The sequence below is a fragment of the Hyla sarda genome, chromosome 5, assembly GCF_029499605.1.
Source record: "Hyla sarda isolate aHylSar1 chromosome 5, aHylSar1.hap1, whole genome shotgun sequence".
Taxonomy (NCBI): Eukaryota; Metazoa; Chordata; class Amphibia; order Anura; family Hylidae; genus Hyla; species Hyla sarda.
Window position 1 is genome coordinate 301,816,188 of NC_079193.1, and position 217,266 is coordinate 302,033,453.

At 43.6% G+C, this 217,266-nt stretch overlaps 2 protein-coding genes across 16 annotated transcripts; both read left to right on the plus strand.

Moving 5' to 3' along the window:
* The first annotated feature begins 29,909 nt into the window (after positions 1 to 29,909).
* Positions 29,910 to 148,605, plus strand: SGK3 (serum/glucocorticoid regulated kinase family member 3). Of its 7 annotated transcripts, XR_008844257.1 has the most exons (18): positions 55,725 to 55,877; positions 96,549 to 96,739; positions 100,271 to 100,354; positions 102,508 to 102,580; positions 108,970 to 109,045; positions 120,216 to 120,303; positions 123,160 to 123,209; positions 126,419 to 126,476; positions 127,849 to 127,932; positions 130,860 to 130,991; positions 134,859 to 134,971; positions 135,063 to 135,099; positions 135,934 to 136,020; positions 136,691 to 136,786; positions 139,124 to 139,279; positions 143,544 to 143,633; positions 143,717 to 144,061; positions 147,175 to 148,605. XR_008844257.1 is itself a non-coding variant. In XM_056522066.1 (17 exons), the coding sequence occupies exons 2-17, from the start codon at positions 96,653 to 96,655 to the stop codon at positions 143,885 to 143,887; spliced, it is 1,482 nt and encodes a 493-aa protein (XP_056378041.1). In that variant the 5' UTR covers positions 29,910 to 29,958; positions 96,549 to 96,652; the 3' UTR covers positions 143,888 to 148,605. The 7 variants fall into 7 exon arrangements, 6 of the variants coding, with proteins under 6 accessions (XP_056378041.1, XP_056378040.1, XP_056378043.1 ...); XM_056522066.1 differs by lacking the exon at positions 55,725 to 55,877 and adding an exon at positions 29,910 to 29,958 and having other exon boundaries at positions 143,717 to 148,605; XM_056522065.1 differs by having other exon boundaries at positions 143,717 to 148,605.
* Positions 148,606 to 150,811: 2,206 nt separating this feature from the next.
* On the plus strand, positions 150,812 to 215,484 carry MCMDC2 (minichromosome maintenance domain containing 2). 9 transcript variants are annotated; one of them, XM_056522076.1, is made up of 15 exons: positions 150,812 to 150,921; positions 151,986 to 152,108; positions 166,372 to 166,502; positions 166,592 to 166,651; positions 175,520 to 175,715; positions 176,011 to 176,133; positions 176,201 to 176,308; positions 186,551 to 186,679; positions 192,921 to 193,158; positions 201,120 to 201,325; positions 206,439 to 206,605; positions 206,713 to 206,892; positions 208,122 to 208,261; positions 209,165 to 209,274; positions 215,305 to 215,484. In XM_056522076.1, the coding sequence occupies exons 2-15, from the start codon at positions 152,003 to 152,005 to the stop codon at positions 215,466 to 215,468; spliced, it is 2,058 nt and encodes a 685-aa protein (XP_056378051.1). In that variant the 5' UTR covers positions 150,812 to 150,921; positions 151,986 to 152,002; the 3' UTR covers positions 215,469 to 215,484. The 9 variants fall into 9 exon arrangements, with proteins under 9 accessions (XP_056378051.1, XP_056378055.1, XP_056378054.1 ...); XM_056522071.1 differs by having other exon boundaries at positions 150,906 to 150,921; positions 151,966 to 152,108; XM_056522074.1 differs by lacking the exon at positions 150,812 to 150,921 and adding an exon at positions 151,566 to 151,776 and having other exon boundaries at positions 151,936 to 152,108.
* Positions 215,485 to 217,266: the final 1,782 nt, after the last annotated feature.

Sequence of the window (217,266 nt, forward strand, 5' to 3'; positions counted from 1 at the left end):
TTTTGTTTCCTCCCGCCAGGATGATTGGGCTGATCTTCTACCATGGGCCGAATTCTCGTATAACTTCAGAGTCTCTGAATCTTCCTCCAAATCCCCATTTTTCGTGGTGTACGGCCGTCACCCTCTTCCCCCCCTCCCTACCCCCTTGCCCTCTGGTTTGCCCGCTGTGGATGAAATTTCTCGTGATCTTTCCACCATATGGAGAGAGACCCAAAATTCTCTCTTACAGGCTTCATCACGCATGAAGAAGTTTGCTGATAAGAAAAGAAGAGCTCCTCCCATTTTTTCTCCTGGAGACAAGGTATGGCTCTCCGCTAAATATGTCCGCTTCCGTGTCCCTAGCTACAAGTTGGGACCACGCTATCTTGGTCCTTTCAAAATTTTGTGCCAGATTAATCCTGTCTCTTACAAACTTCTTCTTCCTCCTTCTCTTCGTATTCCTAATGCCTTTCACGTTTCTCTTCTTAAACCACTTATCATCAACCGTTTCTCTCCCAAACTTGTTTCCCCCACTCCTGTTTCCGGCTCCTCGGACATCTTCTCCGTCAAAGAGATTCTGGCATCCAAGAAGGTCAGAGGGAAAACCTTTTTTTTAGTTGATTGGGAGGGTTGTGGTCCAGAAGAGAGATCCTGGGAACCTGAGGACAATATTCTAGACAAAAGTCTGCTCCTCAGGTTCTCAGGCTCTAAGAAGAGGGGGAGACCCAAGGGGGGGTACTGTTACGCCGAGCGCTCCGGGTCCCCGCTCCTCCCCGGAGCGCTCGCTACACTCTCGTTACTGCAGCGCTCCGGTCAGATCCACTGACCCGGGGCGCTGCGATACCGCCTCCAGCCGGGATGCGATTCGCGATGCGGGTGGCGCCCGCTCGCGATGCGCTCCCGTACCTGACTCGCTCTCCGTCGGTCCTGTCCCGGCGCGCGCGGCCCCGCTCCCTAGGGCGCGCGCGCGCGCCGGGTCTTTGCGATTTAAAGGGCCACTGCGCCGCTGATTGGTGCAGTGGTTCTAATTAGTGTGTTCACCTGTGCACTCCTTATTTATACCTCACTTCCCCTGCACTCCCTCGCCGGATCTTGTTGCCATTGTGCCAGTGAAAGCGTTTCCTTGTGTGTTCCTAGCCTGTGTTCCAGACCTCCTGCTGTTGCCCCTGACTACGATCCTTGCTGCCTGCCCCGACCTTCTGCTACGTCCGACCTTGCTTCTGTCTACTCCCTTGTACCGCGCCTATCTTCAGCAGTCAGAGAGGTTGAGCCGTTGCTAGTGGATACGACCTGGTCACTACCGCCGCAGCAAGACCATCCCGCTTTGCGGCGGGCTCTGGTGAAAACCAGTAGTGACTTAGAACCGATCCACTAGCACGGTCCACGCCAATCCCTCTCTGGCACAGAGGATCCACTACCTGCCAGCCGGCATCGTGACAGCCACGTTCACACAGACCAGTCTATATCGAGTTCCCCACTGGGGGTTTCAGCTGCGGCAGTCTTTCTGTATCTGATTTTTCATGGCGGAAAATCCGCAGCAGACCCTATTGAAGTCAGTGTAACCTGCTGCATATTTTCCACTGTGGAAAATCTGCTGTGGCTAAAACCTTGCAGCGGGAAACTCGCTGTAGACCCGCCTATGTAAACGTACCTTTACTCAAGACTTGGATGTATGCTGCCCTCAACCAGGTACAGTTAAAGCATTACTGTCATTAAGATAAATGCTGTCCAGACATGGCAAAAGGTTAGATTGCACCAGGTCTCAGTCCTGTGACCCAGTGCAAGTTATAGCTAGGTGAAGTATGCGGCAATCTGCTTTATTGCCTGGCCAGCTGCTGAATTCTGCTCATTCACACTATTGTAGTCTATGGAGTGAATTAGTCAGACCTGGCTGCTGGCCAGGCAGCAAAGGATCAAGACCTGGTGTGATGTAAATTTTTGATGTCTGGATGGCATGTCAAAAGTTTATCTTAATGATAGTAATGTTTTATAGGGGAACCCCGCTATATAACATCTTATCCCCTTTCCCAGGATAGGGGGTTGAACCCCCAGATCTCCTTATGCATGGAGCGATCTCTGCTCCATGCAACAAATCTGTGGTTAACACCTTCTATCCTTCATGAATCTTTATGGGAGAGCCAGAGATACACGAGCACTGTGCTTTCTCCCATAGAGATGCATGTAGGGTGTGTGTCTAAACACAATTGTTCAGAACACCAAAGTACCAGGCAAGGGTCACAGCTGTCGGATTTCCTTGGGATCAGACACTTATACCCTATTCTGTGGACAAGGTGTTATCTACCAGACTACCCCTTTAATTGCTCCTGGTTGAGATCAGCATCCTATACATCCAAATCTAGCATAAATGTGCGTTTACAAGGGCTGGTCTTCAGCAAGTTTCCCGCTGCGGAAAATATTCAGCAGATTACATTGACTTCAATGGGGTCTGCTGTGTTTTTTCTGCTATGAAAACCAGATACAGGATGTCTGCCACAGCTGAAATCCACAGCGGGAAACTGTCTGTAGACCTGTCTGTGTAAACACACCCTTAGGCCTCTTACATACAGCAAAACTTAAGTACTGTACATGGAGACCATAGGGATCCATTGTATTGGTAGTTCTGTCAGATTTGGTTAAATAAACAGTGCAGCATGCTGTTCTATCCCTCACATGAAAACAATAAAACCCACAGTGGAACCCAACAGACCTCATTATAATTCAAAGTGGTCTCTCTGACACAGCTGTTGTATACGTCAACCACTTCCATCAGAAGCATAAAACTATTTTCTTTCTCTCAAAGGCTTTGTTCATACCATCGTCATGGCTTCTGTATTAACTGAAGGCATATGGATTTGGATGGAAACTATTTTGCTTAAGCTAAGGACGCAGGGCGTACAGGTACGCCCTTGTGTCCCGGTCCTTAACCCCTTAAGAACTCAGGGTTTTTTGGTTTTTGCATTTTAATTTTTTCCTCATCACCTTCTAAAAATCATAACGCTTTCAATTTTTCACCTAAAATTCCATATTATGGCTTATTTTTTGCGCCACCAATTCTACTTTGCAGTGACATTAGTCATTTTACTAAAATATCCATGGCAAAACGGGAAAAAAAATTAATTGTGCGGCATAATTGAAGAAAAAATTTGGTAAATTTTCGGGCTTCCGTTTCTACACAGTGCATTTTTTTTGGTAAAAATTACATCTTATCTTTATTCTGTAGGTCCATACGATTAAAATGATACCCTACTGGTATAGGTTTGATTTTGTCGTACTTCTGAAAAAAATCATAACTACATGCAGGAAATTTTATACGTTTAAAATTGTCATCTTCTGACCCCTATTACTCATTTTTTTCTGCATACGGGCAGGTATAAGGGCTCATTTTTGTATTGATCAGACTTTTTGATGGCTTTTTATTACTTTTTTTTATGATATGAAAAGTGACCAAAAATAAGCAATTTTGGACTTTGGAATTTTTTTGACCATGCAGTTTAATTATATATTTTTATAGTTTGGACATATCTGCATGTGGCGATACCACACATGTTTATTTACACATTTAGTTTTTTTGTTTTTTTTTATGGGAAAAGGGGGGGTGATTCTTACTATTATTAGGGAAGGGGTTAAATGATCTTTATTAACTTTTTTCTCACACTTTTTCTTTGCAGTGTTATTGCTCCCCCTAATGGCTATTACACTGCACACACTGATCTGCTACACAGATCATTGCCGTGCATTAACACGGCAATGATCAGTGTTATCGGCGGTCGATTGCTCATGCCTGGATTTCAGGCTTGGAGCAATCTATCACTGATCAGACACAACGGAGGCAAGTAAGGCACGGTCTAGCTAATCGGGACATCACAATTTCCCAGCGATGATCCCGATCAGTCCGACTGAGCTGTATTTTTGTTACTTTAAAAGTGGCGATCAACTTTGAACACTGCATCTAAAGGGTTAATAGCATGCGGCACAACGATCGGTGCCGCACGCTATTAGCCCAGGGTTCCTGCTTTTATTAGCCGCCGGGACCGACCCGTTATGATGCGGGGTCACGCCGTGTTATATACCGGGATCGGGCGCAGGGCGTACAGGCACGCCCAGCGTCCTTAAGGGGTTAAGGATGCAAGGCATAGCTGTATGCCCTGGTTCCATTACCAGGGCTTAAAGCGTACTCACAAGCTCACTTGTCTGCAATGTCCTGATCAGCTGAGAGGACAGCGGGAAGGCCCTTACCTGCCTTCTTGCCGTCTGATCAGTATCCTGATGCTCCAGCCAGGCTCTGCAGGCTGGAGCAGCACAGCACCGATAACACTGATCAACGCTATGCTATGGCATAGCATTGATCAGTATATGCAATCAAAAAATTGCATGGTATAGCCCCCTATGGGGACAAAAAAAATTGAAATAACATAGTGTTAAAATAAAAAAGGTAATAAAAGTGAATTAACCCCTATCTAATAAAAGTTTGACCCTCCCCCCCTTTTCCCCATTTTTTAAATAAAATAATGTAATAAAAAATGAAAATAATCATGTGGTACCTTATATAAGTGCCCAAACTATTAAAATATAAGGTTATCTAAACTGCACAGTTGATGGCATACAAAGTCCAAAATTGAGCATTTTTGGTCACTCCATTTATCATAAATTTTTTTATAAAAAGCGATCAAAAAGTCCCATAAAAAAAAAAAAATGGTACAAACAAAAACTACAGAACACAGCACATAAAATTAGCCTTCATATATCCCCATATGCGGTAAAATAAAAAAGCTTTAGGGGTCAGAAGACAATTTTAAACATACTAATTTTGGTGCTTGTAGGGGATAAGATGTCTGATGGCGGGGGTCCCGCCACTGGGGTTCCCCGCAATCTCTCCGGCAGCCCTTAGACATCTGCAGCACGGAGCCGAAGTTTGCTCCGTGCCTGATGACTCACGATACAGGGGCTGCTGGTTCTTGACATCACGGCCCCGCCCCCTCATGACATCACGCCCCACCCCCTTAATGCAAGTCTATGGGAGGGGGCATGGCCATCGTCAGACTTGCATTAAGGGACTTGCATTAAGGGATGGGGCATGACATCACAAGGGGGCGGGGCCGTGAAGTCATGAACCGCCAGCCCCTGTATCATGAGTCATCAGGCACGGAGCAAACTTCGGCTCCGTGCTGCAGATGACTTGGGGCTGCCGGAGAGGTTGCGGGGAACCCTAGCGGCGGGACCCCCGCGATCAGACATCTTATCCCCTATCCTTGGAATAAATGCCTGATCGCAGGGGCATCCAGTGATCTCCCGTATGGGGCCCCGACTAGGCCCCGGCTGAACTGCTGTGTGTGATGTTTCGCACACAACAGGTCAGCTGGTACAAGCACGGACCCTCCATTCATCTTTATAGGTGAGGTGGAGACGCATGAATGCTGTGTCTCCGCTTCTCCCATAGAGATGAATGGACGGGGTGTGTTTGTACTAGCTAGCCTGTTGGGTATGAAACGCGCTCTAGCAGCGCTCAGCCAGTGCCCCGTACGGGAAATCTCAATTGATCTCTCCTTATAAGAAAATAGGTAGAGATCTATTAATCATGCCTGGGTGGGCCTATTGAAAACACCTGGGACCACTCAGGGCCACATTGCAGTTTTAACCTGTTGGGGATGAAGGGCGTATGCATACGCCCTTGCGTCCTGGTACTTAAGGACGAAGGGCGTATCCATACGCCCATGGGAATTTCGGTCCCCGACACGCGTGGGGCGGGGACCGGACCGGGGTGACTGCTGATATCTATCAGGAGGCACCCCGTGCAAATGCCCAGGGGGGTCATTAGACCCCCCCATGTCGGCGATCGGCGCAAATCGCAAGTGAATTCACACTTGCGATTTGCGCCGATTCCAGGTCATTACGGGTCTATGGTGACCCGGTGACCCTGAATATAAGGGGGATCGCGGTTGTCTAAGACACCCACGATCCCCCTGAAGCGATAGGAGTGAGGTGGCAGGGGTGCCACCCCTCCTATCTCTGCTATTGGGCGTCTAGACGCGACCACCAATAGTAGATCGTGGGCAGGGGGGCTTTACTTTCATTTTCCCCGTCCTGCCCACCCACAATAGGCCGGGCATAATGGGGAAAACAAAGAGAACCGGGTGCCGACGTCCACTTACCCATCCGGAGGTTGCGGAGCGACGGTGATCGGCGGGCGGTGACGGAGATCTGCGGGCGGCGTGTGGCAGAAGAGGACGGCTCCTTGGATGCGACGGAAGCCAGTGAGTTGCCTAGCAACATCTAGAGGGCTACAGTCTAAGACCACTATAGTGGTCTCTAGACTGTAGCCCTCCAGATGTTGCAAAACTACAACTCCCAGCATGCCCAGACAGCTGTTTGATGTGTGGGCATGCTGGGATTTGTAGTTTTGCAACAGCTGGAGGTCTACAGTTTAGAGACCACTGCACAGTGATCTCTATACTGCCCTCTAGATCTTGCAAAACTACAACTCCTAGCATGCCCACACAGCTCTTTGCTGTCTGGGCATGCTGGGAGTTGTAGTTTTGCAACATCTGGAGGTCCACAGTTTGGAGATCACTATTCAGTGGTCTCTAAATTGTAGCACTCCAGATGTTGCAAAACTGCAAATCGCAGCATGCCCAAACAGCAAACAGCTGTCTCGGCATGCTGGGAGTTGTAGTTGCGTACCTCCAGCTGTTGCATAACTACATCTCCCAGCATGCCCTTCTGTAATCAGTACATGCTGGGAATTGTGGTTTTGCAACAGCTGGAGGCACACTGGTTGGAAAACCTTCAGTTAGGTTCTAACTGAAGGTTTTCCAACCAGTGTGCCTCCAGCTGTTGCAAAACTACAACTCCCAGCATGCACGATCTGTCAGTACATGCTGGGAGTTGTAGTTTTGCAACAGCTGGAGGTTTGCCCCCCCCATGTGAACGTACAGGGTACATTCACATAGGCGGGTTTACAGTAAGTTTCCTGCTTCAAGTATGAGCTGCGGCAAATTTTTCGCCGCAGCACAAATTCCTACCGGGAAACTCACCGTAACCCGCCAGTGTGAATGTACCCTAAAAACACTACACTAACACCTAATAAAGAGTAAAACATTACATATACACCCCCTTACACTGTCTTCTCCCAATAAAAATGAAAAACGTATTGTACGGCAGTGTTTCCAAATCGGAGCCTCCAGCTGTTGCAAAACAACAACTCCATGCATTTCTGGACAGTCTGACTGTCCAGGCATGCTGGGAGTTTAGCAGCAGCTGGAGGCACCCTGTTTGGGAATCACTGGCGTAGAATACCCCTATGTCCACCCCTATGCAAATCCCTAATTTAGTCCTCAAATGCGCATGGCACTCTCTCACTTCGGAGCCCTGTCGTATTTCAAGGAAACAGTTTAGGGCCACATATGGGGTATCTCCGTACTCGGGAGAAATTGCACTACACATTTTGGGGGGCTTTTTCTCCTTTTACCCCTTGGGGTCTACACCAGCCTGTTAGTGTAAAAAAATTTTTTTTACACTAACATGCTGGTGTTGCCCTTTACTTTTTATTTTCACAAGAGGTAAAAGGAAAAAAAGACCCCCAAAATTTGTAACGCAATTTCTTCGGAAGTACGGAAATACCCCATATGTGGGCGTAAAATGCTCTGCGAGCGCACAACAAGGCTCAGGAGTGAGAGCGCACTATATACATTTGAGGCCTAAATTGGTGATTTGCGCAGGGGTGGACGATTTTACAGCGGTTCTGACATAAACCCAAAAAAATTAATACCCACATGTGACCCCATTTTGGAAACTATGCCCCTCACGGAATGTAACAAGGGGTACAGCCCACTGTTCCAAAGATCTGTCAAACGCCAGTAGGGTGTAAATTCTCACTGTACCCCTTATTACATTCCGTGAGAGGTGTAGTTTCCAAAATGGGGTCACATGTGGGGGGGGTCCACTGTTCTGGCACCACGGGGGGCTTTGTAAATGCACATGGCCCCCGACTTCCATTCCAAACAAATTATCTCTCTAAAAGCTCAATGGTGCTCCTCCTCTTCTGACCATTGTAGTTCGCTCGCAGTGCACTTGACGTCCAAACATGGAGTATTTCCATACTCAGAAGAAATGGGGTTACAAATTTTGGGGGGCATTTTCTCCTATTACCCCTTGTAAAAAAGTAAAATTTGGGGAAAAAACAGCATGTTAGTGAAAATTTTTTTTTTTCATTTACACATCCGACTTTAACAAAAAGTTGTCAAACACTGTGGGGTGTTAAGGCTCACCATACCCCTTGTTACGTTCCTTGAGGGGTGTCGTTTCCATAATAGTGTGCGATGTGGGGGGGGGGGGGTTTGCTGTCCTGGCACCATAGGGGCTTCCTAAATGGGACATGCCTCCCAAAAACCATTTCAGAAAAACTCACTCTCCAAAATCCCATTGTTGCTCCTTCCCTTCTGAGCCCTCTACTGCGCCCGCCGTACACTTGACATACACATATGAGGTATTTTCTTACTCGAGAGAAATTGGGTTACAAATTTTGAGGATTTTTTTCCTTTTACCCCTTGTAAAAATTTAAAAACTGGGTCTACAAGAACATGCGAGTGTAAAAAATGAAGATTTAGAATTTTCTCCTTCACTTTGCTGCTATTCCTATGAAACACCTAAAGGGTTAACACACTTTCTGAATGTCATTTGAATACTTTGAAGGGTGCAGTTATTATAATGGGGTCATTTATGGGGTATTTCTAATATGAAGACCCTTCAAATCCACTTCAAACCTGAACTGGTCCATGAAAAATTCAGATTTTGAAAATTTTGCGAAAAATTGGAAAATTGCTGCTGAACTTTGAAGCCCTCTGATGTCTTCCAAAAGTAAAAACTTGTCAATTTTATGATGCAAACATAAAGTAGACATATTGTATATGTGAATCAATATATAATTTATTTGGAATATCCATATTCCTTATAAGCAGAGAGCTTCAAAGTTAGAAAAATGCAACATTTTTGAATTTTTCACCAAGAAATGATGCAAGTATCGATGATAATTTACCACTAACATAAAGTAGAATATGTCACGAAAAAACTATCTCGGAATCAAATTTATAAGTAAAAGCATCCCAGAGTTATTGATGCTTAAAGTGACAGTGGTCAGATTTGCAAAAAATGCTCCTGTCCTTAGGGTCATAATGGGCTCTGTCCCCAAGGGGTTAAAACTATGATTTCTCTGAAACACTGCAACATTTCTGCGTACATCACCACTTTTTTTTTTTCAAATTCAAAAAGGGTTTTATAAAAATAAAAAAAATTTGTGAACATAAGAAAAGACAAGCAATACGATCACAATCGAGCCCTACGGCCAGGTGAGGCCGGGTATACAGAAGGCTACAAGTCACAACAATGTAGAAAAACACATGCAGAAGCAGGGGCCCCAAACAGTCCGCAAGGTACGGCAAATATAGAAAGTACATGACAGAAATTAGGATATAACCGTGAGCAATTATACATTTCAATAAACCATAAAATGAGAAGATCATCAAAATCAATAGCTGCTCATCAGATGCATGTGCATACGCAGGCAAAATCTTAATTCAGGGGGAGAACCATTGAAAGTGAAGAAAGAACAGGAAGCCCACTCATACATCGTAACACACATAGAAAAGACCCCAAAGAAGGAGAACACAAGAACGTAGAGAAACAGAACAGGAGGGGGGGGGGGGGAGGAGCCAAGAAGGGGGAGGGAGAAGGAAGGAGAACACATATCCAGAGACTGCAGAGTCTGGTTCAGTAATGTGCGGAGGGACCAGCCAGCGAACAAGAACCCGCCAAGAGGCCAGGGGCAGAGGACTAAGGAGATGCAGAAAAGTGAGCCATGCAAGCTAACCTTCCCCAAGACATGGAACTATAACACCCGGACGAGCAAAACTCGCCCCAGGGGAGCCAGGTGGCACCTACCCTCTCCACGTCGGCAGGGAGAACCGCAAGCAGTTCCTACATACGACGGGTCTGCGCTACCTCGGCCTTATCAACACTTTTTGTAATGTGGCATCCCGGTACCGTATTACATACCATACCTTGTATGGTGGTCCCCAAAGTCAGAGTTACTACGTTCAGGTAGTGTCCCCCAGGTGTTACAGCCCCTAGTCACCTCTCTTCTACTCTAATTCTGTGATGTTTATATGTACATATTTAATAATTATAATAATAATAATAATGTGTATATTTACTATAATGTCTAGTATGCTTACCTTGTTGGCTTCGCAGGACCTTCGGTCATGTGACTATGTTAATTCCTCTATGGTATGTTAGAGGACCTTTGGAGGTCCTTGGGTCACATGCTACCCATAATGCTATGTAAAGGTGATTGACACAAGTATTGGACCAATTAGCATTAGTCCAGCCCCTGCCCATATAAGGGAGCTGTAGCCAATGATCGCTCTCTTGGGTTGCTGCTCTCGTGCATGCCAGACTAGCAGGACGGATCTGCGCAACTTTCAAAGACACGCTAGGCCAGAAAACCTACCGGCCTCAGCCTAAACTAAACCGTGAGTTCTAAACTAATCCCTGCTAAAGCTAGCGTGACTACTGGATCGCAACTAATTCCCCTAAATCCAGTGGAACAACGCATATCAGACTAAGGACTCTAAAACGCTTAAGGTCCCAACCTTTGTCAATCCCTGGGAGGCTTTGCATGGATAGAGACTGTTCCTGTTGTGAAGCTTGCATAAAATCTTCAGTAAAAGTTCCAACTGTTTTCAGCAAACTCTCCGGTTGTGGACGTTCAATTATTCTATACCTCCCTATCGCTCTTGGGAAGGGTGGCGGTAGGACAAGCATTACAGAGGAGCCCTCACCCTGGCGTCATGAATAGCAAGGGTTAACCAGACACCCTTTAGTCACCGCACAGCATATACCCTACTCCCCCAGGCTATCACAGTAACAAGGGAACCTGTCTGTTTTATCCTGTGCATGGTACGGGCAGCACAAAACTACTGACAGGTTCCCTTTCAAAGATAAACCTACCAAGTAAGGTAATAGTAGTCATATCAGAGAAGAGAAGAATCACGGTGCATAGAATACAACTGGCTAGAATGAACTTATTGTGTATTTCTCTGTGTTTGTTATTGCCTAGAGCTAGAGATTAGTCTAGTTTCTGTTTTCAGTTTTGATTCTTCTACATGAGGTTTGCACACATGAATGCTTATGAAATAGTCTCTTCCATTTCAATTACAGAAGCTAAAGCTATGTTCCCTTACGTCCTAACAGTAGCACAGATGGGGTATTCCACCCCCCGCGAACTGGTAGGACAGATGGAAGTTTTATTGAACCTAATTAAACAATCAGTAAGACACACCCACAACCCCCTGTATAAGTAAGAGGGTCATCCTCTGCCTCATTGTGTTTTTTTCTGTCCTCCCGGACAGTGGGACAGATGGTGACCCCCTTACTCCTGTTGGAGGGGGGGGGTTTTCTCTTACTTGCAGTTCTGGGCTTAGTTTGCGCCCATCTGCTCCTATCCTCGGAGCCGCGACTCCATTCGCGGCCCCGGCCGGAAGTGCGTCAGCGGCGTCTGACGTCACTTCCTGTTTCTCTCTTTCGCTCCCGGCTCGGTTTTTTGCGCCGTTTTTGCCAATAATGCGGCGAAACCGAGCGAGGAGCCTCTTCTATAACCCTCTAACTAATAGGGTTCCTTTTCCTCCTGTTTTTTGTAAGACAGGATTTCTCTTTCTGCAACTCCGCCTTGTGGGCGGAGTCTTGTTTTGGCGCCAGCCAGGAGGATATTTAAACTCCCCCTAGGCTGCCATTCAGCCTCCTAGAGCGCAGAGCTGTTGGTACTTCCACAGTCCTGTCTTTTTGAGTCTTAGTAGTGCATCCTTGCGGATACTACTGTTTCCCTATCTCTCTTACCTGGTCTCTTGCTGAGAACTTTGGGTATTTTTATTATATTTTAGCTAGCCGCAATTTTTTCTTGCCGCTACATTATCTAATCACTCCTCTCATATTTACCTAGATATGTCGACCGAGGGCTCAGGGGATTGTGAAGGCTTGGCAAAAAGATCCGCCAAGCGCAAGCACCTCTCTTGCCATGACTGCAATACTCCCCTGGAGGATAATTATGAATTTTCCAGGTGCCCTCCTTGTAGGGCTAAGTCTCTACCTTCCCATCAGACTGAACCTACAGTCCAGGATATGCATGTGTGGGTCTCCTCTAACATGTCGGCTATGCAAGCCTCTATTGAGGAGCTGAAACACGTTGTCTCTCAGAAACGCGCCAGACCTTCTTCACCTCCCAGAATGGAGATGTCTGTGGATCAGGAGAGAGAAGATTCCAAGTCCTCCTCTTCGGATGAGAAGGTCACTGCATCTTATTTTTTTCCGCTGGAAAAGACCCAGCGTCTTCTGAGATCCATCCGGTCGGGGGACCAGGATGTTGATCCCGGGGAAGCCTCTACCTCCGCCTCTAGGGGACCTAGGGTCTTTAAAGCGGATGATACCCTTCTGTCCGTGCTTAGAACGGAATGGAAAAAAACAGAAAAGGGTCCTGTCTTAACTAAAAGATTTAAGACCATGTTTCCTATACAGGATTCTCAGCTTTCTTCCTGGGGCCCTGTCCCTAAGGTTGACATGGCAGTTGCCAAACTGTCCAAGAGGACAGTGGTCCCTGCCGAGGATGGGTCTTCCTTGCAGGATCCAATGGATCGGAAGGCTGACTGTGCCATGAGGCGCTCCTACTCCACTGCTTCTGCGTCTGCATCAGTGGCGATAGCTTGCTCTGAGGTAGCAAACTTTTTGAAGACCCGTCTTTCTAACATCCAGTCGGATTTGGACCAGGGGGTTCCTAGAGATGAAATTCTTTCATCCTTCAAGACGTCCAATCTGGCCGTTGATTTTTTGTGCGATGCTTCCACCCAGCATCTTAAATTGGCCTCCAAGTCTATGGCCCTGGCTTCCGCTGGACGACGTCCTCTATGGTTAAAACCTTGGAAGGTTGACAACTCTTCCAAGAACACCTTATGTGCTATGCCTTACGAACCCGGCATTCTTTTCGGAGCTGAGCTGGACCGCATTATGGAGGGACTTTCTGACAAGAAAGGCAAGTCCCTTCCTTATTCCTCCTTTCGTGGTCGAGGCCGGCGTTCTGGGGGCGGATCAGCCCCCCAGCCTAAGCCTCAGAGAGAATGGGGTAATCAACGCCGGGGCGGAAAACGCTCCCGTGGCTCCAAAGACAACAGAAAGCTCTGACTGCGGGCTTCTACGAAGCTCTGGGTTCCTTGCCGAGGTGACCTTTCCAGTTTCCCATCCTGCCCCCCAGATTCCAGTTGGTGGTCGTCTTCACCACTTTTCAAGCGCCTGGTCCCTCCACATTCAGGATCCTTGGGTCCTGAGATTAATCTCGGATGGTTATTCGATAGACCTCGAATCAATTCCCCCATCCAATTATGTGGAGACAAGAGTTTTTTCACCAATCAAACAGGGGGCGCTAGAAACCTACATTCTGGAATACATCCAGAAGAATGCCTTAGAGGAAGTTCCTCTTTCAGAACGGGGGTCAGGAATTTATTCTCCAGTCTTCCTAGTTCCCAAGGTAACAGGAGACTGGCGGATGATTATAGATCTGAGATATCTCAATCAGTATGTGAAGCACAAACGCTTTCGTATGGAAACTATTCAATCTGTGGTCAACCTCATCTCGCCAGGGGATTACCTGGCTACTCTGGATCTAAAGGATGCTTACCTTCATATTCCTATTCATCCGGTATCCAGAAAGTATCTAAGGTTCGCAGTTCAGGTAGGGGGAGTTCTAAAACACCTCCAGTTTGTAGCCCTCCCGTTTGGAATTTCTTCGGCCCCACACACATTTACCAAAGTGGTGGTAGCGGTAGTCGCTGCTCTAAGGCTCCAGGGGCTCAGCATCGTTCCCTACCTAGACGATTGGCTCCTCAGAGCTCCTTCTTCTGCGATCCTGTCCCAACATCTGCAACTAGCAGTATCCTTCCTTCACCAGTTAGGGTGGATAGTCAATTGGGCCAAATCCAATTTCCTCCCTACTACCTCAGTGAGGTTTCTCGGCTTCATAGTCGACTCAATCTCCATGACACTCTACCTCTCTCCCGAGAGGAAATCTCGGGTGCAGGAATTGGCCCTTTTTCTCTCTGTACCCCGGAGAGTTTCCATTCGCACTCTCATGCGGATGTTGGGACTTATGTCCGCTACCGTGGATGCGGTTCCTTGGGCTCTTTGGCATCTACGCCCTCTTCAATCAGAGGTGCTCGCCACTTGGAATCTCAGGCCCTCGGGCCTAAACAAGTGCCACTCCCTGTCTTATCGAGTCAGGTCCTCTCTCAGATGGTGGTCTCACCTCGAGGACGGCAAGTCAATGATCCAACCCCCTTGGATCATACTTACTACCGACGCGTCCCTTGTAGGTTGGGGAGCGCATCTCTTGGATCTGTTAGTGCGGGGATCTTGGTCTCCTCAGGAGAGAGGGTTAACCTCCAATCTCCTCGAGATTCGAGCCATCAGATTAGCACTCCTCCACTTTGCTTCTCTTCTTCAAGGGAAAGCAGTAAAGATCCAATCAGACAGCATGACGGCTGTATTGTACATCAACAAGCAGGGAGGCACTCGATCACAAAGCCTCCTCAGAGAGGTGGGTCTGATCTTGGATTGGGCAGAGAGGAACCTAACCCACCTGTCGGCAGTTCACATTCGGGGATCTCTCAATGTGATCGCCGACCGCCTGAGCAGAGGACTTTCAACTGGAGAATGGTCTCTCCATCCAGAGATGTTCAAACAAATAATACTCAGGTGGGGTATGCCAGAAATAGATCTTATGGCAACAAGGTTCAACACCAAAGTGGTGAGATTTTGTTCCCTGTACAGGGAAGACAACCCAGTAGCAATCGATGCTCTCTCAATCCCATGGAGGTTCAGGCTGGCCTACATCTTCCCTCCAATTTCCTTGATCCCAAGGGTATTGATGAAAATCAGGCAGGACCAAGCCTCTGTCATAGCCATAATTCCATTTTGGCCCAAGAGAGCTTGGTTTACCCAACTCTTGCAAATGAGTCGGGGACAATTCTGGAGGCTTCCCCCAGAGCAAGCACTAGTGTCGGGGGACACTCACAGCTGTTCAAATCTTCAAATGTTCAACCTGACAGCCTGGAGGTTGACCAGTCCCTTCCACATCTAGAAGGGCTTTCTAGTGCGGTCTTGAATACCCTCTCGCATTCCAGAGCGGAGTCCACTAACAGAGCCTATAAAAGAATTTGGACAACTTTTCAGTCTTGGTGCTCCAAGAAACAACTACCTGGACAGAATCCAGCTGTTGCCACAATCCTCAACTTTCTCCAGGAGGGATTAGACAAGAATCTATCTCCTTCCACACTCAGAGTTCAGGTATCAGCCATCTCTGCCTTTCTCAATAAACCATTGTCTCAAGACCCACTAGTCAAAATATTCTTGAGGGGATCCTCAAGGTTAAAACCTACAATTATACAACCTGTCCCAGCATGAGACTTATCGATGGTGCTCAAGGGGTTAGCATCTCCCCCCTTTGAGCCCTTGGAGGAGGTGGACATGAAGTTTGTTACCATTAAAATAACTTTTTTACTGGCAATCACTTCAGCCAAAAGGATTGGGGAACTTCAAGCGCTCTCGGCACTTGAACCATATACTAAATTTTTGCCGGATCGAGTGTTACTCAGATTCATGCCATCCTTTATACCTAAGGTTCCATCATTCCAAAATATAAATCAAGTTATATCCCTGCCAGTATTTTCTCCTCCTCCATCCTCCAATGAAGATAGTGCTCTTCATTGCCTAGATATCTCGAGATGTCTCCAGATCTATATAAGAAGATCTTTGGAGTTTCGGAAGGATGAAAATCTGCTAATTCTCTTTTCAGGACCCAAGAGAGGTCTTAAAGCTTCAAAGCCCTCCATCAGTAGATGGGTAAAAGATGCCATTCGTATTGCCATGGTATCCCAAGGTAAGGAGCCTCCTGAGTTTGTAAAAGCTCATTCCACCAGGTCTGTATCTACCTCCTTTGCGGAAAGGAGTCTTGTTCCCTTGGAACATATATGCAAAGCTGCTTCCTGGAGTTCACTCTCCACATTTATCACCCACTACAGACTTGACAGTAGATTGGCCGATTTTTCCTCATTTGGACGGACAGTATTATCTGCCGTCAGGCATGAGAGCCCTCCCTCATAGGGTTTCTGCTTGCCATTTCCCCATCTGTGCTACTGGTTAGGACGTAAGGGAATCGTTAATTTCTAACGATAATTTGTTTTCCCTTAGTCCTAACAGTAGCACAACTTTCCCTCCCTAGTTAAGTTATTTTCTTCTATTATTTACCTTTAGTTCTTCTTGTTACTACACAATGAGGCAGAGGATGACCCTCTTACTTATACAGGGGGTTGTGGGTGTGTCTTACTGATTGTTTAATTAGGTTCAATAAAACTTCCATCTGTCCTACCAGTTCGCGGGGGGTGGAATACCCCATCTGTGCTACTGTTAGGACTAAGGGAAAACAAATTATCGTTAGAAATTAACGATTATACTACATTAACTCTGATAATCTTTATATAAAACCTATGTATCCAGCAATGAATATTTCTATGGTAAGCAGTAAATGGAGTCCCATTCTTGAGATCACAGGGGGTTCCAGAGGGTGGACCCCAATTGATTAGACATTTATTCTCTATCCTGCCAATAGGAGATAAATATAAAGTAGTGGAGTACCCCTTTAAAGGGGTACTTTGGCACTAGACTTCTTATCCCCTATCCAAAGCGGCAGGACCCCCGCAATCTCCGTGCAGCACCTGGCGTTCTCAACAATATGTTTACTCGGTTGCCACATCCCCTCTCCTAGACATGAATGAAGGGGGTGTATCATGACATCACGAAGAGGTCATGACCCCCGCCCCGGGAACCCAGCATTCTAAACATACTTTGGATAGGGGATGAGATGTCCAGGGTCAGAGTACCCCTTTAAAGGTGATGTCACATGAGGTGTATCTGCTGCAGCTTTCGCCTACAAATGCCTTCAGCATTCCAATTGCATGGTAATGTGGTGTCGGGGTGCGATGTGAGGTGTACGGGCATATGGTGTTGCCCAGAGGTAGATGGTGTTAACCCCTTAGTGTTCGTGACATCAGGGCGTGGTTTGCCTATATAACCACCTGAAGGTAGCACCGCTAGTCCTAGGTTAGGCAGGGCAAATAATAGTCCAAGGCCAGGTTAAGGTTAACGGTAGCTTTACTGAGGTAGACAGATGGTAATAGTCTTTACAGCTACACCAGGATCCCAGAGAGGTGACCAGTAACACAGGGCACCTTGCAGCTTGCTGGGACTTGCAGTGACTTTAACAGACTTTAGGACAGCAACTCTGACTATAATAGACTTGACTTGACTGAAGATAGTGACAGCAGACAGAGATGACTTGACTTATGGACTTGTGGCTGTAATTTAGGCTTGAGGCCTCCAGATGTGCTGGACACTGGCTCTGAGATGTCTGGACTGGACTTGACTACAGGATCTAAGAGAGAGATTGTAGTACCTCCCCCTCTTATAAATGGGGGGCTGAGCAAGGAGCCCATAGGCTAGCTGAGGGTCATCTGGCACCTGGTGCTCTCTGGGTAACAATACATATGACTTAAACATGTGACAACCATTATCAGGTGACTAACAATCATGTGACCATATCAAAGGTCTTTTACACTAAATATACAACCTATACACAATATGGGGGAACACTGCAGGAGAGCCCTGAGGACGTACAGGGACTCAACCTGACAGGACTGTAGAAGTGTGGTGTCCCGGTACAGGACCTGGTCCTGTCCCTTTGTCTAAAGTCCCCTCAGCCAGAGTCCCTCCATGTCAATAGGGTTCTCCTGTAGGGCTAACCCCTATTCACCTCATATAAATGGTATTTAATGTATAAATATGTTATATAGGAATACCTTTGTATAGGACCTTAGAGGTCACGTGCCTTTAATTAAATTGTATTATGGTTTAAGGACCTTTGGGTCATGTGATACCCAGAGTTCACTGAGTCAGGATTTACAGGTCTGCTGACCAATGAGCTTTGTCCCACCCCCTTAATATATAAGGGTCTGCTGCCACTAAATTCTCTCTCTTCCTGCCAAACTATCAGAGAAGCGCGTCTCAGCACAAATCTCAAATCAAGCTAGGCCTGAAGCCTAACACCTGGCAGCCATAAAACCGTAAGTTATCCAAGCTCAATCTACTGAATCCTGTGTGACTACTAGAAACTCAAATTTCCTAAAAATAGTAGCACAGTGGCTAGCATCAAAGCTCATTGATCCCGGAGTCCCAGCAAACCTGTGAGGAACCTGCACCGAAGTTCTCACTTGCAAAGACTGTTGTGTTTACATGCCGTTGCATAAAATATACAGTAAAGTTACTTCAAGTTTACTTCATAAAATCTGCTGTGGACATTACGTTATTTCTCCCTGCCATTTCTGGGACGGTTGGCGGTAGGACAATTACATTGAGGAAACCACACCCTGGCATCACGACAACTACACTAGACCCTACACTATTACCGCAACACCCCAGTCACGGTTTACACTCTCCCAGACACCACAGAAGCATTTCCCGTACTGGGACATCACAGTAAGCAGGCATGGAGGAGGAGCAAGATCTAGTCAAGGGGCAGCAGCATTTGTTTCCAAAGAGATAAGACCTTCCAGAGGTGTCTGGGTGTGGCTTGCTCCCCCTAGGACATGTTCACTTGGTTTCAATTTCGCATGGACATTCTGCTGCTGAGTCCCATTGAGTCCTATTGAATGCATTGCCAAGCATTATATATATGGTAAAAATCTAGTTTTTGGTTTCCTTTAAAGGGTACTCAGGTACTCCTAATCAACTGGTGCCAAAAAGTTAAACAGATTTGTAAATTACTTCTATTTAACAAAATTAATCCTTCCTGTACTTATCAGCTGCTGTATGCACCAGGGGAAGTTGTGCAATTCTTTTCTGTCTGACCACAGTGCTCTCTGCTGACACCTCTGTCCCTGTCAGGAACTGTCCGGAGCAGCATAGGTTTGTTATGGGGATTTTCTCCTGCTCTGGACAGTTCCTGACACGGACAGAGGTGTCAGCAGAGAGCACTGTGGTCAGACAGAAAATAAATTCAAAAAGAAAATAACTTTCTCTGTATTATACAGCAGCTGATAAGTACTGGAAGGGTTAAGATTTTCAAATAGAAGTAATTTACAAATCTGTTTAACTTTTTGGAACTTAAAAAAAATAGTTTTCCACTGGAGTACCGCTTTAATTGCACTCTTTAGAATCCACTCAAGTAAGACACTTCTAACAAGATGATGGAAGTAAAATCATTCAACTAAAGTTGCATTTCTACATTATAAGGGAAATTCCATTTATTTTCTAATTCTGTTATTTGAATATTTGAAAAAAAAATATGTTTCAAAAAAGAGAGAAGGGAATTTCCATATGTGGTGTCTGGGGTGTTGAAATGGTGTAGCAGGGTCTGGTGGTGTTAACCCTGTGGGGTAAGGTGTTATTAACCCCTGATTTGTCGTGACGCCAGGATATGGTTGTTTTCTGTAGAAGGCCCTGCCGACAACCAACCCAAAAACGGCGGGCAATAAAGGAATGTCCACAGCAGGAATTGTGAGATAACTGGAACTTTTACTTAAAGGGGTATTCCAGGCAAAAACTTTTTTTATATATCAACTGGCTCCGGAAAGTTAAACAGATTTGTAAATTACTTCTATTAAAAAATCTTAATCCTTCCAATAGTAATTAGCTTCTGAAGTTGAGTTGCTGTTTTCTGTCTAACTGCTTTCTGATGACTCACGTCCCGGGAGCTGTCCAGCTCCTATGGGGATATTTTCCCATCATGCACAGCTCCTGGGACGTGACATCATTGAGCAGTTAGACAGAAAACTTCAGAAGCTAATAACTATTGGAAGGATTAAGATTTTTTAATAGAAGTAATTTACAAATCTTTTTAACTTTCCGGAGCCAGTTGATATATAAAAAAAAAAGTTTTTGCCTGAAATACCCCTTTAACCCCTTAAGGACGCAGGACGTAAATGTACGTCCTGGTGAGGTGGTACTTAACGCACCAGGACGTACATTTACGTCCTGAGCATAACCGCGGGCATCGGAGCGATGCCCGTGTCATGCGCGGCTGATCCCGGCTGCTGATCGCAGCCAGGGACCCGCCGGCAATGGCCGACACCCGCGATCTCGCGGGCGTCCGCGATTAACCCCTCAGGTGCCGGGATCAATACAGATCCCGGCATCTGCGGCAGTTCGCGATTAAAATGAACGATCGGATCGCCCGCAGCGCTGCTGCGGGGATCCGATCATTCATAACGCCGCACGGAGGTCCCCTCACCTTCCTCCGTGCGGCTCCCGGCGTCTCCTGCTCTGGTCTGTGATCGAGCAGACCAGAGCAGAAGATGACCGATAATACTGATCTGTTCTATGTCCTATACATAGAACAGATCAGTATTAGCAATCATGGTATTGCTATGAATAGTCCCCTATGGGGACTATTCAAGTGTAAAAAAAAATGTTAAAAAATGTAAAAGTAAAAGTAAAAAAAAAAGTGAAAAATCCCCTCCCCCAATAAAAAAGTAAAACGTCCGTTTTTTCCTATTTTACCCCCAAAAAGCGTAAAAAACATTTTTTATAGACATATTTGGTATCGCCGCGTGCGTAAATGTCCAAACTATTAAAATAAAATGTTAATGATCCCGTACGGTGAACGGCGTGAACGAAAAAAAATTAAAAAAGTCCAAAATTCCTACTTTTTTAATACATTTTATTAAAAGAAAAATTATAAAAATGTATTAAAAGTTTTTTATATGCAAATGTGGTATCAAAAAAAAGTACAGATCATGGCACAAAAAATGAGCCCCCATACCGCCGCTTATACGGAAAAATAAAAAAGTTATAGGTCATCAAAATAAAGGGATTATAAACGTACTAATTTGGTTAAAAAGTTTGTGATTTTTTTTAAGCGCAACAATAATATAAAAGTATATAATAATGGGTATCATTTTAATCGTATTGACCCTCAGAATAAAGAACACATGTCATTTTTACCAGAAATTGTACGGCGTGAAAACAAAACCTTCCAAAATTAGCAAAATTGCGTTTTTCGTTTTAATTTCCCCACAAAAATAGTGTTTTTTGGTTGCGCCATACATTTTATGATATAATGAGTGATGTAATTACAAAGGACAACTGGTCGCGCAAAAAACAAGCCCTCATACTAGTCTGTGGATGAAAATATAAAAGAGTTATGATTTTTAGAAGGCGAGGAGGAAAAAATGAAAACGTAAAAATTAAATTGTCTGAGTCCTTAAGGCCAAAATGGGCTGAGTCCTTAAGGGGTTAAACTTCTTATGAAACAGTCTTTACAATTATGCAGTTTCTCTAGAGGCAACTAGGATGCAGGATACCTCGCAGGCTTGCTGGGACTTGTAGTATTGAGATTTCTGCAGGCCACTGTGCTACTAATTGTATGCTTGAGTTGAATAGTAGTCACTAGAATTGTAGTTAGGGCTTGGTAACTCACGTTTTGAAGTGGCTGCAGGTTCCTTAGGCTTTGACCTAGCTGAGATGAATTTAGTAGTATATGCTGTAGTGTACAGGATGAGAAGCAGGAACCAAGAGAGTGCAGGAACAAGAGAGAGAGTTTAGAGACTACAGCCCCTTATATACTAGGGGGTCTGGACTAAAGCCCATTGGTTGCAAAGCCTGGAGGTCCTGTACCCAGGGAACTCTGGGTACATCACATGACAGTAGATCACATGCCCCAGGAAGATCCTATACATTTGTACAACTTTATATACACTGAACAATATACAGAAATATTATGTGCATATTTATATGAAGCAGTAACTGATGAGCAAGAGGGGAAGCCCTGCAGGAGAGCCCTATGGACTCTTCAACCAGATTGCTTTCTATTTTTTTCAGAAGTCTTTATTAACCACTTAAGGACCAGGCCAATTTTCAGTGTAGGACTAGAGCGTGTTTTGCACATCTGACCACTGACACTTTAAGCATTAATAACTCTGGGATGCTTTTACATTTCATTCTGATTCCCAGATTGTTTTTTCGTGACATATTCTACTTTATGTTAGTGGTAAAATTTTGTCGATACTTGCATCATTTCTTGGGGAAAAATTCCCAAATTTGCTGAAAGAATTTAGAATTTTTCTAACTTTGAAGCTCTCGGCTTGTAAGGAAAATAGACATTCCAAAAAAATTAGATTTTGATTCACAAATACAATGGGGTATATTTATCAAAGTTGTCTATGTCCTGAATCAGTATATATTATAGGGTTAGGCTGGTCTATTGTGCGCTTAATTTATCAAAAGGCGAACGTCTCTTGATAAATTCTGTGCACTGACTTCAGGATCTAGGCTTTAGACTGTATTTAAACCTGCTCCAACATGGTCTGACATTTCGGCGTACTTTCAGCCGATGCGACTTGTCGCAGAAAAGTCGCTTTTGATAAATTCAGCACCAATGCATTTTCCAATGCATTTCCGTCTAAAATAGACTAGAATGCATCATGTTCTAAAAATCCTCTAGAGCAAAAGTCGCAGAAAAGTCGCACATATTTAGACTGCGACTTTCTGTGCGACAAATTTAGACAGGCAAAACCAGTCTAAATCCTTTGATAAATATCTCTCAATATGTCTACTTTATGTTTGAATCATAAAGTTGACATGTTTTTACTTTTGGAAGACATCAGAGGGCTTCAAAGTTCAGCAACAATTTTCCATTTTTTCACAACATTTTCAAAATCGGAATTTTTCATGGACCAGTTCAGGTCTGAAGTGGATTTGAAGGGTCTTCATATTAGAAATACCCCTTAAAAGACCCCATTATAAAAACTGCACCCCTTAAAGTATTCAAAATGACGTTCAGTAAGTGTGTTAACCCTTTAGGTGTTTCACAGGAATAGCAGCAAAGTGAAGGAGAAAATTCAAAATCTTCATTTTTTGTACTCGCATGTTCTTGTAGACCCAGTTTTTGAATTTTTACAAGGGGTAAAAGGAGAAAAATCCTCTCAAAATTTGTAACCCAATTTCTCTTGAGTAAGGAAATACCTCATATGTGTATGTAAAATGTTTGGTGGGCGCAGTAGAGGGCTCAGAAGGGAAGGAGCGACAATGGAATTTTGGAGAGTGAGTTTTTCTGAAATAGTTTTTGGGGGGGCATGTCACATTTAAGAAGCCCCTATGGTGCTAGAACAGCAGAAAACCCCCACATGGCATATCATTTTGGAAACAACACCCCTCAAGGCCCGTTACAAGGGGTACAGTGAGCCTTAACACCCCAGAGGTGTTTGACTACTTTTCATTAAAGTCGGATGTGTAAATGAAATGAAGTGCAGTATATTTTCCCAAATGTAATATTTTTTACAAAGGGTAATGCGAGAAAATGCCCCCAAAATTTGTAACCCATCTCTTCTGAGTATGGAAACACCCCATGTTAGGACGTAAAATACTCTGCGGACGAACTACAATGCTCAGAAGAGAAGAAGTCAGATTTGGCCTTTGGAAAGCAAAAAAACACATGGCATACTATTTTGGAAACTACACCAATCAAGGAACGTAACAAGGGGTACAGGGAGCCTTAACACCTCACAGATGTTTGACGACTTTTTGTTAAAGTTGTATGTGTAAATGAAAAAAAAAATTTTTCACTACAATGCTGTTTTTTCCTCAAATTTAACATTTTTACAAGGGGTAATAGGAGAAAATGACCCCCAAAATTTGAGTATGGAGATACCCCATGTGTGGACGTCAAGTGCTCTGCTGGCGAACTACAATGCTCAGAAGAGAAGGAGCGCCATTGAGCTTTTGGAAACAGAATTTGTTTGGAATGGAAGTCGGGGGGCCATGTGCATTTACAAAGCTCCCCGTGGTGCCAGCAGAGTGGACCCCTCCCACATGTGACCCTATTTTGGAAACTACACCTCTCACAGAATTTAATAAGGGGTGCAGTGAGTATTTACACCCCACTGGCATTTGACAGATCTTTGGAACAGTAGACTGAGCAAATGAAAAATGTAATTTTTCATTTTCACAGACCACTGTTCCAAAAATCTGTCAGACACCTGTGGGGCGTAAATGCTCACTGCACCCCTTATAACATTCAGTGAAGGGTGTAGGTTCCAAATTGGGGTCACATGTGGGGGGGGGGATCCATTGTTCTGGCACTTTGTAAACACACGTGGCCTTCAATTCCGGACGAATTTTCTCTTCAAAAGCTCAATGGCGGTCCTTCTCTTCTGAACATTGTAGTGTTTTTTTTTCCCTATTTTCCCTTGTGAAAATGAAAAACTTTGGGGTAACACCAGCCTTTTAGTGAAAAATTTTTTTTTTTTCATTTTCCCATCCAACTTTAACGAAAATTTGAGGTGTTAAGGCTCACTATACCCCTTGTTACGTTCCGTGAGGGGTGTAGTTTCCAACATGGGATCACATGTGGGTATTTATTTTTTTGCTTTTATGTCAGAACCGCTGTAAAATCAGCCACCCCTGTGCAAATCACCAATTTAGGCCTCAAATGTACATAGTGCGTCCTCACTCCTGAGCCTTGTTGTGCGCCTGCAGATCATTTCCGTACTCAGGAGAAATTGCGTTACAAATTTTGGGGGTCTTTTTTTTCCTTTTACCGCTTGTGAAAATTGTATACTTGTTGTATATTGTATACTTGTAAAAGTATGGGGCAACACCAGCATGTTAGTGTGAAATTTGTAATTTTTTTTACACTAACAGGCTGGTGTATCCCCCAACTTTTCCTTTTCATAAGGTATAAAAGGAGAAAAAGTCCCCCAAAATTTGTAGTGCAATTTCTCCCGAGTACGGAAATACCCCATATGTGGCCCTAAACTGTTTCCTTGAAATACGACAGGGCTCCGAAGTGAGAGAGCGCCATGCGATTTGAGGACTAAATTAGGGATTGCATAGGGGTGGACATAGGGGTATTCTACGCCAGTGATTCCCAAACAGGGGGCCTCCAGCTGTTTCTAAACTCCCAGCATGCCTGGACAGTCAGTGGCTGTCCGGAAATGCTGGGAGTTGTTGTTTTGCAACAGCTGGAGGCTCCGTTTTGGAAACACTGCCGTACAATATGTTTTTCATTTTTATTGGGGGGGGGGGGGGGGGGACAGTGTAAGGGGGTATATATGTAGTGTTTTACCCTTTATTATGTGTCAGTGTAGTGTAGTTTTTTTTAGGGTACATTCGCACTGGCGGGCGTTTACGCTGAGTTTACCGCTAGGAGTTTGCGCTGCAGTGAAAAATTTGCTGCAGCTCAAACTTGAAGCAGAAAACTCACTGTAAACACCCGCCAGTGCGAATGTACCCTGTACTTTCACATTGGGGGGGGGGGGGGGGGGGGGAGGGGGCAAACCTCCAGCTGTTTCAAAACTACAACTCTCAGCATGTACTGACAGACCGTGCATGCTGGGAGTTGTACTTTTGCAACAGCTGGAGGCACACTGGTTGCAAAACCTTCAGTTAGGTTCTGTTACCTAACTCAGTACCTCCAGCCTCAATTTCTATTTTTTATTTATCGCAATTTTTGACACTGTGGGTATAGGTGTTATTTGAGTTGCTTGGGTCCCAGGAAACTAGTTGATAAGAGCCTCTCCTACTCTTTACTTATTCAGTATTTTCCAACCAGTGTGCCTCCAGCTGTTGCAAAACTACAACTCCCATCATGTACTGATTGCCGAAGGGCATGCTGGGAGATGTAGTTATGCAACAGCTGGAGGTACGCAATTACAACTCCCAGCATGCAGAGACAGCTGTTTGGGCATGCTGGGATTTGCAGTTTTGAAACATCTGGAGGGCTACAGTTTAGAGACTACTGCACAGTGATCTCAAACTGCAGACCTCCAGCTGTTGCAAAACTACGAATCCCAGCATGCCCACACAGCAAACAACTGTCTGGGCATGCTGAGAGTTGTAGTTTAGCAACATCTGGAGGGCTACAGTTTAGAGACCACTGTATAGTGGTCTCAAACTGTAGCCCTCCAGATGTTGCTAGGCAACTCACCGGCTTCCGTAGGATCCGGGGAGCCGCATCGCCATCCTCTGCTGCAACCGATCCCTGCCGCTGATCGTCACCTCCGCTGCAGTAAGTGGACTTCGGTGCCGGTCCCCTATTGTGGGTGGGCAGAACGGGGAAACCGAAAGTTATCCCCCCCCTCCCCCGATCAGCTATTGATCATAGCTTATAGATGACCAATAGCAGGGATAGGAGGGGTGGCACCCCTGCCACCTCACTCCTATCCCTTCAGGGGGATTGTGTGTGTCTTGGACAACCCCGATTCCCCTTATTTTCCGCGTCACCGGATCACCATAGACCCGTATGACCCGGAATCGCTCAAATCGCCGGTATCAATTCACCGGCGATTTGCGGGGATCGCCGACATGGGGGGGGGGTCTGTTGACCCCCCTGGGCATTTGCGCGCGGTGATTGCTGATCAATATCAGCAGTCACTCCGGTTCGGTCCCCACCCGGCAGGGATCGAAATTCCCACAGACGTATGCGTACGTCCTTGGTCCTTAACTACTGTCGAGCTTAGACGTACACATACGTCCATGGTCCTTAAGGGGTTAAAATTAAATGAGCAATCTGATTGGTTGCTATGGGTAACTACTCCACTTTTCCTGTGCACAAGTTTTGATATATCTCCCCCTAAAAATGTTCAAATTCATTACATTGCATCTTTGTAGGTATCTTCATCTGCTGTAGTAGAGTTGTGGATGTTGTGGTAACAGAACCACATAGTAAAATGTGTTTGGATATTTTTTCACCAATTAGCTTGTGATTTACTTTCCTCTGCCTGCAAACCCTCCATAAAGCCGGCCATACGCATAGAAGAGCTGTCGGCTGAACTCCCTCCCAATCTCCCCTACACATATAGGAGGCCCAGACTTACCAAACTGTGTTAGAGACAAAATAGAGTGATTTTCCCACAGCAACCAATCACAGCTCAGCTAACGAGCTCTGGTAAAGTGAAAGCTGAGCTGTGATTGGTTGTTGTCGGAAAATATCTCTATTTTGTCTCTCACACAGTTTGATAAATTTGGGCCATAGTGGATAAATCATGTCTAGAGATGAGCGAATTTACAGTAAATTCGATTTGTCACGAACTTCTCGGCTCGACAGTTGATGTCTTTTCCTGCATAAATTAGTTCAGCTTTCAGGTGCTCCCGTGGGCTGGAAAAGGTGGATAAAGTCCTAGGAGACTCTTTCCTAGGACTGTATCCACCTTTTCCAGCCCACCAGAGCACCTGAAAGCTGAACTAATTTATGCAGAAAAAGTCATCAACAGCCAAGCCGAGAAGTTCGTGACGAATCGAATTTACTGTAAGTTCGCTCATCTCTAGTTTCCACCTTTAGGGTATGGTCACATGTAACAGATCCGCACCGTATGTTACACTGCGGAACCGCCGATGACCGACCCTATAATGTGCCTCCTGCTTTGTCTGCTCATAGCTGCAATCCGCCGCTACTAGCAGACACACAGGGACCTGCGAGTCGCCGCGTACATCATGGTCGCTCTTCCCTGCTCCGTGAGCTAGGCCGAGAGCGACCGCATACGCGCAGCGTATGCGGTCGCTCTGGGCCTAGCTCACGGAGCAGGGGTAGAGCAACGGTGATGTATGCAGCGACTCGCACGTCCCTGTGTGTCTGCAAATAGCTACGAGCAGACAAAGCAGGCACAGCAGGAGGCACGCTATAGGGTCTGCGGCAGCCCTCTGTGTGCATTGAGGTTTGGAGGTGGGGCCAACACGCTGACGTCACTGTGATGTATGGACCCACCTTTATACTTCACTGCACATACAAGGCTGCCGCAGGTAGCCCTGTGTGTCAGCTCATAGGAGAATACACAGCGTAAATCCGGCATTAAATATGTGCGGGATACTGTACATGTGAATACACTCTTAGGGTCTATTCACACGTACAGTATTCTGCGCAGATTTGATGCGCAGGATTTCAAGCTGTTTAGTCATTCTGTTTACATTGAAATCTGCAGAAGAAAATCCTGCGCATCAAATCTGCACAAAATACTGTATGTGTGAATAGACCATTAATGTGACCTATAATGGGAACAATTCCATTGCAAAACCAACTGAAATGTTTGATGGGAAAAGAAAAAAAAAACACACTATAACCTGGTTGCATAAGTGAGCACACCCTAAAGTAATACTTTGTTGAAGCCCCTTTTGATTTTATTATAACTATTCTTTGGGTAGGAGTCTATTAGCATGGCACATCTTGATGTGGCAATTTTTGCCCACTCTTCCTTGAAAAAGCGCTCCAAAGTTACTCCTCAGCTTTCTAATGAACACCTGAAGATTTTCTGTCAAAATTACCTGGTATTTGGAACTGTTCATCATTCCCTCCACCCTGACCAAGGCCCCGGTTCCAGCTGCTGGAAAACAGCCCCAAAGCATGACACTGTCACCAGCATGCCTCATTGTGCGTATAGTTGAGGAGATTTATCAAAAACTTTGCAGAGGAAAAGCAGTTGCCCATAGCAACCAATTAAACTGCTTCTTTAAACCCTTAAAGGACCAAGCCCATTTTGGCCTTAACCCCTTAAGGACTCAGCCCATTTGGACCTTATTTTTACGTTTTCGTTTTTTCCTCCTCCCCTTCAAAAAATCATAACTCTTTTATATTTTCATCCACAGACTAGTATGAGGGCTTGTTTTTTGCGCGATCAGTTATCCGTTGTAATGCCATCACTCACTTTACCATAAAATGTATGGCGCAACCAAAAAAATACTATTTGTGTGGGGAAATTAAAAAGAAAACCGCAATTTTGCTAATTTTGGAAGGTTTTGTTTTCACGCCGTACAATTTATGGTAAAAGTGACATGTGTTTTTTATTCTCCGGGTCAATACGATTAAAATGATACCCATGATTATACACTTTTCTATTACTGTTGCGCATAAATAAAATCGCAAACTTTTTAACCAAATTAGCACGTTTAAAATCCCCCTATTTTGAAGAACTATAACTTTTTCATTTTTCCGTATAAGCGGTGGTATGAGGGCTCATTTTTTGCACCGTGATTTGTACTTTTTATTAATACCATGTTTGCTTATACAAAACTTTTATTACATTTTTTATTAATTTTTTTGGAATAAAATGTTATAAAAAAGCAGCTATTTGGGATTTTTTTTTTCCGTTCACGCCGTTCACCGTACAGGATCATTTGCATTTTATTTTAATAGTTCGGATATTTATGCACGCGGTGATACCAAATATGTATATAAAATACATTTAATATTTTTTACTTTTATTTTTACACTTTAATAGTCCCCATAGGGGACTATTTAAAGCAATCACTCGATTGCTAATCCTGTTCAGTGCTATGTATAGGACATAGCACTGATCAGGGTTACCCGTGATCTTCTGCTCTGGTCTGCGGGAAGGCAGATCAGAGCAGAAGACTCCCGGAAGGCAGCGGAGCAAGGTGAGGGGACCTCCGTCTGCCGTGCAGGATGATCGGATCGCCGCGGCAGCGCTGCGGGCAATCCGATCATCCTGTTAAGTGAACGCAATGCTGCAGATGCCGTGATCGGTATTGATCACGGCATCTGAGGGGTTAATGGCGGACATCCGCGGGATCGGGGGTGTCCGCCATTACCGGCGGGTCCCTGGCTGTGATCCACAGCCGGGACCTGCCGCGCATGATGCCGGCATCGCTCCGATGCCCGCGGTTATGCTCAGGACGTAAATGTACGTCCTGGTGCGTTAAGTACCACGTCACCAGGACGTACATTTACGTCCTGCGTCGTTAAGGGGTTAAGGACCAGGCCAATTTTATTTTTGCATTTTTTGTTTTTTCCTCGTCGCCTTCTAAAAATCATAATTCTTTTATATTTCCATCCACAGACCCATCCACAGACCAGAGCGGAAAACCCAGGGGTGACGGATGGAGCAGGTAAGGGGACCTCCGGCCGCCATGTTGGTAGATGGGATCCCCGCTGCAACGCAGCAGGCAATCCAATCATCCATTTAAAGGCAGCATTGCTGCAGATGCCGTGATCTGTATTGATCACGGCATCTGAGAGGTTTATTGGTGGACATCAGCGTGATTGCTGATGTCTGCCATTACCGGCGGGTCCCTGGCTGCTGACAGAAGCCGGGACCTGCCGTGCATGTGGCAAACACTAGTCCGGTGCTCGCGTATGTGTGATGTCCCAGTACAGGACATGGTCCTGTACTACCCTTAGGCCCTGTCAGGTTGAGTCCCTCAGTGACCTGGGGGCTCCCCTGCAAGGTCTCCCCCTTGTTGGTTTTATAAAGGTGTGTGTGTCACTTTAATGCCAAGACAGAATCGTTAATTTCTGACGATAATTTGTTTTCCCTTAGTCCTAACAGTAGCACAGATGGGGTATTCCACCCCCCGCGAACTGGTTAGGACAGATGGAAGTTTTATTGAACCTAATTAAACAATCAGTGAAAACACACCCACAACACCCTGTATAAGTAAGAGGGTCACCCTCTGTCCCATTGTGTAGTAACAAGAAGAACTAAAAGCAAAGAATAGAAAAAAATAACTTAATTAGGGAGGGAAAGTTGTGCTACTGTTAGGACTAAGGGAAAACAAATTATCGTTAGAAATTAACGATTCCCTTACGTCCTAACCAGTAGCACAGATGGGGAAATGGCAAGCAGAAATCCTATGAGGGAGGGCTCTCATGCCTGACGGCAGATAATACTGTCCGTCCAAATGAGGAGAAATCGGCCAATCTACTGTCAAGTCTGTAGTGGGTGATAAATGTGGAGAGTGAACTCCAGGATGCAGCTTTGCATATATGTTCCAAGGGAACAAGACTCCTTTCCGCAAAGGAGGTAGATACAGACCTGGTGGAATGAGCTTTTACAAACTCAGGAGGCTCCTTACCTTGGGATACCATGGCAATACGAATGGCATCCTTTACCCATCTGCTGATGGAGGGCTTTGAAGCTTTAAGACCTCTCTTGGGTCCTGAAAAGAGAATTAGCAGATTTTCATCCTTCCTAAACTCCAAAGATCTTCTTATATAGATCTGGAGGCATCTCGAGATATCTAGGCAAAGAAGAGCCCTATCTTCATTGGAGGATGGAGGAGGAGAAAATACTGGCAGGGATATAACTTGATTAATATTTTGGAATGATGGAACTTTAGGTATAAAGGATGGCATAAATCTGAGTAACACTCGATCTGGCAAAAATTTAGTATATGGTTCAAGAGCCGAGAGCGCTTGAAGTTCCCCAATCCTCTTGGCTGATGTGATTGCCAGTAAAAAAGTTATTTTAATGGTAACAAATTTCATATCCACCTCCTCCAAGGGCTCAAAGGGGGGAGATGCCAACCCCTTGAGCACCACCGATAAGTCCCATGCTGGGACAGGTTGTATAATTGTAGGTTTTAACCTTGAGGATCCCCTCAAGAATGTTTTGACTAGTGGGTCTTGAGACAATGGTTTATTGAGAAAGGCAGAGATGGCTGATACCTGAACTCTGAGTGTGGATGGAGATAGATTCTTGTCTAATCCCTCCTGGAGAAAGTTGAGGATTGTGGCAACAGCTGGATTCTGTCCAGGTAGTTGTTTCTTGGAGCACCAAGACTGAAAAGTTGTCCAAATTCTTTTATAGGCTCTGTTAGTGGACTCCGCTCTGGAATGCGAGAGGGTATTCAAGACCGCACTAGAAAGTGTCTAGATGTGGAAGGGACTGGTCAACCTCCAGGCTGTCAGGTTGAACATTTGAAGATTTGAGCAGCTGTGAATGTCCCCCGTCACTAGTGCTTGCTCTGAGGGAAGCCTCCAGAATTGTCCCCGACTCATTTGCAAGAGTTGGGTATACCAAGCTCTCTTGGGCCAAAATGGAATTATGGCTATGACAGAGGCTTGGTCCTGCCTGATTTTCATCAATACCCTTTGGATCAAGGAAATTGGAGGGAAGATGTAGGCCAGCCTGAACCTCCATGGGATTGAGAGGGCATCGATTGCTACTGGGTTGTCTTCCCTGTACAGGGAGCAAAATCTCACCACTTTGGTGTTGAACCTCGTTGCCATAAGATCTATTTCCCCACCTGAGTGTTATTTGTTTGAATATCTCTGGATGGAGAGACTATTCTCCAGTTGAAAGTCCTCTGCTCAGGCGGTCGGCGATCACATTGAGAGATCCTTGAATGTGAACTGCCGACAGATGGGTTAGGTTCCTCTCTGCCCAATCCAAGATCAGACCCACCTCTCTGAGGAGGCTTTGTGATCGAGTGCCTCCCTGCTTGTTGATGTACAATACAGCCGTCATGCTGTCGGATTGGATCTTTACTGCTTTCCCTTGAAGATGAGAAGCAAAATGGACGAGTGCTAATCTGATGGCTCGAATCTCGAGGAGATTGGAGGTTAACCCTCTCTCCTGTGGAGACCAAGATCCCCGCACTGTCAGATCCAAGAGATGCGCTCCCCAACCTACAAGGGACGCATCGGTGGTAAGTATGATCCAAGAGGGTTGGATCATTGACTTGCCGTCCTCTAGGTGAGACCACCATCTGAGAGAGGACCGGACTCGATAAGACAGGGAGTGGCAGTTGTTTAGGCCCGAGGGCCTGAGATTCCATGTGGCGAGCACCTCTGATTGAAGAGGGCGTAGATGCCAAAGAGCCCAAGGAACCGCATCCACGGTCCCAACATCCGCATGAGAGTGCGAATGGATACTCTCCGGGGTACAGAGAGAAAAAGGGCCGATTCTTGAACCCGAGATTTCCTCTCGGGAGAGAGGTAAAGTGTCATGGAGATTGAGTCGACTATGAAGCCGAGGAACCTCACTGAGGTCGTTGGGAGGAAATTGGATTTGGCCCAATTGACTATCCACCCTAATTGGTGAAGGAAGGATACTGCTAGTTGCAGATGTTGGGACAGGATCGCAGAAGAAGGAGCTCTGAGGAGCCAATCGTCTAGGTAGGGAACAATGCTGAGCCCCTGTGTTACGCCGAGCGCTCCGGGTCCCTGCTCCTCCCCGAAGCGCTCGCGGCGTTTCTCTCCCTGCAGCGCCCCGGTCAGACCCGCTGACCGGGAGCGCTGCACTGACATGGCCGGCGGGGATGCGATTCGCATAGCGGGACGCGCCCGCCCGCGAATCGCATCCCAGGTCACTTACCTGTCCCGATCCCCGGCTGTCATGCTCTGGCGCGCGCGGCTCCGCTCTCTAGGGCGCGCGCGCGCCAGCGCTCTGAGATTTAAAGGGCCAGTGCACCAATGATGGTGCCTGGCCCAATCACCCTGATTAGCTTGCACCTGTTCCTTGCCCTACTTATACCTCACTTCCCCTGCACTCCCTTGCCGGATCTTGTTGCCTTGTGCCTTGAAAAAGCTTTACTGTGTTACCCATACTGTGTTCCAGACCTCCTGCTATTCCACCATTGACTACGAACCTTGCCGCCTGTCCCGACCTTCTGCTACGTCTGACCTTGCTCTTGTCTACTCCCTTGTACCGCGCTTATCTCAGCAGTCAGAGAGGTTGAGCCGTTGCCAGTGGATACGACCTGGTTGCTACCGCCGCTGCAAGACCATCCCGCTTTGCGGCGGGCTCTGGTGAATACCAGTAGCAACTTAGAACCGGTCCACTGACACGGTCCACGCCAATCCCTCTCTGGCACAGAGGATCCACCTCCAGCCTGCCGAATCGTGACAGTAGATCCGGCCATGGATCCCGCTGAGGTTCCCCTGCCAGTTGTCTCTGACCTCACCACGGTGGTCGCCCAGCAATCCCGACAGATTGCCCATCTAAGTCACCAGCTGTCGGAAGTGTCCACCATGGTACAGCAACTTCAGTCGCAGCTACAGCATCTGCAACAGCAGCTACCATCTCCTCCAACAGCTCCTGCACCTCCTCCGCAGCGAGTGGCCGCTCCTAACCTCCGCTTGTCCCTGCCGGACAAATTTGATGGGGACTCTAGACTCTGCCGTGGTTTTCTGTCACAATGTTCCCTTCATTTAGAGATGTTGTCGGACCAATTTCATACAGAACGGTCGAAGGTGGCTTTCGTGGTCAGTCTCCTGTCTGGGAAGGCTTTGTCTTGGGCCACACCGCTCTGGGACTGCGATGACCCTGTCACCGCCTCTGTACACTCCTTCTTCTCTGAGGTTCGCAGTGTCTTCGAGGAACCAGCCCGAGCTTCTTCTGCCGAGACTGCCCTGCTGAACCTGGTCCAGGGTAATTCTTCAGTAGGCGAGTACGCCATCCGATTTCGTACTCTCGCTTCCGAATTATCTTGGAACAACGAGGCTCTCTGCGCGACCTTTAAAAAAGGCCTATCCAGTAACATCAAAGATGTGCTGGCCGCACGAGAGATTCCTGCCAACCTGCATGAACTTATCCATTTGGCCACCCGCATTGACATGCGTTTTTCGGAAAGACACCAGGAACTCCGCCAGGAAAAAGACCTTAATCCCTGGGCACCTCTCTCTCGGTATCCCTTGCAATCTACCCCTGTGCCTCCCGCCGAGGAGCCTATGCAAGTAGATCGGTCTCGCCTGACTATTGAAGAGAGGTCTCGCCGTAGGGACAAAAATCTATGTCTGTACTGCGCTAGTACCGAACATTTCTTGGTAAATTGCCCTATTCGTCCTCCACGTCTGGAAAATGCCCGCACGCAACCTGCTCATGTGGGCCTGGCGTCTCTGGGTACGGAGTCTGCTTCTCCATCTCTCTCTGTGCCCGTACGGATTTCTCCTTCTGCCAACTCCTCCTTCTCTGCTGTGGCCGTCTTGGACTCTGGTTCTTCTGGAAATTTTATTCTGGCCTCTTTGCTTGATACGTACTGCATCCCGGTGACCCGTCTCATCAAGCCGCTCTATATTTCTTCGGTCAACGGGGTCAAGCTGCACTGCACTGTGCGTTATCGCACAGTGCCCCTGCTTATGAACATTGGACCGCATCTCGAGGAAATTGAATTTTTGGTTTTGCCCGGCTGTACCTCTGAAATCCTCCTCGGTCTGCCATGGCTCCAGCACCATTATCCCACCCTTGACTGGACCACCGGGGAGATCAAGAATTGGGGTCCTGCTTGACGCAAGGAGTGCCTCACGTCTGCTCCCAGCCCCGTCTGTCGGTCCTCAGTGTCTCCTCCTGTGCCTGGTCTCCCCAAGGCCTGTCAGGACTGTGCCGTGCTCCCTCATAGTCCCCGTCCTGGTAACACTCTGCCCCGTGCCAAGCCTCACCCTCTGCCCCCCCTCCCCATTCCCACTCCTTCTGACCGGTCTGCCATTCATGTTTATACCCAGGACTTCACTGTCCCCCAGAAGGAGACTCTACAATCTCTCCCGATGTCCTCGTCCTCTGTGGAGCGACATCCCGACAAAAAGAGGGGGAGACCTAAGGGGGGGGTACTGTTACGCCGAGCGCTCCGGGTCCCTACTCCTCCCCGAAGCGCTCGCAGCGTTTCTCTCCCTGCAGCGCCCCGGTCAGACCCGCTGACCGGGAGCGCTGCACTGACATGGCCGGCGGGGATGCGATTCGCATAGCGGGACGCGCCCGCCCGCGAATCGCATCCCAGGTCACTTACCTGTCCCGATCCCCGGCTGTCATGCTCTGGCGCGCGCGGCTCCGCCCTCTAGGGCGCGCGCGCGCCAGCGCTCTGAGATTTAAAGGGCCAGTGCACCAATGATGGTGCCTGGCCCAATCACCCTGATTAGCTTGCACCTGTTCCTTGCCCTACTTATACCTCACTTCCCCTGCACTCCCTTGCCGGAACTTGTTGCCTTGTGCCTTGAGAAAGCTTTACTGTGTTACCCATACTGTGTTCCAGACCTCCTGCTATTCCACCATTGACTACGAACCTTGCCGCCTGTCCCGACCTTCTGCTACGTCTGACCTTGCTCTTGTCTACTCCCTTGTACCGCGCTTATCTCAGCAGTCAGAGAGGTTGAGCCGTTGCCAGTGGATATGACCTGGTTGCTACCGCCGCTGCAAGACCATCCCGCTTTGCGGCGGGCTCTGGTGAATACCAGTAGCAACTTAGAACCGGTCCACTGACACGGTCCACGCCAATCCCTCTCTGGCACAGAGGATCCTCCTCCAGCCTGCCGAATCGTGACACCCTGGAGCCTTAGAGCGGCAAATACCGCTACCACCACTTTGGTAAATGTGTGTGGGGCCGAAGAAATTCCAAACGGGAGGGCTACAAGCTGGAGATGTTTTAGAACTCCCCCTACCTGAACTGCGATCCTTAGATACTTTCTGGATACCGGATGAATAGGAATATGAAGGTAAGCATCCTTTAGATCCAGAGTAGCCAGGTAATCCCTTGGCGAGATGAGGTTGACCACAGATTGAATAGTTTCCATACGAAAGCGTTTGTGCTTTACGTACTGATTGATATATCTCAGATCTATAATCATCCGCCAGTCTCCTGTTACCTTGGGAACTAGGAAGACTGGAGAATAAATTCCTGACCCCCGCTCTGCAAGAGGGACTTCCTCTAAGGCATTCTTCTGGATGTATTCCAGAATGTAAGTTTCTAGCGCCCCCTGTTTGATTGGTGAAAGAACTCTTGTCTCCACATAATTGGATGGGGGAATTGATTCGAGGTCTATCGAATAACCATCCGAGATTAATCTCAGGACCCAAGGGTCTTGAATGTGGAGGGACCAGGCGCTTAAAAAATGGTGAAGACGACCACCAACTGGAATCTGGGGGGCAGGATGGGAAACTGGAAAGGTCACCTCGGCAAGGAACCCAGAGCTTCGTAGAAGCCCGCAGTCAGAGCTTTCTGTTGTCTTTGGGGCCACGGGAGCGTTTTCCGCCCCGGCGTTGATTACCCCAGTCTCTCTGAGGCTTAGGCTGGGGGGCTGATCCGCCCCCAGAACGCCGCCCCCGACCACGAAAGGAGGAATAAGGAAGGGACCTGCCTTTCTTGTCAGAAAGTCCCTCCATAATGCGGTCCAACTCAGCTCCGAAAAGAATGCCGGGTTCGTAAGGCAGAGCACATAAGGTGTTCTTGGAAGAGTTGTCGACCTTCCAAGGTTTTAACCACAGAGGACGTCGTCCAGCGGAAGCCAGGGCCCTAGACTTGGAGGCCAACTTAAGATGCTGGGTGGAAGCATCGCACAAAAAATCAACGGCCAGATTGGTCGTCTTGAAGGATGAAAGAATTTCATCCCTAGGAACCCCCTGGTCCAAATCCGACTGGATGTTAGAAAGGCGGGTATTTAAAAAGTTTGCTACCTCTGAGCAAGCTATCGCCACTGATGCAGACGCAGAAGCATAGGAGCACCTCATGGCACAGTCAGCCTTCCGATCCATTGGATCCTGCAAGGAAGACCCATCCTCAGCAGGTACTACTGTCCTCTTAGACAGTTTGGCAACTGCCATATCAACCTTAGGGACCGGGCCCCAGGAGGAAAGCTGAGATTCCTGTATAGGAAACATGGTCTTAAATCTTTTGGTTAAGACCGGACCCTTTTCTGTTTTTTTCCATTCCGTTCTAAGTACGGACAGAAGGGTATCATCCGCTTTAAAGACCCTAGGTCCCTTAGAGGCGGAGGTAGAGGCTTCCCCGGGATCAACATCCTGGTCCCCCGACCGGATGGATCTCAGAAGACGCTGGGTCTTTTCCAGCGAAAAGAAATAGGAGGCAGCGACCTCCTCATCCGAAGAGGAGGACTTGGAATCTTCTCTCTCTTGATCCACAGACGTCTCCATTCTGGGAGGTGAAGAAGGTCTGGCGCGTTTCTGAGAGACAACGCGTTTCAGCTCCTCAATAGAGGCTTGCATGGCCGACATGTTAGAGGAGACCCACACATACATATCTTGGACTGTAGGTTCAGTCTGGTGGGAAGGTAGAGACTTAGCCCTACAAGGAGGGCACCTGGAAAATTCATAATTATCCTCAAGGGGAATATTGCAGTCATGGCAAGAAAGGTGCTTGCGCTTGGCGGATCTTTTTGCCAAGCCTTCACGATCCCCTGAGCCTTCGGTCGACATATCTAGATAAATATGAGAGGAGGATTAGATAATGTAGTGGCAAGAAAAAAATTGCGGCTAGCTAGAATATAATTTAAAATACCCAAAGTTCTCAGCAAGAGACCAGGTAAGTGATAGAGATAGAGAAACAGGAAAAAAAGGAACCCTAAGTTAGAGGGTTATAGAAAGAGGCTCCCCGCTCGGTTTTCGCCGCATTATGGATAGTAAAACGGCACAAAAACCGAGCCGGGGAGTGAAGAGAGAAACAGGAAGTGACGTCAGACGCCGCTGACGCACTTCCGGCCGGGGCCGCGGTTGGAGTCGCGGCTCCGGGAGTACAGAAGCAGATGGGCGCAAAACATGCCCAACTTTGCAAGTAAGAAAGAACCCCCCCCCTACTAATATAACAGGAGTAAGGGGGTCACCATCTGTCCCACTGTCCGGGAGGACAGAAAATAACACAATGGGACAGAGGGTGACCCTCTTACTTATACAGGGTGTTGTGGGTGTGTTTTCACTGATTGTTTAATTAGGTTCAATAAAACTTCCATCTGTCCTAACCAGTTCGCGGGGGGTGGAATACCCCATCTGTGCTACTGGTTAGGACGTAAGGGAATCCCTATGTATAGGTAGTATAGAGGATCTGTGGGAGGTCTCAAGGACCTGTGAGTAAGTCTGTCACATTTTATGTTATGCAGTCACATGATTTGTTGTCACATGTTCTCCCAGAGAGCACCAGCTTAACCTATGACCCGCGGCTTGACCAATGGGCTTTAGTCCAGCCCCCCACTATATAAAGGGGCGGCCATTACAATGTTCTCTCTTCCTTTACTGAGAACCAGCCAGTACAGATGTCTCAGTGCAAGTGATCAGCATCTGGATGACCCCAAAAGCTACAGTCATTCCAGTAAGTCTCAAGTCTATGTCTGCTGTCACTACAAGTCAAGTCTAATTTTAAGTCAAGTTAACTACAAGTATATTGGTCCAGCAAGCTGCAAGGTGCTCTGGGTCCGGGCCACCTCTCTGGGAATTCTGGCCTTAGCTGTGAAGATAATTACACAAGTCTTCTACTCAGTAAAGCCTCTGTTTGACCATAACTGGTTGTGGACTCTCATTTCACTTCTAGCAATTGGGATTGCGGAGAATCTGGGTAGGTGGTGTTCCGGAACCCGAAAACCACACTGGCGTCACGAACACTAGGGGATAATACCATCCAGCCCCCAGGGTTAATTCCATCTGATCCCACCACTCACACCGCTACATCTGTGGTTCAGACAGTTCACCTGGTGTTCCACCACATATGTACATGACGTAAATGTACATCATGGTGCGCTAAGCCCCACTGCATCATGATGTACATTTACGTCCATTGTCGTTAAATAGTTAATTTTTAAAAATGCCTCAGAAAAATGAAGGAAGTGATCAGCTTTTAACTTTGCAAGGAAATCAATTTTAAGAGGCATGACAAACATTTCCTTATTTTGTCCACTTGGGGGCACTGTGGTAGTAGATATTACTCAGATCAAAAACATGAGTATTTCTTTGTTGCGATTTCTTGCTAGTTAACCTCTTCAGGACATAGGGCGTATGGATACGCCCTGCATCCCGAGTCCTTAAGGACCGAGGGCGTATCCATACGCCCGTGGGAATTCCGGCCCCCACCGCTAGCCGGTTGGGGACCGGAGCCGGATGCCTGCTGAAATCGTTCAGCAGGCATCCCGGCATATCGCCCAGGGGGGTCATTATGCCCCCCCATGTCGGCGATCGCCGCAGATCGCTGGACAATTCAGTCCAGCGATCTGCGGCGATTCCGGGTCAATCGGGTCTCCAGTGACCCGATGACCCGGAATTACTGGCTGTTCGGGGCCGTCTCTGACGGCCCCGAACAGCCAGAGCCTGCAGGGGTGAGGTGGCACTGGTGCCATCTCACAATCGCCCTGATTCGTCGGCCGGATTACCGGCCGACCAATCAGGGCGCCTGCTGCGGGTGTCACTCCCGCACCCGCTCCGCCCCTCTTCTGGAGGGCGTGAGCGGGTGCGGGACGTGCACCCCGGGTGCTGGGGACCCCGATCCCCGGCGTTAATGTTGGGATCGGGGCCCCAGGAGCAGCGGCGGCGGCGGGACTGACCTGCAGCGTCTGGATCGTTGGAGGTGAGTGACAGCCTCCTGCTGTTGCTTAGCAACAGCTCCCAGCATGCAAAAAGGGCATGCTGGGAGCTGTAGTTATGCAACAGCAGGAGGCAGACCACCACAACTCCCAGCATTCCCTTCTGGGCATGCTGGGACTTATGGTTTTGCAACAGCTAGAGGCACATTCTTTCTATGGAAAAGTGTACCTTCAGCTGTTGTATAACTACAACTCCCAGCTTGCACAAACAGCTAAAGTGCATGCTGGGAGTTGTAGTGGTGCATCTGCTGGTTGCATAACTACAACTCCCAGCATGCCCGTTGGCTGTCGGTGACTGCTGAGAGTTGTAGTTTTGCAACAGCTGAAGGCACACTGGTTGTGAAACTCAGAGTTTTTTTTTACCTAACTCAGTGTTTCACGACCGGTATGCCTCCAGCTGTTGCAAACTACAACTCTCAGCAGTCACCGTACACCATGCACCGTACATGCTGGGAGTTGTAGTTTTGCAACAGCTGGAGGCACACTACACTACACTAACACAAAAAATAAAATAAAAAGTAAAAAACACTACGTATACACATACCCCTATACAGCCCCCCTCCCCTCCCCAATAAAAATGAAAAACATCTGGTACGCCACTGTTTCCAAAACGGAGCCTCCAGCTGTTGCAAAACAACTCCCAGTATTGTCGGACAGCCGTTGACTGTCCAGGCATGCTGGGAGTTTTGCAACAGCTGGAGGCACCCTGTTTTGGAATCACTGGCGTAGAATACCCCTATGTCCACCCCTATGCAAGTCCCTAATTTAGGCCTCAAATGCGCATGGCGCTCTCACTTTGGAGCCCTGTCGTATTTCAAGGCAACAGTTTAGGGCCACATATGGGGTATCGCCGTACTCGGGAGAAATTGTGTTACAAATTTTGGGGGGTATTTTCTGCTTTTACCCTTTTTAAAAATGTAAAATTTTTGGGAAAACAAGCATTTTAGGTAAAAAAAATTTTTTTTTTTTACATATGCAAAAGTCGTGAAACACCTGTGGCGTATAAAGGTTCACTTAACCCCTTGTTACGTTCCCCGAGGGGTCTAGTTTCCAAAATGGTATGCCATGTGGGGTTTTTTTTGCTGTCCTGGCACCATAGGGGCTTCCTAAATGCGGCATGCCCCCAGAGTAAAATTTGCTTTCAAAAAGCCAAATGTGACTCCTTCTCTTCTGAGACCTGTAGTGCACCAGCAGAGCACTTTTCACCCCCATATGGGGTGTTTTCTGAATCGGGAGAAATTGGGCTTCAATTTTTTAGGGGTATTTTCTGCTATTACCCTTTTTAAAAATAAAAAAAATTTGGGAAAATAAGCATTTTAGGTAAAAATTTTAATATTTTTTTTACATTTGCAAAAGTCGTGAAACACCTGTGGGGTATTAAGGTTCACTTTATCCCATGTTACATTCCCCGAGGGGTCTAGTTTCCAAAATGGTATGCCATGTGTTTTTTTTTTGCTGTTCTGGCACCATAAGGGCTTCCTAAAGGTAACATGCCCCCCAAAAACCATTTCAGAAAAACGTACTCTCCAAAATCCCCTTGTCGCTCCTTCCCTTCTGAGCCCTCTACTGCGCCCGCCGAACACTTTACATAGACATATGAGGTATGTGCTTACTCGAGAGAAATTGGGCTACAAATACAAGTAAAAATTTTGTCCTTTTACCCCTTGTAAAAATTCAAAAATTGGGTCTACAAGAACATGTAAGTGTAAAAAATGAAGATTGTGAATTTTCTCCTTCACTTTGCTGCTATTCGTGTGAAACACCTAAAGGGTTAAAACGCTGACTGAATGTCAATTTTAATACTTTGGGGGGTGTAGTTTTTGTAATGGGGTCATTTATGGGGTATTTCTAATATGAAGACCCTTAAAATCCACTTCAAACCTGAACTGGTCCCTGAAAAATACTGAGTTTGTAAATTTTGTGAAAAATTGGAAAATTGCTGCTGACCGTTGAAGCCCTCTGGTGTCTTCCAAAAGTAAAAACACGTCAATTTTATGATGCAAACATAAAGTAGACATATTGTATATGTGAACCAAAAAAAATGTATTCGTAATATCCATTTTCCTTACAAGCAGAGAGCTTCAAAGTTAGAAAAATGCAAAATTTTCAAATTTTTCATCAAATTTACAGATTTTTCACCAAGAAAGGATGCAAGTATCGACAAAAATTTACCACTATGTTAAAGTGGAATATGTCACGAAAAAACAATCTCGGAATCAGAATGATAACTAAAAGCATTCCAGAGTTATTAATGTTTAAAGTGACAGTGGTCAGATGTGCAAAAAACGCTCCGGTCCTTAAGGCCAAAATGGGCTCCGTCCTGAAGGGGTTAAAGGGGTGCTCCCCTGGAAAACATGTATTTTTTATTTTTTTTTTTAAATCAACTGGTGCCAGAAAGTTGTAAGTGACTTCTATTAAAACATCGTAATCCTTCTTTGACTTATAAGCTTCTGTATGCTCTTTTCTTTTCTTTTTGAATTTCCTTTCTGTCTGACCACAGGGACCTATGCTGACACCTCTGTCCATTTTAAACTGTTCAGAGTAGGAGCAAATCCCCATAGCAAACCTATCCTGCTCTGGACAGTTCTAAAATGGACAGAGGTGTCAGCAGAGAGCACTGTGGTCAGACAGAAAGGAAATTCAAAAAGAAAAGAACTTCTTGTGGAGAATACAGAAGCTTATAATACTAGAAGGATTAAGATGTTTTAATAGAAGTAATTTACAAATCTGTTTAACTTTCTGGCACCAGTTGATGTGAAAAAAATGCTTTCCAGTGGAGTACCCCTTTAAGCCTTTAAGATCAAATACTTTTATCAATGGTTTGACATAAACTGTATGTGAATAAACACACTAATACTCCATAAGCACTAAGCTTCTTGTGGTCATTGAGAAAAGTAAATATAATTTCAATATTCTATACTCACAGGGGGAGATTTATCCGATCATCCATTTAAACGCCACATATCCGCAGATGCCATGATCTGTATTGATCACAGCATCTGAGGTGTTAATGGCGGACATCAGTGTGATTGCTGATGTTCGCCATTACCGGTGGATCCCTGGTTGCTGACAGCGGCGGGGACCTGCCGTTCATGTGGCAAACGCTAGTCCGGTGCTCGCGTATGTACATGATGTAAGTGTACGTCATGGTGCATTAAGTCCCACTGCATCATGATGTACATTACTTTTTTTTTTTTTTTTTAAATGCCTTTGAAAAAAGACAGAAGTGATCAGCTTTTTTCTTTGCAAGGAAATAAATTTTAAGAGGCATGACAAAGATTTCCTTATTTTGTCCACTTGGGGGCACTGTGGTAGTAGATATTACTCAGATCAAAAATATGAGCATTTCTTTGTTGTGATTTCTTGCTACAGCTATGTACAAAATGTTATACTCACAGGGGGAGATTTAACAAAACCTGTCCAGAGGAAAAGTTGCTGAGTTGCCCATAGGAACCAATCAGATCACTTCTTTCATTTTTCAGAGGCCTTTTCAAAAATTAAAGAAGTGATTTGATTGGCTTCCTCTGGACAGGTTTTGATAAATCTCCTCCCTTGTTTCTAAATCCCTAAACTACAGTAAAAATGCTTTAAGTCATAAGAGAGGCATTCAGAAATTACTTGTAAGGATAAAGCCCAAGCAAGTACCCTGATAGGTTTTTTATGCTCATACTTTTTGCAGTAGCCTTCTAGTCTGAAATCCCTTCATTCACACTAAGACCATGCTCACACGGCAGAATTTCTGAGCAGAAAACTGCAGAAATATTCTGCTCGTAAAATTCCACTGCAGCAGAGTCCCACTGATTTCAACGGGATTCTGCTGCACTGTGCACACAGAGGGATTTTTGCGGCAGAAACATTTGCCGAGGAAATCCAAATTCCGGTGTCCACAGAAAGAATAGTCAAGAAATGCCTTGCTGTCTATGAGACGGTGCATTTCCAAGCAGTCCTATCGCCTGCCGGATCAATTAAATGTGTTGGCCGCATGAATATGGCGTAAGGATTATCCGATGGAATATGCCATTTGCTGTGGGTAACAAATTTAGTGGATTCTGTTCATTCTTTCGGTTGGTCAAAACTCTGGAATTTTGGTAGAGAAATTCCACATTGTGAACAGTGCAGCAGAATCCCATTGAAAACAATAGCAGGCTGCTGCACTGAAATTCTGTGACATTCTGTAGTGTGATTGGAACCTAATAGTGCAGTCCTGTGCAATAAACAAGTGTCACATACTGTATATGGATGTTTCTGATTATCAGATTCTATAATAAAGGAGGTCTGTCAGCACAAATGGGTTATTCAAGGTGAGAAAAACATAGCTGCTCTTTTTTCAAAAATAGCACCACATTTGTCTTCTGGTTGTATGTGGTATTGCAACTCAGCTCTATTTATTCTAATGGAACTGAGCTTCACTATCATACAACAATTGCCCAATAGTTTGCTATAGTCATCCCTGAGAAAGCCACGCATAGTGGCAAAACATGCAGGAAGTAGCAATGTACTTGGATTTTACGTAGAACAAAGGTAAAGGAAAAATGTCGGCCACTCACCATTTCTTCTTACTTTTCCTTTATTGCAATAACATATTCACAAAATACTTAATGGTATCGGGGGTGGACAAATCCAGGGGGGTACAAGTAGGCGACAGCAGCCGTTGTTTCGCACTAGGTCAGTGCTTTGTCGGGCCCGACAAAGCACTGACCTAGTGCGAAACAACGGCTGCTGACGCCTACTTGTACCCCCCTGGATTTGTCCACCCCGATACCATTAAGTATTTTGTGAGTATGTTATTGCAATAAAAGAAAAGTAAGAAGAAATGGTGAGTGGCCGACGTTTTTCCTTTACCTTTGTTCTACGTTGATTCCATAGCTGCATTATAGCGGCTATTTCTACTGTAGCAGCAGGTGTAAACTTTGCAAATTTTCTGCATGGAAATTCTGTACAGCAGATATGCAGCATGTAAAGTAATACTTATATAGGTGATATTTTGGAAACTCACACACAAGCTACATGGGAATAGACATTTGGTGTGGATTTAAAGGGGTACTCCGGTGGAAAACTTTCTTTTTTTAGATCAACTGGTGCCAGAAAGTTAAACAGATTTGTAAATTACTTCTATTAAAAAATCTTAATCCTTCCAGTACGTATTAGCTGCTGAATACTACAGAGGAAATTATTTTCTTTTTGGAACACAGAGCTCTCTGCTGACATCACGAGCACAGTGCTCTCTGCTGACATCTCTGTCCACTTTTAAGAACTGTCCAGAGTAAGAGAAAATCCCCATGGCAAACATATGCTGCTCTGGTCAGTTCCTAAAATGGACAGAGATGTCAGCAGAGAGCACTGTGCTCGTGATTCAGCAGAGAGCTCTGTGTTCCAAAAAGAAAATAATTTCCTCTGTAGTATTCAGCAGCTAATAAGTACTGGAAGGATTAAGATTTTTTAATAGAAGTAATTTACAAATCTTTAAAATAAGGTGCAGCTCACAACAGAAGGACCGAGGTAATTAAAGCTATAGCCGGACCCCACCGGCAGCAAAATAGAAATATAGTCAAAATAATAGCTTATACCTCTAGGACCTCACCAACCTTGGTGCATAATGATGGGGGTGGAAATAAATTTAAATATAACTATAAATTTAATGCTGTTATTTTTACATTTATTTCCACCCCCATCATTATGCACCAAGGTTGGTGAGGTCCTAGAGGTATAAGCTATTATTTTGACTATAATTTACAAATCTGTTTAACCTTCTGCCACCAATTGATAAAAAAAAAAAAGTTTTCCACCGGAGTGCCCCATTAAATCTGCAGCATGTTAATTTATGGTGTGGATTTTAGAGAAGAAAGGATGTGCAAAGCAGCTCTCTGAAGCCACCTTTGAGAGGTAGCTTTCTCCTTAAGGGTCTATTCACACGTACAGTATTCTATGCAGATTTGATGCCCAGGATTCCAAGCCGTGTTCAGTCAGTCAGTTTACATTGAAATCTGCAGCAGAAAATCCTGCACAACAAATCAAAATACTGTATGTGTGAAGAGACCCTGAGGGGGAGATATATCGTTGCTTTTAGAGCATTTTTTTTGTCTATGTTTTGGCGCAGTGCAGGCGCAAGCAGCATATTTAGTGACTTTTATGCGTCTTTTGATATAGACAGTTTCACTCTTTTTGCCTACCTGTAGAACTTTTTCTTTTTGACCATGCAGTGGTCACGTATTTATCACTTGCGACTTTTGTCTAAAGTGGCTATTTTGTGTGCAAAGGTACTTTTTTAGGTGCAAAGCTACACCACCTACCAGTAGGCGTGAGAATCACTTCTACCTTCCGTAATTCAACCTTTAACCCCTTGTGGACGACAGCGTCCCTCTCCCCTTCTATGACATGACCTCAGGAGCTGAACGCAGGTCATAGCTGGGTGATCCTGGTGGCTATCTGCCACCAGGACCCATTACTAATGCCAGACATCACCGATCACGGTGATGCCCGGCTTTAACCCCTTAGACACTGTAATTTGATTGTAGCGTCTGAAATGCAAGTAAAAAGGTCCCGGCAGCTCTGTGAAAGTAAGTAAAAACACCTAACCTGCCAAATTCAGGACCTGGGAAAGTGTCTACTTCCCTCCCTCACAAGCGTCTAGATAATGTGTATGTGGTAGAGCTTTTCCCACCACAGCAGAGCTGCGCAAAATTAATCATCCTGCTGCACCTTCTTGATAAATAAGATGCACGTTAGTCAAACCCACCACCCAAATAAACGTGGGACAATAGCTCTACCGTAGACATTTGATAAATCTGGGCCTAAGTGTTTCTTCAATTGGGACCTTTAGAACATGACTGGGGATTTATGCCAAGCCAGAAATTTCTCCAGAAGAAAATAATACCAATATGTAGAGAGTCCTATCTCTGCTGGCTGGCTACAAAGAGGCTTATCATCATGGGACCAAAGGGGGATTTTTTTCCTCGAGGAGAGCATCTCGGCCGGTGATTGGCTGAGTGGGCCATCACTTCTTTACTGCAAAAGCTTGTGCCAAGAAGCAGAGATGGAGCCTAGATTAGCAAGTGAGAGATGGGTTGCCGTACAGGAGATCTCGGGGGTCCCAGCATTCAGAACACCTCACGAGCAAACACTTATGCCCAATCCTTTGGATAGGAACTAAGTTTTATTAAGTGGATTATCCCTTTAACTATTTGATATCAAGTGGTTGTGTTGAGTTACTATATTGATGGCCTTTTCTGAGGATAAGCCATCAATAAAAGTCAGTCATAGAAAAGCCTTTCAATGGCCACTGTTATAATGTAACAGATCTTTACAGGAACAGAACAAAACATTTATCAAGGGGTTCTGAAAATAAAACTGATTTGACATTCTTGTTCAACAGTCTCTCCCACAGACATACTCCCCCTACTGGTGTATGCTAGAAAATCTATGACAGTATTTAAAAGCAGAAGAAGCAGCATGGCAGCCTTCCTCTCACCAAGGGCCCCAGAGTGGTAGTTTATAAAAAAAAAAAAAGAGGTAAAGCCAAATATTTGTGTAAAAAAGTGTTGAATTTAAGCCACATGCCTTTTTCTGCACCTGCGTCAGCAGCACAGGATCAGGGCAGGTTTTAAGCCTTTGAACTGTTAGCCTAGGTTTCCAAATTTTTTTGTTATTGAGCTGTGATGTCCCTGTACAGGATATACATCTCACAGTCCCATCAGCATGAGTCTCTGCACGTCCCCAGGGCTCACCTGCAGTGTACCCCCATAATGTAATTAGTTGTATATTATGTGTAAAGGACCTTTGATATGGTCACATGGTTGTTAGTCATGATAATGGTTGTCACATGTTAAAGTCACATGCTTTGTTACCATGAGAGCATTAGCTGATCAGATGACCGGCAGCTAGCCTATAGGCTCCTTGCACAGCCCCCTTTATAAGGAAGGGAGGAGCTGCAATCTGCCTCTTTTTGCTCTTAGATCCTGAGGTCAAGTCCAGTCCAGACATCTCAGAGCCAGTGTCCAGCACATCTGGAGGCCTCAACCTAAATTACAGCCACAAGTCCAGTAAGTCAAGTCATCTCTGTCGGCTGTCACTATCTTCAGTCAAGTCAAGTCTATTATAATCAGCGTTGCTGTCCTTAAGTCTGTCAAAGTCACTGCAAGTCCCAGCAAGCTGCAAGGTCCCCTGTGTTACTGGACACCTCTCTGGGATCCCGGTTTAGCTGTAAAGACTGTACCATCTGTCTACGTCAGTAAAGTTACTGTTAACCCTGACCTGGCATTGGAATCTTATTTGCCCTGCCTAACTATGACTAGCGGTGCTACCGTTCAGGTGGTTCTAAGTTAAAACCACGCCCTGGTGTCACGAACAGGGCGTTAACACCATCTGCCCCTGGACTGCAACATCTGCCCCATACACCTCACATCGCACCCCAGTGGCGCACCACAAAACTTTTGAGTCGCTTACAGGATACGGGTGTGTGCCTAAGCCATAAAGCCACAAGTCCTCCCCCCTAGTATGAGTCTAAATTGTGTCCAAGAAAAATCGCATTCAGATGCAAAAAAAGTTTGAGCTAGAAAACTGTTCTCATTGCAAAGAGCTACTGGCAGTTGCCGATAAAGTAGAGGGGGAGGTAAAGAAAACTGTATTGTGTATTGTTGAAAAGTCTGTGAAAGTGAAAATATGCAAGATCAGAACTGAAGCCATGTTACACGCCAAAATGTCTGCCGTTGAGTCGGCAAGGGTTAACCAGTTGGTCAAGAAGCGCGCGAAAGGGTCCCACCAAAGCCATTGTCCTGGCCCTGGGCGTGGGGATCATGTTGCTGTGTCCAGTCTGAGGTGTGACGGGAGGGGGGGCGGACGAAGAGGATGCACCGCTCTGACACTTCCAGTCCCAGGCCCCACTGATGACGTCCTTCCGGACGGTGGCCATTTTGGTGGAGACCAGTATAAGAAGCGATGCGGAGCCTGACCTCTTCAGTTCAATGGAAGTGCTGGCTGAGAGCAAGAAGATGGTGGAGGCGCAGCTATCCACGTGTGTGAAGAGTCCCAAGATGGAACCGGACGACCGACAGATTGCCGCAGCCCAAGTGTTCCAGGAGTTAGCGGATCACCTGCACAAGCTCTTCATCTGGGCCAAAAACGTCCACCTGACAGTGCCGCTACCGGAAGACGATGGAGAGTGGGCCGCCACCCCGGCGGGAGGTACGCCGAGGTCGTCACGAGAGCCGTCGCCGGTGAGGTTGTCACCGCACCACCGGAGCTGGGTCGAGATCCCAACAGAAGAGTCAGAAGTGAGTACCTCGGCCGAGGCTGATTTTTCTACCCCTCCTTCTACTCCTAGCCCAGAGAGAAAGCCCCAGACCAAAGAGGCTGAAGGGACAGTTGCACGCCCCCGGTCACCACCGTTACCCAGGTGGCTATTTGACGACGAGCCTGACTTAATACAATATATGAGGGAGCACCCCCTTCCACTGCCAGGGAAGCCCCTTCCCTCAGTTCCTCCAAAAGGGCTAAGAGAGACGCTGAGGTGGCCGCCATTCTGGAGGAACTGAGAATGTAAAAGATGGACAGGTATGGGCCGAAGCAGCTGCCGTTCGAGGACCGACAAGTGCAGCAGCAGGATACAAAAAACCTAGAGGCCCTGTACATAAGAAAGTTAGAGTGCCCCCAGGAGGGTGAGCCACCCCTGGAGCACGGCCGCGTGACAGTGTTCAAGTTCGACAAAGTGAGGGGGTTTGGCACCCTTATGGGCTGTCACCATGGGGGCATCCTCATAGTGAACAGGAGGGCAGTGCAGAAGGACTATCTCCCCCTAGCTATGCATTCTTTCAAGAGCGAGGAGATTCTGAAATACACCCCTGTACAAAGCCTGCAAGGGGAATGGGCAGCAGCTGTCACCAGGCTTAAGAACCCTATGCAGATTCCCTTTGCCTAGTTCCCCTCTGAAGATTGTGGCTCAGATCCCTTCGGTCTTCAACCCTAAGTGTCAAGGGAGCAGTTGTCCAAAAAGAGTATCCAGATTCACCTGCTATGGATCCCAAGTATCTGCGCCAAGGCTCCCCCACAGATGTGCCCAGGCCTACTCAGGCTGTTGAGGAGATTTGGCCTGATCATCGGGAACCAACAGAAGTACCCAGGCCTACTACTGCTGTCGAGGATGTGTGGCCTAACCAGCGGGTACCAACCAAAGTGCCTCGGCCCCCTCCAACTGTTTAGGAGATTTGGCCAGATTAACAGGCACCAACTGTCATTCCACCAGTGGCGCAAGCTGCTGCTGTACAAGTGGTGGTCACTGTGAGTCCGACCATCACTGAATCCTGTTTGTCCCATGTCTCATGGAACACACATGTCAACCCCATGGAGGGGGCCCAGTCTCGTGGTCCTAGGTATATGTCACAGCCTAGAAAGCAGTTTGACTGGCGAGGTTGGAGTGGAAGAGTACCTATGTGAAAAATGTTCTATTTGTATACTCGTGTACAGTAACTTCACCAGACTTGGTCATATGACTAACTGACTTCTGTGTGCAAACACAATTTTTGTTGTCTCAGGATTCTACAGCAATGTTTAAGCAAAGTGCCTGACGAATTTGTCAAGAAAGCTTTTGCAGTAACCAAGCTAGTAAGTGTTGTGCCCGGCTTTGGCCAAGAGAATCCTTAGGTACAGGAGACCAACCTGAGCTTTTCGCAATTGAACTCTATAGTGTATCTGGACTACTGAGCGTAACATGGACATCTGCGTAAATATGCCATAGCAATATATTTTGCTCACCATTATGCACAAGGGAAATGTGGTAGGTACTGCACTATAATTGTTGTAGTATAATAAAAATGTACGTACTTTGTTGTACACCAAAAAGTCATAGTGTACCATATTCTCTTGTATATAGTCATAAGTACACATAATGTCATGTACACATGTTTCACGTACAGTAGGACTGTAACCCTCACAACCACACAGTCCATAAAAATGACTAAAATGTCAAATGTGACAGGATACTTTGCTGGCCCGAAGGAATTCCTGTTACCAACAAAAGCATGTAATAAAATTCAAAGGTAACATAATGTCAAATGTTATCTAAGAAAAATGTCTAGCATAAGAAAATGTCTAGCATAAAAATAAATAGTGTTCTGGGGAGAAGTGTGTAATGCCAAGGAACCCCAGTAGCCAAGGCATTAGGCAGAAAGCCTCCAGTAACCCAATCCGCCAGTGTTATGTCTTAGTAAAGTATAAAGTGTTGTTATGCATAGTCAAATGTCACAGTATGCATAGTCAAATGTCATAGTATGCATAGCTATAGTCTAATGTTATGATATACATAGTCATAGTCCATAAGTCATGGTATACCATAGTCATAGGTATGTTGTTATTATTATACATAATCCTTATTCTCTGTCAATACAAAATCGACCCAAACAGAGACTCTATTGTGCTATAAAAACAGCCTGGAAATGGACGTTGGATAGAATGCTCCACGACTGCATTTGGCCCCACTGCCGTTTCGCTCCTCAAAGCTTTCCAGGACAGACATCAAGGGTGACTTTAGTTAAGTAGGGGGGTTTGTGATGTCACAGTATGGGATATGCATCTCACAGTCCCATCAGCTTGAGTCCCTGCACGTCCCCAGGGCTCACCTGCAGTGTACCCCCATAATGTGATTAGTTGTATATTATGTGTAAAGGATCTTTTGATATGGTCACATGGTTGTTAGTCACATGATAATGGTTGTCACATGTTAAAGTCACATGTTTTGTTACCATGAGAGCATCAGGTGACCAGATGACCCGCAGCTAGCCTATGGACTCCTTGCACAGCCCCCTTTATAAGGAAGGGAGGAGCTGCAATCTGCCTCTTTTTGCTCTTAGATCCTGAGGTCATGTCCAGTCCAGACGTCTGAGAGCCAGTGTCCAGCACATCTGGAGGCCTCAACCTAAATTACAGCCACAAGTCCAGTAAGTCAAGTCATCTCTGTCTGCTGTCACTATCTTCAGTAGTCAAGTCTATTATAGTCAGCGTTGCTGTCCTAAAGTCTGTCAAAGTCATTTCAAGTCCCAGCAAGCAGTGAGGTCCCCTGTGTTACTGGTCACCTCTCTGGGAACCTTCTGTCTACCTCAGTAAAGCTATAGTTAACCCTGACCTGGCCTTGGACTCTTATTTGCCCTGCCTAACTAGGACTAACGGTGCTACCATTCAGGTGGTTCTCAGTTAAAACCATGCCCTGGCGTCATGAACATTTTGGGGTTAACACCATCTGCCCCTGGGCTACAACATCTGCCCCATACACCTCACATCGCCGTGGCGCACCACAAAGCCAAAGACAGAAGTGTATTCAAAAGGGATGGGAAATATAAAGTAAGGACTAATACTTCTTCCTACTGGATCCACTTCTGATATTGGCTTAATAACTGCAGTGGCATATTTCCAAAAAAACACCAGAAAAAAAACCTATGTGGAAATCAAGCCTTAGGGTACGTTCACACGGATGGATCCGCAACGTATTTTACTCTGCGGATCCGCTGACAATGGACCCCTACATTGTGCCTCAAGCTGTGCCTGCTCGTAGCAGCGATCTACCACTACGAGCAGACACACTGCGATGTGCGAGTCACGGCGCTCATGTGCAGTGTACTCGCACACAACGCGGCTGCTCCCCCTGCTCCCTGAGCTAGGCCGAGAGCAGCCGCGATGTGTGCGAGTATACTGCACATGCATGCAGCGACTCGCATATCGCAGCGTGTCTGCTCGTACTGGTGGATTACAGGCACAGATGGAGGCACAATGTAGGGATCCATCATCGGCGGATCCGTCCGTGTGAACGAGCCCTCATGCAGTGTTTCCACTTGGCAGTTTTTTTTTTGGGGGGGGGGGGGGGGAAACTGCCACTATAATTTTTTTTTTTGCGAAAGCAAGAAGTGGACCCATGACTAAGGAGATGTTTGAGTCCTTCCTTTATAGTTCTCATTCCTATTGAATCCACTTCTGGCTTTGGCTGAAAAACTGCAGTAGAAGTTTAAAAAAATAAAAAATACCAAGTGAAAATGGAAAATTTGGGACACTGGCATGTGCTGCCGGCTATGACTGCTTGGAAATGCCTCATCTCCATAGACTGCAATGCATGCATTTCCAAGCGGATTCCGCTGAAAGAATAGATACGTCAATTCTTTCTGCTGAAGCCAGAATTTAAATTTTTGGCGTGGAAATTCTTCAATGTGCACATTGCAGCAGAAATTCATTAAAAACAACAGGACTCTGCTGCAACAGAATTTCCAAGCTGAATTTTCCCGCCGAATTGCGCTTGGAGATCCCGCCTTGTGAATGAAGCATTAGAAAGCAGACACCTTAAAAAGAAATAGAAACACAAAGGGGGAGATTTATCAAAAACTGTTCAGAGGAAGAGTGGTGCAGTTGCCCATGGCAACCAATCATATTGCTTCTTTCATTTTTAAAGAGACCTGGGAAAAATGAAAAAAGCAATCTGATTGGTTGCCATGGGCAACTGCACCACTCTTCCTCTACACAGGTTTTCATAAATCTCCCCCAAAGACTATATTTATTGATACTGACGTACCGCCAAGTAGTAAGACTCTTAGGTATGTGTGCACAGTATACACCTTCACAGAGCATGTAACAAATGAGCTGTGACAGGTTTCTCTCTCCTACTATAAGATCTTATCTGCCGTAGCTCACAACCTGTTTTTATATAGAAAAGAGCCAATCGAAACTCCTTTTTTGCACTTGCATTGCCATCGATGCCCAAATCTGTACTTAAAACTTGCACACCTTTTATAAAATGAATGCATTTTAGTTACCTAAGACCAAGTTTACGTGAACCTATTATGATCAAATATTTAGCACTCATATTATGAGTGTCCTGGCCCATCCGTTGCTATACCATGCTTCTGAAGCTATGTGCATGGGCTTTTATAAAACCCCACTCAGATGTATGGGACAGTCCCAGAATTCTTTGCAATAAATTTTAATATATCCTACGCCTCTTGCCGACTCAACATGACTGCATATTATTAGATCCAGGTAATACCTTAGGGTACGGTTACACTGTTCCTGCCCTGCTGCCAAAAACAGAATGCCAACGTATACTGATAACAGGAGCAGCAGAACCTCATTAACTTCTGTGGCCGAAAGGAGTCCCCTCGTAGCTCCTTTCCGGAAGTATACACCATTTTAAACATGCACCAGTTAGTAATGAGCCAGATTAAAAATAGTGGATACATCCTGAACTGGGTCACTAGGTGAGACTCCATTTAGCCATAGAAGTGAATGTGGTCTGCTGCTCTCGCTGACAGTATACGTCAGAATCCCGTTTTCGGTGGGATGCCGATGGATCCGAATAACAGGGGCAAGAACGCTATGTAATCATACACATAAATGGGTACTCCATTGGAAAAAAAAAAATCATATCAACTGGTGCCAGAAAGTCAAACATATTTGTAAATTACTTATATTAATAATCTTCCCAGTACTTATCAGCCGCTGTATGCTTCAGAGGAAGTTGAGTTGTTTTTTCTGTCTGACCACAATGCTCTTTACTGACACCTCTGTCCATGTCAGGAACTGTCCAGAGAAGGATAGGTTTGCTATGGGGATTTGCTCCTACTCTGGTTCCTGACAAAGTTAGAGGTGGTAGCAGAGAACACTGTGGTCAGACTGGAAAGAACTACACAACTTCCTCTTGAGCATAAAGCAGCTGATCAGTACTGTAAGGATTAAGATTTTTTTTTTATAGAAGTAATTTTACAAATTTGCTTAACTTTCTGGAGCCAGTTGATTTGACATTTTTTTTCCCCACGGAGTACCTCTTTAATTTCCCCTGCAGCCACCATTTCCTTCTTTTTTAGGTCTTGGCCATTTTATAACTTGTAGCTTCTGGTAGAGTTGAACGAACTTACAGCAAATTGTCTCGTAGCGAACCTTGCAGCTCGGCTGTTGATTACTTTAGTCTGCATAAATTAGTTCAGCTTTTCAAGGGCTCCAGTTGCCTGGAAAAGGTGGATACTGACCTGGGAGACCTAAGACTGTCATCCCGGACTGTTCCAGGCAACCAGAACCCTTGGAAAGCTGAACTAATTTACGCAGACTAAAGTAATCAACAGCCGAGCTGCGAGGTTCACTACCAGCCAATTTACTGTAAATTCGCTCAACTCTAGCTTCTGGGCCCCAATGCGAAATCTGCAACAGGGTTCCGTGTGCTCTTTATAATCCTGATCTCTTATGGGACAGATGTGCCATGTGGCCCTCCTAGGCACCAGGGCCCTGATGCAACTGCTACCTCTGCTCCCCTTATAGTTATGCCCCTGACTCCAGACATAGGTTCCTGTTTCCAAATGCATCCTGTACTGTTACGCCACTAAATATCCTGTGCAAAAACTCACTTAAATTAGCATATCAACATTTGGAATCTATTTATTCAGCTTCATATGGTTTTTTGTTTTTTTCCATCTTACTTTACACGCACCCACTTCCTGAAATCCTTGCTGGAATTTCGGATTGGAATTTCGGAATAGGAAAAAGTTTCATATTTTTAGCTGAAACTTCCTGGGCATGGAGCAAGTCTAACAGGAAAGCTGAAAAGGCTGAGTGCATATAGCAGGCAGCACTCTGATCTGATGGCTCAGCCTGTTCACAGGAGGAGCTCTGCTGACACGTCAGAAAAGACACTTGTAAACACATAGCTTGTAGCAGGCGAACCCCAGGAAAAAGACAGAAGACAGAGTTCAAACCTCACGCACAGGGCGCCTGCCTGGTATGTAATCTTCCTATTTACCCTTTCTGCTCCATGAAAATCAAGCGGATAACTGGGATTTACACAACTTTGTCACACTCTGAAGCCTAGGAACAAGCAAGGGAGCTGCTTCTATGGGGATCTGCTGATTCTATCAGATGGGGGAGGGGGGATTTATTGCAAGTTAAGGGAAGTTATGGTGGGTGGCGAAGAAGTTTGGCGCTCCTGGATATTTACATTTAGTGTAAAAAGTGCATACTAGTTGGGCTGCTTGTGAACTTGGAGTAGAAGTCTCACTGCCTTTCCACAAGGTTACTGACATCTATATGGCGTGAAAGTATACGATATATCTATATATATATATATATATATATATATATATATAATATATATATATCCTGGGGCATATGTGTTCATGCTGCGGCTTTCAATGCTGTTTAGAGCCGTTGCTTCTATTGCGTGAAATGTTCCAGAATATTGCAGTCAATGAGAGTGTATCTTAAGGGTACGTTCACACGTACAGGATCCTGCGCAGATTTGATGCGCAGGATTTGTAGCTGCAGATAAGAAGCTGTGCTCAGTCATTTAGTTTACATTGAAATCTGCAGCAGAAAATCCTGCGCATCAAATCTGCATTTGTGTGAATGTACCCGAAGTATAGTTCCTATGACAGGTTCTGCCTGCCACTATTTAAATACTGTTTTCTAATGACTTAAAAAAAATTTGGAAAATGTTTTCATTGTTATGGACACCAATGATTTGCGTGTAAAATTTGTTATTTTGTTGCTTACACATGCTTTCTAGTCATCTTTATCTGTGAGTACAGAGACTTTTTAAAGCGACCTTACACCCTAGATCAGGGTTTCTCCACCAATGTTCCTTTAGCTGTTGCAAAACTACAACTCCCAGCATGCCCGGACAGCCTTCGGCTGTCCGGGCATGCTGGGAGTTGTAGTTTTGCAATAGCTGGAAACACTGCTCTAGTTGGATGCTGGCCAACCACTCTTTCAGCCGAATGCTTTTCCTGCTAGCCTCACGTGCATGTGTAAGCCTGGGTTCACATCACGTTTTTGCCATACTGTTTTCGATCAGTTTTTCTAAAGAAAACCGTATGGCAAAAAAAACCCGGATGGAACAGTATGGGAAAAAGTAAACCGTATGCGTTTTTAAACTGTATACTGTTTTTAAAAGTGCATACAGTTCCGTCCGTTTTTATAAAAAAACATACGTTTTTGATAATTTTATCAATTTTTTATGGGAGGGGTGTTGGGTGGGGACTTTAGGATGCAAATGCGCATGTGTAAAGTAATAACAGTATACGGTTTCCCGTATGGAACTGTATACATGTGCGTTTCCCATTGACGTCCATGTTAAAAAAAAAAAAACGTATGCGGTTGCAGTACGGTTTTTAAACCGGAGTCAAAACCGTGGTTCACCATGTTTTTGTCTCCAGTTTAAAAACCGTACTTCAACCGCATACGTTTTTTTAACATGGAAGTCAATGGGAAACGCACATGTATACAGTTCCATATGGGAAACCGTATACGGTTTTTACTTTGCACATGCGCATTTGCATCCTAAAGCCCCCACCCATCACCCCTCCCATAAAAAATTGACAAAATTATCAAAAACGTATGTTTTTTTTTTTTTTTTTTTAAACAGACGGAACTGTATGCACTTTTAAAAGCAGTATACTGTTTAAAAACGCATACGGTTTACTTTTTCCCATACTGTTCCATCCGTTTTTTTTTGCCATACGGTTTTCTTTAGAAAAACGGATTGAAAACAGTATGGCAAAAACGTGATCTGAACCCAGCCTAAGGCTGTGTTCACACATCCAGAATTTTCAAGGAAATTGCAGTGCAGTGGGATTCTGCAGCAGCGCAGAAATTTGGTGGAAATTCTAATTCCAGCCCCTTGCCTGACAATTCTTTCTGCGAAATCCGATCGGTAATGCATTACTGTCTATGGAGATGGCACATTTCCGAGCGGTCGGGGCGAACGCTGTCTGTGGAATGTTCGCACGGAAATGTTCTATATATTCTGCTGTGTGAACATAGCCTTAAAGGGGTATTCCAGGCCAAAACTTTTTTTATATATATCAACTGGCTCCGAAAGTTAAACAGATTTTTAAATTAAGAAAGTTGCAACAGCACTCTTGGTCAAAAAATTGAGGCTCTTAGCTCACTCTTTGATCAAAATGTGTCCCCGCATCCACCACGCGGAGCTGGCCTCGTATCGGATGGGACCCTAACATGATAACTCACCTCTGCTGTGCATATAGCCTCTGACTGTGTGACATGTTGTATCAGCCATTGACTAAACCACCTCCAGTCTGAGAGGGGTGAGGTGCACAGCTAAAGAGGGTGCCACGCCCCCCAACTTACAAAGTAAAAACAAACGGAAAAATTTGTAATTTGTAAATTACTTCGATTAAAAAATCTTAATCCTTCCAATAGTTATTAGCTCCTGAAGTTGAGTTGTTTTTTTCTGTCTAATTGCTTTCTGATGACTCACATCCCGGGAGCTGTGCAGTATGGGGATATTCTACCATCATGCACAGCTCCCGGGACATGACATCATCATGGAGCAGTTAGACAGAAAACTTCAGAAGCTATTAACTATTGAAAGGATTAAGATTTTTTAATAGAAGTAATTTACAAATCTAACTTTGCGGAGCCAGTTGAAGTTTTTGCCTGGAATACCCCTTTAACATCAATGGACAGATGGTAATAAGCTGCTGAAAAAACACATCTGGCAGCGGCTTATGTCCCATGAGAGCAAAGGATAGGACAGATTGAACCCAATCCTATTTTTTTCACTGATAAGTGTCATTGAGGGAGAGTCAGGACACCCCAGACATATTAGAGGTTGGCGGGTTTGACGTCCTATGTCTATGGGCACTTGAAGGGATAGCTGTGTACTGGTTATCGCAGATCATGTTGGCATGTTTTCCATCATGCTATGGGGGAGAATTTTTCCATTAAGTTTGCACAGCTTTTTTGTTGCGAATTGCAAAAAAATTGTGTGATTTAAAAAAAATAATGTTTTATTGCTTTCATCCCTAGTTATTTATAATTCTTTTGTTATTTTATCAAAACTCCTTACGATGAAGTAAATTTTGCCAGTAAACTACGTAGCCATTGGCCAGTGCAAGATGGTATGGTTTAAAGGAGTACTGCAGTGTAAGACACTTATCCCCTATCCTCAGGATAGAAGATAAGTGTCTGATCGCAGGGGGTCCGACCGCTGGGGACCCCAAGATCTCCCGTACAGGGACCCAGCATTGCTGCAGCTGTGCACAGCTAATGCGCGTGTCGTCGGCCTCACTTAGGTCTACGACACGATCCCCCCCCCCACCATACAGCTCTATGGGAGAGGCACGCCTCCTGCACTCAAGAGCCACGGCAGAGCCGGGGGGTCCCAGCGTTCGTATTTCCCGCAACCAGACACTTATCCCGTATCCTGAGGATAGGGGATAAGTGTCTTAGACTGCAAATTTCCTTTAAGCCACATGCTGCTGGCTCCTTGTGTGGATTCATATTATGCCCCATTCACATGATGGAATGTTTGGGCAGATATTCTGCAAGCAGCAGGCCCCGACAGGACAAGCCAGCGCTAGGACTGGTCAGAAATGTGCAGTCCCCATAGCTGGCAGTGCATTGCCGAGCAGATTCCTCAGAAAGAATAGACATTCAGCCTTAGGCTATGTTCACATGGCGGAATTCTGCTCAGAAATTCCACTGCAGCAGAGTACCATTGATTTCAATGGGATTCTACTGCACTGTGCACACAGCAGAATTCCGGCTGTGATCAGCCGGCTTTTGCTTTGTTGTCAGCTGATAGCTGTGTCTTTTACATAGGGCAATAATTGACTGGTTGTAAAATGCCCTTAAGTGTAGGTTCACATACAGTGGTAACATGCCACGTGGGCAATTGCTGCATGGCAAAATAGCAGGTTTTTTGCCCATATTGCAGCGGTTTTTTTTTTTAAAGTGGTTATAGGCGACATGGTTTTCACAGGTAAAATGGTAAAAAATTAGTTTTACGTTTAAAACTTATGTTGGCAAAAGCTACACTGAAAAACCACAAAAATTTATGGTAAAACGTGTGCGTGTTTTGTTGACAGGTAATTGGCCGCACAGCACACCAGGTACATGTGAATCCAGCCTAACAAATGGCTGTATGAATGTTGATGTGTTACGTGTGGAAGCCTTAGGCTATATTAACATGTGAGAATGTCTGCATGGAAAATCTCCCTATGGATATTCTGCAGACTGCGGGTGCCAGCATGACATTCCAGCGCTAGGACCACACGGGAATAGACGGCAATGCATTCCGTGCAGAGTCCACAGAAAGAATAGACAAGTCCATTCTCCCTGCGGACACCGTAGTCAGAATTTCGGGACAGAAATATCTGGGGCAGAAATTCCACCATGTGCATAGTGCAGCGGAATCCCATTGAAATCAAGCTGCTGCGGAATTCCTGGAAATTCTTACATGTAAACATAGCCTTAGGATATGTTACACAAATTTTTGTGTCATGCATTCTAGAGATGAGCGAATTTACAGTAAATTCGATTCGTCACGAATAGAGATGAGCGAACTTACAGTAAATTCGATTCGTCACGAACTTCTCGGCTCGGCAGTTGAGGACTTTTCCTGCATAAATTAGTTCAGCTTTCAGGTGCTCCCGTGGGCTGGAAAAGGTGGATACAGTTCTAGGAGACTCTTTCCTAGGACTGTATCCACCTTTTCCAGCCCACCGGAGCACCTGAAGGCAGAACTCATTTACGCAGGATAAGTCATCAACTGCCAAGCCGAGAAGTTCGTGACGAATCGAATTTACTGTAAGTTCGCTCATCTCTAATGCATTCGGTGCAAAAATGTGTGTAAAGTGCCCCCAGAATGTAATCCATTGCTTTCATTAGTAAAAATGTATCATTGTGTGCTGGATGTTGCATGTCACGTATTCTGTACATGTGTATTTCCACTTCTTTTTACACCATGTGAACCCATGCCATGGACACAGTGTATTCTGCTGATGTAGCTTGGGGATTCCAGCATGATGTCACTGGAAGAAGGAGCGTGTTTTCCTCATAGCTACAAAGACATTGGACTACAAATAGTTCTTACAAATGTTCATTGCTGCAAGCAAGGGTGGGAACGACTACTGTGTATTTATCATTCATGTTGCATGGTAACATTGTTTGGTAATAGGCCAGTGGTTTCTAAGATGGGCTTGTTTAGCTATTGCTCGTACAGCAAATGAAGATTAAGAATAATTGAACTAACTTCGGGGGGTTTCTAACCTCATGTCTCCACCACTGATCACTAGAACAAAGTACGTAGATGCTTCCAATGAGTGGCAGGAATTTGAGCGGCGCTGAACAGGATCAGGAGGAAGACCTAGAGCTGAAACCAGACTTCTTTATTTGGATAATGCGTTACAAGCAGCGAAACGCGTTGCATTATCCAAATAAAGAAGTTCGTTTTGAGATTCATAAAGCTCCGTAGTAGATTTTTTTTGAGTAAAAAAAGTCGCACATATTTGTGCACGTGTGACTTTTTTATACATGCTACGACTTTAGATTTTTGCTTATTCCAAAGCAAATTTCTGAAATCTGCTCACTATTTATGAAGAAAAAAAGTCACATCTCCATTTAAAAGTTGCATGTGTATTCCAGGTCCAACCTGGCTTACAGAAAGTACATACATCCGCAGAAAAGGACAGTAACACCCACTTTAACAACTGTTCTTGTTCTGCGTCATGAAACAAAGCTGCTACATTAATGTTACTGTTAATTATAGAAAAAAATTATTATATAACTAATAACTCACACCTTGTTCATTTTAGGACACGTATATGCTGGTGTACCCACTAAATTTTAAAATTAATGTTGTGTTAAAATAGAATAAGCAACAAAATAATTGTGTAAACATTTTTACAGACTATGTAAATAACCCAAATGTGGCACTAAAATTTTTCCTTAAAAAAACAAAAAAATAAAACACTTCCATAGTATAACAGGTTCATGCTCATTTTGGGGTGGGTAACGTACAGAGCGTTTTTTTTTTTTTTTGTGGCTTCACTATTGTTTATGTGCCTGTTGGTGCTGCGCTGTCTTCCTTCCTGATGTAAACTTCGGCCTCAGCGCAGTGACACAAGACTCCGCCCACCAATGTCACAAAATGTGGGCTCAAAATTAAACAAAAAAGCCTCCAGAGTACGGATATTCATGGTATATGGCATAGTATGTTTTTAATTTCTGAGGAGGGTGGATGGGTTGTTGCGGGATAGTTGGAGTGCAGCTATTTAGTGCCAGGCAGGCCAGTCAGGGTGTCACCTGGGCGGTACGCCCCCCCCCCCTTCCCCATCACTCTCTAGCAACGCTACTGGTAATAAAGGGTAGATAAAGAACTTCGGCTATTAACATAAGGGAAAACTTTTCTGCTTTAAAAAATGCTTTTGTAAGCGGGTTTCCCGGGTTTTGCTTACATGCGATTTATTTATCAAGGCCGTGCGACTATTACATAAATAGGTCGCATGTAAGCAAAAGTGAGTAAAAAAAGACATTGTCATATAAAAGCCATACGTTTGAAAAGAATGATAAATCTCCTTCTAGGTCTTTCTCCTAATCCTGTTCAGTGCCGCTCAAATTCCTGCCACCCATTGGAAGCATCTACGTACTCTGTCTATTACTAGGAAGGCTGCAGACGGGTCTACACTACACGTTCAACATTGTTGTGTATATTGGTACACAACAATATTTGGTAAGAGGCTCCTTACCCTCACCATAACCATTCCTTGAGCCGCTGTGATTCTCCACATGGAGCGCCTCTCCCCTTTGGTCTAGTTCACTAGAACAATGTGTTATTGTGGGATGGCCTTAAGGTTAACCCCTCTGTGTGTGGCAAAGGGTCCAGTGACACCCCACCCATACTGGTGTCATGGTACAACAATTATTTGACATATATAGTCCTTTTTACTTTCAAATGGTGCAGTAAACTACACACAGATCCTGACCTGCTGTCTTTACTGCTGCGGGTGTCGCTCTTTATGGCTGACATCAGGAGTCCCCGTGATGCATGTATAGTTCTTGTATTTTGCTGGTATATCTTTTGCCTAAATATGTTTGGGATGCAGCATTGTGATATCTGAAGCATACCGTACCTCACATAAGTGAGGACACACATAATATTGTTAATGCCGTCATTTATCTGCATTAGCAGTTATTCTCAGCATCAAGTGTGATGGTACATCTATAATGGTACATCTAAAAGCGGGATGGTCTATTCCTCTTACAATGATATATACATGGAGTTATACGGCATGTCATTTGCCAGATGAATGGGCCTTCTCTATTAACTTTTTTTTTGCAAATGGACGGCCCTTTGGGATAAAACTACAATTCTGTCTTCTATTGCTTTGGACTATTTTTGTTACTTATTACACTATCTCCCCAATAAACCACATCCTGTTAGCCATGGTAAAATGGGTTGATATTAATACACTGCTCAAAGAAATAAAGGGAACACTTAAAGCGTACCTGTCATAGTGCAAAAAATAAAATTAAAATAAAAGTGATATGTTACTCAGGACCCAATCCTGATCATGTGCATATAATTTTTATGTGTCTCTGACCTATATATCCAGAGATATAAGCATTTATCTGCTGGTGAGTTACTTTTTCATTGTGCAGGCTGGAGGGGGCGTGTCAGTCTGTCACCCTCACAGGAGCAAGCCTGGGCAGTCCGCCAATCAATACTCTCTACTCTGTAACCCTTTCCTCTCTGGTTTTATGCTGTGTCATGTGTCAGAGGAAGATGCTTGGAGCTTGCCTGCAGTAATCAGAAGACATTATGGTGAATACATAACAGGATAAAATGTATAAATATAAGAATAGATCTTCATAAAATTAGTGCAAGGATTTTTTTGATAAAAGTACCGCATTTTTATGAATACATGTTCTATCTGTTTTATCTTCTCCTAGTAAAGCTGGATGCTAATCAGCATAGCTGTCACTATGTGTGTCATTCATCTTTCACAGACTCCTGAATGTCTGATCAACTTCTTTGTCATTCAGGAGTCCGAGAAAGCTTTGACTATTTCAGCATGCTGGGAGTTGTAGTTTAGTAACAACTGAAGCTGTAATGTTTGTAAATAACTGTGTTAGAGCAGTGTTGCCTCCAGCTGTTTTAAAACTACAGCTCCCAGCATGTCCACACATCCTTTATCTGTAGTTTTGCATACACAATAGAAATCTCCTATACTGGATACCGGTATGCTTTATGGCCGGTATCCAGTATGCTGTAAAATCTAGACTAGTCTGTCTGGCTAAAAAACAGGCGACCCCTAGTGGTGGCTATTTTGAGCTTGAATTTCAGGTGAAAATGTACATTTTTTTTAACAAGTGTATATTGTGAAATGTCCTATTATAATGAGTCTTGCACTATATGAAAAGTTTTTTTTAACAATGACAGTGCCTCTTTAAACAACACTGTAACTCCAAGTCAATCACACTTCTGTGAAATCACACTGTCCACTCAGGAAGCAACACTGATTGACAATCAATTTCACATGCTGTTGTGCAAATGGAACAGACAACAGGTGGAAATTATAGGCAATTAGCAAGACACCCCCAAGAAAGGAGTGGTTCTTCAGGTGGTGACAACAGACCACTTCTCAGTTCCAATGCTTCCTGGCTGATGTTTTGATCACTTTTGAATGCCAGCAGTGCTTTCACTCTAGTGGTAGCATGATAAGGAGTTTACAACCCACACAAGTGGCACAGGTAGTGCAGCTCACCCAGCATGGCACATCAATGCTGTGGCAAGAAGGTTTGCGGTGTCTGTCAGTGTAGTGTCCAGAGCATGGAGGCGCTACCCGGAGACAGGCCAGTACATCAGGAGATATGGAGGAGGGCAACAACCCAGCAGCTGCAGAAGGAGCACTTCCAGAGCCCTGCAAAATGACCTCCAGCAGGTCACAAATGTGCATGTGTCCACTCAAAGGGTCAGAAACAGACTCCATGATGGGGGGGGGGGTATGAGGGCCCGACGTCCACAGGTGGGGGTTGTGCTTACAGCCCAACACTGTGGTGGACATTTGGCATTTGCCAGAGAACACCAAGATTGCCCAATTCGCCACTGGTGCCCTGTGCTCATCACAGATGAAAGCAGGTTCACACTGAGCACATGTGACAGTCTGGAGATGCCGTGGAGAACGTTCTGCTGCCTGCAACATCCTCCAGCATGACCGGTTTGGCAGTGGGTCAGTAATGGTGTGGGGTGGCATTTCTTTGGGGGGGCCACACAACCCTCCATGCGCTTGCCAGAGGTAGCCTGACTGCCATTAGGTACCGAGATGAGATCCTCAGACACCTTGTGAGACCATATGCTGATGCGGTTGGCCCTGAATTCCTCCTTTAGCAAGACAATGCTAGACCCCATGTGGCTGGAGTGTGTCAGCAGTTCCTGCAAGAGGAGGGCATTGATGCTATGGACTGGACCGCCCATTCCCTAGACCTGAATCCGAGGGAGCAAATCTGGGACATCATGTCTCACTCCATCCACCAACGCCACGTTTCACCACAGACTGTCCAGAAGTTGGCGGCCACCTCATCAGGAGCATTCCCAGGCATTGTAGGGAGGTCATACAGGCACATGGAAGCCACACACACTACTGAGCCTCATTTTGACTTGCTTTAAGGACATTACATCAAAGTTGGATCACCCTGTAGTGTGGTTTTCCCCTTTGATTTTGAGTGTGACTCCATATCCAGACCCCCATGAGTTGATAAATTTGATTTTCATTGATAATTTTTGTGTGACTTTATTGTTCGCACATTCAACTATGTGTGGTGACGCCAAAGTTGTGGTTTGACCACGGGGTGTGAAGGGTGTAGATGGATGGGGCAGATGGTATAGCCCTGGGGCAAGGTGTTATTAACCCCTAATGTTCATGACGCCAGAGTGGTTTTCCCGGTAACCACCTGAAAGGTAGTACCACTATTCCAAGGTTAGGCAGGGCAATAATAGTCCAAGACCAGGTAAGGGTTAACGGTAGCTTTGCTGAGGTCAGACAGTTGTTAAAGTCTTTACAGCAAGGCCAAAATCCCAGACGGTCGACCAGTAACACAGAAAGGGCTTTGAAGCTTGCTGTGACTTGCAGTACGTTTGGGTCAGACTTCAATACAGCCACTCTGACTATAATTGACTTGACTTTGGTAGAGACAGCAGGCATAGATGAGTTGACTTGTGGCTGGTGTGCAGGCTTTATGGTCTCCAGGTGTACTGGACACAGGATCTGTGAGGTCTGTGCTTTGCTGTTCCTCAGGATTTGAGAGAGAGATTGTAATGGCTCCCCCTCTTATAAAGGGGGGGCTGAGCAAGAAGCCCATAGGTCAAGCTGCAGGTCAGGTGGTCAACTGGTGCTCTCTGGGTAAAATAACACATCATGTGAACATAACAGTTGATACCTCCAAAGGTCCTTTATACTTTATATACCTATACATAACATTATGCACTATATTTACAACACTATACATAACATTAGACTTACTACTATGGGGGAAACGCTGCAGGAGAGCCCCTAGGACAATGAGGGCCTAAGTACTGTACAGGAGTATATCCTGTACAGGGACAGTACATATGTAAAGACAAAAGTATTTCATATGATTAGTTCATTCATTCAGATCTAGAATGTGTTATCTTAGTGTTCCCTTTATTTTTTTTGAGCAGTGTATATCTGGTCATACATACATTGGAGAGCCAGTTAGCATTACCCTGGCAAAAGTATGAGATGATTTGTAGCAATTAATATGTATGTCTTAGTGTGTATACCAGGGTAAAGGTGATTATGCAGCAAACCGTCACCTGAACATACCAGGACCATCAATTTTCATTTTAGTATTTACTTGGAGATAATTGTATATCTTGGCATACTTTTAGATGTAAAGTTTATGTGTGGTATCCCGGTACAGGACATGTCCTGTCCCTTTTGTCTGGAGTCCCCTCAGCCAGAGTCCCTCCATGCTAATGGGCTCTCCTGAAGGGCTAACCCCTAGTCGCCTCTTAATATATCATATTTAATGTATATATTTATATATGTAATTTAATCTAGGATACCTCTGTATAGGACCTTTAGAGGTCACGTGCCTTTGATTTATGTATGCTATGGTTTAAGGACCTTTGGGTCATGTGATATACCCAGAGTTCCAGAGATCAGGACTGACAGGTTTGGCTATCCAATGAGCTTTCTCCCACCCCCTTAATATATAAGGGGCTGCAGCCACTAGATTCTCTCTCTTAGTTCCGGACTATCGAGTAGCACTAATCTCAGCACAAATCATCAATTCAAGCTAGGCCTTATCTTCCGCAGCCACTAAACCGTGAGTTATCCAGCTCAAAACTACTAAAATCCTGTGTGACTACTGCAACTCAATTATCTTTAAACCAGTAGCACAGTGGCTAGCAATTACAGCTCATTGATATCTAAGAAGCAAACCTGTGAGGAACCTGAACTACGGTCCTCTATACAAAGACTGTTTTGTTTCCTGCAGTTGCATAAAATATGCAGTAAAGTTTATTCCGGTTTTCATCAAATATCTGCTGTGGACATTCAATTTTTTCTTCCTACCGTTTCTGGGACGGTTGGCGATAGGACCATTCCTCTAAGGAAACCGCATCCTGGCGTCACGACAACAAAGGGTTAATATCAACATACCCTACACTGTTACCTGCACCACCTAGCCACCACATATGTTTTAGAAATTTTTCTTTACAATATTTCAAATGGTGGAATGCTTTACTCAACAGAGGTACTTGGTGGTTGCAAGTAACAAACTTCTTGATGGTTGACAAGTTTTTGATGGTTCTCACTCAGAGGCATATGCTTAAAGGAGTATTCCAGGCAAAACCTTTTTTTTATATATATCAACTGGCTCTGGAAAGTTAAACATATTTGTAAATCACTTCTATTAAAAAATCTTAATCCTTCCAATAGTTATTAGCTTCTGAAGTTTTCTGTCTAACTGCTCAATGATGATGTCATGTCCCGGGAGCTGTGCATGATGGGAGAATATCCCCATAGGAACTGCACAGCTCCCAGGACGTGAGTCATCAGAGAGCAGTTAGACAGAAAAAAACAACTCGACTTCAGAAGCTAATAACTATTGGAAGGATTAAGATTTTTAATAGAAGTAATTTACAAATCTGTTTAACTCTCTGGAGCCAGTTGATTATATAAAAAAAAGTTTTGGCCTGGAATACCCCTTTAAATATCAGATGTAATGGAAACTGAAGACTTGTGGTTCTATGTGGCTAAGTCTCTAATAACAGTCTCTCTCCCCTGAGCCAGGGTTACAGTAGCAACATGGGTTAACCACACGTGGTCTCTTACTTGTCACTGTAGGCCTTCCTGCAGGCTCAACACTACTCAGCCTCTCAGCCTTGCGTGACTGATGGTACTCAATGACATACTTGTCCATTTCCCTGCTCCACAACCTCTCTGCCCTCAGTTGTCTCCCTGGCTGCTTCACTTCACTCTTGTAGGTGTCGTCATTATTACCATCCTCTTCTGTCATTACTGGAAATTGTGTGGTACACTTTTCTTACACGCCACAACTTTACCACAATGCTGGCCCAGTTCTCCACGTCCAGCTGTTCACTTCTTATACACAGGTCTTGGTGCCTGTGATGGTTCTCTCCAGGGACACTCCTTTCACTTCTCAACTTGCTCGCCTTCAAAACACACCAGCGCAGAATGTGCATTTGGTGGAAAACCATGCATTTTATTGCTAGCATGGGGACATCGCACTTTCACTAATCCTAATGTGGTGGCCCAGTACGGGAGGTGTTGCCCCGTGCTCCTGCTGTCCTGTCAGGCAGCCTGCTTCAGTGTCTTCTAAACCCCCTGCACTTGTTTCCCCATTGTAAATATGTTTTACCATGTAAAGAGTTATAAATAAAATGTAATTTTGCTTTAAGAGTTATACCATGTGATATGTCATGTGATTGTTACCCAAGAGTGACCTATGGGCTCCCTGCTAGTCTCGACCTTATAAGCCCTGGGTGGAGCTTCTCTCTCTGAGCTCTTAGCTCTTGCTTCCTGCTGAGGTCCAGTGCAGTTGTGCCTAGTGTGTGTGTCCAGAGTGTTGGAGACCTCAAAGTCCAGTCCTACAGCCACCATCATTTCAAGTGAGCATTTCAATTCACAGCTTTAGGAGTCAAGTCAAGTCAGTCCCTGTCATCTGTCAAGTCAGCGTGGTCTGCATTCAATTGTCCAGTCCTACTACAAGTCCCAGCAAGCCCTTAACCCCTTAAGGAAATGCGCCCTAAATGTATGGTGCTGCATAGCACCTCTTAGCGCACAGCGCCGTATTTTTACGGCGCGGCTGTGATACGAACGCTGGAGATGCGCTCGCTTCATTCCTGGTGGGTTCCGGACGCGGACTCGCCAGTAATGGTGGACATCAGCGATCGTGCTGATGTCTTCCATTAACTCCTCAGGTGCCGTGATCAGTACAGGTCGCGGCATCTACAGCAGTGCGTGCGGTACTTATAATGGCTGTTCTGATTGCCCGTGGAGGTCCCCTCACCTGCCTCCGTCCGTCTCCCGGGGTCTCCTGCACTGATCTGCCTTCCAGCAGACCAGAGCAGAAGATCGCTGATAATACTGATCTTTACTATGCCCTATGCATAGCACTGAACAGTATTAGCAATCTAATGATTGCTATAAATAGTCCCCTATGGGGACTAAAAAAGTGAAAAATTTAAAAAAATAAAAAGTTTTTAAAAAAAAAGAAAAAAATTGAAAAATGCCCTCACCCAATAACGTTTTTAATCACCCTTTTTCCCCATCTTAATACATAAAAGCGTAAAAAAATGATAAACCTATTTGGTATTGTTGCGTGTGTAAATGTCTGATCTATAAAAATATAATGTTAATGATCCTCTACGGCAAACGGCGTAAATGTACAAAAAATTTTTTTAAAATTCCGCTTTTTTGTCACATACAACTGCACAAAAAATTAATAAAAAGCGATCAAAAAAAGACACACATACACAAATATGGTACCAAAACAAACTACAGATCATGGTGCAAAAAATGACCTCTCACAAATCCCTGAATATGGTAAAATAAGAAAGTTAGAGGTGGTCAAAATAGGGCGATTTTAAACATACTGATTTTGTTAAAAAAAAAAAAAAAGTTTGAGATTTTTTAAAAGCAGTGCAATAATAGAAAAGTATGTAACCATGGGTATCATTCAAATCATACTGACCCAGAGAATAAAGAAAACATGTATTTTTTTACCGTAAAGTGTACAGCGTGAAAACGAAGCCCCCCCAAATTAGCAAAATAATGATTTTTGTTTACATAAAGAATTTTTTGAGTTTACCATACATTTAAGGGTGAAATGAGTTATGTCATTGCAAAGTAGAACTGGTCACGCAAAAAACAAGCCCCCATATGGGTCTGGGAATGGAAATATAAAAGAGTTATGAATTTTAAAAGGCGAGGAGGAAAAAACTAAAACGCAAAAATTAAATTGGCTGAGTCCTTAAGGGGTTAAGGTCTCTGCGTCACTGGTCACCTCCTTGGGCCCTGGCTGAACTGTATAGACTCTACCAACTGTCTACCCTCAGTAAAGCTACCGTTGTCTGTAACTTTGCATCGGAGTCTTTACTGCCCCTGTGCCTAGCCCAGGATCCAGCGGTATACCTTTGGGTGGTTATAGGCTAAACCATGCCCTGGCATCACAAATACAAGGGGTTAATGCCATCTGCCCCTAGGGTAACAACATCTGCCCTCATCACACCCCGCTACCACACTAATCATACAGCAGGTGTTTCATGCCAGCCCCTGCTAAAGTCATGTGGTGCTCAGGGTTGAACTTCCCTACCGTCATGTTGTTTAACTGGACAGATACAGGATCAAGTACAGTAACACATTTGCTTGGCAAATTCAATACAGTTCACAGTATATCATAGTCTGTTACACAACCTACAAAAAAAGGAACAATGGCTAATGTAAACATGCTAATTCTCAGCAACAACAAGAACTTTACACTATTGTAAAGAGGACACCTATATACACCCACCTTACAGGAGTAAACAACAGTGACCACTTTGGACTTTTCACCACGCACAAATAGAGCCATATTTACATCCCCATTAAAGGCTCATTTATGATGGTCAATTATGATTACCATATGCTAATTTCTGATCTGTCATAAAGATAGCAGGGCAGGTGAGTCCTAGCGTTCAGTGAGTGATGCTTTGTTGAGGAATCTGTATACATAATGGCCCTGATTTACTGTTGTAAACCCAACATGTTTTGTCGGGTTGTGCGACAGATCCTGGTGCATTGCTGTACCTAATGTGAGGAACTATACTGCACCTAATGTGGGGAACTATACTGTACCTAATGTGGGGGAACTATACTGTACCTAATGTGGGGGAACTATACTGTACCTAATGTGGGGGAACTATACTGCACCTAATGTGGGGAACTATACTGCACCTAATGTGGGGGAACTATACTGCACCTAATGTGGGGGAACTATACTGCACCTAATGTGGGGGAACTATACTGCACCTAATGTGGGGGAACTATACTGCATCTAATGTGGGGGAACTGTCTGGGGGGGGGGGGGGCCCATCATAATGAAGTCCTCCGTATTCTTTTTATCTCGCTTGGGGGGCCTCAGATTTATTTTCGCCTAAGGCCTCAAAAAGTCTACAGCCGCCTCTGACTGCAGGTTATTATATTATTCAATATAGTGGGATACTATAGATACAATATGACCAGTTAGATGATCCACTCAGATATGGATTTTGCACCTCTGCTGGTGATTCAAACAAAATAATTATTTTCTAAATCTTTATCTGTGTATTATTGGCCAGTAGGAGTCTGGTTAGTGATTTAGCAAAGGTCAAAGATGATTTCATTTAATTAAGATATTTCTTACTAATAGAAAGACAATGCTATCATACAAGCTCCTCACCATTTTAATTGGACTGCACGCGTAGTTATGTTAATACATTTTTTTGCTTTAACTATTTGTTTATGTTAGGGCTTGAATCCACATGCAGCAGCCTCCATTGCTATCAATGGGATTCCACTGTCAAAGACTGTCCGGGCATGCTTGGAGTTAGAGTTTTGCAACATCTGGAGGCACAATGTTTGGAAAACCCTGCCTTAGAGCATCTATGAGACTTGACATTTTTATTTTGTTGTACTCAAGAGAATGACAGGTGTGGAAACAACTTGGAGCTTTTACTGAACAATCTGTCCATGTAATGAGAGTACAGTCACATGGGTGGATCTTTTGCAAGTTTCCCACTGTGAATGTTAGTCGTGGGGGATATTCTGCAGCAGATTTGCAGCAGTTTCTGCTGTGGCTAAAAACCGCAGCGGGAAACGTGCAAAAGATCCACCTGTATAATTGTATCCAATCACAGTCTTTAAATTTTTAGCACAGAGTGGTATGTTACACTTTTTAAGCAGATGAGTAATTGGTCACTGTACCTTTATCCCCTCTAAGGTGAGCTTTTAAGCCTTTTAGTACTTATCAGCTGCTGTATGCTCCAGAGGAAGTGGTGTCGTTCTTTCCAGTCTGACCACAGAGCTTTCTGCTGCCACCTCTGTCTGTGTCTGGAACTGTCCAGAGGAGGAGAGGTTTGCTATGGCCATTAACTCCTGCGCTGCACAGTTTCTGACACGAACAGAGGTGTTAGTAGAGAACACTGTGATTGGACTGGAAAGAACTACACAACTTCCTCTGGGGCATACAGCAGCTGATAAGTATTAAAAAGCTTAACATTTTAAATAGAAGTAATTTACAAATATGTATAACTTTCTAGCACAAGTTGATTTGAAAACATTTTTTTTCCCTCTGGAGAATCCCTTTAATAGCAAATATACTGACTAGAAAGTCTGTAGCTCACCAATCATAAGAATTTGTGTACCCTTATTTGAATGGAGTGGTGATTATGTAGGTGCCCAAATGCTTTATTCCTTATTGGACTGATGGAGCTAAGAGCAGTGCCATGTAATCTTTATCTTCGGACAACCACTTTAAATAAATGTCATTTTGTGTGTACAGACCCATATGTATTATTCCGCTCACACATTTGTGACTTACAGGGAACAGTCACACTGAAAATGCAGAACAATCTGCAGGCACTATGTTATAGAGCAAGAGGAGCTGCCACTAGCCTGGACTGTATTTTCAATACAAAAACCTTACAACGTAGACAGGTGTTTTTTTGTTATAAAATATATGTGTATATAATATTTTTTTTTTTTTTAAACATTCCATGTAGAGAAAAGTGAGAAAAACAGAGCACTCACCCCAATGTAGGTGTAGACAAGAGCTTCTTTATTGTGCAAATTGATAGCAGAAACGGGCTTCCACACAGTGGGGGAGGCAGAAGAGATGTTCAGCAGGGGGTCACACGGGGCGACGGTCCGTATTGTACAGTTGAGGGGGGCCTGACGAAGCGCAACTGTGCAATACAGACCGATGCCCCGTGTGACTGCAAAACCCCCCGCTGAACATCTCTTCTGCCTCCCCCACTGTGTGGAAGCCCATTTCTGCTATCAATTTGTACAATAAAGAAGCTCTTGTCTACACCTACATTGGGGTGAGTGCTCCGTTTTTGTCGCTTTTCTCTACATGGAATGTTTCACTGGACTGTATCTATGTGTTTAGCACCATCTATCTGTATAATAGGACAGAGCTGACAGCAAGACCAGGGCTCATTTAATAGCTATACACCTGTACGGATTTGAATAGTGGTTGTGCCAGGATTGCTTTCTATCTTGAGAGTGGGACATATATATATTTTTTTACTTTACAGCTCCTACATTCCTCCCGTCATGTTACAAACCTATAGTCCTTCCTAAACCTTGCCTTCACGAGGAATGTTTACTCCGCTGCTTGGCTATGACTCAGCATGCAGAGTATTTTATTCATGTGGCCGTTCGTACAGCTTGGTTTCAGTATTTTGCAGGGTTACTGAGCAGTTGCTAAAACAAGACTCATATGGGTTACATTAACTCCCAGTAGGTATACAGAGTTATGAATGAAGAACTCCCATGTTGTGTGAGTAGAATATTTTGCATAAAGATTTATTCTTGTGTGGTGGCCCAGTACAGGAGTTGTTATTCTGTACACCTGCCAGTTCTATGTGGCGCCTTCCATTTCAGTGTTCCCCTGGGTCCACATCCCTCCTCAGGACACTAAAGTGTTAATAATCTCTTATGTTATATGCTGGTTAATCTGTTGAGGCTTTTGTCTCTTTAAATATTGTTAAGGCCTCTGTAACCATGGTGTAATGTGAACAGGTGACTTGTTGGTGACCTATGGGTTTCCTCTAAATTGCTCCCATATATACCTGGGAGGAGTCATCTTAGTTCAGATTAGTGCATGCTGAGGTACAGTCAAGTGAAGACCTGGGAGTTGTCTGGTGTTCCTGAGGGAGACCAAGGCCTAAAGCCACGCACCTACTACCAGTAACCTCTGCAGGTGAAAGTCAAAGCCAGGCGGTAAGCACAAATACAGGGGACCAGTTTAGTCAAGGTAGTCAAGTCTGTCAAGTTACTAAAGTCAGCGTGGGTTGCACAAGCCAGTCCAAGTCCACTACAAGTCCCAGCGAGCTAGCAAGCTTCCTAAAGTTCACTGAGCATCTCCTTGGGCCTGAACTGAGCTGTAAAGACTTTAACATCTGTCTGCCTCAGTAAAGTGCTGTTGTTCTGTAACCTTGCATCGGTGTGATTATTTACCCTGCGCCTGGCCCAGGAACCAGCGGCCATTCCTCGGGTGGTGAAGAGGATAAATACGCCTTGGCGTCATGAACATTAAGGGTAAATACCATCTGCCCTAAGGGTTAACAACATCTGCCCTTCCAACACCTTCACCACACTTGTGCAAGTTGCTCAGCTTTAGAATGGAACTGTACTAAATAGAAACATTTTATACAGTTTACTGCTTCCTTTGTCAATATACACTGTACTCTTTAACCTCTTAAGGACGCAGGGCGTATGGATACGCCCTGCATCCCAAGTCCTTAAGGACGCAGGGCATATCCATACGCCCGTGGGAATTCCGGTCCCCACCGCTAGCCGGTTGGGGACCGGAGCCGGATTCCTGCTGAAATCGTTCAGCAGGCATCCCGGCATATCGCCCAGGGGGGTCATTATGCCCCCCCATGTCGACGATCGCCGCAGATCGCTGGACAATTCAGTCCAGCGATCTGCGGCGATTCCGGGTCAATCGGGTCTCCAGTGACCCGGTGACCCGGAATTACTGGCTGTTCGGGGCCGTCTCTGACGGCCCCGAACAGCCAGAGCCTGCAGGGGTGAGGTGGCACTGGTGCCACCTCACGATCGCCCTGATTCGTCGGCCGGATTACCGGCCGACCAATCAGGGCGCCTGCTGCGGGTGTCACTCCCGCACCCGCTCCGCCCCTCTTCCGGAGGGCGTGAGCGGGTGCGGGAAGACGACCCCGGGTGCTGGGGACCCCGATCCCCGGCGTCAATGTTGGGATCGGGGCCCCAGGAGCGACGGCGGCGGCGAGGGACAGTCCTGTGATGAAGCAGCAGCAGGAGGTGAGTTACAGCCTCCTGCTGTTGCTTAGCAACAGCTCCCAGCATGCAAAAAGGGCATGCTGGGAGCTGTAGTTATGCAACAGCAGGAGGCAGACCACCACAACTCCCAGCATTCCCTATGGGCATGCTGGGACTTATGGTTTTGCAACAGCTGCAGGCACATTTTTTCTATGGAAAAGTGTACCTTCAGCTGTTGTATAACTACAACTCCCAGCTTGCACAAACAGCTAAAGTGCATGCTGGGAGTTGTAGTGGTGCATCTGCTGGTTGCATAACTACAACTCCCAGCATGCCCGTTGGCTGTCGGTGACTGCTGAGAGTTGTAGTTTTGCAACAGCTGAAGGCACACTGGTTGTGAAACTTAGAGTGTTTTTTTTTACCTAACTCAGTGTTTCACGACCGGTGTGCCTCCAGCTGTTGCAAACTACAACTCCCAGCAGTCACCTTACACCATGCACCGTACATGCTGGGAGTTGTAGTTTTGCAACAGCTGGAGGCACACTGGTTGTGAAACACTGAGTAAGGTCACAAATTCCGTGATACATAACCAGTGTGCCTACAGCTGTTGCAAAACTAAAACTCTCAGCATGTACAGTCTGTCAGCGCATGCTGGGAGTTGTAGTTTTGCAACAGCTGGATGTCCCCCCCAATGTGAATGTACAGGGTACACTCACATGGGCGGAGGATTACAGTAAGTATCTGGCTGCAAGTTTGAGCTGCAGCAAATTTTCTGCAACAGCTCAAACTGCCAGCGAGAAACTACTGTGAACCCCCCGCCCGTGCGACTGTACCCTAAAAACACTACACTACCACAAAAAATAAAATAAAAAGTAAAAAACACTACATATACACATACCCCTACACAGCCCCCCTCCCCAATAAAAATTAAAGCGTCTGGTACGCCACTGTTTCCAAAACGGAGCCTCCAGCTGTTGCAAAACAACAACTCCCAGTATTGTCGGACAGCCGTTGACTGTCCAGGCATGCTGGGAGTTTTGCAACAGCTGGAGGCACCGTGTTTGGGAATCACTGGCGTAGAATACCCCTATGTCCACCCCTATGCAATCCCTAATTTAGGCCTCAAATGCGCATGGTGCTCTCACTTTGGAGCCCTGTCGTATTTCAAGGCAACAGTTAAGGGTCACATATGGGGTATCGCCGTACTCGGGAGAAATTGGGCTTCAAATTTTGGGGGGTATTTTCTGCTTTTACCCTTTTTAAAAATGTAAAGTTTTTGGGAAAAGAAGCATTTTAGGTAAAAATGTTTTATTTTTTTTACATATGCAATAGTCGTGAAACGCCTGTGGGGTATTAAGGTTCACTTAACCCCTTGTTACATTCCCCGAGGGCTCTAGTTTCCAAAATGGAATGCCATGTGGGCTTTTTTTGCCGTCCTGGCACCATAGGGGCTTCCTAAATGCGGCATGCCCCCAGAGCAAAATTTGCTTTCAAAAAGCCAAATGTGACTCCTTCTCTTCTGAGACCTGTAGTGCGCCAGCAGAGCACTTTTCACCCCCATATGGGGTGTTTTCTGAATCGGGAGAAATTGGGCTTCAAATTTTGGGGGGTATTTTCTGCTATTACCCTTTTTAAAAATGTAAAACTTTAGGGAAACCAAGCATTTTAGGTAAAAAAAAAATTTATTTTTTTTTACATATGCAAAAGTCGTGAATCACCTGTGGGGTATTAAGGTTCACATTACCCCTTGTTACGTTCCCCGAGGGGTCTAGTTTCCAAAATGGTATGCCATGTGGGGGTTTTTGCTGTTCTGGCACCATAGGGGCTTCCTAAAGGTGACATGCCCCCCAAAAACCATTTGACACTCCTTCCCTTCTGAGCCCTCTACTGCGCCCGCCGAACACTTTACATAGACATATGAGGTATGTGCTTACTCGAGAAAAATTGGGTTTCAAATACAAGTAAAAATTTTCTCCTTTTTACCCCTTGCAAAAATTCAAAAATTGAGTCTACAAGAACATGCGAGTATAAAAAATGAAGATTGTGAATTTTCTCCTTCACTTTGCTGCTATTCCTGTGAAACCCGTAAAGGGTTAAAACGCTTACTGAATGTCATTTTGAATACTTTCGGGGGTGCAGTTTTTATAATGGGGTCATTTATGGGGTATTTCTAATATGAAGACCCTTCAAATCCACTTCAAACCTGAACTGGTCCCTGAAAAAAAGCGAGTTTCAAAATTTTGTGAAAAATTTGAAAATTGCTGCGGAACTTTGAAGCCCTCTGGTGTCTTCCAAAAGTAAAAACTCATCAATTTTATGATGCAAATATAAAGTAGACATATTGTATATGTGAATAAAAAAAAATTATTTGGAATATCCATTTTCCTTACAAGCAGAGAGCTTCAAAGTTAGAAAAATGCTAAATTTTCAAATTTTTCATCAAATTTTGGGATTTTTCACCAAGAAAGGATGCAAGTTACCAAAAAATTTTACCACTACGTTAAAGTAGAATATGTCACGAAAAAACAATCTCGGAATCAGAATGATAACTAAAAGCATTCCAGAGTTATTAATGTTTAAAGTGACAGTGGTCAGATTTGCAAAAAATGGCCGAGTCCTTAAGGTGAAAAAGGGCTCAGTCCTTAAGGGGTTAAACGTCTTAGAAAGTGGCTGTTCACAACCAAGGGGTACAAACTGACTCTTTGTTACTCATGTGGTGTCCCGGTACCGTATTGCATACTGTACCTAGTGTAGAGGTCCCCAAAGTCAAAGTAACTATGTTCAGGTAGGGTTCCTCAGGTGGGACAGCCCCTATTCGCCTCTCCTTAATTCTAACTCTGTCAGTGTATGTATATATTTAATAATTATAGCTATATTTTATAGGAATGTATAGTACTTACCTTGTTCAGCGTCGCAGGACCTTCAGTCATGTGACCATGCTAAATAACCTCTGTGGTATGTTGGAGGACCTTAGGAGGTCCTTGGGTCACGTGTTACCCACAAATCTCTGTAATGGTGATTGACATCAGTATGGACCAATTAGCGTTAGTCCAGCCCCTGCCCATATAAGGGAGCTGCGTCCAATTATCGCTCTCTTGGGTTGCTGCTCTCGTGGATACCGGACTAACAGGACGGTGCCACGCAACTTTCAAAGACACGCTAGGCCTAAAAACCTCCGGCCTCAGCTGAACCAAAATCGTGAGTTCAAATCTAAATTCTTGCTAATGCTAGCCTGGCTACTGGACAACAACTAACCCCTAAATCCAGTGGAATAACACAGTGGAAAAGCTGTTGTTATGCTGAGAGACATCCTTGAAGGGATAAAGGCTGAAGAACAGGAAGATTCCTTAGACTTCATACCCAAGTCTACCCAGTAAAAAACAGATTGTGGATTAGAGAATCCACATCTCTGGCAATAGTCATTATACTGTTTATTTAGGGTTATTTAAGTTGTACAAAGACATATTGGATGCTAATTAACTTCTGTATTTTGGGTATTTTCGGGTGTTCTAGCTAAACAAGGCAAAACGCGGCAACAGCAGAATAGTTAAAAAAAAAAATCAGTCTAATAACAGCACCTTTTGATCTGTAGATTGGAAAGCTAAAGAGCAATCAGCTTTATATACTATGCAGGAAAACTTTGGCCTGTACTTTTAACCAAGAAGAAATAGAAAGCTAGATCTGGAGGATAGTGAAAGTAAAAGTTAGATTAATTCCTACCAAAAGTTCATATGTATGTACAGGGCTCAAGACCGGCAGAAACGCATGGAAATGGAGTTCCTGCACTTTTTCCACCGCAGGAACACTGTTCCCATTAGCAGGTGTTCTGCGGGATCAGCCCTTGAGCGGAAATCTTGGGTGAGTGCCTACACTTTTCTACCAGGACCTGACCCCTGCGTACGTACACATGAAAATGGACTGCTGACTGTGATGTTCCTGTGGGGCTCCTGGAAAGAGGGGATCAGACCTATATTTTAATAGGTAGTAAGAACTTATGAAGGGATCCTCTTACTACAGGCCCTACAATTGTTGCAACAGCTGGAGATCCACAGGTTGGGGAACACTGCCTTACATTATTATCAATAGCTTCTTCTGGCCTCTGTGACCTGTATTTATGCCTGTAATATAGCCCACTAATGTAGAATAGTAGCATACAGCTCTTAGTGACTGAAATGTAGGTACCTTTACACACAACTATTGTTTTCTGATGAGGCAGACGGTCTTTTTTTTTTTTTTTTTTTTTTTACTCCTATCGACATCCACTTTCAGGGAGTTATGTCCCTTCCTGATCCCTGCTATAATATTTCCTGTGAAGTTTTGTATTGGTGAGGTGGCCCAGTACGGGAGTTGTTACCCCTGTAAGAAGGTGAAAGGTATCGTGGTGGATGGGCGATAAGTGTCACCAAGGCTCCTGGCTTTGGTGAAGTGAGAGCCGATATTCATTCAGAGTCTGTGCTGCGATGCAGTCTGACACTGTGGCCTTAGCATGGCTGGAAGGCCAATCCGGGACGGCTCTTACTGGGAATGACCAAGTGCAGGGTGGGGGTCATTCTCCACAATCCAGGCCGTCTTTTGTTGGCCTTAAAGGCAACCTGTATCACCAGCTGAGAGGGATTTGCTAGTTGCAGCTCACACTGCCAGAGAGAGCTGAGTGTGGAGTTCTTCCCTATGTTTACTCCAAGGTTGGAAGCTGGTGAACAGTCTGAGAGAGGCCTGGTAAAGACTTGCTTGATGCCGCATGGCATGGACCCAAGTGTGAACAAACACCTAATGAAGACTTTTGTTACGTTTTCTTTGGTTCTGCATTTAAAGACTGTTTGCTGTGTGCCAAGTGTGAATAAAACACTGAACTTGCATTTAAAGTACTGTTTCCTTGCCTATATACTGCAACCGCACCTATTTGCAAGAGCGAGTCATCACACCCCGTACCCTTGCCGCCCTGTCAGGCAGCCTCCCTGCAGTGTCCCCTGCCTGGTATATTATCCCCTATGTTATGTATATAAGAATCTTTAAGAAAGGTTAACATGTGATCACCAGTTGTCATGTGATTGTTATCCAGGAGGTATCAGTGACCAGGTGACTTAAGCGTCACTAATGGGACCCCACCAGAGTTTCCCCCATAAAAGCCCTGGGAGGAGTCTCTTTTCTCTCTTTCCTGAGTCTTTGCTGAGGTGCAGTTGAGCCTAAGAGTATGTTTGGAGTCATAGGAGCCTCAAGTCAAGTCTGCAGCTACAAGTCTACAAGTCTACTAAAGTCTCAGCTTAGTCTGTCTCCAGTCAAGTGAAGTCACTGTCATCTATTGTCAAGTCAACGTGCCCTGCACTAAATTGTCCAAAACTACTGCAAGTCCCAGCAAGCCCTTAAGGTATCTGCAGTCACTGGTCACCTCCGTGGGCCTGGTTACACTGTATAGACTGTACCATCTGTCACTCAGTAAAGCTACCATTGTCCGTATCTTGGCGTCAGAGTCATTATTGCCCCTGTGCCTAGCCCAGGATCCAGCGGTATACTTTCGGGTGGTATTGAGGATAAATAACGCCATGGCATCATGAATACAAGGGGTTAATGCCATCTGCCCCTAGGGTAATTCCATTTGCCCTGCATCTCACCCCATACCACATTGGGTTCTGTGGAATTTGACATCAGCTTTGAAACATGATTGTGGTGACCCATGGGGTGTAGCGTTGTAGGTGGATGGGGCAAGATGGTATTAACCCCAGGGGCAAGGTGTTATTAACCCCTAATGTTCGTGATGCCAGAGTGGTTTTTGGGTACCAGAACCACACGAACGGTATCTCCGCTATTCCAATGGCTGGGCAGTGAAAGGAGAGTCCACAGCCAAGTTATGGTTTAACGGAGGCTTTGCTGAGTTAAGACAGGTGTCCTTATCTTCACAGCTAGGCCAGAATCCCAGAGAGTAGACCAGTAACGCAGAAAGGGCCATGCAGCTTGCTGGGACTTGTAGTTATTGTAATAGACTTTTGTTCAGCCATGCAGACTAGAATAGATCAGTGTCTTGACTTTAGTAGAGACAGCAGACATAGATGAGATGACTTATTGACAATGGGGCTGGTGTGCAGGCTTTGTGGCCTGGACACAGGATCTGTGATGTCTGTGCTTTGCTGTCCTCAGCAGAAAGAGAGAGAATTGTAATGGCTGCCCCTCTTATATAGTGGGGGGCTGAGCCAAAGCCCATTGGTCAAGCTGCGGGTCATGTGTTAAACTGGTGCCCTCTGGGTAACATCATGTGATAACATAACATATGACATCTCACAGGTCCTTTAGACTAACTATACATTAATACACTGACTATAATCCTATGACAATAAATGACAGTATAGTAACAGCAGGGGAGCCCCCAGGTCACTGAAGGACTCAACCTGACAGTGCCTTAGTGTAGTGCAGGACCATGTCCTGTACTGGGACATTACAATGACTTTTATAGAGTGCTGAAAACGCGATGTACCATTTCTGGATACAGAACAACATGTAATGAAGCCAAACATTTTTCAAGTGCAATTTACTGCCAAAAATGCATTCCACAATCATTCCACTCTGTGCAAACATCAAGGACCTGCGCTGTATTCCCAGATATATAGTAATGGTTTCCTTTATGTGTCATGTGGTTTTATTTTGAATGACCTGGCACATTATGAGAAGATTTGTGTTTTATTGCATCTTATGAAGTTATACCCCTCATAGGGATATTGACATCTAAGGCCAGGTTTACACTGTGTTTTTGCAGTACTCTAAAGGTATCCATTGAAAACCCGTCAAAAACAGTGATGCCTACATATACTGTAGAGTACTGCAGTGGCCACCATTCATTTCATTGGCCTGAATATAATCACCTAGTCATGCTGTTCAAGTTACTTTCCACTAGTAGCTAGCAGGACACAGTAGTGCACCAGAACAATACTGATGTGTCTACCTCTAGCATAATGCAGAAATGCATTGTGAACTCGGCTTAAGACCCTGAAAGCATATCCATGTAATGTATTGTAAGTGTCTTTGTGCTTCCAGTGACAGATTTATATATTCAGGAAGTTACTGCAGGTTAAGTTACACTCTTTAACATTGAAAGGAAAAGTCACAGAATTATGGAAATCACAGGATTGGTAGACATGTTTAATGATATGCAAATTATGAGAAAATGTAACCATAATATTCAAAACATCTCAATTAATTCAGTATCGAGTATGAGCGCCACACTCAGAAATACACTCAATTATATGCAATGGCATGCTATCAATTAGGTTTTTAATGGTTTGTCTGAGGAATGTTCTGCCATGCTAAATGGACATGATGGGCACGCAGATCATCAGGATTTGCTGATGGCAGTACCCTTTGCAATTGCTCACCAATTACTTCCTAGATTCCAGAGATACTGCAGGCCATGGTAGCACATGCAGGCTGCTCACATTAGGCTACTGAGACACTAATGTCCCTAAATAGTCTGGGTTTGCCATGTGACCCTTAACAGTTTGGGTTTTCGTGACTTGGTGTACCTTCCATGCTGGTGACATGCATTCTGCCAAAATCTGTTCCTCACGCTTTTTCTATAGAAATGCAGGGTTGACTCTTGCATGTGTTTTAGTAGGTAAAAGAAAATAGGCTGCAGGATCTAACATGCTCAATTCATCTTCATATTGACCTCTGCCATGAGGGGAAAGTCGGGACATTTCGGTACTCGGTAGATAATCGAAATTGACAGGTTTGGCTGACTTTTGTCTCATGTGTTTGGGTTTACTTTGGTTTCTTTAGTGTGGTCGTGAAAAGGTTTTGGATTCACTTCTTTTAGAACTGAACCCAATTTAACCATTTTCACACATTTATATAATATTCCTCAAAGAACATATGCTGAACATTGAAGAACACTGTTCTTTTTTGCATATTGTCATGGGCCATTGCAGTCAGGAGAATCCCTTAAAGTGTACTTGTCATCAACAAAAACTTTTTATATAATGTAGATAATACCATTCTATGTATATTTGTAATATACATTGGTTAAAAATATGTATATTTTTGTCCCTGCAGCTTTTGTCTGTGTGTCTCTATGAGGAGACCAAATACAGGAAGTGAGGGTTTACAAGCAGGGTTCTGTGCAATGAGGCTCTATGACATGCTTCTGGCTCATACATCAGGATGATTGACAAGCCAGGAGTTTGCACAGAGCCCTGCTTGTCCCGCCCTCACTTCCTGTATTTGGTCTCCTCACAAAGACACACATGCAATAGCTACAGGGACAGCACTTTTTCACCCAAAAATATTAAAAAAAAATTTTAACCAATGTATATTACAAATATACATATCATGGTATTATCTACATTATGTAAAAAGTTTTTGTTGACGACAGGTACACTTTAATCACATAATTCAGTTTTCTTTTTGTTAATATGCGGCCTGTGATTTTTCTATTATAAACTGTATATAAGGGACATTTCGTGTTCATATCTCTTTACCGTAAACTATGGGCTGACCCGTTTGAGGGTGTGTTCAGTGCAGTGAATGTATAATCTTCCATTTATTTTAGGCATATTAAAATACCCTTTTGTACTCCTTCTGACAGCTATGTTATGCTTTGTTGCTTAAATGGCATCAGACATCATTCAAAGACAGACATTAATTTATTTATAAACAAAGCCTCTCTTCATAACAAATTGTGCGGATTCTTTGCCAAGAATCTACAAATTATTCAACATTAATCTGAGAACAGAGACGTGCTTGTGGACAGAGCAGAGTCAGCCAATGTGATTTACTTTTTGGAAAGGAAATTTATTTTATTTTAACATCTTGCTCCTTTTTTCCCTACTTTTTAAATAATATTTTTCCAAGACAATGGGAAATTTAAAAAACGTATTGTGAAAACATTGTATGAAGTTGTTTCCAACTTTCAGTAGGCTGCACATGATAACAATGTAACTGGGTTGCATGGAGAATTAGCAGTAGTATAAGCTATGTTAAGCTGCCATGGTTACTATCATGTTTATTGGAATGTATATGTCAAAATAGCAGAAGATGAAGTTGTGTATCAGGACTTTTCTAAGGAATCTGATACTGTGCCACACAAAAGGTTAGTACATAAAATGAGAATGCCGGGACTAGGGGAGGATATATGTAAATTACCAAAAGGCTCAGTGATAGGAAGCAAAGGGTGGGTATCAATGGAACTTGTTCTGGGGTACAAGTGGGATACCGCAGGGGTCACTACTGGGTCCACTACTTTAGTAAGGTGATCACCGCAGAGGAGGAAAACATAATATTACAGAGGGATCTGGGGAAGCTGGAGGCTTGGGCACAGACATGGCAAATTAAATTTAATGTGGATAAATGTAAGACACTTGAGCCGTAAAAACGAAGTGTTAAATTATGTGCTAAATAATAAGACATTAGGTAAAACTACTACCGAAAAGGACTTGAGGGTACTGGTGGACAGTAAACTCTACTTTAGTGATCAGTGCCAGTCAGCCGCTGCCTAGGCTAACAAAGTCATGGGATGTATCAAGAAAGGCATAGAGGCTTGTGACAGGGACATAGTTTTGCCTCTGTATAAATCATTAGTCAGACCACATATGGAGTATTGTGTCCAATTTTGACAACCTTTATATAAAGGACATGGCAGAACTGGAGAGGGTGCAAAGGAGGGCAACCAAGGTAATTAACGGTATAGGTGTATTAGATACCAAGACAGGTTATTAGGCTTTTGTTTTTTAGTTTGGAGAAAAGACATCTTCATGGTTATTTTATCACAATGTACAAATATATGAAGGGACAGTACAGTGATCTTTCTAGTGATCTTTTTATACCTAGGCCGGTAACCATGACAAGGGGATATCCTCTACATCTAAAGGAAAGAAGGTTCCACCATTATAACAGACAGGGATTCTTTACTGTAAGAGTAGTGAGACTGTGAAACTCTGCTGTCACATGATGATGTGATGACAAAATAAAGATCAAGGGGGGGGGGGGGGGGCTGGATGGTTTTTCTGGAAAAATATACTATTACAGGTAATGGATACTAGATTCATGGAGATAGTACATTGATCAAGGGATTAATTGTGATGGTCATATTGGAGTTGTGAAGGAATTTCTCCTCTATTGTTACTTTACAGGATAACTGAACAGGTATAATAAAAGGTGAAATGCTTAGTCATCCCAGAAATAGAACGGCTGTTCCTATAAAGGGACAATACACGTGACAATTGTAACATAATATACATGTTGAAATGCCCTTGTGGGCTTACCTAAATACGCCAGAAAACTAGGAAAGTAAAAATGAGAAAAAGTAAGCACAAAGCATGTATACAAAACTATGCAGAAAGCATGAAGAAAACCTAAAGATATGGATAAAAAATATAAGGAAACAAGCAAGACATTTTTTGAAGCTAAACATAAAGTCTCAGATGTAAAATGGTTAATCTTGGAAGAGGTAGAGGAACAAAATGATTTTTTTAGATTTGAAAATAGAGACATTAAGTCCAAATGGTCTAAATGACAAATGTAGGTACTTGTCTATTTGTAAGTGTAAGAATAGATGCTATTGTATGAAAAGAAGCTGCATTGTTTATTGCTGAAATTTCCATTTATGTACTGTGATCTGTATCTTTATTAAGATTTAACTATGGCAATGAAAGATTGAGGAGATAGTAACAAATCAAAGTAATAGAGAGGAAAAATACAGTATGTTTTAATATGTGTAGGGTTAACTTATCATTATTATAATTTTTATCTATATTCAAGTTTACAAAGAACTACAGATAGTCACCATGGGGGAGATTTATCAAAACCTGTCAAGAGGAAAAGTTGCTGAGTTGCCCATAGCAACCTATCGGATTACTTCTTTCATTATTCAGAGGCATTTTCAAAAATGAAAGAAGCGATCTGATTGGTTGCTATGGACAATGATGAGAGCTAAATCCATGTTACTGGAATGACTTAGCAGCTGACTTACCTCTTGGAAGGAGAATAAATGTTTCCACAAGGTTGAATAACATTGCAGCTTTTTTGTGGTTAAAAAGGTTGTCTGTGGGATAAAAATAAAAAAGGGGAGACAGACTGGGTAAAATATAATAGAAAAGTGTATTTTCTTGTGTCAAGATGGAGACCATGAAATAGAGATCAGTATGGACCTGGGCACCACTAGAATGCAAGGAGCTGGGGATCTGTGATATTATTTTTTAACCCAGTTTTCCATTTTGTTATATTTTTCCTGCCTGACACATTTTTGTTGTTTACTGTAGGGGCAGGGGTGTCTCTTACGCTATGTTCACATATTGGACTGTTCACAGACAGTGGAGCGCCAGCAGAACATGTCGGCGCTAGGCCTACTCGGAAATGCACATCTCATAGACGGCAATGCATTTCCTTGTGGAATTCACTAAAACAATGAATATATTCAATGTTTTTGTGGATGCCGGAATCAGAATTTCCACAGGAGATGTTGCTGCCATGGAAATTCTGTTTTTTAAACAGAGCAACATAATCCCAATGAAATTAATGGGACTCTGCTGCTGCAGAATGTCTGTGCAGAAGATTTATGCAGAATTCGGCATGGATATTCTTCCATGTGAACAAAGCCTTTTTAAGGCCAAAAGTAAAATGGCACACCCAGTTTTGCCAATTGGATAGTGCAGTGATGGAACTTTAAAAAAGTTCCTCCTTGCAGTTAGGAAACAGTGTAATAGGGGCTGAGTTCTTTCTTCGGTGTAGGACAACTGTCATCTATTGCATCCCTTGCTGGTTCAGAGTGTGATGCTGTAGTGCAATAAAAAATATGGAGTAATTATTCCAGACCCAGTACTGTAGCCAAATAGTTATTCCATATAGTGTACAAAAGATCAGCTTCATGAACTTCTGTTTGCAATGTTGAACCTAAAAGAAAGCAGCTTTTACCAAGATTAGGGCACCTATACATTGTAGAATTGGTATTGTACCCTACGATTTGTAAAGAGTACCCGTCATCAGAAAAACGTTTGATAATTTGTATATTAATATATTCCAAACAATTTCCAATTGCATGTATTAAAATTGCTTTTTTTATTTCTGTCTATTTTCAGTTTGAAAAAATGACCACTAGGGGTCTCCCTACATGTCCCAGCCGCAAGTCTCCCATAGAGTTCGGACTCATGCTGGCCTGGCATGAATCTGAACTATGTCAGTGCAGCCGGGACACTGTGAAGCACAGCGCAGCTCGCTGCCTGTCAATCAGACAAGCGGGAGCGAGCGCTGTGCCCGTAGCAGCTCCTGACATGGTTTGCCAGCTGGGGCATTATTTTTTTTTTGTAAAATTATGGACACCCACCATATTGTCCTCTGCAGGCAGCGCAGCTCGCATGGCAGGTTCTCGCTCTTACACTTCTCCTCCCTGTAAAGCACATGCAGTGGTAAACAAGCAGGAGGAGACCCCAGAGCAGCCTGCTGTGCCATAGGCTAAACATTTCTGTGCGCTCCCGACACTGAGCGCAGCAGAGATGAAGTGAGGGTGAAAGTGGTCCACTAGCAGGCTTCAGTGACATAGCACCTGCTGAGGCACACCCACATCCTCTTGCCGGCAGCTCACACTATGTGAGCAAGAAGAGAGGTAAGTAATAGAGCTTTTTAAAGTGTTAGTGGAAGGTAGTTTAGGTGAGTTTGTTTGATGACAGGTACTTTTAAATGATAAAGTCCCAGCTCTATGTGTTTTATACAGTTTGCAGTATTGTAAGCACCTAAAGGCTAATGATTGACAATAAACTTAAAACATATGCTGTAGAGCAAACATACTGTTAGGTGACAGAATGCTGACTTAGTTCTGCTTGGTTAAATCCCATGTCATGCTTCCTGATTCTCTTTTTACTTTCACATCCACAAATAAACTATTCTGTGCTAATGGGGAAGAACAAAAGAGTAGCATTCTGTGTACCTTCCAGTCGGATGGCCATTAATGTGGTTATTCACATCATGCTTTAAATACCTTAGTCCACTACACGAACACATTGTGTACCAGTGCTCAATTTTTCTGTGCAAAGTACACAGAGACTTTCCCATACAAGTAACTGAGAAAAACAGATTTATTATGAACAGAGTTGGTTCTTCAGTATTATTACTTCACCTAGTGAGTGATTTGCATGTGTTTCAAAAACCTGAATGGTCATGGCATCCATCCTGTACATATACTGCAAAATGCACTTGTCTATGAATCATACAGTATTTTAATATCTGTTAAAAAATGAATGTTTCAGCTTTTTTCATTTATATGTTCTTGATTTGTTTCTATAGGGGGTTGGTTTATACACGTATAAAAAAAATAAAATTTAAGTGCAGAGAAGAACTTATCTTAAATAAAGTGTCAATCACCGATGTAGAGGGAATAGAGTGACAATCCTAAATGCCACACAGAATTTTGCAAATTTGCACAATTTTAGTACACTGCTCAAAAAAATAAAGGGAACACTAAGTTAACACATCCTAGATCTGAATGAATGAACTAATCGTATGAAATACTTTTGTCTTTACATAGTTGAATGTGCTGACAACAAAATCACACAACATTATCAATCATATTGATCAACCCATGGAGGTCTGGATATGGAGTCAGACTCAAAATCAAAGTGGAAAACCACACTACAGGCTGATCCAACTTTGATGTAATGTCCTTAAAACAAGTCAAAATTAGGCTCAGAAGTGTGTGTGGCCTCCACGTGCCCGTCTGACCTCCCTACAACGCCTGGGCATGCTCCTGATGAGGTGGCGGATGGTCTCCTGAGGGATGTCCTCCCAGACCTGGACTAAAGCATCCGCCAACTCCTGGACAGTCTGTGGTGCAACTTGACGTTGGTGGATGGTGCAATGTCAGATGTGCTCAATCGGATTCAGGTCTAGGGCAGGCCAGTCCATAGCATCAATGCCTTCCTCTTGCAGGAGCTGCTGACACACTCCAGCCACATGAGGTCTAGCATTGTCTTGCATTAGAAGGAACCTAGGGCCAACCACACCAGCATATGGTCTCACAATGGGTCTGAGGAACTCATCTTTGTACCTAATGGCAGTCAGGCTACCTCTTGCAAGCACATGGAGGGCTGTGTGGCCCCCAAAGAAATGCCACCCCACACCATTACTGACCCACCCCCAAACTGGTCATGCTGGAGGATGTTGCAGGCAGCAGAACATTCTCCACATCGTCTCCAGACTCTGTCACATCTGTCACATGTGCTCAGTGTGAACCTGCTTTCATCTGTGAAGAGCACAGGGCACCAGTGGCAAATTTGCCAATCTTGATGTTCTCTGGCAAATGCCAAACGTCCTGCACTGTGTTGGGCTGTAAGCACAACCCCCACCTGTGGATGTGGGGCCCTCATGCCACCCTCAGGGAGTCTGTTTCTGATCATTTGAGTGGGCACATGCAAATTTGTGGCCTGCTGGAGGTCATTTTACAGGGCTCTGGCAGTGCTCCTCCTGCTCCTCCTTGCACAAAGGCGGAGGAAGCGGTCCTACTGCTAGGTTGTTGCCTTCCTACGGTCTCCTCCACATCTCCTGATGTACTGATCTGTCTCCTGGTAGCACCTCCATGCTCTGGACACTACGCTGACAGACACAGCAAACCTTCTTGCCACAGCTCGCATTGATGTGCCATCCTGGATGAGCTGCACTACCTGAGCCACTTGTGTGGGTTGTAGACTCCGTCTCATGCTACCACTAGAGTGAAAGCACCGCCAGCATTCAAAAGTGACCAAAACATCAGCCAGGAAACATAGGAACTGAGAAGTGGTCTGTGGTCACCACCTGCAGAACCACTCCTGTATTGGAGGTGTTTTGCTAATTGCCTATAATTTCCACGTGTTGTCTGTTCCATTTGCACAACATCATGTGGATTTCACAGAAGTGTGATTGACTTGGAGTTTCATTGTGTTGTTTAAGTGTTCCTTTTATTTTTTTGAGCAGTGTACAATCTCTCCTTTTTTGACATACACCATGTATGGCTGTAATAAAAAAAAAAAAAAAGTTTCATATTCTCCAAAAAAGATTTTTGATTCTGAAATTGCAAGTACCTCTAGTAGCAAGTTATATAAAGCAGTCACACCTGTTGTAAGATCCTTTTAAGGGGCTTGAATTTATGATATGGCCATATAGTATAATGTTTTTTTGTGGATTTTGTTTTTATTTATTTTTTATTCTTATCTTAAAGGGAAACTGACAGCTGGTTCACCCACACTAAACCTAATACACAGGGTTAAAGTGCGGGTGAACAAAAAAAAAATGATGTTCTACCAGGATCTGTGCCGCAATTCCAGAGATACACCTGGTATCAGCCTCCATTGCTAATATGTAAATAGTAAACAGTCCCATATGCCTGCCCACCTTGCGCTCACAAGAGCAAAGGGGGTCTCATGAATATTTTGGAGGTTGGCGGGCATATGGAGCAGAGTGGCTCCCACCTTCATTGTGCAAAGCTGTGGTGGACCACCAGTGTATGGCGGGACCACCGATGTAGCGGTGTGAGTGGTGGGATCAGATGGTATTAACCCCGGGGGCTGGATGGTAATAACCGCTAGTGTTCGTGACACCAGTGTGATTTCGGGTTCCAGAACACCACACGCCCGGATTCTCCACTATCCTAATTGCTAGAAGTGAAATGAGAGTCCACAACCAGTTATGGTCAAACGGAGGCTTTACTGAGTAGAAGACAGGTGTAATTATCTTCACAGCTAAGGCCAGAATTCCCAGAGAGGTGGCCAGGACCCAGAAGGACCTTGCAGCTTGCTGGACCAATATACTTGTAATTAACTTGACTTGAAATTAGACTTGACTATGTGCAGGACTTGACTAGTTTCAGTGACATAGACTGGAGACTCACTGGAATGACTGTAGCTTTTGGGGTCTTCCAGATGCTTAACACTTGCACTGAGATCTCTGGTACTTTTAGTCTCAGTATAGACTGATGCTTGCAGCAGCAGAGCTGGTAGCAAAGAGACAGAATTGTAATGGCCGCCCCTTTATATAGTGGGGGGGGGGGGGGGCTGGACTAAAGACCACTGGACAAGCTGCGGGTCATAGGTTAAGCTGGTGATCTCTGGGAGAACATGTGACAACAAATCATGTGACTGCATATCATAACATGTGACAGACTTACACAGGTCCTTGGGACCTTCCACAGGTCCTTTATACTACCTATACATAGGGATCCTGTCTAGGCATTAAAGTGATATACACATTTATAAAACCAACAGGGGAGACCTTACAGGGGAGCTCAACCTGACAAGGACTAGCTATAGTGCAGGACCATGTCTTGTACTGGGACATCACACATATTAGCAATGGAGGCTAATACCGGGTGTATCTCTGGAAGAGTGGCACCGATCTGAGTAAGTGAAAGATCACAGTTTCCCTTTAAAAAGGAGGAGAATCAAGGAGGATTTGCACATTTGTTCTTGCATCTGGAATAGGGGAGGCAAACATTCAGATTGTTCAATTTTGCTCCCAGCAGCCAACTTCAGTGTATAATACAGGTACAGCCTCATTTAAAGTAAACCTTAGCAAAGTAGCCTCTCTGATGCGCAGAATAGAATTGAGAACCCTAGATTAGAAAATGTATAGAAAAAAACAAACCCATAACAATCAGTCAGTTCGCTTAATAATTTTCACCTATATAGGGGATACACTTCCTTTAGGAAAATGTCTTATTTCCCTCAATGCAAGTCTATGGGAAGGTGTGTGATGGCCGTCATGCCCCCTCCCATAGACTTGCACTGAGGGGGCTGTGCGTGACGTCACGATACTCCGGCCCCGTGGTCGTCACACTTCACACTAAGAGCCTCCAGCGCTGCAGAGAGCTCACAAAGGTCTGTCCGCAAAGACAGATTGTGGGGATCCCAAGCGGCAGGACCCCCGCGATCATACATCTTATCCCCTATCCTTTGGATAGGGGATAAGATGTATTAGGGCCGGAGTACCCCTTTAAGCTGGTGATCTGTTTTGAAACCAGCAGTTCAGGCACATGCATTACAATAGCCAAATGGATGTAGGGAATTGGTGTCTGGAGGTGGCTTGTTGACTTCTATAAGACAAGTTCTGTTGTCTGTACAGAGGATGCGACCATCACCTATTGTCAATGGTGAATCTGGTATAGTCAGTCTCCAGCTATATAATAGAGATATTATCATTATGGGCAGGATAACAATAAGAAGAAACAAGATGAGACTTGATCTCTACAAAACAGGATATGCCAACCTATTGTGAGATTTTACGGCCATTATGAGAACTTCAATATTTGGAGATTTTTTTTTTTTTCCGTATAGATAGTAAATTAAATAGAGAGAACAAAAAAACACCACTATAGATGTTTTATAAAATATATTTAATATATATATTATAAATGTATATATTAATATAATATAAAATATATTAGAAAAACTGTAAAAATCCTATAAATAAACAGATATATATTCCACTGATAGTACTGTATCCGTACCGTATTCTTGTAGGTCTCCCAGTATTTTGTAGAACAATGGATAGCACAAAGGGAACCTTTTAAAATAAATTTTATTATTTTCACATAACACTCGTGGTAGTAATAAATATATATTAAACATAAAAACTTAATTCAGACATAAGGTCATTTCTGACAATACATGAAATAATAGCTGACTTATTTTATCTACAGTAGACAAGTCCATACTTAAAGTAAAATACGAACAAGGCTCACTTACTACCATTGCATTAAGGTACAAAATTTGCATTAGGACACCAAAATATGTCAGATGTTTACCTTTGGGTGCTGTTCATCAGTGCAAAGTGCAGTGTTAATACGTAACCCCCCCCCCCCCCCTACCCTTATGTATACATTACTAATGCGTTCTGGTGAACTGCAGATTTGTTGACCTAAAGACAGATAATATGAGTGTAGCATGTTACGCATCAGTTACAGTCATGGCTGTAAATGTTGGCACCCCTGAAATTTTTCAAGAAAATTAAGTATTTCTCACAGAAAAGGATTGCAGTAACACATGTTTTGCTATACACATGTTTATTCCCTTTGTGTGTATTGGAACGAAACCAAAAAAGGAGGGAAAAAAAGCAAATTGGACATAATGTCACACCAAACTCCAAAAATGGTCTGGACAAAATTATTGGCACCCTTTCAAAATTGTGGAAAAATAAGATTGTTTCAAGCATGTGATGCTCCTTTAAACTCACCTGGGGCAAGTAACAGGTGTGGGCAATATAAAAATCACACCTGAAAGCAGATAAAAGGAGAGAAGTTCACTTAGTCTTTACATTGTGTGTCTGTGTGTGCCACGCTAAGCATGGACAACAGAAAGAGAAGAGAACTGTCTGAGGACTTGAGAACCAAAATTGTGGGAAAATATCAACAATTTGAAGGTTACAAGTCCATCTCCAGAGATCTAAACCAAAAAAGGGAGAAAAAAAGCAAATTTGGACAAAGGCAAATCTAGATTTGCCTTTGTCCAGAATGCGCAACATTATCAAGAAATTTGCAACCCATGGCACTGTAGCTAATCTCCCTGGACGTGGACGGAAGAGCAAAATTGATGAAAGGTGTCAACACATGATAGTCTGGATGGGGGATAAGCAGCCCCAAACAAGTTCCAAAGATATTCAAGCTATCCTGCAGGCTCAGGGAGCATCCATGTCAGCGCGAAAGATCTGTCGACATTTAAATGAAATGAAACGCTATGGCAGGAGACCCTGGAGGACCCCACTGCTGACACAGAAACATAGAAAAGCAAGACTACATTTTGCCAAAATGAACTTGAATAAGCCAAAATCCTTCTGGGAAAATGTCTTGTGGACAGATGAGACCAAAATAGAGCTTTTTGGTAAAGCACATCATTCTACTGTTTACTAAAAATGGAATGAGGCATACAAAGACAAGAACACAGTACCTACAGAGAAATATGGTGGAGGTCAATGATGTTTTGGGTTGTTTTGCTGCCTCTGGCACTGGGTGCCTTGAATGTGTACAAGGCATCATGAAATCTGAGGATTTGCAAAGGAAGAGTGGTCCAACATTCCGGCTGAGAGGTGTAAGAAGCTTAATCATGGTTACAGGAAGCGACTGATTTCAGTAATTTTTTCCAAAGGGGGTGCAATCAAATATTAAGTTAGGGGTGCCAATAATTTTGTCCAGACCATTTTTGGAGTTTGGTGTGACATTATGTCCAATTTGCTTTTTTTTCCTCCCTTTTTTGGTTTTAGTTACAATACACACAAAGGGAATAAACATGTGTATAGCAAAACATGTGTTACTGGAATCCTTTTCTATGAAAAAAACTTCATTTTCTAGAAAAAATTCAGGGGTGCCAACATTTATGGCCATGACTGTATGTATATAGTTTTATTTAATTTTGTTTCATTTAAGTTTATCTAACTTAGCCATTATTGCTTCCTATTATTTCATAGAGCAGCAGCCATCAAATACTATAAGCAAAATAAACATTTATCAGAGATACAACATCAGTGAGTTGGCCATAAAATAAAAAAATATATAATAATAAAAAAAGGTAGTTACATTGGTTGTCACTTTTAAAATAACTGTTCAGAACCAAATAAAAAGTTTAACCATGTAACACTTTGTCCCTGTTTTTTTAAGCCAATTTAAATATGTAACAAATATTACTGCATATCCTGTTATCACAAATAAAAAGGTTAAATGCATGAGGGAGGCTGGAAGGGCAGCTGCAGTATAACACGTGGCAGTCTCTAGTAAGTAGTAAGATGCTTTCACCCAGGTCAGGTGTGCTGCAGATTAACCAGAGTGGATTTGTGTGCTGAACCTTCACAGTACCAGAAAATGCACAATGAAATCTGCTATTAAAGCTGCATGATTAGCTGCTGTGAATTTGGCTCTGGAAAATATGCTTCATTTTAGCCTTTTATGAAAGCCCCTGTACTCTCTCTCACCCCAGTGCTGGATTCGTAACTTAGACTGCTCAGCACATCTCTTTAATGTCCTCGATGCTGCTGCTGCTTCTGAAGGTGTGCTGTAGAGACAGAAACGGAAGAGCAGGATCCCCTCTTTTGTGTGTGTGCGTAGAGGCTAGTCTCTATACATTCTGTAGCTAAGCGTAGAGAAGACTAAAGGTTGCATATAGAGGGGTTAACTAGTAAAAATGACAGAAACAAGACATATAGTGGGAGATTTATCAAAATCTGTGTAGAGGAAGAGTGGTGCATTCGCCTAGAGCAACCAATCAGATTGTTTGTTTCTTTCATTTTTACAGGCCTGTGAAAAATGAAGCAATCTGATTGGTTGCTATGGGCAAATACTTAACAGCTTATTCTTAAGTCACCTGAAAACACAGCTACACAGACCACTGCCACATTTGCTGTTTATGGGAGCTGCTGGAACTGGTTGAACTCTGTATATTGGCTATACCCTGTACCCTTAAAGGGGTACTCCGGTGCTTACACATCTTATCCCCTTCCCAAAGGATAGGGGATAAGATGCTTGATCGCGGGAGTCCCGCAGCTGGGGCCGCCCGGGATCATGCACGCGGCACCCCATTTGTAATCAGTCCCCGGAGCGTGTTCACTCCGGGTCTGATTACGGTCGACCGCAGGGCCGGCGGTGTGTGACGTCACGCCCCCGCATGACATCACGTTCCGCCCCTCAATGCAAGCCTACGGGAGGGGGCGTGCATGATCCCGGGCGTCCCCAGCTGCGGGACTCCCGTGATCAGGCATCTTATCCCCTATCCTTTGGATAGGGGATAAGGTGTGTAAGCACCGGAGTACCCCTTTAATAGATAAGCGTCAGAGGCTAGAATATCTCTTAGGGCCAGATATCAGAAGAGTCTGGCAGTGGCTTAATTCACTCTCCCAATTGAAAGCACATGAACGCTCTGCCAAGCCAAGTATGCATGTATGTGGTAGAATTGAGAAGTTCAGCTGTTGGTGATCATTTAGCCATTATCTATGGAAGATGTATGGTCTCCTTTTGTTTTTTGTTTCTTTCATAATAAAGTCAGCTGTTATAAAGCCATACCTAGCATTCCATTATTAAACAAATTTGACAAATGGTTGAGAGCCCTAGGTGAGCTCTAACAGGACAAATAGGGGTTAACATGTAGTCCTTGAAGCCCCGCAGATAAGTAACCACTGTTTATTTTCTTTTACAGTTTTCAAGATGGACAGAATAGGACCTTAAACTCTGGAGTTTATGACTTGTCAAACATATGTATATTGAATAAACCAACAAACTGTAAGTCTTTGTACAAGGCTGATGGAAACAATGGATCAGAAGATAAACTGTCCTAGCGTACGCATTCCCAGCTATGATGAGCATCGGGAGAAGAAGAAAAGATTTACGGTGAGTACAAGTCTATTGCAATCGATCAAAAAAGATTGCAATGAAATTCCTCTTCTGTTGTGATGGCCAGCTGCTTCTTCTAAGCCTCTGTTTACACATTGCTTTTAATTAGCAGTAATGCTTCACAGTACTGCCAGAATTTTACCAATATTTTCCAAAATCATGGTATAAATTTCACAATTTTAAAGCAATTTCAGAAAATAGCAATAAAATTGCAGCAGTACCACTAAATAAACCCCATAGGGGAGATTTATCAAAACCTGTTTAAAGGAAAGGTTGCTGAGTTGCCCATAGCAACCAATCCGTTGGCTTCTTTCATTTTTCAGAGGCCTTTTCAAAAATGAAAGAAGCAATCTGATATGTTGCTATGGGCATCTCAGCAACTTTTCCTCTGGACAGATTTTGATAAATCTCTCCCCCATGTGTGAACACGGCCTAAAGTGACTTAAACATTGTATTTCACTTCATCATGCAGAAAACCTATTTAGGTAAAGTGTAAATCTGTATAAATTAGGGGTATAAATACCAGAACATATAAAATCCCTCATAACAACTATTTAGCCTACAGGTCACTGATTTAAAGTGTTCCTCTCATTAGCAAACACTTTTTTTTACAATGTAGATAATGCCATTATATGTATATTTGTAATATACATTGGTTAAAAAATGTGTATATTTTTGGGTGAAAAGATGCTGTATCTGCAGCTATTGCCTGTTTCTCCATCAGTAGACCAAATACAGGAAGTGAGGGCAGGACAAGCAGTGCTCTGCGCAGGCTCCTGGCTTGTCAATCATCCTGCTGTGAGTCGAGAGAGTGTCACAGAGCCTCACTGCAGAGCCCTGCTTTTCCTCAGTGCACAGAGCCCTGCTTTTCCTCAGTGCACAGAGCCCTGCTTTTCCTCAGTGCACAGAGCCCTGCTTTTCCTCAGTGCACAGAGCCCTGCTTTTCCTCAGTGCACAGAGCCCTGCTTTTCCTCAGTGCACAGAGCCCTGCTTTTCCTCAGTGCACAGAGCCCTGCTTTTCCTCAGTGCGCAGAGCCCTGCTTTTCCTCAGTGCGCAGAGCCCTGCTTTTACTCAGTGCGCAGAGCCCTGCTTTTCCTCAGTGCGCAGAGCCCTGCTTTTCCTCAGTGCGCAGAGCCCTGCTTGTCCTCAGTGCGCAGAGCCCTGCTTGTCCTCAGTGCGCAGAGCCCTGCTTGTCCTCAGTGCGCAGAGCCCTGCTTGTCCTCAGTGCGCAGAGCCCTGCTTGTCCTCAGTGCGCAGAGCCCTGCTTGTCCTCAGTGCGCAGAGCCCTGCTTGTCCTCAGTGCGCAGAGCCCTGCTTGTCCTCAGTGCGCAGAGCCCTGCTTGTCCTCAGTGCGCAGAGCCCTGCTTGTCCTCAGTGCGCAGAGCCCTGCTTGTCCTCAGTGCGCAGAGCCCTGCTTGTCCTCAGTGCGCAGAGCCCTGCTTGTCCTCAGTGCGCAGAGCCCTGCTTGTCCTCATTGCACAGAGCCTTTCTTGTCCTCAGTGCCCAGAGCTCTGCTTGTCCTCAGTGCCCTGTTTGTTCTCAGTGCACAGAGCCCTGCTTGTCCTCAGTGCACAGAGCCCTGCTTGTCCTCAGTGCACAGAGCCCTGCTTGTCCTCAGTGTACAGAGCCCTGCTTGTCCTCAGTGTACAGGGCGGGACAAGCAGGGCTCTGTGCAGGCTACTGGCTTGTCAATCATCCTGCTGTGTGAGTCGAGAGAGTGTCGCAGAGCCTCACTGCAGAGCCCTGCTTTTCCTCAGTGTAGAGAGCCCTGCTTTTCCTCAGTGTAGAGAGCCCTGCTTTTCCTCAGTGTAGAGAGCCCTGCTTTTCCTCAGTGTACAGACAGAGCCCTGCTTTTCCTCAGTGCCCTGCTTGTCCTCAGTGCACAGAGCCCTGCTTGTCGTCGCTGCACAGAGCCTTGCTTGTCGTCGCTGCACAGAGCCCTGCTTGTCGTCGCTGCACAGAGCCCTGCTTGTCCACCCACACTTTCTGTATTTTGTCTCCACACAATGGTAATAGCTGCAGGGACAAAAATGTGTGTGTGTGTGTGTGTGTGTGTGTGTGTGTGTATATATATATATATTACAAATATACACATTTTTTTTCTACATTGTATAAAAAGTTTTTGCTAATGACAGGTACACTTTAAAGTTTTGCTGTCATTAGAAGAAATATTAACATATTGTAGAAATGTGAAAAATTTACACTGGTCGGGGTCTGAATGTTCAGACCCTGACTAATCTTTACAACAAGCTGGGAGAAGCGCACAGTTATGCACTTTACTCTCCAGCACGCTTCCTTTTCCATTTCACTGCACGAGACAAGCTCCATAGACTTATAATAAGTTCTTCTTGTGCAAGGATTGCAGTAATCAGGGTAGTAAAGCACATATTGGCGCATTTCTCCTTGCTTGTTTTAGAAATTGTGGGGAGCAGAACAGCCAGACCCCCAACCGATCAAAACTTTTCACATGTCACTGCTGTGACACATCAAATGTTTTTTTTTTTTTATTTTTTTTTTATTTTTTTTTTTTTAGTGACAGAAAGGCTTAAAGTAGTAACCAAACTATAACATGCTACTTGTATGTAACAATAAACAAGTGCATACACAGCTCACCAGTCCGGCACTGCTATCTGGTCCCTCCATTTACTTACTCTGATTGGGTAGACCGCATTATCAGGGTAATTAAACAGACTGATCAGGGTGGACCATAGTGCTGGTGGAGGACTAGGTGAGAAGAGTTTGCTCTACTTAATTTTTTACTTTTCAGTAAGTAGCCTGCAGTAGTTTGGTTGCTAATTCGGTCAGAATACGCCATTAGGTGTATATTCATGTGCAGCACATTCATTTCTGTGACTGCCCCATTCATGCTGCAAAAATAATCCTACTTAAATTAATGGCATTGATTTTCAATTGCTAAGATTTCTGCAACAAAGCAGTGTGAACATCCCCTAAAATAATGGCCTTATACATTTATACAGTCAGAAAACACTTACTGAGTAAGGATGTGGTACATTTCTAGGCCATTACATCACATGCCAAAGACAACTTTTTATCCCACCTGATATATTCAGGAATGACAAGAACATTCCTACTCCACCCTCAGTATTACTATAAGCTGAGGTTTGTATTCTGTGCATGTAGGCAGTCTCTGTGGCTCCATTCGCCTCGTACTATAGTTGAGGCATCATGTGATTCAGTGACACACTGACACTTCCATTGTTATTGCTGCATGGATCTACGTAGAATCCTTATTTGTATGCACAGAAGGTAAATGTATTTCATGTTTAAAAATTGTAATTGTAAAATCATCCAACATGTTCCTCTGAATTGTAAGGAATGGCTAAATGGAACAGGCTGGATGAGGATTTTTTCTTTATCTTAAATATAAAAAAAAACTCTGGATCTTTAGCATATCTGCACTAATTTTATTACACAATGGAAATCTTTACAAAGCCAGTAAATGACTTAGAATCAATAAACAATGGACCCCTCTTCCACAGTACTCAGTAGATGTTTACCTTTGACAGGTTTACAAAGTTATGGTTTCTGTGGGAAGAAATGAGTGGTTTGTCTTCAGACGTTACGCAGAGTTTGATAAACTGTATAATACGGTAAGTGTGAAATAGTTATTTCCTACGTTCAATGAGAATTGCATTTAAAGTACAGTATCAAAAAGGGATTGTAGGACAAATCCAGACTACATGTCTTTTTATTAAGGCATATTGGCTATGTGGATGCCACTTTGGTCACGCCAATAAAGAGGTTTAATGATAAGTGGCAGTCCAACCTCTGGGATCCCAAATGATGATCTCAGTTTAAAGTAAACATAACACCTTTTAGACTGTCCTGTTGCAGATTTTTCTCTGCACTGTGGCACTTGACTACCACACAGCCCAACTGAAGTCGATGATGCGAACTACAGTTTCCTGCATAGCTGTGTTGCCAGGAACACTCAAGTGTAGTATACAGTGCTATAACAGCGCTGTGTCTCCTTTATTCTCAGTATCAAAAGGGGTGCCAGAGGTTAGACCCCCACTATTTATAAGTGATGGTATATCCAGGGCACAAGTCCTGCAGGAGTGCATGGGAGTTCCTGCACTTTTTCCACAGCAAAAACACCATTCCCATTAGCAGGAGTCCAGCAGGACCAGCCCCTGACTGGAAATCTTGGGTTAGTTCCCACACTTTTTTTTCCCCAGGACTTGACCCAAGGGTATATCCTTGTTATACAGTATGTCATCACTTTATAATATGGGAAAATCCCTTATTTGGCATGTAGTGCGGCATTTCCTCTGTAGCGTCCACCATACACTGGCAATGGCTGTGGATCCCTGGGAGTACGAGAGCTGGCTTTGCTTCTGTTTAAGAAGGTAATATACACAAACATCATCAGCTTTAAGATTAAAATAATCTGCCTAATATTGTGGAGGTCCACCTTATTCCAATGCGTTTTCAAAAAAAGTGTCGTATAGTATCTGGCATCAAGAGGTTATCAGCAGATTCTTTAGGGTAGGGTCACATGTAGCTTACACGCAACATATTTTATGCTGTGTATTTCAGTGCTAGCAAAGTCTTTGGGTGTTTATTATTGCTCCCATAGACTTTGCTTACACAGAAATACACAGCGTCAAATGTGCAGCATATAAGCTAAATGTGACCCTACCCTTAAAGAGGTACTCCGGCCCTAGACATCTTATCCCCTATCCAAAGGATAGTGGATAAGATGTCTGATCGCGGGGGTCCTGCCGCTGGGGACCCCCACAATCTTTTATGCAGCACCCACCTGTCTCAGCTGCACAAAGCGATGATCGCTCAGTGTCTGAAGACTCACGACCCCGGGGCCGGAGTATCATGTCAAGACTCCGCCCCCTTGTGACATCACGCCCCACCCCCTCAATGCAAGCTTATAGGAGGGGGCATGACGGCCTATTGAAATTAGTGCTCTTCTCTCTTCTATGGGATTAAACAAGATAACAAAATGGATTAGCCTTCACTCTCTGCCTGCAGTAATGAGCCTTGGGTTTCCTTTTGCCAGTTTCCTGCTTGTCCTTTCATGGACTACTTCTGGTAGGCACTAACCACTACATACCAGGTGTACCACACAAGACCTGCCATTATGGATACTCTGGCACAGTCCTCTAGCCATCACAATTTGGCCCATGTCAAAGGCACTTAGATTCTTAAGCTTGCCTGCTTTTCCCACTTCCAGCACATCAACTTCAAGAACTCGCTGTTCATTTGCTGTGTTATACATATGAACCCTTGACAGTAGCTATTTTAACAAGACAATGAAAACTAGTCACTTCAATTGTTGGTGGTTTTAAGATTATGGTTAATTGATTTATTTTATACTTCACTTTAGGGGTGGTTAGATCTCCCTATAAAATTTAGATATCAGCAATATACACTTCCAATAAACAACACGGATCTAACTTGACTAGTGGAAACCGGATGGTTACTTTAAGGCCAAAGCTTATATCTATGGAAAACTTTTCAGTGATGTTTGACACCCCTCTTACATGTGCCACCCTATTCTATTCCTGTGTGTGGCTTGTGCAATAACATCTTGCAATCTAATTTCCTCTAAATGTTTTTAAAGAATAAAACCTCTTTAAGGCAGTTACGTATTTCTTAGTCCAGTAATCTCATGTCGTACGTTTTATGTAAACAGATGATCAAATGTATTAACTTAACAAGCACAGAGCCAAATATAGATCTGAGCTTATCTCTGTAACTATCCTCATATCTTTTATTACTCTCTCAGCTTAGAAAACAATTTCCAGCTATAAACTTAAAAATACCTGCCAAGAGGATCTTTGGAGATAACTTTGATCCAGGCAAGTATAATGTTTGTTTTATGAGCTTTTTAGTTTCTTTTATACAATAAAACCTTGTATGTATATACGATATACACTTCTCAAAAAAAATAAAGGGAACACGAAGATAACACATCTTAGATCTGAATGAATGAACTAATCGTATGAAATACTTTCATCTTTACATAGTTGAATGTGCTGACAACAAAATCACACAAAAATTATCAATGAAAATCATATTTATAAACCCATGGAGGTCTGGATATGGAGTCACATTCAAAATCAAAGTGGTAATGTCCTTAAAATAAGTCAAAATGAGGCTCAGTAGTGTGTATGGCCTCCACGTGCCCGTATGACCTCCCTACAACGCCTGGGCGGGCTCCTGATGAGGTTGCGCATGGTCTCCTGAGGGATGTCCTCCCAGTCCTGGACTAAAGCATTCCTCAACTCCTGGACAGTCTGTGGTGCAACGTGACGTTGGTGGATGGAGCGAGACATGACGTCCCAGATGTGCTCAATCGGATTCAGGTCTGGAGAATGGGCAGACCAGTCCATAGCATCAATGCCTTCCTCTTGCAGGAACTGCTGACACTCTGCAGCCACATGAGGTCTAGCATTGTCTTGCATTAGGAGGAACCCAGGGCCAAGCACATCAGCATATGGTCTCACAAAGGGTCTGAGGATCTCATCTTGGTACCTAATGGCAGTCAGGCTACCTCTGGTAAGCACAACCCCCACCTGTGGATGTCGGGCCCTCATACCACCCTCATGGACTCACCATCTGAGTGGACACATGCACATCTGTGGCCTGCTGGAGGTCATTTTGCAAGGCTCTGGCAGTGTTCCTCCAGCTCCTCCTTGCACAAAGGCGGAGGTAGCGGTCCTGCTACTGGGTTGTTGGCCTCCTCCACGTCTCCTGATGTACTGGCCTTTCTTCTGGTAGCGCCTCCATGCTCTGGACACTACGCTGACAGACACAGCAAACCTTCTTGCCACAGCTCGCATTGATGTGCCATCTTGGATGAGCTGCACTACCTGAGCCACTTGTGTGGGTTGTAGACTCCGTCTCATGCTACCACTAGAGCAGTGGTTCTTAACCTTGTTGGAGGTACTGAACCCCACCAGTTTCATATGCGCAGTCGCCGAACCCCTCTTAATTGGAAAAATAAAATAGGATTTTTTCAAATTCAAAACATAGGAGGTATATATTTAAGTATCGCGAGAGGGGTTCCACCACATCAGCCCAACAAAAAAGACCCCAGGAACCCCACTCCCACACCATACCTGAGGTTAGACCAGAGGGAAAGTCAGGGGGATACAGAAAGGACCTCATAGGCGATAACAGAGAAAGCAAACTACATTTCCTGCAGCATTAACCCCACACATACCTAGAAAAGGACATAGGACCTAGCAAAGGAGGCGAGGCAATGTCAGGAGGAGGGATACACCACAGAAGAGTATTCGGATGTATGGGGGCTAAACACAACTTCTCTAGCTCCATCCAGCGACTATATACGCATGATAAGTAGACCAAGCCACCAGGTGTCACAAATGGGCTGCCCAATAATATTTGGTAACATCAGGGACCGCCAGACGCCACCATGGACCGGCTGACCATCATAACCGACATCGAGAGACGATGACACTTCCCGTCCCAAATAAAAAGGAAGATAGCCGATTGAAAAGAGCGAAGAGCAAAGAGTTGGACACGTGCAGGTAGCGTTTCAAAATAATAAAGCAATTTAGGGACAATTGTCATTTTAACCACCGCTATACGGCCAAAAAAACTAAATATATTGCGACCACCATTTCTCCATAAGGGCTCTAAGCTCACGAAAAAGAGGGTGGAAAATAGTAGAGTAAAGAGAAGAATAGGGAGGGGTAAGATAGACATCCAGGTAATTAATATCAGCGGGAGACCATTTGAAAGAAATATTAGCATGCAGGAGATTAGAAAGGGGCAAGGGAAGGTTAAGAGGGAGTGCTTCAGATTTAGATAGGTTGACCTTATAGCCAGAGGCCACCCCATAGCCATGCAGGACCTGATATAGGCAAGGAAGAGAAAGTAAAGGATGGGAGAGGGTAAGTAGAACATCATCTGCAAACAAACAAATCTTAAATTCCCTATCGTGAAGGGTTATTCCAGTATTGTCCGGGTCCCTCCGAATCATAGCAGCATGGGGCTTAATACATAATGCAAAAATCAGTAGGGACAGCGGACACCCCTGGTGAATACCATTAAATAAAGGGAAGGTCAGAGAAGGAGCATGTGGAAGTTTAATAGAGGCAGTAGGGGAAGAGTAAAGACCTCGCAGTGCAGTAAGGAAGTTACCAGTGATACCAAACTTCTACAAAGTATCAAAAAGAAATGGCCACCCCAGCCTATCAAAGGCCTTTTCTGAATCAAGGCTAAGAATCAAAGCCTGTTCAGATCTCCGATTGATCAAGTCAACAAAATACACTACCCTTCTAGTATTATTACCCCCCCCCCCCCCCCAGCACCTTAGAGAATAACTTCAAATCAGAATGAAGAAGGGCAATGGGTCTGTAACTGGAGCAATCATGGGGGTCCTTACCGGGTTTAGATATCAAGGTGATCAAAGAGTGTAGAAAGGATTGTGGGATCTCCTCACCCCACATAAGAGTTAAAAAAGAGAAACAAGCCTAGGCAGGAGGACAGAATAGTAGGTCTTATAGTACAAATAAGTGAAACTGTCTAGGCCGGGAGAGCGACCCGCAGGAAGAGACATGAGAACATCCTGAAGCCCCTCATGGGTGATAGGAGCATTCAAAACGGCATGATCAGCTTCCGACAAGCTCGGCAGGTCGCATTGAGAGAGATAGGAGTCAAGTTCCGCAGCACGCTCAACCGGATCAGACTGAAGCTGAGAAGGGAGGGAGTAAAGGTCAGAGCAATAACGAACAAAGAGACTGGAAATATCGGCAGGATGATAGTGAAGAACACCCGAGGAATCCTTCAAGGCTGAAGGGGATTGAGCAGCTTTACAGACCCTCAGGCACATGGCCAACATAGTATGCGCCTTATTTCCCTTCTCGTAAAATCTCAGCTTGGCATATAATAACTGATGCTCAACTTTACAAAGAGCGAGATCTGCCAATTAGGCCCGAGCAGCCACAAAGCGCCTGAGGATTGAGAGAGAAGAAGAAGACAGTAAAAGAGCCTCTAAATTAGCAATGTAATCTCTAATCTCCCGAGAGCGAGCCAGGGAATCCTTTTTCAAACGGGAACTAAGGGCAATACAATGTCCCCGGAGAACAGATTTATGAGCTTTCTAGAGGAAAGCCTGAGAGGGGTCTGTCGGGTGATTAATGCGTCAAAGATCATATAACGACGAAGCTCGGATGACACGTTGAAAAAGCGAGGCCAATCACAATTGGGGAGGAGGGGGAGGGGCATCAGTAAGGGAATGTCGATCCAAAGAAGGGGAAAAACAAGGTTGAAATCCCCCCGGCGAGCCATGCAGAGGGAGGATATTTATGGAGCTTAGTTAGGACCCTATGCAAAAAACGGGATCTGAGAGGAGTTTGGCGCATAGACATTACAGAGCAAAATCGGGGCACCACCCAACATACCTTCCACAATCACATAACGCCCCAGGGGGTCCATATAGGAGGAAGAGACTTGAAGCTGGCAAGACCTAGAGAGGAGTACAGCAACCCCCGCCACTTTCCTATCAGAAGTAGCAGAAAAAAACCTGTGTATAACGGTGGTGGAGAAAGTGAAAAGAACCAGAGCGGTTAAAATGCGTCTCCTGAAGGAAAACCATATTGGCATGCAGCATAATTAACTCCCGCTTTAAAAGATGTCGTTTAGGGGGGAGTTAAGGCACTTAGCCATCTTGGAAAGGGATAGAGAAAAAACGCAAATAAAGACTCCACCATGAAATCAGGAGCCGCAACCAGGACCAACCAGAGGAAGGACCACCAACTAGACCACAGCAAGAGGAAGGGGAAGAAGAGAGACCTAAAAAAAAAAAAAAAAAAAGGGAAGAGAAACAAAAGGGAGAAAACAAGAGGGATGTAGAGAGAAGAAAAAGAAAAGGAGAGGATAGCACCTCGCGTAATTCAGTGGGATAATCCCAGTCCACAACCCCAATGTTAGTGGTACTCACCTGGGGTATGGCTTGATACGTGCATATCACCCCTCCGTGAGGGGTCAGATGATCTCGGGCTGCAGCCTGCAGGATCCAGCCGGGTACTCGGTATGAGACCGGCAGTAAACTTGAGAATGGTGCAAAGAAATTGCAAAAAAAGTTGGTCTGCAGTGGCACTGCCTTGTTGAGATCGGAATGAAGGTTCAGTCTTTTATAGATAAAATCCCATTCATTGTTACATAAATTGAGATATAGACATGCAAAACACGTATCGGGGGTAAGTTCCCCCTTTCTCAATTGCAGAAAAGACAGTATGCAGACTGTCTTTTCTGCAATTGAGAAAGGGGGAACTTGCCCCCGAAACGCGTTTTGCATGTCTATATCTCAATTTATGTAACAATAAATGGGATTTTATCTATAAGACTGAACCTTCATTCCGATCTCCACAAGGCAGCGCCACTGCAGACCAACTTTTTTTGCAATTTCTTTTCACCATTCTCAAAACAAGAGGGAAACAAAGGACAAAAAGACAAAGGGAACAAAAAAAAACCCAGACCGGATCAAAAAATAAACCATTGGCCGTGGGGCCAACGCAGAGGCCAAAATCCCAGGGGGATACAGTATATAGAGGGATCCCAAAAAGATCCAATCCATTGTCACAGCCTCTGGGGGGAGAAGTGGGAGAACGTCATCAGAAAACAGCCACCAAAGGAGTAAACATCCTGACCCGAAGCTGATAAAAGCATGGAAAATACAGGTGACCAAATGTGCAAAAAACATAATGAGCAGGAAAAGTCCCGATGCCACCACCTAAAAATAAATGTCAATAAACAGACAGCATCACAGGTCAAGGGGGGGCCCCGAGGAGAGCCTCTAGGAGCAGGAGGCAGAGATTTCTGAGTATGTCCATACCTACGGGACCGAACAGGTTGCCAAACTGGAGGGAGTATCCTTGACCTCAGTAATGAGCAAGCGGAAATCCTCCTTCGTCGGGATTTAGGAAAGAAGTTGACTCCAGTCCAGCGGGGCAGGGGAAGGGGCTGGCATACCAGAACAGGCCAAGTCTGACTCAAAGAGAACGTCCCAAAAGGTATTATCTGCTGCCAGTACAGGTGGGACTGAAGGCGCTGGTGTGGTAGAGGGAGCTGCCCGGAGGGGGGACCTGGGGGCCCCAGTGTGCAGCTTCTGGGTAGACATGACTCTCTGAGGCTTAGGAGAGAGCAAGGAGTTGGAGCTGAGAGAGGAGGGTCCAGGTGTCAGGGAGGAGGGAAGGATGAGGGGTACAGTGCAGGTTCCAGCCAGGGGGGAAGCAGCAGGCTCCACACTAGATGTAATAGTGCAGATAGGATATGCACAGTGCAGCCAGCAGAGGGCGCAGGAGGATCAGTGGAGGAGGATGGAGACTCACTCACTATAGAGGCCCAAAATGGCGCTTCCCCTCCAAGGGGAGAACAGGAGAGTAAGGGACCTCTGGAGGAGAGCTGCTGGCAGGCAGCTAAAAAGGGCTCCCCTCCAGACAGCAGGGCCAAAGATCCACTCATCGCAGGACCCAGTGCAGCTGGGGAGGAGGTTTGGATGTCAGCAGGAGTGGTAGTCAGCGCAGGTGTCCCCAGGAGCTCAGGCAGAGAGCAGGTAGGAGATGGTGGCGCTGGAACACACTGCAGAGCTGCCAGGACTGCGGAGGTAAGCGGCAGCAGTGGTAAAGCAGCCTGCCGTTCCTCCGGTAAAGGCTGCAATGTTCGGCACCGGTCAGGAGCACTGTGACACGGTCAGGGAGCGGCAGCGGAGGCCTAGAGCGGGGCCTGTAATGGCGGCGCTGCAATCAGCAGTAGATGGCGGGGCCGGACGCAGGACTCATGTGATGCCTCCACAGGGATTTGAAGCTGAGTGGAGGGTAGGTGAGGGCTTCGGGCAACGTTGGGAGGTTCTCCTCATCGAGGGGCACAAAGTCACCCGATATAAATGCTTATGTAGTAGCCTCAGAGAGCAGGAGCCACCTCAATGTGCGGCCATCAGCTTCGGCGCCTCACCACACCCCCCAGGAAGGCAAGTTTTACCTGCTGCTTTATCTTTAAAAATGCCAAGGGTGTTGCAGCAAAATATATAAAGACACTGTGCAGATTTACTAATACTGTCCATTACTTAGTGTAAACTAAGACATAGAACTGACATATGAATGTGGCACGTATTACCTATAGACAGGTCAATGAAAATTTTAAAAAATATAATCAAATATAGCTCTCTGTTTCTGTTACTAGTTATTGATTAATATTTTTTATATATTTTTTATTTTAGATTTTATTCAGCAGAGGAGAGCAGGGCTGAATGAATTTATCCAGAATTTACTCCGGCATACAGAACTATGCAGCCAGTAAGCACCTATCGATGCATTCATTGCAAGAATGTTTATTATATGTTTTATTTATCCGTATAGAACTAGATCAATTATGTTAGCAATGTGTAAAAATTGATTGAAAGTTGTGTCCCATATATAGATGGATCAAACTGAAGACGGAACGGTAATGGCACTGCTTATCCTTGTGCGGGTGTGCACTCCTTGTAAATCCATGCAAGTAGCGTTCACTGCTGCTCTAATGGGGGGTGCATACCGAGTCCAACATGTAAATACAAGCTTAGTCCAAAGAAGCAAATGAAAGTTGCACTCACCCATGTGCTGTCGGCCTGAGGAAGTGCATATTGACGCAGGAAACGGCTGTTGCCCCCAGGTATTTCTCCCATTCGTCCTCTTGCTACACCACTTGTAACCTGCACTTTGTAATAAAGAAGAGTGTAACTTTCCTTTTGCTTCTTCCAGACTAAGCCCATATATAGATAGCATGATAAAAAAAAAATGTAAAATAATTATAAAGCCTTGTGCACACAGGAAAATTAGGAACATTTTCTTAATGAACTACTCTTTGTGCTCCATGTTGAAATAAAGCAGATTTGATGAAGAAACAAAGCAGAACTGGTTCTTATTTGTTACAGAATGTGGCAGATTTGGAGCGGGAATACAAAGTCCCATTGACTTAAATAGGATTTTATTTGCAAACTCCACCTCAAGAATTGATAGGTCAGCTCTTCTGGTGGAATTCAGATCAGCATCAGAAATTTACATGATTCATTTAAAGCGGAATGTGAGGCACAATTTGATGTGAAATATGGAATTTTAAACAGTGCATGAGCATAAATTAATCAATTGTAGGACAAACCTTATGAACCCCATTAGTATATGAGGGTCAGTCAGCTGAAAATCTTGTTATTCTCACTGGTGGTTTAATTACTTGTATTTTATAATATGTTATAATAATAATAATAATAATAGTAGTTTCATAGCTGGGAGGACAGAACTTAAGCCAGGAGGTGACCCTCAGACTACCTCTGACCCATATTAGATGCTGTAGCTAAGTTGTTGTCATTAGTCACTGCTAAGACCATATTGTGTTATCCCGTTCCTGGTGTAAGGCTAACTGGACATTCCTCTGTCAAAACAGCACTGTCTGTAGTTCCGACACCCACCCCACACAGACTTGTAAAGAGAGAACTCTCATCCAACACTGCCACCGTCGATCAAACTGATAGCTGGGTTTTGCCACCCAGGACAGAAGGGCCAGGAACCTCTGTCTCTTTTCCATCGGCCTTGGAACAGTTTCATTATTTGCTAACAATATAATTCCTGTATAGAGGGGAGTTGCTTAGATCACCTAATCTAATAACAGAAAGGAAGAACCAACCAAGATGGGACCCCCTCTGCAATGTCATCCTAGCAGTACATGAAGTGCCTCTATGACAGTGGTCCCCAAACTCCAGATGTTGCACATATACAACTTCCAGCATGTCCAGACAGCTGTCCGAGCATGCTCAGAATTGTAGTTTTGCAGCACCAGGAGGCAGGTGTAACTTCTGGCTTCTGGTCCCCGATGCAAAATCTGCAACAGGGCCTCATGTGCCAATTACCATACTATTCTTTTATGGGCAGATGTGCTTTGGTCCCCCCTTAGGAACCAGGGCCCCAATGCGACTGCTACCTCTGACCCCCTATGGCTACACCGCTGTCTGGAGGTCCACAGTTTGGAGACCACTGCTCTATAGCAGTGTTTTATGTTTTACTTAGCTTGGCCTAGATCAAACTGAATGAGGACGCTGATCTCTGGATCATTTATGGCGTACAGGCATAAACAGCTATAATTAGATCAATTTTCCAGAGAAAAAGGAAAACCATAAACATTTTATTATGTTCCACTTGTGTACTTATGACTGTCTGCCAAGAGATTTTATTCTTTAATGTTTAGTTCTATAAACTTTGAAACCAAAACAGAAATGTAATCAGCTGATGATCAGTCATAGCTGCTTGTCTGTTGCCAGCTCAATGCTTAAAGGAGATATTTCCAGACAGCCTTAGCCTTGTCAGTGCTGGACCATCCTACCCTCTCTTTTGCATCAATGCTTAAAGGGGTGCTCCGCCCCTAGACATCTTATCCCCTATCCAAAGGGGGTCACACCCCAGACATCTGGTGCACGGAGCAAACTTCACTCCGTGCTGGATGACTGGCGATGCGGGGCCGAGGCTCGTGACGTTACAGCCATACCCTCTCAATGCAAGTCTATGGGAGGGGGTGTGACGGCACCAAAGCACAGCTGCTCACAAGCCTCTGGCGCTGCAGCCGATGTCCTAAACAAAGGCCAGCTGCAGCAGGGAGATTGTGGGGGTCGCCAGCGGCGGGACCCTTGCGATCAGACATCTTATCCCCTATCCTTTGCATAGGGGATAAAATGCCTAGGGGTGGAGTACCCCTTTAATACGAGCATTTTTTTTATTTTTATTTTTTTTTTAAACAATTACAGCAAGTGTTTTGAAGCTTTCCTGGGCAGTTGTCAGTAGATCAAATCCCCTGCAGTTGCCGAATGCCAGTGCTTTCAATTGAATACAGATTGGCCACATACAACATACAGGCTTCCCTGCTTTAGCATGTAATGCACTTTGTATACTGTACAGTAAGTTTTATTGTTAAAAGAGGCTAGATTTGTTATTGTTTAAAAAAAATGGTTAGAAATCTCCTATACTTATGGTTTGATTTTTACTGTGTTTTAGTATTGCAGACTTTATCAGATCACACAGATTTTCTTTGAAATGTTTGGACTGTCGGCCATTGTTTTTGTGCAGTATCCAGTACTAAAGTCTTCTGCTGAAGGGGAGCACACCTTCTAGACAAGCAGAATTTCACGTGATTTCTCTTCTTTCCACATGTTTGCACCAAGTGATTTCATATGTTCTCTATTCTTGTGCATTGCTTCAGGGGTTTTAGAGAATGTCTAGGTTAAATGTTTTTGTTTATCATGAACAGGTTCATGTGACCTTTACATAAAAGACAAAGTAGCTTGGTGCTCGATCATATCTTGGGCATTAACTCCCATTAAACCCACACGTTCCTCCCAAACCGAAATGGACAGGAAACCACAGCAGCCATTTTTATTAACAAACAATAAATAACAAGCATAAACTACCGTATTTTTCGCCCTATAGGACGCACCGGCGTATAAGACGCACCCTATTTTTAGGTGCAAAATCTAAAAAATTTAAGATTTTGAACCCAATAGTGGTCTTCAACCTGCGGACCTCCAGATGTTGCAAAACTACAACTCCCAGCATGCCCGGACAGCCGTTGGCTGTCCGGGCATGCTGGGAGTTGTAGTTTTGCAACATCTGGAGGTCCGCAGATTAAAGACCACTGCATAGGAGGTAATACTCACGTGTCCCCGCCCGTCACCGCTGCCCTGGATGTTGCTCCATTGCTGTCGCCATGTCCCTGTCGCTCTGCTGCTGGCCTGCTGCTGAACGTATCAGCTGCCGGCCGGGTATCCTCACTCTCCGTCGCCGTCATCACGTCGTTACGCACGCCGACGCACGTACGCGCCGACGTGATGACGAGGAAGGAGAGCGCCGGCCATACAGGGGATCCCTGAATGGAGAAGACACCGAGGAGGCAGGTAAGGTCCCTCCCGGTGTCTTGTAAGCACTAACCCGGCTATTCAGTCGCGGTGAAATCGCGGCGGTCGCGAACAGCCCGACTGAACAACCGGGTTAGTGTCACTTTCCCTTCAGACGCGGCGGTCAGCTTTGATCACCGCGTCTGAAGGGTTAATACAGGGCATCACCGCGATCGGTGATATCCTGTATTAGCCGCGGGTCCCGGCCGTTGATGGCCGCAGGGACCACCGTGATAGGGGTGTATTCGCCGTATAAGACGCACCAACTTTTTCCCTCCAGTTTTAGGGAAGAAAAAGTGCGTCTTATACGGCGAAAAATACGGTATATGGGCCTCAGTCCCCCCCCTTCCCCCCATATCTGGCTTTATCCATTCGCTGGTGCAAACAGGGAGCTGCGGTGTGCTGGATAACCGTTTGTGTTTATCTTCAACTTTAAATAACACTAGCTCAAGGAATTAACATAACCAAAATGTTATGTGATGGGAAGTGTCCTTTAAACCCCAACCTGGTATGCGCCTGCCCACACCATGTAATTACCTCCAGTCAGTTAGCGACTAAGGCAGCACCTCCCCCTGGGCCATGTTTTGGGCCAGGCCATATTAATGGTAAAGTTTGTGACTGCTTTTGTCTTATACTGCTTTACCTCTGGAGAAGTATAATGAGATGTATCATTATTTGTTTATTTTATTTTTGTGTATGATTTGGCAGACAATAAGTATATATTGAATCTAAAATTCTGAAGGCAAATTCCAAACATCAATCAAATTTGGCTACTATTGACCTCTGTTCTCCTGATTGGTGGGGGTCCCAATGGTCAGAACCCGAAGATCAGTCATTTATTCTCTACCTTGTGGATAGGTAATAATTCATAATCTTATAATAACCCCCTTTAAGCTGCCAGGTGCATGGCCCTTTTCACATCACGCCGCCAATACATAGCAGCAGATCAGTTGCCAGTTTACATAGGGATACCTTCAAAAAAAGTGAAGGAGCCTGACACGTGATGAAAATGGGGCCTATGATGGTTTTGTTGACAAATATATTTAAAATTTAAAATGACTCACTGACGTAAATGTAGGTTAGGTCAAATATGTATATTAATAATTAAGAAGGCTGACAGGCTCTATCCACTTATCTATAAGGAAAGAAACAGAAGAACAATGAGCAATGAAAGGACTGAAGCTGAACAGAGAAAAAAATACTGTATGGCAGATCTTGTTCTTTTTCCTGTAAAATACCGGACACCCAGCAGACCCTATTCATGTCAATGGGATCCGTCTGGACCTGGCAGTGTCCGTTGTGTTCCAACACATTCAGGGCCCATGTGGTAAAGATAACAAAAAAGAGTCAAACGGACCCTGAACAGGTCAGAGCACAACATCGGTGTGAACCTAGACTAACAAGATTTTAGCATACAGTTTAAGACTTTTAATGTGTATAGATATTATTATGGCTTGTTCTAACCCAACACTAGTTGAATTGTATGGTGCCTTAGTGTATCAACATATGCTTTAGATTATTTATCTTTTTAAAAGAGAATCTCTTTTTATTGTAGTTTCTAAATTACCTGGCATAAAACACTGAATAATGAGGCAGTTGTTGCAACCACTTGATTTGGTGGAACAACTTAAAGGGTCCTGACTGTCTGGGTCAACTCATCAGTATTACCTTAAATCAGGTCATACTGGAAGTTGTAGTTTTGCAACAGCTTGAGGCACCTTGGTTGGGAAGCACCTCCTTAAAGACTTTCTACATGGGACAATGCCACATCTATCCTCAGGTTGTGTGTAGTATTGCAGTTCAGCCCCAATAACTTAATTTTAGCTGAGATATAATACCAGACACAACCCAAGGACAGGTTTAGTCCTGTGTCTGCAAGAAAGTAGAAATGTTTTGTACTCACGTAAAACCCTTGTAAATGACGTACACAGAAACACTATAAGGGTATGGCCACACGTGCCTTATTTGCTGCTGCTTATTTTTCTATCCATTGGAGTCAATGGGTAGCAAAATCAGCTGCAGTAAATAGGCAACAAAATACGGCACGTGTGACCCTACCTTTAAGGGTACGGTCCCACGTACCACTTACGCAGTGTATTTGGGCTAGCCAGCAGCACTGCATTTTCAGTGAGGATTGGAGGCAGAGCCTGGCATCACAGTCACACCGGCGCGCGGCTCCGCCTCCAATCTTTACTGAAAATGCAGGGCTGCCACCGGCTAGAGAATACGCAGAGTATTTCCCGCTGCTGCAGACTATTTTGCACAGTGTGAAATACGCTGCGTAAGCGGTATGTGGGACTGTACCCTACAGAAGAAAGTTTTAGAATAACTTAATCCCTATTCACAGTCTGCTGATAGGGGATAAGTTGTTTTATATCAGACAACCCCTTTAAATGGTGTAATTTTGAGAATAGGCAAGTCCTGTGGATTGATTTATATGCACTTCTCTAACAATCTAAGTAAAACCATATCCATGTACACTTTAGACGGCAATCCAGTGTTTTGCATCAAGGTGGGCTTGGTTTTCGTAGAAACTTGTTTAGGAAGTCCTATTACTTGTCAGGTGTGTAAACACGTTTTGGGCAGCCTAGAATGGGGGATGTGCGAACATAATATGTAGGAGAAGCTAAAGACATTTTCATTGTCCTACTGAGCAACTTAAGTTACTTATTCAGGGAGTAAACTAGAAGGTGTCTGCATATGTATAAGGGTTTCCAACTCCAAAGTATCACTATGACATCTGTATAATCTGCAATGGACCGGGGAAACTGTAAATAGTGAGTATACTTTTTTTTTCTTTAAGTGCTTTTTTGGAATTGCCCTCTGAAGTAGCTTGGCTTTGTTTTCATCTGTGCAGAGGACTGGTAGACTGTCTTGATATTGGTAACAGAGCCACAAGTTGATAGATGGGATTTGTCCCTTTTTGAATCAGAAATCTAATGGTCAAATAGTTTTTACTTTGGTGGCCATGAGAAAATATAGAAAAAACTTGCAAACTGAATACAAAGACGAGGACTTCAGCTGTCCTTTTATATTTTTGTATTGGTAATGTTGGAGATATATAAATAAATATATAAAATCTATCGGGGTTAGCATAAAGATGGTGCAAAGGAGTCAGTTTTCTTCCTCCCTATGGATTGACAGCTCTAGCAGTTTTCTGACTGGACCCTACGGTGGTCAATCATTACATTACAAAGAGCCCAGACTGTTGAGACCCAATTAGCTCCTAGCAGGCTATAACTCCCCCTCCCCCTTACTACAATAAATAATTAAATAATAACGGACACAACAACAATTTTACTTTTCCGTAGGTGGGAATCGGCCACAGCTTTATTTATAAAATTACTTATATAAATAACAATTTAACTGTAACAAAGACACCGATTGGCTTCTTACCAACCCGAGAGGTGCTGCCACACTGTCCTGTGTGGAGGTCTACCCCGGGTTGACCCCGCTTTCACCGTCTTCTTACCGCCAAGCTGTTACTTACAATAAACAGAGATACAAAAAAGGGAGGGAGGGAGGGAAAAACTCCAGGTCCTGGGTAGATTGAGGGGGGAAGGGAGGCACCACAGCTATAAATACCCAGGGGAGGGCCCCTGAAAGCCCGGGAAACTATTAAACCCCTGATTGGTGCACTCCTTCCCCCCCCCCCCCCCCACCCATGGGACATACCACTATAGCCACTGGCAAGTTTTACAGGCGGGGGAGGGGGCTAAAAACATTGCCTGTATATTTCTTAACCCCTTACTGCTCACCAGTCAGGGGGCAAGCTAGTTATGCACAGCTTGCACCTGCACCTATCCGACTGTTTAACAGCTGCTGTTGGGGCATAAAAACGCTGTTTTAGGGCTACATACGGTTTTCAGCTGTTTTGCCACCGCATTTGCTTTTACTGCGGAGTGCACAAAAGGAACAGTCCAAGTATAAAGCAATCCATAATGTAGAAAATACTGCGGCACTCATCTGCTGCGTTTAAAAACTTTTTTATTCGGTTCAGGCAGAAGTGATGAGAGGCGCAGTGCTCTCGGTACACAAACAGTCCTATATCTACTTCACGTTACACAGACCCTTCCTCCGGGCCCTGCTGGGATATTGCACATAGGGGGAGATTTATCAAAACCTGTCCAGACTAAAAGTTGCCCAGTTGCCCATACCAACCAATCAGATCACTTATTTCATTTTTAACAAGGCCTCTGCAAAATGAAAGAAGCAAGCTGATTGGTTGCTATGGGCAACTGGACAAGTTTCCCTCTGCACTGGTTTTGATAAATCTCCCCCATAGTGTCTAATATAGCTATATAGCTCCTTTAGACATGGCTGCATGTTTTCCACTAAAGTTTACTCCAGTAATTTATTCTGCACGGTGTTTGTATTCTATGAATAGCTACAGTCATTCCTTAATGTATTTAGGGATAGCGGGGGTTATTTATCAAAGGATTTATGTGGTTTTTTTTTAACATAACTTTGGCGCAATACTTTGGCGCAGTGTCTTTTTGCGCCAAAGTTTGGCGCATCTTCTCCACTGTCATTTTTACAACTTTCTCAAAATCACACGGTCCTGTGTGTGATTTTAACTTTCGTCATTAATTCATCATTTGCGCCAATCGATCTTTGGTGCAATTTTGGCGCAAATCCCATTTTTTGGGGGCGCAAATCCACGCCAAGAAATTTTGCACATGGAAAACACACTTGGCAATGTCAGAAAATGTAAAGGCGTCGAAATACATTAAAAAAATGTTTTTGTGAAAGCAGCGACGCCTCCAGGGCTGCTCAATACTATCCTGCGACATAGTTGTCTCTGAGGAACCTTCCCCCTCCGTTGAGCCAGCATTGGACATGGCCACACAGGTTCAGGAAAGGTAAGCACTAAAGCAGTGGTCTCCAACCTGCGGACCTCCAGATGTTGCAAAACTACAACTCCCTGCATGCTCGGACAGCCGTTGGCTGTCCGGGCATGCAGGGAATTGTAGTTTTGCAACATCTGGAGGTCCGCAGGTTGAAGACCACTGCACTAAAGTAACAAAAAAAAAACAAAAAAAAATAACTACCCAAGTTGAAAATAAAATCCATTTCACATAGTGACGATAAACCCCACAAAAGAAAATAACTCATGTCGCTTGCTGATATACTGCAGGAGGGACTCCGAAATGGCTGCACAAGGGGTAAAATACGCGTCCTCTGTGGTGGTAAGTTCTGTGTAAAAGGCGCTGTGAACGGCTGATTTCAACATTTGAGCCAAAATTACTAACAACTTGCACCAAATGATAAATTTGGTGCATGTCCACTAAAAACCAAAGTGAAAAAAAAAGGGTAAAAAGAAACGGTCAACAGGCAAAATTGATAAATACCCCCCAGCATGTCTACAGAAAAGGCTTGTGCACATAGATACAGAAGTATACATTGTGACTCTTATCTGTGGACATTCTGGGAATCCCTTTTTAAGGAAAGAGATTGTGCAGCATTCTTAATGAAAAGACAAAAGGAAATAAAATATGTGTGGAAGATTAGCAACAAGTACAACGACATATATTCCACAGTGAGTCACAATAGGCTTGTGTGACGGTATCATAACCTTTGTGGTAGAACATTTCTAAAGTGTTTAACACTAGAACTCAAGAAGAACCATGAAACCTCCTTGAGATAATCATCCAGCGGCTGAAGCAATTCTTGTCTAATCCGCCTTATGAAGGAATACTTACATTTTTGCTTTTGATCTACTTTGCCTCTTATAATATTTCCAGTGTTCAACAAGTAACACTCAAGGTTAAAGGACGTCTGCAGCGTGATTAATACTTATCCCCTATCAACAGGATAGGGGATAAGTGTTTGATCACGGGGGGTCCGACTGCTGGGACCCCCTGTGATCTCCTGTACGGGGCCGCGGCTGTCCCGTGCAGGGGGCGTGCCGGCCGCAGCATGACGTTGCAGCCGGCACGCCTCCTCCATACATCTCTATGGGAGAGGCGGGGAGGCAGCGTTCGTGCCTCCCCGTCTCCCCCATAGAACTGTATGGGGACGGGGAGGAGACGTGGCGTCACCGTCGACCTCTAGGTCGACGCTACGTGCCTTAGCGCTCACCATGAGCGCTAATGGCGGCGCCCCGTTAGGGAGATAGCGGGGGGGGGGGGGTCCCAGTGTTCGAACCCCCCCCCCCGCAATCAAACACTTATCCCCTATCCTGTGTATAGGGGACAAGTGTCATACCGCTGCAGTTGTCCTTTGATTGTGGGAAAGACCTGCATTATTTCATCTGTCACCTGCATTAGTTCAGTTAGATTGAAAATGGTGGCTAGAAAAATTAAGGCAGAAGTTGAATATGATTTGATGGCCAATTTAGTGACTCTTTTTTATTACACGCATATTCTATAGGCTGTAGAAATATATACAATGAATGAGAAGGGTCTCTTGTAGCAGATCTAATTCTCTACGTTTACAGTGTTCTTGCACATGGTAGCTAAGCTATAGTATTAGGATACACTACATAGAACCAGGTAAACCTGTCTTTTCTGTGACAAAGATCACATTGAAAGTACTGGTACTCTATGGCCATAACTAGAAATTCAGAGGTTAACACTGCATTTAACCCTGGCAGTGCTGTATTTGCCATTTTGCACCTATAGGCTAGTGCCTATGGCAGCAGAGTTTAGGGGGGGCAGCATTTCGGTGAGTAAAAAAATGTTGAATACTTATAGGTGCTGCCGCCATGCTTTGACATGAAAAAACAAATCATCCTTTGGTGGAATCCTTATGGATCAGAACATTTACAACTTTTTCCTGTAGACCTGCAGCATGATCATTATGTTGTGGATTTGTGATTGAAACACTTTCTGTGCATGGAGTGAGATCCATGGTAAATCTGCAATAAAATATGTGGGTTTTTTGCTTCATATTTTGTGACAGTTGTGGATGTACAAATTCTGATGCACAAATGGATGTATATAGTAAAGACAAACCTGAGCCCTGGACCCTAAAAGGTTCAAAAGATCACTCTGTTACAGGATCATGTCTCATATTAAGCACTGGAGCTCAACAGCTTCAAGGCTCTGTCACAACTAAATCAAGGAGACTGGTTTTAAAGGCAACCTGTCACCATTTAACAGCAAATGTGTTTTAATATCCTATTCTAGAACAGGAGCAGCTTAGATTGGTATATAGTTTTTGGGAAATGTTTCAAAATAACCGATTGAAATCCCTTCTCATTCTTGGCTTAAGAGTCCAGTGGGCAGTCTCATTTAATGATTGACAGCCTTCCCTGTGTGAGCATGCATAGAGACAGCTGACAGTCACAGATGAGGACCACCCACTGGACTCCTAAGCCCAGAATCTTTTCCCACAGAACTATAGCTCAGTCTGCTTCGTTCCTCCTGTTCTATAACACGATGTTGATAGATTAAACAGCATTTTTATGGTGACAGCTTCTCTTTAATCAATGCACTAAGCTACCAAAACTGGGCAAGTTGTACAAGGTAAATGTGTTGGCCACATTAGTTTTGCATATACAGCAAGGATTCAGTTGCATTTGCTAATTCTAGTAATATTTTTTTTTGTAGTCCTGATGTCCAAGCCTTTTTAAAGCTAGACTGTGCTAGACTTCAGTCAGATCCATCAGAAGATGAAGATGAAAGAGCAGACCAGAAGGTAAATGAAACAGTCATGACAAATGGAGCTGAAAGAAAATCCAACTTTTTGCATGTGGCTCAGGGTATTTATTAGATACTAGCTGAGTACCCGGCACTGCCTGGTTTTTCCTACCTTATCCTTGTGGGGGAGGAAAAGCAACATAGTAGGAAGCTTTTGTCCTCATATCCCGACCCCCAAATCCCCCACTCATATTCCAACCTCATATCCTGTCCTCATGTTTTGTCCCCCTATCCCGTCCCCCTATCCCGTCCCCCTATCCCGTCCCCCTATCCCGTCCCCCTATCCCGTCCCCCTATCCCGTCCCCCTATCCCGTCCCCCTATCCCGTCCCCCTATCCCGTCCCCCTATCCCGTCCCCCTATCCCGTCCCCCTATCTCGTCCCCCTATCCCGTCCCCCTATCCCGTCCTCCTATCCCGTCCCCCTATCCCGTTGCCATATCCCGACCTCCTATCCCATCCCCATATCTAATCCACATTTCTAATCCTCCTATCCCGTCCTGCATTGTGGTAAAGATATTGTAAGCTGAAAATAAAAGGGGTGTGGCTTAAAGGGTGGGCATGTCTTTGTGAAATGGGGCATGGCATGCGGGGAGGATGTGGCTTGCCAGACAGACTGACACATTCACCAGGAGATGTAGAGCGGAGCTTGTGGAGTAAGGCACCAGAAGTCCTATATACTTGCATGGGACTTGAAACAAAAACCCCATCCTGCACATATGGGGGTAGGTTAGGGGTTAATTTAACTATTATATATTTTTATTTGACATATAAGTAACATGTGACCAAGTGTTGACGAAATATCTCCAGCCATACAGAAGTTATGATGGAACATACATCTCCCATAGATTTGCACTGGACTTTAAACTAAAAACCTGACCCTCGCAAATGGGGTAGGTTAGGGTTAAATTAACTATCCTATATTTTTAGTGGATATATAAGTAACATGTGTACCATGTTTCATGTTAATATCCTTAGCCTTTGGAAGTGATGTTGGAACATATACACACACACATACATACATAAACATATACATACATACACACACATAAACATATACATACACACACACATACATACATAAACATACACACACACATACATAAACATATACATACACACAGACACATACATACATAAACATACACACATACACACAGACACACACATACATAAACATACACACACACACACATACATAAACATACACACACACACATACATAAACATACACACACACACATACATACATAGACATATACATACACACATACATACATAAACATACACACACACACATACATAAACATAAATACACACATACACACATTGGGGGAGATTTACCAAAACCTGTGCAGAGGAAAATTGCCCAGTTGCCCATAGCAACCAATCACATAATTTATTTTATTTTGCAGAGGTCTTGTTAGAAATTAAAGGAGTGATCCGATTGGTTGCTATGGGCAACTGGGCAAATGTTCCTCTGCACAGATTTTAATAAATCTTCCCAATTGAGTTTTATATATATAGATGTCTGGTTCAATGCTTACAAGTAACAGGCTGATTTTCTTTCTTCTGGTTTTCATGCACGTAGAAATCACTTATTTTTACTGTTTCCAAGTGTCATGACATAATAAAGTACATTTTAAGTTCCTGTCCTCAAAGTGTTTTACATCCTTGTAGTGTACTGACATGTCATCTATAGATAAGATCACAGCAGCTATTCTGATCATCTGTAGTTGAGATTTTACATAGATTTGAACAGTAGGAAAATGTATCATTTTTAACATATTAAATGCCATATAAGCCCTACAACATTATTAAAGGGAACCTGTCATTACTTATATGCTGCCTGTAACACGTGTTATGTGACTCCCGGTGGCTTCTGCCCGTCCCCCGGTCTGATTGATAGATCTTTCCCTGTTTGCGTATAGGAAGATATCTATGAATCAAGGCTGGTGGGATATAGATAAGTTGATGGGGACCACCCCAATGACTCATGGTTCAGGAAGCATATAAGTAGTGACAGGTTCCCTTTAAGTAACTATGATAATACAAAGACTTGCTTAAATGTGGAGGACTAGAAAGTGAGAAGGTGTCACTTAGCAGTTTAGCCTAAAGGGAAAAGCACCTGTTTCTCCACTTTTGCCAGTCCCACAGATTAACGAGGAAGCATACATTAACTATTCAATGAGAAAGTTTGGGTTAAAAGGGTATTCAGGGGTATACATATTGATGGACTATCCTGATGGTAAATATTAAGCCCTTGAGAACTATTGGTTACCAAACTATGCCTATGTAAGCCATGAAGAGCATGAAATGTGGCCCTTCATTCTGCTGATCAGTAGGGGGTGTTCCAGGGGTGAAGTCCCACCAAATAAATACTGATTGCTATTATAGATGAGAGGTAGTTATTTTATATTGTCACTATCCTGCTGAGTTCTGTATAGCGCCCTTATGTTGATGCTGTCGGCATGATTATCTTGAAAGACATTGCTTCTATTTACAGTTGTCTGCATGGCCCTCTATTGCCCTTCACTTCTTATATAGGAACACAGCTGCAGTGACCCAGCAGAGCCACTACACAGTACATGTTGACACTGTGGCTCTGGCAAACACCTAGTTGATGGGGGTGCTTGGTGTCAGACCCTGACGATCAGATATTGACCTATCCTGGGGATAAGGCCCTTTCACACAGGATGAATATCTTGCGTATTGGCATTCCAAGGGACGCTCCATTCCAATGATTGGCCTTTGTAAAAGGGTAGTGATCAGCTGATAAACAAATACTCATTCATTAACTAAATCTTTTTTGCAGCCATTTAAAGTAACATTTCTTCATTTACTTTTATTTTATAGGATGGATCACCTATGCAAAATGTCAACCTGGGACCATCTGTGAATCCTCAGTATGTCTGTTATTACTACTACAAATCCAAATATTTGCTTATTACTTTTTGTAAGCTAAAAGCAGAAAAGAACTGTATAGTAAAAGCCCTATATAACCACCGTAAAATAGCCCAGGAATTATTGTGAGACAAGTACTTAATGGGTTGTAAGGCTATTTATTTTAAAAATTGCAAGGCTGGGCTAAAATACGGTGTGTATATATATATATATATATATATATATATATATATATATATATATGTACTCGCCTGCCTCCATCCCTACCGGTGTAATTTTAACTGTATTCCACTTCCTACTTTCTTCTTAATACAAAAAACTTAAAAATATAAATCCTTTCAGTACTTAACAGCTGCTGTATGCGCTAGAGGAAGTTGTGTAGTTCCTTCCAGTCTGACCACAATGCTATCTGCTGACACCTTTGTCAGTGTCAGGAACTGCCTGAAGCAGGAGAGGTTTTCAATGGGAATTTTTTCATGCTTGGGACAGAAGTGGAAACAGAGAGCACTGTGGAGCAGAGTCTGGAAAGAACTACACAACATTGTCTGGAGCATACAGCATCTGAAGTACTGCAACCTTAGACAACTTATCCCCTATCAGCAGGATAGGGGATAAGCGTCTGATTGTGGGGGGTCCAAACGCTGGGCCCCCCTGTGATCTCCTGTATGGGGCCCCGACTCTGCCGCGGCTCTCCCCATGCAGGAGGTGTGTCGACTGTAGCATGACACCGCAGCCGACAAGCCCCCTACGTTTATCTCTATGGGAGAGGAGGAGATGCAGTGTCCATTCATCCCCGCCTCTCCCATAGAGCTGAATTGAGGGGGCGCGTCTGGCAACCTCTTAAGTGAGGTCAAAGACACACATTAACGGCGCAGAGCCGTGGCAGTTCCGCCCCCCCCCCCCCACGTACACACAGGGATAAGTTGTCTAAGGCTGCAGTACTCCTTCAATTTTAATTCTAAAGCAGAGAAGAAAGCACATCCCTCATTACACCCCAGTTTGTGCTTGCTGAGATGGTGGCGCAGTACTATATTGCACCAATGTACAAGCGATGTTGCTGCACATCATTCGTACAATGACTGCTACATGCTGGTGTGGTTTTTGCCCAAATGCATTGATCACAATATAGTACTGCCACACTGTCACAGCCTACCACCTCCAAGCCATGTAAAAAAAAGTATTGAGGTGCTTGGCGTGAGGAAAGGTAATGCCTTTCCTTCTGCCAAGATAACCCTTTACTTTTCCTATTTGTTTACTTTTTGTACAGTATTATTTCAACATGGTATTATAATCAGAATACAAGTTAGGTTGTTAGGAAATTGGGCTAACCCCGTATCTAAATATTTTAGCTATGCTGTGAATGCATCTGGGGCACATACAGTATTGTGCCAATCTCCCTCTTAAACTCTAACATTTAGACTTATAGAGCCAGTAACCTTATAGTTTTGTTGCTTTAAAGATGTTGTTTTTTATTTATTTATTTATTTATTTTAAACATACACAATCCTGATCTATAACTTAATAAATATTGGGGTGTGACAGTAAATTTTTCGGTGTCCAAATATTCATCATAACTATACAGTGTGACCACTCTCCATGGTGTATTCAAGGGCAATGAAGGAAGTGGTTTATTTCGTCCACATACACAGCAGCACAAAGTATTCAAATTAACTTCCTCTATCCTGCCAAAATATTGCAATACTAAAACAAAAAATATGTAATTGCTAAAAAAAAAAAATGTAATGGAATTGTGTAAAGTTTAGTTTAAAGATTGCAGGGGAATTGCATAATTATAGTGCATGTACATAAAGAAACCTAGATTTGTGAAAAGGACAGAAAGGCTAAAGCTTAGGACTGCAGCTGCTAAGAAAAAAAAATAAAAAGTATATTGGGGAATTAACACTTTTCAGTCATTCTTGAAGAGATATTCAAACAGAGGCATAACTTGAGGCTCATGGGCCCCTGTGCAAATCTACAAGAGGTCCCTCACCTGCCATATGCTTTTTATAATACCAGTGATGTGGCACTGGAGCCATTTTTTTAAGGTCAGTATTTTTTTTTAAGCCTTTAACCATGGAAAAGGGACCATGAAAAATAGCCTTTGTTTTAAGGCCTGGTTCATGCAGCGTAAAAATCTGCAACATATTTAATGCACGAATTTTCAAAAAAATTACAGACAAAAACTTGTGCATAGAATATGTTGCCAATTTTTCTTGTAGTGAAGATCAATACTGCATTATTATGGTAAATATGCAGAGTTAGGTAAATATGGAAGTTCCAGAGTATAAAGCATAACAAGCTTTATTTATAAATCTTAGAAAAATCTTTATTATAACATCTAAACTTTTGGTGCTTTCCAATGTGTATAAAATGGAGCTATGCTTGCCAGCAAAATAAACGTTGTAAAAGATGTTTCCCCAGTCAGTAAAATACAAAAGGACACATTGCATTATTTAATACTGGGAGATGGAGTTAAGTAGCACTGTGGGATGGGAGGACACACATAACTGAGCCTGACGTTTCAACGCTCTGAACATCTAGCTGACCATTTGTTTGTAACTGGATGATATAAAAACATCTGCACGTGTACACAATGTACCAGCAGGACCCCATTGCATCACATACAGCTGGACAGGGGAGTTGTGCTGAATATTTCAGCCTCTCTGTCCGGAAGTTTTGGGGCACAGTCTGAGATTTATTGGGGGGGAGATCAGAAGCAAGGTCAGCAAATATTATTTTAAAGAGGTGTTTGTAAATTACTTCTATTTAAAAATCTTAACCCTTCCAGTACTTATCAGCTGCTACAGAAGAAATTGAGTTGTTCTTTTCTGTCTGACCACAGTGCTCTCTGCTGACACCTCTGTCCATGCCAGGAACTGTCCAGAGTGGGAGCAAATCCCCAGAGCAAACCTATCCTGCTCTGGACAGTTCCTGAAGTAAATAGAGGTGTTAGCAGAGAGCACTGTGGATAGAAATTCTAAAAGAAAATAACTTCTTCCTCTGTAGTATACAGCAGCTGATAAGTACTGAAAGGATTAAGAATTTTAAATAGAAGTAATTTACAAATATGTTTAACTTTCTGGCGCCAGTTGAGTTTAAAAAAATTGTGTTCCACCGGAGTAACCCTTTAAGCGTAGTAAATGCTTGAAACAAACTTTTCTTCACTTTACCGTTTCTGTATAAAGTGTAACAAAGTTCTCTCCCATTACAGTGCTAAACCTTCAGACTTTGAATACCTCAGACTGATTGGGAAAGGTAGCTTTGGCAAGGTGAGAATGTTTTTATGAGCTGTGCATATGTTCTATAGAGGTTTTACTGAAACCACAACATCCAGATGTTGCATGATAAAAAAAAAAGTTATAATTTACTTTGCATCTTAAAACCACAATCAATAGGAATTTCTACAAATATTTCCTACTGACTCGTCCCTTGTGTGTTGTTATACAAGATGTCTACAGGGAGGGTAAAAAAGGCAATTATCTATAGACACCCACCAACTAGTGGCCTACGAAACATAGCACCTTAGATACTCCCAACTTCAAAATGTAGGAATTAGAAAAACACGTAATGAACCTCCAGCATTATAAAACTGTTCAGATATGCCAAAAAGAGATCACTATGCATATATCATTAAAGAGGTACTCCGCCCCTAGACATCTTATCTCCTATCCAAAGGATAAGGGAGAAGATGTCTGATGGCAGGGGTCCCAGCTGCTGGGAACCCACCGCGATCTCCCTGCTGCACCCAGCATTAGTTTAGAGCATTGGGTGCAGCGCCCGAGCGCCGGAGGCTTGTGACATCACGGCCACGCCCCCTCACTGCAAGTCTATGGTAGGGGGAGTAACGGCCGTCACTCCCCCTCCCATAGACTTGCATTGAAAGAGCATGGCTGTGACGTCACGAGCGGGGCATGACCGTGCTGTCACGAGCCTCCGCCCCGCATCGCCAGTCATCTGGCACGGAGCGAAGTTCGCTCTGTGCATCGGATGTCTGGGGTGCACAGATAGGTGATAAGATGTCTAGGGGTGGAGTACCCCTTTAAAGGTCAGAATTCCAATCTCCTAGCACAGAGCTCCATTATCCCGTTTCCCTGCATAGTGGTGGTCACACATACTTATTACTATAGAGAAGAGAATACAAATTTGCCAGTAAGCTCCAGCTTCCATGTCTCATGTGTCAACAAAGTATTATGTATGTTAAAATCCAATATGCTAAACGTTTTTCCAACCAGCAGACATCAGAGGAACAGTTAGATTGTTGTTTCATTCTGTTGACCTATTTCTCCACCTTAACAGGTAAATTTACACATTTGTTTCAGATTTGTTGCAGATATTTCTGCAACTGTCCTATGTATCTGAAATATTTGCACTCAGCCTAAAGGAGTTATCCCCATACTTGGGAGGGGACTCCACCAAATAAATTAACCAGGGATATTTACAAACCTTGGTGTGACACTTTTTTTTTTTTTATTAATGAATGAATTAATGAATTAATTACGTTTTTCAATTTATTCATTTTATTCACTACTGCTACAAACTGTATGAATGAGGCCTCACTGGTAATTGCTTATGTAATATAAAGGTATACAAACTGCATCTTCTCATGAATGGTAAACTAAGTCCCCAATTCTTTTATTCCAGGTTGTCCTTACAAGAGGGAAGCGTGATGGGAGGTATTACGCAGTGAAGATTTTACAAAAGAAAGTCATTCTTAACAAGAAAGAGGTACTTGTGTTAAATGTAGAGTTAAATAATAGTCATCTTCTATGCCAAATCTAAACAATGTGTTCCACTATTTGAAAGGGTCTGTATAGAAAATACAGTACAAAATGGACTAGTCCATCAAGATCAACCTTTATCCCTGTCGTGTCCCTTACTCAGTTGATCCAGAGGAAGGCAAAAAACCCTTATGAGGCTGATGCCATTTGCCCCATACTAGGGGGAAAAGTTTCTTCCCGATTCCAAATATGGCAGTCTTGACCCCTTCCTTTGGGAGAGCATTCCCCAGTCTCACTGATCTTAAAGTAAATAACCCCCATCTGTACTGGTGGAGAAACCTTCTTTCCTCTAGACGTAGAGGATGCCCCCTTGTTATAGATACAGTCCTGGGTATATATAGATCATGGGAAAGATCTCTGTACTGTCCCCTGATATATTTATACATAGTGATTAGGTCTCCCCTAAGCCTTCTTTTTTCTAAACTAAATAACCCCAATTCTGATCATCTTTCTGGGTACTGTAGTCCTCCCATTGAACCCTTTCCAGCTCCACTATATCTTTCTTGTATACTGGTGCACTTGCACCTAAGCCAAGATGTTAAAGAGGTAAACAGTGAAAAACTTTTTTTTTTTTTTTTAAATGAACTGTTGCCAGAAAGTTAAACAGATTTGTAAATTTCTTCTATTAAAAATTCTTAATCCTTCCAGTACTTATTAGCGGCTGTATACTACAGAGGAAATTCTTTTCTTTTGGGATTTCTTTTCTGTCACGACCACAGTGCTCTCTGCTGACACCTTTGTCCATTTTGGGAACTGTCCAGAGCAGCATATGTCTGCTATGGGGATTTTCTCCTGCTCTGGACATTTCCTGACATGGACAGAGGTGTCAGCAGAGAGCACTGTGGTCGTGACAGAAATTAAACCCAAAAAGAAAAGAACTTCCTCTGTAGTATACAGCCATACAGCTGCTAATAAGTACTGGAAGGATTAAGATTTTTTAATAGAAGTAATTTACAAATTTGTTTAACCTTCTGCTATCAATTGATTTAAAAAAAAAAAAGTTTTCCTCCGGAGTACCCCTTTTAACCCCTTAACGACGCAGGACGTATATTTACGTCCTGCGCCGGCTCCCGCGATATGAAGCGGGATCGCGCCGCGATCCCGCATCATATCGCGTCGGTCCCGGCGCTCATCAACGGCCGGGACCCGCGGCTAATACCACACATCGCCAATCGCGGCGATGTGCGGTATTAACCCTTTAGAAGCGGCGGTCAAAGCTGACCGCCGCTTCTAAAGTGAAAGTGACCCGGCTGCTCAGTCGGGCTGTTCGGGACCGCCGCGGTGAAATCGCGGCGTCCCCAACAGCTGATCGGACACCGGGAGGACTCTTACCTGCCTCCCCGGTGTCCGATCGACGAATGACTGCTCCGTGCCTGAGATCCAGGCAGGAGCAGTCAAGCGCCGATAATGCTGATCACAGGCGTGTTAATGCACGCAAGTGATCAGCATAGGAGATCAGTGTGTGCAGTGTTATAGGTCCCTATGGGACCTATAACACTGCAAAAAAAATGTAAAAAAAAAGTGTTAATAAAGGTCATTTAACCCCTTCCCTAATAAAAGTTTGAATCACCCCCCTTTTCCCATAAAAAAAATAAAACAGTGTAAAAAAAAATAAATAAATAAACATATGTGGTATCGCCGCGTGCGTAAATGTCCGAACTATAAAAATATATCATTAATTAAGCCGTACGGTCAATGGCGTACGCGCAAAAAAATTCCAAAGTCCAAAAAAGCGTATTTTGTTCACTTTTTATACCATTAAAAAATGAATAAAAAGTGATCAAAAAGTCCGATCAAAACAAAAATCATACCGATAAAAACTTCAGATCACGGCGCAAAAAATGAGTCCTCATACCGCCCTGTACGTGGAAAAATAAAAAAGTTATAGGGGTCAGAAGATGATATTTTTAAACGTATAAATTTTCCTGCATGTAGTTATGATTTTTTCCAGAAGTGCGACAAAATCAAACCTATATAAGTATTTTAACCGTATGGACCTACAGAATAATGATAAGGTGTAATTTTTACCGAAATATGCACTGCGTAGAAAAGAAAGCCCCCAAAAGTTACAAAATGGCGTTTTTTTTTTCGATTTTGTCGCACAATGATTTTTTTTCCCGTTTCGCCGTGCATTTTTGGGTAAAATGACTAATGTCACTGCAAAGTAGAATTGGCGACGCAAAAAATAAGCCATAATATGGATTTTTAGGTGGAAAATTGAAAGGGTCATGATTTTTAAAAGGTAAGGAGGAAAAAACGAAAGTGCAAAAACGGAAAAACCCTGAGTCCTTAAGGGGTTAAAGGGGGTCTGTCAGCTGTATTTGCTGCAAAGAGCTGCAGACACCATTGGATAGCTGTAAGGGTGACACCATTAACTGTACCTTTCATGGGGTTGGTGGTGTTTGCCGATCATATAAAACCTCATCTTGATTTCTCAGCCAAGTGTCAAGGAGGTGGAGCAGAGCTCAAGTGCAACAGCCTGGCATGCCTCCTCCCTTACCCTAAACTTCCAGACCTTCCTTTTTTGACCATTACAGCATAAACAACGTACAACATAAACAATTCCAAACCCTTTTTATTTACGCTTATGACCCTCCGGAAAGCTCCACCCGCTTTTAGAGAATGCCTCAAGCAATGCTGCAAACACATCAAAAAGTTGCAAAATGTTATGCAAATCTGGCTTGCGTGGCTTTTGTCTGAAAGCTCTCTGTTATACAGAGGTTGATAGATCTCCCTCCCCCCCCCCCACCCCAACAATTGACTATTAATGAATTTTTATTTTACCCAGTTTTGTCAATAGGAAATAAAATGTCTGTACTCCTTTAAGTTTTACATATTAATATATTAATCTTTTCCATGTTTGTTTTTATGTAGCAAAAGCATATTATGGCTGAGCGAAATGTGCTTCTGAAAAACGTAAAGCATCCATTTTTGGTGTGTCTCCATTACTCATTCCAGACCTCAGATAAACTTTTTTTTGTTTTGGATTTCATTAATGGTGGAGAGGTAAGTTTTTTTTAAAGACAGGTACACATTAAACGTATGGGCTGAAAACCTCCTATTTAAAATGCATTCATAGATCCCCATTCATACAATGAAGGCCAAAAGAGAGTCCTGCTATACTTCAGAATACTTTTATTCTTTTCACTGTATGGGAAAGCATGTCCTAATTTCCTATACAGTGGGCCATACCAAAAAAGAAAAAAAATGTATGCCATGCAGTATACTTTGCGCTTTTATGTTCAGAGCCTCCTCACTTAAAGGGGTTCTCCACTGGTGCCAGATTTGTAAATTACTTCTATTTAAAAATAGAATCCTTCCAGTATTTATCAGCTGCTATATGCTCCACAGGAAGTTCTTTTCTTTTTGAATTTCCTTTCTGTCTGACCACAGTGCTCTCTGCTAACGCCTCTGTCCATTTTAGGAATTGTCCAGAGTAGGAGCAAATCCCCATAGAAAACCTATCCTTCTCTGGACAGTTCCTGATATGAACAGAGGTGTCAGTAGAGAGCACTGTGGTCAGACAGAAAGGAAATTCAAAAAGAAAAGATATTCCTGTGGATCATACAGAAGCTGATAAATACTGGAAGGATTAAGATTTTTGAATAGAAGTCATTTACAAATCTGTTTAACTTTCTGGCACCAGTTGATTTAAAAAAAATGTTTTCCAGTGGAGTACCCCTTTAAGAGCTTTAACTGGCTTACCTGCGGAACCTAAGGATAAAATGAGATGTGAACTGAAAATTTGTGTTTCAGTTTAAGATAGGAAGATATAACATTTCACTTCCTTAAATATCTTCTCTGTTCCGCACTGTGGTACCTCTTTCAGTTCTAGGAAGTACAGTATGCAACAGAATTGTGTAATATCTAATGCATGGCATGGATCTTGGTGTCTCCTGTCCTTAATATACCCCTGCTGTCTGAAGGCATATCCACCCTAAGGCCCCTTTCACACTATACATTCTTTCGTTTTTAAAGATCCGTTCCGTAATGAAAACCCTGAAAATCAGCCGTTAAACGGCCGTTACAAAATCCCATTATAGTCTATGTAGAGAAAAGAAAGGAAGGCGCCTCATGTGCGGGATCAGTAGATCTTGCAGGTGGGGGTAGGGGACGGTGATTCCCAAGCCGCTTACCGAAGTTGGTTGTGCGCTCACACACAACAAGGTTAAGAGCAGAAGAGATATGGAAGAAGGTCCACTGCAGCCCTCCTGGGTGAGAGTAGAATCAAAAACGAATGACCAGGAAGTCAGGAGTTTGTCTGGCGCAGAGAGGAACCATCAGGCAGCCAAGTAAAATCAATGGATTTATTAGATGCAACGCGTTTCGCTGCGCATGCGCAGCGAAACGCGTTGCATCTAATAAATCCATTGATTTTACTTGGCTGCCTGATGGTTCCTCTCTGCGCCAGACAAACTCCTGACTTCCTGGTCATTCGTTTTTGATTATAGTCTATGGGATTTTTACATTATCCGTTTTAACCCGTCACTATTTCTTATGTTCTTTCTCCCATCACAAAATAACGTCCGTTATTAATAACAGGCTATGACAGGTTAAAACGAATAAAGTAAAAATCCCAAAGACTATAATGGGATTTTGTAATGGCCGTTTAACGGCCAATTTTCAGGGTTTTCATAGCGGAACATATAACGGATCTTTAAAAACGGAAGAATGTATAGTGTGAAAAGGGCCTAAGTTCTATCCAGCATAGGTTAGCCAAGGAGAGCTTCTAACATTAAGATTCCTTACAATGTTAGGTAAACAGAGAAAAAAGATTTCTTTGGTTTCATTAAACCTTGTGACATATTGGCACAATAATTATTATTGACACAATATTTACACAGAACAGTTATTTCTTGGAAAGTTATATCTATTTACGAGAACTGAGAGTTAATCGTACATACACAGCTCTAGAGGGCTGCCCATTTTATACTATGTGATGTAAGTAGATGTCTCTGCCACAATAACAGCTAAAAGTAATAGGTTGAAAGCAGTGAAGTCCTCCCTGATCAGCTTGGCTGTGGACAACACAACCATAAATACCCTGCAGGTGCCATTATTTGCAGATTAGCCATAAAGTCTGTAAAGCATATTTTAATTTAGATAATGTTAAAACGAAAAAGAAACAGCAATAAATAATTAATAATAACTGGTCTTATGTGCTGCTTCCTGAAATGCGCAGTGAAGACCAGTTAGGAGCGGCAGGGAGAGGGAGCGCCGGAGGGAGGGGGGATGAATATTCATAAGTGGGCGGCACTGCGGACGGGCGATGCTGACATCACAGTGCCACTAGGCTCCTGAAAACCCCGCTCGTGCCAGCCGGAGGGATCCAGGCAAGGTAGGGATCATATGAATCAGTGTCCCCTGCACTATCCGTCAGTACGTGTGGTTAGTGCGGGAGTGAACTTATGACAGTTTTCCTTTAAAATTTACAAATCTTTTTGCTATAAACTGTGAGAGGAATCTGTTATATGTAGCACAAAATATACGATTAATGAAAAATGTTCCTTTTGTTTAAAATGTTATACTAATTTGTTTAAAATGTTAAACTACGAGTTTTTAAACACAAATAATTAAAAGGAATGATAGATTTGAACTAATGGAAATTTATTCTGTCTGTCCTAACTGTTTAAGTTTATTTGGGTGGTGGGTTTGACTAGCGCGCATCTTATTTATCAAGAAGGTGCAGCAGGATGATGAATTTTGCGCAGCTCTGCTGTGGTGGGAAAAGCTCTACCACATACACATTATCTAGACGATTGTGAGGGAGGGAAGGAGACACTTTCCCAGGTCCTGAATTTGGCAGGTTTGGTGTTTTTACTTACTTTCACAGAGCTGCCGGGACATTTTTACTTGCATTTCAGGCGCTAAAATCAAATTTGATTGCGGTGTCTAAGGGGTTAAATTCGGCATCACCGTGATCGGTGATGTCTGGCATTAGAGATGGGTCCACCCAGCTATGACCGGCGCTCAGCCCCTAATCACGTGTCATAGAAGGGAAGTGGGATACTGTCGTCCACAAGAGGTTAAAGTTTGAATTGCGGAAGGTAGAAGTGATTCTCCCGCCTACTGGTAGGGGGTGTAGCTTTGCGCCTAAAAAAGTACCAATAGCGACTTTTGACAAAAGTCGCAAATGATACATACGTGACCACTGCATGGTCAAAAAGAAAAAGTTCTACGGGTAGGCAAAAATTATGAAACTGTATATATCAAAAGAAGCATAAAAGTCGATAAATATGCTGCTTGCGCCTGAACTGCGCCAAAACATGCCAAAAAAATGCTCTAAAAGCCATGATAAATCTCCCCCTGTGATTGTTACATTTAATGAAATGAAAATATATCATTAATGCTAAATTTTGTTGTCCAAGCCCCTTTAACTACTAACGGCCCAGTAATAAAAGTTATTGGTATGCAAGCTGAATCATATACAAATCATTCAGTCAATGGTCAGCTAAACTCATAAAGGTTTAGTGAATTCAGCTCTGGTACTTTTGACACATTTAAGTCACTTGATCAGTGTTGTGACCCTTGTTGCAGATGACAATGCATTTGTCTTATCTGTGTTGTTTCCTGATGTGGTACACCACACACTTACTGGAGCAATCCTAGCACCTGACCCTCTTTTTAAACATCTTAAAACAATTGTCACCATTGAGGTAGGGATAAATGTCTTGTATACATGTGTGGTTGGCCAATGACTAATTCCAAATTCTGGCCTTGAGATTTAATCCCAATTAATTTTTCTTTAGGTTCTATGATTTATTTCATTTTCAGTAAATATAGGTAAAAGTATCATTATCTCATGTATATTACATTCTATAATGATTGGATTTACTCTCCCATGATTAAATTATATCCATATTTCTCCTCTAGCTTTTTTTTCATCTACAAAGAGAACGATATTTTCCTGAGCCCAGGGCACTTTTTTATGCTGCAGAAATCGCTAGTGCTTTGGGATACTTGCACTCAATTCAGATCATATATAGGTATGTTATTTGTTTAGTTATTCTTCAATAGCTCCAGAGGGTCTATTAAAAATGGCAGAAAATTCTAATGAAATATTCCTTTTTTTGGCAGAGACCTAAAACCAGAAAATATCCTCTTAGACTCAAAGGTAATTTACGTAACAATTTCTTTTTTTAATGTTTCCATCTTGGTAAATATAAATGTTTCCATTACAGTACGCTTAAAGGAGTATTCCAACTTTATACATCTTATCACCTATGCAAAGGATAGGGGATAAGATGTATGATCGCAGGGGTCCCGCCGCTGGGGACACCCATTATCTCTGTGCAGCCTCCAGCATTCTGTGCCAGGTGCTGCCACCGAGACGGAGATGTGATGTCACGGCCACGCCCCCTAGTGATGTCACATCACGCCCCCTCCATTCAGCTCTATGGGAGGCAAGATTGTACAGAGATCACGGGGGTCCTCAGTGGTGGGACTCCTGCGATCATACATCTTATCCCCTATAACATCTATAAAGCCGGAATACCCCTTTAATTTAGCTTTATACAGATATGTTGTTGTTTTTTTTTTTATAATGTAAGAAATGGGAAATGGATTCTGCTTTTCTGTATACAGCAGCATCTGCTTTCACCACCTGTTGTATACTTTTTTCCAGTGTTTAAACCTATATATTAAACGAATATAAAATTGCAGTGTGAACTTAGCCTTTATGGTCGCTTCAGCCATAAATGTAGCTGCAGTTTCAGGCTCTGTCACTATACTTTGCTTTTTTTTACTGTCACAATGATGGACACAATGATGGAACCCAAAGAACCCACATTTCAAAGAGAATCATGTGTTGCCATCATTATCTGTCGTATGATGGATCAGACACTGCGCTTCTATCTTCACTAATGACAGAAATCATGATGCAGACGTCAGCAGAGCCTAAGAGAAAATTACATTAGCCATTCTGACACTCCATTTTCTTTTCCTCTAGGGCCATATTGTTTTAACAGATTTTGGACTTTGCAAAGAAGGGATTTCAAACGCAGACAAAACTTTAACCTTTTGTGGGACACCAGAGGTAAGCTTATGGACTGCTATTGGATGAGAAGAATTACTCTCTTAGGGTAGGGTCACATGTGCCGTATTTTGCTGCACATTTTCTGCAGCTGATTTTGCTACCCATATGCAGCAGCGAATACCCGGCAAAATACGTCATGGTGACCCTACCCTTAAAAGGAACCTCTTATGACTTCACTCAGGACTGCTGTTTTCTCAGTATTCTTAGGGTCAAATGTTAGTTGCTTAGGGAAATAATGCTTTTGGTGACATGCTTTGAAAACCACATTTAATACTTGAATTGGAGTATAAATTTTTACAAAGTGTTTGTTTTCTATCTAGGTAGTTTTCCTCCCCACATTTGGCGACTTCCTTGTACCTACCTGACAGACTTCTATTTTTAACTTAGTTTTATCCAGAGACAAACATGAACTTTGAAATGGGCATTCTGGGACTTTTTAATCCCCGTAATAAAATAAAAAAATGTGTACAATGTATACTGCTGTCCTCCACCACTCCTTAAGTTAATGGAGCCCCAGTGACATATTTTACTTTCTTATCAATGTGTAATGATGTCACCAATCAGTGCTAGTTTGGCACTTTACTCTGTCCTGGAAAGCCCCTTTCAGGTGAAGCAGAATTTTTATTAGCTTGGTATCAGATTGTAGTAAATGGACATTTTGTTTTCTCAGTACCTAGCACCAGAAGTGATAAAGAAACAGCCCTATGACAACACGGTAGATTGGTGGTGTCTTGGATCTGTGCTGTATGAAATGCTGCATGGCCTGGTAAGCTTCTATAGGTGTTCATTGTTTTAATATAAATAATGTGAATGTGATGTTGTGGCATCTTTTATTTAATTTGTGCTGTTTTATGGTCATTTTACATCTCAATAAATGGCCCAAAAGCCTATAGATCAAATAGCCTTTACTTTCTAACACTGAAAGGGAGGATGTATGTATGAAAACAATCTTATACCTGTGAATTGGGCTACACCAGTATTTATATTTTATGTATAGTATTAAACAGTGATCACAAGGGATCTCTTCACTGTGAATAGTGGATAGCATTGAGAAGGAGTCCCTCAAGATCTAATTCTAAGTTTTGGTGTTGCTTGGAGGAATTGGGACACATTTAAGGAGTTGTCAGTATTTTTTTAAACAGTTTAAAAATTAAAAAATGTAAGTAATTTCCACAATTTGTGGTAAAATATCACCACTTTAGGAAAGTGCTCTGGATAAATCTCATTATGTGGTAAAATATCACAATCTTGCCAGAATGTTAGAAAAATAGCATTGAAAACTGAAAACAAACAGCAAAAACCAATGTGTGAACACCGCTTCAGAAGAGGTATATAACTACTATATATCCTGATCCCAGAAAAATTGCATCAGCAGCAGCATGCAAATCTGGGAGGGGAGGGGTCTGAAAGCTAGCAGGAGGCATCTAATAGTTGATGATGTCATCCTGTACTTTGCAGGAAGTCAGCTGACCCAGGACTGACATCCTCTGAGACACATTAAAGGGTACCTCTCCTCAAAAAAAAACTTTTGATATATTATAGATTAATGTATGCAGAATAACTTTACAATTGCATGTTATTAAAAAAATATGCTTCTTTCTATTTAATTTTCCACTTTGAAGAAATGACCACTAGGGGTCTCCCTACCAGTCCTTGCAGCAAGCATTTCAGACTCATGCTGGAGTCCTAAACACTACGAGCTGCCAGTCTGCTTTGTTCTCAAAGGAGAACACTGAGCTGCCAGCCTGCTTTATTCACAGCCTGTTTGGCTGTGAACAAAGCAGGCTGGCAGCTCTGAGTGTTTAGGACTCCAGCATGAGTCAGAAATGCTTGCTGACAGGACTGATAGGGAAAAATACAATAGAAAGAAGCATATTTTTCATTAACATGCTATTGGAAAGTTATTCAACATTCATTAATCTAAAATATATCAAAAGTTTATTTGATGAGAGGTACCCTTTAAAGGAGTACTCCAGGATAAGAAAACGTATCCCCTATCCTAAGGATAGGGGATGAGTTTCAGATCTCGGAGGTCCGACCGCTGGGGCACCCTGTGATCTCCTGTACGGGGCTCTCGGCTCTTTGCCGAAATAGCTCATTTCGACCTCCGCATGATGCGGCATCCGACACGCCCCCTCAACATTTGTCCGACATTTCTATGGCAGAGGCGGAGGCTGCTGATTGCAGCGATCCGGCTCTCCCATAGAGATGTATTGAGGGAGCATGTTGGCTGCCGTGTCATGCAGTGGTCGGACACAGCCCCTGGCCGCTGACTGTTGGGGCCCCGTATGGGAGATCGCGGGGGGCCCCAGCGGTCGGACCCCCTGTGATCTGAAACTTATCCCCTATCCTTAGGATAGGGGATACGTTTTCTTATCCCGGAGTACTCCTTTTAAGTACTGTAAGTTTGTGGGAGGCAGACTGGTGATCACATGACCAAGTTAGAGTAATAAAACACATGGATGCATCTGTGCTGTAATAAAACACATGGCACTGTACAATCAGTATGGTAGGTGTGCATGATATGAGTAAAAGTAACTCAGAGTACTCCTTTTAAAATTCAGCTTTGGATATAGCTCTAAGGGCCTCCTAGGGCTCAGAGACAGAATTGTGTGGATGCACAGATCTGGAGAAAGGTACAAAAACTTTCTGCTGCACTAACATTTTCCAGAGCACAGTGGCCCCCATACTTAAAAAATAAAAAAAAGAACAAACGGGACTCTTCCTAGAGCTGGCACCCCCACAAAACTAAGTAATTGGTGGAAAATGGTCTTTTAAGACAGATGACCAAGAACCCAATCGTACCTTTGGCTGAGCTCCAAAGCTCCTGTGTGCAGACGGGAGAAACTTCCAGGAGGTCAACCTTCACTGCAGTTCTCCACCAATCTGAGTTTTAGTGGCCAAAAAGAAACCTCTCCTCAGGACACACAAAAGCCTGCCTGAAGTTAACAAACTCTTTTTCATTATGTTAGCACAAGGCCATAACATAACATAAGAAAGGGTCTGAAGACTTTCCGAATGCTTTGCATGTGTGCTAATCAATGTACAGTTCTAACTTTTATCTATGACTTATGTTATTTTTTTTATTTTATTTTTTCTGTAGCCTCCATTTTACAGTCGTGACACGGCAACCATGTATGAAAACATTCTGCACAAACCCCTGATTACGCGGCCTGACATAAACATAACAGCATCTGCAATCTTGGAAGAGCTTCTTGAAAAAGATCCAAAGCAAAGACTTGGATCAAACAATGATTTTGTAAGTTGCGTTCATATTTATTTAAACAAATTTGGGCAGTTTTATCAAAATATATGCAGAGGAACAGTGGTGCTGTTGCCCATAGCACCAAAACAGAATCCAGCTTTCATTTTAAAAAGCCCTTGAAAAATCTGGAATCTAGTTGGTTGGTATGGACCACTGCTCCACTGTTCAAGTTTAAAAAATCTGTCCCATTGAATTTTGTATTTCTTTTAGTCCACAGGTAAACCATATTTGCTTTAGCTTTAGAAGGGACTGCACTACTTGCTGTGGTGTTCTACCACACTTGGGAGCACTGTATCCCGTCCTCAACTCTGTGCATGCTTTCATTGAGCTATTAGAGGGTTCGGATCAGCATCCTGGGTGAGCGCCCCATGTTCTCCCGGTCATCTGCTCTGCAGCCTCTCTGTAGGACACCCCCTCATGCCCTTTCCTAAAGAAATTTCAGAAGCAGTTTTAAGGACATACAGTGGGGCAAAAAAGTATTTAGTCATCCACCAACTGTGCAAGTTCTCCCACTTAAACAGATGAGAGAAGCCTGTAATTTTCATCATAAGTATACCTCAACTATGAGAGACATAATGAAAAAAAAATCCATAAAATCGCAGTGTCTGATTTTTAAGGAATTTATTTGCAAATTATGGTGGAAAATAACGTATTTTCCAGCGTATAAGACGACAGGGCGTATAAGATGACCCCCAACTTTTACAGTTAAAATATAGAGTTTGGGATATACTCGCCGTATAAGACTACCCCTCTACCGCGATACGGTACCTTACCATTGTTCCCCCACACTAGGTTGTCAGCATAGTCCCCCCACACTAGGTAGGCAGCATAGTTCCCCCCCACATTAGGTTGTCAGCATAGTTCCCCCCCACATTAGGTTGTCAGCATAGTTGCCCCCCCACATTAGGTTGTCAGCATAGTTCCCCCACATTAGGTTGTCAGCATAGTTCCCCCACATTAGGTTGTCAGCATAGTTCCCCCACATTAGGTTGTCGGCATAGTTCCCCCACATTAGGTTGTCAGCATAGTTCCCCCACATTAGGTAGGCAGTATAGTTTCCCCCACATTAGGTTGTAGTTCTCCCACATTAGGTTGTTAGTATAGTTTACCCCACATTAGGGTATAGTTCCCCCACATTAGGTTGGCAGTATAGTTCCCCCACATTAGGTTGTAGATCTCCCACATTAGGTTGGTAGTATAGTTCCCCCACATTAGGTTTTAGTTCCCCCACATTAGGTTGGCAGTGGAGCCCACAGACATACAGCCTTCATCCATATACAGTATATGGCTGGAGGCTGTATGTCTGTGTACTGCCCCACTTTAGTGCTCCGACCACTGCTCCTCCGGTCCGGGGGGTCACGATCTACTGCTATGGCCTATAAGCCATAGCAGTAGGTCCCGGGACCGGAGGAGGGGTTGGTCGTTGCACCGAAGATGACGTGCTGGTAACTTACCATACCCGTGTGTTCTCGCTGCTCCACTCTGCTGTTGCTATGGGCGCACACACGGGATGTCAGTGACATCCCTGCATGCGCTACCTCCCAGCAGCCCCTGCGGTTTTAAAGTTAACGCGGGGCCGCAGAAAGGTAACCGGGACATCCTTGTGTCCCGAAAAGATCTTTCGGGACACAGGGATGTCCCGAATGTGACGGGGAAGTTAATCTTGTCCGGGACGCCTGGGGTATGGACAATCCATACTCCGGCGTCCCGGCCAACTGCAGCACCCGGTGTATAAGACGACCCACAACTTTTGAGAACAATTTACGGGGTTAAAAAAGTCATCTTATACACTGGAAAATACGGTAAGTATTTGGTCAATAATAAAAGTTCATCTCAATACTTTGTTATATACTCTTTGTTGGCAATGACTGAGGTGAAAGGTTTTCTGTAAGTCTTCACAAGGTTTTCACACACTGTTGCTGGTATTTTGGCCCATTCCTTCATGCAGATCTTCTCTAGAGCAGTGATGTTTTGGGGCTGTGGCTGGGCAACAAAGACTTTAAACTCTCTCCAAAGGTTTTCTATGGGGTTGAGATCTGGAGACTGGCTACGCCGTGTCACGTTTCATCTTCAATGCCCTTGCTGATGGAAGGTTTTCACTCAAAATCTCACAATACATGGCCCCAGTCATTCTTTCCTTTACATGGATCATTCGTCCTGGTCCCTTAGCAGAAAGACAGCCTCAAAGCATCATGTTTTCACCTCCCATGCTTCACAGTAGGTATGGTGTTCTTTGGATGCAACTCGGCATTCTTTCTGCTCCAAACACGACGAGTTGAGTTTTTACCAAAAAGTTCTACTTTGGTTTCATCTGACCATATGATGTTCCCCCAATACTCTTCTGGATCATCCAAATGCTCTCTAGCAAACTTCAGATGGGTCCGGACATGTACCGGCTTATGCAGGGGGAAACATCTGGCACTGCATGATTTCAGTCCCTGGCGGCATAGTGTGTTACTGATGTTAGCCTTTGTTATTTTGGTCCCAGCTCTCTGCAGGTCAATCACTAGGTCCCCCATTCCATTGTGGTTCTGGGATTTTTGCTCACCGTTAATTTTGACACCACAGGGTGAGATCTTGCGTGGAGCCCCAGATCGAGGGAGATTATCAGTGGTCTTGTATGTCTTCCATTTTCTAATAATTGCTCTCACAGTTGATTTCTTCACACCAAGCTGCTTGCCTATTGCAGATTCATTCTTCCCAGCCTGGTGCAGGTCTACAATTTTGTTTCTGGTGTCCTTCGACACCTCAGCTCTTTGGTCTTGGCCATATTGGAGTTTGGAGTGTGACTGTTTGAGGTTGTGGACAGGTGTCTTTTATACTGATAACAAGTTCAAACAGGTGCCATTAATACAGCTAATCAGTGGAGGATAGAGGAGACCCTTATAGAAGAAGTTACAGGTCTATGAGAGCCAGAAATCTTGCTTGTTTGTAGGTGACCAAATACTTATTTTCCACCATAATTTGCAAATAAATTCTTTAAAAATCAGACAATGTGATTTTATGGATTTTTTTCTCATTATATCTCTCATAGTTGAGGTATACCTATGATGAAAATTACAGGCCTCTCTCATCTTTTTAAGTGGGAGAACTTGCACAATTGGTGGCTGAATAAATACTTTTTTGCCCCACTGTATAATTTTAAACTAAAAATCCTGAGTTTGTTTTTGTTTTTTTGTTTTTTTTAAGTGGATGCAGAGATTTTGAACTGTTACAGACAATGCAATAACTACGTAAGGGGAAAACAAGCGCTGAAAAGTGAAAAGGAGGCATTTTCTACAGTAAAAAGTTTAAACCGCAAACTCCCTATATGGCATCCACATCAATCCAGCAACCACCTTTCCCCACCATGACATCAGCACAGACACGCTCAGAGTCGAGCTCAACAACAGCACACAAAAGGTGGAAGAACTCAAGCTGGAAATGTCAGGTATAAACTGCTTTATTAGAATAATATAAAAAAAAAAATCAAAATCAGAGGTACATGTGCTCAGGATCTGATGTGTTTCGGTGAACACACATCTGATGTATTCTCCGAAACGCGTCAGATCCTGTGCACATATACCTCTGCTGTGGTGGATTTGGAAATTTTTTATATATTCTTCTAATAAAGCAGTTTTTACCTGACATTCCCAGCTGCAGTTCTTTCGTCTTTTATCTGCTATAGTAAAAAGTTTATTATGTTTGTATACAATATTCATGGCAAAAAAAGTTTTATATGCACTTAAAATGACATGGTGTTTAGATTCTTTACAGGTGCATATTGGCTATGAATTACTACAATATTGTTTTACATCTTTTTTGCATAATAAAATAACAGAATTATGTTTGTTTTTTTCATGTGGTCAGAGAAAGTACTGTTATTTTACAGAAAAAATAGTAGATGCTTGGAACAAACGTCCACTAGATGGGGTTGGAAGTTCGACAGTAAGGGAATGTAAGCCTGCCTGGAATAAGAATATATCCATCCTAAGATAAAAATAAAAATGAAATTAATAAGGTCAAAGTGGATGGATCATGTGTTCTATTCTGCTGTCAAGGTTCTATGTTTCTAAGAGCTTAAAACAATAACCCTTCAACAATACCTCAATACTTTGAGTACATATTTCCTGGTATGACTTTGTTCCAGACTGTCATTGTATGAATAATCGTAACTTCCTTGTTCTTTGTTCTGCAATTTAATCACTGTATAGCACTAAGAAAAATATTTCCCCTTTTATTGCTGGCATAAAATAACCTCTTTTTCTTTTTTTGATAGCATGAAATTAAGAACCATCCATTTTTTTCATCCATAAACTGGACAGATCTGGTTGAAAAGAAGATCCCTCCACCTTATGATCCTCATGTGGTATGTGCATATGCTTTACAATCCGTAATTTATTAAAATATTATTTTGCCTTCCTTTTCTAATAAAGTGTTGTTTCCTTCTAGGACGGCCCAGATGATATTTCAAATTTTGACACAGAATTTACAGACGCTATGGTTCCAGACTCTGTCTGTATATCTTCAGACTATTCTATTGTTAACGCCAGTGTTGAAGAAGCAGATGATGCTTTTGTTGGCTTTTCTTATGCGCCGCCTTCTGAAGACTTTTCATTTTAGTAAATGAACTTGAAATATATTCTGTTTAGGATTTCATGAATTATTACTTTGCAGGATAGAGAAAATATCCACCTTTATTTTTTATACATGTTTGAAAATGGCATTGCTAGGAGTCTGTAAGCTAATATTGTCCCCACCAATCACCAAAATGGAGTGACTCTGGCACTTTGACAAGTAAATGGTCTCCCTTTAACTTTTTTTGTACTCTAAATTGGTTCACAATTTGGCACTGATTGATTTCTTAATATATCTTTAGAGTGATTGACATTCTGATACAGAATTCCATATCCCCTGCATAGGCATATGATTTAAAATACAGCATAGTGGTAACTAGCATGCTGTTTTTTCATTCTATATCTATGCAGGAGATTTGGCTCTGCATAAGAAAAACAGACCTCAAACTATGATAAAAGACAAGAAAATTAGACCTTTAAATGACACTTTATAAACATCTAGAGATTTCCTTGGGAGTGTTGTCAGCATATCTTGTGGGTATGGGAATTCTGAGTCTATTCATAAGTACAGTATCCTGCGCATATTTGATACGCAAGATTTGAAGCTGTGTTAAGTCATTTAGTTTACATTGAACTCTGCAGCAAAATTAGCATCTTCAAATTCTACACATCAAATATATTTGATACTGTACGTGTGAGTTCACCTTTAGAGCAGGGTCCCATTTCACACTGCGGATGCACCGATGCATCCTCTGCTACGTACGGACACACAGAGCTACCTGCCCACGGCTGAGAGTTCACTCCGCCGTCCCTCTGTGGCTGCTGTCGGCACAACCGTGGCGTCAAAAATGCTGCAGATGTGCCCTATGTGACCCTGCCCTAAACAGAAAGAGCATGGTGTTCAATTGTGTTGCACCCTTATTACTCAAGTGAGCACTAAGGTGTCCGGCAGATGAAGCCATGCGGGTGCTATGTTCTGAAATGCCTTACTGAAATTAAGATAAATACATTTTTTTTAAACCTGTTACCTTTATGACAAATCAACCATGTATATGGCTGATGAAATATACATATGAAATACTAGGAATCTTATTATTCTGTAAAGCTGGTAAAATCACTGAGCTTTTGTTCAGCCTTTAAAGGGATTGTTCAGGACTTGATGGCGTATCCTTGGACAAACCAATCATTATCAATTTTGGTGACATTCACAAAATTCAGTCAAGACGCTCACTTCTTTATTGTTTACCAGACACAGCTTCATACCTTAGTTGTGGCTGTGCCTGGAATTACAACTCATTCACATTTACTTGAAAAGGATGAAGCTGTGATGTGCATTAATGGTATGCACAACCATTACTTGAAGCAGTGTATCCCCACCACGGTACCTCCAGCTGTTGTAAATCTACATCTCTTAGCATCCCCGTGGAAGGATAGGATAGGATGCTGGCATTTGTAGTTTTGCAACAGCTGGAGGCACCCTGGTTGGGAAACACTGAATTAAAGTATGGAGCTGTACCTGATAAACAAAGAATGGTATACCGTGTCCTCTGGAGCACTGTGGCCCCTTCAAATAGCTGATCGAAGGTGGGTGCCAAGTGTCAGACCTCAACATCTATTACAGTAAAACCCCCCCTAAAAGACCACTTTGTTGAGAAGGCCACCTTATTATCCATGCCAGATTTTCATGTTTACATTTATTATGCATTCTTTGAGAAGACTTTCCCATTGATTGACCACTTTTTTGTGAAATTTTGGGTGGTATTCTTAAAGAGTTTTCACTGTATTTAAAGGGGTCTTCCCATAAATTGAAAAACCAGCCATTTCCATTGTGTCTGTGGCCAGAAGAGATAGTCTATTGTGAATATTACAATAACCTTGGTATAGTTTTCCAAGGTTACTGTATAAAACAGTACCCTATGTGTTTAAAAAAATAATTTAAAGAAAGTTTGGAATTTTACAGTCCTTCTGGGTAAACTAATAGAAATGTATTGTAAAAGTGTGTATTGTAAATAAGATAACCTGATTATATAGAGTGTATGGTATTTTTTCCTCTATTCATACTATAAACTTTAGGGTGCCAATAACAGCAGAGCCACCTGTGTTGTGTAATTTGTTTAACTTCTATTGACATTGATGGGAGTTACACAAACTGCGGAGCCCTGTGAGCTACATAAATAGTGTAGCTTTCAGCGCTCCGCCATTTGTACACCTCCGATTAATGTCAATTGGACTTACGCAAAATGCGTAACACATCCAACACAGCTAATTTCGGCACCTGACTATCTCTGTCAGCCGACAGACTGGAGATGCCGGGTGACCATATTTTCAATTTGTGGGAAAAGCTCTAACACCAATGACCTATCTTTAGGATAGGCCTTAAAGTCATGGATAACCCATTTAAAATAACTTCCCACTCTGTGTAAGACAAGGATGGTGCTACGATGGTTTCATTTGATAATGCAGCTGTTGCTAATGTCTGTGTATATTGTCCTGTTGATGTTAAGTTGTGCCTTTTTGTTCATTATTCAGCAAGATCATTTTAAAACCTAGCCCTGAAAACAGATCTTATAGGAATTGGTCATTGCTCTAAAAAGGTTGTTTTGCTGACCCCAGGGCAGTGCTATAAAGTGCATTCCATTTATCTCTTTAAATGTTTTATAACCTTCTTTAAAGGGGTACTCTGCCCCTAAACATCTTATTTCCTATCCAGGGGATAAGATGTCTGATTAAGGGGGTGTGACCGCTGGGACCCTCCGAGATCTCCAGCACAGCACCCCAGTCATCCGGTGCTTGGAGCAAACTCTGCTCCATGCTGCATGGTGGCCGTCACGCTGCCTCTATTCATGTCTATGAGAGGAGGCGTGACTGCTATGTACTAGCCATTACCCCCCCCCCCCCCCTTTCATAAGCATGAATGGAGGGGGTGTAGCGTGAAATCAAGAACACAGAAGCGACAAGCTTCCATGTCCAGAACACTGCGGTGCCGGCCCGGAGATCACAGTGGGTTCCAGTGGCCGGACCCCCAGGATCAGACATGTTATCCCCTATCTTTGGTCAATATTGGTCAATTGTCGCATATACAAATGCCCCTTAAAGTGTACTGTACGTTCACCTTAAATTTTTTGTGTGCATTTTCTAATTCTAAGGTCCTCGTATGTTCCTAACACAGTTTGTGATACAGTGCATACATGGTGTATCTTAATACACCATGTTGTTTTCTTCTGTTTATCTTCTTCCTTTCTTTAGACCTTGTTGACACAACAAAAGCGTAAATGGGTTGTCCGGAATTACAGAAACAGTTTCACACCTGTCTGTATTTTTTTAGTATTGCAGTTCAGCCCTATTGACGTGAATAGAGCTAAGCTGCAAGACGACAAACAACTTCTGGACAGGGTGGCACTCCTTTTAGAAGAAAGCAGCAACGTTTTTTTAAACTGCAGTGTGTAAAAAAGGACTTATGGTTTTCTAGATCCTATTATGTCCAGCTGCTCAGTAAAATTCACTGTGAATGCTCAATGCAAGCACATGTAACTATGTATAACAAGGAGCTATGGGCTTCACATATTTGTGACAACACATGTATGCTTCCAGATCTCTATTTCCCTTTCTTAAATACAGTTTATAAAGTGGGGTATGAGACTCCTATGCACTTAGCATGCGTTTACATGGACTTGTGTATTATAATGGCTGTCAAAGAGCACTAACAAGTGACAGTCGTGTTTCAGAGCAAAAACTGAGAAAACCCTTTGTAAGTTTTGATTTCAGGCAGCACTCTCATTCAAACATCCCAACTCCCAATATAAAGTATACAAGAGAAGAATTGTCAACACTCCAAGAAATTTTTCGTAAAAGGCAGTTTATGAGAAGGTGATGTTTTTTTGTGCCCGACCCTACATCAGACGTTTCCTGCCATGTTATCTATGCATCAATAAAGAAACCTCAATTTTCGCTGACTTTTCTTCTCTAGTAAAGGCCAGTGACAATGTAATGCTTTGTGCTATGATCGTTTTCTTTTTCCTTTACAGGAGGAAAGTAAATTAGATGGGTAATAATATCCTAAAAGGGATTTTTTTATACAATGTTTTCACCAGTAAAGAGGGGATTTGGCTTCAGCTGTTACTTTACATTAAAACTAATCTGTTGCTATGCATTAAGAATGGTGACCATGCATGCACATCCATCTCTCCACTGCTTAATCTTGTAAATTATAGATCGACACTTTAAAGGACTTGGATAATCGCAAGTACAATATAGAAATGCAAATTTATTGTAATAGTGATAAAGATGATAAACGTTTAGTTAGGATCTAATATAAAAGCTGCACTATGTTTCTTTGTTTCTATTAAACCAATGCACGAAAACTGCCCCTAAAAAAAGATAATCTCATCGTGTAATTGAATATTTTATAGTCATCATTCTGATAAGGTCTAATAAGGAATCTAAATTACATGAGACTTTCACAACTACACTATGCTTGAACAATTCAGTTGTGAGCCAATGTAATTGTATTTGGCAATGAACAATGGCTGGCACTTACACTCCAAAATGTCATCTTTTCATCTTTGCAATTTTTTCCTGTTATGCCAGATATCTCAAATGTAGCTTTACTCTTTGTACTACCTAATGATATGAAAAAACTGGAAAAAAAAGCTAAATTAGGAATTGTGTGCCTTATTTTTACTATGAAAAATCTATTTTGTAACAGAGTCATAAATCGTAATGTTTCTTGTTAAGAGTAATTTTTTTATAATGCGACAAACTTTAGTAAATAACAGTGTTAAACTATAAATTGCTGTGGTTGTTTGTTTTTATGTATGGGAAACTACTTCTATGATGTATTTGATGTTTGTCACTAGAGATGAGCGAACTTACAGTAAATTCGATTCGTCACGAACTTCTCGGCTCGGCAGTTGATGACTTATCCTGCGTAAATTAGTTCAGCCTTCAGGTGCTCCGGTGGGCTGGAAAAGGTGGATACATTCCTAGGAAAGAGTCTCCTAGGACTGTATCCACCTTTTCCCGCCCACCGGAGCACCTGAAAGCTGAACTAATTTATGCAGGAAAAGTCATCAACTGCCGAGCCGAGAAGTTCGCGACGAATCGAATTTACTGTAAGTTCGCTCATCTTTATTTGTCACTTTTAGGCTGGCCATACATATTAGATAGCTGTCAGCCAAATAAACACTCCCAAACGCCCCATATACAAAAAAAAACTCAGCGTATACGCAATTGTGCTTGTATTTTAACTTTGAGTGAGAAGGAGGCCATTGCCAGACACCTCTGACAACAGTTTATCTCCCATCATAGCAAAACATTCAGAGGTTTCAAATTAACTCACCGATCCACCAACACCTTTAGAGTGGAAATGCATGATCCGGCGGCTGCGTGTGGCCAAAATGTGTCAGCAAATAACCGTAGGAGTTGCCAACAAATTCATTCAGTAATTGAATGCTGCTTTTAGCCCCTATGTGGTGCCAAAGCGTGTGTTTTCACCCTAAGGCCCTGTTCAGACGGTGGAATTTCTGTGTAGCATTCTGCAGAAATTTATTGTACATTCTATTGCAGAATTTCTGAGGTGGCGATTCCACCGCAGAAATTCTGCTTTTCCCATTCTACAAAAATAGAAGACCAGATTTTCTCAGTATTCTGCATATAAGTTCTGCCTTGTGAACATAGCCTTAGAGTGCTCTTAGGGCTCATTCACAATGTGGACATTCAGCTGGCAGAATTCTAATGGCTGAATATCCACTTGCAGCAGGCGCCGCCAAAATCACCAATACAATTCACCTGAAACTTAGCAAAAATAAGAATTGGAAAAAAAAAGGAGTAGAAGTAGGATCTGTTATTTATTTGATCTAATTCAGTGTTTCCCAACAAGGGTCCGGTCAGCTAATTTTTGCCCATATCCGGTTTTGTGACTGGACTGAAAACCTCACTATGCTGTGGCCAGAAAACCGGATATGGGGCTAAAATGAGCTGACCGGAGTCACTATTTCACTCCCATCGGCTCATTCAAATGAATGAGATGGGGGCCGGGTCCAGCTGGGATACAGGAGCGCCGGTTTTCCCATCCCCCAGCCGGATCCGGTCCCCGTACGAAGGAAACTTAGTGTGAACCCAGCCTAACTAAAAACTGCATGCATTTTTTATGCTGTACTGCACTTTACAAGAGCACCCTTAGTGCTCATTCACACTATGTTATCTCTACCTGGAGATATTCCGGGTGGAAATTCTGTCTAGAGCAGATGCTAGGACCACCGAAAAATGTGATGTCTCAATAGATGGAAATGCATTTTCAAATGAATTCCACCGAAAAATTCAACACTTTCTGGGGTTATGGAGCCTGGGGTCTGGAATTTCTACAGAGGAACATCTGCCATGGAAATTCCATAGTGTAAATGGTGCAGCAGAATCCCATTGAGAACAATGGGAGGCTGCTGCACCGTATTTTCAGAGCAGAATTTTTCTTGAAAAATAAGTAGTGTGAATGAGCACTTAGACTGGAAAATGATTAGTAGAAAAAGGCTGCCTAAATATTTGCTGGATTGTTATGCAGCCGCTCACTTCCATCACTGTAAGCAGCACAATCCTTGTTTATACAGGGAGATTTGCGTATAATAAATGGTGATTTTTAGGTTCGCAGAAAAGATGTGTTCAGCCGGTGAACATTTGGTGCATTATCGTTCTGCCCAATAGTCATAGGTTAGTCAATTTGAATTTGCTGTATCAAAGAGCACACACTTGGGTGTTATATGGCATAACCATGAATGTGCTGGTGTGGTCCTGTGTGATCGGGCTGTGTGGGAATGATGAGTACTGAGACAGTTCTAGACTGTTTGTATGGGACAGGACTCGGCTTTGTGTTTCTAATAGGAATGGATAATGGGGGAGAGTTATCAAAACCTGACCGGTTGCCCATAGCAACCAATCAAATCGCTTCTTTCTTTTCAAAAAAAAAGGCCTGTGAATAGCCACTGATTGGTGGCTATGGGCAACTCAGCAACTTTTCCTTTGCACAAGTTTAAAAGAATCTCCCCCAATGTGTTTTGGCTGTGTGATTGTGACAGGAATAAGATCTGTGTGAGTTCGAGGACTGTATTGTGTATTTGTTACAGCAATATTCTGTGTGTTTGTGATAGGGCAGGATTGTGTGAATATGACAGAATTGCACTGTGTATTTGTGACAGGACTGGGCTCTGGGAGAGTGACAGGACTGAGGTGTGTGGCGGTGACAACACTAATTTGTGATTTTGTGACAGGAATGGTGTGTGTGACAGGATTGGTGTGTGTGACAGGATTGGTGTGTGTGACAGGATTGGTGTGTGTGACAGGACTGGTCTCTGTGTGACAGGATTGCTGTGTGTGACAGGATTGCTGTGTGTGACAGAACTGGTCTATGTGTGTGATAGGATTACTGTGTGTGACAGGACTGGTCTATGTGTGTGATAGGATTACTGTGTGTGACAGAACTGGTCTATGTGTGTGATAGGATTACTGTGTGTGACAGGACTGGTCTCTGTGTGTGACAGGACTGGTCTCTGTGTGTGACAGGTCAGCTGTGTGTGACAGGTCTGGTCTCTGTGTGTGACAGGTCTGGTCTCTGTGTGTGACAGGACTGGTCTCTGTGTGTGACAGGACTGGTCTCTGTGTGACAGGATTGCTGTGTGTGACAGGATTGCTGTGTGTGACAGAACTGGTCTATGTGTGTGATAGGATTACTGTGTGTGACAGGACTGGTCTCTGTGTGTGACAGGACTGGTCTCTGTGTGTGACAGGTCAGCTGTGTGTGACAGGTCTGGTCTCTGTGTGTGACAGGACTGGTCTCTGTGTGTGACAGGACTGGTCTCTGTGTGTGACAGGACTGGTCTCTGTGTGTGACAGAACTGCTGTGTGTATGTGTGGCAGCATTGGTCTTTGTGTGTGAAAGGACTGGTTTGTGACAGGACTGGTCTCTGTGTGTGACAGGACTGGTCTCTGTGTGTGACAGGTCAGCTGTGTGTGACAGGATTGCTGTGTGTGACTGGTCTCTGTGTGTGACAGGACTGGTCTCTGTGTGTGACAGGACTGGTCTCTGTGTGTGACAGGTCAGCTGTGTGTGACAGGACTGGTCTCTGTGTGTGACAGGACTGGTCTCTGTGTGACAGGACCGCTGTGGACAGACATGAGCTGGTCTCCGGCCTTCTACCACATGAGGGAAGCTGCTCTCATCTACATGGACAGGAGCAGAGGTCTGGAGAAGTTTATAGAGGACTGCAGGAAATACAATGGTAAATGTGGCGGCTATGTTCCCATTAGTCATCCATCAAAAAATTTAGTCACCAGTTTTTATGTATTTATAGTGAAATACTATATACCAGTGGTCTCTAAAATATGGTCAATCTAATGCTATATACAATACCACAGTGTTTAAGGAAATTGTAAAAAAATTGGAGTAGAGAACATGCACAACATTTATTATGTATTTATGGCGCTCTATCAGTCTCTCTCAACAGCTTTAAGAAGGAACAGAAGCCATAAAGTGCACGAAATGCATAAAGCACAGAGGCTATTTTTAGTAAAGACCCCCCCCCCCACCCCATTGGCTTCAATAAGAGCCAGAGATACACACAAAGAAATAGAGAGGGCACTTCTTTCCCCCCCTGTTAGTCTTGCTTCTTTCCCCCTTTGTGATTCTGTCTTTGGGAGCTTCAGGGCTCAAATAAGGTGTAGGCTATACAAGAAGATTTCAGGGGGGATCGGTCAGGGCTTAACACTGTCCCACACATGGAACTCACATGTTTGGAGTTACTGCACACCAAAGGCACCTACAGTGAATGCATCATACAGTGCACGCCACCAATGATAGTGCATCGTGAGGCCTAAGAGTAGGGTCACACATGCCATATTGTGCTGCATATTTGCTGATGCATATTTTCCTACCCAATAAAGTGAATGGGTAATAAAATACACAACTGATTTTGCTTCCAATTGACTTCAATGGTCTGGAGAATATTCAGTAGCAAATACACAGCAACATATGGCACGTGTGACCCTTCACTAAAGGCAGGGACGAATTAACATAGGGGCAGATGGAGCTGCAGCTCCAGGCCCCTAGGTTAAAATAGGCCCAGCCAGATTTAAAAAAAATAATTTCGCCTGCGCTCGTTCCCTTTTAGGGATCCAGAACACTGCCTGTCAGTCAAGCAGGCCGTAAACTCTTCCCCGACGCAGGCGCTGAAGATGTCGCTCATCGGCGCCTGAGGAGAAGAGAGGACACGGCCTGGTGAAAATGGGAGGACGTGACCATGCTGAACTGTGTGGGACTAGGTAAGTACCTATTTTTGTTGTTTTTTATTATGCCAGGCATAAGCGGTGGTGGGGGGGGTCTGCTTAAGGGGACCTGGCTACCTGCCTGCCTATTCACCTGGCCCCCTCCCTACCTATCTACCTACCCTCCCACCTACCTGGCTGCCTTCCTGCCTACTCACTGGGCTTGCACCCTACCAACCTACCCACCTGGTTGCCTACTCACCTGGCTCCCTCCCTACCTATCTACCTAACTAGCTGTCTATTACCCACCTGGCTCCCGCCTTACCTACCTATCTGGCTGTCTGTCTAATGAAGAGGGGTTGCTGCCTACCTGCCTACTCACCTGGCTCCCTCCCTACCTCTCTACCTAACTAACTAACTGGCTGTCTATTTACCTACCCACTTGGCTGCACACCTACCTAGCTTACTGTCTACCTACCTACTCACCTACCCACCTGGCTGCCTACCTACTCCCATAACCCCCTACCTACCAAACTGGCTGTCTACCTACCTACCCATCTGGCTGCCTACCTACCTAACTGGCTGTCTACCGACCCACCCATCCTCCTACCTGGTTGTCTACCTAGATAGATAGCTACCTACCTGGCTGTCTACCTACCCACCCATCTGGCTGTCTACTTACCTAGCTAGCTACCTGGCGATCTATCCACCTAACTACCTGCCTAGCAATCTATCTACGGTACCTAGCTAGGTAATATCCTACATAGATAGATGCCTACCTGGCAACCTAGCTACATACCTACCTGGCTGTCTATCTAGATAGATAGCACTGATTAGTGATATACACTCAATAGGTTCATAGACCAGGGATTCTTAGTATCTTCACAAATTATATTGCACTGACGTGAATACTAATTAAAACTTGATTTTTATTAGAATTTGAATAAAAAACTAAAGTGCACAACAAAAATTGGTAAACTTACTATATTACGGCCGCCATCCACTAACTGATAACCACCTGTAGTGTGGCGTATATTTACAGTTAACTTTAAGGAATGTCACCGTGCAAAGATAGCATTGATAGCTGCCAATCTTGTGTTAGTCTGTACCTATACACACACCTAATGTGATTGCGGAATAATAGTCCCACAGTTTGTCAAGACTCCTCCATCATATTGCACTGTGCCCAGGTATCGCCCTTATTAAAGGTGCATTGTTTCACAGTGGATGATTGTTTTCTTGGGTATAAGTGCACATAAAGAGCATAGAGGAATGATGACAGTATGCAGTCCACTTATATGCATGCAGACGCTATAGATGTCCACTTTGTATTGTCAAAATAGGACTATTCACGTTATTCACAAAGTCCTGCCTTTTGTAAAGTGCATCAGCATACAAAGTGACTTAGTGCGTGTTCACATGGTGCATATGCATAACAGCCATACTCTCAGTGCAAGTTATTCAAAGTGCTTTTGCCAGTTCTATTGCACTTAGTCACATGGAATAAGACTTTATATGTGCTATGGTGTGTTTAGATAAACCTGTCCTCCACGGTGCTTGCTTCCTGTCACTGTGGCCGTTCGATGAATGAAATCGCAATCATCGAACGGCCACAGAAGCAAGCACCGTGGAGGACAGTAGTGAACACTACTAATGTGTTTTAATTAGTATTCACGTCAGTACTACCTAGATAGATAGATAGCTATCTGGCTACCTAATTACCTAGTTAGCTACATAGCAACCTACCTACCTGGCTAACTTCCTACCTATCCATCTACTTTCATACATTTACTGTGCGGACACCAAAGGGGGACATTATAACAGTTCGGGCCTATAGATTGGGAGATTGTGTAGAGGGCACTGAAAAATACAGACGCTGCCAATCAGAAAAGATGTCTTATGTGAGTTCCTAGATGTAACTATAATCACTTATATGGTATACAGATCCTGTGTTCTTCTGGTATTTACCTCTATATTGGCACTGTATGGGGGAATACCAGTCTGTGTACAGGAGTTTTATTCAGTAATAGGCTGGGTTCACACTACGTTTTCTCCCATACGGGAGCGCATACGGCAGGGGTTAGCTAAAACCTTGTGCTGCCGTATGGCATTCATTTCAATGAGCCAACCGCAGTGAAACGTTCAGTCCGGTCGGCTCATTTTTGCGCCAAATGCGCTTTTTCCCCGGACCTAAAACTGTGGTCAACCACGGTTTTAGGTCCGGTTGTAAAAGCACAAAAATGAGCCGACCGAACGTTTCACTCCGGCCGGCTCATTGAAATGAATGACATACGGGAGAGCGAGGTTTTAGCTCCCCCCTGCCGTATGCGCTCCCGTATGGGAGAAAACCTAGTGTGAACCCACCCATAGTACGGTGTATTAGCCAGTGCCTGTGTGATGTATACTGTGTTCCTGATGTGCCTGTTTTATTTTGCCCTTGTATTCTGGTATTATTTGCATTGTTTGTCAGTGTATAGTGGTTTTTACTTAGTATTGTGGTATTATCCAGTCTTTGTGTGGTGGTATGATTTGTATCATGTTTACTGTTATTATTGGTAATATTGGTCTCAGTATACAGGATTTGGTCAGTAACAGTGTGATGGTTATATGTATGGTGACAGTATTCCTCCTTGTATACTGGTATTATTGGTAATATTGGTCTCAGTATACAGGATTTGGTCAGTAACAGTATGATGGTAATATGTATGGTGATAATATTCCTCGTTGTATACTGGTGGTATTGGTGATATTGATCTCAGTATACAGGATTTAGTCAGTAATATTGATAAGATTCCTCCTTGTAAAAGGGATAAGTATTCCTCTTAGGGAGAGACACCACTTCTGGTGTATGGAGATTCAAGTGATCTCCTGGCCAGCACTATGGCGTTCTGAACACAGAAGCTTTGGTGTAATACCATGCCCCTCCATTCATGTCTATGGGAGGGGGCTTTTTGACAGTTGTGGTCGCCCATTATCCGGCATGGAGTTTGATGTTTGTGGTGCCACCCCAGGACCCAGCTGTTGGGTCGTGGCCACATGTAGGCACATCAAAATCTTCAGCACCAGGCCCATGATGCTCTTAATCCGGCTCTGACTAAAGGATATGTTTATCTAGCCTTGGCACAAGTAACCACTTAACACTAACAGACCTCATGCTACCGTAATATTGCCAGCCATGTAGACTTTACATCAAACCTAGATATTAGCACAAGTTCTGTAGAGTCAGTCTCGTATATGCCTGGACTTCACAAAATGAATCAAACTGTGTAATATGTAACAATGGAGTTCATGCTTTGTGAGGCGGCTGCATACAGTATAATTGTATATTGTTACCGCAAACAAGTGATTGCTTACCGATAAATACATGTAAAATGAAGACATAATAACATAATTACATATTGTGATGTCAAGACAGGGTTTTCACTTCCTGTAGTAAATGCTTGTTTACACTCAGCAGAGTAACAGCCAGGTTGGTGGATGCCCCTGGGCAAAAAAAATGTGGAGTCGACTGGCAATCTAATGTGTTTGTGTACAGTCCAAGTGTGTGATAAATAGTAACCACGGGTCCTTTACTGGCAAAATGGAGAATCAATCACCTCTATATTTATCCATTAGGCTATAATACCACCAGAGCCTAACACACCGAATTTACCTAAAATATAGTCTGTTGGTTTGTCCATAGTTTTGCCAAGATGAATGGTGGTGCAAGCAGCACTTTTTCGCCCTTTAGGTCTGACAGGATTTGTGACAGAGACAATGCTAATGAATGAATGTGGTAGCCACAGAGGTGTTAGGAGAAATACCTTATCACTTTGTGACACCAGGGCACCGTTATCCTATACACGGTCTGAGGTTGGAGACAGCTTCTCCTGGGCCAGACACGGGGAGTAAATAAACCCATGGATGTCAAGTTATGGATAACTGTCTTTACTGAGCAGGGCACAGATGGTATTACACAGACAGTTGGTTTTGTGTGAGATGATGCAGTGTAACCCCTTGGGAGTACTGTTGCCTTTCTGAGACTTGTGGTGCTTTCACCAAACAGATGAATAGTGACTTGTAAGACAGGTAGATGAATCCTGGTAAGTACGGTTCTGTTAAGGTATTGAAGCCTTCTCCGCCGGGGCATGAATTTCCACCGAGAGATCCTTGCAGAATGACCAGATGAAGTTGATTTGAGCTAGGCCTTCCCTTAGAGCACACAACACAACACACCTTAACCAAACTGTGGCTCAACAGTAACTAAATGTAGACTAGGGCAACTCCTCCCCCACTACACATTGGCAGGCAGGGTCACATGGGGTTTACACAGCTCCTCTCTTAAGGGTACAGTACAACATGAATAACATATATATATATATATATATATATATATATATATATATATATACAGATAACAATATAATTAATCAGAAAAAAGTATTAATCTTCAACAAAGTGCAAACATAATTAATATAACTATAAGTCCTTTGGTGGACCCAACACCTTGTGCTGCAAAGTTGCCCGAAGCAGTCCAAAGCCACAGGACAGCCATTGGTGCAGGGACACCACATGAGCAGATCCTTACGTCTGTCTTTTTAAAACAGGCAGTCATGTCACTTGTGTTCATTCTCAAATATAGTAACAAATGGTGGTTACTGCACAGTATTTCTAAAGGATAAATCTCACTGTATTACAACAATGAAAAGAAAAGTTGTATTAAGAAGCAGTGGTATCACAATCTTAATGTAATCTGCACCCGGATGATTTTGTCATTAAGGTTTTATCAGCGCTGCCACAGCACTGTGTTTATTATCCCTGTTGCTGTTTCCTCACAGCATTCACTGTCTCTTAAAAGGTTGTTTCATGAAGACAGTCATGTCCTCTGTCATGGATCCTCACAGCAGAGAGACACGAACTAGCAGTGGATTTTACCCTAGTGAACATGTGCCGTCTGTGTGTGGTTACAACTTGGGTACCCTGCAGAGGCTCTTGGTTGAGTTTTGATTAGCTGTGCCATGCCTTCACATTGTTTTTACGTTGTTTTGTGTTACTGTTATTGCATACTTTGGCTGAAAGTAAGAGGTTAACCAAAGCATTACATGCATTCCCATACACTTAAAGGGGTTATCCAGGAAAAAAACTTTTTTTATATATATCAACTGGCTCCAGAAAGTTAAACAGATTTGTAAATTACTTCTATTAAAAAAATCTTAATCCTTTCAGTACTTATGAGCTTCTGAAGTTAAGGTTGTTCTTTTCTGTCTAAGTCCTCTCTGATGACACGTGTCTCGGGAAACGCCCAGTTTAGAAGCAAATCCCCATAGCAAACCTGGGCGTTTCCCGAGACCCATGTCAACAGAGAGTACCTAGACAGAAAAGAACAACCTTAACTTCAGAAGCTCATAAGTACTGAAAGGATTAAGATTTTTTAATAGAAGAAATTTACAAATCTGTTTAACTTTATGGAGCCAGTTGATATATATAAAAGTTTTTTTCCTGGAATACCCCTTTAAAAAGGGAACATTCTATCGTGGGGAGGAGATGCTTTGTGCCCTGCCTCTCTTTTAGTGATGAGCGGGCCATATTCGAATTCACAATATTTTGCGGATATATGGATGCATATTCGACCTATGTTCGTGAAATTCGCATATTCGCTTTTTTATGCGAAAATCGTAATGAAAATAGCATAGTGCGCATGCCCGATTATATCTTTCAACTAACACTGTACCCTACACTAGAACCTACCCTATCTGCTACACTAGCCTACCTTATCTAACACTATCACTTTTTTTTTGCACAGTACACATCATTGTTCTGATATATAAAGTGAAAAAAAAAAATATTTATCATTACCAATATATAGTGCTATATTAAAAGTATTTGCGAAATCACAAAGTGCCGATATTCGCGGCAAAAATTCGCATTTGGAATATTCGCGCTCTACACTACTCTTTCTCTGCAGAGAGGGGGGGGTGTTACGCCGAGCGCTCCGGGTCCCTGCTCCTCACCTCCATGCAGTGCCCCGGTCAGACCCGCTGACCAGGAGCGCTGCATTAGTGTCACCGGCGGGGATGCGAACCGCGTAGCGGGACGCACCCACCGGCGGCTCGCATCCCAATCTCATCACCTGCCCCGTCCTCCGTCGGCTCAGTCCCGGCGTGCGTGGCCCCGCTCCCTAGGGCGCGCGCACGCCAGCTCTCTGAGATTTAAAGGGCCAGTGCGCCATTGATTGGCGCCTGGCCCAATCAGTACCTGCACCTGTGTCCTCCTCATAAAAACCCACTTCCCCTTCCTGGTATCGCCGGATCTTGTTGCCTTGTGCCAGAGAAAGCGTTTAGTGTATGTTCCATGCCAGAGTTCCAGACCCTCTGCTATTGCCCCTGACTACGATCCTTGCTGCCTGCCCTGACCTTCTGCTACGTCCGACTTTGCTCTTGCCTTGTCCCTTGTACCGCGCCTGTCTCAGCAGTCAGTGAGGTTGAGCCGCTACCTGTAGACACGACCTGGTTGCTACCGCCACAGCAAGAAAATCCCGCTTTGCGGCGGGCTCTGGTGAAAACCAGTAGCAACTTAGAATCGGTCCTCCGGTACGGTCCACGCCAATCCCTCACTGACACAGAGGATCCACCACCAGCCTGCCGAATCCTGACAGTAGATCCGGCCATGGATCCCGCTGAGGTTCTGCTGCCAAGTCTCGCTGACCTAACCACGGTGGTCGCCCAGCAATCCCAACAGATCGCCCAACAAGGACAGCAGCTGTCGCAGTTGACCGCCATCCTACAGCAGCTTCTGCCTCTACAGCAGCAACCATCTCCTCCGCCAGCTCCTGCTTCTCCTCCGCAGTAAGTTGCCACTTCCAGACTCCGCTTGTCCCTACCTGACAAGTTCGATGGGAACTCTAAGTTGTGCCGTGGCTTCTTGTCCCAGTGTTCCTTGCACTTGGAGATGATGTCGGACCTATTCCCCACTGAACGGTCTAAGGTGGCTTTCGTGGTCAGTCTCCTGTCTGGAAAGGCCTTGTCATGGGCCACACTGCTCTGGGACCACAACGATCCTGCCACTGCTACTATCCAGTCCTTCTTCGCTGAAGTTCGTAGTGTCTTTGAGGAGCCAGCCCGGGCCTCCTCAGCCGAGACTGCTTTGCTGAACCTCGTCCAAGGGAGTTCTTCCATAGGCGAATACGCCATCCAGTTTCGTACCCTCGCCTCAGAGCTATCCTGGAACAATGAGGCCCTCTGCGCGACCTTCAAGAAAGCCTTATCCAGCAACATCAAGGATGTACTGGCCGCACAAGAAATTCCTGCTAACCTGTCTGAACTTATCCATTTGGCCACCTGCATCGACATGCGTTTTTCTGAAAGACACCAGGAGCTCCGCCAGGAAAAGGTCCTTGATCTCTGGGTACCTCTTTCCCAGAATCCTCTGCAATCTACCCCTGTGCCTCCCGCCGAGGAGGCTATGCAAGTGGATCGGTCTCGCCTGACCCATGAAGAGAGGTCTCGTCGCAGAGATGAAAATGTATGCCTGTACTGCGCTAGTACCGAACATTTCCTAGTGGACTGCCCTATTCATCCCCCGCGTCTGGGAAACGCACGCACCCTGTTCACGTGGGAGTGGCGTCTCTTGGTGTGAATTCTGCTTCTCCACGTCTCACTGTGCCTGTGCGGATTTCTCCTTCCTCCAACTCCTCCTTCTCAGCTGTGGCCTTCTTGGACTCTGGTTCTGCAGGAAATTTTGTTTTGGCCTCTTTTGTTAATAGGTTCAGCATCCCAGTAACCCGTCTCGTCAAACTGCTCTCTATCTCTTCTGTTAACGGAGAAAAATTGGACTGCACTGTGCGCTACCGCACTGAACCCCTGCCCATGAGCATTGGACTTCACCATTAAAAAATTGAAATTTTCGTTCTGCCTAACTGCACCCCTGAAGTTCTTCTCGGCCTGCCGTGGCTCCAACGTCATGCTCCCACCCTCGACTGGACCACCGGGGAGATCAAAAATTGGGGTCCTTCTTGTCACAAACGATGCCTCACATCTGCTCCCACTTGTCTAACCCCTGAGGTTCCACCTTTACCGGGCCCTCCCAAGGCTTACCAGGACTTTTCTGATGTTTTCTGCCAAAAGCAAGCAGAGATTTTACCTCCTCATAGCCTCCTTCCTGGTACCACCCTGCCCCGTGGCAGGATTCACCCTCTGCCCCCCCTCCCCATTCCCACTTCTTCTGGAGTTCCTGCCGTAGATGAAGTAACCCGGGACTTCTCCGTTATCTGGAGGGAGACTCAAAAGTCGCTCCCACCGGCCTCGTCTCGTATGAAGAGACAGGCAGATAAAAAGAGGGGGAGACCTAAGGGGGGGGGGGTACTGTTATGCCGACCGCTCCGGGTCCCTGCTCCTCCCTGGAGCGCTCGCGGCGTTCACCCCCATGCAGCGCCCCGGTCAGACCCGCTGACCGGGAGCGCTGCATTAGTGTCACCGGCGGGGATGCGACAGTACCTGCACCTGTGTCCTCCTCATAAAAACCCACTTCCCCTTCCTGGTATCGCCGGATCTTGTTGCCTTGTGCCAGAGAAAGCGTTTAGTGTATGTTCCACGCCAGTGTTCCAGACCCTCTGCTTTTGCCCCTGACTACGATCCTTGCTGCCTGCCCTGACCTTCTGCTACGTCCGACCTTGCTCTTGCCTTGTCCCTTGTACTGCGCCTGTCTCAGCAGTCAGTGAGGTTGAGCCGCTACCAGTGGACACGACCTGGTTGCTACCGCCGCAGCAAGACCATCCCGCTTTGCGGCGGGCTCTGGTGAAAACCAGTAGCAAATTAGAACTGGTCCTCCGGTACGGTCCACGCCAATCCCTCACTGACACAGAGGATCCACCACCAGCCTGCCGAATCCTGACAGGGGGCATTGCTTAGCTATAAACACATATATTAAAGGGTTCATAAATAGGTTGTCTGGCCCCCAAAAATTATAAGTTATAAGCCAAGACTGACTTAAAAATATAAAAGAGGTTAATTTACCTACTGTCATCCTAACAATGCCCAGTCCTGGCTGAGCTTCAGTTTGATCACTGGCCGTCCATCTTTGTTTATCTTCCAGCATTGCGGTGAGCAGCCAGGGACGGGTGCGGGCGGGCAGGGACAAATCAGGAGTTTCTTTGCACAGCACCTCACCAGCCCCAGCAGCCCCTTCTCTTAAAGTGGCAGAGGGGCAGTAGGGGCTGGGCGGGCACAGTGCCGCGGACAATAGGTGCTGTTAACTTTTAAACTTAGTTTTCGGTGGTAACGGCCAGAGCAAGGCCCCCACTAGCGCGAGGCCTTAGGCAGCGGCCTAACTAGTCTAATGCCTAGAGCCGCCTCTGTGTGAATGAAAGTTGCTGAGTTGCCCATAGCAGCCTGCTTGCTGATTTCATTTGGAAAATGCCTCTGAAAAATGAAAGACGTGATCTGATTGGTTGCTATGGGCAATTCGGCAACTTTTCCTCTTGACAGGTTTTGATAAATCTTCTCCATTGTGTAGGCAAGATTTATACATTTTTATTTCTTTGATGTTACATCCTTTTGCGCTTTTTAAATGTCTGTATTGTCTCTGTTCTAGGACATCACTATGTTATTAAAGGAAATCTGTCACCCTGATCACCCACACTAAATCCAATGCTCTAGGTTATAGTGTGGGTGACCAGGAGTGCAAAGAGGTGTCACTTACCAAATTCCGTCTGGTGGCTCCTGTGATATTGCCTGACGAAAGTCCCATTCTCAATTCGGTTACCTGCGCGCAGATCACCCCCTGCTTCTTTCTGCAGGAGCACAGGCACAGTTAGTTTATAAACAGCTCTTAAGTCCTAGTGACAAGAGAGCTCTCCTTCCCAGAACACTATTCTACTGTGCCAGAGCGCATGCGCAGTGCTGACGTGGCATGCGACTCACGTCACTAGGAAATAAGAGCTGTTTGTAAACTAACTGCGCTTGCTCTCCTGCCTCAGAGCGAAACGCAAAATTTGAATATACTAATAGAAGCAGATTATTTCAGAAGGCAGAAAGAAGCAGGGGGCGGACAGCCATCGGGGGCCCCGCCTCCTGCGCGCAGATAACCGAATTGAGAATGGGACTTTCGTTGGGCAATATCACAGGAGCCACTGGACGGAATTTGGTAAGTGACCCCTCTTTGCACTCCTGGTCACCCACATTATAACCCTGTGTATTGGGTTTAGTGTGGCGATCAGGGTGACCGTTTTCCTTTAATCTCACTTATCAACTCACCTGGTTTTACCTCACCCTATTCTTAGCCTTTCTTACTTGATCACCTAGTGCTATAGAGCTTTTACCTTGGTGCCATGTGGAGGAGGTAGTGTTGCTCACAAATATTCGCAATTCGAATATTCATCGTGAATATCGCATATTCGCGAATTCACGAATATTAAGAATTTTGCGATTAAAATTTGCTATTACGAATATTCGTCTTTTTTCTAAACTGTTTTAAAAACTGAGCACATTGTAGGGATCTCCTTCGACTGATAAATGCAATGCTTGTATCATTTCATTAAAGACCCAGGGAGGAGACTGTGAGGCGAAAGGTTTATGCAATGCGAATATTCATGGAAATTCCACCCTACTTATGCCTGTGAGCCAATGAGAGTTCTGCAAGCACAGTTGTCAGAGCTTAGCAACGTCCCTAGCAACGTCCCTCCCATGATGTTATAGCGCGCATGCGCAGACGAGCGAAATTTCGCTATTAATTTCGCATTCGCAATAGCGAAGTTTCGCAATTCAAAAAAAAAGTAACGAATATAACGAATATTCGAATTTCACGAATATTCGTCCTCATATTCGCGAAATATCGCGAATTTGAATATGGCATATGCCGCTCATCACTAGGAGGAGGTGCAGCATGTCAGCTATTATTTATTGGATCAATCCAATGCATGGCATCTTGTATTTTTACCCCCCTTACTCCCGCTTCATGTCCAGTCAAGGATCAGCCCCATTTCCATAAATGCAGAATTTCTGCAAATGATGGCATATCACTTATTTGCCAAGCATTGGAATTCACGCAGAACATTTCTGGTGCATATCAACAAGGTTGTAGAAGCCCCATTTACTTGTATTGGAGAATAAAGAAAATGTGGAATCTGCTCTCAAATCCAGGTCACATTCTATCCAAGTGAACATAGCCTTAGTGCCCATCACCAAGATCGCATCCTGTAATTTGATGTCACTCTGTATATGTTCTGTTTCACGTTTTGCACCGGGTGTCCCTTCCAGAGCTCCATATACCTAAATGGGGCAGAGATCCAGGCCCATTTGTGTATTGGTGGTATGTGTGAGGGTGTTGGTTTCATTTTTGTACTTATATGTATTATAATGCAAAAGCTTTTTAATAAAAAAATAATAATCTGATTAAGAAAGGAAAAACACTTGGCTCAACCGCACTAGAGGGGAAGTTTGCTGCTCCACCAAACATATTTAAACACACACTGGCTTGGTACATCATTGTGTTTACTTCATGTGTTCTGTGACCAGAGTCATTAAAAAGGGAAAACAGAAATTGAAAAGAGACCCTAGGTAGGTGTCAATGGTCCTACAAAGCAAAAAAAAACTGATTCTGCAACAAAGTGCACTTTACTGTGGCAGAAGTTGTTGGAAGGACTACGTGGAAATTAGCAGGTTGAACTGAAATCTAGTGGTTAATTGGAAAACTGAAATCAACTATGCAAAACTGATGATGTTGCAGTAAAAGCAGTTCATGTGAATATTTGCATCCAAACGTATCTAAAAATGTTATAAATAAATGTAAAAAGGTATTTTTCCACTATTTCTGTTGGTGATTCTTCTACAATGATTCTGACAATGAAAAAAGTATTTGCTGCCACCTAGTGCAATAATTGCAAATCACATGTAGTTTAGGGATATATTAAAATCTCATGTGATTTTGTACAATCATAATAATATGTCATAATGAAGTGTAAATGTGTTTCTCTTTTTAAATTGCATAAAAACTTATAAACAATTACATGCTATCATATAACCTCACAATGTAAAGATAACATATGATTTCGAGATTCACATCTCATGCAATAAGTCACTGTGAAAGCTTACCCTAAAGACTAAAACACTGCATGACTATCCAGGTAGTCTGATGCAGTGCACCCTATTCTACCACTGGTTGTTCGGACAAAATGCATCTATGTATGTAACAAGAGTTTAAAGGGGAACTCCGGTATAAATTTTACTGATTTGTAAACTACTTCTATTTAAAAATCTTAATCCTTCCAGTACTTATCAGATGCTGTATGCTCCACAGGAAGTTCTTTTCTTTTTTAATTTCTTTTCTGTCTGACCACAATGCTCTCTGCTGACACCTCTGTCCATGTCAGGAACTGTCCAGAGCAGGATCAAATACCCATAGAAAACCTCTCCTGCTCTGGACAGTTCCTGACATGGACAGAGTTGTCAGCAGAGAGCACTGTGGTCAGACATAAAAGAAATTAAAAAAGAATAGAACTTCCTCTGGAGCATACAGCAGCTTATAAGTACTGGAAGGATTAAGATTTTTAAATAGAAGTAAATTACAAATCTGTCTAACTTTCTGTCACCAGTTGATTAAAAAAAAAAAAAGTAGTACCTCTTTAAGCTGCGTTTTGCCTTGATTTTCCGAAATATGAAGATATAAACTAGCTCTCTCTCCGCGAGCACCGGCCAAAAACTATGTCCAAACAGTGTTAGATAGTTTAGCAGCACAATTTCAGGTAAAAATCCATCTTCTTTTTTAAGTAAAGTCATAAAATTGTAAGACCGAAGCACATCAGGCCTGATGCATAGTGTTTTATGTTGTGTGAATTTGACTTACAAATTTATTTAAATTCCATTCTGTCACTTAATAAAGAAGATTGATTTTTACTTGTAATCATATTTAGATGGATGGTAATATCCTGCACAGGGATGTCTCCCCTGATGCTGAAATAATGGCCATTAAGAAAAATGTACTACTGCCCTGAGTGGTGAGAGGTGGGGTGTTCTCAACCATGAACTGAAAGGTTTTTTTTATCTCCACTATGGGCCCCCTATCTTTATGTGTACCACAGATGTGGTCCTTACCTCTTCTGGATTAATACAGTTGAAAAACTCAAGACATATAGAGAGAGATTTATCAAAAACTGTGCAGAGGAAGAGTTGTGCAGTTACCCATGGCAACCAATCAGATTACGGCTTTCATTTTGCAACTGCACCACTCTTCCTCTAAGTTTTGATGAATCTCCCCCATAGACATGTTTTCTCATTTTAATGAAAAACTAACACGTTTGTTTTACCGTAGAATCAGGTCAAAGTTATGCTGTCTATCGATTTGTAATCTCTGTGAACCCCATGGATATCACCGAGCTGAATGCCACCCTTGGAAACTACATATTACATGAGCCAGTGAGGGCTGCTGCGATCTTCCAGTCGGTATATTTTGCAGAGCCAAAAATCTTCAGATGCTTTGTCGCTCTGTGCTTCACGTGTTTACTCTACCTCTGATTTTGCATGTTCTTTAGGTATGTGATGCTGCGGTAAGAACGATTTCCTTGATTGAAGAATACCAGTCTGAGGCTCAGGTAATGGGCATTCTCTCTGGGTTAAGGTTTGACAATTCTCAGTTTTAAAAATGGTTAAAGGGTAGCTCCCACCATCATGTTTTTTTGTTTCTGTCCCTGCCTATTGCCCTTCTATCCCTAACACCCTCCCTGCCTTTATTTTTATTTTTTTACTATTTTAAAAATTGCATTTAGTCTGCCTGGTAGTGTGCTCACTACCAGGCAGACTTCCCCAGCAGGCACCACGTCACTGATGCCTGCTGGGGGGGCCAACTTCCGCCCTTAGTTCTCTTAACATGGTGCCTCCAGCTGTTTCACCAGTACAACTCCCAGCATGCCCTGACATCTATTGGCTGTCAGGGCATGCTGGGAGTTGTAGTGGTAAAACAAATGGAGGCACCCAGGACAGGAGCTTCATGGGGGAAGGAGTGAGCCGGGAGCCAATGCAGGAGGGACAGGTGCGGGGAGCCTCTTCCTGCCGCTCGGTGAGTAACACCCAAACACCCCCTGCGCCCCCCGTACCTTGCAGCAGCAGCCCCCGCACCCCCTGCACCTTGCAGCAGGGCATTCGGCGAGTGCGGGGAGCCGATGTGCAGCCCTGGATGTTCCTGCGCAAAATTTCGACTGATGCCCTGCCGGAATCAGTCGGAATTTTGCAGTGACGTCACTCCGCACTGCATTCGGCCACTAGGAGGGCGACCCCTAGTGGACGAATTTCAAATTGCTTTTAAAATGTTTTAAAAGCATTTTTTTTCATAAAAGTATATTAGAGATATGTTGTAGTACTTGTACTACAACATATCAAAAATAATTTTTTATGACCGTGCCCATTTAACTCTCGTTTGAACATTCATATAAAAAATATAACCTATAATTTTGTGTACCTGGTATCGCAATTTTTTTCCTAAGAAACCTGAAGCAATAATCAATTGGAGTGAAACATTTTGCTAATATTACCCCATGATGTTGAAATGCTTCATTTCTTTAGTAAAGAATACTGTTTATCTTTTCTTCAACAGACTTAAAAAGTATATAAGGTACACATTCTGAAATGTTTATGTTGTTTACAATAAAAACTGTAAAATGTTGTAGGTACAAACATCTTTGCTGGATATTATCTATAAATATATATACAGTAGTTTAGAGTAGCTGTTTTAGTCCAGTGATGTGGATGCAAAATCGTGTAATACCTTTTTTATTGGACTAACAGTATTTTGTAAAGACAAGTTTTCGTTAGTTCTCCAAATGCCTTTGACTTGATTAAAGGAGGATTCCCAAAAGCTATTCTTTACAAATATGTTAACCTTCACCCTCACATTTTTTTTAATACAAATAGGGCTATGGATTCTAAATTTTGTGGGGTTATACAACAAAAAATCTTTGGTGGCCTACCATTCATCCTATAATATTTAATGCACTTGAATCTTGCCATTTTGTAAGGCTATGTGCACACACACATCTTTGGGATTTTTTCGGACCTTAAAATAGCCCCAAAACGGCTGTTTGTTAGCTCAAAAAACACCTAAAATGAAAACGCCCCTGTCATGAACTGGGGGCGGTAGGGAGTAGTAAGCCCTAAGCTGTCCTTAAAAACCACTCTCCCTGCCTACTTGCCAAACCACTCTAAAAGATGGATCGACAACTGGGCGTCAGTCCCTTCCTGCGCTAAATTGCATGGGCGTCGAAGTCAGCAGAACAAACGGAACTATACAAAGTCGGGGAACAAGTCAGGAACATCACAGGAATACAATAACCAACAAACAGATACAGTGACCCCCCGACCTACGATGGCCCCCACATATGATGAAATCGACATACGATGGCCTCTCAGAGGCCATCGCATGTCGATGTCAGCATCGACATACAATGCTTTTTTATGTCGGGGCCATCGCATTAAGTGCTATCCGGCAGCGCCAAATGCTTAAGCTGCTGCCAGATAGCAGCTTAATGTTCCCCGTGTGGTGCGGTACGTATTACTTACCCCTCCACGATGCTCCGGGGTGCCCTCCGGGTCCAGCGCTGGTCTTCCGGTTTCTTCTCTGCCCTCTCCGATGGCGTGCGCAGTGGAGTAATGACGTCGCTATGCAGGCCCAGTAAGGCCTTGCGGAAGAAAGCAGAGGACCGGAGAAGACAGCAGAGGACCGGAGAAGACAGCGGAGGACCGGAGAAGACAGCGGAGAGCCCAGCGGAGGCCCGGCGACACCATCTCGAGTGGCGGGGACAGGTGAGTACAGCTTCCTATACTTTACATTGCACGAATCCCTCAACACACGATGGATTCAACAAACGATGGCTCGTTTGGAGCGAATTACCATCGTATGTTGAGGGACCACTGTATATGAATACAAACAAACAGGGACCGGGGTGACTGCTGTTATCGATCAGCAGGCACCCCGCGCAAATGCCCAGGGGGGTCATCAGACCCCCCATGTCGGCGATCAGCGCATTGCGATTTGCGCCGATTCCGGGTCATACAGGGTCTATGGTGACCCGGTGACCCGGAATATAAAGGGGATCGCGGTTGTCTAAGACACCCACGATCCCCCTGAAGGGATAGGAGTGAGGTGGGAGGGGGGCCACCCTATCCCTGCTGTTGGTCGTCAAGACGCGACGAACAATAGCAGATCGGGGGCTGGGGGTTAACTTTCGCTTTCCCCTTCCTGCCCACCAACAATAGGCGGGGCAGGACAGGGAAACCGAGGAGGACCGGGGCTGAAGTCCACTTACCCATCGGCGATAGCAGTGGGCAGCGATCGGTGGTGGCAGCAGGCGGCAGAAGAGGACAGCTATGCGGCTCCCTGGATCCTACGGAAGCTGGTGAGTTGCCTAGCAACATCTGGAGGGCTACAGTCTGAGACCACTATACAGTGGTCTCTATACTGTAGCCCTCCAGCTGTTGCAAAACTACAACTCCTAGCATGCCCAGACAGCTGTTTGGGCATGCTGGGAGTTGTAGTTTTGCAACAGCTGGAAGGCTACAGTTTGGAGATCACTTTGCAGTGGTCTCTAAACTATAGGCCTCCAGATGTTGCAAAACTGCAAATCCCAGCATGCCCAAACAGCTGTCTCAGCATGCTGGGAGTAGTAGTTTCGCACCTCCAGCTATTGCATAACTACAACTCCCAGCATGCCCTTCGGCGATCAGTACATGCTGGGAGTTGTAGTTTTGCAACAGCTGGACGCACACTGGTTGGAAAATACTGAGTTAGGTAACAGAACCTAACTGAAGGTTTTCCAACCAGTGTGCCTCCAGCTGTTGCAAAATTACAACTCCCAGCATGCACGGTCTGTCAGTACATGCTGGGAGTTGTGGTTTTGAAACAGCTGGAGGTTTGCTCCCCCCATGTTAATGTACAGGGTACATTCAAACGGGTGGGTTTACAGTAAGTTTCCTGCTTCAAGTTTGGGCTGCGGCAAATTTTTCGCCGCAGCACAAACTCCTAGCGGGATACTCACCGTAACCCTCCAGTGCGAATGTACCCTATAAACACTACACTAACACAAAGTAAAGGGTAAAACACTACATATACACCCCCTTACACGGTCCATGTCCCACCAATAAAAATGAAAAAAGTATTGTATGGCAGTGTTTCCAAAACGGAGCCTCCAGCTGTTGCAAAACAACCACTCCCAGCATTTCCGGACAGCCACTGACTGTCCAGGCATGCTGGGAGTTTAGCAACAGCTGGAGGCCCCCTGTTTGAAAATCACTGGTGTAGAATACCCCTATGTCCACCCCTAGGCAATCCCTAATTTAGTCCTCAAATGCGCATGGCTCTCTCGCTTCAGAGCCCTGTTGTATTTCAAGGAAACAGTTTAGGGCCACATATGGGGTATTTATGTACTCACGAGAAATTGCTGTAAAAATGTTGGGGGGCTTTTTCTCCTTTTACCCCTTATGGAAAGGAAAAGTTGGGGTCTACACCAGCCTGTTAGTGTAAAAAAATAAAAGAATTTACACTAACATGCTGATGTTGCCCCATACTTTTTATTTTCACAAGCGGTAAAAGCAAAAAAAGACCCCCAAAATTTGTAACGCAATTTCTCCTGAGTACGGAAATACCCCATATGTGGGCGTAAAATGCTCTGCGGACGCACAATAAGGCTCAGGAGTGAGAGTTCACTATGTACATTTGAGGCCTTAATTGGTGATTTGCACAGGGGTGGCTGATTTTACAGCGGTTCTGACATAAACGCAAAAAAATAAATACCCACATGTGACGCCATTTTGGAAACAACACCCCTCACGGAACGTAACAAGGGTTATAGTGAGCCTTAACACCCCACAGGCGTTTGAAGAATTTTCATTAAAGTTGTATGCGAAAATGAAAAAAGAAATGTTCCCGAAAATGCTGGTGTTACCCTAAATTTTTCATTTTCACAAGGGAAAATAGGTAAAAAAAAAAAGCCCCCCCCAAAATTTGTAACCCTAAAATACCCCATATGTGAATGTAAAGTGCTCTGCGGGTGCCCTACAATGCTCAGAAAAGAGGGAGCACCATTGGGATTTTGGAGAGGGAATGTGTCTGAAATGTAAGGCCATGTGTGTTTACAAAGCCCCCATAGAGCCAGAACCCCCCCCCCCACATGTGACCCCATTTTGGAAACTACACCCCTCTCGTAATTTAATAAGGGGTACAGTGAGAAATTACACCCCACAGGTGTCTGACAGATTTTTGGAACAGTCGTCCGTAAAAATGAAACATTTTATTTTTCATTTGCACAGCCCACTATTCCAAAGATCTGTCAAACACCAGTGGGGTGTAAATACTCACTGCACCCCTTATTAAATTCTGTGAGGGGTGTAGTTTCCAAAATGGGGTCACATGTGGGGGGTCCACTGTTCTGGCACAACGGGGGATTTGTAAACACACATGGCCCCCGACTTCCATTCCAAACAAATTCACTCTCTGAAAGCTCAATGGCGCTCCTTCTCTTCTGAGCATTGTAGAGCGCCAGCAGAGCACTTGACATCCACAAATGGGGTATTTCCATACTCAGAAGAAATGGGGTTACAAATTTTGGGGGTCATTTTCTCCTATTACCCCTTGTAAAAATGTAAAATTTGGGGGAAAAGCAGCATTTTAGTGGAAAAAATTCATTTACACATCCAACTTTAACGAAAAGTTGTAAACACCTGTGGGGTGTTAAGGCTCACTGTACCCCTTGTTACGTTCCTTGAGGGGTGGAGTTTCCAAAATAGTATGCCTTGTGAGGGTTTTTTTTTTGTTGTCCTGGCACCATATGGGCTTCCTAAATGGGACATGCCCCCAAAAAACATTTCAGCAAAATTTGCTTTCCAAAAGCCAAATGTGACTCCTTCTCTTCTGAGCATTGTAGTGCGCCCGCAGTGCACTTGATGTCCACACATGGGGTATTTCCATACTCAGAAGAGATGGGGTTACACATTTTGGGGGGTATTTTCTACTATTACCCCTTGTAAAAATTAAAAATTTGGGGGAAAAGCAGCATTTTAGTGAAAAAAAAATTTCAATTACACATCCAACTTTAACGAAAAGTCGTCAAACACCTGTGGGGTGTTAAGGCTCACTGTACCCCTTGTTACATTCCTTGAGGGGTTTAGTTTCCAAAATAGTATGCCATGTTTTTTTTTTTGTTTTTTTTTTTTTTTTTGCTGTTCTGGCACCATAGGGGTTTCCTAATTGTGACATGCCCCCCAAAAACCATTTCAGAAAAACTCACTCTCCAAAATCCCATTGTCGCTCCTTCCCTTCTGAGCCCTCTACTGCGCCCGCCGAACACTTTACATACACATATGAGGTATTTCCTTACTCGAGAGAAATTGGGTTACAAATTTTAGGAAGATTTTCTAAAAATTCAAAAACTGGGTTTACAAGAACATGCGAGTGTAAAAAATGAAGATTTTTAATTTTCTCCTTCACTTTGCTGCTATTCCTGTGAAACACCTAAAGGGTTAACACACTTAATTAATGTCATTTTTAATACTTTGAGGGGTGCAGCTTTTATAATGGGGTCATTTATTGGGTATTTCTAATATGAAGGCCCTTCAAATCCACTTCAAAACTGAACTGGTCCCTGAAAAATTCTGATTTTGAAAATTTTATGAAAAATTGGAAAATTGCTGCTGTACTTTGAAGCCCTCTGATGTCTTCCAAAAGTAAAAACATGTCAACTTTATGATATATAATTTACTTGGAATGTCTATTTTCCTGATAAGCAGAGAGCTTCAAAGTAATAAAAATGCAAAATTTTCAAATTTTTCATCAAATTTTTGAATTTTTCACCAAGAAATGATGCAAATATTGATTGACACCACAGATGTTATGCCCCCTCCCATAGGCTTGCATTGAGGGGGCGGAGCGTGACGTCACACGGGGCGGAGCCTTGACGTCACAACGCTCCGGCCCCGTGATCGACAGTAATCAGACCCGGAGCAAACACGCTCTGGGGACTGATTTTAAACGGGGTGCGGCGTGCAAGATCATGGGGGTCCCCAGCGGCGGGACCCCCGCGATCAGGCATCTTATCCCCTATCCTTTGGATAGGGGATAAGATGTCTATGCGCCAGAGTACCCCTTTAAAGAAGAAGTTACAGGTCTGTGAGAGACAGAAATCTTGCTTGTTTGTAGGTGACCAAATACTTATTTTCCACCATAATTTGCAAATAAATTCTTTAAAAATGAGACAATGTGAAAATTACAGGCCTCTCTCATCTTTTTAAGGGGAAGAACTTGCACAATTGGTGGCTGACTAAAAACTGTTTTGCCCCACTGTATAAAGGGGCGACACTGTGTGAATCAGTGTTTCCCAACTCATTTTAGATCCATGTATGCAGAGGACTACTTCAGACTCGGTGAACACTATTAATAAAATGGTTAATGAGGGCTTGTGGGGGAGTGTTTTTTGGAATAAAAGTTTTTAAAACGTGCTGTGTTTATTTTTATTTTTTATTTATAAATTTATTTTACAGGCTTAGTAGTTGAAGCTGTCTTATAGAGGGAATCCATTACTAAGCCAGGGCTTAGCTTTAGCCCCAAAAACAGCTAGCGCTAACCCCCAATTATTACCCCGGTACCCACTGCCACAGAGGTGTCGGGAAGAGCCGATACCAACAGGCCCAGAGCATTAAAAAAAAAGTGCTCCTGGGCCTAGGTGGTAATTGGCTGGCATTATTTAGGCAGGGGAGGGCCAGTAATAATGGTTCTTGCCCACCCTGTAAATGTCAGGCTGTTGCTGCTTGGTTGGTATCTGACTGAGAATAAAAATACGGGGAATCACACTTTTTAATTATTTTTTTTTATATTTAATTATTAATGCAAAAAACGTGTGGTTGGGAGGAGCGAAAACCAGCCGTTCCCGTACCCCAGCCAGAACTGGCAGGAACACCATTCATTTCAATGAGACGACCAGAGTCCAACACTGACTCCGGTCGGCTCATTTTTGCCCCGTATACGGTTCCCTAACCAGACCTAAAACCGTGGTATACCGTTTAGACACAAACCTAATGTTTGAACAGGACTCAAAGCAGAAAATACAAAATGCGGACATTACAGCCCCTCTGTGCACACAAATATTAATTATTATGGCCTTAAAATAAGTGTAGGGGCCCTTTTGTTGGCCATTTCCTGCGAAAATACAGCCCTATTTTGGCAATTAACTTGGGAAGTAAACATTCCAAAATACAGTCCAATGGTAAACAGCTTTTTTCTGGGCTATAGCTTTTGCATTATAAATATCAAAAAAAAAATTACCACAAAAAGGGTCCCAAAGCAAAAATAATGCTGAAAAAAAGTCTGGACTTTTTTTATTCTAAGAACTGTCTGGTTTTCCCCACCAATCACAGCTCATCTTGCAGTTCTCAGATTGCAGTGGTAAATGAAAGCTGAGCTATGGTTGGTTGCTTTGGAAAAATCAGACAGTTTTAGTCTGAGACAGTTTGTTAAATCTAGGACAATGTCTTCTGTTTGATATGTACTGCTTTCATCTGTTTATATGGTAAAATGAATGAAATAAAGTAAAGTATTAAATGAGATGACCAAAGTACAGTTTATAGGAAATAAAAGGAAAAAGATGAAAGCTTAGCTGCAGTCACCCAGCACCACCTCTGTACAATAAGTGTTGCAGGGCTTTTGGCCCCATTCACTGTATAATGAAGGGTGCCAGACAGCTGATCGGTGGGGGTCTGGGTGTTGTCACCCAGCTGATTAGTGATTAAAAGCCTATCCTGTAGATGGCCCATCAATCACATATTCCCAGAAAACCCCTTTAACTCTATATCTGTACAGGACATTTGAAACTCTTGTTAAAATAAAGGCAGTAGGAAATTGATTAACAGAATTTTGACCACAAAAGGCTAGACATGGGGGATATTTATCAAAACCTGCCCAGAGGAAAAGTTGCTGAGTTGCCCATAGCAACCAATCAGATCGCTTCTTTCATCTTTGAAAATGGTTCTGAAAAATGAAAAAAGAATTGACTTTAAAGGGGTACTCCGCTGCTCAGCATTTGGAACAACTGTTCCGAACGCTGGAGGTGGGAGCTTGTGATGTCATAGCCCCGCCCCTTCATGACATCACACCCCACCCCCTCAATGCAAGTCTATGGGAGGGGGACAGCCATCACGCCCCCTCCCATAGACTTGCATTGAGGGGGCAGGGTGTGACCTCATGAGGGGGCGGGGCTATGACATCACGAGCTCCCAGCTCCAGCGTTCGGAACAGTTTGTTCCAAACGCTGAGCAGCGGAGTATCCCTTTAAGTCTGGGTAAAGTAATGGACAGCAATGACAACACAAGTTCCTGAGAAATACCTACCTATACAGTGCTTCCTACCCATAATCATAGCAGACAGGTGTACTTCTTATGAACACTGTAAATGCTGTAAAATAATTTATTATTTTATTCTTTAGATAAATGTGATTTTGAAGGTTACACATCTGCCTGACCTACCTGGTTATCACTTAAGCCTCAGAGAGTTCCCCCTGGACTACAGATCTCAAAGACTGTATATGATGGAAGGAACAGTCATTGCTCTGTCTACAGTTAATAAATATACTCAAGGAGCTCGGTTTTTGTGCTCTGAGACAAAGTGTCCCCTGTCTACAGGTAAAACTCTCTTGGTCATAATATAAAATAAAATTACCACAACTTTTAGTGCCCCTCACACCCCTCCTTCGCATTAAATCACACCCCCTCTGTGGGGCAAGCCCTGGCCACTTAGAAAGCATGGCAAAGATCAGTAAAAAGTCTAATTTTTGCTTAAACCACATGTTTTGTGCATAATTTTGTGGCTTTCTACAGATCTGCACCAGGCATAAAGTATCATGAATGAGGCCCTGTGTTTAATAATGACAGTAGACAGTGGCATATTTATTAAGTATTTATGTTTTATGTGCATCAGATTTCCGGTACATACGTATCCACACCCCTGGGGCGACAGAGTCAGCAACAGTGAGACAAGAGTTCTTTTGTGACTTATGTGCATCACCTTTAAAAGAAGACATAAAATACAGAGTTCTAGGTGGTATGTAAAATATTTTCAAAGCAGTATTTTAAGGCAATGACGGTAAAATTAAAATATGTTTTGTTAGATAAACAGGTTGTTGAATTCATGGATTCGAAGACACTGAAAATGTTCCAAGGACAGTGTACAGCATTTAAGAATTACCGTTTGCAGTCATATGCAGTGTTCCTCAGAGGTAAACTCTGCTTTTTTCTTCATTGTGTATATATCATATTAAAGTACAATGCATTTATACAGAGATACAATCCTTAAAGGGGAACTCTGGTGGAAAATATATTTTTTTAATCATTGGGGACAGAAAGTTAAACAGATTTCTTAATGATTTCTATTAAAAAATCTTAATCCTTCCAGTACTTATCAGCTGCTGTATGCAACAGAGGAAATTCTTATTTTTTTTGTCTTGTCCACAGTGCTCTCTGCTGACACCTGATGCCCGTATCAGGAACTGTCCAGAGCAGGAGAAAATCCCCATAGCAAACCTATGCTGCTCTGGACAGTTCCTGACACAGACAAAGGTGTCAGCAGAGAGCACAGTGGATAAGACAAAAAGAAATTCAAAAAGTAAAAATTTCCTCTGTAGCATACAGCTGCTAATAATTACTGAAAGCATTAAGATTTTTAAATAGAAGTGATATATAAATCTGTTTAACTTTCTGGCACCAGTTCATTTTAATAAAAAAAAGTTTTTAACCGGAGTACCCCTTTAACCCCTTAAGGATGCAGGACGTAAATGTACGTCCTGGTGCGGTGGTACTTAACGCACCAGGACGTACATTTACGTCCTGTGCATAACCGCGGGCATCGGAGGGATGCCCGTGTCATGCGCGGCTGATCCCCCCTGCTGATCGCACGGAGGTCCCCTCACCTTCCTCCTTCCGGCTCCCGGCGTCTCCTGCTCTGGTCTGAGATCGAGCAGACCAGAGCAGAAGATGACCGATAACACTGATCTGTTCTATGTCCTATACAGAGAACAGATCAGTATTAGCAATCATGGTATTGCTATGAATAGTCCCCTATGGGGACTATTCAATTGTAAAAAAAAAAATGTAAAAGTAAAATAAATAAAAAAGTGAAAAATCCCCTCCCCCAATAAAAAAGTAAAACGTCCGTTTTTTCCTATTTTACCCCAAAAAAGCGTAAAAAATAAATTTAATAGACATATTTGATATCGCCGCGTGCGTAAATGTCCGAACTATTAAAATAAAATGTTAATGATCCCGTACGGTGAACGGCGTGAACGTAAAAAAAAAAGGCAAAAATTGCTACTTTTTTAATACATTTTATTTAAAAAAATTATGAAAAATGTATTAGAAGTTTTTTATATGCAAATGTGGTATCAAAAAAAAGTACATATCATGGCGCAAAAAATGAGCCCTCATAGCACCGCTTATACGGAAAAATAAAAAAGTTAGAGGTCATCAAAATAAAGGGATTATAAACGAACTAATTTGGTTAAAAAGTTTGTGATTTTTTTTAAGCACAACAATAATAGAAAAGTAAGTAATAATGGGTATCATTTTAATCGTATTGACCCTCAGAATAAAGAACACATGTCGTTTTTACCATAAATTGTACGGCGTGAAAACGAAACCTTCCAAAATTAGCAAAATTGCATTTTTCTTTTTAATTTCCCCACAAAAATAGTGTTTTTTTGGTTGCGCCATACATTTTATGATATAATGAGTTATGTCATTACAAAGGAAAACTGGTCGCGCAAAAAACAAGCCCTCAAACTAGTCTGTGGATGAAAATATAAAAGAGTTATGATTTTTAGAAGGCGAGGAGGAAAAAATGAAAACGTAAAAATTAAATTGTCCTTAAGGGGTTAAATGGTCAATCCGAAAACTTTTTATATGTTGTTACTGAAGAAAATTAAAGACATTTTATAATATGGTTGTTTAAAATTTTGGGGATATTTTATAAAGAAAACGGCTCCTGAAAATCCTACCACTAGAGGTCTCCATACATACTGGGACACTGACCAGTCCTGCAACAGCATCAGCTTGTCCATGAGTCATAGTCCATGAGTCATAGACAAGAGATGACTCATTGACAAGGTTGCATGAGCAGGCGCACAAGGGAGGGATTTCTAACACTGTGAGCTAATGAAAAGAGGTATTTTTTTTATAATAAATATAGGTGATGGAGGCATTAAAATGAGATGTACATGGTCAGGATTAGGTACTTAGTAGCATATACATTTTTTTGTGGGATCTGACAGGTACGCTTTAATGTCTGTGTGCTTAATTCTACAAATGTGGATATTTGTGCTTGCTACTTTTCAGTTCTGAGCACTGTCCAGAATTTTCACAACATTTCCAGTGCCCTCATCACCAATAAGAGTCTGGTGCATTCCTGACTTTAACCTCTTAAGGACTCAGTCCGCTCCCTTTTCTATAACACGGGGCAACTGATCGCGGTGCCGCACGCTATTGACCCTTTAGACAGTGGCATTCAAAGTTGATCGCCACATCTAAAGTGAAAGTAAACTACTTCTGGCTAGCTTAGTGGGCTGTTCGGGACCGCTGCGGCAAAATTGCGGCGTCCCGAACACCTAGAGCACACAAGGAGGGCCCCTACCTTCCTTCTGTGTGTACGATTGCCGAATGACTGCTCCGTGCCTGAGATCCAGGCATGAGCAGTCAAGCGGCAGAATCATTGATCAATGTTATTCTATGGGATAACAAAGATCAATGTAAAAGATTAGTGTGTGCAGTGTTATAGCCCCCTATGGGGCTATAACATTGCAAAAAAAAAAGTTAATAAAGAACATTTAACCCCTTCCCTAATATAAAAAAAAAGGGGGAAATAAAAATAAACATATGTTGTATCGACGCGTGCGTAAATGTCTGATTTATAAAAATATATTGTTAATTAAACCGCAAAAGCGATCAAAAAGTCCAATCAATACAAAAATGATACCGCTAAAAACTTCAGATCACAGCGCAAAAAATGAGCCCTAATTCTGCCCCATATGCAGACAAGTAAAAAAAAGTTAGAGGGGTCAGAAGATGACAATTTTAAACGTATACATTTTTGTGCATGTAGTTATGGTTTTTCCAGAAGTAATACAAAATCAAACTTATATATGTAGGGTATCATTTTAATTGTTCGGACCTACAGAATAAAGAGAAGGTGTCATTTTTACCGAAATATTAGAAATGGAAGCCCCCAAAATTACAAAATGGCGTTTTTTCTTCAATTTTGTCACACAAAGGTAAGGAGGAAAAAATGAAAGGCTAAGTTTCCACTTGGTCTTTTTTCTGGCAGTTTTTTGGAATACTGCCACTGGAGTTTTTGAGCCAAAGCCAGAAGTGTATTCAAAAGGAATAGGAAGTATAAAAGAAGAACTTACACTTTTCCTCCTTTATGGATCCACTTCTGACTTTGGCTAGAAAACTGCAGTGGCAGTTTTTTCTGGCGTTTTTCTTGGTATGGAAACAGCCAGTTTTGTCCCCTGTGGCAGTTTTCTCACTGCCTTCAGGGTACCACTCTGTGGGTTGGATGCTGAGCGCCCGGTCCACAGAGTGTAAGGAGGTGAGGAGTGATATATAGCATCACTACTCACCTCCCCCGGCCGTATAGTATACAGGGGTGCATAGTGTACATATGTATACTATACAGGAGCCGTGAATCCTGTCACCAGACTGACAGGACTCCCTGCTCCTATAGCCCCTTTGGGCTGTATACAGTATATACAGCTATCTATAGATAGCTGTATATAGTGTATACAGAAGACGAGGTCAACTTACCTTCCTTGCTCCCTGCCGGGTCAGTGTAGCTCCGCCCCCTAGTGATGACGTCAGTGGGTGGGAGTGGCTACAGAACGGGAGCCAGGCTAGTAAGGCACTGTTCACATTGTCCGTTTTGTATAATGTTAACAGACCCTTCTGGCAGTGTCTTCCCAGACAGGGAGACTCCAGCTGTTGCTAAACGACAACTCCCAGCATGCCCAGACAGCCAAAGGCTAACGTCAGGCTGTTGCTGCTTGGTTGGTATTGTGCTGAGAATGAAAATATACGGGGAACCCTATGCATATTTATTTATTTATTTATATATATATATATATATATATAAACACATAGGGTTCCCTGTATTTTCATTCTCAGCACAATACCAACCAAGCAGCAACAGCCTGACGTTACCAGGGTGGGCGAGGACCATTGTTACTGCCCCTCCCCAGCCTAAATAACACCACCCTGTTACCGTCTAGGCCCAGGAGTGCCATTTTTGACACTCTGGGCCTGTTGCTATCGGCTCTTCCCAGCACCCCTGTGGCTGTGGGTACCGGGGTAATAATTGGGGGTTAGCGCTAGCTGTTTTTGGGGCTAACGCTAAGCCGTGGCTTAGTAATGGATTCCGTCAATAAGATGGCTTCCACTACTAAGCCTGAAAATTCAATTAAAAAAACACAACACATTGGAAAAATTGTTTTATTTTAAAAAACACTCCCCCACAGCCCTCGTTAACCATTTTATTAAAAGAAAAAAAAACTGTTCATCCGCCGTAATCCATCTAATCCACCGTAATCCTCTGCATACACAGATCTGAAATGAGAAGGAAAAAAAACACAAAAATATTGGTTAGGACATTTTTGGTGCTCTCCACTGGGGAGAGTGCCCATAATACAATGTCTACCCAAACAGGGAGCCTCCAATTGATGCAAAATTACAAATACCAGAATGCCCAGACAGCCTTTGGCTGTCTGGGAATGCTGGGAGTTGTAGTTTAGCATCAGCTGGAGTCACCCTGTCCTGGAGGACACTGCCAGAAGGTTCTGTTCACATTATACAAAACGGACAATGTGAACAGAGCCTTAGACTAACCAGCCTGGCTCACGTCTGAAGCTCCACCCCCAAATGACATCATCATTAGGGGCGGAGCTACACAGATCCAGCCCGGACTGGAGGGAGGAAGGGGATTTCTTCATCTTCTGTATACACTCTATACAGCTATCTATAGATAACTGTATATACTGTATGTGTCACGCCGAGCGCTCCGGGTCCCGCCGCTTCCCCGGAGCGCTCGCGGCGAGCCCGTGTATGCAGCGCTCCGGTCGGCACCGCTTACCGCGAGCGCTGCTTCCATGTCTCCGGTGGGGACACGATCTGAGGTACGGGACGTGCCCGCTCTCGGATCGCGCCCCGTGTCGCTCACCTGCCCCATCCTCCTGTTCAGTCCCGGCGCGTGCGGCCCCGCTCTCTAGGGCGCGCGCGCACCTGGTCTCTCAGATTTAAAGGGCCAGTGCACCATTAATTGGTGCCTGGCCCAATTAGTCCCAAACACTCCCTACACCATATAAACCCACTCCCTACACCATATAAACCCACCCTTGCCGGATCTTGTTGCCTTGTACCCTGAGAAAGCGTTTCTGTGTGTTCCATTGCCTGTGTACCCAGACCCTTGCCGTTGCCCCTGACTACAAACCGTTGCTGCCTGCCCAGACCATCTGCTACGTCCGACCTTGCTCTTGCCTTATCCTTGTGTACCGCGCCTGTCTCAGCCGTCAGTGAGGTTGAGTCGCTATCGGGTGGAACGACCTGGAGGTTACCTGCCGCTGCAAGTCCATCCCGCTTTGCGGCAGGCTCTAGTGAAAACCAGTAACCTCTTAGATTCCGTTCCCCTGGTACGGCCCACGCCATCACCTCACTGACACAGAGGATCCACCACCCGTGTTCTCCCCACATACCAGTCCGGATCCTGACAGTATGCCACCCAAAGGGTTAACCTACACTGTCCAGCAGTGTAAGTTAACTCTTTCCTTGCCAGGCTTGCACATAGCGCAAAGCTCAGCAAGGGGTTAAGTGAGCCAGCAATGTGTATACTGTATATACATTGCAGGCTCACTGTAAGTTCTTGCTGGGCAGTGGATATACGATGTATATCTACTGCTCAGCATCAGCTGTTCTCCCGGCTCTATAGCTGTGAGTACAGCTGATCCCGACATTCACATCAGGAGGATCACAGGGGGTGTCAGGAGGAGTGACATCTGCTGTGATCTGTTTCTTACTGCGGGTACTACTACTCCCAACATGGAGCACACTCTGCTCCATGCTGGGAGCTGTAGTACCTGCAGCAAGAAACAGATCACAGCGGATGTCACTTCTCCTAACACCCGCTGTATTCCTCCTGTATAATGTATAGATGCGACCGGCCGCTCTTCTATGGTCCCCTGCACTGACGTATATATACACCTATACATATTTTCCACAAAGAGTTGTGATTGGCTGGAATCATCTGGCCAATCACAGCTCTGCGGGAAATATGAATAGGTGTATATATACGGCAGTGCAGGGGACCATAGAAGAGCGGCCGGCCACATCTATACATTATACAGGAGGATCGCAAAGGGGCGATCTGTCAATTAGTACAGGTACTACTACTCCCATCATGGAACAGTGTGTTCCATGCTGTGAGTAGTAGTACTACCTAAAAATAAAATAAAAAATAGTTAAAAACACACACACACACTACATATTATTGTCGTCTACATTTTTTGTGCCCTGCCCACCCACATAAATTGATCCCTGTTTAAAAATTAATAAAAATTTTGTTCTAAAACAGATACATTTAGTTAAATACAATTTTTTCCATCACTACTGTATCTTTTTAATTATTATTTTTTTATGATAACCTACGACATTTTATTATAAAAGGTCTCTCCATCACTTTTTTGGTTCGCTAAAGTCCAAAAAAGAATAAAAACCTCCGGCAAAAACGCCAAAGTTAAAACAAACATGGCGTTTTTCTTGGCGTTTTTGCTCTCCCAGAGACTTCTATGGGAGGAAAACGCCATAATTTCTATGCAAAAAACGCCAAACTAGGTTTAGTCGGGCGTTTTGAAAAACCAGCCTCTGAGCCAAAAATAGCTGAAAAAGGAAAAAGGATTTAAAAAAATACCAAACTGAAAAACGCCAGGTGGATCTGGCATTTTGCAGTTTACTATTGACTTGCAGCTAACATCTGGATGCTGCGTTTTTTAGCTGAAAAAACGCAGTGCGGGAAAATTGGCGTTTTTGACAGCGTTTTTGCAAAAAAAATCCTCAGTGGAATTCCAGCCTAAGGAGTTAAATGAATTGTCTGAGCAAAACAAAAATGTGCCCCTGAGCTGGGGATTTTATAAATATAAAGATACATACTATCATAGGCGTGCGCACGGGGTGTGCCGGGTGTGCCTGGGCACACCCTAATCAAGCCCAGGCTCCTGTCAAATTCGGGATATCCCGGGAGCGTAGGAATCGGGGGGACACATCCCCCCAGAAAATCATGCAGGGGGACAGATCATGGGGGAATCCTCCCCAGTTCTGCCCGCAGACTTTGCTGTATTATATGCTCCCTGGGTCTATTTAACCCAGGGAGGTATTCATAGCTGGTCACTCACAGCCGGAGCTTCTGAACTGTGCGCACACAGGTAAGAGAAGGCCGTGACCCCTTCCCAGACGCAGGCGCTGATGACGTCAATCATCAGCGCCTGCACTGTGGACAAGAGAGAACGCGGCCCGGCTCTTCAGGAGATCGCTGCGTGGGACTAGGTGAGTTTTTTTTTTTGTTATTTTCTTTGGTACTTTGGGATGGGGAATCGTGTGGGGTGGTGACCCGGGGGGGGGGCTTTTAGTCACAATACACAGTGTTACTTCACACTTACTCTACTGCAGTTTTTCCCAACCAGGGTGCCTCCAGATGTTGCAAAACTACAACTCCCAGCATGCCTGGACAGCCTTTGGCTGTCCAGGCATGCTGGGAGTTGTAGTTTTGCAACATCTGGAGGCACCCTGGTTGGGAAACACTGCTCTACTGGACCCTTTTCACATAGACACGCTATTATGCAGTTACTTCTATGAATTTTTACTACTGCTCTTTATTTTGCAGTCCAATTATATGTGAGTTAATGTCCTTTGTATGTTTAGTTCACAAATAAAGCAACTGATGGAGTGCACTTCATACAATCATAGAAGCAGAGCCTCTAGTGCAGTGGTCTCCAACCTGCGGACCTCCAGATGTTGCAAAACTACAACTCCTAGCATGCCCGGACAGCCAACGGCTGTCCGGGCATGCTGGGAATTGTAGTTTTGAAACCTCTGGAGGTCCGTAGGTTGAAGACCACTGCTCTAGTGTTATTCAAAGTGCATATATAATTAGGTGTTTCTGTTTTTTTGTGTAAACTGCGCATTCATAAACATAAGATGCATAACTTTGCCTTGATGTCAGGACCCTTCTTGTATAATTGCACAAAGTCCTGTGTATTACATGGGGTCCTTATATTAGCACCAGGTTATGTATTCACTGTTCACTTTATTGCAAATGTCCCAACATTGCGCTATTGCACTTGTGCCCGTCACTCCATTTCCTAATCCACACATGTACACAGCTTCCTTTGTTATGCATTGGCTGCAGATTGTATAACACTTTGCCATTGCACTTCGCTGTTTCCTAGGTAGTGGTAGCTGGTTTCAAGTATTTGGGCTCCGTTCACATTGCCATAGGCGATCCTACATGCTTTAATTAATCAGGGATCACGTTATAGCGTGTATTCTTCTAATATCGCTTCACGGGCCACCAGTGACGGGCACTAATGCAATAGCGCAGTGTCGGGACGTGAACAGTGAATACATTACCTGGTGCTAATATAGGGACCCGATGTAATACACAGGACTTTGTGCAACTAGACAAGGGTCCTGACATCAAGGCAAAGTTATGCATCTTATGTTTATGAATGCGCAGTTTACACAAAATGTGAAACAGTAACACCTAATTATATAGGCACTTTGAATAACACTAAAGGCTATGCATCTATGATTGTATGAAGTGACTCTCAGTTGCTCTATTTGTGAACTAAACATACATTGTGATCTGACTTTGCCTACATGCTATCTACCTAGCTATCAACTACCAATCCACTTAGCTACCAACTGACCTAGCTAGCTAAAAACCAACCTACATACCTTATAGGCACTGATTTGAATAGGGACCTTCCATATGATAAAATATACCTTTTATTAAGTTCCATTTAACCCCTTAACGATGAAGGACGTAAATGTACGTCCTGATGACGTGGTACTTGACGTACATTTACATTCTAAGCATAACCACGGGCATCGGAGCGATGCCCGGATCATGTGCGGCAGGTCCCGGCTGTTGATCGCAGCCAGGGACCCGCCGGTAATGGCGGATTTATAAACGTGCGGCGTGAGTTTGTGCTTTATGGTGCCCACCCTAATGCAATAGGCTGCGCACGCCTATGCATACTATACTCCGTTCCTCTGGTCCCCCACACCCGTCACACTGATAATCCCAGTCCTCCATTGGTCTCTGCTTCTTTGAGGTTCTATGTCTTCCCAACCCCACAAGACATACCCTCTTAGGCAATTAGTTAAACTGAGGCAGGGCTGTGACCACTAAACGGCTAAGACCTTGTTCACACGTCAAAATTTCCAGGATGGATTCCGCATTGGAATCTGGCACAGAGATTCCGCTGCAGCAGAGCCCCATTAAACTCAACAGGATTCTGCTGTTCTGTGCACACAGCGAAATTTCCAGATGGTTCCGGCACGGAAATTCCATTTTCCGTGTCCACACAAAAAATGAACATGTTCATTCTTTGTGCGAAGTCTGCACGGAATGCATGGCTGTCTATGAGACGGCACATTTCTGTGCGGTCCTAGCGCTGGCAGATTATGCTGGCACGCCGCAATTTGCGAAATGTCTGCACGGAGATCCTCTGTGCAGACATTCCGTCATGTGAACATAGCCTCAGTGGGAAGGGTTCTGAGGGGAAGGCACAGAACCTGAAAGAAGTGGAGACTAACATAGGACTAGACGAATTGGTTCAACAGCTGCGGACTGACTGGAGGTGGTGAGTATGGTACATTTTTATTTTTTTTTTTTGTACAACCCCTGCCCTGGGGCAATTTTGTTTGCCCGAACAACACCTTGAGGCTAGGTTTCCACACAGGTGTTCCACACTGCAGTTTTTGAGCCAAAGCCAAAATTGTTTGTTAAAGGAATGGAAAATCTAAACGAAGGATTAATATTTGACCTACCTGCTGGATCCACTTCTGACTTTGGCTCAGAAACTGCAGTGGCAGTTTTCCCCCCCAAAAAAATACCCAAAAAAAACTTAAAAAGGATATATTTACACAAAATCATGTACTAGCCAAAAAGAATTTGAAACTGTGAAGGATTATAGATGCTGCTGAGATACAAAGTGCAGTATACCATACCACATAGTATGAACAGGATCCCATTCATTACAGTGTATTGTCTAACCAGTGTAGTAAATGATTACAGCAGCCAAAACAAATAGAAAAGCAGCATGTGAACAAATCCATAATATTCCTACAGTGCTACATTTACATACTGTTTATATTAGTGTTGATTGTTTTCAATATGTTAAATATTGTTGTTTTTTTTTCCATAGATGAATTAATAGACAGAATGAAAATAGGAGGGAGGTATAGAGTAATAGGTATACCAGTATGTGGCCTGAATGGTTCTCAATTAACTGTCTGTATAGAGGCCAATAATATTCATCAATATATTGCGCACAGTAAGTATTCTTGGTGTGTGAATTTTCATCTAGGACCACCACATGAAAAATGTAGTATTACATTGAGCCAAATTAAAATGAATGAGTGACCTTTCAATTTATGTTGTCTTCAGAGCAGGAGCTGTTCTTTGTATGGCTCTACACTCTTGCAAGAAGAGCATGCCAAGCAAGGAATCCTTTCTTTATGACCTTATAGGGTATCCTAATGGGACACCCAGTAATAAGAAACAAAAGCATGTTATGAAATGAATTCACAAATACATATAAATCTTTGTGCACAGGATTGTTTGAACTCTCACTGCAAGAGCTGTATATGTAATGCCAAATTTCCTTCTTAGATATTAGTAAAGCCTGCTAAAATTTACAGCTCACACTTGTTTTTTGAGCCTTAACCTGTTGGGGACGAAGGGCGTATGCATACGCCCTTGCGTCCTGGTACTTAAGGGAATTTCGGCCCCCACCGCGCGCCGGGCGGGGACCGGGCCGGGGTGACTGCTGATATCTATCAGCAGGCACCCCGTGCAAATGCCCAGGGGGGTCATTAGACCCCCCCATGTCGGCGATCGGCGCAAATCGCAAGTGAATTCACACTTTCGATTTGCGCCGATTCCGGGTCATTACGGGTCTATGGTGACCCGGTATAGAAGGGGGGATCGTGGGTGTCTAAGACACCCACGATCCCCCTAAAGCGATAGGAGTGAGGTGACAAAGTTGCCACCCCTTCTATCTCTGCTATTGGTGGTCTAAACGCGACAACCAATAGCAGATCTGGGGCGGAGGGGTTTACTTTCGTTTTCCCCGTCCTGCCCTCCCACAATAGGCCCGGGCAGAACGGGGAAACCGAAGAGGAGCGGCGCCGGAGTCCACTTACCCCTCCGGAGGCAGCGGAGCGACTGGGATCGGCGGGCGGCGATGGAGATCTGCGGCGTCGTGCAGCAGAAGAGGACGGCTCCCGGATGCGACGGAAGCCGGTGAGTAGTTGCCTAGCAACATCTAGAGGGCTACAGTCTGAGACCACTATAGTGATTTCTAGACTGTAGCCCTCCAGATGTTGCAAAACTACAACTCCCAGCATGCCCAGACAGCTTTTTGCTGTGTGGGCATGCTGGAATTTGTAGTTTTGCAACAGCTGGAGGTCTGCAGTTTAGAGACCACTGCACAGTGATCTCTATACTGCCCTCTAGATCTTGCAAAACTACAACTCCTAGCATGCCCACACAGATGTTTGCTGTCTGGGCATGCTGGGAGTTGTAGTTTTGCAACATCTGGAGGTCCACAGTTTGGAGATCACTGTTCAGTGGTCTCTAAATTGTAGCACTCCAGATGTTGCAAAACTACAAATTCCAGCATGCCCACACAGAAAACAGCTGTCTCGGCATGCTGGGAGTTGTAGTTGCGTACCTCCAGCTGTTGCATAACTACATCTCCCAGCATGCCCTTCTGTGATCAGTCATGCTGGGAATTGTAGTTTTGCAACAGCTGGAGGCTCACTGGTTGGAAAATACTGAGTTAGGTAACAGAACCTAACTGAAGGTTTTCCAACCAGTGTGCCTCCAGCTGTTGCAAAACTACAACTCCCAGCATGTACTGACAGACCGTGCACGCTGGGAGTTGTAGTTTTGAAACAGCTGGAGGTTTGCCCCCCCCCCCCCCATGTGAACGTACAGGGTACATTCACATGGGCGGGTTTACAGCAAGTTTCCTGCTTAAAGTATGAGCTGCTGCAAATTTTTCGCCGCAGCGCAAATTCCTAGTGGGAAACTCACCGTAACCCGCCAGTGCGAATGTACCCTAACAACACTACACTACACTTTACTAACACCTAATAAAGAGTAAAACACTACATAAACACCCCCTTACACTGCCCCCCCCCCCCCCCCCCCAATAAAAATGAAAAACGTATTGTACAGCAGTGTTTCCAAAACGGAGCCTCCAGCTGTTGCAAAACAACAACTCCCAGCATTTCCGGACAGCCACTGACTGTCCAGGCATGCTGGGAGTTTAGCAACAGTTGGAGGCACCCTGTTTGGGAATCACTGGTGTAGAATACCCCTATGTCCACCCCTATGCAATCCCTAATTTAGTCCTCAAATGCGCATGGTGCTCTCTCACTTCGGAGCCCTGTCGTATTTCAAGGAAACAGTTTAGGGCCACATATGGGGTATCTCCGTACTCGGGAGAAATTGCACTACAAATTTTGGGGGGCTTTTTCTCCTTTTACCCCTTATGAAAAGGAAAAGTTGGGGTCTACACCAGCCTGTTAGCGTAAAAAAAAAAAAAATTTTTACACTAACATGCTGGTGTTGCCCTTTATTTTTTATCTTCACAAGAGGTAAAAGGAAAAAAAGACCCCCAAAATTTGTAACGCAATTTCTCCTGAGTACGGAAATACCCCATATGTGGGCGTAAAATGCTCTGCGGGCACATAACAAGGCTCAAGAGTGAGAGCGCACCATGTACATTTGAGGCCTAAATTGGTGATTTGCACAGGGGTGGCTGATTTTACAGCGGTTCTGACATAAACCCAAAAAAATAAATACCCACATATGACCCCATTTTGGAAACTACACCCCTCACGGAATGTAATAAGGGGTACAGTGAGCATTTACGCCCCACAGGGGTCTGACAGATTTTTGGAACAGTGATCCGTGAAAATGAAAAATTTAATTTTTTTGTTTGCACAGCCCACTGTTCCAAAGATCTGTCAAACGCCAGTGGGGTGTAAATGCTCACTGTACCCCTTATTACATTCCGTGAGGGGTGTAGTTTCCAAAATGGGGTCACATGTGGGGGGGTCCACTGTTCTGGCACCACGGGGGCTTTGTAAATGCACATGGCCCCCGACTTCCATTCCAAACAAATTATCTCTCTAAAAGCTCAATGGCGCTCCTTCTCTTCTGAGCATTGTAGTTCGCTCGCAGTGCACTTGACGTCCTAACATGGGGTTACAAATGTTGGGGGGCATTTTCTCCTATTACCTTTTGTAAAAAAAATATAATTTGGGGAAAAAACAGCATTTTAGTGGAAAAATATTTTTTTTCATTTACACAACAAAAAGTTGTCAAATACCTGTGGGGTGTTAAGGCTCACCGTACCCCTTGTTACATTCCTTGAGGGGTGTCGTTTCCATAATAGTGTGCGATGTGGGTTTTTTTTTCGCTGTCCTGGCACCATAGGGGCTTCCTAAATGGGACATGCCCCCCAAAAACCATTTCAGAAAAACTCACTCTCCTAAATCCCATTGTTGCTCCTTCGCTTCTGAGCCCTCTACTGCACCCGCCGAACACTTGACATACACATATGAGGTATTTTCTTACTCGAGAGAAATTGGGTTACAAATTTTGAGAGAATTTTTTTCCTTTTACCCCTTGTAAAAAAACTGGGTCTACAAGAACATGCCAGTGTAAAAAATGAAGATTTTGAATTTTCTCCTTCACTTTGCTGCTATTCCTGTGAAACACCTAAAGGGTTAACACACTTACTGAATGTCATTTTGAATACTTTGAGGGGTGCAGTTTTTATAATGGGGTCATTTATCGGGTATTTCTAACCAGAAGACCCTTCAAATCCACTTCAAACCTGAACTGGTCCCTGAAAAATTCCGATTTTGAAAATTTTGCGAAAAATTGGAAAATTGTTGCTGAACTTTGAAGTCCTCTGGTGTCTTCCAAAAGTAAAAACTGATCAATTTTATGATGCAAACATAAAGAAGACATATTGTATATGTGAATCAATATATAATTTATTTGGAATATCCATATTCCTTATAAGCAGAGAGCTTCAAAGTTAGAAAAATTCTAAATTTTTGAATTTTTCATGAAATTTTTGAATTTTTCACCAAGAAAGGATGCAAGTATTGCCGAAAATTTACCATTAACATAAAGTAGAATATGTCACGAAAAAACAATCTCGGAATCAAATTTATAAGTAAAAGCATCCCAGAGTTATTAATGCTTAAAGTGACAGTGGTCAGATTTGCAAAAAATGCTCCCGTCCTTAGGGTCATAATGGGCTCCGTCCCCAAGGGGTTAAAGGGGTTGTCCATCAAAATCAATAAGCTGTGTTTGGTGTCAAAAAGTATAATAATGCAACTTACTGACAGAATGTTATAAGTCATACTGCACTGATCTTCCATTATCAGCTGAGATGTCTGGCTTGTAGCTGTAACATCCCATCACATTCTCTAAAAGCAGGGCTTTTCCCTCCCTGTTTGCCAGACGAGACTAGTTATGTATAGAGGGGGATCTCATAATACTGCTCATTACTCCAGCAAAATAAAATAGTCTTGTATTCACTGCAACTTGTAAAGCTATATGAGTACCCCTTGACAGTACCTTGTGTGCTGAATGCATATCAAAGTAATTCTAAAATGTCATCTGTGCTAGAAGTCTTCTCCTTTCCCCCCCAAAATCAGCATGCCAGGCCCATCTTTCCCAGCTGAATAGCCATCCAAGCCTTTTGTCCACTTCACTCTTCTTAGTTGACCCACCTCTATCCCTTAAAATGCAAGTAGGCAAGATCAACAATGATTTGCTGAGCACTGCTCACTGTGTGTCATAGATGGGAGGGTATTATGGTAATTGCCAGGGGTGGAAATCCAAGCAGGGCAGCTCCTAACACACATGATATACAACCTTGGAACTGTGGGAAATGTAGTATCAGGCTGCACATGACAGGATCCATTATACAGGAAGTGACAGGATTTTTCGACGGGTGCTGGCAGGTGTACAAGAGTTGCAGAGTGCTAATTTTTCAACAAAATGGATGGTGAGGAAGGTATCTGAAAAATATGTTTCTCTTATTGCTTTATTTTGGGTGTAAATCAGCCAGATAACCCCTTTAAGGCAGCAGGATGCCTTTTCCAGAAAGCAATGAGCCTGTACTGACTGACAATTTACTGTGACTGACAAAGGCTTCCCTTTGCCTCAAAATCTAATGAGCAGTACTACAAACTCCCTCTTCACATTATTGGTTTCTCCCTGAGCAGTCAGGAGGGGAGGTGGGAGCAGAAACAGGAGCTCTGAGTGAAATGAAGTCATAACATTATATTCGAAAATTGCTTTAATATCCTTTTTGACAGCATACACAGGTTATTTCTTTTGCTGGACAACCCCTTTAAGACTGAATGGGTACAGAGGACTTTAAAGGGGTTCTCCCTTGTTTATACTGTTTTTTGTTATTATGTTTGTGTGTTATGTGTGTATAAGTATGTGTTTTTTTATGTGTGTTGTGAGTATGTATATATGTATTTTCTTACCTTTTGTGAAGATCCGGAAGTTGGCCCTTTTTTCTTCCAGTGGCTTGCTGTGCACCTCGGCCTCCGCCATGTTGTGTTCGGTAAGTGGGATGTCAGGGGGTGTGTTCTTGCTTCTGTCCTTCCTATCTTCTGACGTCCGAGGCGAATCTTTTCAACCTGTTTCTTCCGTGGCTCAGCGACGAATCTGCGGCCTCTTCCGGCGCATGCGCAGGTAGTTTTTTTTTTTTTTTTTACCAATAAAGTTTTTTTTGTCTAATTGACAAACTGTCTGCGCTTGCGCGAAGCTACGCTATTAGCGTAGACCTAACGTACGCTACGCTGTTAGCGTAGCACTTGCGTACTCGTGCATGCGCAGACAGTTTGTCAATTAGACAAAAAAAACTTTATTGGTAAAAAAAACAAACAAACTACCTGCACATGCGCAAGTACTCAAGTGCTACGCTAACAGCGTACCGTACGTTAGGTCTACGCTAATAACGTAGCTTCACGCAAGCACAGACAGTTTGTCAGTTAGACAAAAAAACTTTATTGGTAAAAAAAAATTTAAAACTACCTGCGCATGCGCCGGAAGAGGCCGCAGATTCGTCGCTGAGCCACGGAAGAAACAGGAAGAAAAGATTTGCCTCGGACGTCAGAAGATAGGAAGGACAGAAGCAAGAACACACCCCCTGACATCCCACTTACAGAACACAACATGGCGGAGGCCGAGGTGCACAGCAAGCCACTGGAAGAAAAAGGGGCCAGCTTCCGGATCTTGTGATGGCATTACAACGGACAACTGGTTGCGCAAAAAACAAGCCCTCATACTAGTCTGTGGATGAAAATATAAAAGAGTTATGATTTTTTGAAGGCAATGAGCAAAAAATGGAAACGTTAAAATAAAATTGTCTGAGTCCTTAAGGCCCAAATGGGCTCAGTCCTTAAGGGGTTAAGGATTTACTTAGTGCAAAGTTCTTAATGAATGTTTTTTTCTTTCTTTCTCAGGTCCCCTTACTATATGCAAGGTATTTCAAAAACTTCACTCCAAGACTCAAGGTTCACCATGGATTTTCACTGGTATTCTTGCCAATATTTTTGCTGCACAAGTTGTTCCAGTAGGAATGCACAACACTCTAAAACTCTGCATTCTGCTCAGCCTTGTGCAGACATGTAATGAGGACAAAGAAATTGGAAATCCCCTTGATCTAATGGTTGTGACAAATGACACACTGATTGTAGAGAGGTAAGAAAACTAGAAATACATGTAAAAGAACATCTTATGTTAAGGAGCCTTTTACTAATTTCATGTAATAAATCATGATGACATATAAGTTAAAATACGACATACTGCTAAGAACTATTTTATCATCATTGTGGCACATCATGGCCACCTGCTGTCCAGGGAACTGCAGCACAGCTACATGCAAGTACCGACATGCAGAATGTCCCTGCAGAGACAGGAGCTAAACCAATGCTGGGTCTGCTTCAATTTCAGGATCGTAAAGTGTAAAATGGTCTTAAAATTATACATACATCCAAACTCTTTGCCTAATGTTTTCAATTTTCTTGAGTCTTGGCTGCTGTTTAAATGTAAAGAGAAAATCCCTGCACTCACTATGGGGGGCATTTACTAAGGGGTTTAGTCATTTTTTTCTGACTATTTTTGGCGCAAAATTGTCGCAATTGCGCCTACCCTATAAATTGTGCGACTTTCCCTAGCAAGAGCTAGAAAGTCAAATTTTTTTTTCCCGCTTAATTTACGCAAGTTTTCAGTTTTGACTTGCAGTGGTCAGGAATTTATTAACTGAGACAGTCGCAGTTGCGCAATAAACTGTCGCAACGGCCGTAAAAATTGACTAAATTTACTCCAGCTCCAACATGGAGCAGGAAAAGCTGCTGCCGCCCGGGCTCCGACATACTTTCTCCCCGCTACCCTCACTGCGCTACCAGGACACTACAGTCACTACAGTGATTTACATCCCACCCCTCTCACCTGCCAGCGCCACACAACTCCCATCTGTCTGCTGTTGCAAGACTACAAGTCCCAGCATGGCCTTACAGTGAGGACACGCTGGGAGTTGTAGTCTTGGAGCAGCGGGAGCTGAGCGGCGCGGGCGGGAGACAAGGGGGGGGGGGGGGGTAGCGGGGAGGCCGTATGAGGAGCCCGGACGGGAGACAAGGGGGGTAGCGGGGAGGCCGTATGAGGAGCCCGGGCGGCTGCACTGTAATGTCAGCCCGGGCTCCTGCCCTGAGAGCCATAGGCTTTGGCTGTCAGGGCATGCTGGGTGTTGTAGTTTTGCAACAGCTGGAGGGCCACAGTTTGCAGACCACTGGTGTGTGGTCTGTAAACTGTAGTCCTCCAGCTGTTGCAAAACTAAACAGCTGAAGGGGACCGGCGAAGAAGTTCACTTACCCTTCCGAGGCTCCAGCGACGATCGCTGACGGAGATCGTCGCGCGGCACTGTCGCGCGGCAGTGTCGCGCGGCAGTGTCGTGCAGCGCTGGATCCTACGGAAGCCGGTAAGTTGCGCAAGCTTCCCAACCAGGGTGCCTCCAAATGTTGCAAGACTACAACTCCCAGCATGCCTGGACACCCTTTGGCTGTCCGGGCATGCTGGGAGTTGTAGTTTTGCAACAGCTGGAGGCACCCTTGCTGGGAAACACTGGCCTAAAACAGTGTTTCCCAACCAGGGTGCCTCCAGATGTTGCAAGACTACAACTCCCAGCATGCCTGGACAGCCATTGGCTGTCCGGGCATGCTGGGAGTTGTAGTTTTGCAACAGCTGGAGGCACCCTTGTTGGGAAACACTGGCCTAAAACAGTGTTTCCCAACCAGGGTGCCTCCAGATGTTGCAAGACAACTCCCAGCATGCCTGGACAGCCATTGGCTGTCCGGGCATGCTGGGAGTTGTAGTTTTGCAACAGCTGGAGGCACCCTTGTTGGGAAACACTGGCCTAAAACAGTGTTTCCCAACCAGGGTGCCTCCAGATGTTGCAAGACTACAACTCCCAGCATGCCTGGACAGCCATTGGCTGTCCAGGCATGCTGGGAGTTGTAGTTTTGCAACAGCTGGAGGGCCACAGTTTGCAGACCCCTGGTTTGTGGTCTGTAAACTGTAGTCCTCCAGCTGTTGCAAAACTAAACAGCTGAAGGGGACCGGCGAAGAGGTTCACTTACCCTTCCGAGGCTCCAGCGACGATCGCTGACGGAGATCGTCGCGCGGCACTGTCGCGCGGCAGTGTCGCGCGGCAGTGTCGTGCAGCGCTGGATCCTACGGAAGCCGGTAAGTTGCGCAGGCTTCCCAACCAGGGTGCCTCCAGTTGTTGCAAGACTACAACTCCCAGCATGCCTGGACAGCCTTTGACTGTCCAGGCATGCTGGGGCTTGTAGTTTTGCAACATCTGGAGGCACCCTGGTTGGGAAACACTGTTTTAGGCCAGTGTTTCCCAGCCAGGTTGCCTCCAGATGTTGCAAAACTACAACTCCCAGCATGCCTAGACAGCCTTTGACTGTCCAGGCATGCTGGGGCTTGTAGTTTTGCAACATCTGGAGGCACCCTGGTTGGGAAACACTGGCCTAAAACAGTGTTTCCCAACCAGGGTGCCTCCAGATGTTGCAAAACTACAAGTCCCAGGTTGGGAAACACTGTGCCCGGCCTCCGCCCCACCTTACTGTAAGGGCATGCTGGGAGTTGTAGTCCTGCAGCTGGGGGCAGGGGACAAGCTTGTCACATTTATTATCACCTGCTCACACATCTCCTGCACCACACAACTACAACTCCCAGCATGTCCTTACTGTAAGGGCATGCTGGCAGTTGTAGTCGTGCGGGGCGGGAGATGTGTGAGCAGGTGATAATAAATGTACTAACCCATTTTTTTTGTTTTCTTCTCATTTCAGATCCGTTTATCCTGTGGACTCCTTCGGATTCGGTGGACTACTTCGATGACCAGCGTTTTTCTTTGTTTGATTTTAATAAAATGGTTAACGAGGGCTTGTGGGGGAGTGTTTTTTGTAATAAAAATTTTTTAAAACCTGTTGTGTTTTTTTCTTACTTTACTAGACAGGCTTAGTAGTGGAAGCTGTCTTATAGACAGAGTCCATTACTAACCTGGGCTTAGCGCTAGCCACAAAAACAGCTAGCGCTAACCCCCTATTATTACCCCGGTACCCAACGCCACAGGGGTGCCGGGAAGAGCCGGTACCAATAGGCCTGGAGCGTCAAAAATGGCGCTCCTGGGCCTAGGCGGTAACAGGCTGGCGTTATTTAGGCTGGGGAGGGCCAGTAACAATGGTCCTCGCCCACCCTGGGAACGTCAGGCTGTTACTGTTTGGTTGGTATTTGGCTGAGAATGAAAATAGGGGGGACCCTATGCGTTTTTTTTTTTTAAAGAAATAATTAAATATATTAAAAAAAAGCATAGGGTCCCCCTATTTTTATTCTCAACCAAATACCAACCAAACAGTAAGAGCCTGACGTTACCAGGGTGGGCGAGGACCATTGTTACTGGCCCTCCCCAACCTAAATAACGCCAGCCTGTTACCGCCTAGGCCCAGGAGCGCCATTTTTGACGCTCCGGGCCTGTTGGTACCGGCTCTTCCCGGCACCCCTGTGGTGTTGGGTACCGGGGTAATAATTGGGGGTTAGCGCTAGCTGTTTTTGTGGCTAACGCTAAGCCCGGTTTAGTAATGGACTCAGTCTATAAGACAGCTTCCACTACTAAGCCTGTCTAGTAAAGTAAAATAAAAATAAAACACAACAGGTTTTAAAAAAAATTTATTACAAAAAACACTCCACCACAAGCCCTCGTTAACCATTTTATTAACATCAAGCAAAGAAAAACGCTGGTCATCGAAGTAGTCCACCGAATCCGAAGGAGTCCACAGGATACACAGATCTGTAGAAGAAGTAACCAAAAAAAAAAAAAGTGTAAGTACATTTAGGGAGAAAAAAACTGTGTTAAAAAAATGTAATAAACACACACACACACACACACACACTAAACGCCGTTTACCACTTCTGAGCCATGACTACAATTTACAGTGATCCCTCAACTTACAATGGCCTCAACATACAATAGTTTCAACATACAATGGTCTTTTCTGGACCATCGTAAGTTGAAACCAGACTCAACATACAATGCTACAGACAGTCCAGATCTGTAAAACGTGTCAATGGCTGGAAGAACCAACCAATCAAAATGGGCATTCACTGGTAAAACCCCTGTATTACTGAAGTGTATGCACTGACTGGTATTACATGTTCTGTACACTTTACCTGTATCAGGGTTAGCTGCTCTTTTGGACACCAGGTGAGGGCAACTCCATTACTTGTTTTGGACATTGCCTGTACTGTACAGGACCCCTGAAGAAGCTCCTGTCCTCTACATAGACCAGTGTTTGCCAAGCAGGGTGGCCCCATTTTTTGCAAAACTACAACTCCCAGCATGCCCGGACAGCCTTTGGCTGTCCAGGCATGCTGGGAGTTATAGTTTTGCAACAGCTGGAGGCTCCCTGCTTGGGAAACACTGACATAGACAGTGAGTTACAGCTCCCAGCAGATCTTTCTTACTTTTATATGTAAGGATTTGCTTTATCTATATCAGTTATCTACTTATTTTTCTTTGTCACTTTTTCCTATTTTTGGATGACATTTTGGTGCCTTTAGAACCAATTACCCTGTTTCCATAGAGTTATGGTCTCAACATACAATGGTTTCAACTTACAATGGTTTTCCTGGAACCAATTAATATTGTAACTTGAGGGACCACTGTAGTTATTGAATTATTTAGATGTGGTGAAAAAGCTAAAAAAAACTCAAAAACAAAAGATCCAGAAGGAAACCAGCAGCCAAACCTATTCAGACAGCAGGAAAAAGGAACAGACTATTTTTTCTACTACATGAAGTAAATTTCCCACTTTTGCCTATGTGCGCCAAATTTATTAATGCCGTGCAGCAATTTAGTAAATTTGTCGCACATAGTCAAAAATGAAGTAGAAAAAAACAGGGTAAAAACCAGACTACATAGTAAAAGATTAGTAAATGCCCCCCAATATGATGCAAATGTAATCCCCATTTAGTTCATGCACAACACGGCATTAGGGCATGTTAACATGTGTAGAACCCATCTCAAAATCTATATGGTTTCAAAAATCCTATTCACAATCCATGTGGTTTTTCATTTAACCCATTGTCTATAGATTTCAATGGGAAAAAACACATAACCTGCAAATAAAAAACATGTTGGAAATCTACATTAAAAACAGCACTAAAATTTGCATGGCAGATTCAGCACTGATTTTCATGTGGATTTGTTAGCGCACAGTTTTTGGCTATGTAAAATGCCTTTACAGTCCAGCAGGTTGTGTTTTGGTTAACAGTCTTTCTTACCTCCCTGCTTCTTAGCTCTGCCTCTTTAGGGAACAGTTATGATCAGTGACTTGGAGATAGTCTATAGAAGTAAGAAATCTGGCTCCTTTTTATTTCTATTAGTTAGAAGCAGAGATGAGCAAAGTTTTGGAAAATTTGATTCGGCCAATTCGCCAAATTTTCCCAAAAATTCTGTTTCGTTCTGAATTTATTGATGGTGAATTGCTGTTAAAAACAACTATTTCTGGCCTACAGAGAGCCTCAATAGGGGTGTAGCACACTTTGCCTTGCTGTCACACGCATAGGTGTCACGATTCGGCTAGCTGGATGTGGATCCTCTGTGTCAGCGAGGGATTGGCGTGGACCGTGTCGGTGGACCGGTTCTAAGATGCTACTGGTATTCATCAGAGCGCGCCGCAAAGCGGGATGGTCTTGCTGCGGCGGTAGCAACCAGGTCGTATCCACGGGCAACGGCTCAACCTCGCTGACTGCTGAGAAGGCGTGGGACAGAAGGACTAGACAGAGGCAAGGTCAGACGTAGCAGAAGGTCGGGGCAGGCGGCAAGGTTCGTAGTCAATGTGGATAGCAGAAGATCTGGAAACACAGGCTTTGGACAACACTAAACGCTTTCACAGACACAAGGCAACAAGATCCGGCAAGGAAGTGCAGGGGAAGTGAGGTAATATAGCCAGGGAGCAGGTGGAAGCTAATTAGGCTAATTGGGCCAGGCACCAATCATTGGTGCACTGGCCTTTTAAATCTTAGAGAGCTGGCGCGCGCGCGCCCTAAGGAGCGGAGCCGCGCGCGCCAGGACATGACAGCCGGGGGCCGGGACAGGTAAGTGACTTGGGATGCGATTTGCGAGCGGGCGTGTCCCGCTATGCGAATCGCATCCCCGCCGGCAATGTCAGTGCAGCGCTCCCGGTCAGCGGGTCTGACCGGGGCGCTGCAGAGAGAGGAACGCCGCGAGCGCTCCGGGGACGAGCAGGGACCCGGAGCGCTCGGCGTAACAATAGGGTATGTACTGGGTTAATGAAATAATACTGTATGACATGCAGATTCTTTTGGAAATGTCCTTCTTGCTATGAGAATGTATCGCCTCCCTCGCCTCATCGGAGCTACAGCCCTGATTACAGAACATGCAAGGGTAAAAAATACAAACTTCAAAAAACACTAAAATCTGTGATAAAAGTGCTATAAAAAATGAAGTAGTATTATATGTGACAAGGTCATCAAGGGTGGATTTAAAAGGGGGACAGTTTAAGTTGTAGAAATTTCTGCAACAGTCCGTTCCATAAACCTGAGTGACGTGAGATTAATGTTTTGCCACCAGTTGGTTTCAAAAAATGTTATCCAGATTTGTAATTTTCTTCTACTTAAAAATCTTAAAACTTCCACTACTTGGAGCTGGAATAACCATGGCTGCTGGCACCAGACTTGCCCTCCAATGGGTCCTCAAAAAAGGATTTAAAAATGTTTTAATAAATTAAAATTAAATAAAAAAATCTCTTTAATCTCTTCAATTGTGACACCATGTGGTCTCCCGACCATGCTGCCACATCCAGACGCTCTACGGGAGTGATTCTAACAGCGACGCCTGTAATCTGCATGTGACTTGTACATTTTTAAATAATATTTAATATAATTTAAACAATAAGTTGCTATTCAACCCACTGACTGTCGACTGGGGGTGTCAAATGTCACTTGGGATAAAGTGAATGACCGAGTTAACCAATTAATGATGTCAGATGGGTTGCTGGTAGAGATATGAACGTTAGCTGATACCAGGAGCTCAGGCCACTTGCCCCTAGTCTGCTGAGATCTCTGCCTGATGAATTTAGGCCTCTGCCACTCCTCTGTGCATGTCCTGGCACTTCTCTGCCTGACATACTTAGTGCGTATATGAGGGGAGTACAATACGCTACACTACGTTTAAAACAGTATTTGTGTACAACACCAGCCGGTGTGTACTTTTGCCTGGCATTTCACAGTATAGGCCCTTGAGACTTTAACAGGAACAAAATAGTACACCACTTAGATGTACGTATGTGGTATGCACTTATGAGGGAAGAAAAATGTGCTACAGTATGCTTAAAAAAGTATTTGTGCACAACACCAGCAGTATACACCAGTGCTGCAGCACACAGTATCTGTGTACTACACCCAAAATTGCAGGCAGGATTTGTGCTTGAGGTTGGTAGCTGCTGTTCTGTGCAACACACTGCTCTCTTTCCCTCTCTGTAATAGAACGATGTAGACAGTGACTGGGAGGTGAATCGCTGCAGTAAGAGTGCTTTTCTGTGAAACACACACTGCTCTCTGTCCCACTCTCTCTGTACAACAGAACAGTGACTTGACTAGGAGGTGAATCGCTGCTGGAAAAAAGCTTTTCTGTGCAACACACAGCGCTGTCTGTCCTTATCTATTTCTCTGCAGTGAAAGGCTGAAGTGACTGACCACAAGATGGCTGCCGATTATATAGGGCTGTGACATCACAGGGGTGACTGGCTGCTGATAGGCTGCATGTGATTCAGGGTCATCCCTCCTACCCTTGTTCCCGCCTTCCCAGGATTCCTTGCCCCATGTCTTCACATGCGGATCCGCCATTTTAGATGCCCTGGAGCATGGACAACACTAAATGGAGTTTAATTAACTTAGCTCTGTTATTTTGATATTCTAATGTAAACATTACACTTCGGGATTAATCCCATTTTTATAATGCAGGATAGAAGGATATTAAGTCAGTTCACATCCTATGCTTTTAATACACCAAAAACAATGTGTTACAGTTCCTTTAGGTTTCACGTCTCAAAGCCAAGATCTCATTTGCTTTTTAGACTGATGAGATACAGTATTTGTCTTGTTCCACGTGGAGTCTGTCATACACATTTCAATGACGTACTTGCTACAGTAACTAAAGATGAACTTGGTACAGGAACAGCCATAATCCATGCTGGAAGTGCTTTAATGGCCAAAGGTGGAGTGTGCTTTATTGGAGATATCAATAGTCACAAAAAAGAGAAACTTGATCTTTTATTATCAGGTACTGTATAACATCTATGAAATACAGTAATAATACTAAAGTGTCACTATTCTCACATTTGTCTTTACATAGGTAAATGGCCCAATTCAGAACAAGTCATCTAATGCTGTTGTTTTACAATATTTTGTTGTTTTTTAGGCTGGGTTTACATTACAATTCTTCCTTCCTTGTCACGTATATGTCGGCAAACTGCCAAAATGGTATACCTGATTTTAATGGCTTGTAGCTTAGTCAACTAGTGACTATGGGGGAGATTTCAAAACTTGTGCAGAGGAAAAGTTGACCAGTTGCCCATAGCAACTTAAAGGCCTATTCAAAATGAAAGAAACAATCTGATTGGTTGCCATGAGTAATTAATCAACTTTTCCGCTGTACAGGTTTTGATAAATCTCCCCCTATGTTCATACATATTATTGAAAACAGTGAAGAATCCTTATACAATGAGAAAACTGATGCTTGGTTGGCGCTCACTTGGTGGGAGGACGCATTTAATAGTAACTGAAGGTCGGAGAAGGAAAATAGTAAAGCAAAACAGCTTTTTGTTGCCTCTAAATAAGGACAATGGCCCAGATTTATCAAACTGTGTGAGAGAAAAAGTGGAGGGATTTTCCCCCAGCAACGAATCACAGCTCAGCTTTCACTTTACCACAGCTCTTTAGCTGAGCTGTGATTGGTTGTTGTGGGAAAATCCCTCCACTTTTTCTCTCACACAGTTTGATAAATCTGGGCCAATGTGTTTCAAGTGGATGGCTCCCCTCTTCATCAGGTCCCTGTGTTGATATTATTTCTTGCATTTGTATGTGTATTTACTCAAAAGTGTGGTGTGTGCTTTGTGCTTTTTGAGCCCATCATAAAACCACGTTTACATGTGGTAAACAAACATAGTGACTAGTTGACCACACAAACTGCAGTGTATAAACATGGCCTATTGCAAATGCAGCAGATTTCTGGTACAATTGACACCAAAAACTGGTGTGCATGCCTTGCACTACATTTATTAAGGGCATAGACAAGTGGCCATGGTTTATTGGGAAATCTTTTAAACTTAAAGGGGTACTCCCCTGGAAAACATTTTTTTTTTTTTAAATCAACTGGTGCCAGAAAGTTAAACAGATTTGTAAATGAATTCTATTTAAAAATCTTAATCCTTCTAGTACTTATCAGCTTCTATTTGCTCCTCCGGAAGTTCTTTTCTTTTTGAATTTCCTTTCTGTCTGACCACAGTGCTCTCTGCTGACATCTCTGTTCATTTTAGGAACGGTCCAGAGTAAGAGCAATTCCCCATAGCAAACCTCTCCTGCTCCAGACAGTTCCTAAAATGGACAGAGGTGTCAGCAGAGAGCACTGTGGTCAGACAGAAAGGAAATTCAAAAAGAAAAGAACCTCCTGTGGAGCAAATAGAAGCTGATAAGTTCTAGAAGGATTAAGATTTTTAAATAGAATAATTTACAAATCTGTTTAACTTTCTGGCACCAGTTGATTTTAAAAAGTTTTTCAGGGGAGTACCCCTTTAATGGAGTGAAATCTTGAACCACAAATGCTGCAAAACTTTAGCAAAAAGGCTAGGACACCATTGAAAAGCCTTTTCTTTATTTTTACTTTGTATTAATTTATGACACATTTGTTTTTTCCATATGAGTTTTTTTTTACTTTTTGCTTACTTTTCCTTGTAAAGTCTCTACAATGTGCTGTATAATATCTATTTTCTTTGTATACTCTGCTCTCCCCTGTCTTTCCAGCCTGTGTGAGCTTTTTCCCTGGACTCTTCCCCCCTTGATACTACCTGGGCTAGGCTGTAACCTCGCCTGTTGTTATCTGTAAGGACCCAGGCACACTATGGATATTCCATATGTAATCTGCTGCTCTGTGCACACTATGCAAGTTCTGTAGTGAAATTTCCGACGCAGATACAGATGCCGGTGAAAAAATGAACATGTTAATTTTTTTCGGAGGAATCCGACTGGAAAAGTCTATTAGTCAACTGGACTTTTATTTCTGCACTAAATAAGCACTGATTCCTCAAGGAAATTTAGCAAATACATTTCTTGCTAAATATCCATAGTGTGCATGAGCCCTAACACTGAGAAAGCAGAAACTCAGTTAAGGTACATTCACCCCACGATTCTTATAGTGGGGATCAAAAGTTTGGGCACCCCAGATAAAAATTTGTATTAATGTGCATAAAGAAGCCAAGGAAAGATGGAAAAATCTCTTAAAGGCATCAAATTACAGATTAGACATTCTTATAATATGTCAACAAAAGTTAGATTTTATTTCCATCATTTACACTTTCAAAATAACAGAAAACAAAAAAATGGCGTTTGCAAAAGTTTGGGCACCCTGCAGAGTTAATATCTTGTACTGCCCCCTTTGGCAAATATCACAGCTTGTAAACGCTTTTTGTAGCCAGCCAAGAGTCTTTCAATTCTTATTTGAGGTATCTTTGCCCATTCTTCCTTACAAAAGTCTTCCAGTTCTTTGAGATTTCTGGGCTGTCTGTCAGGCACTGCTCTTTTAAGGTTTAGCCATAGATTTTCAATTATGTTGAGGTCAGGAGATTGTGAAGGCCATGGCAAAACCTTCAGTTTACGCCTCTTGATGTAATCCCCCGTGGATTTCGAGGTGTGTTTTTAGGATCATTATCCATTTGTAGAAGCCATCCTCTCTTTAACTTCAGCTTTTTCACAGATGGCATCAAGTTGCTGAGATGTTCCCTGTGCCACTGGCTGCAATACAACCCCAAAGCATGATTGATCCACCCCCATGCTTAACAGTTGGACAGAGGTTCTTTTCATTAAATTCTGTTCCCCTTCTTCTCCATTCCGGCTCATTCCGGTCAAAAAGTTAAATTTTAACCTCATCGGTCCACAGAACTTGCTTCCAAAATGCACCAGGCTTGTCTATATGTTCATTTGCAAAGTTCAAATGCTGATTTTTGTGGTGAGGACGTAGAAGAGGTTTTCTTCTGATGACTCTTCCATGAAGACCATATTTGTACAAGTATCTCTTTATATTGGAATTGTGTACCACAACTCCAGTGTCTACCAGATCTTTCTGGAGGAAATGTGCAGTCAATTTCAATTGTTTTTCTTACAATCCTGCGAGCTGTTCTGTCTGATATTTTTCTTGGTCTTCCAGATCTTGCTTTAACTTCCACTGTTCCCGATGACTGCCATTTCTTAATTACATTCCGAACAGAGGATATTGACATCTGAAAACATTTTTGCTATCTTTTTATAGCCTTCTCCAGCTTTGTGAGTGTCAACTAATTTCAGTTTCAACTCAGGTGAGAGAATAACACGTCCGCGGAACGCGTCTAGGATCCCAACTTTATTAACAGCTTAGGCAGAGCACAGGCAACAAATGTTTCGCTTACAAAGCTTCTTCACAGCCTCGAGTGAAGAAGCTTTGTAAGCGAAACATTTGTTGCCTGTGCTCTGCCTAAGCTGTTAATAAAGTTGGGATCCTAGACGTGTGCCGCGGATGTGTTATTCTCTCACCTGAGTTGATTACCTCTACTGCTGCTTGTCTCCTGTGAGCACCGTTCAGACCCTGTTTGAAGCAAGCTTCCGTGTACCTGCTATACCCTGCATTTGTACGGTGAATATGTGGTAGTGCCAGCTATCTTTTCTCTTCGTATCTGTAATTTCAGTTTCAGATTTCTAGACAACTGCTTAGAAGAACCCATGGTGCTGATTGTTGGGGCAAGGTCAGGTGAGTCTGGGCATTTAAAACCTTTGAGATTGACATCACCTGGTCTTCCCAGATGATGATTGAGAACAATCCATTATACTGGCAGGTCTCAGCTTTGCAAAGGGGGCAGTACATGCTATTAATTCTGCAGGGTGCCCAAACTTTTGCAGATGCCATTTTTTTGTTTTCTGTTATTTTGAAAGTGTAAATGATGGAAATAAAATCTAACTTTTGTTGACATATTATAAGAATGTCTAATCTGTAATTTGATGCCTTTTGGAGATTTTTCCATCTTTCCTTGGCTTCTTTATGCACAGTAATACAAATTTGTACCTGGGGTGCCCAAACTTTTGATCCCCACTGTACATACAGGGTCCGGATCCGGCTGGGAGATGTGAAAACTGGGCGCTCCCGTATTGCATCCGGACCCGGCCCTCATTTCATTCATTTGAATGAGCCGACCACGGTTTTAAGTCTGGTCACAAAACCAGATATGGGGCAAAAATAAGCCGACCGGAGTCACTATCTGACTCCAGTCGGCTTATTCAAATGAATAAGATGGGGGCTGGAACCACGTATGGGTGGAATACGGAAGTGCCTGGTTTTCACATCTTCCAGCCAGATCCGGTCCCTGTATGTAAGAATCATGGCGTGAATGCACCCTTGGAAGTCTATCAAACTTTGAGAGACTTTTTTAATTTTTCTCTGAGTAGCAGATAAATGGTAGAATATTTCTAATGAAGACTATTTAGAAAATGACTTCGTTTTCCTTCAGAAAATGAATCAACAAAAATAAATAAATAAAAAATACTGTACAAATGTGTCCATAGTATTAGACAGTGTCCATAGAAGCATTAGACATTATTTGTTCATTAGCTATACTGAGTTTTATATATATGTTTTAAACAGAGATGAGGAATGAATGTCTATCAATGATGAATGCATGCTAAAAATGTAACTTGAATGTGTTAGTCCCTTTCATACTAAGACTAGGTTCACACATATAAAGCTGTGGATGAAAAAATTACATCCGTAGATTCCGAGTGCGCCAACTGAATCAGTCAGCACAACAACCGCGTGGACATTGCCATCCCCATAGATGGCAATGTCTGCAGTGTGGATTCTGCCTATGGAATGAGCAAACTCATACTTTTGGTGAAGAATTTCAGCGGCAGATGTCGCCAGCAATGGGATTCTGCTGCATCAAAATTTCCAAGTAAAATTCCGATGCAAAATTTTGAACAGAAATTCTGCAGGGTGAACCTAGCCTAACTGCATATGTTGCCATATAGAATGATTGCATGCTATACTCAGCCTACAATACAATATCTTCATTTTCTCTTGTATATGTGCCTATTTCTTAATTTGCACTTGATTGTTTTTAAATCTATTTGCTCATTTGATTGAATGTTTCTTAAAGTTTTGGAGAACAGGAATACCACTGTATTCATACCTGGGAAGAAATATGGCGATGGTGTTGACCAGCAGATATACATTCCTGTTCAGTGCAACTTCTGGTCATATGCAGATTTATCAAATTATTCCAAAAAGTGCACTACCAAGGAACCCACCTTTATAGGTCAGATGGTTAGTAACCAACCAATTATTTCAGGTTGAAATCTAAAATAGATTTTTGAAGGTGTGTTTTTTGTTCTTGATTTTTCCCTAAAGTTTGCCTTTTATTTCTGTAACAGGATTTAAGTGCTATACCATCACATCTTATTGATGCATTTGGAGCATTAATAAACTGCAATCAGATATCTCATACATCTCCAGTTGTTTCCCTCGTACAGCATAGTCTAATAAAAGCCATAAGGCCTGGAGCATTTCTCTGTCTGACAGCCCAGCGGTTTACAACCCAGGACTTTGAAGAGGTAAGTATCAGACATAATAGTAATGACAGTAATAGGAGTAGTGATGCAGTGGTTGTCCAAGTTACAATATTAAAAGTGTATTTCAACCCAGACCATTTATAACCTATCTACTAGATTTGAGGATTTTGATCTCTGGAACCTCACCATTTACCAAAATGGGAAACACCAATGCTGTCCCCCTGCCACATGATTCCATCAAGGAGGTGTTGGAATGGATTTATTTCCAGACTGACTATAACTTGAAAGATAAAATGTATGGGAAACTGTTATATGGCTACAAGTATTTAATAAAACAGGCATGTCTAGAGAAATAAAAGGTACTTTTAGCACCTTATGTTGTACGATTATTAATGGAGTATGTAGTGGGTTGTGTTCTACAGCTGACAAACATCAGCAACTTCCAGAATGGAAGATAAATTTGATCAGCCGTTTAACCCTCTAGATGTTGAAGTCAGTATTAACAGCATAGCATCTACTTAGGCATTAAAAGGGAGCCCTTTTCCATTATCTGATCACCCACCCCCAGTGTGATATGATTATGAGGTGGCATTGGGTAGACTGGTAAAATGCAGTGGATCAAGCAATCACAAGTTCAAGTCCCCTAGGGAACAGCTACTCTTCTTTCTGCTAAGGGTCACCCAGGCCAATCCATGGTAAATCAGGGCCTTACCAGCAATCTTATACTACTGTTCAATGACAAATATTGCAATGCAGCACCAATATTATTCCCGACAATGGCAACCAAATTCCATTCCTAGCAGCACCAAACACCATGATGCAGCACAAAATGTACCAAATTACAGTAGCAGTGTCTCCTCCCCCCGATTATCACACCCCTAACAAGCTTTTGCCAGACATACCTTTGTTTGTAGAATATCTTGTTTTATTTCCATGAAGAAAAATAAAACATTTTCATACAATTCCGGAGTGTCAGAGGCATGGCAAAGGTATCCCTGGCATGAGCTTAACCATTTAACAATGACATATGATGTGACCGATGCATTTTAAGGGGTTGAAAGAAACTTTTACAGCTAAGTTTTTTTTCTTCAGCATTGAAATAATGATCCCCATTTACTAAATAGACCATATGCTCTATTGATGAATATTCTTTATTGTTAGTAGGGTAACAAGTATCATATTGGAAATACTTTTGTAGTCCCTTAAAAAAAAGAAAAAAAATATATTTATTTGGTTTTCAAAATGTAACTCTTTTTTGTTTACCTGTTTAGCTTATTGGGTATGCAAAGAATTTACATGTAACATTTAGCACTGAAGCAGAAGCTCTGCTACACAGCTATTATTTGGCAAGTAGAAGAGTTAGAACGGACTCAAATGGTTCAAAAGTATTAACGTCAGCACTGAGACATCTGTAAGTCTTTATATTTTAACAGCCAAATGTATAGTATAAGGCTCAGTCCCCTCTTCTGTGTGGCTTACAGTGGGAGCCCTGAGTTTCTTTACGTCAGCCAATCTGTAATTAATCATTAAAGGCTTGAAGCATTTATCTGTAATGTTTCATATTTTTTTTAATTTCTTTATATTTCAAGAGGAACTCCTTGCAATTTTTTCATTTATTCTATATGCCCAGGCTGCTACCATTAAAACTAATAAACTTTAACTCTGCCGCTCCCTCAGTGCTGCGGACATCGGCCTCCCAACCTCTGATGGTTTGGGAGCCAGACACCTCACACTGCGCTCATCTAATTACTGGCTGTAGCGATGTCCTATCTTGGCCGATCATAGGCTGAGTAGCAGTGTCAGTAATGGAGCCAGCCTTCTTCCTGGTGTCCAGGCCTGTTACATCACACTGTCGCTCAGCCTATGACCGCAGCTGTGCCGCAGAGTGATGTGTCCTGTCCCAAAACCAGGAAGAAGACCGGGTCTGAAGGATGGGAGATCAATATCGGTGGCACCGGGGGAGCAGCTGGAGGTAAAGTAAAGTTTACAATTTTAATGACAGCAGCCCAGGCATATTGTATACAGTAAATTTGGCCAGGTTATTTACTGGTAGTGGCCTTTTTCAATGGGATAATGCCCCCGACCACACTGCAAAAGTTGGTCAGGAATGGTTTGAGTAATAACAACCCAATTAAGATATACAAAATACATTTTCAGCATGTGAGTATATCCTTTCAAGATAAACCTACAGACAATGTTGAATCTTTTATGATGTGTAAAAAAAATATATGTATATACTAAATCAACAGTCCTGTAAATTTCACTGGTGATGTTTTGATGTTCTAAAGTTCTAAACATTTGAACTATATCCTAGGACCTCAGTGGCAGAAGCTCATGCAAAGTTAAGTTTACGAAGAGTAGTGACAGAAGAAGATGCTTTGGTAGCCATTTTATTATTTGAAGCGTCTCTTACATTGAAACATGGTAATATTACTCATCACATTATCCATTTTGTCCCTTTATATAGTCTTTGCTGTATAATACTTATGAATACTTATAGCATATATACAAACTAAGGGAAAATTTAGACACGGTACCATTTTTTCTGCACTGCTGATTTCACCCATGTACACTGAAAAGCTGAAATCTACAGTGGAAATTGTGGCATGCTCCAAACTTTGACTTTTTTTTTTTATAACTACATAAATAAAAACTTAAAGGGGTACTCCACCCCTAGACATCTTATCCCCTATCCAAAGGATAGGGGATAAGATGTCAGATCACCGGGGTCCCGCTGCTGTGGGCCCCCGGGATCTCAGTTTCTGCACCCACCTGTACGGCTTCCACCTCACACTGGCAACGCTGGAGGCTTCGGAGCCCAACCACAATGGTGGACGAGCGTGCTGGGGACCCCCAGGATCTCGCCTGCGGCACCCCGCTATCATTACTGCACAGAGCACGCTCGCTCTGTGCGTAATGACCGTCGATACAGAGGCCAGAGCATTGTGACGTCACGGCCCGCCCCCTTAATGTAAGTCTATGGGAGGGGGCGGAACCATGATGTAACGATGCTCCGGCCCCTGTATTGCCCATCGTTACGCACAGAGCTAGTTTGCTCTGTGCAGTAATGATAGCCGGGTGCCGCAGCCGAGATCCCGGGGGTCCCCAGCAGCGGGACCCCGGCGATCTGACATCTTATCTCCTATTGTTTGGATAGGGGATAAGATGCTAGGGGCGGAGTACCCCTTTAAAAATGAAAGCTTTGGCCCTCTGGACAAATAGAGCGCAATGGTGGAGGATGATGTAACCTAAAAAAGTTAAAGGGGTACTCCGGTGGAAAACTTTTTTTTTTAGATGAACTAGTGCCAGAAAGTTAAACAGATTTGTAAATTACTTTTATTAAAGAATCTTAATCCTTTCAGTACCTTTTAGCAGTTGTTTGCTACAGAGGAAAATCTTTATTTTTTTAGTTTCTTTTTTGTGTTGTCCACAGTGCTCTCTGCTGACAACTGATGCCTGTATCAGGAACTGTCCAGAGCAGGAGAAATTCCCCATAGCAAACCCATCCTGCTCTGGACAATTCCTGACACGGACAGACGTGTCAGCAGAGAGCACCGTGGACAACACAAAAAAGAAATTAAAAAGTATAGCATTTCCTCTGTAGTATGCAGCTGCTAAAAAGTACTAAAAGGATTAAGATTTTTTAATAGAAGTAATTTAAAAATCTGTTTAACTTTCTGGCACAAGTCACTGGTGTACCCCTTTAATGGCTCCATAACCTAGAAACTGTTATTCTGGCCCTGGGCAAGAGATGCAAAGGGAAAATAGTGCCTTAAAGGGGTATTCCCGTGGAAAACTTTTTTTTTTTTTTTTTTTTAAATCAACTGGTGCCAGAAAGTCAAATAGATTTGTAAATTACTTCTGTTAAAAAAAATCTCAATCCTTCCAGCACTTATTAGCTGCTGAATACTACAGAGGAAATTGTTTCCTTTTTGGAACACAGAGCTCTCTGCTGACATCATGACCACAGTGCTCTCTGCTGACATCTCTGTCCATTTTAAGAACTGTCCAGAGTAGGAGAAAATCCCCATAGCAAACATATGCTGCTCTGGACAGTTCCTAAAATGGACAGAGATGTCAGCAGAGAGCACTGTGGTCATGATGTCAGCAGAGAGCTCTGTGTTCCAAAAAGAAAACCATTTCCTCTGTAGTATACAGACCCTAAAAAGTACTGGAAAGAGTAAGATTTTTTAATAGAAGTAATTTACAAATCTGTTTAACTTTTTAGCACCAGTTGACTTTAACAAAATTGATTTTAATCTCTGGAGTGTTCCCCCTGCACCAGGCAAGCAGTCTACAAGTTTATAGGTTTTTTGTAATGTGGTTTCCTCGTTGGCTGCGACAAGCACAAGTTTGCCTTCAAATTTGTACGTTTTTTGTGCTCCCCCTGTGTGTGTCCTCACTGCCCTAGGCAATCGGTTTGCCTTAAAGTTGGTTCGTTTTTGTGACCCCAATCCCCACACCGCCATGTATCCTGCCCATACATATTTTTCTCCCAGGCTTTTCCAACTGTTGGTCTATCCTCAGAATAGGTCAATAATACACTGCTCAAAAAAAATAAAGGGAACACTTAACCCCTTAAGGACTGAGGGTTTTTCCGTTTTTGCATTTTCGTTTTTTCCTCCTTGCTTTTAAAAAATCATAACTCTTTCACTTTTGTACCTAAAAATCCATATGATGGCTTATTTTTTGCGCCACCAATTCTACTTTGTAATGACGTCAGTCATTTTGCCCAAAAATCTACGGCGAAACGAAAAAAAAAAATCATTGTGAGACAAAAAAAAATTTTTAAAACGCTGTTTTGTAACTTTTGGGGGCTTCCGTTTCTACGTAGTAAATTTTTCGGTAAAAATGACACCTTATCTTTATTCTGTAGGTCCATACGATTAAAATGATACCCTACTTATATAGGTTTGATTTTGTCGGACTTCTGGAAAAAATCATAACTACATGCAGGAAAATTAATACGTCAAAATTGTCATCTTCTGACCCCTATAACTTTTTTATTTTTGCGCATATGGGGCGGTATGAGGGCTCATTTTTTGCGCCGTGATATGAAGTTTTTAGCAGTACCATTTTTGCATTGATAGGACTTATTGATCGCTTTTTATAAATTTTTTCTTGATATAAAAAGTGACCAAAAATGCACTATTTTGGACTTAGGAATTTTTTTTGCACGTACGCCATTGACCGTGCGGTTTAATTAATGATATATTTTTATAATTCGGACATTTCCGCACGCGGCGATACCATATATGTTTATTTTTATTTACACTGTGTTTTTTTTTTTTAATGGAAAAAGGGGGGTGATTCAAACTTTTAATAGGGAAGGGGTTAACTGATCTTTATTCACTTTTTTTTTCCACTTTTTTTTTTGCAGTGTTATAGGTCCCATAGGGACCTATAACACTGCACACACTGATCTTTATCATTGATCACTGGTTTCTCATAGGAAACCAATGATCGATGATTCTGCCGCTTGACTGCTCATGTCTGGATCTCAGGCACTGAGCAGTCATTCGGCGATCAGACAGCAAGGAGGCAGGTAGGGACCCTCCTGCTGTCTTGTAAGCTGTTCAGGATCCCGCGATTTCGCCACGGCTATCCCGAACAGCCCACTGAGCTAACCGGCATACTTTCACTTTCACTTTAGACGCGGCGTTCAACTTTTAACGCCGCGTCTAAATGGTTAATAGCGCGAGGCACCGCGATCAATGCCACGCGCTATTAGCCACGGGTCCCGGCCGTTGTTAGAGGCTGGGCTCGACCCGCTATGACGCGGGGCCACGCCTTGACCCCGCCTTGACCCCGCGTTATAGATCGGGAGCGGACACATGACGTTCCAGTACGTCATGTGTCCTTAAGGAGTTAAACAACACAATGTAACTCCAAGTCAATCACACTTCTGTGAAATCACACTGTCCACTCAGGAAGCAACACTGATTGACAATCAATTTCACATGCTGTTGTGCAAATGGAACAGAGAACAGGTGGAGATTTTAGGCAATTAACAAGACACCCCCAATAAAGGAGTGGTTCTGCAGGTGGTGACCACAGACCACTTCTAAGTTCCTATGCTTCCTGGCTGATGTTTTGGTCACTTTTTAATGCTGGCGGTGCTTTAACTCTAGTGGTAGCATGAGACAGAGTCTACAATCCACACAAGTGGCTCAGTGCAGCTCATCCAGAATGGCACATCAATGCGAGCTGTGGCAAGAAGGTTTGCTGCATCTGTCAGCGTAGTGTCCACAGCAGGGAGGCTCTACCAGGAGACAGGCCAGTACATCAGGAGACGTGGGGGAGGCCGTAGGAGGGCAACAACCCAGCAGCAGGACCGCTACCTCTGCCTTTGTGCAAGGAGGAGCACTGCCAGAGCCCTGCAAAATTACCTCCAGCCGGCCACAAATGTGCATTTGTCCACTCAAACGGTCAGAAACAGACTCCATGAGGGCCCGACGTCCACAGGTGGGGGTTGTGCTTACAGCCCAACAACGTGCAGGGTGATTGGCATTTGCCAGAGAACAGCAAGATAGGCAAATTCCCCACTGGCGCCCTGTGCTCTTCACAGATGAAAGCAGGTTCACACTGAGCACATGTGACAGACGTGACAGAGTATGAAGACGCCGTGGAGAACATTCTGCTGCCTGCAACATCCTCCAGCATGACCAGTTTGGCGGTGGGTCATTAATGGTGTGGGGTGGCATTTCTTTGGGGGGGGTCGAACAGCCCTCCATGTACTTGCCAGAGGTAGCCTGACTGCCATTAGGTACCAAGATGAGATCCTCAGACCCCTTGTGAGACCACATGCTGGTGCGGTTGGCCCTGGGTTCCTCCTAATGCAAGACAATGCCAGACCTCATGTGGCTTGAGTGTGTCAGCAGTTACTGCAAGAGGAAGGCATTGATGCTATGGACTGGCCCACCCGTTCCCCAGACCTGAATCCGATTGAGCACATCTGGGACATCATGTCTCGCTTCATCCACCACAGACTGTCCAGGAGTTGGCCGATGCTTTAGTCCAGGTCTGGGATGACATCCCTCAGGAGACCATCTGTCACCTCATCAGGAGCATGCCCAGGTATTGTAGTGAGGTCATACGGGCACGTGGAGGCCACACACACTACTGAGCCTCATTTTGACTTGTTTTGAGGACATTACATCAAAGTTGGATCAGCCTGTAGTGCGGTTTTCCACTTTGATTTTGAGTGTGACTCCATATTCAGACCTCCATGGGTTGATAAATTTGATTTCCATTGATAATTTTTGTGTAATTTTGTTGTCAGCACATTCATCTATGTAAAGACGAAAGTATTTAATACGATTAGTTCATTCCTTCAGATCTAGGATGTGTTATCTTAGTGTTCCCTTTATTTTTTTTGAGCAGTGTATAAGATTGGTGGCAGCACCACTAACCCCTCACACACACACACCTTTTAGGGGCCACAGCTCAAGGGTGTGTGCTGAAGCCTCTTCCTAATTTACACAGTACAAGAGGTTCTACTTGTTGAGATAAATGGAAATGTTAATAGATAAAGCCAGGGGTGCCAGTCACATGCAGGAGGAACAATTCTCACCACTAGTAGGCACTATAATTAGGAGGGAGAGGTGGAGAACATTGGAGGAAAAGAAAGAATGTTGAATGGAGAGAGGGGTTCAGAAGCAGCGGGTTAATGCACTGGTCAGAGCTTCCCTCACTTTAATTTTCTTGTGCAGGAAGGAGCCACTAGTATGATGTAGTCGTGCGTCATTGAGCTTGATGTCTGAGGTGCTTTAGACTTCCTTCTCTTTTTCAAAGATGTTTCCTTCCCTATAAAGATCACATTCAGAGAAGTCCACTTGCTGGATGTTTTCAGCCATTTGAAACAACTTTGCACTGGTAACTAACAGGGTAACCATGGTCTTCCAATTTTCTCTCCTCCCAGTCCATAGATTTCTCTACAACCCAGCCATACACTGTCCCCTAAACATACTGTCACTTGTTGTGCCCCCTAATACAATGAATGATGCCCCTGCATTTCCAATTTACCATGCATCTAATGAACTGTGCCCCCCCCCCCCCCCCCCAATGAACTTTGGTATTGCTCCCATTGTTTCCAAACATGTGACTCTCGCACACTTGCAAACTACAACTCCTATAATGCACTTTGGGGCTGTCAGGACAATTGGCAGCTGCAGTCCGATTTAGAACCATGGTCCACCAGTTAAGTACTGCTGCTCTATGAAGGTAGTGAATGCAGAGGATAACGTACAACTGATTTGTTCTACCAAAAACTTTAAAAGATGTCCGAAAAAGTGTAGCTATAGGCAATGCAGCGATAACAGCCATAAGACCCCTCTGTCACAATGGAACACACTAGTATAAGTGGTACATGGGGCCTATGATAAATTTTACATTGGGACAAAGAAGCTACAGTGACATCTCTGAAGGCCTGTTACTTTATTTTCCTCCACCCAGGGAGTTCTGTGTTTGGGGTATGCCAGAATCCTCTCTTCCCAAGTGAGATTATAGATGAAGATAGTTTACAGCAAAGAGATGAATACCTGAGAAAATACCAACAAGAATTGAGGCAGTTCATATTTACCTATGGTCCTGCATCTGTCATTTTAACTGAGCAATAAATAATAAAAACACTAGACTTGCTTTTGTTTTATGAATTATTCTCTCTAGGTAGCTATGATTTTGGTTTCTTTATGGGTTGTAATTCCCTACAATTTATTTTCCACAGTATTTACTAAGATTTCCCTACATTTTGCACTTTCCCCACACTTTGCTTTTTTTTTTTTTGCTTTTTTTTAAACATGCTCTAATCTGTAGGGTTTTCCTCAGCTCAAATCCACCACATTTTATGTGGAAACCTTAGTAAGGGTGCGTTCCCACAGGGCGTATACGCAGCGTATTTGACGCTGCGCAAATTTTAGGGCAGCAGCGGGAAATACGCTGCGTATTCCTTGCTCACTATACACACAGGGCTTTCCGGCGGCAGCCCTATGTGTGTTGGGCGTTTTGGAGGCGGGGCTATGTGCCGAAGTGTCTGACACGCGGCCCCGCCTCCAAAACTCACTACACACATAGGGCTGCCGCCGGAAAGCCCTGTGTGTATAGTGAGCAAGGGATACGCAGTGTATTTTCCACTGCTGCTGTAAAATTTGCGCAGCGTTCAATACGCTGCGTATACACCCTGTGGGAACGCACCCTAAATATGTTGTTTTTTTGTGAAAATGTCGGGAACACGCCCCTTTTTTGGTTTTTCATAGCAAAATGGAGAGTTAGTCTGTGTTTTTTCAATTCTGGCACAGACAGAATTTCGGGCGCAAGGAGAAAATCTGGCGCACAAACCGACAAAACATGTCCGGTTTGCAATAGTAAATGAGGGCCATTATCTTTATTCTGAAGGTCCATATGGTTACAATTAGAGATGAGCGAACTTACAGTAAATTCGATTCGTCACGAACTTCTCGGCTCGGCAGTTGATGACTTATTCTGCGCAAATTAGTTCAGCCTTCAGGTGCTCCGGTGGGCTGGAAAATGTGGATACATTCCTAGGAAGGAGTCTCCTAGGACTGTATCCACCTTTTCCAGCCCACTGGAGCACCTGAAAGCTGAACTAATTTATGCAGGAAAAGTCATCAACTGCTGAGCCGAGAAGTTCGTGACGAATCAAATTCACTGTAAGTTCGCTTATCTCTAGTTACAATGATACTTGCTTTACTTTTAAAAAATAACAGTACAAAAATGTGCATGTTTAACCCCTTAAGGACCAAGCGTTTCATTTTTTTTTGCACTTTTTCCTCCTTTCATTTTAAAATTCATAACCATTTCAATTTTGCACCTAAAAATCCATATGATGACTTTTTTTTTGCGCCACCAATTCTACTTTGTAATGACATCAAAAATCTACAGCGAAACGGGAAAAAAAATCATTGTGTAACAAAACGGAAGAAAAAAAAAAACTACATTTTGTAAATTTTGGGGGCTTTCGTTTCTACGCAGTACATTTTTCGGTAAAAATGACACCCTATCTTTATTCTGTAGGTCCATGCGATTAAAATGATACCTTACTGGAAAAAATCATAACTACATGCACAAAAATTAATACGTTAAGGGTATATTCCCACACGGCGTATTTGCTGCTGCGTATTTTATTTTCTCTGTTGAAGTCAATGGGTAGGAAAATACGCAGCACCAAATACGCAGCAAATACGCAGCAAAATACGCCGTGTGGGAACGTACCCTTAAAATTGTCATATTCTGACCCCCTATAACTTTATTTTTCCACAAACGGGACGCTATGAGGGCTCATTTTTTGCACCGTGATCTGAAGTTTTCATCGGTACCATTTTTGTTTTGATTGATCGCTTTTTTTTATTGTATAAAAAGTTACCAAAAATACGCTATTATTGTGGACATTGAATCTTT

Excerpts from the sequence above, each read along its gene's own strand:
- SGK3 (XM_056522066.1), top strand. The coding sequence starts at position 96,653 with ATGGAAACAATGGATCAGAAGATAAACTGTCCTAGCGTACGCATTCCC. Across the intron at positions 123,210-126,418 it reads GGACCATCTGTGAATCCTCA|TGCTAAACCTTCAGACTTTG; the intron begins GTATGTCTGTTA and ends CTCCCATTACAG. Across the intron at positions 136,787-139,123 it reads ATGAAATGCTGCATGGCCTG|CCTCCATTTTACAGTCGTGA; the intron begins GTAAGCTTCTAT and ends TTTTTTCTGTAG.
- MCMDC2 (XM_056522076.1), top strand. The coding sequence starts at position 152,003 with ATGAGCTGGTCTCCGGCCTTCTACCACATGAGGGAAGCTGCTCTCATC. Across the intron at positions 152,109-166,371 it reads GGACTGCAGGAAATACAATG|AATCAGGTCAAAGTTATGCT; the intron begins GTAAATGTGGCG and ends GTTTTACCGTAG. Across the intron at positions 176,134-176,200 it reads AAAATACAGAGTTCTAGGTG|ATAAACAGGTTGTTGAATTC; the intron begins GTATGTAAAATA and ends ATGTTTTGTTAG.